Genomic DNA, 246223 nt, shown 5'->3' with positions numbered 1-246223 from the left:
AATCGGCCAAACCATACCCGAGGTGATTGTTTTAATCCATATAATGCTCACTCCAACTTACATACAAATTTGGCTTCGGAAGAGGTTGTATGCCCTGATGGGATGTCCATGTAGACTTCTTCTTCAAGATCGCCATGGAGAAAGGTGTTCTTCCTATTGAGTTGGAGTAGTGGCCAATCTAAATTTGTTGCGAGAGATAGTAGTATTCTCACAATATTTAGTTTAGCTACTGGTGAGAAAGTCTCTAAATAGTCTACACCATATGTCTGTGTAAACCTCTTCGCCATGAGCCTTGCCTTATATCGTTCAATCAATCCATCGACTTCGTATTTTATAGAGAACACCCATTTACATCCCACTAATTTTTTCCATTCCGGTAGAGGAACCAATCTCCAAGTATTATTTTTCTATAAGGCCTCCAACTCTTCTTGTATTGTCTGTGCCCACTTTGGATCGGCTTGAGCTTCTTCAACACTACTCGAGATGTGGCAGGAGGACAAGGTGTGTGTATGGGTTTTGATAGGCTCAGAGAGTGCTTGAGTGGTCACATAATTTGCAATTGGGCACTTGGATCTTCTCTCTTCCTCATCAGGAGAATATTATTAGGCGATTTCCCACGATTGTGTTTGAAAGGCAATATGTAACCAACAAGATTATCCAAGGTATTATCACATGAAGGAGTGGTAGAATGACTTACCTTAGGAGTATTCTCAGTGAGAGAGTCTTCGAGTACTGAAGTGATGGGGGTATTTGCAGGTTCATCATTGGCAGGTTCTTCATTCTCGGGTTCATTGGCAAGTTCTTTACTCTCGGGTTCTTCTCCACCTACAACATCTCCCATTTCTGCCATGTTCATCAGTAGTTATATCTCCTCATTTTCAAATTCAATTCCTGGTGTCATCTCTTCTCCTGGTGCCATCTCGCTTCCTGGAGTTATCAACCAATTCAACTCTTCACCCGTAAGCTCCCCCTGAAGAGTTGAATTATTCATTCTGGTTTGGAAAAACAACTCACACTCAAGGAAGGTCACATCCATGGTGATGTAGATGCGATTGGCAGTAGGGTCATAACACCTATAACCTTTTTTTTTTTTTTTTTTTTTTTATGTAAGCCATATCCCAAAAAAAGCACCGAACTGCACATGGATCCAGCTTGGTACACTGATTCTTGTGAAAATGGACAAAAACAAGACATCCAAAAACCCGAGGAGGAAGCATAAGAACAAAGGGTAGAGGAAAATGAGTAGATAAAACTTGTAGTGGAGTCTTGAAATTCAACACTTTGGAAGGCATCCGCTTGAGCAAGTATACAACAGCGACAACTACATCATCCCAGTGACAACTAGGAACATGTGTGCCAATTAGGAGTAAAGTGCGAGCGGTCTCCAAGATATGTCGATTTTTTCTCTCGACAATACCATTTTGTTGTGGGGTCTGGGAGCAAGATGTTTCGTGGAGTAGACCATGGTGTTGGAAATAGGCTTGAAAGTGTTGATTAATAAACTCTCTACCATTGTTGGACCGAAAAACTCATATCTTGGTTGAGAATTGGGTCTAAATCATGCTATGAAATGTTTGAAAAATAGGAAAGACTTCCTATTTGGTCTTCATTTGATAGAGTCATGTCATGCGAGTACAATCATCAACAAAAATCACAAACCATCGATAACCCTATAAAGTAGTCATCGATGAAGGTCTTATACATCAGAGTGTATTAAGGAAAAATGGACAACATTTTTATTCAAATTTGTTTTATAGGAAATTCTATGGCTCTTGGCCATAATACATGTATTACATTTAAAGTCTACATTCGATAAATGTAAAAATAAATATGAAAATAAGTGTCCTAAATAACCAAAGGATGGATGCCCCAAATGACGATGCCACAACCAGATATGTCTTTCTTTGCTACTGACTTGAGTTTGCATGTGATTTGCCTTTCCTGAGATGAAATCATCCAAGTAATAGAGCCCCCCTTCTTAGTACCACACCCAATGATCTCCTTGCTGAGAATATCTTGAAGAAGACAAAATGCAGGATATATTAATACTACACAATTAAGTTCTTCAATAACTGGGCTTACTGACATCAGTTTGTTTGATAAAGATGGAACAAGAAGCGCGTGGAAGAGTGAAAGAGATGGTGAAATGGGCACGGTTCTAGCCCCTGTGACAGGATATGGACTCATGATGCGTTCCTCTTTCTCATAAGAATCAATTCGCCACTTGACATCAAACCACTGCATTCTCCAGTGAAATGAAACCTCCAAAGATTGGGCCACATTTTGGCCAGTTAATGTCTAAGTTGGAAATAATTTCCTTGAGATATTTGGAAGAGAGCTTTAGCTGCATCCAGGATGGTTTCTCCTTCTAAGGCTAGATGGGTGGCCTCAAAAAGCTCGGTCACTCCTTTAACATTGTGCATATGCTTCTATTCTAGAGAACATATTTGTCTCATCCATGAAGACAGTAAACATATCTGCGTTTTAAACCATTATTTGGAAGTTAGATAATGATGATGATCAAAATGAAAGTCATATTAATTAATATTTGTACCTTGTGAAACTTCATAACCATGCTCCCTGAGGAGCCTAAACCATAGTGCAGTAGCATGGAGATTGCCGTCAATACTGGCATTGTTGCACCTAGCAGACACCATTCTATCCAGGGCTTGCTTGATCTGCAGCTCAAAAAGGCTGGCCAGACCGAGTTTCTTAATGTTGTCAATTAACTCTAACTTCACAAAGGGGTCCTCATCTTCAACAATTAACAAACATATGGATAACATCTTCTCCTAGCTTCTTAACCTGTCCGTCTTACGTACACCTCTCCCTGCAAATAAATCAAATTTGCAAGTTATTGAAATGATATGATTTGAGCTTTTTGGTTTAGATTATAGATTCACAACGTCTTTAATATCTCTAAGCATAGACAATGTTCATCAAACTGATAGGGTGAGCAGGGGGGGTGGGAGGAGTGGGAGTTGGACATGCAGTGAGAGATAGGGTGAGAGATGTGAGGAAGGTAGGGTGATTTGGAAATTGGATTGATAGATGAGGAAGGGGGTGCTTGTGAAGAGGCCAAGGAAGATGAAGAAGGGGATAGCATCATTAGAGGGAGTGAAGGCAAGTGTGACTGGAGATAGGGAAAATTCCGTTGGTAGGTGTCTCCCATGGTGGATGTGCACTGCTCTGCTCTGATACCATGTTTGAAAGAAAGGAAAGATGGCAGAATAGGAAGAAAGGGACAATTAGTCCCTTCTTGATTTTATTATCTTGTTTCATTCTATAGAACATACATGGTTCTTTAAGTAGTAAGTGGTCTGCAACTACTTGAGGAGTTTTGTTGCAACAGAAGGAGAACTAACTAAGCTACATTCTAACTAACCAACTGATGAAACAACTGTAACATGCAACAACCGATCTTCTCTATCACTTTCCAACAAAAAATTTTCTTTCTGAAGTTCATAAGCAAAATTGTTTAGTAGTATCTTAATCTTGGAACAAATCTTCATATAATCGGTAAGTTGTTGCATTTCCTTGAAGTTCCCCCTGAAACTAAGAAGAAATTGGAATTATATATATGAACTGTTGAACACTGCCCTCTTCTAGCAGATATTGGTGATTCACTAAAACTAGTGACATATTGGCAGCATATATAGATGAAGTGATCCAGTTCACCAGTGGACCATAAACATCACAGACATAGTCTATATATATATATATATATATATATATATTATTTATAATATTTATAATTTTCATATTATGGATATCATTTTTTTATATTTTTATTTTAAAATATTTTATAAAATTTAAATTTTTTTTTTTTAAAACACTATCAACATATATATGTTGAAACTATTTTTTTAAATAAAAAAAATATTAATTTACCTTTATTTGGATTCACCAAAAACAATTTCACTTTTAATTACTTATATTGTTACTTTTAGATAAAAACAATATTATTATTTTTCGTGATATTTTTTATGTAAAGGTTAAAGTGATAGTGAGTTATCATGTTATGTATGGTGATATTTTTAGTTATATTGTTATCTTTATATAAAAATAATATTACTATTATTCATGATTTGATGTAGAGGTTGAAGCCGTCGTGGGTGATGTAATAGTCATACACCTAAATGCGATTATTGTCTAATATAAGTTACACTCCACCTGCAATGGATTGAAGGGTAACTTTGAAAGGATACACAAATTAGTATTATAGTGCACCCACCTTTTTAAGATATCAATTCATCTATAATTTTTCAAAAAAAAAAAAAAAAAATCACGGATTTTGGGCTGAAATAAGGTCCAACTTTAAGTGGGGTTTGTGGCGTGTGAAAAGTCATAATGGTGCTGACTTGAGCCTAAAGTTAAGTGCAGTGGCATGAAGATTCACTTGGGCACTGGTACCAATCTTACTGGACACTATGGTATCTAGAGCTTCCTTGATTTCCTTGACAAAGAGTACTCTAACCAAGTCTAGGTTTTCAGTACTGTCAATTAACCGTACCTTAGCCAAGCCCTGGAAAAAGATCCTATATATATATTCCAATTCCTTTAAAGATACCCAGAGAGAAACAAAAGCATTTTACCCTGGAAGCAAGCCGAATTAAATTCCTGATTCTTTAACATTGAAAAAGTTGGTGCTGTAGCATAATTATATTAAACTGATAACTTCGTTTCATCTGGAAGATTCAGGAGTGTTGCAGAGTCCATCAAGAATAGTATAAAATAAGTAGAGAGAGTTACTAAAGGGTAATGACTTTTAGCAAGGGATATAAAGTGATTTTCAGGCACAAAAGTTTAAGAAGTTTCGAACTTTAGATTGATTTTTTTTTCCTTTTTTTTTTTTTTTTTGAAGTCCTCAAGCATTGAAAAGGGGTGTTCAATTACATATATCCCATATTTGAAGGTGGTTTTGTCAAAATTTCGATTTGCAAAGTTTCTATTTTTTCTGTATTTTAAAAAATTGGTTTTGAAAAATTAAGATTTTGGGAAAATAGTCCAAGTTCACTAGGGTTTTACACACATAATCCAAATCCACTATGGATTCACACATACACACATAAGAAACTTTAAATAATGAATCGAGTTTCATTCTTAGGCTTGTGAAAAAAATTTGCAATCCCTCGAGGTATCGAAGAGTTCGCTAAGGAACATGATTGTCTTACATTGTGGATGTGAGGTTAAGCATAAGTAAGAGAGTGTCTCTCATAAATAATAATCTTCAGATAAATTTGTATATCGGCCTATTCTGGAGATTTAATGCATTTTAGTTTTGATGGTCTTTGAACTCAAAGTTTTTACATCTTAAAAGTTCTTAAGAGGCTTTGTGAATAATTTTCCACATAAATCGTTTGTGTGAGTATATGATTAAAATTCTTGTTTTATTGATTAACTGTCTAATAAATTAAAAAATAAAAATTTGGAACCTTTGGGCTAATTCAATAAAAGATCATCTATTGATCACTCAATTTAGTTAGTCTCATGATACAATATTATAAACTTTGAGAGGATATCTCCAGAGAAAATTAAACAAAAGCATTTAGTATGCCAAAAGCCTCAATCCTCTTCAGCATCCATGCACAACCTGGACCCCCATTCTTTGATGTATCAGCTTTCCTTTTCCCCTTTAAAAGATCAATGGATGAAAAATTACTGTCTTCTCCTTTTATCACCCAATTGAAGTCCATTCTATATGTTTCAAGAATTTATGATTGCTTGCATAATTGACATAGTGTTATATGGGCCTTTTCTTTCTTTTTTTGAAATAATACTATGTTTGATTTTTTTTTATTAGTTATACGAGTCTTATTATTTAAAGTATGTTTGATAGTGATTTTAAAAAATGTTTTTAAATTTTTTTTTTTATTTTAAAATTTTTATTAAAAATTTTAAAATATAAAATAAAATAAAAATACTGTTTAAAATCGCTGTAAAAAGTACAAGTCCCTAGCATTGGTATTTTATGTATTAGACTTACAATTTTTGACTTTCAAGTTAGAAAGTCATTCCGTGGGCCATGGTTACGGTACATCTCGTGAAGCATGCTTGCATATGTCTCTGTACGACTTTATGTCAAGAAAGACAACCGCACCGCCCGATTATGAACTTCTGTTTGGATTTTTTCCTTTGAGAGCAACACATGTATAGGTGTCAGGCCAGGGTAGGGGACCATATTAAGCGGACTAGTGTTCTGTTGGAATAATTTAATTTTTAAAGTTTCCGAAAATTATATTTTGATTTGGTTTTAAAAGCCAATTAGAATATTTTTGGTTCAAATAGTAGATTTAGTTTTATATTTGAGTAATTGAATTCAATAATATTTTTATATTTAGTAACAGTGTGTGCAAGGTAACTTTGTTGCCTATTTCATTAGGAACCATAGAGTCTTCTCGGTGAATATCATCGGATTTTGTTTATAAATTGCAAACATACTTCTTATTAAATCTTCATTTGGACAGAAATACATGGGGCCAAAACATTTTAAAACTTTCAAACCAAAGCTAAAAGAATTTGGGCCCTTAAAAGGGAGACAAATTGCTTTCTTACTTCTGCAGTACTAACCAGCTTCGTTTTTGGTGGTGGTTGTTCACTTGTTCTGTTATATTAAAGTGGGTTTTGAGGTTCTAGAGCAGTGATGTTGTAGTATGTGACTCATATTTGAATAAAAAGACATAAAAAAAAAACAGCAAATGTTGGAGCGAAACAAAGTGGAACGGAGCAACGACATTTGCCTATTCCATTAGGAACCATAGAGTCTTCTCGGTGAATATCATCGGCTTTTGTTTATAAATTGCAAACATACTTCTTATTAAATCTTCATTTGGATAGAAATGCATGGGGCCAAAACATTTTAAAACTTTCAAACCAGAGCTAAAAGAATTTGGGCCCTTAAAAGGGAGACAAATTGCTTTCTTACTTTTGCAGTACTAACCAGCTTCGTTTCTGGTGGTGGTTGTTCACTTGTTCTGTTATATTAAAGTGGGTTTTGAGGTTCTAGAGCAGTGATATTATAGTATGTGGCTCATATTTGAATAAAAAGACGTATGAAAAAAAAACAGCAAATGTTGGAGCGAAACAAAGTGGAACAGAGCGACGACATTTGTTATTAAGACTTGTACTTATTTTGTTGTGGGGCGAATACTAGGTTGGGGGTGCCCTGCAGTACTGTTCAAAGGTATTTTTGGAATCATCTTCACTATTCCCGTGGACGTAGGCAATTAGTTGAATCACGTTAAATTTGTGTGTACTTGTTGCACCGATTTCAATAAGTGAAAACGATTTAACATCAATCCAGTTCTGATATACTCTATTTCTCACTAAGACTTGATCGGCTGATTTTTGTTTTTCTTACCCAGTAATAGTACAAGAAATTACTGATCCGTTTGCAGAATTTTCAGATCAGTAAATATAAATTCCAAAGTATAAGACAGCCCAACAACAGCAATGCAGTTGCTAGTGTATAGCATTTATATCAGTTTTTTCATAAGCAGAAGGTTTTTCAGAGGCAGGAGGCCTAGGACAATATATCATTTTCCTAGAGCCCCATATGCATTGTGTTGTTGGGTGTCAGTTTCATTTCAATTGGATAAGATGACATTTCTCTGGGTCACCGGTTCACACAGAGAGCCATGTGTTTTATTTCCCTCCAATGGTTTCAGGGCGGCAGAAGGAATATCAACAATAGTGATTTCTCATTGATTCCAGCCCAGTAAGAGTATTATCAATAATGACTTACGTTTGGTTGCAAGGCTATAAAGGTTTATTCAAAAGTAGAGTCTCTAAATTAGACATGGACTTCCCAAGTACCCTCATGGTACATTATGTTTACATTTTCTTACTGTCCCCAAGTTCTCAATCACAGAAAGCTAAAGCAAGATTAGAACTTTGATTTAGTTGATTCCAAGGGGTTCAATCAGTAAAGACAGAATCTGAGCCTTTGTTTCACGGTCAGGAATTCCAAGCCCATCTCCATATTGGTAAATCCACTGTGCTACCCTTGCTATATTTGTGATGATGTTGACAATTGGTTGTAGTAATGGAGATGAGGCAATGCAATGTCCATTCATATTCTTCCAAGTTTTAACTAACATGCCTCTAATGTGCGTCCGAGATATCTCCTCTGAGACATTCACTTCTTTCATATAGCATAGAACTGATGAAGCGGCATCACCTCTCTCTAGTTCTGCCTATTAGAAGAGCCACAGGGTGATTATTATACATGCTAATGTTCTAAAGACAAATTAAAAGAAAGTTATATCTGAATGGCGCTTTTCTTAAGAAGGAATAATTACCTCCAAAGTCCCAAGATCATTACAGAGACGAAGAATCAGAGATGAAGAGTACACAAGTTCCTGATTTTTCTCCAGAAAATCTACCATCTCCTCTTTAGCCTCATGTGGTACACAGAAAAATATTGCATGAACAGACAGCAATGAAACTGAGGATGAAATCCAGGCATTACTTAGATATTCCTGCAGGGTTGGTGTATAACCCTTGTTGTACCACTTGGCTTCCACAAATAAAGACTTGCAAAAATTTGCCCACTAGAAAAAACGAAAGATTTTTGTTGTAAGAAAAATCAAATGATTATTCCGGAAAACTTTTATTTGAAATGAGACTCAAAACAAAAGATATAATACCGCTTGTTGTAGCATGGGTAATACATTGTCCCAACCCTTTTCCTTCTGAATTTCATTAGCCACTGCATTAGTTGTGTCCTGGAGTACTTGGAAACAAAGCTTCATACTCTCAGGAAGTTGTTGGATTTCCTTGGAATCCCACCTGAAATTGAAAGATAATCAAAATTTTGAACAACTTAATTATAACCTTCTTTCTTGAAACTCATGGATTTTTTGGAGATGATTTATTAAGACTGACCGATCAACAGCATTGGTGAATTGCTCTAGCTCATCCAACGAACCATAAATATCATAAACGTCATCAAGGACTTGAATAAAAATAATGACTTTTGTAATGCATAGGCGAAAAGATCCATGCTGAGGTTCAGATGAGAATCCCACACCACACAGGAAACTTTCCACCAATCTATCTCTTGTGAAGCTCAAATTTTCAATGAGGCCCAGATTCCTCCACCACCTAGTGAGAAAAAATAGAGAGAAAAAGTGACTTGTCTTTTCTAATGAATTTGCGGCATACTGATGCTTATAGAGATTCCACCTGCTTTTTCATCATTACCTGGAGATGTGTTTGAGATCCTTTTGATGTACGGCTTGAACCATGTTGAAGTTAAGTTTAGCAAGCTTGAGTAAATCCAGGTTCACTCCTTCCTCCTCATAGAAATCAATGTACCACCTGATATCAAACCACTGCACTCTCCAGTGCAATGGACGCTCCAAAGAATGAACCACTTGTTTAGCCAGGTTATTATCTAGGTTAGAAATGATTTCTTTGAGATATCCCGAAGAGAAAGCTTTAGCCTCGTCCAAGATGTTTTCACCTTCCAAGGCGAGATGCGAGGCCTCAAAAAGCTCAATCATTCCTTTGACATTTGTGCATGTGCTTTTAGAGAACATACCAACCTCCTCCATGAAGCCGCTAAACATATCTGGGTTTCACAGCATTCACTAAGAACATCAGCGAATAGCACTGAAAATAAAAAATGTAAGGCATCTTTTGGAGAAAGTAGAGTTAACTATTTGATAATGAATATCTGTACCTTGTGAAACTCCATAACCATGTTGCCTGAGAAGCCTAAAGCATAGTGCAGCAGCATAGAGATTTGCTTTGATACCGGGACTGTTGTTCTTATCAGACATTATGGTGTCAAGGGCTTCTCTGATCTCCTCCTCAAAGAAGTTGCCCAGACCTAGCTTTTTAATGCTGTCAATGAACTCTAACTTGGCCAATGGTTCCACCACTTCAACAAACACACGCCTAACCTCTCCTTTCAGCTGCTGGACCTGTCTTGTGTATGGCTCTCCCTGAAAAATCATCAAATTTCCAAGCACATATGAACATGGATACATACAACGGAAAATTTTTATCATTGTGGATGCAGTGCAAATAGAACACAGGATGATAAGATTTTTCTTTGAATAATATAACTCGGAATAATCCTAAATCTCACCATGTATTCGCTTGTAAGAGACTGGACGCAATCATATTTCCAGATGTTTGGCTTGTAATTGGCAGATCTCCTTTGGGATATCGTTCCAACACCTTCGGACTTAGCTTGGCACTGTAAAAATTCTTGGCTGTTTTGTATGTGGTTGGCACTATCCATGATGACTGAATAGTTACTTGTTGAAGAAAGAGAGTTAATTTGATGAGGAAGCACCTATCCTCATGCCTGTTTATATAGACTGCATTTCCAAGTCTCGTCCTTAATTAACCCATGTGAAGCACACATGCATACGTCTACGAAAAGACACATGCTGACGGTAATTGCTGACGGTAGTCAGACAACACGGTTACGGATCTTGCCTATGCGGAAATACTCCATAGAGAGGGAAGTTCGAAGGCAAAGCAAGAAGCAACGTGGGCTGTCTCACCAATTTTCTATGGCTCAAGTAGCCCCGAGAAATGAAAGCAACAACTATCAAAGCCGTATGCTATTAATCCCAGAACCCAATTTAATGCTTAGTTAATTTTGAACGTATGAATGGAAAAGAAAGAAGATTAATATAAGACAAATAATGTGAACAAGATTGTTGAAAATATCCGATGTACCCGATTCTGTCTATTCTATGTTCACACTTCGTACCATTCCTTGTTGTTTGCAAAAAACTAGGTCAATTATGTGGTGCTTACTTGGCTTTGTATCTAAACCATTGACTAAGATAAAATTTAGACCATCCCACGAGACTATAAAAATTAAGACTCGGAGACAAATAATGATATTAAACTTTGCATAAAGCAATGAGATCCAAATATGCATACATTCGACAACCCTACACTCACTCCCTTTCTTTTATATATCATCTTTGCTTTTGCTCTATGAAAGATCATTAGGTGAAAGATGAGTACTGATTGAGGTTTCTTACCATCAACAATTTGAATGTTTTATTTTATGAAACCATACGGATGAACTCTAGCTATGAAATACTTCACTTCTAAATTTTCATTGGTCACTAGCTATATCAATATGTCTATGGCCCTAATAGCTCCATATGTGCATGTCCAGTATTATTGAAGAGAGGAAGAAATGACAGGGACAAGTCTAAAACGTCGTACGCTTTCTTAATTACTAAATTTTTGTGGTCTCCGATTGAATGCATAGTTAATTTTGACTGTGGGGTCCTCTTGGAATGCATTAATGTTTCACCAAAAAAGAGCAAAAGCCTAAAATAATTTCTCTCCTAATGGATTTTGTTCCTTTCTCCAGTGAGGCCTTCTCCTTTATCTTCAATTTGTAAACCAAGAATAGAATTCAAAGACATACTGTTTTCTGTCTTAGGATAGAAACTTCCTCAATTTCCCGTTTGCATGCACGCTATTTGCGATAAAAACTATGAGTTTCCGGTTAAAGTAGTCTCTTTTTTTAGAATAAAAAAATTCTCAACCTTATCTCATGTTGAAATATTTATTAAAGTAGTGTATCCGTATTATTATTTATTTATTTATTTTTTCATTTTAAAATCACAATTGATAACTATAATTTTAAATTTAAAACTAAAATCATAGTTATTAATTATGGTTTTATATACTCAAAATAAAAATAAAAATAAAAAGTAAAAAACAAATCATATGAATGAACATGTGATAGTAAAGATTACATTGACAAATATTTTGGAAGGAGATGTAGTTTGGTTTTTTTTTTCTTTAAAAAAACTATTTTGACCTTAAATTCAAAAACTAAAGTCTCATGGGTACAGTGGACCTCAGTAGTTGGGGATCTAGTACTACTTTTATTGCCTCTTGACTAGACAAAGGACGTGAGACACGGGATAAGATTAAAATAGAAACGTGCATGGAATGACATCTTTGACCATAATATTATATCAACAACACGAAATTAAGTTGTTGCATATAGTGTTTTTGCCTGTCTAGTTGAATTATGCCGTCCCCTATGAACTTCACGGAGAAAGGGACATCATGGGGAGAAAGGCACTTCGTGAATGTGAATGAATAATGTCTGGATAATTAAAATTAAGAAAAACACAAGATATGGGTTCCATTATTAATATGATTTTTATGTTCACGAAGTGCATCAATCATCCTTATATTCTTTAAAATATAAAATCCTAAAATATAAAATGATTATATATATATATATATATAAAGGCAAACTCATCATTCATCGCATAAAAAAAATATCTCCTTCAACTCAATGACTTGACTAAATAGCTTAATCCCCTCAATCTCAATTGAGACCTCAACCCCTAGTATCTTGAGTAAACTATAATAAAATTAAAATTGATTCAAATTTCACAATCCAATAAAATATATTGACAAACATGTTAGTAGAGAACTTTTCAATTAAATTACGTGAAACTTATAAATGAGTATGTGATAATTCAAATTTTCCTTTATTATTTTTAGAATCAAATTATATTTTGAAAAATCTTTGCAACACTATTCTTAAGTTCCTAATGTTTAAAATTTGCGTGCCAATGCAGTTTTACTCATGAGGTGATTCTTCTCCCACAACAAAGAGAGTTCTCTCATTTTAGTGAATCAATTAAATAATTGGTGACTTCTATATTTATCAGTAGACCAACTTATTGTAGTGGTGATCTCAACTTCCTTCAAAGGTCTTATGACCTTTAAGCAATTGATATAATTTTAAAAGTAAATTACAAATATCACCTCTATAATTTTATTTATGTTTCAATTTAACCTTAGGAAGAAATGTTAATTGTAAAATATTATACATAAACCTCGAATAGATACTATTCCGATCATATGGAGAAATCTTTAAAACAAACACTTAAATACTAATATAAATATGATATGTTTGGATATGTCTAATTTATCTATTATTTTTTATATCGTTATTCATCTTATTCTTTTTGTCTAAGAAAATCATAATAAAATAGTCTATTTGATATCAAAGTATATTTTAGGATTTATCGATATAACTAATGACACAAAAACATTTATTTCTTTTAAATATTAGTTGTGAAAATTAGTTTTGTTTTAGTTTTATAATTGATGGTAAGTATTTGTTATGACAATTATGCTTTAAAAATTTTAATTTTGGAACTCTAAACTTACTTATTGCTAAGAAGTTAGTTTTTTGGATTAGCTTTATATGAATTCTCAAAATGAAGTTTGTGTTTTGAGAAAGAAACATAAAAACCATTTTTCTTATAAGAAAATCATTGGCGCAAGGAAGATTCTCAAGTTGATTCACCCAAATTTATAAGTAAAAGTTCCTCAATTAATAGCTATCATCAGTATTTTAATATCTTTGTTGATTAATTTTGTTGAAAGACTTGGATTTATTTTTTAAATTGAAAAATAGATGCATATGAGAATTTCAAGATTTTTAAAGCTTGTATGGAAAAATAAAGTAAACGTTACATTAAAATTTTGAGATCATATCATAGAATATATTAGCTATGATGATTTTTTTTAACTTCCCAAAAAAATAGAATGTCAATGGATACGATAAAGTGACCATTAATTGCACTTAAAACAATTGCCTATTTTTATTTTTATTTTTGGCAAAAGTAGTTCCTTGTACAACTTATTTATTGACTGGGTACCGTCTTTACTAATAAGTCCACACAAGAAAATTAGAATCATAAGAAACCTAGCATTAGTCATCCATCCATTTATTGATTATTTATGAAAAATAATATTTCAATAAGTTTTAAATTTAAATTTAAATGTACCACAAAATTAAAACATTTATTTTATTTAAATAAAAAACCGTTCCCAACAATTTCAAGTAAATTTTAAAAAATAAATAAAATAAAAGATGAAGGAAGAGAGCGAAAGGAATAGACCCATATCTATATTTCACTGGTAAGAGGCCATTTTGGGCCCAACAGTAGACCTAAAGCAAACACAGGAGCCACACGGAGTTACATGGGTCGGTGGCAGTACTTGCGACAAAGGCGGCATACTTCTTGGCAAAACTGGCCGTGATGTGATCGCTCGAGGCATTTGATCCACCGGAAATGAGTCTCGTGAGTCGTGACTTGAGAAATATGACGTTGATACATGGAAAAATCTTTAGGGTATTGAATAGATAGCTTACCCAACTTTTAATTTGGACCATGCAGCTGTATACGATGTGCTAAACCAACGTACACACATATGGTGAGGTTATAAACAAATGAAAGGTATCAGGAACGTAGATATTAGACAAACGAATATGCGTACATATGGTGAGGATTTTAACGAAAACAACACACAAACCCATGGTGAGAGTTTAAACGAAAGACACCGACAATATTTTTCAAAACTATCATTCTAAGATAGACAGATAAAAAAAATCTCATATTTGAAATTGTTCAAACCCATTTTTAAAGAGGAAATTATTCAAACTCAAAGCTTATTGTTTATTTAATTTTGTAACAAACGACGTTTTTAATTAATTTTATTATGATGTTTTTAACAGACGATGTTTTTAATTTTGTAAGAAAAAGACCGAAATTCAATTTCTTTCATTTCAAATTTTATTAATGAAAGTCTTTTCCTTTAGAATATTGCTCTAAACACAACAAAAAAATCACCATCAAACTCATAATCATTTTAATAAGGGTCAAACAAAAGCAATTAATTTTGAAAATAAATCAAACCATCAATATCAAATGACTCATCATATTTCAAATAAATCCAAAATTCGATAATATTTTTCAAAATTATCATTATCGAAAGCTTTCAATTTTTCTAATGTAGATAAAAAAAATTCAAACCTATCTCTAAAGAGGAAATTGTTCAAACTCAAATCTTGTTGTTCATTTAATTTGTAACAAATGATGTTCTTAATTAATTTTATTATTATTGATTTTTTTTAATGCTTTCATTTTAACTTCCTCTTAGGTGCAAGAGAATGAAAGGATTGAAATTCAATTTCTTTCATTTCAAGTTCTATTAATCGAAATTCTTTAATTAATTGACCCCCGTGCCTTAGCTCATGGTGCAACCGCTCCTGATCAGAGCCACAAGAAGCACCAGTTTGACTTGGGAGCGGTGATTTTGTAGCAGTGGATGCACAGTAACTTTGTTGTTGCCTGCTCCGATTGATGCATATCATTGGGTTTTGTTGACAAACTGTAAACAGACTTCTGATAAACCTAAAAGAGGCTCAATGAGTAGAGACAGAATCTGAGCCTTTGTTTCACGATCAGGAATTCCGAGCCCATCTCCATATTGCAATGTTCGTGATGATATTGACAATTGGTTGCAGTAATGGAGATGGGGCGATGCAGTGTCCATTAATATTCTTCCAAGTTTAAACTATCGTGCCTCTAAGGTGCTTCCTAGATATCTCCTCTCAGACATTCACTTCTTTCATGTACCATCAATATTTTGAATGCTTAGTTTGTGAAGCTTTCATTGATGACCAATTATACGAGTATTTCTATGCCCAGATAGCCTCACATGTCCATGACAAATGAAAGCAACAAGCCTAACGAGCCATATGCTCCGGAAATGATCCTGACCAAAGGGAAATTTCCCCTAGGTAGCAATGCTTACCAGAATTTTGAACCTTCAACTAGTCTAGACAAAGGTCGTGAGACACGACCTAAGATAACAACAGGAACGTGCATGGACTGACTTCTTTATCATCTGATTTAAAGCTGTGACATGTTTGAATTTTTCAAATGAGAAACTCACAATAGCACTCTCTTAAATAAGAGTGAAGTTTAAAAATTAATTCTTATATATTGATTTAAGTGCAACATACATCTCACCATATCCATGATCTATTTATATTTTCTCTCTATTCTTCCATTTTGTTGTAGAGTATACATTGCCAATCTCGATATCACTTTTTTTTTTTTTTAGAATTTATATTCTATACTCTTGTTAACTAATGAAAATTTTAGAATTTATGCTACTAATATGAATGAGGGAAACAAATTAACTGATAAAAATGCGTCTTTTTGAGCCCAAACAGTGTGGATGAATGTTGAAGGAGCTAAGGCCCACGCATGCAAAGTGAAAATGACATTTTTTGTGATAAACATATACGTTTTTGAGCGACAATAGAGTGGATATATATTAAAAGAGAGTGCATGCTTCTCGCTCCCTCTATTCTACCACATTAGTCAAATGATTCAGTTTTCCTATTCTTTGATCTTATTTGCTTTTCAATGTCACAACTCACTGTCAATGCAAAATTTTAATACCCAAAATTTAGATTACGTGTATTTTTCCTCTTTTTTTTTATATGTTCTTCTTAGATATTTTTAATTATTTTTTAAGAAAATTTGATCATCAAATAATCAACTCTATATTTTAAATACTTTTTTTAATTAGCTAAATAATTTGATATTTTATTTATTTATTTTATAAATATGATAATAATCATAAGTATTTAGATTCTGAGTTTTCCTATAACTTTAATTTAAGTGAAACATTGTATCATCGCGTCAATAGGATGGAGATGGAGACATGGATGACTTATTGAACTCACTTTCATGTTGAACGCTTTCGTGGCTCTTGGTGAAGAGAAGCAAATAGAAAGCATCTTTCCTAAGGCGTCCCTTTCTTCTAGGGGGCCATAGGGCATCATAACTCAGGAAATTACCCGTGTAGAAACAGTGCATGCACCGACATAATCACTTACCGTCTACATCATGTTGCCATCAAAGAAGTCATTCCATGCACGTTCCTGTTCCTGTTGTGATCGATCTAATTAGATCGTGTCTCACGGCCTTTGACTAGACTAGTTGACGATTCAAAATTAATTCTGGTAAGCATTGCTACGTCCGGGAATTTTCCCTTCGGTCAGGATCATTTCCGGAGCATACGTGCGGCTCTTTAGGCTTGCTGCTTTCAATTGTTTCTTTCTTTCTTTCTTTTCAATTATACTGCATGGACATGTGGGGCTATCTGGGCATAGAAATCTTGATATAATCGGTCGTCAATGAAAGCTTATAAGAAATGTGGTGATGCTGCTTCTAATAGGCAGAAATAGAGAGAGGTGATGCTGCTTATATGAAAGAAGTGAATGTCTCAGAGGAGATATCTCGGAAGCACATTAGATCAGGCATGCATGATAGTTAAAACTTGGAAGAATATTAAAGGACATTGCATCGCCCCATCTCCATTACTGCAACCGATTGTCAATATCAGCACAAACATTGCAAGGGTAGCACAGTGGATTTACCAATATGGAGATGGGCTTGGAATTCCTGATCGTGAAACAAAGGCTCAGATTCTGTCTCTACTCATTGAACCTCTTTTAGCTTTATCAGAAGTACGTTTACAGTTTGTCAACAAAAGCCAATGATATGTGCATCAATCGGAACAGGCAACAACAAAGTTACTGTGCATCCGCTGCTACAAAATCACCACCACCAAGTCAAACTGGTGACTCTCGTGGCTCTCATCAGGAGCTGTTGCACCATGTGCTAGGGCACGGGTCACAGTAATTGTGTGCCTTTTTTTTTTTTTTTTTTTTTTACTTGAGAAAATAGGAATAGACCAAAGAATTGTTTTTATGCTGAACATATTTTTCTGAAATTATTCCATAGGTGGAATTTGTTAAGAGTAACATGGCTGACACACTGTAACAATTACATAAAAAAAAAATGGTGAATTACCCAAAAGGGTGGACTGGAAAAAATAATGACTATGAAAGCTCACTCTTTTAGAGGACAATTTTACCCTTGAATATGTTTTCTATATTATTTATAAATAAATTGAAATTGTCAATGATGTGAGACTCATACATAATGATAAGTATAGGTTGATAAATGATGTGGGACCCATACATAATGATAAGTACAGATTGATAGGCAATTAACTGTACATTTCTCAGCTTAAAAAATTGTTGTCACTTTTGAACAATTAACTGTTTAAAAATTTCCCTTTTTTTTTTTCAAAAAAATTGAGATTTTTTAAAGAACCTTGTAAAAAAAATAATTTTTAAGATATCATGAATAAAAATCATATCCTAAAGTTATTATATTGTTTTATATATAAAACATACAATTAAAAACTTTGTTATCATAATATAATAAATAATTATTTTTTACAAACACTCATCAATTGAATAATATATAAATATTCAATTGATTAACACACACACCTATTAAATGGAATAACTCACAATTATTCATTGGGTAATATAGCACTTGAAAAAATTAAATAAAAATAAATTAAATTATGTTATAATATATTGTAATGATAGTGTATTTATATTGTAAATATAATGCATTTATGTCGTACCTATATTTCATTATAAAAGTAATAATTCTAAAAATGTTTATTCATCCCCTATCGGTATTAACATATCGTATTAATATATTAACAACATTTATTTAGTATTTTGAAATTATTTAATAATTTTTGTATATATATATAAACTACGTGAATTCAAATTAGTATTTCATTTTATTTCAGAAATTATTTATAATATAGGTATGTTGTGAAATATGGTATGATCATACAAAATTACTATTTTTATAAAAAAATTTCATAAATTTCTTAATTAGGTTTTATTGTAATGTAAGTGTATTTATATTGTAACTATAACATATTTTTGTTGTGCCTGTATTTTATAATAAAAGTAATAATTTTGAGGATCACCTTTTATACTTTATTAATATTCAACATATCAAATATATTAACATCATCCACCCGATGGATTGAGAAAAAAAAATTATATGAAATTAAAATATAAAAAAACACTATGCAAAGGAAAAAAAATCATATAAATTTTTTAAAATTATTTTATTATAAAAATAAAAAATGATTAAACATTCTCTATCATTTTCTTATTCTTTTTGGAGAATCTAAATGAAAAATTAAACATTTTATCTTCTTTAGATTTAATACAAAAACATAATTTATCAATTTAAAATTATAATATATATATGAAAAAATCATTATTTTTATTATATAATTATAAAACTTATTTTTTTTCTTCATAAAATTAAAAATTAGAATAAAAAAAGGTAAAAAAACAATAAATGATATTTTGAAAATATTTTTTAAAATTATTTTTGTTTTAAATAGTAAATTTAAATAACAAATTATATATAAGTGTAAGGGTTAAACCCAAAATTTTGATTTAAAATTTAAATATCAATAATTATAATAAATATGGGACTCATGTACTATAAATGTATTGACAAATCAAGTGAAGTGCTTTAAATACTTTAAATTTTAAAAGTTTTAGTTAAATAGCAGTTTTGGTATATTAAGCCTATTAAAGTCCTCCCCAAGAATTATTAAAATATATTACCCTTTCTAATAATTGTTCTACCTAGCCCACTATAGTTCCCAAAATTTTTCTTTTTATTTTTTATTTTTTTTTATTTTTACACTCCTCTATCTTTCCTACTCCCCAACCACCCCACCCTCTTCTTCATTCTCCATTTTTTTTCTTTTTTAGTTTTTCTCCTCCTATTTTCCCAAAAGAGCCGACCCCCATTTTTATTTTTATTTTATTTTTTCCTTTTTCTTCTTCCCCAAAAACACCCAACAACCAGCTCCCCCATTCCTCTTCCATTTTTATTTTTTATTTTATTATTTTTATTTCAATTTATTTTATTTTATTTTATTTGTGATTCCCAAAAAAACCATTCACTATTGTCGGCAAGATCACCAGCCGACACCATTGGTCGGCGACCTCCTCCCTTTTCTCTCATTATCTCACTTCCCGTATCACTCATTTTCCACCATTATTATTATTATTATTATTATCATTGTTATTGTTATTATTATTATTATTATTATTGTTATTTTATTTTATTTTAATAGTAATTATTGTTTGTAAAATTTGGATTGTTGAATTAATATGAAATTTGGGGTTAATTTTTTGTGGGTAGATTAATACGTAATTTGATTTAATTTAATTTATTGTTAGTGAATTAATTTGAAATTTGTTAATTTGGGTTTGTGGGTATATTGTATTTGGTGATTAATTTGAGGATATTTGGATTATATCAATTGCATATTGTTTATTTGGACTTGGACCTATTATTAAGTTATTATTTGTTTGGGCTTATTGAATTGGGCTTGGAATATTATTTGTCTTGACCATGTATTTTTTTATGTGGGTTTGTTAATTGATGTGAATTTTAGGGCCCATAATGTGGATGAGATTTGTTGCATTATTTGAATATTTGATATGGGTTTGGCCAATTTGAATTGTTTAATTTGGACATGGGATAATTGTGGTGTATATTAAACTAGGTTTAGATTATGAAATATTAAATTTAGGTTTAATAGAATTTATTTTAATTTATCTAATTTTAGGTTTGGTTGATTGTGTTTATATTTTTTGTTATTAATTTGGATGTTCTAGGTTAAGACCTATAGTAATTTGGACTCATTTTAATTGATGAAATTTATGAGACTAATTTGAAATTGAAATTTGGGTTTGAATATTTGTTTGGGATTTTATACATCTCTGGATATTTACATCTATGCTATTCTTGTTTTTGCATGGACCCATTCTGCAATCTTGTTGGTTGAGTACGAATTGATAACACGTGGAATTTATTGTAAGTTTATTTGGGTACATATTTTATTTCCCACTTTTATTTTGTTTAATTTTATTAGTTCTTGTAAATATTTGTTTGTATATATTTATTGAGTATGCGTAGAATTGAACATCGAACAAACTATAAATTTTTTTAAATGAGATGACAAAGTCAGTAAATGTGTTTTAATAAAACAACAATTTTAAAATATTATTTTTAATAAAAGAAAGTTTTTTTATTACTTATAAAAATTCAGAAAAATGCATTTAGAAAAATCCAAAAAAATTGTTTTTAATAGAATTTGAAAAATTGTTTTTAATGACATTGTTCAAAAATTTCTTTGTTTAATAAAAATTGTCCAAAAATTGTTTTGTAAATAAAGTTGTTCCAAAAATTAATTTTTAGTAAAATTGTCTAAAAATATTTTTTCAAATGAATTCTTTTTTTCTTAATTAAAATGGGATTAAAAATGTTTTTCAAAAATAGAGAATTTAAATCTTTGTTATTCTTTTTAATTAAAATTTCTTTTGCAAATAAAGTTATATCATTTTAAATAATTTTTTAAATGAAAATGAATCTAAATACTTTTGTAAATAAAATTATAAAAATTCATTATTTTCTAGTAAAAGCAAATAAAAATAATTTTTGTGCCCAAATTGAAATTTTGTAATAAATTCTTTTAATATAATAAGTGCAAATAGCTTTTTTGAAAATTGAATATAACCGAAATTGAGAAAATAAATTGATTCTTTTTTTTTTTGTAAGTAAATAAATTGAAATCATTAATTCAAAATCATTTTTAAATAAAATCATTTGAAATTTCTTTAAAACCTTTTTTTTAATATCTTTTATTTATTTAATTCAATAAATCATTTTGCATAATTCTCTTATTATTTATTTTATGTATTTTTGTAATTAGATTTCATCATTGTTTTTGTGCATATTAACTTTCACCATGACTTATATATTGATTATTTTTATTGGTATCCATAATTAATTAATTAATTGTCATAATTTCCTCAATTCGTTTAGTAGAGGTCGTATACGGGCTTAGAGGGGTGTTAGGCTTATCACCATACCTTCCACTTACCACCGTATCTTCCCAATGAGTAACCTGACTCTGGGTCATTCTTTCTTGTTTTGTTTTTTTCCTTTAAAAATAAAACAAAAATAAGTGGCAACTCCAAGTCTTTTTCTAAAAATCAAATTTTTACCAAACAAAATAAGAAAACCATCGAGTGGGAACATTGAGCAAATATGGGGTCCACACCCACCTTTTTGGGTAATTATCCCAAAAAAAACAAGAGATAACCAATAAAGATTTTTTTTTTTTTAAATGTCTCCTTCCAAGATCAATTAGCTAACGAACTCATCCAGCCTCTTCCACATGCACGATTTTTAGATTGGGCTCTCCTCCCGAAACTCCAAATGAAAATAAATAATTTAAATATTTATCTTTAGTTTTAGTTATTAATATTTATCGATTTATTATTAATTTGAATAAAGTAAAATATAAATAAGTAATTAGAATATGAGATAGAGTTTAAATTATAATATAACTCAAATGCATTTGTATATAAATATTCATTATCATGTTATATTTAATACTATAATTTTCAAAACTTACTTCTTTAATTGTGAATTTGATTGTGAATCTTTTCATATGTTTAAAATAATAATGAAGTAAAAATGAAAGCATTCAAAATGCTTTTAAAAAAATCCATAATAATACAATTAATTAAGAACGTCATTTGTTATAAAATTATGAACAACAAGATTTGAGTAGATATTTAAAAATAAATAAAAATTAAAAGCTTTAGATAAAGATGCTTTTGAAAAATATTGTCCAAATATTGGATTTATTTGAAATATGATGATATATTTGATATTGATGGTTTGATTTATTTTCAAAATTAAAAATTCAACTGCAATACTAAATTATATTAAAAAATCAATTGTTTCCAAATACATGTAGAATATTATTAACTATGTCAATGATCGTTCCTTATGTAGATTAAAGAGAATAAAATCTTATTTACGATTTTCCATTCTTACTTACATTTCAAATATTTATTCTAATAAGGAAATCTAACACCACATTGACAAATAATTTTAAGAAATATTCTATATAAAAAAAAAATATATCATTTAAGAATTAGAAACACTTAATATAAAAGACATTTAATTGAAAATTTTCCTCTAACAATTCATTTAGGTTATATTTGGTTCCGGAAAGTATTAAGAAATGAAAAAAAAATATAAGAAAAATGATTTTCTGGTTTTATTATGATAAATGCAATAAAATTATTAAAAAAACGTATATTTTTAATATTATTTAATTTATATATAAAAGAGTTAAATCCGTAAAAAAAATTTGAAATAATATATAAAATAATTTATTGACTTTAAATTTTTGTTTTTTCTTTCATTTTTATTTTCTTTCCCTGCTCACATTTTCCTTCAAACTTTATGAAACCAAACAGCCTTAATATTCAATCGCGTGCATTATGAGGATTTGAAGATTATACTATTATACCATTGAAAGATACTTTTTCCATATCTATAAAAAATACATCATCAATTCAATGATCTTATGTACATACATATGTAGAATATGAATTTTATCATTTTATATATAGATTTAGTCTCTTAATAATTTTTCAATTGTTTAAATTAGAGTATGATTTAAAGTTTGAATCATAGTAAAAGTCTATTATTAATTTGAATTAGAGTAAAAGATAAAATTTGAATTAAAGTAGAACTTAAGATTTATCCCCTCAAACATTATTTGTATATGAATATTTACCTATCATCAATAAGAATGTTATATCAGATTTTCTCAATCTTTTCTATAACATATATTTTGCAAAATTAAAAATGTTTATCTTAATTATATATAAAAAATAATATATATATTTCTCTTAAATTTCATTCATGAGATAATCCCTAATAGTATAAATCCATAAAAAGAAAATACTTTTTATCAATTCAATTTGTAAAGAGATTTGGGTATTTGATAAACTAATTTAATAACTTAAAACAACTTAGTAACTTAATTTAAGTTATTAAATAAATTAAGTATATTTGATAAAATAACTTAATGGTATCACTTGAAGTGAAAAATAATTTTAAGTAATAAGTAAAAATAATTAACTTATTCTTAAGTCAACATCTTCATTTTACCTTTTTATCCTTATTCACTCTAATTACCTCCATGATTCTCTTTCGTTATTCCATTACCTCAATTATTATTCAACCTCTTTTACCCTAATTAAAATTTATGAGGATAAATATATCAATTTGATGATTTAGAATAAATTTTAAATCAATTTTATTAAACAACCTTAATACTTTAAGTAAAAATTAAGTAATAAGTTTTAAGTCAACAATTTAAGTATAATTTAACTTAAAGTTAACTTAAATTATTAAGTAATAAGTATTAAGTTTTATCAAATACCCTTTTACTTTTTTCCTTAATCATGTTTATAATAATGTCTATAAGTCAAAGAAAAAAAATAAAAGATTCTAAAATATTTAAAGTTTAATATTCAGAGTCTTAATAGGTGTTTGGTAAATCAACTTAATAACTTAAAATAACTTAATTTAAATTATTAAGTAAATTAAGTATGTTTAATAAAATAAAATATTGGTATGACTTAAATTCAAAAATAAATTTAAGTAATAAGTAAAAATAATTAACTTATCTTAAATCCACATCTTTATTTTACTTTTTTATTTCATTTGTCTTAATTACCTCTACCGTCTATTATACTATCTACTATTCCGCAACTTCCACTGTTACTCAATCCCATTTACCCTAATTATAATTTATACAGATAAATATGTTAATTTGATGATTTAGAATAAGTTTTAAGTTAATTTTATCAAACAATCATAATACTTAAAGTAAGAATTAAAAATAAGTTTTAAATGCTTAAATATAATTAACAACAAAATCTTTTTTTTTTTTTTATTTAGTTGGATTATGTTGGATTATATTCAATAAAATGATCGGATTGTATGATTTAAAATTTATTTGTAATATTTTTTTTAGAAACTTTATATATATATATATATATATATCCTAAAATTTCATGTTAATCATAGAAAAAAATCATATATTTTTTTAGAATATATATATATAAAAGATGGAAGGATAATTTGATATTTTTTTGTTTCTTAAAAATCTAAAAAGAAATAAATTAGAATAATCATCCGATTTCAATCCAAAATGAAAAATCTTAACGAAACCTCAAAGTTAATATTAGAAATGATTCTCCAAGATGGAGTTGGGTCCGACAACTCATCCAAGCTGCGTCCCTGATCAACATTGGGCTCGAGAGGTGAAATGGCGTCGTTAAGAATCAAACAAAAGCAAGATACTCCTACATGTCCCCGTGTCAAACAGTGTCATGAGTAGCTGATCCAATCATTGGCTCCCATACCAGCAGAACCGATTTTGAGTTGATTTTTTTTTAATCCATCCCATGCTCCTTCCTTAAATTCGATGAAGACAGTACAGAGGTCAATCAATCTCTCCACCTAGTTTGATAAAATCCATAGTGAGCAACTTTAAGATGTTGGCATTACCATTTCGTTTTCAGAAAACACTTTCGGTTTAGATGATAAACCTCTAAACCCAGGATGAAGAAAATGAGAGGGATGTCAGGGGCTCTCATAGTGGGGATCACCGTGGGTGTGATGATTGGAGGGGTTTTGGGCGTATGCGCTGTGTGTATGTTGATCAGGTACAGAAGCAAGTGTTCCCCAAATTTGAGTCGGAGGGCCGCCACCGTCCCCATCCGCGTAAATGATGTTGATTCTTCTGCAAACTTATCGGAATTCTCTGTTGGCCGCTACTCCGACTCATCACTGGGCCAGGTCTCAGCCAGAACGTCTGAAGGGAATGCCATGTCTGCGTGGGTGGACATGGAGGGTCATAAGAGGAAGAATGCGGCCTCAGCTTTTGGAATACCCAACTACTCTTACAGGTTGTTGCTTGAAAATTTTGAATTGTCTGATAAGTTCTGGCAATAGGGTTTTGGGGAGGTTTTTCTAACAAGCAGCTTGTTGTTGCCTTGCTGATGGAACTTGTTTCACAGAGAGCTAGAGAAAGCCACTTGTAGCTTTACAACTCTGATAGGGCAAGGGGCATTTGGTCCTGTTTACAAAGCTCAGTTGTCAAATGGTGAGACTGTGGCTGTTAAAGTTCTTGCCACTGACTCTAAGCAAGGGAAAAGGGAGTTCCAGGCAGAGGTAGTGAACTGATGATTACATTTTTTGGGATTCAAGATATTTGTAGACACATTGTCGATAAGTATTTCTATATGCCTCAATCATGTTTGTGCAGCATCAATATTTATTTGGTGAATGATATGTCAGAGGTTATTGAGAGGGAATGAAAAAAATTTTGATATTATAAATTGATTCATCTAGGAAACCTTATGGTGGTACAAAATCAAATGTGAGGAGAAGGTTACTAGGGATTGCAAAGAACTGAATCCTAACACTGATTGGGCCAATTGTTGTAATTTATTGAAAGGAGTTAACAAGTTTTGAAGTGTATCATCTCTCTGCCTCCCCCAAATAACTGCAAAGTTTTGAACCTTTCTTTTTATTTCTTTCTTTTCAGATTCTGTTACTAGGAAGATTACACCATAGAAATCTTGTGAACTTAGTGGGATACTGCACAGATAAAGGACACCTTATGCTTGTGTATGTCTACATGAGTAATGGCAGTCTGGCTTCTCATTTATATGGTAAGAAACCAATCAGCTCTAAGCTCTATTTATAACGCAAACAAAAATATTTCATGCAAAAGCAATGTTGCTGGGATCCATTGATGGTTCTTTGTATGAATTCATAGTTTCGTTGCACTAGAAATGGATAGTTGCTCTATTGACCTTAATGAGATCATTTTTCATTCTGATCATTATATTCTTTTTTTCTTTTCTTTTCTTGGGTCTATGATCTGTCTGGCGAACCATTTTGCTATCAAATTAATTAGAGATTTTGTGCTGCTGCTGTTGACATAAAGACTAGCCTCTATGGGATGTTGCATCCATGCTTTTATCTTGGATTCTGCTCAAAGAAGCTTCTGTCTTTCAGTAGCAAAAGGGAATTTTCCTGTTTCTTCTTAATGTTTCATGAAGCAATCCCTAAAAAATTGAACCTGTAATAGCATGTGACAAGCCCCAGAATTGTTTCACTTCTGGACATGTATCATAGCTTGGTTACATAGGGTTGTTCAACTATGTTTACTGTACTTAAAAAACAAAGTGGACTTCTGGTACAAAAGATGGCAAATTTTGTTTCTTTTTTCCTTTTGGATGCACAACTGTTCCTGTATGACCACTGAGTAACACAATTCCTGAACCATTTGGAAATGTAGGTCAAAAGCATGAGCCACTAAGCTGGGATTCAAGAGTTTCCATAGCTCTCGATGTTGCAAGGGGAATGGAATATCTACATTATGGGGTATGTGGTTTTCATTTGATTTTCCAGCCAGTAGAAGTGTAGAAACAACTTGCAGAATTTTTGGAATGGACTCCACTTTACCTGTTTATTGTGTTTCCCCTCTTCATACAGGCAGCTCCTTCCATACTCCACCGCGACATCAAATCTTCCAACATACTGCTGGACCAATCCATGAGAGCCAGAGTAAGTGACTCTTCTGTTTGCTATCCATTGATATTTATAAATTTAAAATGGTGTGTGATTTACAAATAAAAGAAAAGGGAGCCTCTTGGAAGCTAGATATTGTAAACTTGTAAGAAGCACCAAGCATTTTTCCTGCTGACTTCTGAGTCACATTCTGTTCCAGTGGAAGCTTATCAAATTATAAAATCAATTTGTGCTTAATACAGAGGTTTCTGAAGTTACCCAGGATTCCGGATTCTCTTCCAGAAGATCTATTGTGTGAGTGTGTGTGTGTGTGTGTGTGTGTTTGTCCATGAAATCCAGCTCTACTCACCATGAAAAGAGAAGGTTACTGGTGACTCTTCAATCTTGTTTGAATAAACAGGACGCCCCTATTGATAAGGATTGAAAATGTCAAAAATTACTTTGCTAAAACCATGTGTCCTAATGAGGGGTATAAAAGGTGTTTGGTATAAAAGAAAATGTCTTACTAAAAAAATGATACTGTTACTTTCACTTTTTTCTCCATTTTCTTTCAGTAATGCCTACTCTTTTCATGAATGGATTTGTCTGTATGTTTAAAGCTTCAACATTTCCACTCCTATGGATATGTGTAATTAATGTAATTAGTTAAGCAGGTGGCAGACTTTGGGCTTTCAAGAGAACAGATTTTTAAATCACATGCATCTAATGTCAAGGGGACTTTTGGGTATCTTGATCCTGAATATCTGTCAACAAAAACCTTCACTAAGAAAAGTGATGTTTATAGTTTTGGCGTGCTGCTCTTTGAACTAATTGCAGGCAGGAATCCCCTACAGGGTCTCATGGAACATGTAGAACTTGTAAGTTCTTTCTCTATCATATACACAACAACCACATACTCCTAGACAAAAAAGTTTGCTAAGTAACTAACACAATTGGCCTTGAGCTGCTTCTGAGTTATATGCATCTTCATATACTATCTATGACAACATTGTAGTATTAACTTTATGTCAATGAACAGGCAACAATAGGTACAGAAGATGAAGTTGGGTGGGAGGAGATTGTGGATTCCAGTCTCAATGGAAAATTTGATGTGGAAGAACTTAATGATATTGCTTCTCTTGCTTACCAATGTATCAATCATCTCTCAAAAAAAAGACCTTCTATGAGGGACATTGTTCTAGCTCTATCTAGGATTCTCAAGCTGAACCACAGCAGGAAGCGTCACAAGGAGTCCATGTCTGCTACAGAAGAGGAAATCACCATCGAATTGCAGAAGTCAGAGACACGGGATCCCACAGTAATGGAATTTCAAAAAAAGGTGGCTACTGACATCACAACCCAATCCGTTGAAATATGATAATGATTTTACAATCTTTCTTTTTTTTTCATTTGGTTTATTCCTTCTTCTGTTTCTTCTGTTTTGGTTCGTATAGCATAGTCACCAGGAGGCTACAAAGGGAAGCTTGTCTTCCCTGTTTTAAAAAAAAAAATAACAATTGTTTTTATGTCTGAATATTTTTGTGACAAGGTCTCATTTTTGTATTGCTTCTCATGTCTGCCAAGGAGAATGAAACTGCCTTTCCCCTACTGTCATCTCAGATTTGTTTCAATTTCCCATGTGAATGACCCCATGTTGTAAAAGACGTTGTTGGAGTTTGTTCTCATTCTGCTCAACAAACATTCAAGTTAGTCATTAGAGAGTTGAACTTTATTTTAAATGCAGCAATTAGTAAAGCCTTTTGTGTGTTGTTCTTGTAACCTAAGCCAACCCCCATATCTTCCAAACACCCATCTATTGTGCTTAAAGAAACCCCAATAGTATTGCAGTTAGCTTTGTTTGGTATCTGCTTTTCATTGTCCAGGCTGTGAAATGGGGCAAGGGTGCTGGTCAACGTAAAATGGTGATTTAAAGAGGTCAAGTTCCTGCAGATTAGAGGATGCGTGATAGAGTTGGTTTTAAATAAGATTTATGACTACATGTCTAATTGGGGAAATATACCGTGCACAATAGAAACTGAATGTCTCCTGTGCTGCATAAAATAGATCAGGACCTCCAACTGGAAGTCCTAGCCTTTATGCTGAGAGCATCTGATGATGATCTGGCTTCCAGTCGTACATACCTACCACTCTGGCTATACTTGTGGATAAGAATCATATCAGGATTAGATTTCATGGCTCTCCTTATATTCCAACCCAGCTTCAGATTTCAGATGCATAAAGCAACTGTCCCACAGGCCTGGGAGCTTGGCTCATCCCTTCTCTCCTTCGCCATCCTCAATTTTAGCATTTTTTTTTTCTTGTGTTTTTCCCTCCCCACCAACGCATTGGAGGGAAGTGATCATATTCCAGCTATGCCCTGTAAAAGCAATGTTATGGAATCTGGTTGGGCTTTCCATTTGTGCAGGTAGGCTACAATAGTGCATGCTATGGCATAGAATTTTGATTGGTAGTACCAGTATGCCTCTTCTTCATTTTGGTGATTGCAGACCAAGGAAAGTGATTGACCAGCTGGGTTGTCTCAGCAAAGAGTGTCCTTTCCATGCTAAAACTCTATTTTGCTTGTCAATTTATGAAACAGAAAGTCTCTTTTCCTTCTTGTTAGCTTTCTTTTTAGCAAAAATTTGCTCTCCAGGTGTGTCACTTGACAGTGCCATAGCCTCATTTTGCAATGCCTTACAAGCTGAAAGAAAATTGTGTTCATTGCAAGTAGGATGCAACCAGGCATCCATAGTGGAAACGAATGCTGAACAAATCCATTCAGTGACATCTTTCTCTTCTATTACAGAAGTGCGAACCATCAAGAGGACGACACGAACATTACGGAAAGAAACAGTCAAAAGTCAGTGGCTGTAAATCATTCAGTTATTTGAGTTGGCGATTGTAGATCGGTTAGCCATTCTTTTCTGTAACTTATCCTTGTTCATGACCGATTTTTCTTAATTTACGCTAAATTGAAAGGTTTTTGTATCTTGGCCGAGAAGGCAAGATCTATGATTTGATCTTAACTGAGAAGGCAAGATTAAAATATGTAAGTTGCTATTACTTGGCATTGCCAGGCCTGACCGTTATTATTTTAATTGCTTTTGATTTCTCATTTCTCAAACATTTTTAACATGGTAAGCATAGAAAACTGAGATGATTTTTATATAAAAGAACGGACAGCAAGCTAAAACACAGCAATAGAGGGATAAGATAGTGCTCCTTTTAGCCAAGATAGAAACTATTAAGACTTCAATTCTGCAATAGCCCCTTGGCCTTGAAATACTCCACACTTTCATCATAAATTTCTTCAATCCCGTACTTAAAACTGAACCCCTCTTTCACAAGCTTATCTGAGGAGATTATTAACTTCGATTTAGAGGGGAAGTCTCCAAAACTGCAATGTATCAGAAGACAAGAGACAAGTTAAGATAGCAATTTTTGCACAATGAATAGAATTTTGGAAAGGAGCAGTTCATAATTATTCTTCCACAACCTAACAGGCCTTTCATGCACATGTCCATCCATTGTTTCCTTATAAACTATTCCCCGTCGTACCTAGATGGCATGCTCAACAATGATTCTTGGTCTCACTCAGTGGGCACAAACTTGAGATGGTTAGGATGAGTCCTTACAGTTAGAATTCCCTTTGGCAGACTTTTAATTGGTATACAGTAATGAATGGGGCACTTAATGTGGGGTAGGTAGATATATGCAAATTCTTTTTCATTTCTAACTTGATTAAGCCCTACAAAATGGGTCACTATGTGATTCAAAAGCTTAGACAAGGGGCTTACTCAGTTGGGACTTTGTACTGAGGGTATCTTTTGCTCAGGAACTTTGCTAGCTCAGGAACACTGGTATTGGCAGCACAGCAGATGTATCGGCCAGAAGCTGATTCTTTCTCAGCTACAAATATATGTGCCCGGCAAACATCTTCCACATGTGCAATGGAGACTGAACCTGACAGCATCTGCATACCTTTCATACCGTTTATGAGGAATTCATTCCCTGGACAATGTTGAAAAGACCATCAGAACACCAATATGTGAGTTTATCCAGAAACATGGTAGTCCCCTTTTGCTCTGTCTTAACTAGACAGGTTGAATGCAAAACGTAAAGAGCAGATATAGCATTATGTAATGTATTTTAGGTTCAGGCTTTGCACCTGTAATCAAGGACATTGCAAGTCCAATGCTGCTGGGGACATCTGAAGTAAGAGAGGAACCGGCCATTAGAGTAGGGATGACAGTGATCAGATCAATGTTATTTTCTTCGGCAAATTTCCAAGCTGCTTTCTCAGCTAGTGTCTTGGAGGCAGGATAGCCCTACAAAAGCATGTAAGCTTCTTGATCATCTGTTAATTTGTTCATGGAAGCCTGCTTGCTTCCTCAGGTTTCTCATTTGAATAACCAAAAAAAAAAAAGGGGAAATTACCCAAGTAGGTGGCTTCGCGGAAGTCAAGAACTCAATATCAGTCCAGTTCTTCTCATCCACAACCAGACCTGTCCCATCAAGCTGATTGATGGTAACAGCAGCTGCAGAGGATGTCAAAATGACTCGTTTAACTGATTTTGCCCTTGTACAAGCTTTCATGACATTCACTACTCCTTGAACTGCTGGCTTGATCATGTCATTCTGTATGCAAAAAGGTGAAACAAAGTATTTTTATAAAACAAATAAAAAATTAAAAAAAAAAATCATGATTGCATAAAACTGTTTAATAATTCAGTTCCTTAGGTCCACACCTCTGGATCTTCAGAAGCAAAGTGGACGGGCGTAGCAACATGGAAGACAAAGTCGCAACCTGCTATAGGGGCCTCAAAGCTCAATTCGTCAGTTAGATCTGCTCGAAAGATTTTTAGGTCACCCAACTCCTGTAGTTCTAGGAGGTGAGAGACTTTTTTCTGATTGTCTGCACCCAAAAGTAGAGAGTATCAAGGAGGGAATCAAGAAAAATTGAAGTTAGAAATACTTAAAAGAAAATGTCAAGACAATGAATTATCTATTGGGTGAATTCAGAGGCACATATAGGCCAATGGCATTGTATTCAAATGGTATTCTTCCCGGACCGGTTGTGTGATGTAGTGGATGCCATGTTACATTCTTTTACCTTTACTGATAAGTAATAGCCTGTTGAAAAAGGTAAGCCAGGGTTCAAAACTCCTATTCTCTTATGTCTAAAACATCCATTTCCAACATCAACCCCCAATCTGAAATTAGATTTCCGTCTTACCAGATCAGGTGTCCCTGCCAACCCCCAATTGACAGTACAGACTCTAAAACATAAGTTGAGATCAGTGCCAAAAGGGCCAATGCCCACAACACAATGGAATGTGGTTGCCCCCAAAAGTGAGGGGAAATGGAAGACATGGGGAAAAAAATCATAATCCTCATCCAACTTAAAATGAACTCCCCAACTATAAACAGACCATATCACAGGAAACTTCTCATTGGCTTTGATTTTTCCTTTTCTCATTTTTCGGGTCTGGAGCTTTGAACTTGCAACAACTGCATCTCTGTTTTGTTTCTGAAGTTCCATTTATGTCATCTGGGATGTGCTTGTGCTAAGTTTACTAATTTGCACCAGAAGGCAATGTAACTTGGACAGATTGACTATGTAAGTTGTAGAGAATCTGTTTGAAGACAAGAATTATGGTTCAAGCGAAAGCTCCAACAATCCAACCCAATCTAAGCCCCAGCAAGCTCATACCCTCTTCTCTTCATTTCCAGATACAAATGAAAATTACCTTGCATAAACTTGAACCCAGAACCCATCACTCACTCTCATAGGATTCACGTCCCATCATGTAAAACGTGGTAACAATTTTGACTAAAACTACCCAAAACCTAATCAGCTTGCATACCATTTATGAGTCGAATTTCTGCAAGAATTATTTCTTGATCATACAATTTAGACAAGAGGCTAGTAGCCCTTAAAAACGCCTACATCATAAGTTCCAAATCTTCCGCAATTACCACATAAAATGCATCCATCTCCACCCTCCCATTCGATTTGGGTTATCAGATATTTTAACGAGACACCAGGGGAGCAAACAGCATGAAAGTGAGAAAGAAAAGCCCAAAAAACGTTCAAATTCACGGCCACCATAAAACAATATTGTTCAGAAAATCTTAGCACAAACACGTGAATAAAAAATAAACAAGCAAAGAGGGAAGAAGAAGAGAGACAAACCAGGGTCCCTGACAGTGGTGTTGACAGCATAGCCCTTCTGCAGCAAAAGCTTAACCAGCAAAGATGCAACAAATCCGGTGCCGCCGACGACACATGCGGTCTTCTTTCCGATGGGGTGCTGGGTGGCCATATGCCCTCACTTCCAAATTCGCAAAAACCGATGTTCTCTTAATTAATGCAAGTAATTTGTATCTTGGATAACGCTCTCTGCGTCTCTTATATAGAGAGGGTATAGAGCTCAGATTGTACGTTGAACCATTGAAAAGAAGACGAAAAGGTGATTTATCTTAGGTGAGCACGTGAGGCTGCCCAACAAACAACTCCAACGTTGCTGCTAGCAAAGCCCTGTTTGACTGCATATCTCAACAGCAGTCCACATCTGATACTCAGAGGAGCTGTATGAATATATAACTCTTTATATACCAGATATGTAGTCCTCAAGGATTCATATAAAAATTAAAAAATTCTATTACTGAATATGGAAGATACTGGGTTCAACCTAAGCTTAACCCTTTAAGCTTGAGTTTGGCTATGATTCAACAGATGGTTCCCAACTAACATAAATTCATACCAAGATTTTTTATTTTTTTTTGGGTCAACCCTTCATATATGCTTTTAAAATTACAGAAATTTTGGAAGCCGACCTTATTAAGAGCCACCTACTACAGACTTTTTACGACTTTTTTTCATTTGAAAATAATCCCCTTTCCACAAGGGAATGATAAAATAACCTTATACCTGCCCAAGTGTATTAGGTGGCTGAGATATAGGAAGCATGTATATGCGGTGGTGCCGGGGGGTAGGTGACTTGTTGCAGATGACTAACCACGTGGTGATCCTGCTCGCTGGTAGTTGGGATTCAAGACTCATTTCTAAAGTGCATGCCAAAGTCTACATATCTACTACAAGCAGAGCCATGGAGTCGGCAAGTCGCTATCATAGATTCATACATGCAAGTTGGGAGCCTCATTGCAATACTATGCTGTGAAATGCTTTATTCTTTCACATGCACACAAAATCAGAAGGATTTATTCCGGTATCGGGTGCAATAATATTGTTTTGAAGTTTTGAGATAAATAATTTAAATGATGACTCTTGAAATAAACCTAAAAATGTGATATTAGACGTTATAAAAAGTTCGATATATCATTATTGATCATTAATTGATTTTTGTAATTTGACTATGAATGTGTTTAACAGTAATTTTGGAAAGTATTTTTAATTTTTTTAACATTTGAAAACTTTTATTTTTTAAATATTAAAAAAATTAAAAATACTTCTCAGAATTACTATTAAACACATTCTAAGTGTGTTTAGTAGTGATTATAAAGAAGTGTTTATAGCATTTTAGTTTAAGTGTTATAAAAATTAAAAACACTTTCTAAAATCATTATTAAACATCGTGTATGTTCAATCCTAATTACCTCCTAATGTGAAGAAGTCACTTTGTTAATGGTGATGTTACCTAAGCCAAAAATAATTTTGGGCCATAGAAAATTTAGGTGCCAAGGTGAGAAAGGATGTCCTCATTTGCCATTAATCTTAACCATGGATGATCTTGTGTACTCAAGAGAAAAATAAAGTGACCAATCTTTCCAACCTTTTATCTTAATTATTTCATTGAAAAATATTATAATATTGTCATAAATTCTCATTTTCAGTGTAAGAACTCTCATAATATTCTACAGTCCCCGATTATTAAGAGTTCAATTTTGCAATAGTCCCTTAGCCTTCAAGTACTCCATGGATTGATCATAGATTTCTTCAATCCCATGCTTAAAACCGAATCCCTCTTTAACAAGTTTCTTTGAAGAGAGTAACATCTTGGACTTAGAGGGGAAGTCTCGGAAACTGCATCATAAGATTACCCAATTAATGACCATTAAACACTAATGAAGAGAAGTTTGGAAATTGATTTTGAAATTTTGAATACTTCCTACATAGGACAAGTAGAAATTAAAACGTTCTTTCATAAGTTAAGATGGTTTTTAAAGCACATACATGCATGTCCATTTTGACCTCGAACTATTTTCAATCGAGACATTCTCAACAAAAAACTTTTGCTTTCATGCATTTATCGTGTAACTTGAGAGGATTGGATTGGATTGGACCAATAGTCATCCAAATCTAACACGAACTTAAAGACCATTTAGGTTATTAAGCTTAACTCAACTTGGTTTCTAACCTACGACTTGCCTGGCTAATCCAAATTCAAAGCCTTTCTATTTTAATATGCCTCACCCACCATGGATATCCATGTTGGATCAAGGGACACTCTACTTTGGAATTTTATTTTGTTTTTCATACAAAACTATTTTGGTTAATTTTGTTTTAAAAACACTTTACAATGGATCAAAATCTCAAATGCTTGGACAAGAGGCTTACTCAGTTGGGACTTTGCACTGAGGGTATCTTTTGTTGAGGAAGTTGGCAAGCTCAGGTACACAGATATTAGCACCGCAGCAGATGTATCGCCCAGAAGCCGATGCTTTCTCCGCCACAAAGATATGGGCCAAGCAGACATCTTCCACATGAGTCATGGAGATTTGCATCCCTTTCATACCGTTTATGAGGGATTCATTCGCTGCCCAATGTTGCAACACCACCCCATCAGAAAATCCCCACATGTTTGTCCAGATCAAATAAAGAAGTTGGTAAATATGTATATAGGTTTCGGTTCAGCACCTGTAATCAAGGGACATTGAGAGAGAAATGCTGTGGGGAACCTCTGAAGTAAGAGAAGGACCAGTAATGATGGAAGGGATGACAGTGACCAGATCAATGCTATTTTCTTGGGCAAATTTCCAAGCTGCCTTCTCAGCTAGCATTTTGGAGACAGCATAACCCTGCAAATAATGCAGATAAGATAGTCTATTTTGAAGTTGTTGAAAAAGGAAAGAAAATTAAGGGAAATATATACCCAAGTAAGTGGCTTCACAGAAGTGAGGAACTCAACATCAGACCAGTTGTTCTCATCCATCATCACACCTGTCCCATTAGGCTTATTGATTGTAACAGTACCTGCAGGTGATGTATAAATGACTCGCTTCACAGTCTTTCCTTTTGCACAGGTTTTCAAAACATTCAATACCCCCCTTGAATTGCTGGCTTGATCATGTCATTCTGTGTACAGCTGAAGGTGCAACCAAGTCAATTAATTTTTATAAATGATGCAGTTCCTCAGCTAAAGAGCCTACTTCCAAGTTTTCTGATACTTGGAAGTGTTTCTTATAAAAATTAAGTGTTTGATAAACTTTCAAAACAATTTAAAAAGTCAATTGAAGTAATTCTTAAACAACCACAAAATAGGCACACACCCCCGGATCCTGAGAAGCAAAGTTTATGGGAATTGCAACATGGACGACATTAACTGAATAGCCCCTTTTAAGCAAAAGCTTAACGAGAAAAGATGCTAGAAATCTAGTGCCGCCGGTCACACATGTCGTCTTCTTCCTGATGATGAGATGTTGGGTGGCCATTTGCTCTCACTTTCAAAAATAGAAATTAAGTAGCAATAGACGAGAATTAATTAGAACAATTTATACAAAGAAAAGAGATTGTTAATGTGTTAATACTTTTAAGGGGCTTAGGTTCTCAACAATCCAATTGAGTCGAGAAGAAGAAGACAAAAGTTGGCGTAGCTGAGCACGTGAAGCTTCCTCGCCAGCAACTCTCAAAATTTGGATGGTAGTTGAACCCCTCTTTTAAATGTAGAGAATAATAAAACCAAAAATGGTTTAAAAAAAAAAAAAAAAAAATCATCTCCACTAATAATTTATGGAAGGAAAATGAGCTTGGAAGCTACCTTGAATCTGGGGCAGGGAATAGAATTTTGATTTTTATTGAAGGGGTCACAACCCGTCTATAGAGGACACGTTACAAAATCACTGTTGTCGGACGTAGACCCGTGGATGGAAAGAAACTTGACCGTCCACATGTCGCAGCCCTTGTTTCAGAGTTGGGTGGGGAAGGAAGAGCGAGGATAAAAATCTAAGTTCACGCATGGGTAATTGAATTTTAATAGAAATTGAAATAAAAATTAATTAAAACTCATAAAAATATTTTTTTTAAATTAAATGATTAAAAAAATAATAATAATACACGTATTAAAATTATGTTATTAAAAAAATTATATATATTTATATATGATAAAATTTATAACATTTAACAAAAATATGTTAATTTAAAAATATATTTAATATTAAAATAATAATTTATATAATTTAATTGTATTCCATCATATAAAAAAATTATGATATTTGTGTGATTTTTTATAATTATTTATAATTTTATATTTAATGCATATGCAAAATAAAGAAAAATCCAACAAAGAAATATCGAGACTAAGTAGTTTTTTTAGTCTTATCAATTAAATGAAATTTAAAAATAAAGTAATTTTTCTTGTCATATATATATAACAAGAATTCATTAAAATTGATCTCAAAAAAAGATTAAAAAAAATTATTTAAAAAATAAAATATTAAAAAAATTACCATCCCAAATTCATAAAATAATTTTAAAAAATACATAATAAATTTATGCTTTTTTATTTTCTTTTATAAAAGTTACTATTATTTTTTCCTTTTAAAAATTAAAATATGAATTATATACAAATGAACACCTATGAAATTTTGCATGTATTTTTTAAACTAAAGGCATTAGTCTTTCATATACTCATGTAATTTTTTTATTCTTTAAAAAAAAAAAAACCCTAAAAACGTTACTCATTAACTTATTTAAATTTAAAACTGAAAATAGTTAATTTCATTAGTTTTGACATTTTAAATCTAAATAAACTAATGGAGATAATATCCTCTTGGACCTTTTGACTGCACTCTAGCTATTTGGACACAAACTCCCTGATCATCTAATCTTTAATTTTTGAAAAATTCTACTCCCATTTTAGGATAATTTCCAGAATTTTCAATGTCAACCATTAGACGTTAACATCCAATACAAATCATTAATATTAAACTAGTAATACCAATAATAGGTACATGTCATCTAGGTAATCCTCGAAGGACACAACTCATCTTAATCCTATGTCAAGTAAGAAGGCATTCTCCAGTACCACCCATTAGAAGGCACTTTCCTAAAGTGGTGTTTATTTTTTTACTGAATAGATAAAGTTAAAACATTTGGCTTTTTCTATTGAATTAAAAATAACTTGTTGATATCATCCAACATAATTAAAGTGAACTTGTTATTAATAGGTGCAATTTACTTATGTTGTACGATGTCAACAGATTACTTTTAGGTGAATAAAAAAAATCAAATATTTTGGTTTTTTTCTATTCAACCAAAAAATAAATATCACCTAAGTCATCATCTGACCGCAATGACAAGACCACGTTTTTCATTTAGTATTTAACTGGAAAAACCTGTGAATATCCCTCGATCATCCTAAAGTTCACCCATAAAATCCTAGTATATAAGGTGGACACACCTATTGGAACAATCTAGAGGAAAAAAACCCAAAAACACTAAAAAAAAAATTGCATGCAATAACAAAAAAAAAAAAAAAAAACAGTATTTAAGCAAGTAGTCGTGGATAGTCTTATTTACTTTTCTCATTCCCCTCTCTTGATTCCGTCTTTTTCTCTTCATCCCACCTTTTTCCTTCAAAATCTAAACATGTGGGATGTGGAATTGAGGAACATTACGTGTGTGGTTGCTACAACCTACCAAAGTGGGAAAAAAAAATGTTAGAAAAGTCACAAAACATGGAAATTGGATATGGAGATTGAAGCAAAAGATTTGTAGAAGACCAACCATTTATAGAAGGTGAATTGATTTCAAGAAGGAAAAAGCACATGAAGCAATGTATCAAATCGATTTGATCCTATAATTGAAAATTATTCTATTAGACTCAAAAGTAGTCTTAACAACACAAACAATCATTTATGTCAACTCTAAGAGACAACATTCTAATACCATGCACCCTAGTCTTATTTTTCTTGACCAAATTTTCTATCATATTTAAACATTTTCCCACTAAAACAAAAAGTATTAGTCAACCACATGTTCCATCTCTCGTGAATATAAATTTTGCCCAGCTCAAACCCAGAGGAAGCTGCTGGCCCAAAGTGTTTCCCACCCCTGTCCATGTAACTTTGGGCTTGGGCTCGCTATAACCCATGCCTGCCTACGTGAAAATTAAGTGTTTTAAAATGGGTAGTGTTGGGTTAAAGACTTCATCTTGAATATAACCCATTTAATAAATATGTTGCACGGATCGACACGAAAATTAGACAACGTGGTTAAAAAAAATATATATATATATATATATATACCTGTAATCTATAAAAAAAATTGCCACCTGTAATTGTCAAGTATTTAGTATATAAATACAATTTATCAAACACGAAACCTCTTGTTTCAACCAGACATAAATTATCTTAGTAGACTAAGAAAATCAAAGTCATCAACCTCCCCCATTGAGACTATTTTTCTCAGCATTTATGTAAACGACCACAGAAATTGAAGTTTTGTAATTAATGATTTAAAAATAAGTTGAATTTTGTATTCTTTCATTGACTTGAATCGGGTTGGGCCTGCAATGGCAGAGGCTCATCTAGGGTCAAGAGCCCTACCATCCAAATATACACCTGGGGTAGGCTAAATCTGCACTCCTCTGCCCCAGACTTTAGAGGGCACTTGAAAGGAAAGTCTGTCCTACTCAAATGGCATGGAGGTGCAACTACAAGACTACCAGGAAACATTGTCCTCTTTCCTTTTTCCCAATTGTTTCTGCAAATTTAAGGGGAAATAAGGTTGTGGAAAAGCACAGTTTTCCCTTTCCTCTTTTTCCTCTTCTGCAGAAGAGAGGGCAGAGGGCCTACTCGGGTGATATTCATCCAGCAATTATTTGGTTATTTTTGAGAGAGACAAATGTGTAGCACCAAATGATAGCACCAGCAACAACCCTTCTTAAAATTTGGCATCTACCCACAACTTCATATCAACATCTCCTCACCTCATTCTCAGTCACCCTTCAAAAATTGGTCCCAGACACAGACCATTCCCAAGGACACCATGGTGTTGGTGTTGCTACCTGCTAGTCAAGAGCACATGCCATGTCCCTACTGTGAAAGCAATGCTTTGCAAATTGCAACTGCAAGTTATTGAAACATAATGGTGAGCCTGTCGATATGGAAATGTGGTGCTCGACCTATAATTGATATATGCTTTGTATGTTAAGGATGTTGATTAGTTGCTTCTCTAAGAGGCAGTTAATACCATGGAATCATGGATAAGCTACAATAATGGGGGCAGTCATGCTCATACAAGCAGTTAAAAAAGATATTTGAGGGACCACTGGAAATGACCCAAAGAGGGAGAGAGGGAGGGTCCCTCTGGCCTTTAACATTCAATGAATGATGTGCATTTACAGGAGGATGGCCAGGTCCAGACTGGAAGTAAAACCTTCCCTGACAGTTTGAATTACTACTGTTGAAACAGAAATTCAAATGAAGGAACATGAAAGGAAGAGTCAAATTTATTCGCGCCACCCCCCCCAGGAGAACATAATAATGGCCCTCAAATCTACCTGGATACCTCTTCGATTTTGGGCTAATCTTTGTTTCAAAAATGACCCAAAAAAACCAGGGAATGTCAAATCTTATCTGTATGATGAAATCTAGACTTGAAAATAAATGATGGGATCATAGGGTAATTGTATTAAACTACTCATCTTCCCTTGTTTCCTAATGAAATATGCCCACTTGAACCCCTAGTTGGAGATGCCTGCATTATTATTGAGAAGTGTAAAAGCATGAATTTGGATATTATCATTTTTGATGGATTTGTGTGTTTATGTGCACATGCTGTGACAGAGTGTCATAAATGAAAAAGGAATAGCAAATTTTGCACTAGGTGGGAATGGAGTGTGGAGATGGTTGAGAAGAATAGAAAATCTTATAGAATAGAGAAGATGGCACAGATAAAATAAGCTTCCACTGATGAGAAGATTCCAGACTTCAATCATGAATGGAGTTGAAAGAGCAAAAGGAATGATTCACAAAAACTACCCAAGTAGCAAATTGAATGCTTTCATTTCAAGGTTTGCAAATTACCACAAAGCAAGGGAGGAGAGCGATGGGATTTAGTAAATAGAGTTCCTCAATATTTGAATAGACACCCACCTTCCCTGCCAATGAATCAAACCCTGACTGACCAGCCAGTTCTTGAATATTTTCCAAAGGTCTGTGAACCCTCCCGGCGATTACTCTGCAGACTATTAAAGCCCTTCCCACAGACTGATTTTCTTCATTTAATTTGATCGATTCAAAGGCAGATCCGCTTGTGGAAGTGGTGAAAACACCTACACCACCATTGACTTCCTTCTTGGTGGAGAACCCATGTCTTAGAATCCGACATACACTGCATTTATCTGATGTACACAGACTAGAGGAGCCATTCATGCCAAGAGAGCATGCAATGGTTGTGCCATGGAACCTCAGAAGTTCGTTGCCATCAGCCAAGCAACGTGGGTGTTTCTTGGGCAGTTTACTGGCTTTGATCTTCACTATTTCTCTGTATTCTTCAAATCTAGCAAGAGTCTTTTGCATGTTATGGACCTTCAAAACCCTCTCAATCCGCCCACAGCTATTTTCGGACTTCAACCAACTTGTTCGACAAATTATCTCTACAATCTTCCTGGATGAGTCTCCTTCAACAAGTTCTGTAACTGCACATAATGATTTGGGATTAGACAGTAAGGAACCAAATAACCCAAAATCAACGAAGAAAGTAAAGGAAGATGCATATATCTAAATGGATAAGAGATTTCGAAATTAAGAATGTTTACCAGCATGCTTGGAGAGATGATGTTCTTCAACGGATTCCAACTTTTTGAATTGTTCACCACATTTATGGCAGGTTACACTGGAAGAAGAATTAGAAGCTGCCCCAAGAGAGGCCCTGGGATGTGAAGGAACACCACGTCCAGTAACACCAAAACTAGCAGAACCAGTAGGGGGCCTTCTTGGCTGGCTAGCTGATCTTCTGGGGTTGGGATAGGGAACTATGTGGTGACCTCCAGGGCCAGGGGTTCCGGGCTTAAGGGTACCCACAAAGGTTGAACCAGCCCCAGCCCCAGCCCCTCCCCCACCATTGCCTTCTTGGAAAGCACCACCAAACCCAGTTATTTTAAGTTCACAAGTTGAATTATTGAGGACTACTTCATGGGTAATGGGGTTGAGGAGTTCACTGCTCCCGATAGACCTTGGGCTACAAGTTGCAGGCTTTTCGATGTGTCGCTTACTTCCATGGATGACATCTTTCAGATTTGAAATTGACCTTGAACACCCAGACCTCCCTGTCTTCTTTGTCAGAATGGCGCTCAAGTTACTTCCTGCCTTTGGATCATACACATCTGACGGCTCTGATTTGCAGTGCAGCGACCTCTTCAGAGCAAACCATACAGCCGGCATTCTCCCTCTTTCTCAGGCTCCAAAAATCTTCAAAACTTCCTTCTGCAACTCCCATTCTCCTCATCAGAAGAAGACTGCATTCTGCAAATCTAGATTATCAAGGAAAGGCGGTCTCCTCCAAGATTTGCTTCTATTTTGAGTTCACCAACTCACCATATCCGCATCTCCTTTCCTTCCTTGGACCAACCACACCATCAGAAATTCATCTATGGTAACTTGCACAAAATTAAAAGAATCGAAAAGCTTCTTATGGAAAAACCCTTTCCTTTCAAACTTTCAAGCCCTGCAACCCATTCACCAACTAGGAAACTACAGAACCCACCATTCTTAAGGACCAGTACATGCATTAACAAAGACTTTCACCAGTTGGGTCTTCATCAAACAGCCAAACGGAGGCACATATAGGCTTATACTCTATCCCCATAGCTTCTTCATTACCATCATTTAACCTTAACAGCAAGTAAAACTGTCCTGGAAAATTTTGGTCACTTAAGCAAAAAACTGTATTCTACCTTTTCATATAAAGATCAGGGTTTCCCATGTCGGCATCTGAGGTGGCAAGTATACATACAATAAAGAGGATTTTCAGTAATGCACCTTCCATTTATGGTCTTACTATTTTTGTGTATAGAAAGGGTAGGGAGGATTGAGATATATGGCTAGTGTAACAGTGTTGCAGTTGGGGAATTATAGTAAGAAATTATGGTCATCACCACTTTGTCCTTTTATCATGGTCACCCGTCACCGTGACTGGTTTTAGGATTTTAGCTTCTCGATTGGCTTTCAATGCCACCATGAATGTTGAATTTAGGTGAAACCCACATCGGATTTCCGAAATTATGGTTTGTTTTTCATTAACTTTCAAGTCTTACATCATCACCCACTTCCTTTTCCTTGGATTTTTTTTGCTCTAGAAGAATTAAAATCCCAAATGCATCGAGGATATTATTCAACCTCAACCTGCCAGTGGCGTACTTCCACCAAGTTGTTGGATGATTGAAATCATGGTCACCCCTTTTTGAGGATTTCTTAATGAGATTAATGTCTTCAAATTCAATTTGTCACCATTCAATAGCAACTTGACCTTAGACCAACAAAAATTTCCTGCCATTCTCATTGATAAGTCGTACGAATACACTGCCCCGTGACCCAGGCTTCATTGCAAAGACCAGCTTTTATAGAAACTTAAACAAATTCAGAAACTTGCATTTATTCTAATCTTCATCTTGTGTTTCGAGTCTTTCGACTTTGAATTTTTGGAGCCTGAGGTTTGCCGGGGTCAAGGCCAGTGGGCCAGTAGGAAAAAAACTTGTTACTAAAATAGACCTGTCTTCTAGCATTTTGATTGGGTCGAATGTGCTGGCTTAAAATATCTCTTGGTCTTGTCAAACCCATCACACAAATCCAGAGTCATGGCATGACAAGCGGCATTCGTTATTAATTAAATTAGCACTGTTACCGTTTCCATTCATAGGCATTGGGGGAACGAGGCTATTGACATTCAATCTATGCAAAATGCCCATAAAATAATGATGAAATTCAATGAAGAAAGGAGTGATGCACAGAATATAATAATCAAACACAAAGAAGAAATAGATGTTAGCAATCAATGGTCACGTTCAAGCACAGATGGGGCACATGGTGAGATGCCTAATTCAGAGTGATTATGAGAGAGATATGCCGGTAGGAAACTAAATGCGAGTGAAGTGTCAATGTACAAGCCATTATGTTGGTAAAACGACAGCACAAGAGAATCAATCGCCTTGTTGTCCTTGCGCTGATCAAGAAACAGAAAATGGTAGTGCTCGGATCTCACAAAAATTGAACAAGAAAGTGGAGGAATTGAGACTGGTGAAGAGGCAGTCCATGTTTAATGTATGCAAGGCAGTGACAACCATGCACCAGTTTATCATCTATGGATGCAGATGCTCCATTCTTCCTCAGTTTGAGGTGCACCCATTTCAGAGCTGGGCAGTGGCCACACTGGGTCAAAGAGGACCAGACCTCTTTAGACAAACACGCCAACGCCTGTAGAAGAGAAAGGTCCCTATCGCACTCTTAACAACGGCCACAGAAGGTCAAACTGTTTGAGTTTTGCATCGAAGTTGTCGTTCTGAGTTAAAAAGCGACCGAAACATAAGCCCACCCACCAGCACTAATTTTAGACCATTCTTCTTAGACACCGCATTACTTGTTAAACATGTGAAAATAGCCTGCACAGAACTCAAGGTGCAATCATTCTATGGAACACTTATATAGTTATATGTTTTACTTTTGTCCTTGTGGTAGTACCACATCCCTTTCCTGACAGCAAAACCCCATAAGAGAGTGGATTTTTAACTTGCCTCACTATTCTATTTCCCATAGGATCCATTTTTCCAAATGAAAACTCCATTTCCCCAGCAGAACTCAGAACACAAAAATGAAAATTGATAGTCTCCACCGGTAGGGACTGTTGGTGGTTTTCCAGACTTGGTCCAGTCACCCCTGAGATAGAAAGGGTAAGAAAGGGTAAAAGAAATAACCAGCTTGCTAATTTGTCTCCTCAAAATAGAAAATTTTTAACCAAAAAAAAAAAAATCTACAAGTTATTTTTATATTCTTCCTTTTCCTTGTTTTTCTTTCTTGGACAAGGAATTCAGCTGCATATAAGAGCCATATAGACCATAAAAACAAAACATTATATAAACACAAACTAGATAAGCTTTACTTCAGTGACAGCAAATTAAAGCACTTCCACTCACGTTTTTCAGTCATTATATGGATAGCCTTCAAACACGATTGGAACAAAATACAACATTGTAAAAAAAAAAAAATACAACTCCAACAAGCACTATGTATCAATGCAGAGCAGCACTAGGTCAGAACAGAAAGTATGAAGAACCGAGAACAGATGTGTGGTTTATACCCAAGTTACGCCCTCGGAGGCACTCCAAATCCATGACTTGAGAATGATCCACAAAGAGGTTCACCTAAATTTATAGGTCATTGGTTAAGATGCTATGAACATACAAAAAAATTTAATGCAGTAGTGGGAGAACAGGAGAAGCAGAAGTGCGTTATACCTTGGGACCATAGTGCTTGATAAACCACTCAGAGGTCTGGGCACTTGATGCTTCAAACATGGTCTTCTCAAGACCTAGACGCCCAATGACCTTTGCAATGACATCTGCCCGTACAGAATCAGCATATTTGCAGACATCATCAGCATCAATCATTATCATATCTGCCCCAGCTTCTAAGCATCTCTCAGCCCTTCTGATCAAGAGATCAACATCTTCAACCATTTCTGTAAAAGGAAAATTAAAACACAGTGTTATCCTACATTTACTCATAAATGAGTAGAAACCCCATATCCTTCGTCATGGAGTTTGGGGATTTCCTTTATACTAAATGTATCACCTTTCTTTCATGGTTACCAAAAGAACAACATGTTGAATTGATGGAAAGGCAAGTTTTTTAAAAACATCAAAGTTCATGGAGGTTCATGGAGGTATGCAAGTAACAGTTGAAAAAGCAATGGCCATAGCCACAAGGCTCAAGAGTTGTAAAAAGTTCCTTCAAAGAAACAAATACTGCACAGAACTATCATCATTTGGATACAATGACACAGAAAATTTCAAACTCCTTTACCAGGTGCGATAAATTCATCTCCTTTTAGCTTGAATGAAATATTGCATTCTTTTGCTTAAGCATAAGCATAGTCAGCAGGACAAATGCCAACAATTTGAGCTCAGCTTTCTGGACCAAATTTGACCATCAAGGTTAAAAAAATTTCAGCCAGCTCTTTACCAGACTTCATCCTTCTACAAAATAATGCAAAACTCCTGGAATGGCAACTGGTGATGGGAGAAACCTAATGCGAATGATAGTCGAGACCAGTCAGCAGGTGAGAAGACTTGCAATATTAGTACATGGTTAAAATGCTACCAAGCAGCAAGACATCAACAATTCCCCTCAACCAGAAAGAAAGGAATATGGATGAAGAGGTAAAAAACTCATTTTCATACAGGAAGTTGCATTCAAGTATTCTAAGAACAAGTTTGATTAGCATCTCAGCAAGGAATCAAATTTAAGAATTTAAGGATTTCGCATTTCACAAATTGTGGACCAACACTAGAAGATTTGCTCACATACCATAGGTTTGAGGCTGTGGGACAATATAAGCCCCAAATGCTCTATCACCTCCAATGGGAATATCAGACCTGTTAATCTTCAATGTAAATTGAGGCTTGGCTTTCATACCATCACTCTTAATCAAACGCACAAATCTCAAAAGAGTTTCTTCTGGAATTCCTAGTGAACCCACATTTAGCTCGATTGTGTCAAATCCCAAATGCTTACACTCCTGCGACGAAACATATAAGAAAAAATTGAATTAGTGCTCAAATAAATAATTGAAGAAAAACCAATTAATGATTTTTGTGCCCACCTCTATATATTCTTTGAAAGCAGATGGACCCTTGCCCCGCAAATGTTCGGCCCAATCACCTGTACTGACATATACATCATGTTTGTGGGCCATGTCAGTGACTTCTTTGATAAAATTTTTTGGCATCAAACTATGGGAACCTCCAGCAAACTTCAACCCATCAACAAACTGCCCCATAGACTCAAAAATATCCTGTGAAACACCAAAAGTTTAATTAGGTGAATTAAACATTCCACATCACCTTCCCCAACTATATGGAGGTGGCAACATTAATCTTTCTCCAGTCATATAGGCCTTCAAGCCCCTCATCTTCATCATAAGTGTGATAATAAACTTGTTTGTTTTGGACAGCGCTGCTGGCCCCACTCCAGAAGGAGGTAGGAATGCCACATTAGCAAGTGCACATATTCAATATCCAAATAAAACTAGAAACAGCATGGGAAGGCACTTTAGGCTGGTGAATCAATTAGGAATGAACAGATATAGCATGATTAATGTAATAATTAGAAGTTCTACTACCACACAATTCTAAATGCCATATGGATTTTGATATTCAGAAAGAATGGAACTCTTTGATACTTCCATTTCCATCCTCTGGAAGTGAATTTTTCCGCTTGAATCACATTCGATTTCTTTATTTTACCATTGATCCTAACAGAAAAGAATCCACAGCATCCAACACAGAAAAACACACATGCACACATAGATGGACACATATTACAGAAAGAACTCATTTATGGAAGGTTCCTAGGGAAGCATGAAAAGATATGGCAGCCATAACCCAAGGATTGAGAGGTACTTGGAATGCTATGGGTACACAATCTCCTGAATTTGAGAACCTTGGCTAAGCTTTTGGTGGATGACCAATTTCTGGGAGAAGAGTACAAAAATAGGAACAGATGTGGTATCCAAATTTTAACCAAATTAATAAAATACACATTTCCATAGAAAATTTGGTGATTCCTGTTTCCATTTTTCTCACCATGAAAAAATGATGCAGTAGTGCTTTGAACATGGATGAAGAAGCTCAACCTATTACCCATTATTTAAATTTAAAGCAGATTTCTCTGTCAAAAAATTTAGCCTTGTGATCCCATGAGTTTTTGTCCCATCACACCTCACTCAAATGACAGAATAAAGCTAGTGTGAATCATACATTGAGGTGATCACAGAGAAAAGGCAATAGCAATCCTTCCCACAAACACTACCATTTTCTTATTGTGATCCTGTTTTTGGCAATTGACTTCTATTACATCATGTCACATGCAATTAAGATACCATATGTGAAAAGAGGCAATGGACACTTTCCTTCGATGTCACTTTAAAATATATTGGGGATATATTCAGGTTGTGTCCTACTCTGCACCTTTCTTAACCATATTATTGCTCTAAAAAACAGTTAGGATGCCCATTCAGGTCTAAAACTGCTAATTGAGTGCTGGAAAACAAGGAGCAGCAATAAGAACACAGCACGACAAGGTGAGAACCACTCATTCCCTCTTCATTTTACTTTAAGCCAGCATTATGTTGGAAACAAGTATAACATGCCTCTGTCTTACAAAAAATACTATAAATCACATGTTTTACCTTCTCCATTTTACTTCAATCAAATTCATAGGATGCCTGAATAAGGTTCAATAATAAAAACAATGCACACTACATGACTTATTTGCACTACTATTGAAGAGAGAGTTTCCTCCTCATCCCTATGATGATAGTACTTTTAATGTGATGTTAGAAAGGGCATATCATCAAATGAGCCTAAGGTACAAATTTATGCCAAGTACAAATCACATGTACCTTTGAAGGACTCACCTAAGTGAGAGCTATTGTGAAGTAACTATAGAAATAGAGTTGTTCCCTAGTGTCACCACCTTGACACAAAAGATACTACACCATGGCTTATGTGGTGGCACCTTGCACTCATGAGTGTCTATTCATGGTGGAACACATGTCATGTGATATCCCACATCAAATAGGGGAAAAAAAATTTGACGCTATATATTTATAGGTTCTTCTTAACCTTGTAGACGCATTTCAAAGCAATGAAGGTCCAATTGGGTTTAGAACGGGCAATATCCACATAGGAAAAAGTAGGTCATTACAAATGATATCAAAATCGATCTTCGACCCCAATGTGAGAGTTCGTTTAGCTTCATAAGGGGTGTTTATCTATTTAGTCTTACATTTCTATGGGACACGAGGACGTTTCCTTGTTGTATCTACATCGAATAAGAAAAAAAATTTTGACGCTATATATGTATGAGCTCCTCTTAACCATATAGATGTGTTTTAAAGTCATAAAGGTCATTAGACTTAAAGTGTATGATATCTACATGGTTGGGAGCAGGTTGATACATGTCATGAGCAAGACAAGATAATGACTAAGGCCGATGAGGGATCATGTGAGCTCGGTAGTGCATGAGGGTACAGCATGTGTTGCTCTCACACAAGAGCAACACATAGTACACAGGCTAGTGTGTGGAGTGGCTCAACACGACCAAAATTCAAGGGTTGAATTTTGAGTGGCTAGTATTTTTCGAGGCCTTAAGAAGGGTTTCCAAGTGAAAGATTGATTTTTGGGATTTTCTATTTTTTTAGAAAATTCATCATGCTTCCTCAAACATCTATGATATCTCCTTTTGACACTTTGGAAATAACTCAAAATGCTCTTTAAGGAAGAAGCTCACTTGGAGATGGTGACTGTGACATAAGTTATGTCACACTGAAGGCATGGCATTAGGGCTTCAGATATAAGCAAAGGGTAGTATTGACCCAATGCTATCACACACACATAGGTGCAATGTCATGGGTCTAGTGCAACCCATGAACTCAATGACACAGCATAAGGTTCTATCACAAGGTATAAGCATGATTGCTTTAGGTTGGTAGGATCAACATGGTAGGCACACACATGGGCCAACATAACAACAAAGATAATGGGCTAAGAAGATGGCTTAGCACAAATGGGTTGTCTAGAGACACATGCAATGGGGCTAGATCATGCTTAGGGCAACAAGATACATGAGTGGGCTTGATGCTCACAGACTCAACAAGCATGGGCTTATAGTATGCATGACACATGAAGGACACCTTGGCATTAGACAAAGCCCAAGTAAGGGTTTATTAACACTACAAAGGCTTGACACATGGTGGGCTGAGATGATGCTTGACACTTGGCATAAACCAAGCAAATCTATAAAACATAAGGGAAGGTAGCAAGAAAAGGAGCAAGCAGGCAACTAAGTCCCTATGATGGTAGCATGGCAAAGAATAGGTTGTTGAGCATGAGGATAGGTGGAAATGATGAAGAGACAAACATTACATGCTACTAATAGGTCGCAATAGCCAAAGGCTTTGAATCAATCCACATGACAAGTGGCAAGGGCTGAGGCCATTTGAAGAAGTCCACTACCTAGATGTGAGGGAAGTTACAGGCTGATTTCTAGCATGTGAGGGTTAGGTTGGATGCCTATAAATAGTTTGACCAACAAGCCATTCTTTGCATGAACTCACCAAAGAGATTATGGGAGTCTTGTTGAAAGAGGTCTAAATTATTTTCATGTAAATTCTTTGTAGAGCAATATACAACTTGGGGCGATTACCCTATAATTTCATGTGGGTTGTGTGTGTGCTTTCTTCTTATTACATTTGGTGTGGGTTAGAGAAGCCTAGCTTAGAAGGCTTCTAAGCATTGCTTGACACAAAAAATTTGTGGGAAAATTTCATGCTTTTGACACCTAGTAACTCCTATGAGAATTAAGATACATTGCATAACCCTAAATCACACAAATATTGACCTACTTAGAACCAAGTCTTATATCAAATGTTGCATGGGTTAGAGAGGCCTAGCTTAGAAAGCTTCTAAACGCTGCACAACACAAAAAATTGGTGGGAAAATTTCATGCTTTTGACACCACGTAACTCCTATGAGAATTAAGATACAATGGATAACCCTTAATCACACTAATATTGACCTACTTAGAACCAAGTCTTATATCAAATGCTATGCAAGCAACATGTTGAATTTGGTAATTTGGTTCAAGAGTCTAGTTCTTTACATAGTTCATTATGAATTCTCAAATGGAAATATCAACACTAAGTGGAAGTTCAAGACTTAAAAACACTTATGTTGAGTGCATAATATAGTTACTGAGTTTGTTTTTTTTTTTTAGCGGATTAGATTAGATTTGTTAGAAAATTTGAATTAGTCAAGTTATTTGAATTCACTTTAGTTTATTTTTTATTTTAGATTATGTAGGATTAGGATTTTTTTTTTTTTTGATAAATAAGCACAACTTGTATTAAAGGGCAAAAAAAGCCAAAAGCATACAGGAAGTATACAAACTCAGCCACACCCCAAAAAACAAAAGAGACAAGCAGCCTCAACGGCCCTTAAGTAGCCGCTAGCCACTCCAAAAAGAGTAAAAGCGAAGAGGACTCCTCTCCCATGTACACTCTAGCCCAACTCCACAAGTTACAAACAAAGTAATTTTTGAGTTTCTGTAGGATTAGGATTTTTATGTTTTTTAAAATTCAAATAAGGGCAGATTGTTATCTGTAACAATTCTGTCATAATCCTATGAGCAATTTCAGGGCTTGGTTGATAACCCTAACCTAAGTCTACTTAAATGTATTGCTCTCAAATAATAAGAGTATGATGCAGATTAGTTTTAGATCTGCTTTCATGGTATCAAAGCCTTGAACTCTAAAAAATACCTATGGCAAAAACAGCCATGACAGGGTCCTCAAGTCAAGATGACTCCATAGCTACAACATCTGATCAATCCCACGCCAATCAATCCGTCATGACATTTCCCAACGGGGACAACTCACTTCAGATTACGGCGCATAGGCTGAATGGTAAAAATTACCTTCAATGGTCCCAATCTGTGAATATTGTTATATGTGGCAGAGGCAAATTTGAGTACCTCACTGGTGAAGCCAATGCTCCAGCAGCAACTGATCCAACGTACAAGATTTGGTTTGCCGAAAATTCTATAATGCATGCATGGTTAATTAACTCAATGGAACCCAAGATTAGCCGTCGATATCTCTTTCTCAAGACAGCCAAGGATGTATGGGATACTACCAAACGAATGTACTCTGATCTTGGCAACGTGTCACAGGTGTTTGAAATTCGGTCAAAATTAAAGGAGATGAAGAAAGGCACCCAGTCGGTTATTCAGTATTTCACTGACTTGGAGGATAAGTAGCAAGAATTGGATTTGCTTCTTGATGAAAACTCAATGTGTGCAACCTGCAGTGTAAAGCAGCGACAGAATCTTGAGAGAGAACGGGTGTATGATTTTCTTGGTGGATTAAACCTAGATCTTGATGAAATCCGAGGACGTGTTTTGAGTCGAGTTCCATTCCCAACAATTGATGAAGCCTTTGCTGAAGTACATAAAGAAGAAACCGTCGGGAAGTAATGCTATTTGAAGAAGGACCATCGAGTGCACCACCAACAGAAGGCTCGGCCCTGATGACCAGAAACCACTCACAACCAGGAAAGAACAACAACGATTCAAGGATATCCCGCCTAGGAGAACAAATGTGGTGTTATCATTGTAGTCGCCATGGACACACCAAGGATATATGCTGGAAGATTCATGGAAAACCTGCAAATTGAGCTCCCCGGAGGCAAACTGAAGGCCAAAGATTTCAAGCTCAATCAAACCAAGACAAGCAAGGAATAGATCCTTCAACACAACATTAGTCTACAAATTCATCAATTCTGTTCAGCAAGGAACAACTTGAGCAATTCTATCGTCTTCTCAATCCATCACCAACACCATCTTTGTCAACCCCTGATCTAGGGTCATGTTCTATAGCACAATCTGGTAACCACTCAGCCCTAACATCTTTGGTTCACTCTAAGGAACCTTGGATCTTTGATTCCGGTGCCTCCGACCATGTGACAAGTGGTTCTAATTTTTTCCTCTCTTATACTTCATGTCCTAGTTCTACTAAAATAAGAATTGTAGATGGATCTTTATCTTCTGTTGCTGGAATAGGTTCAATAAGAGTCTCTAAGTATTTAATTCTTCACTTAGTCTTTCATGTTCCTGCCTTAAAATGCAATTTGTTATCCATTAGTAAAACCACTCATGATAATAATTGTGTTGCTCACTTTCATTCTTCAATGTGTCAATTTCAGGACCTATCATCGGGGAGGACGATTGGCAGTGCTAGAATTCATGAAGGGCTTTATTATCTTAACAACACGGAGTATGAGGGTCGACAAGCTTTTGTGTCAGGGGTTGCATCAGTTTCTATTTCTAGTGCTAGGGAAATAATGTTGTGGCATCATCGACTTGGCCACCCTAATTTTTTGTACTTAAAACGTTTGTTGCCTTCGTTGTTTAAACATGAAGATTCTGTTTCTTTCACTTGTGATATATGCCAATTTGCAAAACATACTTGGGTACCATTTTCTCCAAAACCGTATACACCCTCAATGTCTTTTACCTTAATTCATAGCGATATCTAGGGTCCATCCAAAGTTACCACAATGCATGGAAAACGGTAGTTTGTGACATTTATTGATAATCATACAAGACTCACTTGGGTATATCTCCTTCAAGATAAATCAGAGACTTGTCAAGTGTTCCAAAATTTCTACAATATGATTCAAAGCCAATTTCAGAAAAATATTTCTGTCTTACGAACTGACAACAGGAGAGAATATTTTCAATCTATCTTGGGAGATTATTTATCGCATAAAGGAATTGTTCACCAAAGCTCGTGTGTTGACACCCCACAACAGAATGGTGTCTCAGAAAGAAAGAATAGACATTTATCAAATGTGGCTCGTATGCTTACAATGAATGTTCCTAAATATTTGTGGGGGGATGCCATTTTAACCACTGCATTTCTCATTAACCACCTACCCAGCTGCACCTTGATCTTTAAATTCCCACTATCCATGCTTTCACACAAGTTCCCACATCTCAATATGCTTACAAATACCCTTCCACTCAAGACATTTAGCTGCACCGCATTTGTCCACATTTACTCTCAACACCAAACCAAACTTGATCCTCAAGCCATCAAAACAATCTTTATTGGTTATTCTCCAACCCAAAAAGGGTACCAGTGTTACTGTCCCCAAACAAATAAAACGTTTGTCACCATTCACATACTTCGCTTCAAGGGGAGAATCGAGACAAAGAAGCTCCTATGTGGGACTGGGATACCATTGCTTTACCCATATCTGAGATCCCATTGCAACCTGCAATACCATTACCCAAGATTGTGGCTACTCCATCCATCATACCCGAGCTCACCACATTTGAAACCTCACCACCAAGTGAAACCTTGTCACAGCATTCACCTGCACTACCAGTCCCAGCTGAAACCTTGCCACAGCATTCACCTGCAGTACTAGTCCCAACAACAAGGGCAGATCCAACCATACCAAATCAGCAAAAACTACAAGTTTACTCCCAGAAAAAGAGTTCTCAAGGGAATAAGCCACTCATGAGCACTGTGCACTGCCCAGAATCTGAACCTATGTTAGGAACTGGTTCTTCATCCTCAGGTAATCCTGAAACTATTTCTGATAGACTAGATGAACCTATTGCACTTAGGAAAGGTGTTAGGACATGTACACAGAATCCTATTTCTAAATTTGTGTCATATGATAATCTATCTCCTTCATTTCATGCCTTTACCACAAATCTTTCTAGAATTGATGTTCCCAGGACAATAGAAGATGCTTTAGCTGTTCCCGAATGGAAAAATGTTGTTCTTGAGGAGATGCAAGCCCTTGAGAAGAGTGATACATGGAGTTTGGTGGAATTACCACAAGGCAAGAGTGTGGTCGAATGCAAATGGGTGTTCACTATTAAGGTGAGACCAAATGGCTCAATCAAGATATACAAAGCACGATTGGTTGCAAAAGGTTTCACACAAACATATGGTATTGACTATACCGAGACATTTGCTCCCATTGCAAAGCTCAACACAATTCGTGTCCTATTATCACTAGCAGCAAATTTGGACTGGCCATTATATCAACTCGATGTGAAGAATGTATTCTTAAATGGAAAATTGGAGCCCACCACCCGGCTTTGAAGAAGATAAAAAGGGCAAAATGGTATGCAAACTGAAAAAGTCTCTATATGGTCTCAAGCAATCTCCGCATGCATGGTTTGAAAGATTCTCAAAAGTGATCAAGAGTCGCGGATATTCACAAGGGCAAACTGATCATACTTTGCTTGTCAAACACTCATCCAACAAAAGGGTTACAATCCTAGTAGTATATGTTGATGACATAATACTCATAGGAGATGACTTCAATGAAATGGAGGAGATTAAAAGATTAATGGCAATGGAGTTCGAGGTTAAAGATCTTCGAACTATGAAATATTTTTTGGGAATGGAAGTTGCAAGAAGTAAAAAGGGTATCTCCATATCACAAAAGAAGTACCCAATGGACTTGTTAGATGAAACAGGTATGCTCAGTTGCAAACCAATTGAAACCCCAATTGAACAAGGAGGCAAGGGAAAATCATTTGATGAAGATTCAGTTGATAAAGGAAGATATCAAAGGCTCGTGGGAAAATTAATTTATCTCTCACATACTCGGCCTGACATAGCCTTTGCAGTAAGTGTGGTTAGTCAATATATGTACTCACCATGCCAAAGACACTTTGATGTGGTCTATCAAATATTAAGGTATCTCAAGAAAAACCCGGGGAAAGGACTTTTTTTGGTAAAAATGAAGACAGAATGGTGGAAGTGTTTACAGACCTAGATTGGGCAGGATCCGTCATAGATAGGAAGTCAACATCTGGGTATTGCACACAACTTTGGGGAAATTTAGTGACTTGGCGCAGTGAAAAACAGTCTGTAGTTGCAAGGAGAAGTGCTGAAGCAGAATATAGAGCTATGGCTCATGGTATTTGTGAAGCTATTTGGATAAAGCAATTACTAGAAGAATTGAAGATCAGCTATGAGTTCCCTATGCAGCTCTATTGCCACAACAAGGCCACAATTTGCATAGCACACAACCCGGTTCGTCATGATAGAACTAAACATGTGGAGGTTGATAGACATTTCATCACTGAAAAACTTGAGAAGGAGGTAATCAGCATATAGTGCATTCCTATAGTCCAACAGGTTGCTGACATATTTACAAAAGGACTTCCTAGACCAACATTCGACTTTCTAACAAGCAAGCTTGGATTCATTGACATCTACAGCCAAGCTTGAGGGGAAGTGTTAGCGGATTAGATTAGATTTGTTAGAGAATTTGAATTAGTCAAGCTATTTGAATTCACTTCAATTTTTTTGTTATTTTAGATTATGTAGGATTAGGATTTTTATGTTTTTTAAAATTCAAATAAGGGTAGATTGTTATCTGTAACATTTTTTCCATAATCCTAGGAGCAATTTCAGGGCTTGGTTGATAACCCTAACCTAAGTCTATTTAAATGTATTGCCCTCAAATAATAAGAGTATGATGCAGATTAGTTTTAGATCTACTTGCAATTTTATTATTATTTTTAATTCTTTATTGCTTTGTGAAGTTTCAGACTCTGTTAGGGATGGTTCAAATTGGAATATTATTTAAAATTCTCAATTTTAAAAAAGGAAAATGGCTTAATATGTGGGGTAATTTATTTTGAGTCAATATTTTTAAAAAGATGTTAAAAGGCTTTTCATGTTTCCAACCGTGGATTGAACATTAAGGGTTTAATTTGGTTTAACCATTACAGTGTTTGAAGATGAGGAGATGTCAGATCAAAGGCTTAAAAATTCATTCCTTTACAATCTTGCTATGTGGATTAGGGTGTACATTAATGGAAGATCTATGTCCTTAATTGATTGTGTAAATTGAATGGGCTCTGGTTAAGAGAGGGAGTATTTTCTTGGTTTCTCTCCTTTTTGTTTTGCATCTTTCACTCATTGTATACTTTTAGTGTAATATTGTGTGTGTTTTGTACTTTTGATACATTCTCTTACTCATCCAAAAAAAAACAAAATAGATAGTGTTTACCCACAATTCCTTACAAAAGGAGTTTGCCTTTCCTTTTGCATAATTTGAAACATTTAGGATTAAAAAAAACACTTTTTTTCCAATCCAGAATTTCTTTTACTTCTTGCTATCTTTTCTTCCACATTATTTCTCACAACATGATTTGGATGGTTCATTTAATCCTCCAATGAATGTGTTCATAGAGAAAACATTCTTGTGAATCATTGGGGTTGCATCTTAGAATAAATGTCTAATGTTGATAACCATATATAGGAAGGCGATAGGAGCTTTATGACAAGGTGCCTACACGCACATCACCAAAATAGACCATCATGTCTTAAACTCCATTTAAAATATTTTTAGTCATAATTTTCTATGTAAAGAGAAAAATTATTATTTATTATTGGACATTTCAAATTGAATGCTGCTTTTGTTTTGTAAAATTACAAACTTTATAATTTATATTTAAGTCTATTCCATATGTTGTAGTTATTTTGGTGGAATAATTTATTTGGGGAAAAAAAACAAGAAAAACTAGTCTCGTTTGGATACACTCCATGTTTTATGCTTTTAAAAACAAAAACAAAAAAAAAAATAGAAATAACCTCTAAAAAAGTATAGATTTATCTCATGTCTTTAAAAATTACTTTCTAAAATTTTAAAATTTGAGGTAATAAAAATGTTTTACTATCTTAATTTTTATAAACGCTTTTTAAAAACCATTACCTTTCCAATGTAAACCTCTTATTCTTCTATTTTATATAGAAGTTATTAATATTTTCTGTTATTAAAAACAAAATGCAAAAAGAGTATCCAATCATATATTAGTCTTCCAAATGATTTAAACCAGTTTTATACCTTTAACCTCTGTATTAAACTTCCCCTTATTATGAAAAAAGAATGGAATACGCTACATTATCTACAATTCCCACCTATATTAATCTATATCTTTATATGGAACGATTGCCAAGTTCTCTCAGGATCACAACTGTGAAGGACCTTTTATATAAACTGTTAATTCTATGGAAGTACCCACAAACACTGAATTTTAGGACAAAAGCATGTCTTCCATTTTTTTCGTCATTAAGAAGGAAACCGAACTCAATAGCGCTCATAACCCTAACAATATCCTAAACCCGGTGAGTAAGGATTCAGCTCCTGGTCTTTGGCATAATCAAGGAGAGAATTCCCAGCTCAACGAGATCACAAATTAATCAGTAGCATCTTTAGGGAAAGAAAACAAACAAAACAAAAACACACCACACCAAATAATTGATCAGGAAAAAGGAGCAAGCAAATAACAAAATAAATGCCCAAATAAAAGCACTAGGCTAATCAAATAAAATTCTTGTTAATCTTTTCCATTCCCACATTTTCTCAGCAACCAAGCAGAGCTTGGATCAAACCAGAGGAAAACAAACCTGAAGTACGTTTCCTCGACCTCCCCAACAAAAAAAATACCAACACTAAGCTAATCAAATGACATTCTTGTTAACCTTTTCCATTCCCATATTTTCTCAGCAACCAAACAGAGCTTGGATTAAAAAAAGAAAAACAAACCTGAAGTACGTTCTGGGTCAAGAGGGTATAATGCGGGCCTCTCATCTCCGTCACACCAAATCGGCGAGGCTTCTCCGGCCGATCCTCGTCCTCATGGAAGCTCTTCCACCGATACGCCGACATCTTTGCAATTCACAGACGGCCAAACGGAGAAATGCGAGAGAGAACGTATGATGCACTCTTGAACTGGCTTTGAGAAGTGTCGAGCTCTTTCTAGAAACGGGGTTTCTCGACACGTGTAGGTGGATGATTTTTATAAAGATGACAATGCTATTGCAAAAACTAAATTGATGCGTCCACATCCATTTCAGAATCCGAATGGATGATACTCGATAAAACATTCTGGAAATAGCAAATTTGACGTGACCTAAAGGCCAGGTCAGAACATGTAGGCCGCCACGTCAGTAACAAGAAAAGTCAGATTCGTTACTGCTGCTGTTACCACGTCTTTTATGAAGACTAATGCCATCATTTTCACCCCAATCTTGCCATTTTTTTTTAGGACGTAGTAAACTTTCTTTCACCTTCAATCCAGGATGTAAGAGTCTGTTTTGAGGGACAGGATTACTAAATTTCATGAAGTTAAAAAGATTATAACAGTCTCGAAATTATAAATAAACAAACAAATAAGTCTTGCGGTTGGGATTGAATCCTCGTCCCTTGAAACAATGCAAAGGCTTGGTTTCAAATTTTGATTCTATTACATGAGGCTCAATTTTCTCAGTAACCAAACAGAAAGTTAAAAGGAAAATGAAGAGGGTCGGACAAAGCATGAGGACTGCTGTAAGTTGGAATTGAGGAAAGTGAGCAGAGGAATCATGAAAATGGAGATGAAGAAAGGAATGACTGAATGTGAAGCAGGGCTGGTGATACCCTGCTTTTCTTGTCCCCCATGTAAAGCAAAGCAGAAACAATGGTGGAATAAAGGCAAACTATAAACCTCTATGTGCTTATAAATAGAGAAATTCCTCTTTAACTTATCCCTATCTTCTCTTCAGAGCACTTTCTAAGGTGCTTATAAATAGAAAAATTCCTCATAGCTGGTCCCTTTCTACTCTTCAGAGCTCTTTTTCAACTCTGAAAAAATGTCTAGATTGGAGAAACTACACAAAGACCTGGGCCCAATCCTGTGTATCTTGATCATGGTTTTGGACATAGTAGCAGGGATACTTGCCATTGAAGCTGAAAAGGCTCAGCACAAGGTATTTTGATGCTTTTCCCTGTATCGAAAAGACCAAAAACTATGGGCTTGGATGCTTCTATTAATGAGTTTTTTAACTGATGTTGAACAGGTGACACATGCAAGGCTGTGGATATTTGAGTGCAGAAGCCCAAGCCACAAATCTTACAACCTGGGGTTGGCTGCATCAATATTTCTGATAATGGGGCAAGTCACTGCTAACCTGCTTGGTGGATGCATATACATAAGGTCCAAGAAAGAACTAGAAGAAGCAACAGCAAACAAGAAGCTTGCAATGGGTTCCCTCATTTTTGCATGGTAAGTTTTCAGGGTGGGTTTTTTCAGGCAGATGATTTCTTCTTGGGCATTCTTACATTTAGATGTTGAATGTTTCAGGATTATATTAGCAGTAGCATTCTCGTGTCTGATCATAGGGACAACAGCAAACTCAAAATCGAAGAAATCTTGCACGATACTTCACACCCATTTTCTGTCCATAGGAGGGGTTCTGTGTTTCATTCATGCACTGTTTTCCGTTGCTTATTATGTGTCAGCCGCCGCAGTTGCTCGAGAAGAAAGGAAGCAGCACCACCCTCAAGCCGCATCTGCTTCAGTGTAGCCCCATTTTTTTGTGCCCGTCTATGTAGCCTGGTACAGATTTCAGCATGGCCATCGTTTCCATTGCTGCCATGTTCCATGTGAAAGTAAATGTTTTGGCTTTTTAAAGTCAACAGTATTGGTTTCGGAATTGTTTGAAGCTTAGCTTACTAGAATTGGAATTTCAACCAGATCCCTTATAGATGGGATTTAGAATAACAACAATTCACGCACTAAAGGAAAAATAAAAGCAGGAAAATCCTGATTCTTCAAAATTTTCCATCCTAACCAGGACTCTAATGAACATTGGTCCATAGGCATTCTTTATCAGAGGGATTTTTTTTATCCCCTTACATTTTCTAGGAAACCAAACATCCCAGTCACAGACAAATAGCAATAACAGTAGCACAAACAAATTGATGCCAAACTTGGAAGAAAATTACCGATTCTTTCGTTGATTGATTGAAGTAGTACATCAGCTTAAGCTATTTTCACCAATCTACACAGGCAAGAATGAAACCCTAATCCCAAAAAGAAGGGGAAAAAAAAAACCAAAGAGACACTAAAAATCAAATGCGAACTCCTAACTACTGCTCCTATGTTCTCGTTTTGTACTTCATGAGAATCGATTGGCTCAGTTATCATCATCAGCTGCTGCACCGCCTTTGGAAGAACTAGATTTCTTGGGCAACAAGAGATTGTGAATGTTGGGCATCACACCGCCGTTGGCAATAGTGACCGACCCGAGCAATTTGCTGAGCTCTTCGTCGTTTCTCACCGCCAGTTGAATATGGCGAGGCACAATACGGGTTTTCTTGTTGTCTCTCGCTGCGTTCCCAGCCAATTCCAGTACCTGTAAGCCAATTATTCGAATTGAGCACCTCAACACTTTGACATCATCAAGAAAACTTAATAGTGCTACAATAAACTACAGAAAAATGACAGAAAACCAGAAATCTAGGTCAAAAAGCTAAGATGCGCGACAAAGATTGAAAGATTCGTCTCTCTCCTTCCTCCGTTTTTTCAGCCACAAAACAGGAGTTCATACGAGCGAACAAAGAAACCGCCTGAGAAATCTCAGAGAGAAACATCAAACATACCTCGGCAGCAAGATACTCGAGGACGGCTGCAAGATAGACCGGAGCGCCGGCGCCGACGCGCTCGGCGTACTTGCCAGCTTTGAGGAAGCGGGCGATACGACCAACGGGGAATTGGAGACCGGCCTTGCTACTCCGGGAAGTGGCCTTTTTGGCAGCGCCAGCGCCCAACGATTTTCCTCTTCCAGCCATAGTTGTTTCAGGGGATGTGAGTTGCGATCCTTGGGGAAAAAAGGAGAGAAAGGATTAGGTGTTTCGATGGAAAGTGCACTGTGGAGACCTTTATTATATAGGCGCATCGGTGAAGTATCAGCCAATCAAGTAGAGTCACGCGGATCGCAATCTCTGTCCGTCGATTTCAACGCATTGGATGGCTGGATGTGACTGTGATTTAGCGCACTGCGCATAGGGGTTTGGGGAGGCGGGAAATAAAGATTTTTTTACGGGGATGAAAAGACAAAATTATCCTTATCCGAAGTTTTCGGCGAAGATAGTTGAGAGCATGTAATGGGCCTACAGCAGCGCTGAAGTGAGCCATAAATAGGAACCATTCCCATAATTAGTAGGGTTAGAATGGAGCTTAAAGTTGAGATATTATTTATTTTTTTATTTTTTTTTCAACCAAGTAATATTTAAAAATATTGGATATTATAGAAACATAATAAACAATAATACCTGCTAATTCATTGTCATGACGGGGTTGATTTTTCATTTTTCTAAGGATTAGAATTCAACGCACAAAGTGGAGTAGTACGACCCCAGGTTAAAATAAAATATTTAAAAAATAAGGGATGTTTGAGCAAAAGTAATATATTTAAAAAATAAAATCATATAATAGATGCCCTACCAAACTAATACATCTCAAATTTAAAGTCTTTTAACTTACTTGAATTTATATTCAAAACATTGGGTGAGAGAAACGGAGGGAGGTACTCTCGCCTCTCCTCCCTTCCGTGGAGAGATATATCCGGCATATGAAAAGTGTGAAAAGTGAAAACAACCGCCATTAGCCATTTTGAATTTAGAATATGTTTGATAATGATTTTAAAAGATAATTTTTAATATTTAAAAATTTGTATCTTTTGATATTATAAATAATAAAAATACTTCCTAAAATCATTATCAAACATACTCTTAATAAATTTTACCCATACACAAACCACACACCCGATATCATGTTGAACAAAAACATTGCATTCATAATATATATATATCATGCTCATTAGCAACAACAATTAGGGAGATAGTAGGGTTACGATCACATTCTTCATGTGAAATATTTAGTTAAAAGAACATCTAAGAAGCTCCCGAAAATTCTTCAAAATCCTTGCCAAAATAGCAACAAATTATTTCTTCATTCAACCGTTTAGCCCTAACCATTTTAGGGTTTTGGGGCGGCAGGTGAGTTTTGTTACTCATAAATTCCAAATGAAAGAACAAAATTGCATGAGTCCCTGGAAGTCAAAAAGAGAACAAGATAAAAAGAACCAAAATTAGCTTGACTATCAACTGCCCTTCCTCTTTCAATCAAATTAGTTTCACTTCCCATTCAGGGGAGTGCATTACCCCACATCAAAAGAATAAATTCCAATAACAATTATCTGAAGTTAGGGAAGACACAAAATATATAGTGTCAATAATAAATCACTAACACAAAGGTTTGTGTTTAGTCCGACTACTGAAAACACAGCAAGACATTACAAATTCTTCGAAGTCATCCAGATCCAGCAGCTGTCTGTTATCCAGCTAATCATAGTGCATGGGAAAAAAAAAATTGAATGTAAAACCATCCAAGAGCCCTATGAAACCCTTACATTATCAATTCCGCTACTAAATTCGGCAACCTGTAAATTGAGGCATTGATGGGTAATAGCTCCAGATAATGGGGAATCTTGCTAGCTATTCTTGAAAAGAGTTCGGCCAAAAAATGGGTTGGATCGACTAAATGGTACATTACTACAACAAAATTTCCCATGCTAATTAATGGCATCCCTCACTCTTTTTACAAAACTCTAAAGGTAAAGCTATAAGACAAAACTCTAAAGGTAAAGCTATAAGACATCGGGACCTCTTTCTCCTTATTTATTTGTATGGAAACACTTAGTTGTCTCTTGGTGGGGGCAAGAGAGAGTGATTATTTGATGGGATTCAAGCCAAGGGAAGGTATGGCAAAGGAGGTGAAGGTTTCCTATCTATTGTTTGCAGATGATATGCTTGTTTTTTGTGAAACTTTGCAAGATCAAATTACTCATTTAAGTCGACTGCTCGTGTAGCTATCTTGAAGCTGCAAAAAAAAAAAAAACCAACCTATAAAAATGCAAATCGATCCCAATTGGGGTGGCTGCTTATGTGTGTCCCTCCACTCTTTGTAAGCCTTAACCTCATCAAGGGAGGCTAGAGTTGCAAACGTTTGAGACACTTTAGATCAGCTTGAAGAGAGGTGACCTTGGCAAACAAATGTTTCCTATCATCCCATGTAAAAAAGGGAAGTGGAATCACATCCTCCTTTATCGTGCCACAGCGGGGGTGCAATGACAATTGTTCTTCTCTTTATTCGACACTGTTTAGGACCTACCTTTGAGGTAAGGAGACTTTTAAATTGGTATAACTAATCTGTAGGAAGAAAAGAACAAGAAGGTATATTGAGCCACTCCAAACAGAAAGAGTTCAGATAATTTAAAAGGAAAAGAATTGAAAAGAGTTCAAAAACAAGGAGCAGCCTATTCAATCTTTGAAGTGCTCATTCCAAAAGAACAATTTTTGTCATGGGTTGGGATGTACATAGAAGGTGGTTCAATGCCCTTAATTGATTCTGTAGATTGTGTAGTATCTTGTTGAGGGATGGAGAAGTTTTTTATGTTCTCTCTTTTCTAGCACAGACTTGGTACCTGTTGTATACATCCCTTATGTACTTTGGTGTACAGTTTCCTTGATGCTATATAGATATACTCATTCTGCTTACTCATCAAAAAATAAAAAATATATATTCAATAATGCATAGTGCAATTAGGTCCTAATGAACCACAATCTTAAGATAACCAGGAATGGAAATCTTATAATAAAATGCAAAGGGAAACGGTTTTGCACACTTCAGAAGAAAGCAGTACACCACCACCAAAATTCAAGCTAGTGATGAAAACACACTACTGAACCTACCAACAGTTTTGAGGTCACAAGCAAGACTGTGGAAGCAAGAAGAATACCTAGCTGACCAAACAGATTGATTATTATAATCCCCTCTGAAACAATAACAAAACATCAAATGAGAAGAAGGGAGAACTTCAGAAAAAAAAATTCCAACTGCAGAAGCAGAGATCAGATTACCAAACAATGTTTATAACACCTTTAACCAAAAGAAAGACAGTAATTCAAACAGGACAATGGAAAGATGCTCTCTATGCAAATTGCCACTAATAGAAAAATACATCTTTCCAATTTCCATTGGATGCTCATTGCAGTTTTTTGATAACAGAGGAACCTTCCATGGCTAACCCCTTAGGACTCTCCATGGGACCCAAACCTTAGAGTGTTGGCCATGCCCACTAGCACTGGGTAATCCACTGCATTCAACAAGCGGACAGAACCAAACAAGGGATTGTGGGCCTCTACCACACTTCCCAATATTCACCCAATCAAACTAGGCACCATGAAGGGCTCCTAATTTGTTTTTCTTGCACATTGTCTCATCACTATCATATTTTCTAATGATAATCTATGGTCTACCATAACATATTTACTTGCCAAAAAGAATCCCTGAAATATACGTCCTCACATGCATCTCAAGCAAAAATAATGCCCACTGATTTAATGGAACATTTGAAACCAAATAGAACATAGTGGCAGCAAGGAATCATGAAACCAGACCCAAGTAATTGAAAACTCTCAAAATGCAGAACAGGACACAAATACACACACACACCCCTGCAACAACAAAAGCATCAATGTGGAAGGTGTGGCTAACAATTGGAACTAATAAAATGTAAGAACAAAAATATCATTATAGAGAAACAAACAGCATCGGTACGTAAAGCCAAGTCTTCAAAAGCAAGCAAATGTTACCTCCATAAGATAACAGTACCATAACATGAAACCATTTAGACAGATTCAGAAAATGGAACTGAGGAGATACTAAATCACTGTGAAACATAAACATGTTACCAATTACCTAAATTATTACTTCCAGTTTCCACCACTCGACATCATTGCAGACAACCGTGATTACCTTTATCAGAAATCTACTGATGCTTTGCTCTATAAGCTTGCATGGACACTCTTGCCTCCATCTGGATCAGGTCAAGCTTCTTCATGTATAACTGAAACTCTTCATCTTCCAACTCTTTCCACTTCTCCTTTAACTCTGCCTTCACAGGCTCAGACAGCAGCCCCAGACCTATCTCAATAGCCCGATCCATACTAGAGGACATACCAACGGATTCATTTATCCGGGTAAAATCACTAACGACCAATGAGTATTTTTTAGGGGGCTCTGACTTTGGCTCGTTTTCCAACTTCACTGCTTCCTTATCATCACCATTAATTACAGAGAGCACCTCTACGTCTTCTACTTTTACAGCCTTGTTAGGTTTCTGATTCTTCCTAGCTTTCCCATTAGCCTTATTGCTCTGTTGAACTCCTACACTATTCCCCTCACCACCCCAGATCTTTTTCGACAATTCAAAGGCTCTTTGCTCATGGGGCTTCTGGAATGTGGGATCTTCGCCCAATTTAGCCCTAGAAACGTTGTTGCTATATTTCTTCTTCAGCCGGCGGGCTTTATCGGTCAATTGTACCCTGGAAAAATCGCCATGGAGAGTGTTTTTGACGAAATCATAAAACTCATTCATATCTCCATTCGGATACGGAACAGAGCCATTCTTGGCCGAATAATCGATCATACCCTTCAAGATGCCAAGCTCATCTTCTTCGCTCCATATCCTCTGGAACATCTGCTTCTTCGAGTCGTCTCCAGTCTTCTTTCCATCTTCTTCCTCCTCCGCCTCCGCCTCCGGCTCCTTCTTCTTTGCCCTCTTCGACTCCTTCCTCTCGAGCCCGATCTCGCCCGGGCGCTTCGAGTTCGATGGTTTAACAGGACTTGATTTCACAGGACTAGGAGTGACAGACACTCCGGGTTTGGATCTTGCCTTCTTCGATTTTGGAGTTTCCTCCATGGGCTTTGTTGCAATTGGCCTTATAGTTGGGTCCGCACCGCGGGAGGAACGACGGCTTTTGGGCGGCGAATCGGATTCCGACTCGGATTCCGATCCATCCTCTTCATCTTCAGAGGAAGATTGAGGGGTAGACTTAGCAGGAGTAGTGGCTACAAGCTTGTTAGAAGACGCCTTCTTGTCAACGGCAGGAGGAGGAGTAAGAACGGTAGATTTGTTTTCTTCCCCTTCCTCCTCTTCTTCAGACGACTCTTCAGGTGACGATTCCTCCTCCTCTTCCTCCTCCTCTTCGTTCTCTTCGTTCTCCTCGTTCTCTTCTTCTTCTTCGGAGGTCGAAGAAGGCGCCGGAGGATCCTCTGCCGGGGGTGGACGCTTCGGTGCCATAGAACAAGAAAATCAAAATAGAGAGATTTAGGGTTTCTGGGCTATGGTGTCCAGTGTCCTTACTGTAGACATCCGTCTATATATCCTATATAGAGTGAAGCGGAGATGACCTGTCCAGGACTCAAGAATTTCAGTTAGGGGCAGTTTCGGAAATTTTTACGTAGCCATGTCCATGCCCGTTGCGTTGCCGAATAAAATCAAACTTTGTTATCCTTGGTTCTGTTTGGTTTTGAGAAAAATAATCTCCTGAGAAAAAGATTCATAAGGAAAACAAATAAAATTCACTTCATATTAGGAAAATACTAATTACCTATATGGTATCATACCCAACTTTAATTACCTATCTAGATCATTAAACAATAAAAAGATAAATGAATTGTAAGCATTGTGGGACTGTCATATCCGTCATCGAGAGTCGTTTGGGTCATAGCTTGATAGCACAAGACCAAGTAACTTTATCCGTCTGGTTTAAGGGTATCAGACAGACACAAAACCAATGTTAAATACGTCATCTGATAAGTATTAATTGTAATAAACATCAAGTATCTTGATTGACACAATCATTACGAAATTGAAACATTAGTCTTGACTCATCAAGGCATGACAATTGTTATTAAGTAGCAATCATTGACACTAAAAATAGTAACGCACGATCAACTGCACTATTAAGACACGAAGACGTTACACTTAGGGTAAAATAAAATAGTCGCTTTTGATCATAAGGAAAGTATACTATCACTTTTCTAAAAAACTCATCCGAACATTCCTTTGTGTAAGTTGAATCACAATCTAGGATTCGAAGGCTAGTCGGGCTATCCTTGTTAGTCGTGCATCAACAAATATAAATAAATAAAATTAAAGTAAAAAAAATATATAAGTAAAAAAATGATAAAAATATTTTGAAACAAAGGAAATTATTGTCATATTGAAAAAAAATGAACCTAGGTGAGTATACAGTTTTTTTAATTAATTATTATTTTTATCATGATATTTAGGTTAGATGATTAGTTGTCTTAATAATTACATTATGTTTGGTAACATCAAAATTCACCCCATTTTTTTTATTTTTGCATGCAGATATACGTGGATATGATGCCATTTATTGAATTTATCATAAAGAAATAAAAAACGCAAAATTCTTTAATTGAAGTTTCAAAATTTATTACAAGAAAAAAATAGAAAGAATATAATTTTTAATTGATTGATGGGTCAAAAGGACTTCACGAGTTTATATAGGTACCTTGTACAAGTTTTAAAGTTACGAGAATTCAACTTAAGATGAACAATATTTTTATGGAAGGTAGTAAGTCATTATATACGGTATCAATCACAATGTGAAACTTTCTCTCACATTTTAATCTAATGTTTTCCATGAAAGGTGATTATAATATATGATATTAGTTAGATTAATAAGTTCATGAGAACCATGTAAATATTATCCACTCTAGGTTTACAAAGTTTCTCACGGCTTTAAAATGCACAAACAAGATTGAGTGGACTTCATGCATGTAGAACATCATAAACTTTTTTATCTATCCAATATGCAATATCATAATCATCACCTAATATTGATATAACGTCCTTGTCATGTTTTAAGAGATTGTGAAGTCAAATAGACATACATCTCTTACAAAGCCAAGGAAACATTCATACTACTAAGGTTGAAAATTAGCTATGCAATCCTTATTATTGATTAATTGAATTAAAAATTAAAAATTATTTTTTAATTTAATTAAGTTTATTTTATATTCATATTTTATTATGATTTATTTACATTAGGTTTTTTTTTAACCCTTATTAAATAATTAATTATTCTAATCTAAAAAATAATTGAACACATTAAAACTAATCCTAAAAGACAACACCTTGGAATACTATAAAGTCATGACAACCTTATCTCTAGTTTTTTTTTTTTTTTACTAAGGTTATCATGTATATATCTTATAGCAATTTAATTATAACAGAGATTTGTGGTGACCTCCCCTTATGTATGTTCACATTTTATCCCATAAAATTATGAAGTCAAATCACAAGCACCTTTCATAAGGTAAAATCCTGGTGTGGAGGTTTGTTTAACCTCATAAAATGTATTTGTTTGTTTGACTTCATAAAAGATATTTGTTTGCAGATTACGATAGATGTAAAGGTTTTTCACGTAAAATTGTCTCTTGTGTGGATTCTATTGTCTATTCATAATATCCTACACTACTTAATTGTTTCAATAAGACTTAATTTTCATTTTTCAATTCATATATTACAATCTTTAAAAAACACTCATTCAATCCTCTTTAAACGTTGTCATATTAAAACATATGTTTTTCAAATTGTTTCCAATAACAAAATTCTATTTGAGAATTTAAATCCAAAAAAGTAAATTTCTCCCTTATTTTCCATAAAGATACTATACACTTATATGCAGAGAAAAAGTTCTTAAAATATTAACTTGTTTTTAAGACAAACTTTAAAAAAAAAAATGTTTAAATGTAGCCTTTTTTTTTCCTAAAAATAAATAAATAAATTAGAAAATTGAATTTAAGAAGAGTCCCCAAATAGGTTGTAAATCTACCTTGTTCTTTTATGTTAACTTGTTGATAGATGCATTGAAAGATTCCCAAGCATCCACCATGCCAATGACATGCTTATTTAAGTTGTGGGTAGAGAAAAAGTTATATAGTTACAATAGATGAAATGAGCCGCATTAAAAATAAGGTGGTGTTTATTTTTCTATTTAATTCTAAATAAAACCTTAATACTTAATAGTATTAAATATTAAGTTGTTTGTTTTTGTAGTATTTTATTTCTATTAAGTATTAAAAAGTAAAAAAAACCATTGTGTTATTTTTTCTATTTAGAAAAAGCCACATATTTTGGCTTTTTCTATTTAGTAAAAAGTTTATAATAAGTCATGAAAAAATAAAAAAACAAACACCACCTTAGTTAATTAGACCCCGAGCAAAAAAATTAATAAACCAATTGCCAATGCAAGAAGCCATGTTCATTGAACATTTAAGAGAAAGCCCATTGGATCGACTTGTCATGTTAAAATTTTGTTACATCCATGGGAAATTCTAGGGCATCGGTACCCATCAATAATACAATTCAAGTCATTAAAAGCGTATGATAAAATCTAGGTATTAAAAATATATAGTAAAATTCAAATAATTGGAATATGATATAAATAGACAAGACTAAGGTAAAAATAATTAGAACAAGTATAAATAAATTAAATCAAAGTACAAGACAACATGACCTAAAATATATGTATGAGTCGTGTGACACAATTTGATTGTTTCCACATTTTATTTTGGTATATATCAAATGGGTATTGTGACAAGACCCTATACTCATACTTTAATCCATGGTTAAACTTCTCGAGCTTGCACGTGATTTAATAAATATGTGCAGTGACTATCATATTATATCATATCAAGCTACCATTTGATTGATATCTTATTAAGTAATTTCTTTAGTGGATGTTCGAAGAGTAAACTTATTGATTTAATATAACTTAATTAAGCATGTAACAAAATAATTTATTATTGTAATTTAAAGTTTAAATTGACATTGGTAAATCAATTTAATGAAGTAATATAAGTTAATAATTTAAGTATAATTTAATTTAAAATTAACTTAAATTATTAAGTAATAAACATTATATTTTGTCAAATACCGTTTTATATAATAGTCTCGGGATTCAATTTTTAATTAATAAATGTCCGTCATGCACTGCTTTTTCAAATAAGAGTTTTACAATTTCTAATATAATTTATTTATGTGATAGAATAATTGGAACTAGAAAAGTGCCAAAATATATTTTTATTTTTAACAAAAATACTTTTAAATAAAAATATTTTTTAACTATAATTTTTAAACAGAAAACAATAAAATCAGTATAGTAAATTCAAGCACATTTGTCTGTCCATCTAAGTTCATTTGTTACCTACACATTTTCAAAATTTCCTTATGAGAAATTTACTTTAAAGGTTGAACATAAATGAAAAGGGATACTTGAGACTCGGGCCGTTGCAAAGCTGGACTTGGTATATATTTGAATATTTCTTCATCGTTTACAGCCCAGAACCCAAAGTGTCAGATTCTCTGGGACTGCTTTGCGTGCTGTTCTCTCCTCTGGCATCCACGTATGGATTCTTCTCCCGCTATCTCTCTCTCCCGCTCCCTCCCTCTCTCTCTCTCTCTCTCTATTCTCTTTCACCTTCTTCGATTTCTTTTCTGGCTTTCATTTTCTGTTTTTCTCGGGGATCGGATGAGAAAAGAATGCAGGAAATTGGAAAGTAAGATCTTTTCTTGATAAAGATATTTTCTAGCAAGAAAAAGAGAAACTAAGATATTTTCTTGAAAATTTTGATCCAAACTCGGACAAAATCCCCGATAAAGAAAGGAAAATGTTTTAGAAGAGATTGCATTTGTTACGAGCCTATAACAACTTCCATAGTGGAATGGTGTTTGAGCTTTAAACTAATTTTCCTTCTCCCCATTTCTCAGCAACCAAATGAACAGGCAGGAGCATATTCTCCTCAGCACATTATTCTTTGGTAGAGATTTGGGGTTAGTTTCCTAAATTTCTTCTTGCAGATGCTCGATTTTATCTTGTTTCTCCTTTTAGTGTTATTTGTGTTATTCATTGGTTCGTGCTGTTTAATCTTTTACTTCTCCTTGTCTCTAATAAACTCAATGAAATTGTCATCGTACTCAAATTCTTTAAAAGCCTAGAAGTGTGGTTGGTTCTTGGGGAAAAATATCAGAGAAAGAAAATAGAAATTGGAAAGCAATTAATCTTGACATTGTTGATCTTTTTAATACAATCTTGCAAGAAAAAGAGAAACTAGGATCTTTTCTTGAAAACTAAAATCTTTTCTCGAAAATTTTGATCCACACGGGGTCAAAAGTCCCAGAAAAAAAAAAAAAAAAAAGAATTTTAGTAGTGGAATGGTATTTGAACTTTAAATCTATTTTCTTCTTTGCAGATTCTTGATTTTATTTTGTTTCACCTTTCAGTGCTATTTGTTTTATTCACTGGTTCATGCTGTTTAATTTTTTACTTCTCTTATATGTAATAAATTCAATGAAATTTGCATCCTCCTCAAATTCTTTAACACCCTAGAAGTGTGTTTGATTCTTGAAAGATTTGAAGGAAAAATGTAAGAGAAAGAAAAGTAGAAGGAAAAGAAAAAATGAAAAAGAATAAAAAAAAAATTAAAGTCATTAAATTATTTTTATATGTTAAACAATTGCATTTTGCCTATCTTTAATATGAAAATATGTAAATTTTTAACTAATTTTTTTAATTATATTTGATTTTTTTTTTTTTTTTTTTTGCAATGAAACAAAACATGAAAAAATTATTGTCTTTTGCATTTTTTTTTTTTGTTCTTAGTTTTTTTCAAGAATTAAATATGGTTTAGAAGTGCAAAACATTAAGATTATGTTTGATTTTTGAAAGTTTTGATAGAAAATATAAGGGAAAGTAGAAGAAAAGGAAAAAACAAAAACAAAAAAAATTAAAAAATAGATTTAACACGCTACTTTAAAAGTATTTCATTTATTTTAAAAAATAAGTTTGTTTAATATATTTTTTTCTTAGTATTTTCCCAAACTAAACAGAACTTAAAATTATCTTTGTTTTAGAACCAATGTTCCTTTGCATGCCCATCAACTTACTACACTTTGCAAGTTGCCTGCTCATCAAACATTTGATTTCATGTTGTTCCAACTTAGATTGTCACGATTCCTTGAGCTTTGAGCACAATCATAAATTATAAATCTTCACAGAGAAAATTAGGAAATATGCCCGCTAAATGTGAAGAAAGGAGGAAGTTGAAGATCCCTGGTAATGATGACAACTGTGTTCCCGTTGGAGAACCACTCTTACCCCAAGGCATCATCGTTAAGATCCTGAGACGGATGCCAGTAAAGCATTTGCTGAGGATGTGGTGTGTGTGCAAGCAATGGAATGATTTAATTTTAGACCGTTATTGCATCGAAAAGCATATGAACCTCGCTAATTGTTGTTATATATATATATATATATATATATATATATATATATATATATATATATATATATATATATATATCATAACTATTAAAGCGGGCAACTTATATGCTTTTGGATGAAATAGCGGTTTTGAATTATATTAGTCCATTGCTTGCATACACATCTTACCCTCATCAAAGACTATACTGCTATTCGACTTAGGATTTCAACTATGGTATCTGGGGGTTAATGTGGTTTTCTAACTGGTGCACAGTTATCATCTTCACCAGGACTCTTCGACTCTTTCCTCTCTTCACATCCAGGCTATATTTCCTAATTTCCTTTGTGAAGATTTACGTAGTTTATTTCTGATTGTGCTCAAAGCTCAAGGAGTTGTGATAATATGGGTTGGAACAATATGAGATGAGATGTTTAATGAGCAGGCAACCTACAAAGTATAGTGAATTGATGGGAATGCTTGTTATTGTTTGAATGAACATTGGTTCTAAAACAAAGATAGTTTTATGTTATGTTTACCAGCGAAAATACTATGAAAAAAATAATTTAAACTTAAATCTAGTTTTTATTTTCTTTTCCTTTTACTTTCTCTCACATTTTCTATCAAATGTTTCAAAAATCAAATATAGTCTTAGGCGGTGTTTGTTTTTTGACTGAATAGAAAAAACCAAAATATTTGACTTTTTCTATTTACTTAAAAATGATATGTTGATATCAACTAACATAACTAAAGTAAATTTGTTATCAATAAGTTCAATTTAGTTATATTGGTTAATATCAACAAATGACTTTTAGTTGAATAGAAAAAACAAAATATTTTGGTTTTTTCTATTTTTCCAAAAAACAAATATCACCTTAATGTTTTAGGCTTTTAGGCTATATTTGGTTCCAAAAAATTCTAAAAAAAAAAGAAGGAAATGCTAAGGACCATGGTTTTCCTGGGTTGGTTTCATTGTCGAAAATACAAAAAAACAAAATAAAATTTAAATATAATTAAAAATAGTTAGAAGTTTATGTATTTTCAAATTCTTTAATCTTATATAAAAGAGATGAAAGTTAGCTGGTGAATGGATATCCTTTTTGAGTGGGCTGGCTCCTTTTGGTGGGTTTGAGAGCTAGAAAAAGAGAACAGAGAAGTGAAAGAGGGGAACTGGCAGCGGGCATTCTGATTTTCTGGTGAGTTTTTTAGGATCCCATAGATTGGGAAGTTTGAGAGAGGTTTTAGGGAGGAAAGAGGCCAAAAAAGGAGAAGAGGAGCTGGTGGGTCTTGCTCAAGCTGGAGGAAGAGAGGACTTGCTTACAGCTGAACCAACATTGCTGGAAAGGAGCACCCTCAGGTATGACTGCCATGGCTCCTCTGTTCTTTTTCATTGTCATATGATTTCTTTCTCTTTTCTTGCTATATCTGGGGATTACTTGTTTTTATTGGATTTCTGAGTTGTTCATAGATGAGTTATAGTTGATTTAGCTTGATTTCGTTGGTTTTGGCTCAAAAATAATCTGATTCTGTTTTAGCTTCATATTATGCCTTGGTGATCTCATATTTCCATTCTCTTCTTTTAAATTTGGTCTTGGTTTCTGTCCAGCTGCCCTTTAAGCACATGGATTATTGATGAAATGGTGCTTGGTTTAAAGGGCCTGTTTTGTTTTTTTGTTAACCACACCTTTTGTTCTACTCTCTGTTTCTGGGAGATGAGTTTGGGAGACTGTGTGAAGGGATGATTGTTAGTGATATGGCTGGTGGGGTGCTATCAGTGGTAGTGGCAGTCATTGCTCTACTATGAAGAACGAGCAGTCAGTGATGCCTTAACAAAAGTTCAGACCTAGAAAGAAATGACATTAGGAGATGCATTTCCTATGAACCAGGTCAAAGATACAGCTCTTGCTTCTATTGAGGAACTCAAGAATCTGGCAGGTGATGCTGATATCAAGGGTCTAGATGCTGTTCTTGACAAGGCTGTGCATCCAAAGCATGGCAAAAGGGTGAAAGATAGGTGTATCAGAGAAGGGTGTTACTGGTTCCAGAGAGTGTTTGTTGGGAGATTCTGGTTTGGGGTGGACTTGGTCAGTTGTGCCATTTTGACCGCTATTGATGCTGTGTTACTCCACTTTTTGCCATCCTCCTGGAAAATGGCAAAGGGCTGAATTACTTCATACTTTTGAACGAAGACAAGTTGTTCCAGTGCTGTCATCACAATGCCCATAAGCTGTAGTGTGTTTCAAGTCTTCCTATGATAATGGTGCCTTCTTCTTTCATCTTAGAGTGCATGGATGGTGGATCTCTTTTATATTTTCTGAAAAAGATTAGAAGAGCTATATCCTGCTGTCATCTGTAATCTGGTGCTCTTGTTGGATCACGTCTGTTGGATCCTGTTCAGAGGTTGGTTTCTGGTGGCTGTGATGATGCTGTGAAGGTGTGGAAGTTATATAATGGGAATTTGAAGATAGATTGTTTCCCTGCATGGTTCCACTGAAGAGTTCTTGTGTGATCTTGAGCAGAAGGAAGAACACATTGATATGTTGAATGATCGGTTAAAGCCCATAGTCTTTTCCATGGCAAGGCTAGACCGAGTGAAAAACATAACTGGGATGGTTGAGTGCTGTGCTAAGAATGCCAAAACAGGTTTCTCCATTTCTGTTTGGCTGCTGACAGCTGGAGCAGTTTTGCTTTCGAGAGAAGGAAGGCCATGTATACGGATAAACCTCCCGAAGGAAAGCACTCTACAAAAGGATTTGGCAAGAAGAAACCTCGGAAATCAGAATACGTCAATTGAAGGTCTAGATGTGGAGGATAAGAGCAATATCCAGATTCCACCCTTCACTTCAATTGTGGTTCCATCTTCATTGGATGATCAAGAGGAAAATGATTTTGCATTCCAACCTTCTGTTCTGAGCCAACAGTTCTCCAGTTGAAAGCTCCTGTTAAAGTATTTGGTGATTTTCGTAGATAATCTGGCAATTTGATGCATCTATTTGATGAATATGGATCCCCATTCAGCTTCAGGCCAAGTGCTCTACAGATTCTAGGTGGAAACTGCACTAGGAGTGACTGAGATCCTTCTCTCATCTCTGATTTTCTCATTCCAGATCATATCAATGGATGATCAAACTCCCTCATCAGCAACCTGGCTGAAGAGTAGTCTTCCAGTTATTGAAAATAGAATGCATAATGACATGCCAAAACAACCTTGTAAGGAGAAGATCGTTGAAAGAATCGTGGGGTTCTTTAGGCATCAGATAATGGACCATTGCCAGTGCGAGTTCTTCTACAAGTTGCGGCTGGAAGTGGAGATGAGCATGATGAAGTTTGAGCACAGTGAAGCTAATGTTAACTCACTGAGTCTGCATTCTGGTGGTGGTTATGGTGGTTCCAGAACAATGCCCTTTTACCTTTATGTGATGTGCACAATTTCATTTACACAGGCCTAAATTGATATGAGTGAGCTTGATGAGGATTCTGATGGCCTCCTTCAACCGCATGACCTCTCATTTTTGTAACTTGGAATATGGTAAAGATGATTGGAAGAGATGGCTCAGCCCTTTGCCACTCTCCTGAATGCTAGTGGCTTGGAGACCATATTAGCTAATGCTCACTTGGTCAAAGATTTGCAGCAGAAAGCTGTTTACTTGGCCCAAGGAGTATTGTACCCAGATGTGATTGAGTCTTGCCCACCACCTGGAAGCTGCAGGAGCTTTTCTGGCATGGAGATGGAATGGAAGCTACACCAAATCTTTCAGTTAGGGGCTTCTCGTTGTGAAAGAAATGATGTGGACATTGAAACCTGAAGTTTGTTTAAAAGGCCTTAACTTGAGAACTTTGATATGAGTGGCTTATCTCTCCAATTGAAATTGTGAGAGTCGCAGTAAGGATCTACTTCTGGAACTCACTCTCACTGGCTTTAAAGTTCACTTGGATGCCAGACTATGCAGAATTCCAAGGGAGCTTCCAGAGCAGAAAGACCTAAGTGGGTTGATGATGATATTCCAATGGAAAAGGGAACTGGAATCTCAGCTCAAAATCAAGAACTGCTGGTCGCAAATCATAGTCACAACCAAGCAGACAAGTCAAGCTCAAGGCTGGATTGTTTTGGAGCAAGTGAGAACAGAGCTGACAAGCCATGGGGCTCATGCAGACGTGACTCATTTCCTTTCAACTGGTTCCAGAATGATCCAAAACTGAAAAAAATGGAAAGAAGCAACAGAGTTTTGTGAATTTGTAAGAGTAGATAAATCTAGAAAGGAGCAGACAAACAATGAAAAAGTTTTGGTGATCTTGAGAAAGCTGGAATTGAAAATTGTGATATGGCTGGAAGTGGACATCTCAGAAGAAATTCCCTGCCGATCAGTTGGCCCAAATGATCCTGAACTCAAAGAACAAATAATTCAACACATGGCTACTGCCCTAGCAAATGCACCACCTGATCAGAAGAGGGCATTACTGTTTCAATTGACGGAGCTGAATTCAGGAGAGAGAAGCTCTTTGCTGCTGCTACCACTTCTGCCTCTACCTCCGGCATTGACATCTGCCACTTTTCCTTACCATGTCTCATGATCTGGACAGTCCTTTACAAACTCAGATGGCAGTTGCAACCAGCAAAGGAACCATTTATTATTACTCTGAAAAATAAGAGAATGGGAAGAGAACCTTATACAAGATGTGTTTTGTTCAAACTGAAACTGGCATTATGTTGGGCATGGAGTTAGCCAAGAGTGACAAGGCACATACAATGAAGAAGAGATTGCAGCTTGCCCTCGATATCCCAACTGAGGAAAGCCCATTAACACATTGGGATCTGCACTTGTTCTGGCTGCTCAACTTGGTGATCAGTTTTATGGTGATACTGTGAAGAACCTAACTGAAACAGTGGAGGATTGTCTCATGATTTAAAAATTTGGATCAGATCAGAAATATTGCTCATCCTGTCGATGTATCCGATCAGGGGGCTTCTCCATGATCTACTGTGGCAGATCCTGATAAAGATATTGAAAGTTGGGGAGGTGTTCAGTGTTGCAGGTTTAATGGCTTTAGGTACTGCCATAGATCAAGGAGAGACTTCAAATTTCCATTTTCAAAAATTCCTAAAGATGATCTAGCCTTGGGGTTCTTCACTTGGAGATGGGTTCTCACCCTCGGATTCGACCACATGTTCTCACCTCCTCCTGTCTTCCTCGGAATGTTGGCTCACCTGGCTACATAACTCATGGTCTGTACTTACAGAACACAAATCCCTCTGATTAAGGTTGCAAGAGGATAGAATTTCTGGCACTTTGCTGAAGCCATTCTCAAACCAGTATGCACACAGCTGTTATTATTTGTGGAAGGACTGGATGTGTTAGGACCACTCAAGTTCCTCAGTTCTTGTTACGAAGCTGATTTAAGCCCGAGGCAGGCAGCATGCTCATGTGGAGGAGTCTGATGAGTCTGGACTTACTGGTGACTATACCTTCACGCCCCTGTTTCCGCTAGTGTGGGGGTTTCCAAATGACAACTGAATAAGGGAATGGAGCGAATGAGTATGGCCTAAGATCTTGCTTCAAACACCTATAATCTCCACTAGTTTACCAGCACAGATGCTACCATCAACCAAGAAGTCAAATGAGATGCTGATTTCAAATGGTAAAGGAACTGTGCTTGCGAAATCAGCTATTGGAAATGTGAAACAGAAACCCTTGGAATATGATCAGAATCGACAAGTTGCTTAAAGACCTCGATGACCTTGCTGGTACCATTTCTGATGAGCACTGTTCTGGTGATGACACCATGCACAACTGGAAATAATACCAATGACTGCTAGTGCTGCATAGAACAGTATGATTCATGGAACAAGGCAAGTTCAGGGAGATCCAGAAAGAATGAAAAGGCAATTCAGAACCCCGCTTTTCTTAGAAGTCTTGCTCAGAAAATTGGACCAATGGATTTTTCAGCATATAATAAGAAAAGGCGATTGCCTCAAGTTGATCACTTGCAACCAGTCTACTCATCGGAGGCCACAAGTATGCAGGAAATGTGTTCATTTCTGGATCAAACATTGATGGAAAAAGTCAGTAGGCACTGGTATGGGCTATTTTTCTTTGAGCAACAGGTGGAGAAGTTTATGCAACTCCAGGACATGTCCACACTGGCAGGCCAAGGTGCACAATTCAGTGAATCTGATTGGTAAGGTTCTTATAGTCCAGCTCAGTTTCAGCAGTCTTCTGATAGCAAGTGCTGGGTTGTCACTGTCATCACCCAAGATGCCAATGCTGCTTCTCATTCTCCGGCTCTATGAATTCCATTAATATCTGAAGGTGATTTGGTCTATATCTCTGCATGTCGTCTGAACGAAATGACTGTCTGTACAGCTGGGCAAGTTATTTCTGACCCACCTCCACTCGATATAAATCTGGGCCTACCTTCTAATGTTGAAATTTCTGGAGCCTTTCATCTTCAGACGCCGGGTTGAAGTGGGTCATGCCATTTCATCAATGCAAATCCTGTTGCCTGCCAAAAGAGAATTCGTTCCTCGTGTCATTAAAAAATATACTCGTCCTTGGTGAAATTCTTGGGAACGTGATTAGTCTGCCAGCAGAATTTTTGGGGGAGATACAATTCAACACTCTCAAACTGGAACCAGAGATAATGGCAGCACTACAACTTCGATCACACCAGCAAGCTCAATCCCTGAACCCAGCAATGCATTAGCCGTTGTCCTAGTATCTCTTGTATCAGTTAAGACTATGGGAAGAAGCAAGACAGCTGAGCTTCTAAAGCATGTCTCAGAGCTCAATGAAGCTATTATTCGTTCAAAGCTGGTTGCCATTGAAACAGAGAAATAGAACTCTGCCGTCCTATATGAAAAGAAGCAGAGTTACAGTTAGTAACAACAACTTGGGCTCAAACACAGGAATATCTAGAAGAGTTGAGGAAACAAGCAGAGATAGTGCAGTTTCTGGAAAGTGAACTCCTGGCTAAATTGGTATTCATTGAAACACCCTACAATCTGTCACCATCATCCTCCTGATGCTCCTCTTTTATTTATGTGAATTTACACTTTTTAAATTAGGTTTTCAAAACCTTTTTGCCGTACAAATTCATCCTTGGACTTTTTCAGGTCTCTAAAATCCTTTTTTTAATAAACTTGTTGCCATATTTGGTTTAGGCATGTATTTTTTTTATTTTCTTTGGTTTTTAATACTAAGCATGAATTAATTTTATGGTTCCAAAAATAATGAAATTTATAAAATTAATTCATGCAAAAATAAATTAGGCCTTAGTGGGAGCCCAACATCCAAGATATTTTCTTTGAAAATTACTGAGTGAAGTGTATGCTCAATTTTGATTTGTTTTGTGATGCATGTGAAATATTTTACACTTATCATTTTGTACTAACCTTGTCTCTCATAATAGCACTCAACTCGCTGCTAAGGTACACCTCAAACCTATCTTCCTTGTTCATTCTTTATTGTCATGATTCTCACTTCCCGGTATCCATTGATTAGTCGATTAATTGTCACACTTACCTTAGCTTTATTAGTAAAGACTTGATTTTAGGGCTTAGAGGAATACTACGGTTTATCATTGTACCTTCCTGATAGGATACTTGACCCTTGGATTCGACTCAATTTTCACAAATTTGCTTTTCCTTTCTAGGAGTCACATTTAGGGTTTTTTTTTCCTTTAAAAAATAAAACAAAAATAAGTAGTGACTCCAAATTTTCAAAAAAAAAAAATCACAAATAAAAAAGAAGTCACATTATCGAGTGGGACACATATGAAAAATGCGGATTCATGATAATATTTATTATTAAGTGGTTTAAGTTTATTTTAAATTAAACTATTCTCAAGTTATTAACATATATCAAATCATTAAATTGATCTACCCATGTTAATTTTAACTTTTGATTACTTTGTTGCATACTTAATATGTTTAATCACTTAATTAAGTTATATTAAGCCAATAAACCGATTTATCGAACATCCTCTAAATAAATATATTGATAAGATATCAGTTAAAAGGTAACTTAACATGAAATAATATGATAGTCGCTACCCCTATTTATTAAGTCATATGCAAGATAGGGTCTGCCACAGTACCTATTTGATATATATCAAAATAAAATATAGGAGCAATCGGATTATGTCACACTTATACTTTTAGGTCTCATTGCTTTGAACTTTGATTTTATTTGTTTGTACTTAATCCCCAATTGTGTATATTTGTATCATATTTCAAAGATTTAGGTTTTACTATATATTTTTTATACTTAAATTTTATCATACACTTCTAGTTTATATTTTGCATAATTTTAGTTAATTTTATTCTTTCAGTTTATTTGTTGTATATATTGTGTAGTTTGAGTTTATTTTTTTTATTTTATTTTGTTATGTAAATAAAATAGAATCTGAATCTTTTTAGAGAGCTGATTTTTTTTTTCTTATGTATATTAATAGTCTATAAAAACCCATTTTTTAGTATATGAATCTTGAAAAGCTTTTTTTTCCCTTTTTGTTGAAACCTAACTTCTTTTTTTTTCTCTTAAAAAAATAAAATAAAATTTGAATCCCTTCTTTAAACCTTTCTTCCAAAACTAAATCCAAAATCCTTCTTCTTCTTCTTTTTTCCCCTTTTTTTCTCCTCAAAAATAAATCCAATTTTTTTCCTTAAAAATAAATCAGATTTTTCTTTTCCTAAAAAAATATATTTGTTTTTTTCTCTTTCTTTTTTTTTTTTGTGAAAAATAAATAAATTTCTTTCTCTCAAAAATAAATTTGAAACATTTTTTTTAAATAATAACAAAACTAAACTTTAAAAAAAAAATATTTTTGTGAATAAAATTAAAATTTTGTTTTTAGAATAAAAAACTGAGGTTTTTATTTCTTTAATTACTTAAAATCTTTTTGTATACATAAATAAAAAACTTTCTTTTTATTCTCTATTTTGTTCAAAATAAAATTGGAAAACATTTTTGGGAAATATTTTTTTTAATAAAAATATAAAATTTTAGATAAAATAGGGAAATCATCTTTAAAATAAACTTAAATAAAATTTAAATAAAATATTCTCTGATGTTTTTTTTTTAAATAAACTTGATAACAAATTTGATTTTTTTTTTTAATAAAATTGAAATCACTATTTTTTAAAATAAATTGCAAAGATGGTTACACGTAAAATTGAAAAACTTTCTTTTTCTTAAACAAAATAAAAATAAAATCCTTTTTAACAAATCTTTCCTAATAAAAATCAAGTAAAAGTAAGGTCTTTTTCCATAAACTTCCTAAAGAAATCAAATAGAATCAACTTGGGTGAAATGAAAATTGATTTGGGATTTTTCTTAGAAAACATTAGGAAAATAATTTATTTAAATAATTTATAAAAACCCCAAATTTGTAAAAGTCCTTTTCATCAAATTTGTAAAGATTTTTGTTCTAAATAAAATTTTAAAGATCATTTTTCTTAAATAAAATTAGGATTAGAATGATTTTTTTATATATATAAATAAAATGTAGAAGTGTTTTTTAATAGAGTTAAGTAAATTTGTTTTTGGATAAAATTGTTGAAATCTTATTTTAAAATAGGAAAAATTCTTTTTTGTTGAATGAAAGTTGTAAAAAAGTTTGTAGGAAAGTTATTTTGTTAGATAAATCTATAAGAATTTTACTTTTTCTGTAAAATTCCTTTTTAAAAATAAATTTGAATTGAAATATCTTTTGCTAAATGAATATGTAAAAATATCTTTCCTTTGTAAAAATTGCAAAATCATATTTTTTTTAAATAAAATTTTAATTGAAATGTTCTTTTGAAATGTATATGGTTTTATTTATTTATTTAAATCTAAGTCAAAATTCCTTTTAGATAAACTTGTAAAGAAAAATAAAAGTAAATCAAAAAATTTAGATAAACTTGTAAATAAAAAATAATTTTTAATAAAAGTCAAGAAAAATTCCCTATCCTTTGATAAAATTGTGAAAGATAAGCATCTTCTTTTTTTAATAATAAAAGTAAACAAAAATTCTTTCCTATTAAATAAAATTGTAAAAATGCATATTTCATTTTTTTTTAAAGAAAACAAAAGTCAAATTGAAATACTTTTTGTGAGTGAATTTATGAAAATATTTCTTTTACAAATATGGATAAAATTCTTTCCTAACGTTTTTTTAATAAATTTGAAACCTTTAAAAAAAGTAATACGGTAGAAATCTCTTTTTATAGAATCAAAGATCCTTTTTTTTTAGTCCTACTAAAATTGAAAAGCTTTTCCTTAAATCAAACAAGGATAATTTTTTTTAATAAATCTTTTATATATATATAGAATCAAGTAATAAATTATTTTTGGTAAATAAAAAAGGATTGAAGCATTTTTGTAAAAATTCATTTTCCTATTAAAATATATTTTTATTAATAAAATTAAATTAAATTTTAATCCATTCCTAAATAAAATTGTAAAAATTTATTCATTTGGTAACAAAGAAAATAAAAATCATTTCCTTGTAAATAAAATTTTAATTCATTTTTTAAATATTTTTTTTAATAAATTATTTTAACAGGTGTAAATAACCTTTTTAAAAATAAAAATTGAATATAAATAAAATTAAATGAAATCACTTGTTGAAAATAAATTGAAACTCTTTTTTTTCTTCAAATAAACTGTTTTTGAAATTTGTTGAAAATACGTTTAATCTTTGAAATAATTAAACTTTTCATCCAATTAACTTAAAGAAATCAGCTTGCACTTTTCTCTTACTATTATTTTGTATATTTTTGCAATGTGATTTTCACCTTGACTTGTGCAGATTTATTTTATTTGTATTTATGATTAATTAATTAATTATCTAAATTCTTTTTTACTTGTTTAATAGAATTTTTTTAAGGTTTATAGAGGTGTTATCCAATATTACCTTCTGAATAAATAACTTGACCCCATATTTGAAATTGGTTTTGGCAAATATATATATATATATATTTAAAAAAAAAAGTTGTTTTTATTTCTTATTTTATTTTTCTTTTCTTTTTAAAAATAAAAAAAAATAAATGACAATTTATTTTTTATTTTAAAAATAAACAAAATAAGCATTTGACTCTAACTTATCAAAAAATCAATTTTTTTACATAAAAACTAGTCTAAAATGAAAATTATACGAAAAATACAAATCTACACATATTAAGTATGTTTTTTAAAGTAACTTAATATTATAATTTAAAATTAAAAATAATTTTAATAAGTCCACTTAATGACTTAATACGAATTAATATTTTAACTTAAAACCAACTTAAGTTTTATTCAATATTATCTAGAAGTTTAAATTTTTAAGTAATGGATCAATTATGTACACTTTCTCAAATTTTAAATTTTGAAAAGCCTACACTTTCTAAAAGCTAAAAAGGAGAGTCCTTTGGAGTTTGGAATGAGAGTTGTATAAATCTCAAATATGATTTATTTAAAGTAACACAGCACTGGAACTATATAATTGGAGAAGGATAATTGAAACTAGGCCGCCGGTTGCAGAGTTGGGCTTCGTCCGCATGTCGCATGGTGTTCTCTCTTTTGGCATCCGCGTAATACCCTTTTGCATTCTTATCTTTTCTCTCTCTCCCTCAGTATTTTCTTTCACTTTCTTCTACTTCTTTTCTCCTTTTCCAGTATTTGGCTTTCGCTTTCTTCTTTCCGGAGATTGAATATTCTTAGCAGAGCTTAAAATCTGTGAGAAGAGAATGCAGGAAAGTGAAAAGTGATTGATCTTGACACTGTTCATTTTTTAGAATACAATCTTGCAAGAGAATCTGAGAAACTAAGATCTTTTCCTCGGCACATTATTCTTTGGTATAGATTTGGGGTTAGTTTCCTAACTTTCTTCTTGCAGATTCTTGATTTTTTATTTTGTTTCACCTTTGAGTGTCATTTGTTTTATTCACTGTTTTGTGCTGTTTAATCTCTTACTTCTCCATGCTTGTTTGGAATATATTCAATGAAATCTGCATTACACTCAAAATCTTTTAAATCCTTGATGTATATTTTGTTGGGATTGAGCCATATGGGCCCAACATGGTTGACGCTTAGTACATCCGAAGGAAGGCCTGAGGCCCAGAACCGTAGCCCCTCAATCCACCAATTGTTTATTTGTCCCTTTATAAAGGGGGCGTTTTCAGGAGGATTCGATATTAGGATTAAACCTTATGTCCAACCATCTCCTGGTATCCTAGGACTAAACCTTATGTCTAACCATCTCTTGGTACCATTTGAGTTAGTAGCTCGTATAGTACCAAGAGATAGTTAAACATAAGGTTTAGTCCTAGTATCAAATCTTCCTGGAGATGCCCCCTTTATAAAGGGACAAATAAACAATTGGTGGATTGAAAGCGTCAACCATGTAACTCAGCGCATCCCAACCCAATCCGATGTCTAAGATATTTAACTATTCAAATAGTAAATGAGATAAAATTTCAAAATAATAACAAAAAATTAAAAATAAATTTATACACAAATGAAAAAGTATATAATGTATTATAATTTGATATTTTTTTCTTGAAATTCTAAAAGGAAAATGAATATTTTAATATAGGGTAACGTATTTACAAATATTGTAAAAACATTAAATCAAATTTAGGTTACGTATTGTCCAAACTTTAGTCTGAGCCTAGCCCAAATTGTGTTTGAGTTCAAAAAGTTTAACCAAATCCGAGCATTTAAAATAATTACTTAAAGACTATCAAATGTCAAGTTGGATTCAAACCAACCTACCTAAGTTAACACTCCTAATTTTACCTCTTCTATTTAAAAACTAAATGATTTGAAAATACATAAATTCCTAATTAAGTTTAATTATATTTAGTTTTTCTATTATTTTTCTTAATAAAACTAAATATGAAAAAAAAAATTATTCTTTCACTTTTTTTTTTTCTTTTCTTACTATTTTCCTTAAACCACACAAAATATAAAACTATCTTTGTTCTAAAATTAGTATTCATTCGAATAGTGATAAGCATTAATTTCCATCAACCCACTACACTTTTGCACGTTGAGTAGTATATTCTATTTTCCTTCATCAAACATCTAATTTCATGTTGTTCCAACCCAGATTGTCACAGTTCCTTCAACTTCGAGCACAATAAAAAATATACCCTGCAAGTTTTCATAGAGGAAATTAGGAAATATGGCCCATAGATGTCGAGGAAGGAAAGAGCTGAAGGCCCCTGATAAAGACGAGAATTGTGTTTCAGCTAGAGAACCATTTTTACCCCAAGAAATCGTCGTTGAGATCCTGAACTGGATGCCAGTAAAGTATTTGTTAAGGATGAAATGTGTATGCAAACAATGGAATGATTTAATTCAAGACCGCTATTTCATCCAAAAGCATATTAGTCTCGCTAATAGTTGCTATGTATACTATTTCAATAGACAGAAAGTTGAAGGTAACATGGATGAGGAAGATGATGACAAGGACAAGTCTAAAAAGGAGACATTCCATCTGGTCTGTGGTTGTGATGGAATGCTACTAAAGAGAAGCAATGCCTCCCAGAAGTGTTTAATTCATAATCCTACCACCCGCAAAATACTATATCTGCCTGACTCTGATCATGATCTTAGCCTTAGCATATCATTCTCTTTTGTACCATCCATTGGTGAGTATAAATTGGTCTCTATATATGAAGATACTGCCACTGGTAACGAAGGTTGTGAAGTTATTACTGTCGGTGTCGACGAGTCTTGGAGGCCTCTACAACTCCCTAACTCACATGGTCCTAACCAAAGTAGAAGGAAACTCTCTGTTGCCTCTGCAGGTGCAGCTGTTCACTGCTTTAGAGTAACCGAGGTTGTGGGGGAGGTATTTGAAGAAGTGGTCTCTCTTGATTTGGAGACAGAGTGCTTCACAAGTACTACTTTGGAGCCGGGCTTATTTTCGGATTGGAAGAAGGTTTGGGCTTTGAATTGGAATGGGCGTCCGGCACTTGCAGAGACAGGAAGAGAAGAGCTCAAGGTGCTGGTGATAGAAGATTACAAAAAGAAGTACAAACTGGCTGAAAACAAGTTTGGTGTCTCATTGGGAGGGGCAAAAAAAGTTATGCAGGGAGATGATTTTGTTCCTCTTGTTGCTGAGCGTGGCATTTTGTGGGTTTGGCTGAGAGACAAGAAGATGTTTGGTTATGATATCAAACATGGAAGAGTTCGTCGAGAGTTATCTGTGCCCGAGGGTTACCATATAACAGACACAATGTATATTGGCAGAGAAAGCTTAGCAACATTGAGGGGAATGCAGAAGCAGCCAAGTTCTTGGCTGGTTTGATGGATCATCCTTCATCTTCTCTGTCAGAAAATTTTCTTATCTTCAATAAACATTCGTATGCTGGTGGTTTGCCTAGGACCCTTACTGGGTACAGACAAGATTTTCATTTTTCATTGAAACTGTTTGTTGGTCTCTTCTTGGCTGAATACAAATTGGTTACTAAGATCATAATAAAGCATTTTGAAGGAGAATTGCTTGATATTTGGAGCCCGTAAAATTTAATGATTTAAGTTGATTTTAAGTAAAATTATATTTAGATTATTCATTTAAACTTAATTAAAAACCGGAATCTTTTCATTCATTCATGGATAAGTGAATTTCTTTTCCCCAAGTCTTCAAAATTCTAGTAAAATTTCTTAGTGGTATTTATCTATCAATCTTCCCAGAAATGAAATCCAAAGAAACATTATCATGAGGGGTTTTTTTTTTTTTCAAATTAGATTTCCTTAAAATAACATCCAAGCACATGTCCCATGCAGTGAAAACTAAAGCTTACACCAAGATTAGTGGATTCTTCTTAACCAATCTTGGAAAGGACATCGTTCAGGGTGGATACAGTCGCTGCATAGTACTTCTCTGCGTCAGGGGAGCTTTTAATCTTTGCCGCATGGTCCAACTGTTGCCAACAAAACCCAAGTTAGTAGACAATCAAGATCATCAACACATTTTCAGTAGAAAAAATTGTCCACTTTTGAGGGGTGTTAGGGCATTTATGTGATTGAACTTGGTAAGAAATGGGTTCTTTTACTCACATCACTGATGGTCGAGAAGAGCTTTCCAGTGAGTTCTTTCAGGGATTTCTTCTCGTCTTTGGGCTTTGCAGAAATGACGGTGTTGAGGTCGTACCGGAGATATTCTGCCTTGAGACGGAGATCCATCTGGACATATGGCCAAGCCTTCTTGTCTATCAATGTCTTCACCCCAACAATGTCCTTAGCTGACTCCTTCGCCCTAACTGCTGCTGCAGCTGGGGGCAGTGGCTGAATGAAGAACCGGTCCTTCAATGGCAGATCAAGGTCCCTTGCCTCATCAGAGTTTAGAGTACCAGCTGCAAGAACCCAAATTTTTTCCACCATGATCAAATCAAAGTCCATAGACATAGAGGTTTGATTTGTAAGATATATAGTGAATTATGTATTCCGATGCATATGCTTGTGAAAGTGAACCGGAGACTTACGCAATCCACCAGAGGGTGGGGGAGGGGGGCCAACCTTGATGGACTTGGCCTCAGCAAGCACAGCCTGAACAAAAGAGCCCGAGGCCAGGCCAGCAGCAACGAGGCCCAGCACTGCACGACGGCTAGTCTCAGGCTCAACTGGAGCCTGCTGAGCTCTAACACTGAACCCAGGGCGTGCCACACCCACCCTGCTGCTGCTGCCGCTGCTCAATCGGGTTGAGCCACTGATCTGGAGACTGCCCTCCAGGACGGCCTGAGAGGACCCGCGTAGCCCAGCCATTGAAGCCATAGCTTGTGCCATTTCTAGAGCCTAGAACTCACCCCAAGCTTGTGGTATTGATCAGGTTGTAATGATAGATGATGAGAGGTTATGTGAAATATATTTTTGAGTAAGGGGAGTGGATGATATTTCTCTTTTAAGTTTATTTCTGTGATGTAGATTGATTAGGAGCTCCACCTTATCTGCCATTTCCTCCTTGGATAACTTGGATATGCCACTATCCACTGGCTGTTTGACACGTTTCCATGCCAAGCCTCTTCTATTCGACAAGCTGGATTGGGTTCCCTGTCTGGCCTGATGGTGCCTTGACACGTGGACTCTAGCAGATATTGATTCGAACGACTCCTCTCCCGTGTGTTATACTGTTATTGTGCAAGGTAAATTGGGGATTCCTAAGGCAAAAATGATACTTTTGCTACTGCTTGTTGAAATTAGAAGATGGGTTCATCACCACATGCTCCTCAAGCTCATTGCTATAATTCACTCACAGCATCCCGTTATTTTAGCTTGATTTGTCTTCTGTGGGAGTGGGTTCACCCGGGTCAACACTCAAGCTCAATCCAAAAATAAATCATATTTGTCCAAAGTTCAGTCCAATTTGTTTTATAACCCCAATTGCTTAATCCGAATTCAATCAAACATTTTTTTTTCATACTGGGGTTAGGTTCGAATTAGAGAAGACGTATGAGTTAGGCTCACATCCGTTGGATTGGGTGGTTTACATGGGTTAACAAGATGAGTCGATTTGGCTTGCACCAAGGAAAAAAAACAAAAGAAAAATGTATAATTTCAATGCAAACATGTTAATACGAGAATATAAAAGATAAAACAATTCACACGCAATATTGTATATACATCCAAAAATGAAAGAGAATATTGTTATGCATTATAGAAAATATAATAAAAATAAAAATACAATTATTTAATTTAAAAATATCCTATATTTTTTTATTCATTATATCTACACGTTGAATCAACGAGTCATCTCTTTGTTCCTTAGAGTGTCTCACTTTCTCTGCAATCTCTATCTACCATATGTAATCTTTCATATGTTCATCTCTATCTAATTAACATTTACAAATCATATATATATGAATATTTTTAATAACTTAATTTCCTTATATCATAAGGAAATTTAATATTATTATGACTTATGAATATAAAAAATATTTTTGTACAATATTTTTATAAAAAAGGAATATATACCAATTCAAAATTTGAGACACTTTCTAATAGATTGCTTCATGGAAAAAAAAGTATAATATATTAACAAGTTGAAGGAAGTTTGCGACATTAAAAGTTTGCATTTCATTGGGTGGAGAAATATATAATATCTATTAATTTCATCAAAATCATGACATCCATCGATTTATTGTTGATATAAGATAAATTATTTAAATGTTAATTAAATTCTTAAATTTAATTAAAATTTAAATGTCACTAGTTAATTAATATAGTATAAAATTATTAATATAATAAATGTTAACTAATCCAACCCTCCTCAATTCAGGTTACATTTTTGTTAGCTAAAGGTTTTCTTTTCAATTAATTTTGATGATTACAAACCAAAGGAAATTGATTTAATGTTGTTTTTTAGCTCTTTGAACTAAATTTTTTTTTACCATGTGAATAGCTAAGGAAGATCAAATGGAGCCATGGAAGTTTTCAAAAAGATAAAGACCATTTTAGATTGAATTTTTGTAAGATTGTAGAGGCACTAGGTTAGAATTGCATTTCATCGGTTTTAAAGCATCATAGCTCATCTAAGTTATTTCAAATTATTTTATATTTTTGGAACTTGGATGAAAAATCGTTTTAAAGAAAATAGTTTCGGATTAGAATTTAATTATCAAAGAAAATAGTCATTGAATTTATGGTATCAATAACTTGAAACCAATTGATATTCAATGAGGATAAGTTAAACCTTTTTATGGTATTTGACTACCATCATTTGGGTAACTCATTCCCAAACTCAAGAATGACATCATTGCATTCGACGAGATAGAAGTTCATCAAGTTGAATTTTCAACCAAAACTTTTAGGCTATGTTTGGTTTTCAAAAAATTTAAGGGAAAATGCAAAGGAAAGAAAATAGAGAAAAAATGTAAAATGAAAGAAAAACTGAAGGAAAATAAAAAAAATAGAGTTAATATGATAAATTATTTTTATTTGCTACTTCAAACTCATTTTATTTATTTTAACTTATCAATATAAATATTAAATAATTTTAAAATGCATAAGTTTCTAACTAATTTTAGTTATATTTAATTTTCTTTGGAATATTTTATAAGACAATTAAACATGAGAAAATTATTTTCCTTAACATTTTTTTTTCTTGGGAAACTTGTGTTTTGATGGGGCAATTTGGGAAATATATGGTTTTCGGAACCCAACTTTATGAGATTTGAAAACCAACTTTTAATGTGGAAAGTTACATATTTTTCATGCACTCTGAGTCGGCTGCATATTTTGTGTCGAGATTGCCCCCGGGTTTAGAGATTTTCAAAAATTATCCTTTTTGTTTCTTTTTTTCCCTCCCCGCACCCACCATCCACCTCTCCTTCCATCCCTAGTGAAACTGGCCGACACTTTGTCGACATCATCACTGGCTGCCACTCACACCTCTCTCCGGTCGGCAATCTCCCATTCTCTCCCTTTCCTTTCCCTCTTTCTTTCTATTGGTGATGTCGAAAGGGAAGAGCACGTGCTAATCATGTGCATTGCTATTGTTGTTGTTGTCGTCGTCGTCGTAGGAGCAACTCTCGCGGTCATTGACAGCAGCGGCAACGGAAGCACCAGTGTAGGGAGAGACGTCGAGGAGGGGCTGGAGAGAGGCTGACGAGGGCGAGCTCACCTCTAGGAGAGGTTAACAATGGAACTCATTCGCGCCTTCTTCTCTCTGGCCCTAGTTCTCCACCATCGCCACCGCTACCACTACCAACGACCCATTGCTCTTGCTGCCTCTCATAAACCGGGTGGCACTTTGTCAGCTTCATCATTGGTCGTCGCTTACAACTCTTTCCGGCTGGCAACCTCCCCTTCTCTCCCTTTCCCTTCCCTTTTCTCTCTTTTGGTGATGTCGAAAGGGAAGGAACGAGAGAGAAAGAGGGAAGGGAAAGAGAGAAGGGGGGAGATTGCTGACCGGAGAGAGGTGTGAGTGGTAGCCGGTGATGATGCTGGCAAAGTGTCTGCCGGTTTCATTGGGGAGGGAGAGGTGGATGGTGGGTACGTGAGGAAAAAAAAAGGAATAAAAATGATAATTTTGGAAAATCACTAGACCCGGGGGCAATATTGGCACAAAATATGTAGTCGGCTCAAAGTGCAAGAAAAATATATAACTTTCCACATTAAATTGGTTTTTAGATTTCATAAAGTTGGGTTCCAAAAACCATATATTTCCCAAATGACCCCATCAAAACACAAGTTTCCCTTTTTTCTTTCCTTTGTACTTTTCAGGAACCAAACACAACCTTAGGCTATGTTTGGTTCCCAAAAAATTAAAGGGAAAATGTAAGGGAAAAAAAATATAAAGGAAAAATAGAATGAAAGAAAAAGTGAAGAAAAATAAAAAATAGATTAAAAGTAGATAAATTATTATTTTTATTACTTCAAACTCATTTTATTTATTTGAACTCATCAATATAAGGATTAAATAATTTAAAAATACATAAAATTTTAATTAGTTTTAATTATGTTTGATTTTCTTTTATATTTTTTATAGGACAACCAAACATAAAAAAATAATTCTCCTTTACATTTTTTTTCTTTCCTTAATATTTTTAAAGAACAAAACATAATTAGAAAATATAAAATATAAAACTCCATCTTTTTTTTAATCATCCTATTTGATTGGCTTCCTTCATTTTCTCCAACAAGATTTTGACCCTATTGAAAAGCTCTAGGACATTTAGTCAAAAGTTGCATAGTTCCAACATTTGACTTATGAAAGTATTTTATTAATTGGGTTTGAATTAAATACACCATCATTTTTTATTTAAATTTTCTTCAAATGCATTTTTACCCTTTTTATTTATTATTTTCATTTATCTCTTTTTTATTCAAAATAAGAGAGATATTCTCTTACTTAGACATCTAGCAAGATTTATGAAATTTATCAAAGTTCCGTAATATCTAAATTTTGATAACACTTATTCGAATTCATAAAGAAAAAAAGGTTTTAATAATCCGTTAAATAAGACAAGTACTATTAATTTATCAAACATATTGTCTAAATTCAAGTTGGTAGACTTATTTAAAGAAAATATCAATTTACCAATAATAATCTAATAACTCCATGTTTTCAAAATTAGAAAAAAAATGAAAACCAACAAGAAAGATATTTCTTAAAAAGGTTACTTTGAAAAAAATTAACATATATTATTATCACATTTTAATAAATGTGTATTAAAAAAACGCACATTCAAGTAAAATATTTATAAGAAGATCATATTGTATCTTGAGAATGTTTTTTAAAATAATTTTCAAAACAAATGTTCGGTGTTTTTTTTTATAGTAAAAGCATGTTTAAAGCCTTTGTTAAATATTTTAATCTATTTTTTAAAAATTAAATTATTTTTTAAAATAAATCCAAAAAATAAATAAAAGCAATTAAAATATTTTCTCCTATAGTACTCCATTTTCAGAATAATTTTTAAAAAATATTTAGGGAATATTAATAACCAAATTAAGGTTCTTGTACTCAAAAATATTTTTTTTTGATAATTTTTTGGTATTATTCTTACTTGTATACAGCTGAGCCGGACCGTAGAAGCTACAAATATATCATGGACCGGTCTTTACAACCGGTTCGGTTCAGACCCCAAAAAATGAAAACCGAGTACCGCGGCTACCGCCAGATCGAACATTCAAAACAATTCAAATTCCTCCTTCTCCCCCCTCTGTCTCTCCATCTCGCTCTTCTGCAAGCCCTAACCCTAACCGCTGATTCCAACTCCAAATTCCATTGTTTTTTGAGAAAATCAAAACTAGATCTGCATCATTATCCTTCCATCTGTTGAATCAATCTGATAGAAGTCTGGTACATTCAGATGCAATCCACGGCCGCGCAGCAAGAACTCTTGGAAAATCTCACTCTCTGATTTTTTTTCCCTTCACTTTCTCGGCTTCGGTGAATGGCTTCCCGTAATCAGAACAGGCCTCCTCGTAGTCCTGCTACGGTAAGCTTTATTTTGTTAGGTTGTTTTTCCTAGGTTTGTTTGGTCACTGAGGGAACTGAGGACAGGGGAAAGAAATGGAAGTTGTGAATCTTGTTTTTGTTGTTGTTTTTGGGTTGTAGAATATGTAAAACTCTCAATTGAAGTAAAAAGTTCTGTGAATTTGCTCTCATAAAAGGAAGAACTCAAGTCTGTTAAGTAATTACATTTGGCTCGGTTGGAGGAGCTTTGGTTTCTGACAATGGGAAATCTAAGCTTTAACATCTTAAGTTTTCTTTTTCTACATTTTGTAAGCAACCAAACAGAGCAGAATTAGGGTTTCTTTGTTTGTAATACATTTGCTTCTTTCTGCCTTATTTTCCTTACCCCTTAATTTGAATTTTTTTCCTTTTAGAAAAAGGACAATATGGATGAAGTTCCCCTAGATAAGCGTAGGAAGATTGGAACAGGTAGAATGTTGGGCACAAGAGGGGTGGGTCGTGGACGCCAAGCCTTTGCCGCCATCAATAATCAGCAAGATTTGGGGGCTCCAAGTGGAATGACTAGTACTGAAGGTCCGGAGTGTGGAACCATCGAGTTTACTAAAGAGGAAGTTGAGGCACTACTAAATGAAAAGATTAAGGCAAAGAAGTTTGACACGAAGGTTGTCTTGATCTTTCAAGATTGTAATTTAATTCTTCATTTTGCTTGTTTCCATGGTTTGCCTGTTAATTTTGAGTACCTATTTTTGCAGGGGAAAATGGAACAAATGGATGGTCATATTAAGAAGCTAAAGCTTTGTATCAAATGGTTTCAACAACACGAAGAAGGCCAACTTGTCGAGCAGGGAAAACTACAGAACGCATTGGAATGTGCTGAGAAAAAATGCGCTGATACTGGTAAGAGTGACACCTTCGTTTTATTTATATAGTCTTGAAAAAAAATCATTTGCTTCATTTCTAAGAAGGTCCTTTCTTGGTCTTATTTTTTTAGATAAGAAGATACAAAAAAAATCATTTGAAAACCCAACAATTTCTCTTTATACAGCAAAACCAATTAGTTGATTTGTTGGGAATTGTGTTTCCTTCCATTTCTACAATGCCATTTCCAGGACGTAAATTAGATATATTGTGCTCATCTCACTCCTGTTATAGAAATAAACATGGTAGTCTAACATTCTCAATGATGCATACTCTCATTCATCATTAAGAATGTTTTTTTTTCTTGATTTTGTTTCCACCAAATCAAGCAGAACCCCAGGGGAGCTGTAATGTAGATTTATTTGTATGCTCTCAGAGTTGGAGATGAAAAACAAGGAAGAGGAGTTGAATGTAATTATCGAGGAACTGAGGAAAAGCATTGCTTCTTTACAAGACAAACTTGTGAAGGAAGAATCAGAAAAATTGGTTAGTTTTTCAATCCTTTGATTGTTTACTATGACATTTTATATTTTTCCTTTTCTTTTTCCTTCATGTAAATGTTTATGATTGAACAATCAGGATGCAATGGACTCTTATACAAGAGAAAAAGAAGCCAGGGCTGCAGTTGAGAAAGTGAAAGCTTCTTTATCAGAGGAGCTTGCTAAAACTCAGCAGGAGAAATTAAATGCTAATCAAAAGGTAATGTAACAACAGTCATCTAGATGATTTGTGTTTTTATCTCCGAATTCATATAATTAATGTCTCCCTTTGTATATTTTGAATTTTGCAGGTAACCTCACTAAATGATATGTACAAGCGATTGCAAGAGTACAACACAAGTTTACAGCAGTACAATAGCAAGCTTCAAACAGATCTTGCAACGGCAAATGAGTCACAAAAAAGAGTGGAAAAGGAGAAACTGGCTATAGTGGAGAACCTTAGCACCTTGCGAGGTCACTATAACTCGCTGCAAGAGCAATTAACATCATCTAGAGTAAGTGCATTGTTCATTTTATGCTGAATTTGGGCTGTTTATCACTTGGGCTTCGTCTTATTATTATTGATCTTTTCATTGTTGTTATCACTATATTACTATATCTCAACAAACAATGTTGATTTGAATGTATTACACTTGTTCCCATTCCTCCACTTGTTTTTAGTCGCTGTAATGTATATTGGCAGAATGCTTGAAAAGCTTGTTTGTGTGAGCTACTCATTGGAATAATGTGAACCTAATTTTTTTTCGAATTTTAACAAATGGCATGCCTAACCTAGCTTGAATAGCATTGCTTATTAACCTGGTGGTTGATCTCTTAACCCTACTACCATCTTGGTTCTTTTCTTACAAGGTCTCAAGCTTGTACATTTATCTTTCCTGTAGTAGTTAGCTTGTTGACCTTTTCTTACATAGAATGCCAGAAGTTGAAACAGCAGCAAACATAAATACTTGTGGTGGATTTTAATGCTTTAATTTAGTTATATTTGAATCATAGTAAGAAAAATAAATGAAGAAAATAAAGGAAAAATTACAAATTGGTAAATGCAGTTGAAAATAAATTCAAACGATAAGGACAGGTGCTCCTGGAGATTTGGAGATTTACACTATGCAGTTTGGATGAATAATGTAGTGATCATTTGTCTGAACTTATCTATTCCATCTCCCATTACAGTCCCATTTCCTCATAACTAAAAACTACAAATCTCTGTCAAATGGGATCATTTTTAAAAATAAATTTAACTATACACTAAAAGAAGATATTTAGGAGGGAGAAAGAAAGTCAAGGACCAAAATTGTTTTCCTCTAGAAGGAAACTGTTTATTATTAGTTTGCATATATCATTTCAACGGCTTTGTTTAAATTTGTAGGGTTTTTTGTTTGTTTGTTTTGTTTTGGCCTAAATTGTTTTCCTTTATAAGGAAACTCTTTATTATTATTTTGCATACACTATTATGTTGGTTGTGTTTAAATTTGTGGGTTTTTTGTTTGTTTCTTTTGTTTTTTAGGCTTCTCAGGACGAGGCTGTAAAGCAAAGGGAATTGCTAGGAAATGAAGTCCAGTGTCTTAGAGGAGAACTGCAACAAGTAAGAGATGACCGTGATCGACAAGTGATGCAGGTGCATGCCTTGGCTACAGAAGTGGAAAAGTACAAGGAGAGTACTGGGAAATCATTCGTGGAGTTGGATAATTTGACAGTAAAATCCAATGCGTTGGAGGTCTGTTGGTCCTATTGTCATGCATTGTAGGTGTCACACTGGCATGCCTTCTGAAGATCTTGGACTTTGTTTTTCAGGAAACATGTTCTTCTCAACGGGAGCAGTTACGCATCTTACAGCATCAACTAGCAGCAGCAAATGAGAAATTGAAGGTAATGCTCTTAAGGTTTTTGGAATTGTTTCAAATGTTTGTTGTGTTTGTATATTTGATGTAGTCCATCGCATGTAGCATATACTGATGGCTTTGTCTTTGTGATATTGCTGATCCATGAGCATGTGATTTGCTTTCTTTAGATGGTTGATTTGTCTGCTTCAGAAACAAGGACAGAATTTGAGCTGCAAAAGGGTGTTATAAGCGAATTACAAGATCGTTTGGCAGATGCAGAGCTTCGAATTATTGAGGGAGAGAATTTACGAAAGAAGCTTCACAACACTATTTTGGTGAGGTTCTTGCACTTTACTGCTTGGCATAAAGATTGACTGTTACTAAACATTTGTTTCTCTGCAGGAACTAAAAGGGAACATTCGTGTATTCTGCAGAGTGCGACCTTTGTTACCCGAAGATGGTGCTGGTTCTGAAAGCTCAGTAGTTTCTTTTCCTACATCGACAGAAGCACTTGGCCGGGGCATTGACTTAACACAGAATGGTAAAGAATCAATAGTTACAGTCTGTTCAAAGCTAAATAGATAGTTGCTTTACATATTTCAATTGTCATGCAGTGGTCCCAAATAAGACTTTTTGTGGACAATGTTTTAGCGTCTCTGAAATTTAACGTGTGAAATCTTTTATTCTATTTCCTTTATCAGCTGAAAAAAAAAATTCAGAAAATCATTTTTGTTTTTGTGCCAGCATATTTGTTACTGAGTAGAAATAGAAAATTTCTTACAATATTTTAATTGTCAACAGGGCAGATATATCCTTTCACATTTGACAAAGTTTTTGCTCATGGGGCCTCCCAGCAGGATGTATTTGTAGAAATATCACAGTTAGTACAGAGTGCCCTTGATGGCTATAAGGTGATTCATCTGTGCTTTTGTCCTTTGAAACTGTAACAGAATTATGAGCATAAAAATGTACTGATTTAGGTGGGTAAGGTAGCCTGGAATTAAGATTTAACTTGAATTTGAAGGTTCAAGCTGATTATTTTTTCAGCTACAGTTCGGACCCAAATTTTAAAACGCAACTTGATTGCAATAGAAAGGCTGTTTGGAGTCGTTTGTTCTTGGATTATGCTTATCTGAAATTGCTATCTGATTTGGCTGTTTTGACCTTCTGCTACCATTTGAATTCATGTAGCCTTAGACGCCTTTCTCTTATTGTTTACTAGAATAGATTTCTGCAGATGCAAGGTTGAAATGTATTTTATTCTATTGCTTTATGAAAATGCATGGAAATGGAATCACTATTTGCTTTTTTAAAAATTTAACTTATTTGTTTGCATTGTTGCATTGTCTATAAACCTTCTGATGGATTTGTTTTTCTTGTGAAACCATACAAAATATTTTTCTTTCCATAGAGAACTTTATTTTATTGTATGTGCATTTAGAAGAATTTAGCTTATTGGTTGCAATTGTCTGATTACCTCTTAATGTTGTAAAATGCAATGAAATATTTTGTATAATTCTCATTTGATTCTTGTTTTGTTCTCTTTGTAGGTTTGCATATTTGCATATGGTCAGACAGGTTCTGGTAAAACCTATACAATGATGGGAAGGCCAGAAGCTTCTGATGAGAAAGGCCTGATACCTCGGTCATTAGAACAGATATTTCAAACCAGTCAGTCTCTTTTGGCCCAGGGCTGGAGATATAAAATGCAGGTAAATAGTTTTTGTCGGTTTTCATCCACTTTCTTGAGATTTTCTGTTCTGAGTTCTTACCATTTCTTGTGAAATTTGTAGGCCTCGATGCTGGAAATTTATAATGAAACCATCCGTGATTTGTTATCAACGAGTAGATCAGGTGGTCTAGATGTGACACGTACAGAAAATGGTGTTGGTGGAAAGCAGTATGCAATTAAACATGATGTGAATGGAAACACCCATGTCTCTGATCTCACCATTGTTGACGTCAGCAGTATGAAAGAGATTTCATCTCTTCTACAGCAGGCTGCTCATTGCAGGTATTTTGAAGTCGTCCATTAATATTTGTTGTCAATTTAAGAATGTTGATACACAAAATGGGTTCTAGGTTATGTTTCTTATATTGCTATTGATTTTGTGTTAAGTTCTGCATTGCTTTTCCTGAGATTTTTTTTTGTTAATATATATAAATAAATGTTAGATATGATAAATCTTAGATAACACATAAAATGTTAAATATATGACTTTTAATCTCGTTAAGAAATTTCATTTATTTGGATCTGTAAATTCTAAGATAAAAGGGTATTGCCACCTTTTTCTCTTAGGTCTGTTGGTAGAACACAAATGAATGAGCAGTCATCCAGAAGTCACTTGGTATTTACATTGCGAATATCTGGGGTAAATGAGGTACATTCCCTTGCAATACTACATTTTTGTACTCTTCTGCTACATACATGCGTGCACAAACAAACACTCATCCACATCTGTTGACCACTTTGTTGATCTGCTAGAGTACCGAACAACAAGTACAAGGTGTCTTAAACCTCATTGATCTTGCGGGAAGTGAGCGACTCTCCAAGAGTATGTCAACTGGAGACCGGTTGAAGGAAACTCAGGTATCTCTTTTAGAGATCCTTTTTACTATCCACCCTTTTTGATTTGTTTTTAATATTCATTCTAAATAATTATTCTGACCTTCCCTTAAAAAATCAGGCTATTAATAAAAGCTTATCTTCACTAAGCGATGTCATACTGGCCCTAGCAAGGAAAGATGATCATGTTCCATATAGGAACTCAAAGCTAACCTATCTTCTCCAGGTAAATGTCTTCAAACTTCCTAACCTTGTGGCTGCATGTTCTTTGGAACAATGGTTTGTCGATCTAGTAAAAGCTGAGCTGGACCTATCTGTTGGAAAAAGAATTAGGTTGATTGGCCTTTCTGGTTGAATTAGCATAATCATACTCATTAAAATTATGAACAAGTTTGACTGTTGGCAGTTCAAATAATCCTGAAAAATCGATTCCCCAATATCTATCTTCCATGATTAATAAAGGTTTAGATATAATCTTTTTGGCAGATTAGTTTTGGATTGAAGGGTTGACAATTTGATGCAAACTCCCAAAGCTATACTGTTTGCCTGCTTTAGTGATTGTAAATTATGTTAGAACAATGCATAGAAAGAGATGCTTGTTTTATTGATGCTTTGTGGAAAATAAACATGCCAAGCATGTACTTCCAGACTCTTGTTATGATTGTTTCCTCCATATATCCCTCATATGATTGAGAAATGTTGGATATGGGACATTCCATGCTAGTCATCACCAGTTTTTATTCATGTTCTTATATTGATGAGATTGTTGAGATGTATTTGATTCGGAACTTGGACTGGTCTCCATAAGTTAAGCAAGTTTCTGTTCTATTAAATGGCATAGAAGTTTGTCATATCTTAGCTGGTTTTGCATCATTAAGAATTTCTGAAATCTCTGTTATTTGTATGATCAGCCTTGCTTAGGTGGGGATTCCAAGACCCTGATGTTTGTCAACATCTCTCCCGACCCATCTTCAGTTGGTGAGTCCCTATGCTCTCTTAGGTTTGCTGCCAAGGTCAATGCCTGTGAAATTGGGATTCCTCGGCGCCAGACCACCATGCGGATTTCAGATTCTCGCTTGAGCTATGGCTAAATATTTTTTTTTTGTGTAACTGTTATTTGCAATGAAGGTTCATGTTTGGTTGTAACGTGTATAATCAAGAAATGGATTTGGCGTGTATCAGTGATTATAGAGTGAGCTTACTAATTTGTATTTTAGAGTGGTGCCGCGGTGAGGCCATTTCCTCTTTTCTTTGGTGACTGATAGAAAGGCAGAAATCAACTTATTGGCATATTAACATGATAATTGAATCTTACATGAAAAACAAAAGCTATCTGCCATTTGATAAATGTAGGCAATGAAAAAGTATGGATGCCTTAATTGCATCCTCCTTATCCTTATCCTTATGCACCAGGTTCGGTTTCAACAAATCAAACCCTCTATTTAAAAAGCATATATCCGGGTAAAAGTTGTAACGGAAATTGAAACAAAACAATATATTAATTTTCAATTGAATTTTTTAATATTCCATTTTATTTATATTTCTATTTCTATTTCTATTTCTATTTTTCCAACGTATGTTCTGGATGGTCATCCGTTAACTTGCTGAAATAGTTAGCTAATAAGAAATAGCCTTAATTTTGATCCGTGTCCAACTTGTGTTGGGGATTGTCATCCGTTACTTGCTGAAATAGTTAGCTAATAAGAAATAGCCTCAATTATGAGCCGTGGCTGGGTCCACTTGTTGTCATGACGCAAGATAGATGTTCTAGAATCCACCCTGGTTTAATATCTCTAACTATCAAACGAAGAGGAAGAGGAAGAGGAAGAGGAAAAAGATGGAAAATCAGGAGCCGGAGGAAAACAAGTCTAGAGTTATTAAGGTGGTGTCTGAGGAGTCATGGGATTTCTATATCAGCCAAGCCACCACCCAAGGCTGCCCTGTCAGTATTCTTTCCCCATCATCATCATCAACTTCACAATTTTCATTTTCTCTATTCCATATTGTATCTGTCTCTGCTGTTTTGATTTTAATCAAGTGATTTCAGTGGAACCGTCTCACTTCTCACCCATAAATGACTTTTGTTTGATGGAATCATCCCATGTAACCCTGACATGCCAGATAGATCAATCGATCCCAACTTCATATTCATCCAATCTTGATGATGATTTGAAAGTGTTTTTAAATTGGGTTGTGGGGTTGTGGAATTGCAGGTTGTTGTGCACTTCACTGCTGCATGGTGCATCCCCTCTGTGGCCATGAACCAGTTTTTTGAAGAACTGGCTTCAAATTACCCAGATGCTCTGTTCCTCACTGTTGATGTGGATGAAGTTAAGGTGAGCCCCCCTCTGTTTTATGGAAATGTCACTGGAAACCTTTGTTGTGGGCTTGATCTTCTTAGAAAGTTCCTTGCTTGAACGCAACCAAAGGGGGGAAGAGGGTGTGGAGATGGGTTTATGCTTATGCCCTTGTGAATTAACAACAAATTTGATGCCAGTTTGTTTATGGTGATGTGAACATAATTTTTTTTGTTCTCTCTGGTTTGGTTTAGGCGGTTGCGGTCAAAATGGAAGTAAAGGCCATGCCCACATTTCTGCTGATGAAGGAAGGAGCTCAGGTGGACAGGCTGGTGGGTGCCAATCCAGATGAGATAAGGAAAAGGATAGATGCTTTGGTGCAGTCCTTTCGCGTGTATGTAGCCTAGTGGGTTTATGCATACGCACATATAGATATATAATAGTGTAAATATGCGGTTGTGCTATTCCAGACGAGGATATGGATGACTATGAGTGAATGATTTAAATCCTAAATTCCTAATCATCACTTTCTTATCTTCTCCTTTTGCACATCAGGGTTTCTGAATTCACCCTAATCATGTGTAAAGAGTGGCATTTCTCATCTCTGTGGTTACCACTGACTCCATTTGAATGGCCTTGCTCTAGCCTCTACCCCAGGGCCAGAAAATGAAATCAGACCTCTTGTGTTTGTTGGGTTATGTGCCCTTATTCAGGACCATTACTTTGGGCAGGTGGATGTTAGGTACAGCTGGTGTGCCCAATGTTGCTTCCAAACAGAAAAACTCAAGAAATCCATTCCTTGATGAGCGTTAATTGAACTATAACCATGATTCTAATTGAATGGGAAAAATAAAATTTTTAAAAAAAGAAAAAGTGTATTTATTTAATTTTTTTATTTGAGATAAAAGAAAATATGAAATGGCATGACTGTGATTGCAAGTGGGAAACAAAAACGACGTCGTATTGACTGTGATTGGTAGTGGATGGCTGAGCGGGCTGAGCCCGGGTCTGCGAATTTGACTAATTCTGCCACTTTTGTAGAAAGTGGGAAACCAAAACGACGTCGTATCGACTGTGCCTGGAAATGGATGGCTGAGCCCCGGTCCACGAAATTGAATGAATGTGAACGGCGGTGTGTGATGGTGAATGGTGCCACCGATCCCTAAAACCAGAAAAAAAAAAAAGAAAAAAACCCAAATTCATTTCTCTTCTCACCACCGACTTTAATTTCGCCGGAGAAAACTCCGGTATGGTATCTCCAGAAGAAGATCCAAATTGGATCTTCGACTACGGCTTGATCGACGACGTTCCTGTCCCCTCCCTCCAAGCAACCTTTAATTGGCCTTCTCATGATTTCACTGCTTCCGCCGCCCTCGGGTTCGTTCTTCTTTGTCTTTAGTGATGTAATTGAGGATTTGATTTATGATGTTTGTCTTCCTCCTTTTTGTTGTGCTTTGAATTATTTGATTTATTGCAATATTTTATTTGTTGAAATGACTGTAAATCTGCGTGCCTTGATCAAGTGCAATGCCTCAAAATTGTGCATGACTGTGGAGAGTATAATGTGGTCATCTTCGAGTTTGTTCTTCATAAAATGACTAATTGTGGAGCACAGCTAATGGAGACATGATAAATAATTTTATACTTTCATTCTGCCAATTGTTGAGCCCAGTTGTGACATTTAGCTAATTTGTGTCGGTTGGGTATTACTTTTGTCGGCATCTTGGCTGGATTTGGCGTGAGAAGTTGAAAATGGTACCAACTGTAGTCAGTTGTGAGGTATACTTTGGGTTGGGGATTGTTTGAAGTAGAATGAAGGAAGCAATTTCCTGAAAATTCATAATTAGAGTTGAAAAAATGTGTGAAATACGGTGACTGCTTTATTTTCAGATAAAATAACCACTCTTTACCAGGGACAATGGAATGAGTTATGCTTTTGCCTTTTCAGATTATACGCCCGGGTTTTTGTGGAAAGTAATAGAAAGCCCAAGACTTTTTCCAATTTGAGAGTGCTGTCATTTTTTCTAATCAATAATTTTTAGGTGTTTGAAGAGCAAGGATAAGTGATGATCTGAGGTTTTAGGATTGGCAAATTGCTTATTTCCGCCAAGCTTTATGGAATTGCTTTGATTTGGATCTTGTAAGTCTTGCGTAAATGCTTGTGTTGCTGAAATAACTATTTTCAGTTGCCCTTTATAAGAACAATTTCAGATTGTTGAAGCCTCCATGAAAACTAGTTCGGTTATTAGTTCTTGTACATTCTCCAGAGAGAGTTTTCTTTTTGGAACTCTATGAAAATACAAATGATACACTTCCAATCCACTGCTTATCAGTGACTCTGGCTGTTCCAGTGTATATAAGCTAAATTGTTCTGAAGTTTCACTAGTTTGGATCACTCTTATTTAAGTGTTGCTGGGCATAGGCTCGGTTTGGCTCTACTCCTTGCACTTTTATTTCACTTGGGTTCAGCATTTATCCTTTTGGTTCGGTTCAGAGTTACCTCAAGGAACCTTGTTTTACATGGATTTTGACATCAGACGTCCCTGACTGGTTATATAGCTTGAAAAAGACAGGATGCTGGTATTTGCTGCAAGGATTCATGCTTGAAATACTTTGTTTGCCTTCAGAGTAAGCAGCTTACAACCATTTAAAAAACAAGGAACTCTTATAGTTCCTCTAATATCATTTAACACCATCTGCAGCCCCCAAAGTGGATGAAAGTTTTCTGCACGATGCAAAATGTTGTTAGTTACTGTTGGTACTAAATCTGGCATGCTTTTCTGGATCCCACCTTAAAAAATAACGTTTTTAATATTCATATGCCTAATATGTTTTCTCATGACAAAAAAGGAATGTGTCATATACTTCCTTCACGTTTTTGAATTTTTCATTGACTTCCTTTGTGGTTTCTGAAATATCAATGACATTCTTTCTCTCTATATGGCTATATGATGCATCACTTCTCTTCCTGATCTGAGTTTTCTGGTCAATGCAAGTTAAGTAAAACAATTTTTTACCCTCATTTTGATTATCAACCTAAATAGTAAAGTTAGTTATAAGAAAGTAAATTATCATTTAACAGTTGATTTAAGGCAAGATTCAAGACCAGGGCCTTTAGGAATATTTTAGAAAACATAGTAGAGATTGGTAATATTCTCAATTTCTGAACCTCCTTGAAGTACATAAAACGGTGATATCTACCAATGTGATGACAGTTTTATCTGTGTTATTTACCAATTATTGGTTTATATCTGCTGACTATAGATTAGATAGATGATTATAAAAGAATGAAACTTGAAACATTATGATTAATAAAGGATTCAATATGGCTCAGCTTTATCTTTCTTTAGCCTTCAGGATAACCAGGAAATCTGAATGCTTGCATATTCAAATGGTTCTTTCTCCTGTATTAATGCTCTGGTCAATGAATGTTAGTTGTAAAGTTATTTCATTTTATTTTATTTATTACTTTTTGGGTTTGGGTTTGTTTGTGCGAACAAATGCAGTTCAGATGAAAGAAAACAATTGCAAGTTCTGATATTTGCAACTGGAGCATTTGTATGTGATTATGTTTCTGCAGAAATTTTTTTTCCCTCTAGACCTTTTTACTGAGGTAGTATGAGAACTAAACATCTCTTAGAGGGAATTTGCCAACTTCAAAGATTATCTCTACATGATTGTGCTGTTCTTCTCTTGTTACTGTTTTTACCCCTCTTTATTTCTTATTTTTTAATGCTTTAATGGTTTCATCAATTTTGTTGCAACTGAGCAAAATAAACTCTTGTTTTGCAAAACAAACTCTTGTTTTGCAAAACAGACTCATGTGTTTTCTTATCATTTTTCTCAGTGTGGAATTTGATGACTCACCTGTGAATTTGGATGATGTGAAGGAAAATCACTCCCGGAAAAGGCATGTAACTATTCATTTTGTTTGTGGTAGGGATAGTTACACTAGACCGATGCTTTATCCCATTACAATACAGCATATTTTCTACATTTGTTTTCTTGGTGTAGTTTTCTTCTGACTTCCAATTTAGTAGCTTCAAATTTATATTGCACAATTATATCTGTGCTATCAAATTAGATAGGTGGCAAACAATTTATTAGTTCTTTGCTTCTCACATCTTTATTTGTTGTTCCATCAATTCATGTCTGATTCTGCTACAGGATGAGGTCTGGACTGTGCAGCGCATCTGGCTCCAAAGCATGTCGGGAGAAAGTACGGAGGGATAGGCTGAATGACAGGCATGCTCTACTATACTCTCTCTCTCTCTCTCTCTCTCTCTCTCTCTCATTTTATTTTGGATTCATCTCTCAGTCTTTCTCATGTTGAATTTTGGCTTCATCTAAAGGTTCCTAGAATTGGGTTCTATCCTGGAGCCTGGAAGACCCCCTAAAATGGACAAGGCTGTTATATTAAGTGATGCTCTTAGAATGATGACTCAGCTGCGTAGTGAAGGACAGAAGCTGAAGAAATCATGTGAGGATCTGCAAGAGAAGATCAATGAATTGAAGGTCTGCCTGCAATTTTTTATCTGATGTTTTTTTTTTTTTTTCCGTTCTTTTCACTTTTAGAAGCTATTTCAGAATTCAATTCATTTTAGAAATTGGTTATCATGCCTGGGTTCTGCAGATAGTTTCAAGAAAATGCATTTCGGAGTGTCCAATTCCTCTTTAGTTACATTGAAGAACTTTGTTTGTGCAGGCTGAGAAGAATGAGCTTCGTGATGAGAAGCAGAGGCTGAAGACAGAGAAAGAGAACATTGTGCAGCAAATAAAAGCTCTGAGTTCCCAAGCAGGCTTCCTGCCACACCCTTCTGCAATCCCAGCTCCATTTGCCGCTCCAGGCCAAGTTGTTGGCAGCAAGCTGATGCCTTTCATTGGCTACCCTGGAGTTTCCATGTGGCAGTTCATGCCACCTGCTGCCGTTGATACTTCACAGGATCATGTTCTCCGGCCCCCAGTTGCTTAAATTTGAAGGCGTTAACTGTGGATCTTCCTTCCCTGTGCGTATGGCATGATTCTATGATCTGGGTTTTCTTCTGGCTCTTGAAGACCCCAAGACTCAATTAGGTGACTGACTGATATTGTTGGGAAATTTAGTTCGGATATTGTTGCTATTACCTGTAATTTTTCATTAGCCAAATCTGGCAATATATGTTCCCAATTTTGTCTAGTCGAACTGTTGATTTTTGTAACTGTTTTAGAACAATGTTTACGTTCATCGGAATACAAAAAGATCAGAAGACATCCTTGAGAATGGCTGTTTGTTTGAATTACCAAATCTAGAAAAATCTAGCTTGTTATTTCCATTATTCCAATATTTCATTATTTCCATCAACACATTCGCATTATAAACTCGAAATTAAATGCCCAAGACCAGATGTCTTGGTACTCACAATCCTACTTAGATAATTGTACACATTTGCTAACCTCATTTACAAAATTGCATTTAACAGGGAAGCTTGAACCCCATATATTCTCCCCTGGCATAGTCTCTCCAAACATCAATAGCCCCAAAGCTGGTTATCAGAACAGTACTCAGTGCCATCACTGTACTGACAGAGAATACAATGAGGGAGGCCCTGCCATATTTCTCAATGGCTCTCTGTACCACCACCACTCCAAGGATTGATGCAAAGAAGCAGATAATGGCAAAGATGAGGGCCACCTCTTTGTGCTCCATCCCTATCAACAAGTACTGAAATGATGACATGGTTGATGAGAAGAAAACCATCACAGAACATGTGGCGGCTGTTACCTGCACCCATGTACCAAATGGTAGTTACCAATCACAGTCTGCCATGAGAGGATGGACTGCATTGTCCTTACTGAAAAGCCAAAAAGGTTGAGCAAACTTTACCTCCGGGGGTATTCCAATGTGAAGAAGAAGTGGGCTTATAAGCATTCCACCTCCAATCCCAAAAACTCCACCCAAAATCCCTGCTAGTAGAGCCATTATTGGGAAAATAAGGTTTGGTGGTTTTTCCCCAGTTTGGCCTAGTATCTCCTTCATAAAAAACACCATTTTATTGATGTAGCAGAGAGATGAAAGTTCGGATATATGACAAGAGGAGGGGGATGATTTTGATTATGTTTTGACAAGTACCTGCTGGTTGGAAGTTTCTCTTCTGTGTAGGATCCAAGCAGTAAACGTTATGGCAAGAGGAAATTGGAGTGATGAGAGGATCCAATATCCCTCCCCACAAGGCTCCATTGGTATAATGCTCTGCAGATATTGAAAGAGGGAACTCATCCTCAGTGTATTTGAAAAAAAATTGAAAAATGAATGAAGATGAAAAAGTAAGTAGTCATACCTGCCCATCTCTGTCACCACGAAGAATATAGAGAAGGAAGAAAGACAACCAAATTACAACAAGCGCCCCAAATTTCGTCCATGGGATACTGATTTTGAAGTTCTCTACCTCACCCATAAGAGGCTCTTTAAGGCTTTTGATCACTTCATTCTCACCATTACTCTCATCTCTCCTCACCCCATTTTCCAATTCTCCAAACCCATTTCTTCTTATCACCTCTGACTCCAATTTCCAAGACACCACCCCTTTTCTACATGTTTTAGAGGTGGTCCAAGAAAGGAAAACTACAAACAGTATGGTAATCAGCCACTCTGGGAAGACAATGTTGCAGACTACTCCAATACTCACACCCAGTAACAAGCATGGCTCTGATAAAAGTGCTATATCAAAATCAATGACACTCTTACCACCATGAATGCAATTGATGAACATGGTGCACAAGATATTAGCAGTTGACCCTCCTGCAACCATGAATGCTGAGAATGTTGATGCTGTTTTGAGGTCTAGACCCCCCACTATAGCCAATATGGGAACGAACAGCCCACCACCTCCAATCCCACCAGCACTGGATATAGATGCAGCTATGAAGCACAACACTGCTGCTCTCACAATAGGAGGTGAAAATTTCAGTTGAATTTCTTGGAACACCTTCTGGAGATTGCTCCATTGATGGCTTGTGTTGGTAAGCTCTTCCATTTTGGGTACGTCAGAAATGGGTTGTGATTGTTCTGCATGGCTTAAGGAGAAGAGAATGAAAAGGGGGAGAAGAACTGCCCTTCTCATCAAGGTATGGCCCTTCATTTGGCAATTCTTGGTGGTGCTGTAAATCAAAAGCCAGTGTATTGTAGCTTTATATAGGGTTAAAGGAGTTGCATGGCATTTCTGAGGAAGAAAACAAAATTAAGAAAAGGAACATATTGGAAGAAGGAAAAAGCCTGTGTACCTTCTGGTTTGAATAGTATGTGGCCAAAAAGCTCAGTAATGATCGACAGAAGCGGTGACTTCAAGAAAAATAAAAAAAAAAAAAAAATCCATTGTTTCCAGAATTCTTCAAATGTAGACATTGGGATTTGATTTTTTAAACCAGGGATTGCTTGTGGAGAAATGGGTCTGGGTCTGATGGTTTGGAATGAGGTGTTATTATTTGACTATTATGGGACTTCATCCATGTTCATTATGATCATATCTAACTACTGCAAAATTTTTTTCTTTATTTTCTCTTTAATCATTCCCTGGGTCATTTGTTTGGCCATTAAATAATTTAAAAATATATAAGTATTTGCTAATTTTAATTTTTATTTATTTATTTATTTGATTTTTTTCATAGTACAATCAAATATGAGGAAATTATTTTCTTTAATAATATTCTTTCTTTTATGAAACAAATATAATCATAGAATAATCCAAGTATAGCTAGGTTGATATGAGAATGATAATACTGATAAGAGAGACATACAACACATAAAATTAGAGAAATCGTCTAGATATACTCAAGTATATTAAAGAAGGGAATGTGACCTTTTAGGTAGATGCTTATTTTGATTAATTTCTTAGTAGGCATTTTAATTAGGAATCAAATTACATGAAATAATCCAAATAAGGCTAAGTTAATATTAGAATGATAATATTGATAAGAGAGACATGCAAGGCATAAATTAGAAACATTATACCGATATATACTTTCAAATATACTAAAAAAGAAGGGAATGTGACGTTTAATTAGGTAGAAACTTATTTTGGTTAATTTCTTGAAGATGCATTTTAACTAAGAGTTTTGATAAAATAAGATTTCGGTAAAAAGGGATTTATGCATGATTATCCATAATTAATTTATACACAAGAATTTTATTTTGGTTAAATTCTTAATGTTTATTTTAATGAGAGGGCAAAGAAAATATAACTTTAATCGGACAAATTTGTCCAAAAGTAAAACAATGTCCTTCAATAAAGAGGCTTTGTCTTTTGTCATAGGTCAATAAACACATCCAATTCTTCTCCTTAAATTGTAATTAGGGCTACTTCTCTATCATTCCTACTTATTCCTTTATTAGGGGGGGACAATATTACACTTTGTTTGTCTTGAATTCATGATTTGTTAGTTTTTAATTTAATTTTGGTATACATCATGTTACATGAAATATATACAAATGTTTGAATATTGATTAGATCGAAATAAATGAAAAAAAAATCAAATTTTAAGTCCATGACAAGTAAGACTTAAGAAAGATCCTAATGTAGGTATAGAGGTAATGGACCTAAGTTAACATAGTATTAAGTCTAAAAATCAATTGATTGTAGCCAAGACTAGTTAGGGAATTAAGTAAAGAATATTTTGATACGTCCGTACACATGTCAAGAGTGAGTTAAGGGATATAACTTACATCAACAATATTATTTATGATAGAGAAGACTTTTTCATATAGGACTATTGGTATGTAAAAATGAGTAATAAACCTATTTTCAACTAATAAGATGGTATAGTACACCTCTAACCAAGTTAGCAATAAGCTCTTAAACTAAAATTAAGTTAATTCTTTTTTGATGGAAATAGAAAAATCATTGTATATTTTTAATCGAGTTATCAAGGAGGTTTCGACCATCGGCTACATTAAGTTTTAAGATTTAAATTAGATTGAGACTGAAATAGTAAAACAAGTATGCCTCTAACAAAGTTAACAAAAAAGCTTAGATCTCATCCTTAAACTAAATTAAATTTAGATGAAGATCATCGTTAAAGTGAAAATTCATGATATATTAAGTTATCAGTTTAGTTTGAGGGTTTAAACCACAATATAATCAATTATCAATATATATCAAGTTCATCTGGATTAGTAAATATCGTTATGATTTTTGAGTTATTGTTTTTGTCCGTTTATATATTTTAAAATAAAATAATTAAATAAATAGTGTAGTTAAAGTTCATGATCTTTTGAAAATCAAGACTATGAATTCATATGAAACTGCTAACTTAATCTCTAAAAGCTTAAAATTTTGGAAAAATTAACAACTTAATACCAATGTTCTAAAATTTAGATTAAACATGGAGTTCAAAGATGAACCAACTTTTTGAACCATCCTAAAGTATTCAAAGCAACAGGGAGAAGGCCATCCTCTAGAAAGAGGTTTTTCTCCTGGCCACAAAAGAAAAAGGGAGCTAGAAGGGTGGGGGGCAGTGTGAACCCTTGCCGAGCAAGCAGTTTCTATACAATTTCCTCACTGCATCATCCATGTGAACCAATAAAAACAAGCCAAATCGAAAGCTCCAGGAACTTTCCTCTCCAAACAAGAGGCTCATATTATATTGAGAAACAAACATTTTTTATGGAAAGGGTTCAGTGTACTTCGAAAAGTTTAAACCCATTTGTGGGTGTGACATGTTCATGTACAATTGGCTACATTTCATTTGTCTTCTTTGTCTTTTCCCATTTCTTTAGGCAGCCTGCTGAGCCCTTGTCCTACAAAATCCTGTTGGAGGTTGGCAAGATTCATTTCTAGTCTTTGCATAGCTCCATTTCTCATTACTGCTTATGTGATCACGATCGTGGGGGAAAAACATACTGGAAAGGGACTAATTGGTTCTTATTTTTATTTCTTAATTTTCAAGGGTTAGATTATGGTAGGTTTTGACACTGACCATGTAAGCTTTTTAACCAACAAAAACCTACCCTACAAAGAAAATCAACAATAAAGAAGATAATTTCTTGTGTTAACCCTGGTGGGAAATGAGTCATTTTGTGACCCCACAAGTCCTTTCAGTGCTAATGGACGTCCATATAGAGATCCCGTTAATCTGCATCCAGAGTAAAAGTTTAATTTTTAATATAAAGAAAACCATCACATGGTTCCATTTGAGGGTGATTCGAGGGTGTGAGGAACAAAATGAGACATTTGGATCTTTTCATAGACTAGAAGTTCTTCAATCATTCAGACAATTTATTGACAAAGCATAGCTCTTATTTCAAGGGTCTCCTTACTCAAAGTTTGTGCCCTTGGCTGCAGAACTACAGAAGCAAATAGAAAAGCATATGAGCAAATCTTCCATAAAATCATCACATTTACTTTGGTCACAAAATTTATTGGATTGTGTGCTTTCATTCGCCCAGTATCTTATCTGGGTTTTCATTTCTACCCTTCAATCATGAAAGGAGGACTAGCTATAATAATCTTCAATCTTAGGAAAACCACTTGATTTTATCCAACCAGGAAAACAATAATGGAGTCGCAACTTAAAAGGAGGAAGCTTCATCCAACCTTCAGAGTGCCTTTTGAGAATGTCCGTGAAGTTTTCAAGGTCGCAGCCAATGCAATGCAAAAGCCCTATTGAGAACAAGAAGTTTCTCCACTAACTAGACAGAAAGTGGAAACAATGTTCTTGTAATAACTAGTAACTGTGACTGAAATTGGAAAAGGCATCGTACTTATCTGCCATATGTTAGTTTTTGAGTCTGGAAATTCAAAACATGGCTTATTTGAAGTACAAGTTTTGCCTATCACATGCACTAATTCTGGGTCTTGCATGTCTGCAACTATGGCTTCTTTGTAAAGATTTGATTCCATTCATTACTTCAATTATTTTCCTGCCTATTTGCAAGTTTTGATTCTATCAATTACTAGAATTATTTTCCCATGATCATTCTTGATATTATTATTACTATCAGACATGCATGGGATGAAGAAAAAAGGAATTAATTAATTAATTTGTCAGTCACTCTTCAACTTGGAATCCATCCATGATTTCCTTAATTTGGAGGGATCCCCATAAATGAGCTTGTCTATTTGCCTTTATCCATGGAATCCTCCATTGTTTTGGTGGAGTTGCTTTCATGGAGGAAACGTCAATATACTAGACTTTGATTTCATGTGGTGGTGTGGCATATGATTGAACAGCCGGGTTAAAGGAGTCCCACTGATCACCGATGTAGACTTAGCTAATTAGTGGAGGACAAACACGGACTGCTGCCTTCTCTCCGAGGGAGAAATAATGGTATGGTTGTTCACAAGGTCCATCAATGGCGACGTTTGATCCAGCGTTCATTGGCTGACCCAAGACACACAGAATAATTGGATTTGAGAAAGTCTCCGCTTATCCTCTATATTGTTAATGTGAAAGTTAAATGACCCTTATCTTGGCTCGTTCTCCTTTATTATATTAAAAACAACTAGATAAGTTCCTCCGGCTGTTGTCTGCCATTGTGTGAAATGCAAGAAAACAACGTACACAACCACAGCGAATAGTGCATTAAGTTCTTTGTAGTTAGGTGAGGTTGGATTAGGCATGATCGGATCAGGCGGGCTTGGGTAGCTTGGTCCAGGCACGCCTCTCGTCTTGGTTGGGCTGGGAATTGCATTCCAAGCCAGGCCTTTTGGGCCACTGAATTTTGAACAAGAAATTTAATTATAGATTTTTTTTTAAATATAATTTAAAAACTTGTAGCTAAATGATAATTCATCATGCTTTGAACCCGTTCAAAGAGTATGCTTGTGTGTAGAAGTGGGTGTAATTTGGGCGAATTGGGTCAAGTTGACAGTCGATTCAAGAATAAATCATATTTGTTTGAAGTTCATTCCAATCTGATTTGCAACTCGAGTTGCCTTACCTCTCTTAATTTTTTTTTATTATAAAAAATAGTACTTGTAAGCCCATGTTGCTCTCCTAATTGAGAAATTACTTACAAAAATTAGTAAACATGGTCAGGTTAGGATTGGGCCGATCTCATACATGAGCCAGACCGAGGTTTGGCTCAAAATTTTTGGGTCCAGGGTGCCCACCAAATGTTAGACATTGAATCTATGATAGCCCAAAGTCAAAATATGAAAATGCTAACATCCCTTAGAAGTATGCACAAACTATACATTTTTATATTAAGGTGAGACATTAAATTTATGGTTGCCCAAAGTCAAAACCAAGTTTTATAAGAAGTTGCTAAGCTAAACATCTTCGCCCTATATTATTTTGTCCCTTGTCTAAATCCGACCTCCTTTCACAATTTTATTCCTATTTGACTTGTGAAATGATGAAAAAAATAAAAATAAAAATAAAAAATAAAAAATCCTTTAGTATATGGATATACAATTCATGGCAATGTCAACTATAATCTGTCATGAGCCACAAGCTACTCAGTTTTTGACGTCAAAGCAAGAAGAGTTGACCTAACGTACATTTCAATTGAATAATGCATTTGTTTTATAATTTTGACTTGGTAGGAACATGGCACATACTCTCTTTCTCTTCCCTTACTAATCCTTCAAAGAATCAAAAATATTGGAGGCCCTGCAGCTTGATGGAGGCATGCCATTTGACAGTGATGAGTTTGGTTCTGGTATCAATTGTGATGTTGTTATTTGGCCATTGCCATGCTGATACCAATGTGAGTGCTGGGACTGAGTGCTCAGAAGCAGATAATTCAACACTTGAGAACTCATTCCAGACCAATCTAAACAATCTTCTGGATTCACTTTCATCAAATGTGCCTCTCAACAATGGCTTCTACAGAGCCACAATGGGTAAAAGTTCCCACAAGATTTATGGCCTGGTGCAATGTAGAGGTGATGTTTCAGCCAGAGATTGTGCTAACTGCACCAAGGAGTCTGTTGCGGTAGCCTTGCATCAATGCTCAAAGAGCAAGCAAGTTGGGGTTTGGTTCACATGGTGTTTCCTGCGATATTCGGATGAGAATTTCTTTGGTGTTGTGGAACCAAGTTTTGCAGCCATTGACTATGGGGCTGATTTTGATGATCCAGTTGTGGTTTCAAAAGGACTTGCATTCATGGGTGGGCTAATATCTGGAGCTCCAAAGCAGCGGCTGATGTTCCAGATGGCGGTGTTGGATGTTGGAGAAAGTGGGAACAGGTATGGCATGGCTCAATGCACCAGAGATATTAGCAGGACTGACTGCAGCAAGTGCTTGGATGCTCAGTTGGGTGGTCTAGGATCGACACTTTCAAATAAAAGAGGATGGGAGATTTATGGGAAGAGTTGCAGCATGTGGTACCATGACTACCAGTTCTATACTAACATCTCCACGACAACTGCAAGTGAAGGTGAGTTAATTTGATCACCGTAGATCTTTTTGATGCTATTTGTATTCGACCACCTCAATCCTCATAAAGCTGCCCAACCCCACTCTTGCCCTGAAGCCTAACCCCAAACCATCCTCTAAACTAGCACAAATTTGATTATTTAAGATTGATGGCATTGTCTGATATTACTGTGCAATACAGGTAATAGAAGATCGTTACATGGTGGAATCATGGCTGGCATACTCACATTTACAATCTTAGCTTTTCTAATGATTCTGTAGTAACCCAGAGTACTATTCTGTTATTCATCCCTGCGGTTGATGATCATGAATATGATATTCATCATTTCTTCACCAACTTGATTCGGTTTCTGCTTCTGGGTGCTTTTGACCATATGGTTGTAGATCTGAAATCAGGTGCTGCTGAGCCCAAAACTGTGAAAATCAGATAATTGTTAGTTCTGAAATTGTGTATACTCTTTACTTTGGCCAGTGATTACCTTGTCATTTCAAAAGTCTATTTCAAGTTTAACATCTTAACCACCAAGACAAAGCAGCTTTGCTACAAGGCATTTTTCTACAATGAAATGATTTAACAATAAATACTCCATGATTTCTTTCTAATATTTGAAAAGAGGAGGGAGAAAAAAATAAATGGAAACAAACAAATAAAAGTAGGACAGAAATTGAATCTCTTGTAGGAGTGATAGTGAGAGGTATTAGCATGCTCCCAAAGGTTGCATACACCAAAATATTAAGCGTTTACAATATTTGGTTTGGAGTCATATGAAGCATTTTTCTATCTGGGTTCTATTTCTGAAGCATCAAGCTCATTCACTGAGTACTGTGACCTGGTAGCTGACCAGTGCAGTTCCTTGGAACGGTTTTCCCCTACTAATGGTGGTGGAGCAGGATGGTCAAGCGTGGAAGAATAGCTGTTGAGCATGAAAGCCACGGATGACATTGTGGGTCTGTCAGCTGCATCTTCTTGAACACATAGTAGGCCTATGTGAATGCATTTCAGAACTTCATTGCTTGGAAACATATTCCCCAAAGCCGAATCCACCAATTCTAATGGCCTATTTTCAGTCCACAGTTTCCAAGCCTTCAGTACCCGATATCCAAACAGAAAGCAGAACAACTAACAATGAGCTTCGCTTTGTGGAATGACTACTAGAAGAAACAAATAATTGAGTATACATAAGCTTATTTAGGTGCATACTTACATAGCTTAGAAGATCATGAGAGGAATCAGTTAAATAAAAAGAGCTGTTCTTCTGGCCCCTCACAATTTCAAGTAACAGGACTCCGAAGCTGAAGACATCGGATTTTACAGAGAATTGTCCTTGCATAGCATACTCAGGAGACATGTATCCACTGAAACATTTAAATCAGACAACAATGAAACTCAGAATAAAATTTCATATATAAAAATTTGACACTAAATTTAGTTGATGATTCATTGAAGGATGTAGTAAAAGGTTTGGCCTTACTATGTCCCTACAATTCTATTGGTATTGGCTCGAGTTTGATCTACATCGAACATTCTTGCCACGCCAAAATCTGAAATTTTAGGATTCATCTTGTTATCCAACAACACATTGCTAGCTTTAATGTCCCTGTGGATTACGCGGAGCCTAGAATCTTCATGAAGATAGAGAATCCCACGAGCCACCCCTGAAATAATCTTGTAACGAGTATCCCAGTCTAGCTGTGCACGTCTGGTTGGATCTGCACCAAAATTATGGTGATTTTATATCAAAACTGAAACCAGTAATCAAAACCAAAATTAAGTTTTACATTGAAGAAAATCACTTGCAGAAGAGGAAGATTTTGCCCACCAAATAAGAATTTATCAAGGCTTGTGTTGAGGACAAATTCATATACGAGCAACCTTTCCTGGCCTTCAAAGCAACACCCCAAGAGTCTAACAAGATTCCTGTGTTGAAGTTTTGCAACTAATATGATCTCATTCTTGAATTCTTCAACACCTTGTCCAGAAGTTCTTGAGAGTCTTTTTACTGCTATTTCTTGTCCATCTCTCAACTTACCCTAAAAAAATAGAATATGAACTATCAGAATCACTCTGTCAGCACCTGGATGCCTCACACTGGAGGGGCATGTCTCCATAGAATGCAATGGTTTTAATTTAAGAATAGTCCAAGAAGTCAATTTAGAAAGCTTAAGGCACACAATTACCTTGTAAACAGGACCAAATCCACCTTCCCCAAGTTTATTTGAATCTGCAAAGTCATCTGTTGCTGCTTTAATTGTGTTCAGATCAAATAGCAGGGATTCAATGCTCATAATCTCTCTGTCAACTACACAAAAAAATGCAATAATGTCAGTGACATGTCTGTAGTTAACAGACTCTGTAACTCATCCACTACTGAACAATGCAGAAGCAGCATATGAGAATGGATATGTTTTGTATGCTTACCTCCACTTGCTTTCTTTGTCTTTCGCTTCAAGAGACAGTACCATAGAGCTATAAAGATCACCAGCAAAACAATTATGGGGATGACAATAGCCAGGGCAATTGTCAAAGTTTTCTTTCTGTTCCCTGCATGAATGAAAAGAGAAAAAACATTAGGTGAAGGAGAAAATGCTCTGTGGTTCTATGCATATCTAGCAGAACATGTCTCCAATTTTTGGAGGCAAGAAGGAAATGTAAGGTTGGCAGGAGATCAAGGGAAAGTTCAAGGGAAAATTAGCAGGGCCTTTCTTTATCATTAGGTTCAAAACTTAGTTGCAGAAGTATATTTGTTAATTTTTGGTGCTTGATTATTATAACTTCGATGTTCTCATGTGTGTCAGTCTGTCAGTCTGTCATTGTAGTTTTCATCACACTCTTATTAGAAATCACATTTTGTCATGTGACAGAGGGCTGTGGCCATATTAATTTCTTAAAGAAACTATAGTTAGAGTTGGTATAAACACAAGTATGAAGTCTTTCCGTGATCAAGTAATCTAACATCTAGAGGCCACAATGTGTGGATAGAATTGCAGTTGAAGGCATAATCCTTTACAACTACAGTTCCATGCAGCCATCTTCTCCTATATGCAATTCCGGGTTGGGGTCTTCAAGAAGACTATTCTAAATTTGGCCAGGCTTGGGGCCTCAATTTGTGGCCTGATGTGTATGCAGCTCAGTTTATAAAGGTGAACAAAACCTGCCAGGTGCAACCACCTTATACAGGAACTCTATTGATAAGACCAGGAGAGCAACAAAATAGCTTAAGATGTGTGGGGGTTTTCAGTCTTATGCTGATATTTGAATGAAGAGCCCCACCATGAATGAAGCCTACAATATGCTAGTGGAAATTTGTAATTAGAGGTGGTAGTTCGTATCGGTGGGTTGTAAATAGATCAACCCAAACTTGACACAAAAATAATTATATAAAAAATATAAGTCCAAATACTACTTGATTATTATATAGGTAATATATCATGTGACTCATTAATAATCATATTGAGTTAAATCTTCTATAAGTCATATATGATTAATGTTTTCATTAAATATATTTATGACTTAATTAAAATATTTATTTAAAAATAAATTAAATAATTTAAAATTATAATTAAATTATTAAATATGCCAATTCAAAATAAATTTATTTTATATATACTAATCCAAAAATTATATATTTATAAGTCAACAACAAAGTAGGCCTAAACCAATCCAAATCTAAACTTGTGAAAAAGTTGGAGCAAAGTTGTGTTTTGCAAACATGAGAATTTTGTTTTCTCAGGGTGACAACGAAGGTGCTATTATGTTGAGTTTTCGATCAAAGTAATTTTTTTGTAAAAATAATTGTTAATGTAAACTTGTGTTCAAATTATTTATCAAAGTAGTGTGTTCGTATAACACCAAATTTAATTTAATTTAATTTTTAATTTTAAAATCATAATTGATAATTATAGTTTTATATGCTTAAAATAAAAAAAAGTCATGCAAATAAATATATCATAATAAAAATTAGATTGGTAAATAGTTTAGGACGAGATCTATTTGATTATTTTTTTTCTTTGAAAGGACTATTTTGGCATTGAACTGTCATCTTCTACTACACTTTCTAAACAAATAAGTTTGGCCAATCCCTAGTCTTATCATCAACGGATGCCCCTCTTAAATGAGTCTTGTAAGGAGAGACTTAGAACCCAACACGTGGCAGAATCCCTCAAATCTTAGGGGCTACCACCTGACAGCTAGATCATGGTCAGTCCATTACAGCTAACCAAAGTATATCCTTACTCGCTACCTTTACTAATGACCTCCGATCTCCTTTCCAAACTGATAAGACTGGTCAACAATAAAGTCTCAACCTAATGCTGGTGAAGTGGATGAAGAATTATCAACAATTTAAGGGTAATGATATATGGTTACAAATTCTACATCACTTAGGAAAACAATCACAATCAAGAGGTTAAGCAGAGGGAGGGAGGGAAGGATTTGCTTCTTGTGTCAAAGCTTCAGATATTTTTTTTTCTAGGGTAAAATGACCAAAAAATAATGGAAAATAAACATAAAAATCAAGATGAACTGAAATGAACTTGTAAATTGTGATTACCCATCACCACACTGACCTTTAGTTGTGGCTGTTGGGGCTGTAGTGGTAGAATTCTTCCCATCAACCATGGCATTTTCAGGTGGTGGGGATGTAGCACCGGTTGAAGCACCCCTGAAGAAGGGATATACCTCATATCTCAGAAAACAACTCTTGGAAATCACTTGGCCTCCTTGCTTTCCACTGCAGCAAGATGATAGTTTCTCTATTGAGCTCTCAAGACAATCATTACAATCCTCCTTGGACAAGTCTCTAGTGCACTGCACCAGCCCATATATCTTCTGAAGGCTTGAAACAACGGCCTCTCCGGTAGCAAACATCTGGCTAGAGGAAAATGCAGCCTCTGATGAAATGTTATCCATCAACTGTCCCAGTATGGTATTGAACCGAATTGGATCTGACGCGCTAATGGTGTTCAGCAAAGACAATTCCTTCTTCAATGTTACAGAAGAGAAAAAATTCTGGCTGGAGTATCTTAGGAGGCATTCATCATACCATATTGTACCTTCTTTAGTACTGTTGCAACGTTGTAATAGCTCTTGACTTGCTTCTTTGATGCAAATCTGGCAATCATTGCTTGTATCATCACCTCTGCAGAGAACTAGACCAAAAACTTCATCTGGGGTTTTGCCGGAGGTTGTGTTGTAGAAGCCGGTGAGAGGGCCTTTGGTGGTCAGTGAAGAAAATAGACTATTGAGGTTAGTCTTGTAACTGTTACTGGCGATTTCAGAATGATTAGAACAGACGCTGTAGATGTAATCAGCCTTTGTGGGGCTGCAGAAACAGAGGAAAGAATAGAAGAACAGAAGAAGAGTAGAGGGTTTCAGAACAGAGGAATTCATATTTGGGAGAGTGAGGAAGAAAGAGAGGCCAGATAACTGAAACCTTCAGACAATGAAATTTTCTTGAAAATTTCTATTGGTAGTTTGGAAGCTAAGCCTTATAAATGCACTTCTCGACTTGAATATCGGTGCTCTCTGTGCTGATGAGTTCTTCATAATTTTGTAGTTGGGATCCAAACCTAATAAATTCTCCTTTTGACTTTCTAGTGAGAAAGCATGGTGGCATACGTCTCTGTTGGTTGATTTATATCATCAACAGCACAAGGCTTTAGTCTGTAGTTGGATAGAGAATCAAACAGAGCATGTCATGCCTAATAATTTGTCATAAGAGAATGGTGTTCTAATGATTCAGAAGGTGTGCTGCATCTTATTGGGGCATACTGAGAAGGGATATGTATCCATGCTTCAAGGATAGAAAAACACACCAAGAATGGACCATTCGCCAGGAAATCATTAAATGCTCTATTACTAGTGATATGATCTCATACATATTAGATATGAATGTGTATTTAACATTGGAACTGTCATCTGTTAACTAGCTGGAACAGCATGCTCCTATAAATCTCTTAGCTAGGTAGAAACACTGGTTGAAGATTTATCCAATTTGAGAAAGCCGGTTCCGGTTCCGGTTCCTGTTGTTGAAGATTGATCAGAGATGCAAAATCTTCCCACAGAGAATGGGCGAGCTGCTGGTGTAGGAAGACTTGCTGTCTCACTTCCAAGCATGAGAACAACCGATGACATGGGGGGTCTGTCATTGGGGTCTTCCTGAACACACAATAATGCGATATGGATCCATCTGAGAGCCACACTTACAGGACAATTGTCAACTAAGTTCGGATCTATGAACTCAAGTCCCTTGCCTTCATTCCATAGCTGCCATGCCTGCTCAACATCATAATTCAGGAATTCATGAATGGGAAAAGAAAGTAACCTTATATCAAATTTGGGGAATATGGATGGTGGAGGAGAAACCTACATGTGATAGAAGGTTTTGGGAATGATCTGGGTGATGGAAGCCACTGTTCTTTTTCCCACTTAAAATTTCCAGTAACAGGACTCCAAAGCTGTAGGTATCAGACTTCATTGAAAATAGTCCCTCCATTGCATACTCTGGTGCCATGTACCCACTATTGGAAGACCAAATTTTGAGGAACAATTCAGCTTCACATGGTGTAAAAAATAATGGAAGTGTGACAAAATTTCTCTATATGTATGTGCAGTTTTTCTTTTTTTCTTTTTGGTTTGACAGTTAAACACAGCATGGCAAGAGGAGATGACTTACAATGTACCGACAACTTTGTTTGTGTTAGCGTCTGTTGGTATAAGACTAAATACTTATACAAAAAATATATTTTTGGGCTGCTGGAACTATTTTTATTGATGAAGAGTGCTGAATTTATACATGAACTTGTAACTGAAATGACATTAGAATAGCAGAAAATTAAGCTACTAGATGATGAACAACTACTTCCTATAAAATAGAAACCAAATCTTGACCAAATAAAAATAAGAAAATATCTAGATGTTGCAGATTTTGTGCAAGACTCCAGCTGCAATATTCAAAATTCAAATTCCAGCAGATACTAAGTCAAAATTCAACACTCCTCCTTGACTTCGTAGATGCAAACTCCAAGTCTTGCACGTAGACACTCAAACCAAACTTCGAAAGGGGTTTGCTTCTTTAACACTTTTGTTGGCAATATGTTCAGAAAATATACTGCTCTACTTGCAATTTTAGCCCAAAATTTTTTAGGTAGATATTTTTCATGCAGAAGGCATCTTGTCATCTTCAAAATTGTTCTATTTTCCCTCTCCACGACTCCATTTTGTTGTGGATTATATGGTGCAGTGAGCTGGTGAACATTGTTTGCATTCCATTTCAAGGATGACATCTTTTGAGTTCCACCAACATCAGTATGCACCAGTTGCAGTTTTTGGGTTGCTCTCCAGGATATTTTCTTTGGAAAGGGAAGTTTAGTTTGCTTCCCATATTGACAAGTAGCACATATAGGAAGATCTTTTTCTAAGTCAGGAAGTCCTTCAACTATTTGATTTTTCTTCATGTAAAGCACATCATCATGATGAAAGTGCTCGACCCTTCTGTCCCAAAACATTGTTGTGCTATCTTGTTGTAAAATAGCAGTATGCTCATCTTCCAGTAAATTCAAGGCAAAACTCTTGCCCTTCATTTTTATGTTGAACACCTCTTTGCCTTCAGCATCCTTGATAATGCAATTCCTATCTTCAAAATAAACTTTAAATTCTTTCTCAACGAGCTGTCCAACACTGAGTAAGTTTTGGTCAATGTCAGGCACAAACAAAACATCATAAATGAGTTTCAAACCTGTTTGGCTTTCGATAGCAACCGTTCCTTTGCCCTTCACTGGAATATACTCACCATTTCCAATTCTGACTTTGGAAATAATTGTTCTATCAAGTTCTCTAAAGAGATCTTGATTATTTGTCATGTGGTTTGTACAACCACTATCCACAAGCCAGCTTTTAGAGGTGCTTTTATTAGCAAAACACGTTGTTGCAAACAATTGCTCCTCCTGGCAATAGTCAACTGCTACACTAGTTTCTTCCTGCTGTTGATTTTTGCAAATCCTCTCCACATGTCCTTGTTTACCACACTTGTTGCATTTCACATCTAGTCTCCACCAACATTTTTGTGGAGAATGATTTGTCTTCTTGCAATGAGGACAAGGTGGAAAAACTCCATTTTTCTGGTTGTTGCCACACGACTTGTTGTTGTTCACCTTTCCATTTTTATGGCCTGCATTTTTATGCATTCTTGCTTGAAATGTTCCTTCTGCAGTATCTCCTTGTCTCATGAGTCTTCTTTGTTCCACAGCCTCCAAGGAATGTAATAATTCTGTCAAGCTAATAGTTGACAGATCTTTTGAATTCTCCAAAGAGGAAATTGTAGCTTCATATTTCTCAGGAAGTGTAACCAATATCTTTTGAACAATCTTCTCATTGGAAAATTCTTTTCCAAGCAGCCTAACTTTGTCTGCTATTGAAAGAAGTTGTGCAGCATAGTCTTTAACAGCATCAGACTCCCTCATTTTCTTCATTTCAAATTCTCGAATCAAGTTCATCACCTGCATGTTCTTGATTCTTTCATCTCCTTTGTATTCCTCCTTGAGATACTCCCAAATTTCTGCAGCTGAATCAATTTTCATGATTTTGATGAAAATTGATGGTGAAACTGCAGCAAACAAGAAAGCTTTCGCTTTAGCCTTTCTTGTCCTTCTTTCTTTATGCAACTTCATTTGAGCCACAGTTGGATTGGCTCCTAGGGGAGGAACTTCATAATTTTCTTCCACTGCTTCCCAAACATCAAGTGCTTGTAGATGAACTGTCATTCTAATAGCCCAAGTTTCATAATTGTCTCCATCAAGAACTGATGGAGCAACTGTGAGACTCGACTCTTCCATTGCTAAATGATTTTAGAAGGTGTTTGGGTTCACTCACCTCACTGGCCCCTCAAGATAACTATGGCTCTAATACCACTTTGTTGGTATAAGACTAAATACTTATACAAAAAATATATTTTTGGGCTGCTGGAACTATTTTTATTGATGAAGAGTGCTGAATTTATACATGAACTTGTAACTGAAATGACATTAGAATAGCAGAAAATCAAGCTACTAGATGATGAACAACTACTTCCTATAAAATAGAAACCAAATCTTGACCAAATAAAAAATAATAAAATATCTAGATGTTGCAGATTTTGTGCAAGACTCCAGCTGCAATATTCAAAATTCAAATTCCAGCAGATACTAAGTCAAAATTCAACAGCGTCAATCTGATTACTGCCAAAAATCCTAGCAGTTCCAAAGTCTGAGATCTTTGGGTTCATCTCTTCATCCAACAAAACGTTGCTTGCTTTCAAATCCCTATGGATGATTTTGAGCCGGGAGTCCTCATGCAGATACAGAATCCCTCTTGCTATTCCACCAACAATGGCAGCGTGTTTGGCCCAGTCTAGTTGCCTACTTTTTATTGGATCTGTTTTTGTAAGAACATATGAAAAAATTTCAGGGGAAAATCTTATAATAATTTTGAGGTTTAGACCATTCTTGTAAAGGTTTTTCATGATACTGGAAGAGCAAAGTATTTGTAAGATGATGCTATATGTGTGTGGGAGAGAGAGAGAGAGCAAACCAAATAAAAAGGCATCAAGACTAGTGTTGGCCATGTATTCGTAGACAAGGAGCTTTTCCTCTCTCTCTATGCAGCAACCCAGCAGCCTCACAAGATTCTTGTGTTGAAGTTTAACAATTAACATAACTTCATTCTTGAACTCTTCAAGACCTTGCCCTGATTTCCTTGAAAGCCTTTTGACTGCCATCTCCTTCCCATTAAGCAGCTTACCCTAGAGGAATTTCACACTTTCTCAATCAAACAAGTAGTGGCCAAGCATTGCTCTATGTCATGAAATTAAGGTTCACAGAGTTTAATGTGCATATATATGGTAGTGTCTCTTTACACCTTTTTCTAAGGCAATTAAGATCATTCTTCACCTTGTAGACTGGGCCAAAACCTCCCTCTCCAAGCTTATTGGCATCAGAAAAGTTGTTTGTAGCAGTCAATATGGTAGTTAAATTGAAGCAATGCAATTCCCCACTGTTATCTTGATCCCTTTCATGAATATGTCCCTCCATGAAGTGTGTGGCAGCAGTTGAATGATGTAAAAGAATTTCTTCACTTACGTGCTCCTCTGAGTAATAAAAAGACTAAGCTTCAACAGCCAAAAATGAAAAAGGAAAACGGTGTAGTTGTTAACGCACAAGCTTAAACATATATACCTGGTTCTCTCTTCCTTCTGAAGATTGAGCAATAAAGGTAGAAGCCCAAGAGAACTGCAGCTCCTGTAACTGTTGATACAGTGATGATCGCTATATTGGTTGTGTTACTTTCCTCCCTTTCCTGCCACTATATTATACACTACGATGGTAAATTTTCTTATGATTCTCAAACAAATTGGCAATAAAAAAATATTAGAGCACAGAAAAATTTATTGATTTATGTTACTTCATTTGAACCATGATCATCATCCTCATTCAATGGAGATTAGATCATGTTTTTTTGTTGGTTTCTTGGTGTGACTGGGCCTAAGGCACTTGACTTGCCACATGAGTAAGTAACTAGAGCATTGGTATTCCTATCTATAATCTACATCAACCATTTTCAAAGCTAAAATAATCTTTAAAACAGAAGGGAGGCTAAATCTCCCCTAATTTTCTACCAAAAACCAAAATAGTCAGTAATTATAACATTTAACTCACCTGGGTTGTCATCAGGCATTGGCTGTGAAGCAGGGGTTGATGGAGCCAAAGGTTGCTGGTAAAAGAGGTATTGTTCATACCTCATATTGCAACTTGGGCCCACAATATTCCATCCTATCTTCCCCTGGAAACACCCCTCAATCTCCTCTATCTGCTGCAGCAAACAGCTTCTGCATTCATCATTACTTATATCTCTAGTACACTGCACCAACCCATATATATTCTGAGATGCATTATTCATAGCCTCTGCAACATCCGTCCCAAACATATTTTCCCAATTTGGAGCTTTTGACACTAAAGTATAGATAAAAGCTAGACCTCCAACATCCCTTTCATCTGGTGAACTATTGTTCCTAGTATTCCATAGTAAGAAGTATGGAGAAGTAGCTGCAATTCCAAAGAAGTTTTCACTAGAGTAGCGTAACTTGCATTCATCATACCATATGATTGCAGTTCTGTTAGACTGACATTGCTGTTGGACTTCTTGACTTGCAGTTCTCACACAATTCTGGCAGGTAGTAGCGTTAACATCGCCTCTGCAGAGATAGAGGCTGTATATTTGATTAGCAGAGTCATTATAGAAGTTGTAGAGGGAAGCTTTAGAAGACAGAGAATCCAAGAGGGCAGTGAGATTATTTTCATAATTGGCGTTGTCTGAGGCATTATTTGGACGTGAAAAACTGTGGGAAACATAGGTTGGTTGGGCATGGATGGAGCTAACTAGCCAAAAAGTTGAGACTAAGAGAAACAGAAAGGCTCCAGCGCGGTTAATCTCAAACATTTCAATTCCTATGCTAAGCTTCTATCAATGGAAATTAGTCCAAGGGAGGCTTTGGAGATACTCTTATAGCTATTAATAATTGAAAATTGTAATGGTGAAGGGATTAGATGTAGTCTCCTGGTATGTGTCAAAACTTGAAAACAATGGCTCCCCTTGATTATATTAATGAAGGACTATTATATTATGAAGTTAGCACAACTACCATCCTACCAGCAGAGACCAGGTGTTTGAAGAATGTGAAAAGGAGAAATGTTTGAAGAAGGAAAAAAAAAGGCATCTAGAATGCCGCCTTCTAGGTATGTACCATACAAGTAGTTCACTTCCCTTGATGAGGTATGTCACTCTAAGAATAATTGTAGATTTGGAACTAGGGAATTTGATTTTAGAAGAAGCAAACTGAAGAATAATATGTCCATCACCTGGAGAGACTGCATTCAATTTTAAAAGATTGGTGAACTTTTGGTAATAAAATGACTATGTACAAATTTTCTAGAAATTCCGCAATCGTGAACATTTGTTATTACTTCTACCATATATTCAACTATATATGTTCTATGTGTCATAGCATTGAATTGTTGAATTGGTCTCATTTACAGAGAATTACCCTCTTATGGACCATCCAAAAGGAAAAGAGGAAAATTTTGCTGCCCATAAAACTGCAGCTGGTGGTTGGCTAAAAGAGGCTAACTGCTGGTAAAGAACTTGAGAACTTCTGGCAGAAATTAGACATAATCATTTGTTGTTTTCTCTGCCCTTCTATGACTATGGGTCAGAGCTGTATTTCATTTTTTGACCGAGTTTGATGATAAATATGTTCTTTAAATAATCATGTCTTACAATGACCAGATTTCCCAAAGTAATCACAATTTTGGGAAGTTGTTTGACCATTTCTTCAAGTGTTAATTTAAAAGAGAAATTTTAACCAAACCATAGGAAGTTGTTGAATATTAAAACAGAGAGAAGCAGAGAATGAAGAGGAAAGAAGGAAGAGATCTTGTATATTTGAATTTGTGAATCACAGGGAGAAAAGCTAGACTTGCATCACCAACTCCACCTAGTCTTGATCTGACATGAGAAAACCAGTGCTGGTCCCGGTTGTTGAAGATTGATCAGACATGAAATGTCTTCCCATAGAGAAGGGAGGTGCTGATGGTTGGGGAAGGTTCACTGATTTGCTTCCAAGCATGAGAGCAACTGATGACATGAGGGGTCTATCATTGGGTTCTTCCTGAACACACAACAAAGCAATATGGATCCATCTGAGTGCCTCACTTACAGGACAAGTGTCAACTAAGTTCTGGTCTATAAACTTCAGTCCTTTGTCTTCATTCCATAGCCGCCATGCCTGTTCAGCAGCATAATTGATGAATTTACAAATGGGTATAGTAAAGGAACATCTATGTTTAAGCTCAGCACATAAGAGAAGAGAAAGACCTACATATGATAAAAGGCTTTGGGAATGGTCTGGGTTATGGAAGCCACTGTTCTTTTTTCCACTTAAGATTTCTAGCAACAGAACTCCAAAGCTGTAAGTATCAGACTTCACCGAAAATAATCCCTCCATTGCATACTCTGGTGCCATGTACCCACTATTGGAGAACAAATTTTGAGGTGCAGTTCAACTTTAAATCGTGTGAAGAAAAGTTAAAAAATTGGAAAAGAGTTGAAATTACTCAATAGTTAGAGAGAATGAGATGGCTTACAATGTACCAACAACTCTGCTGGTGTTGGCATCAATTTGATTTTGGCCAAAAATCCTTGCAGTGCCAAAATCTGAGATCTTTGGGTTCATCTCTTCATCCAACAAAATATTGCTTGCTTTCAAGTCCCTGTGGATGATTTTGAGACGAGAGTCTTCATGCAGATAGAGAAGGCCCCTTGCTATTCCACCAACAATGGCTGCGCGCTTTGCCCAGTCCAGTTGCCTGCTCTTTGTAGGATCTGGCTTTGGGAGAAAAAGATGGGAAAATTTCTAAGGAAATCCCATAATGATTTCAATAGTTTCAATAGACACAGTTTGAGAGAACAAACCAAACAAAAAGGAGTCGAGACTAGTGTTAGCCATGTATTCATAGACAAGGAGCTTTTCATCCCCCTCTGTGCAGTAACCCAACAGCCTCACAAGATTCTTGTGTTGAAGTTTAACAAGCAACATGACTTCATTCTCAAACTCTCCATGGCCTTGCCCTGATTTTGGCCAAAATCTTTTGACTGCTACTTCCTTTCCATTAAGCAGCTTACCCTGAGGTCATTTCAAGCTTTCTCAATGAAAGAAATTTTATCATATATGAATTAGCTACATGTCATGACAGTGAGGAGTGTTGAATTTTGACTTAGTATTTGCTGGAATTTGAATTTTGAATATTGCAGCTGGAGTCTTGCACAAAATCTGCAACATCTAGATATTTTCTTATTTTTATTTGGTCAAGATTTGGTTTCTATTTTATAGGAAGTAGTTGTTCATCATCTAGTAGCTTGATTTTTTGCTATTCTAATGTCATTTAAGTTACAAGCTCATGTATAAATTCAGCACTCTTCATCAATAAAATTAGTTCCGACAGCCCAAAAATATATATTCTGTATAAGTATTTAATCTTATACCAACAAAGTGGTATCAGAGCCATAGTTATCTTGAGGGGCCAGTGAGGTGAGTGAACCCAAACGCCTTCTAAAATCATTTAGCAATGGAAGAGTCAAGTCTCACAGTTGCACCATCAATTCTTGATGGAGACAATTATGAAACTTGGGCTGTTAGAATGACAGTTCATCTACAAGCACTTGATGTTTGGGAAGCAGTGGAAGAAAATTATGAAGTTCCTCCCCTAGGAGCCAATCCAACTGTGGCTCAAATGAAGTTGCATAAAGAAAGAAGGACAAGAAAGGCTAAAGCGAAAACTTGCTTGTTTGCTGCAGTTTCACCATCAATTTTCATCAAAATCATGAAAATTGATTCAGCTGCAGAAATTTGGGAGTATCTCAAGGAGGAATACAAAGGAGATGAAAGAATCAAGAAAATTTGAAATGAAGAAAATGAGGGAGTCTGATGCTGTTAAAGACTATGCTGCACAACTTCTTTCGATAGCAGACAAAGTTAGGCTGCTTGGAAAAGAATTTTCCAATGAGAAGATTGTTCAAAAGATATTGGTTACACTTCCTGAGAAATATGAAGCTACAATTTCCTCTTTGGAGAATTCAAAAGATCTGTCAACTATTAGCTTGACAGAATTATTACATTCCTTGGAGGCTGTGGAACAAAGAAGACTCATGAGACAAGGAGATACTGCAGAAGGAACATTTCAAGCAAGAATGCAGAAAAATGCAGGCCATAAAAATGGAAAGGTGAACAACAAGTCGTGTGGCAACAACCAGAAAAATGGAGTTTTTCCACCTTGTCCTCATTGCAAGAAGACAAATCATTCTCCACAAAAATGTTGGTGGAGACCAGATGTGAAATGCAACAAGTGTGGTAAACAAGGACATGTGGAGAGGATTTGCAAAAATCAACAGTAGGAAGAAACTAGTGCAGCAGTTGACTATTGCCAGGAGGAGCAATTGTTTGTAGCAACGTGTTTTGCTAATAAAAGCACCTCTAAAAGCTGGCTTGTGGATAATGGTTGTACAAACCACATGACAAATAATCAAGATCTCTTTAGAGAACTTGATAGAACAATTATTTCCAAAGTCAGAATTGGAAATGGTGAGTATATTCCAGTGAAGGGCAAAGGAACGGTTTCTATCGAAAGCCAAACAGGTTTGAAACTCATTTATGATGTTTTGTTTGTGCCTGACATTGACCAAAACTTACTCAGTGTTGGACAGCTTGTTGAGAAAGAATTTAAAGTTTATTTTGAAGATAGGAATTGCATTATCAAGGATGCTGAAGGCAAAGAGGTGTTCAACATAAAAATGAAGGGCAAGAGTTTTGCCTTGAATTTACTGGAAGATCAGCATATTGCTATTTTACAACAAGATAGCACAACAATGTTTTGGGACAGAAGGGTTAAGCACTTTCATCATGATGATGTGCTCTACATGAAGAAAAATCAAATAGCTGAAGGACTTCCTGACTTAGAAAAAGATCTTCCTATATGTGCTACTTGTCAATATGGGAAGCAAACTAAACTTTCCTTTCCAAAGAAAATATCCTGGAGAGCAACCAAAAAACTGCAACTGGTGCATACTGATGTTGGTGGATCTCAAAAGATGCCATCCTTGAAATGGAATGCAAACAATGTTCACCAGCTCACTGCACCATATAATCCACAACAAAATGGAGTCGTGGAGAGGAAAAATAGAACATTTTTGAAGATGACAAGATGCCTTCTGCATGAAAAATATCTACCTACAAAATTTTGGGCTAAAATTGCAAGTAGAGCAGTATATTTTCTGAACATATTGCCAACAAAAGTGTTAAAGAAGCAGACCCCTTTCGAAGTTTGGTTTGAGTGTCTACGTGCAAGACTTGGAGTTTGCATCTACGAAGTCAAGGAGGAGTGTTGAATTTTGACTTAGTATTTGTTGGAATTTGAATTTTGAATATTGCAGCTAGAGTCTTGCACAAAATCTGCAACATCTAGATATTTTCTTATTTTTATTTGGTCAAGATTTGGTTTCTATTTTATAGGAAGTAGTTGTTCATCATCTAGTAGCTTGATTTTCTGCTATTCTAATGTCATTTAAGTTACAAGCTCATGTATAAATTCAGCACTCTTCATCAATAAAATTAGTTCCGGCAGCCCAAAAATATATATTCTGTATAAGTATTTAATCTTATACCAACAAGGACCATAGGCAGTTTATTATGCAGATGCACACGGTAGAACCTTTTCAAGGCAGTTAAGATTGTGTCAATCAAATATCTGATTAGTCCGAGCCCAATTTTCATGACAACATTTTTCTATATGTACAAAGAAATATGTGTATGACTTAACCTTGTAAACAGGGCCAAAACCTCCTTCTCCAAGCTTATTCTCATCAGAGAAACTGTTTGTGGCAGCCAGTATGGTAGTAAAATTGAAGTAATGCATCTCCCTGCTGTGGTCTTGATCCCTTGCGTGCATATGTGCCTCCATGCAGCAAGTTCCAGTTGTACCTTTCAAATCATTTAATAGAATTTCTACACCTGTTCCCTCCTCTGGGTAAGAAATAACGTCAAAATCTAATAGCAAATTTAACAGTGTGGTTACTATCAACAGTTTAATTATATATACCTGGTATGTGCTTCCTTCTGATGACCGAACAATAAATGTAGAAACCGAAGAGAACCACAACTGCTGTACAAGTTGATACGGTTATAATTACAGTCTTTGTTATGTTCTCTCCTCCCTTTCCTGCCATTATAGTATACAATTCATATAATTTTGAATTTGTTTATGATTCTCATACAAATCTCAAAGAATATAGGAGCATAGTCTATCTGAGGGGACCAAAAGAAGATGGTTTACTTTAAAAGATGTAGGAGTTTCTTGGGACTGGTTGGATTGTTGTTTGGGCAAAAAATTATCTAAGCATACTGTTTCGTCTGATTATTCTCTAATAACATTTGAGATAAGATGTTGAAATTTTGAGTGGTTAGTGTCAAAGAGATTGCCAAAATTACTTGTCTGGCCGCTGTTGACTGACCTTGGTCATCTTCAGGCGGCCCCTGCAAGGTAGTGACAACCAGGGAAGGCAGTAGCGATGGTGGTGGTGGTGGAGATGGAGCCAGAGTTTTGTGGTTGTAGAATTGGTGGTCTTCATACCTTAGATAGCAACTTGGGCACATAATCATGCCATCCTCTCCTTCCGTTGCAACACTGGCTAATATTCTCCCTCAGCTGCGTTAAACAATTTCTGCATTCATCCCTGCCCATATCTCTACTACACTGCACCAGCCCGTATCTATATCCACTGTCCAGCTTTTTCTCTGACGTATTAAACATATTCTCTGCATATGGAGCATTTGCCAGGAGCTCCGATATCATACCTACTGCCTCCCACGGCGGCTCTTCTCTGGAACTAGTGTTCTGGGCATTCCACATGAGCACCATCGGAGTGGTCTGCCCAATTCCAAAGAAATTGAGGTTAGAGTATCTTACTATGCATTCATCATACCAGATGATGGCTGTTTTATTAGACTGGCATCGCTTTTGAATTTCTTGACTAGCAGTTTTCACGCAATTCTGGCAAGTAGTAGCATCAACATCGCCTCTGCAGAGATAGAGGCTGTAGATTTGATTGAAGGTATCATTGTAGAAGCTGTTGGTGGAAGCTTTAGAAGATAGAGAACCCAAGAGGGAAGTGAGATTGTCTATGTAATTGGCGCTGTCTGAGTCATTGTCTGGACCTGAACAATCACAGTGGTTATAACTTGGTTGGCCATTGATGGAGATGATCGTAAGCAAAAAAGTTGAGATTGACAGCAATAGGAAGGCTCTGGTGTCTTGGGTATCAAACATTCCTGCTGCTACACTAGCTAGATATTCATCTATGTAATGGTAATGGTAATGGTAAATGGATTGTTGTATCCACCACTCTCTGCTAAACCAATATTCCAAGGTGCAAATGAGGATGTGATTGATCATATATAACAGGTAGAACTGCTTAGAGAACGGAAAAAGGGAAATGACTGAAGAAAAAAGAAACAATGACCAGTCCCTTTACTACCAGTGTTCCAACTTATAACCCCACAAATTAAATTCTATCTTTGAAATTTCACAAAAGAAGCATGTGTCAATTCCCAGTAGAGATCGAAACGTCGCTTAAGATATTATTCACAAATTTCTATGGCAATTGAATAATGCACATACACTGGAGGAAGATGAAAGTCGTCGATCTACGTTGTGATTATTTTCCAATAATGCAATTCCTGGTCGTTGGTGCACTTTTCAACACACGTTTAATGGGCCTTGCCATTTGACTTTAAACACTCAAAGCAAGCTGTAACCGGGCCATGCCTCAAACTTTTTCTTGCCAGAAAAGAGAAACGTGTTGTGCCTAAACAAAGTTAGTCCGAGAACACAGATAAAACAATCAACTTAAAGACACATGAGGTCTTAACATGGTTTGGCCGATCATACTGACATCCACGGATGAGAGAGAATCTTTCCATTATACCATAAATTACTATAGAGGACAAAACCAAATATAACTATCCCATGTTTGTATCCACACCTTGAATCATGAGCCTCTTATTTCATCAGGTGTCTCTCGTTCTTTCTCATATTTCTATTCACTTCGTATAGTCTTTATAAGCCCATCTTTATCTCATAATCTTTTTCCCTTATGAATTAGAATATTTATAGAGATATTCCTAATAATTTGTTTAATTAGACAATATAATATTACAACAATATATCAATTTAGGAAATATTTTCTAATATATTTTTTACAAAAAGGGAATTTTTACAAATTAGAAATTTGAATCACTTTTCAATAGAATGAATTTGAAGATAATGCGGGTCAATCAAAGCAATGGATATGTAGCTATTTAGAATGATATTAGGTTTCATGATTATATGAGATCTCATCTACCAAGAAATGGTAAGAGGGAGTTTAAAAAATTAGTTAAATTTTTAAACATTACATGTTAATTAGATGTGTCCTTCAATAATTTACTGAATTAGATGTATCATTTTCAAGCATTGAATATCACATGGTCTGTCTTCTTTATGTGTGAGCATTTTGTTGTAGTATGTGGCTCATATTTGAGTGAAAAGACACATGGAGAAAAAGTGGCAAATGCCGGAGAGAAACGGTGTGATGGCATTTGCCATTTAGGTTTGTACTTCTTTTGTTGTGGGGTAAACCATAGGTTGGGGTTGCCTCTCACGGTATGACTCAGGGGTATTTTTGGAATTTTCATTCTTAAGGGTTAATATAAATACCCTTTTATGTAACCCTAATTTGATACATAGTGAAAATCCTCTTTCCTTGTTCCCGTGGACGTAGGTAATTAGCCGAACTACGTTAAATCTTCATGTTCTTCTTTCTCGTTTTTCTATTTTTTTCGCCATAAATCATTGCACAGATTTTAACACATTCAAACATGTTAAGAAAGAAAGGAAAGAAAAATATAGGATATTAGTTCTTTTATCATATAAATTGTAGCAAAACAATTCTTTTAATTATAATCGTCATTTACAAACTATCGAGGATGTAGATCAGTAATTGTAGCCTCATCTACTGAGAATTGATCCAACCTGGTTCCTAAAGGCATGTCCAACTGGCTACTGTTATGGATAAAAAATGCAGGATGTGAAGGTACCGGGAGACTTAGAGAGTGGCCATTAAGCATAAGAACAATAGAAGCCATGGTTGGTCTATCAACTTCCTTTTCTTGAACGCATAGGAGCCCAATGTGGATACATTTCATTATTTCACTTGTTGTGTCATCCCTTAACGTGGGATCTACTATATTGGTAGCTGTCCCTTCTTTCCAATTTTTCCAAGCCTACAAGAACACAACAATATGTTCAATATTGTAGACAAGGTTTTGTAATGTCTCAAATCTCACAAGCATTATTCACCACTACATCCATGCAAAAGAGAAATCCACCTATACTTACATAGCTCAGAAGGTCCTCAACATTTTCCCTGCGGCCAAAACGGTTATTCCTCTGACCGGTCATAATCTCCAAAACTAACACACCAAAGCTATAAACATCTGTCTTGACTGAGAAGTGACCGTGCATTGCATACTCTGGAGCCATATAGCCACTGCATATGATAGTCAATGACAATGATATGAAATTTCAGTAACAATGGAACTTTTTTTATAGTTGTAATCTTTATTGTTTAGCAGTTGAGGCAGAATGAAAAGATGAGGAGATGGCTTACAATGTACCAACAATTCTGTTGGTGCTAGCTTCAATTTGGTTGCTTCCAAAAATCCTGGCAGTGCCAAAGTCCGAGATCTTGGGGTTCATCTCATCATCCAACAAAACATTGCTTGCTTTCAAATCCCTATGGATGATTTTGAGCCTAGAATCCTCATGCAGATATAGAAGCCCCCTTACAATGCCACCAATAATGGCGGCCCGCTTAGCCCAGTCTAGTTGCTTTGTTTTTGTTGGATCTGTCTTAGTGAAAACAACATGAAAATTTTCAATTGAGATTTGCAGAAGAAAAAGCATGTTAATGAGAAGAGCATGCAAGAACAAAGCAATAAGTCAACCATAAATCACTCAAATTTCAAGGATTCATATGAGTCCATGACATTGGTGTTAAGACCTTGTGAAGGTTTTTCATGAGATTAGATAGGACAGTGATGCTATTCAAGCCAAGACTCTTAACTCTTCAATAGAAAGAAGGAGAGGGAACGGACCAAACAAAAAGGCGTCTAGACTCGTGTTGGCCATGTACTCGTAGACTAGAAGCTTTTCATCTCCTTCTATGCAGCAACCCAACAGCCTCACAAGATTTTTGTGTTGAAGTTTAACAATTACCATAACTTCATTTCTGAACTCTTCAATCCCTTGCCCTGATTTTGCTGAAAGCCTTTTAACCGCTATTTCTTTGCCATTAGGCAGAGTGCCCTGCAGTCATTCAAGCTTTCTCAATCAGAATATGAACAAATCATACACTAATGGTCGTGACTGCTGCTATATCCCACAAAAGCAAGATGTAAAGACAGTGAATTCAACTTCCATAACATTATTTTTGTGAGTATAAACTTAGTGAAAGATTTTATATTTCTTAACCTTGTAAACAGGGCCAAAACCTCCTTGTCCAAGCTTATTAGCCTCCGAGAAATTGTTTGTAGCTGTCAGAATAGTGGTTAAATTGAAGTAATACATTTCTCCACTGTCCTCCTCACCCCTTGCTTGCATATTTCCCTCCCTGAATTTTGTTTTGCCAGTTGGAAGTTTCAAATCTTTGAATAAAATATCTTCCCTAGATTTCTCCCCTGAGTAGGTAACAAGATTAAGATTTAATGGCACAAGTTAACCTATGTAGTCGTTGAATTACAGGCGTTATAATATGTATATATACCTTCTCTGCTCTTCCTTCTAAAAACTGAATAGTAAATGTAGCAACCCAAAAGAATTACTACTACTGTAAATGCTGACACGGTACCAATTACAATCTTTGTTGTGCGCTTTCCTCCGTTTCCTGCAATCATGTAATACAATTATAAATTTGATTATGATTCTGAAGCAAAGTATCAATTAAAGAAGACAGGAGCATGTCCAAAGCGACGGTACTTTTTTACACCATTTAGAGGGAGATCATTGTGACTCGCCCCAGAAAATTGATCACTCCCCATACAAGTGAATAAACCAGCATAGCAAAATAATTACCAAAATTTCTTTACCTCCCAAGACTAGATCTGGCTTTTTCATACATAAAACAAAACAGAGAACATACTTCATGTGGTTGGGCCTTGGAGTTGTGCTATTTTTTGGTGCGTAGCACGAGGACTTCAAAGTGTGATAAATTTCTCAATGATTATAACATCAACTTACCTGAGGTGGGCATGGGTTGATTAGCTGGAGATTGGTGGTAGAATAGGGTTTGTTCGTATCTCAAATGGCAACTTGGGCTCATAATACGCCACCCTAACCTCTCTCGGCAACACTGTTCAATGTTCTTCAGCACCTTCACTAAACAATCTTTGCATGAAACATTATTGATATCTCCTGTACACTGAGCCAGCCCATATATATTCCAAGAAGAATTATCCATAGCCACTCCCTCCTTCGTGGCAAGCATCATTTCTGAATTGGGAGCCTTTTCCACTAGCTCATAGATCAAAGCTAAAGCCCCAACATCAAGTCTTGGAGAGGATTCAGTACTGTTGTTGTTATTCCACATCAAGTACCCTGTATATGTCTCTGGAATTCCAAAGAAGTCTTTATTAGAGTAACGTACCATGCAATCATCAAACCATATGATCGCTGTTTTATTAAACCAGCATTGCTCTTGGATTTCTTGAGCTGCAGCTTTCACGCAATCGTAGCAGGTGGTAGCGTTGATATCGCCTCTGCACTGGTAGAGGCTGTAGATTTGGTTAAAGGAGTCATTGTAGAATTTGTAGAGGGCAGTCTTAGGAGACAGAGAATCCAAGAGGGAAGAGAGATCAGTTTCAAAATTGGCATTTGCCGAGTCACCATCTTGGCCTTGACAGAGGTGGTAATCGTAGTTTGGTTGGGCATTGATGAAGCTGATAAGGCTGAAGATTGAGATTGAGATTGAGATTAAGATCAGCAACGGAAAGACTCTGGTGTCTTGGATATTAAACATTCCTACTGTTATCCTTAGGTGAACGAATATTTAAAGGACATACATGAAAGATAATTCTTATAGCTAATTGCCTAATTGAAATGGTTGCTACACAAAGCAGAAGTACAGCTGATTCTGTGATAGCATAAATATGACCCTCAATAAATCAAAGAGGCACATAGAGAAAAAGGCAGTTTATAAGTTTGGGGGACTCTTAAGTTCTATAACAGGCTTCACAAGAAAGACTGAGGATGGCTTCTTTTTAGCTACCAGCCATAAATTGACTTATCTTCGTGGTTTGGGCGGACCATGCTAGTAGAAACTTGGAAATTTTCAAAAATGGAACTTGTAGATTTTTGTGGTTTATATATTGTTTTTAGACGGCTAGAATTGGATTGTATTGGGGGTTGGAAAATAAAGAATCAGGTATACCATTTTTAACGTTAAGACTTTTCTAGGCACAAGTCTTTGTCCCTACTATAAACAAGGTGTTTTTAGAACTATCCCTGAAGGCTTCACTTTTGTTTTCTTAGAAAGACTTTTCTCCTAATAGATCACTGAACAACTGTTTTTTCAACTTCCCCGTACCTTCTTCTTTTCTAATAAAGAAGAAGACATGGCTAGACCTTTGATTGGTTAGGAATTGTAAGACATGTGCTGAGTTGTAATTATTAGTTGGAGCTCAAAATTATGGGGAGTTATAGTTTCTAGTTGAAGCTAAGCCGATTCAGATTCTCTTATTTATATACCAACTGATATAAAAAGAAATAGCCAAAGAATAAAATAGGGTTGGAAGAGAAGAGATACAATCATAAACAACTGGGTTTATTCAAGATGATTAAGAATCAAAACCCCTTTAGGATGAAGAGTTGAACCAAGGACTCTTGTAAAACCTAAAAAAATTAAAATAGTTTTTATAATCTAAAGTCAGTGAGATATTTTTGGAAAAATGAGATCTGATTGGTGAGAAAATTTCACTAGAACCTGTTCAAAAGTGGGTCTGATCCACTGGAAAAAAACAAGAACCAAAAAAAAAAACTGCACTGTTAAGTGGTATGATATAATGTCTTATTGGTACATCAATGTATTCATGAAATTGAAATTATGAATCAAGGTATACTGATATGAGCTCGAGCATGCAATGAATCTCCTAACTAAACAGAGGTACTCGTCTCCCTCCATGCAGTAACCCAACAGCCTCACAAGATTTTTGTGTTGAAGTTTAATAATTAATGTAATGATCGGGTATTTTATGACACGTTAGCATTTTTAATTTGAAAAATTTTATTTTGTGTGATGGTTGAAAAGTCAAAAAGAAAAGTGTTTGGAGAACACGTATCAATTTCGGATTGGTGAATTTCATTTTATTGTGTCGGTCAATTAGACGAGTTGAATTTTTATGCCATGTCAGCTTTAGGGTAGAAAATTTCTTAAGATTTTAGAAATTAAAAATTTCCGGAAACGAAAAACGAAAACGAAAAAAAAAATGAATTAATTAAAAATGAATTAGAATTAATTAAGAAAAATTAAATTAAATTGACGAATAATAAAATTAAGAAAATTAGTTTTAGATTAGTGTTAATAAATAAATTTGTGTGTTAAAAAAAAAATGAATTGGAAATCAAATAAAACAAATAGAATAAACAAAAGAAAAGTAAAATAAAAGAAAAGAAATGAAAATATTCAATGAGCTATTAAACTTGGCCCATGTAGTATGGATTGTTAAAAAGAAATGAAATAGAATTGAGCCTTTGGTTTTGGGCTTAAGTGGCTGGTGAATATTTTTTTTTTTAAAAAGGGTTGGGCTTTTGAACTTTGGGCCAGGCTTGTGTGGCTGGAGGGTTAGTAAAAAGAAAAAAAAAAAAAAAAAAGGAAAAGAGGGAGAATTAGAAACTGGCAGCACGCGGGGAGAGAGAGAAGGGCACTGTGCAGAAATTTGGTCACTCGCTGGATCTTTGACCGGCTGTTTGGACGGCCAAACGACCTCCGTTTCGACCCAAATTTGGAGGAAGTGCTCTATTCGACTAGAGGAACAAGTCTACGGTGACTGATTTCATTTTTAACGGTCAACTTCTCAGATTTGTGGTAGGGGAAAACTAACCCTAGAACTCAAATTTAATGTATTTTTCATTGGAAAAAAAAATTATAAATCTGATAATTATGAGTTAAGTAGATAATTTTGATGTTGTGTGAATTTTCTAAAATGATTTGGGATTTTTTTGGATTTTTTTTGTAATTTCCGGAATTCTTTGTAATTGATAATTAATTGTTTTAGGTTGTTAAAAAATTATTAGAAATATAGGAAAATTCCGAAATTAGGGCAAGATTTCAAATCTAGTGATTTATGAATTTTTGAAAATTGATTGGAATATTTGTGGTAATTTTATTGTGGAAAATTAGTTATTTTCAAATATTGGGAATTATTAAAATTATTGAAAAATTTTGAAATTGTGATATAAATTCAAGTATATTGATTTGTGAATTTTCGAAAATTTTTGGTGTATTTTCAGGAATTTTAATGTGAAAATTTCATTTTATTGGGTTATTGAGAATGTTGGAATTATTGGAATTGTAGAAATTATTGAGCAATTTTGGAGTTTGTGGCATTCACTTGCATCATGGTTGTATGAAAAAAAAAATTTGTGAAAAGTGTATGAAATGGAAAAAAATAAAATAGTGATGAAAAGTGAAAGCCGTGTGAGGCGAATTAAGAAGGGAGAGAGATCCCTAGGGTGAAAGACCCAAAAGTTTACCTTGGGAAGACTCCAAATGGGGAGTATATTTGGGTGTAGACGCGTATCCTTCGGTGAAAACTCGAGAACGATAGTGCATTGTATGACTGTGTGTCACACATTCATATGCATTCATTTAATGACTGGATGTTGTGGGATTGAGTATAATGTTATATGTTAAATTGTGTGACTTGATTTATATTGGTAAACTGTTGTGTTTGGGTTATTGAAATATAGTAATGGCCCATTAACCCTTTAGGTGTTAGGCATCCTACTGAGCAATGTGGAAATGCTTACCCCTTCCTTTTTATATCTTTTTAGATGCAGATATCACTCCTGAGGATCCACAAGTGGGACAGGGAGGACTTCAGGATACCCCTGGAGTGGTTTAGTGGAATATGTTTTATTTTTTTATTGTGTTTGTGGTATTGAGACTTTGTAATAAGTGAATTATGGATAATATAATAAGACTTTAATTTGATTAAGGGGATTTTTTATGAAATTTTATTTTGGAATGCAATGATGTTTATTAAATCTTGATGTGTTTGAGTAAGGTTTGAAATATTGTTAGTTGGTGAGAACCTAGTGGGACTTATATGTAAAAAAAAAAAGAAAAAAAAAAGAAAAAAAAGAAACGTTCAGAGTGTTTTAATTGACTGCCAACGTGGAATAGGAGAAACCCTTAGGGTCAAACCTTTGACCTGGGGTCACGGACAAAATTTTGGGTCGCCCTGAATTTGGGTCGTGACAATTAACATAACTTCATTCTTGAACGTACGCCTCAAGACCTTGCCCTGACTTCCTCGGAAGCCTTTCAACAGCCATTTCCCTTCCATCAAGCTGCTGTGCAGGAGCAGGAGCGGGTGGATCAGCAGAGACTTCAACATAGGAGTACCCTTCATACCTTATATTGCAATTTGGACCCAGAACACGCTATCCTACCTTCTCTTGGCAACACTCTTGGATCTCCAAAAACAGCTTCCCCCAACACCTATCGCATCCAACATCGCTTATCTCTTTTACACTGCGCTAGCCCATGTAAAATCAGAGTCGACGCGTTATCCATGGACGGTCCCTCTTTTATCGCAAACATGGACTCTGAATATGGAGCTTATTCATCAAAGATAGAGAGCCAACATCCCCTTCATTGGGATCAGTTCTGTTGTTCACATTCCACATTAAGAAGCCCAGAGTAGTCTCCAGGGTTCCAAAGAAGTATTCATTTGAGTATCGTAACATGGATTCATCATACCATATGATAGCTGTTTTATCATACTGGCGCACCTCCTGGATTACTTGGACTACAGTTTTCACACAACTCTGGCAGGCAGTAGTGTTAACATAGGCTTTGTATGCTTATCTGCCTCCGTGCAGCAAGTTCCAGTTGTACCTTCTAAATCATTTAATATAATTTCTACTCCTGTTCCTTCCTCTGGGTAAGTAATAAGATCAAAATCTAACAGCAAATTTAACAGTGTGGTTGCTATCAGCAGTTTTAAGTATATATACTTGGTATGCTCTTCCTTCTGATGATTGAATAATAAATGTAGAAATTGAAGAGTACTACAACTACTGTACAAGTTGATACAGTCATGATTAGTCTTTGTTGTGTTCTTTCCTCCCTTTCCTACCATTAAATCATACAATTCATATAGTACTGAATTTCCTCCCTTTCCTGCCAAAAGAAGATGGTTTATTTTAAAAAGATGCAAGTCTTTCTTGGGACTGGTTGATTTGTTGTTGGGGCAAAAAATCATCTATGCATGCTATTTCATTCATTATTGTCTAACAACATTTTAGATAAGATGTTGAAATTTTGAGTGGTTAGCGTCAAAGAGGTTGTCTTCAAACAGTTTGCAAAACTCATTCAAAGGCATGTTCAAGACTAATCAGATTCTCAACACTTCTCTCCAAACCAAAATTTCCACAAAACTAAAATTACTTGTCTGGCCCATGTTGACTGACCTCGGTCATCTTCAGGTGGCCCCTGCAAGGTAGAACCGGGGAAGACAGTCTTCAAATTGATGAATGGTAGTTTTTCATTGATTATTTTATTTGTTCATGTACATAGTATAAATAGAGGGTAATCACCATTCTAAGAATGGGAAAGAATGATACAAGGAAAGAATGATATAAGGAAAAAACAACTAATATTCTAATATCTCAACATTCCTAATATCTCAATTTTCTTAATATTTAAACATTCCTAATATCTCAACAGTAGCGATGGTGGTGGTGGTGATGGTGGAGATGGAGCCAGAGTTTTGTGGTTGTAGAATTGGTGGTCTTCATACCTTAGATAGCAATTTGGGCACATAATCCGCCATTCTCTCCTTCCTTGGCAACACTAGCTAATATCTTCCCTCAGCTGCGTTTATCAACTTCTGCATTCATCCCTGCACATATCTTTACTACACTGCACCAACTCGTATCTACATTGTCCCCCAACTTTTTCCCTGCATATGGACCATTTGCCACGAGCTTGGATATCATACCTAGAGCGTCCAATGCCGGTTCTTCTCTGGAACTAGCGTTCTAGGCATTCCACACGACCACCCTTGGAGTGGTCTGTCCAATTCCAAAGAAGTTGAGGTTAGAGTATCTTACTATGCATTCATCATGCCGGATGATGGCTGTTTTATTAGACAGGCATAGCTAGCTTTTGAATTTCCTGACTAGCAATTCTGGCAAGTAGTTGCATCAACATCGCCTCTGCAGAGATAGAGGCTGTAGATTTGACTCAACGTATCATTGTAGAAGCTGTAGGTGGACCCCAGGAGGGAAGTGAGATTATCTATGTAATTGGCGCTGTCTGTGCCATTGTCTGGAGCTGAACAATCACAGTAGTTATAACATGGTTGGCCATTGATGGAGCTGATCATAAGCAAAAAAGTTGAGATTAACAGCATCAGGAAGGCTCTGGTATCTCGGGTATTAAACATTCCTGCTGCTGCACCAGCTTCTCGACATGGAAATCTAATGTGGCTCAATCGAAGCAACAGATATGAAGCTATTTAGAACAATATTAGGTTTTATGATCATATGATCTACAGAGAAATAGTAAGAGGGAGTCTAAAAAATACGTTAAATTTTCAAACATTTGATGTTAATTAGATATCTCCTTCAATAATTTACTGAATTAAATGTATCATTTTCAAACATTGAATATCACATGGTCTGTCTCATTTATGCGTGAGCATTCAAACTTGTTAAGGAAGAAAGAAAAGAAAAACATATGATAAAACTTCTATTATCTTATAAATTGCAACAAAAACATTCTTTTGGTTATAATCTTGACTTACAGACTATCGAGGATGTACATCAGTAATTGCAACCTCATCTACTGAGAATTGTGTATTCCCACTTTGGGATTGACCCGAGTTGGTTCCTATAGGCATGTCCAACTGACTGCTGCTATGCATAAAAAATGCAGGATGTGAAGGTGCAGGGAGACTCAGAGAGTCGCCATTAAGCATGAGAACAATAGAAGCCATGGTTGGTCTGTCAACTTCCTTTTCTTGAACGCATAGGAGCCCAATGTGGATGCATTTCATTATCTCGCTTGTTGAGCTATCCCTTAACATGGGATCTACTATATTGGTAGCTATCCCTTCTTTCCAATTTTTCCAAGCCTACAAGAATATAACAATATGTTTAGTATTACAGACAAAATTTTGTTGTGTTTCTGATCTCTCAAGCATTATTCACCTTTACTTACATAGCTAAGAAGGTCCTCAATGTTTTCCCCGCTCCGGAAACGGTTATTCCTCTGACCAGTCACAATTTCCAAAACCAACACACCAAAGCCATAAACATCTGTCTTGACTGAGAAGTGGCCGTGCATTGCATACTCTGGAGCCATATAGCCACTGCATATGATAGTCAATGACAATGATATGAAATTTCAGTAACAATGGAAATTTCTTTATAGTTGTAATCTTTATTGTTTAGCAGTTGAGGCAGAATGAAAAGATGAGGAGATGACTTACAATGTACCAACAATTCTGTTGGTGCTAGCTTCAATTTGGTTGCTTCCAAAAATCCTGGCAGTGCCAAAGTCGGAGATCTTGGGGTTCATCTCATCATCCAACAAAACATTGCTTGCTTTCAAATCCCTATGGATGATTTTGAGCCGAGAATCCTCATGCAGATATAGAAGCCCCCTTGCTATGCCACCAATAATGGCTGCCCGCTTAGCCCAGTCTAGTTGCATTTTTTTGTTGGATCTGTCCTTGTGAAAGCAACATAAAAAATTTCAATTGAGATTTACAGAAGAAAAAGCATGTTATTAAGAAGATCAGGCAGGAGCACAAGTAAAAAAATGAACCATAAATCATCCAAGATTCAAGGATTCGTATGAGTCCATGACATTGGTGTTATGCCCTTCTTGTGAAGGTTTTTCATGAGGTGAGAAGACATGAATTATAGGACAGTGATGCCATTCAAGTCAAGAGAATCGTATGACCCTTCAATTGAGAGGAGAGGGAACAGACCAAACAAAAAGGCATCCAGACTAGTGTTGGCCATGTACTCGTAGACTAGAAGCTTTTCATCTCCCTTTATGCAGCAACCCAGAAGCCTCACAAGATTTTTATGTTGAAGTTTAACAAGCAGCAAAACTTCATTCCTGAACTCTTCAATCCCTTGCCCTGATTTCGCTGAAAGCCTTTTAACTGCTATTTCTTTTCCATTAAGCAGAGTGCCCTGCAGTCATTCAAACTTTCTCAACCAGAATATCCTATCATATATCAACAAATCATACACTAATGGCCATGACAACTGCTATATCTCACAAAAGCAAGACATAAAGACAGTGAATTCAACTTTCATGACATTATTTTTACTAGTATAAATTTAGTGGAAGAGTTTGTATTTCTAAACCTTGTAAACAGGGCCAAAACCTCCTTGACCAAGCTTATTAGCATCAGAGAAATTGTTTGTAGCTGACAGTATAGTGGTTAAATCGAAGTAATACATTTCTCCACTGTCCTTATCGCCGCTTGCTTGCATACCTCCCTCCCTGAATTTTGTTTTGCCAGTTGGACGTTTCAAATCTTTCAATAACATATCTTCCCTTGTTTTCTCCCCTGAGTAGGTAATAAGGTTAAATTTAATGGCACAAGTTAACCTATGTGGTTGTTGAATTACAGGCATTATAATATATATATATATATATGTACCTCCTCTGCTTTTCCTTCTGAAAACTGAATAGTAAATGTAGCAAGCCAAAAGAATTACTACTACTATAAATGCTGAAACGGTACTAATTACAATCTTTCTTGTGCCCTTTCGTCTTTTTCCTGCAATCAAGTGATACAGTTATAAGTTTGATTTTGATTCTTAAACAAAGTATCAATTAAAGAAGACAGGAGCATGGCCAAAACAATGGTATGTTGTTACCCCGTTTGGAGGGAGATCATTGTGACTGGCCCCAGAATATCGATCACTCCCCATACAAGTGAATAATAAAGAAGAACTCTTAATTCTTATAGATAAACTACCATAGCAAAATGATTACCAAAATTTCATTATCTCCCAAGACTAGATCTGCGCTTTTTATAAATAAAACAAAACAGAGAACATACTTCATATGGATGGGCCTCGGGGTTGTGCTATTTGGGGTGTAGCATGAGGACTTCAAAGTGTGATAAATTTCTCAATGAATATAACATCAACTTACCTGAAGTGGGCATGGGTTGATTAGCTGGAGATTGCTGGTAGAATAGGGTTTGTTCGTATCTCAAATGGCAACTTGAGCTCATAATACGCCACCCTAACCTCTCTCGGCAACACTGTTCAATGTTCTTCAGCAGCTTCACCAAACAATCTTTGCAGGAAACATTATTTATATCTCTTGTACACTGAACCAGTCCATATATGTTCCAAGAAGAATTATCCAAAGGCACTCCCTCATCCATGGCAAACATCCTTTCTGAATTGGGAGCCTTTTCCACTAGCTCATAGATCAAAGCAAGAGCCCCAACATCAAGTATTGGAGAGGATTCAGTACTGTTCTTATTATTCCACAGCAAGTACCCTGTATATGTCTCTGGAATTCCAAAGAAGTCTTCATTAGAGTAACGTAACATGCAATAATCGAACCATATGATTGCTGTTTTATTAAACTGGCATCGCTCTTGAATTTGTTGAGCTGCAGCTTTCACACAAGTGTGGCAAGTGGTAGTGTTGACATCGCCTCTGCATTGGTAGAGGCTGTAGATTTGGTTGAAGGAGTCATTGTAGAAGTTGTAGAGGGAAGCCTTAGAAGACAGAGAATCTAACAGGGAAGAAAGATTGGTTTCAAAATTGCTGTTTGCCGTGTCACCGTCTTGGCCTTGACAGAGGTGGTAATCATAGTTTGGTTGGGCATTGATGAAGCTGATAAGGCTGAAGATTGAGATTAAGATCAGCAATGGAAAGACTCTGGTGTCTTGGATATCAAACATTCCTACTGCTATCCTTAGGTGAATGAAAATCTAGAGGACATACATGAAAGATAATAGTCTTATAGCTCACTGACTGATTGAAATGGTTGCTAAACAAAGCAGAAGTACATAGCATAAATACGACCTTGAATAAATCAAAGAAGCAAATAGAGAAAAAGGCATTTTTCAAGTTTGGGGGCCTCAAGTTCTATAGCAGGCTTGACAAGAAAAACCTTGAGGATGACTTGTTTTTACCTAGCTGCCACAAATTGACTTTTCTCTTTGGTGGGAGCATGCTAATAGAAGCTTGGAATTTTCAAATATGGAAACTGATAGATTTCCGGTGTTTATATATTTTTCAGAATCAAGACTGCAAGAATTGACAAGGCCAATAACTGAATTGTATTGGGGGTTGGAAAAGAAAGACTCAGGTAGAGCATTTCTAACGTCATACTTTTCTAGGCACAAGTCTCTATCCTTCTTTTATGTTGCCCATTAAGAAAAAATATGTTGTTTTCAGAACTCTCCCTGAAGTCTTCAATCTTGTTTTATTAAAAACGCGTTTGTCCTAACATATGACCCACCAATTGATTTTTTAATTGAATTGTTGCACATATCTTGACGTTTAAAAACTTTGAGATAGTCCACAAATTGTCCTACAAGCATAACTTTCAGTCATAATAACGTGCATCCACAATTCTTATCTATGGGCATTAATTAAAGCCTTATTTACAGAAAAAGACATATGATAACGTCCATAACCCTTGAATTATGCTCTTGTCCCACATAACCCGAAAAAACAAGGAAAAAAACAATTTGCACTGTTAAGTGGTATGCTATTGTTGAATTTTGACTTAGTATCTACTGGAATTTGAATTTTGAAGTTAAATATTGCAGCTGCAGTCTTGCACAAAATCTGCAACATCCAAATATTTTCTTGTTTTTATTTGGTCAAGATTTGGTTTCTATTTTATAGGAAGTAGTTGTTCATCATCTAGTAGCTTGATTTTCTGCTATTCTAATGTTATTTTAGTTACAAGCTCATGTATAAATTCAGCACTCTTCATCAATAAAATGTGTTCCAGCAGCCCAAAAATATATATTTTGCATAAGTGTTTAATCTTAGACCAACATTGTGGTATCACAACCATAGTTATCTTGAGGGGCCAATGAGTTGAGTGAGTAAGCCTGAATACCTTTCAGAGTGCCTAAACACCTAAAGACCCGTGAGGTGAGTGAACCCAAACACTTTCTAAAATCATCTAGCAATGGAAAGTCAAGTCTCACATCTGCACCATCAATTCTTGATGGAGACAATTATGAAACTTAGGCTGTTAGAATGGTAGTTCATCTACAAGCACTTGATGTTTGGGAAGCGGTGAAAGAAAATTGTTAGGAATTTGAGGCTAATCCAAACTATGGTAATCACCCTAAGGGGGGGGGGGGGGGTAAATAGGGTGATGGTCTCTTTTTCACAAATTTAAACTATGCAAAAATAAGAGACAATTATATGAAAATATATAATAAACAAAATAAACACAATTGCATATAATTTAAAAGAGTTAGGGAAGAGAGAGTGCAAACACGAGAGTTTATAGTGGTTCGACACTTCCTTGCCTACGTTCACTTTCCTCAACCTCCTAACCGAGTGAGGGTTCCATTATCTTGAAGCTTCAACCAAGCTTCCAATCTCTTTACAATTGGATTATGGTTCCAATTCATCATCTTGGACTTTTGACTCCAAGCACCCTTTACACTTCTTCAAAAGATATCCCTCTCTTGAACAACCTCTCAAGTGATACCCCTCACTTGAGAAAATTCCTCACAAAGATATACAAATAATGATCTCTCAAAATCCCAGTAATAGAACTTTAGGTTCAAAGATACAAGAAAAACTAGAATTGAATGATGCACTAAAGATATGCAAGTTTTGGAATAATGGTGCACTCAAAAATACTCTTTCAAGGCTCAAATATAATCAAGAAAGATTTGGGAAGGTTTAGCTTATGAAACAATGAAGTTTGGAGCCTTTTTATAGAAGAAAAAAGTCATACTAGCTGTTGGGGGTTCGACCGATCGAGCTAGGGGTCGACCGGTTGACTAGCCGTTAGGAAAAGTGACCGTTGGGCCTCAACCGGACCTTAACCGGACCTCGACCGGACCTCAACCGATTGAGGTTCAACCTTGACCGAGAAGAGAAGGCCATTGGGAGAGAGAGAAACTTTTTGGCCTCCCTCAACCGGTCATCGATCGGACGAGCACAACCGGTTGACCGGTTGAACTTGTAAACCAAGAGCTTCTCGTCTCCCTCCATGCAGCAACCCAACAGCCTCGCAAGATTTTTGTGTTGAAGTTTAACAATTAACATAACTTCATTCTTGAACTCCTCAAGACCTTGTCCTGATTTCCTCGAAAGCCTTTTAACAACTATTTCCCTTCCACCAAGCAGCTTCCCCTAACAGCATTTCAAACTTTCACAACCAAAGAAATTATATCATATCTCAAGAGCCAAGCATTACTATTTGTCACATAATAGCAAGGTTCATAGCCAATTCATTATGCATATGCCTGGGTAACTCTCTCAGGTACCCTTTTCAAGGCAATTAAGTTTTTTTCTATATTAAAAATCAAATGTCATATTAAGCTGCCAAGTGAACCCCACTTCCATCATCATTTTTCTTCAATGTGAATTATGTATTTTTCTTTAACCTTGTAGACAGGGCCAAAACCTCCTTCTCCAAGCTTATTGGAATCAGAAAAATTGTTTGTGGCGGCCAGGATGGCAGTTAAATTGAAGTAGTAAGTTTCTCCAGTGTTGTCTTGATCATGCATATGCCCTTTCATAAAGTGTACGCCAGTTGGACGACCCAAAACATTTAACAGAATTTCTTCAATTGTCTGCTCCCCTGAATCAGTGGTGACATCAAAATTTAATAGATATATTCAACAGTGTGCGCTTAACAGGCAAGCTCAACCATGGGAACCTCGTCTGCTCCTCCAACATGACCTCTTGAGATTTGAATTAATAACCTAGTGACATTAATCATATGATTAGAAAATCAATTGCCTGTCAATGAAGTTAAACTAATTCTCTTTATATGGTTTGAGTCACACCAAATCCTTAGCTAACCTTGGCCACACTTCCTGGGAGCCTATATCAAATCCAAGTTAACAAAATCTGGAACTTACTTCTTAAAGCTAATACAAAATCCCAAGTCAACACTACCTTATATTTATATACTTCCTGGTGTGAACATGAAATCCAAATACACCAAATGTAAGGCCTTACTTCTCGAGTCTTCCCGGGACCTACATTGTCGTCAACATGACAAGCACCTCCCAAGTTCGGATGAGTTCCGTCAAAGCTCAAACTCCAGATCTTGCTACTAGTCAGGGTCGGCTCCCAATACCTCAGTTGGATCAACTCAAACCCACGTGTTAGCCATTCACCATTTATTCCAATCCCAGATTCCCACTAACCACCTCTGGCCTTCATAAATATCTATTTTAGCTAGGGTCAAGACCAGCCAACCACTTGACTAGTCTAATGGTTAATGGGTCCTTTATGGGAATGATGTCTAAGTTTGTCCCTTGCAAGATATATTTTAGGCTCTATCTAGATCCTACACCTCGTAAAACCGTGGAAAAACGAGAGGAAATTAACCAAGAAAAATAAAAATAATTTTCTAATTAGTAAATTTGTTTACATGCTTCTCAAAATATTTTTCCTTATAAAACTAAAAAATGCATAAGTAATTAATTTAATTATATTTGATTAAGAGATTTCTGTTAATACTTTTTGGCCACCCAAAACAAACATTTAACTCACCTGCGTTATCAGGAGGAAATGGTTCTGCAGGAGGCGGAGGCGGCCGCTGTGCAGGCGCAGGAGCGGGTGGATCAGCAGAGACTTCAACATAGAAGGGGTACCGTTCATACCTTATATTGCAATTTGGACCCAGAACACACCATCCTACCTTCTCTTGGCAACACTCTTGGGTCTCCAAAAACAGCTTCCCCAAACACCTATTGCATCTAACATCGCTGGTATCTCTACTACACTGCGCTAGCCCATATAATATCAGAGACTCGTTATCAACGGACGGTCCCTCTTTTACCACAAACATGGACTCCGAATATGGAGCTTCTGACAGCAGCTCATTCATCAAAGATAGAGCGCCAACATCCCCTTCATCGGGATCGGTTCTGTTGTTCACATTCCACATTAAGAAGCCTCGAGTAGTCTCCATAGTTCCAAGGAAGTCCTCATTTGAGTAACGTAACATGCATTCATCATACCATATGGTAGCTGTTTTATTATACTGGCACTCCTCCTGGATTACTTGGACTGTTGTTTTCACACAGCTCTGGCAGGCAGTAGTGTTAACATCGCCTCTGCATGCATATCTCCCTCCATGCAGAAAGTTTCAGTTGTACCTTCCAAATCATTTAATGAAATTTCTACACCTGTTCCCTCCTCCGGGTAGGTAACAACATCAAAATCTAATTGCAAATTTAACAGTGTGGTTGCTGATCGTAAGCAAAAATATTGAGATTAACAGCAGTAGGAAGGCTCTGTTGTCTTGGGTGTCAAACATTCCTGCTGCTACACTAGCTTCTCGACATGGAAATCAAAGCCATGAAGGTATTCATCCACTTAATTGACGAAAAGAAAATTGTAAGGGTAATGGTGAAGGGATTGTATCCACCACTCTCTGCTAAATCATTCCAAGGCACAAATGAGGATGTGATTGATCACATACAACAGGTAGAACTGCTTAGAGAAGGGAAGAAAGGAACCAATTGAAGACGAACAAAATCAAGGACCAGTCCCTTTACTACCAGTGTTCCAACTTGTAACCCCACAAATTAAATTCTCTTTGAAATTTCACAAAAGAAGAATGTGTCAATTCCCAGAAAAGACTGAAGCTGTCGCTCGTGGCCTTCATAAGATGCTGTTCTTCACAAATTTCTATGGCAATTGAATATGCACATGCACTGGAGGAAGATGAAAGTCGTCTACATTGAGATTATTTTCCAATATCGCAATTCCTGGTGTTGGTGCACTTCTCAATACATGTTTAATGAGCCTTTCACTTTGACTTTAAAATCCCAGAAGCAGGCTGTAACCGGGCCATGCCTTAAAATCTTTCTTTGCAGAAAGGAAAAACGAATTTGAAGATAATGGGGCTCAATCGAAGCAACGTATATAAAGTTATTTGGAATGATATTAGGTTTCATGATCATATGAGATCTCATCTACAGAGAAATAGTAAGAGGGAGTTTAAAAAATAAATCAAATTTTCAAACATTTGATGTTTATTAGACATCCCCTTAAATGATTTTACTGAATTAGATGTATCATTTTCAAGTACTGAATATCACATGGCCTGTCTCTTTTATATGTAAGCATTCAAACATGTTAAGAAAGAAAGAAAAGAAAAACATATGATATAACTTCTATTATCATATAAATTGTAACAAAAACATTCTTTTGATTATAATCTTTGTTTACAAATTATCGAGGATGTAGATCGGTAATTGTAGCCTCATCTACTGAGAATTGATCCAACTTGTTTCCTAAAGGCATGTCCAACTGGCTGCTGTTATGGACAAAAAATGCAGGATGTGAAGGTACAGGGAGACTCAGAGAGTGGCCATTAAGCATGAGAACAATGGAAGCCATGGCTGGTCTGTCAGCTTCATTTCCTTGAACGCATAGGAGCCCAATGTGGATATATTTCATTATCTCGCTTGTTGAGCTATCCCTTAATGTGGGATCTACTATATTGGTAGCTGTCCCTTCTTTCCAATTTTCCCAAGCCTACAAGAATATATCAATATGTTCAATATTAAAGACAAGGTTTTGTAATGTCACCAATTCCTCAAGCATTATTCAACATCAACATCCATGCAAAAGAGGAGTTCATTATACTTACATAGCTCAGAAGGTCCTCAATGGTTTCCCTTCTGCGGATATGGTTATTCCTTTGACCAGTCACAATATCCAAAACTAACACACCAAAGCTATAAACATCTGTCTTGACTGAGAAGTGGCCGTGCATTGCATACTCTGGAGCCATATATCCACTGCATATGATAGTCAATGACAATGATATGAAATTTCAGTAACAATTGAGCGTTTTTTGTAGTTGTAATCTTTATTGTTTTGCAGTTAAGGCAGAATGAAAAGAGGAGGAGATGACTTACAATGTGCCAACAGTTCTGTTGGTGCTAGCTTCAATTTGGTTGCTTCCAAAAATCCTGGCAGTGCCAAAGTCTGAGATCTTGGGGTTCATCTCATCATCCAACAAAACATTGCTTGCTTTCAAATCCCTATGGATGATTTTGAGCCGAGAATCCTCATGGAGATATAGAAGCCCCCTTGCTATGCCACCAATAATGGCTGCCCGCCTAGCTCAGTCTAGTTGCTTTGTTTTTGTTGGATCTGTCTTTTGTCAAAACAGCATGAAAATTTTCAATTGAGATTTACAGAAGAAAAAGAATGTCAATCAGAAGAGCAAGAACAAGATAAATAAATGAACCATAAATCACACAAGATTCAAGGTTTCCTATGAGTCCATGACATTGGTGTTATGTCCTTGTGAAGTTTTTTCATGAGGTGAGAAGACTTGAATCATAGGACAGTGATGCCATTCAAGCCAAGAGAGTCTTACAACTCTTCAGTTGAGAGAAGGAGAGGGAACAAACCAAACAAAAAGGCGTCCAGACTCGTGTTGGCCATGTACTCGTAGACTAGAAGCTTTTCATCTCCCTTTATGCAGTAACCCAACAGCCTCACAAGATTTTTGTGTTGAAGTTTAACAATTAGCAAAACTTCATTCCTGAACTCTTCAATCCCTTGTCCTGATTTGGCTGAAAGCCTTTTAACCGCTATTTCTTTTCCATTAAGCAGAATGCCCTGCAGTCATTCAAACTTTCTCAACCAGAATGTCATATCATATATTAACACATCATACACTAATGGCCATGACTGCTGCTGTATCTCATAAAAACAACACACAAAGACAGTTGGGTAGTTTCTCCCAATAGCCTTTTTCATAGCACTCAAGCCAGTGAATTCAACTTTCATGACATTATTTTTGTGTATAAATTTAGTGAAAGAGTTTGTATTTCTTAACCTTGTAAACAGGGCCAAAACCTCCTTGTCCAAGCTTATTAGCCTCAGAGAAATTGTTTGTAGCAGCCAGAATAGTGGTTAAATTGAAGTAATACATTTCTCCACTGTCCTCCTCACCCCTTGCTTGCATATTTCCCTCCCTGAATTTTGTTTTGCCAGTGGGACGTTTCAAATCTTTCAATAAAATATCTTCCCTTGTTTTCTCCCCTGAGTAGGAAATAAGATTAAGATTTAATCGCACAAGTTGACCTATGTGGCTGTTGAAATACCGGCATTATTATTATATACATACATATACCTCCTCTGCTAACTGAATAGTAGATGCAGCAACCCAAAAGAATAACAACTACTGTAAATGCTGATGCAGTGCAGATTACAATCTTTGTTCTCTTCTTTCCTGATTTTCCTGCAGTCAAGTTTTACAATTATTAGTCTGATAGTGTGTCTTAAGCAAATTATCAATTAAAGAAGACAACAGCATGGCCAAAAGAAGGTTTTATTGTTAGCCCCTGCTCCAAGATTGGATCTTCCTTTTTTTTTTTTTTTTCATAAATAGAACAAAACAGAGAACATACTTCATATGGGGACTTTAAAGTGTGATAAATTTCTCAATGATTATAACATCAACATACCTGATCTGCGCATGGGTTGCGGGGAGAAGATTTGTCCGTATCTTAAATGGCAAGTTGGGCTCATAATACGCCACCCTAACCTCTCTCGGTTCAAACATCCTTTCTGAATTGGAAGCCTTTTGCACTAGCTCATAGATCAAAGCTAGAGCCCCAGCATCACGCCTTGAAGAGGATTCAGTACTGTTCCTATTATTCCACATCAAGTACCCTGTATATGTCTCTGGAATTCCAAAGAAGTCTTGATTAGAGTAACCTACCATGCAAGCATCGAACCATATGATCGCTTTTTTATTAAACTGGCATCGTTCTTGGATTTCTTGAGCTGCAGCTTTCACTCAAGTGTGGCAGGTGGTAGTGTTGACATCGCCTCTGCATTGGTAGAGACTGTAGATTTGGTTAGAGGAGTCATTGTAGAATTTATGGAGGGAAGCCTTAGAAGACACAGAATCCAAGAGGGAAGAAAGATTGGTTTCAAAATTGAGGTTTGCAGTGTCACCGTCTTGGCCTTGACGGAGGTGGTAATCGTAAATTGGTTGGGCATTGATGAAGCTGATAAGGCTGAAGATTGAGATTAAAATCATCAGTGGAAAGGCTCTGGTGTCTTGGATATCAAACAATCCTACTGATATCCTTAGGTGAATGAAAATCTAAAGGAGGACATACATGAAAGAAAATTCTTATATCTAATTGCCTAATTGAACTGTTTGCTAATTCTATGATAGCATAAATATGACCTTCAATAGATCAAAGAAGCACATAGAGAAAAAGGCATTTTTTCAAGTTTGGGGATCTAAAGCACTATAGCAGGCCTGGCAAGAAAAACTTTGAGGATGACTCCTTTTTAGCTACCTGCCAAAAAATGACTTCTCTCCATGGTGGGAGCATGCTAGTAGGAACTTGGAGTTTTCAAACATGGAAACTGGTAGATTTCTGTTATTTTTTTATATTTTTCAGAATCAACACTGCAAGAATTGAGAAGGCCAATAATTGAATTGTATTGGTGGTTCGAAAAGAAAGATTCAGATATGGCATTTTTAATGTTATGCTTTTCTAGGCATTATCGTTCTTTTCGGCTGCTCACTAAGAAAGATACGTTTGTTTTCAGTACTCTCCCCGAAATCTTCACTCTTATTTTATTAGAAACACTTTTCTCCTAACATATCACTGACCAACTGTTTTTCTTAATTGAATTGTTCCACATGTCTTACTTTTATATTGTCTACACATTATCATACAAACATGCCTTTCAGTTATAATAACTTGCATCCACATTTGTTGTGTATGGGTCACTAAAGACTTGTTTAATGAAAAAAGACGGATATTAACTTTAGTTTTGATCTGAGTCGATAACCCTTGAATTATGCTCTTGTCCCACATTACAGGCATAGAAATGAAGGTTGTGAGGGTACTGGGGACCAAGAGTGGCTATCAAGCATGAAAAGAACTGAAGGCATTTTTGGTCTGTCAGCAAAGTCTTCTGGAACACACAGTAGACCAATGCAGAAGTATATTCAAGAGAATCAGAATTTAAATGGATTTGAGTATAATAAAAAATGAGGTCTGATTGGTGAGAAAATTTCAGTAGAACCTATTCAAAAGTTGGTCTGATCCACTGGAAAAAACCAAGAAAAAAAATTGCACTGTCAAGTGGCAGGCTATTCTATCTTATTGGTACATCACTGTGTTCCTGAAATTGAAATTATGAATCATGGTATACTGGTATGAGCTCAAGTATGATGCAATGAACCTCCGAACTAAACAGAGGCACTAGTGGATGATTGATCTGAAATGAGAAAACCTAACCCCGACCCGCTTGTTGAAGATAGATCAGACATGAAAGATCTTCCCACTGAGAAGGGGGGTGCTGATGGTTGGGGAAGGTTGACCCATTTGCTTCCAAGCATGAGAGCAACTGATGACATGGGTGGTCTATCATTGGGGTCTTCCTGAACACACAGCAGAGCAATATGGATCCATCTGACAGCCTCACTTACAGGACATTTGTCAACTAAGTTCCTATCTATAAATTCAAGTCCCTTGTCTTCATTCCACAGCTGCCATGCCTGTTGGCAAGATAATGGAGATCTTCATAAATGGGGAAAATAAAGTAAGATCACAACATAGAGATGAAGAAAGAGAAGCCTACATGAGATAGAAGGTTTTGGGAATGATCCGTGCTATACAATCCACTGTTCTTTTTCCCACTCAAGATTTCTAGCAATAGAACTCCAAAGCTGTAAGTATCAGATTTCACAGAAAATAGTCCCTCCATTGCGTACTCTGGTGCCATGTATCCACTATTGGGAAACAAAATTTGAGGTACAGTTCAACATCAGAATGGAGTAAAGCAATCAACAGCAGTGCTTAAAATAACTCAAAATGTAATTTGAAATAAAACACTGAGCAAAAGAGACATTGAGAACATCATGATCATGTGGAAATGCCATTTTCTTTTTCCTCTGCAATTTGCTTATGTAGGGGTAATTTTACTGAAAACAGATCTAAAATCTTTGGAAATAATCACTTTTTTTTTAATTAATTGTTTAGTTTAGTTCAGTTTAATAGTTCAAAACAGCAAGATGACTTACAATGTACCGACCACTCTGTTGGTGTTAGCATCAAGTTGCTTGCTGCCAAAAATCCTAGCAGTGCCAAAGTCTGAGATCTTTGCATTCATTTCCTCATCCAACAAAACATTGCTTGCTTTCAAATCCCTGTGGATGATTTTGAGACGAGAGTCTTCATGAAGATACAGGATCCCCCTTGCTATTCCACGAACAATGGCTGCTCGCTTATCCCAGTCTAGTTCCTTGCATTTTGTTGGATCTGCCAGGGAGAAGTTTCTATTTTTTGAAGAAAGAAAAAAATCCTACAACAATTTTGAAAGTAACAGAAGAAAGGCAACTTATTTTGAAATGTAACCTGACTATTACTTTTCTAAGAATTGAAACCAGGTCCAACCTAAACTTTATAATTGATAGGTTCCCAGAGCATCCCTTTTACCTATTTGAGGTCAGGGCACACTTGATCTTACATAGGCCTAAAATTTCTAATGTTCTGGCCAAGGAGTTCAATGCACATAGCCATCATATTTGATTCATCTTACTCAAGCCTGTGCTTCATCGACTATGAAGTGCTCTTTGCATACTCAAGTGGCCTTTTTTTTAGCCTGTTGAAGCCCTGAATTTGAAACTATGGTGTTCCATGACAAGGTTTAAAAACTTCAAACTATTTCAGTTGTAACCAAGCAGGCTAATTGGGGTTGGTCAAGACTAAATCAAAATTTCCAGGGACTTGGACTGTGGATGAATTTGTAATGGTCGCAAACAAAAGCTGCAAAGCTCAGCTGTAATATTGGACAAAAAGACTTGAGGTTCAATAATTTAAAAATTCTAAGTTTGTTACTCATTAAAATTCATTAATTGTATAGAGAGAAAGAGAGAGGAAGAGCAAACCAAACAAAAAAGCATCAAGACTTGTATTAGCCATGTACTCGTAGACCAGGAGCTTCTCGTCTCCCTCCATGCAGCAACCCAACAGCCTCACAAGATTTTTGTGTTGAAGTTTAATGATTAACATAACTTCATTCTTGAACTCCTCAAGACCTTGTCCTGATTTCGTTGAAAGCCTTTTAACAGCTATTTCCCTTCCATCAAGCAGCTTCCCCTGACAAAATTTCAAACTTTCACAACCAAAGATATTGTATCATATCTTAACAGCCAAGCACTACTATTTTTTCACATGATAGCAAGGTTCACAGCCAGCTCATTATGCATTTGTCTGGGTAACTCTCTCAGTTACCCTTTTCAAGGTAATTAAGATTTTTTCTATTCTAAAAATCAAATGTCATATTAATCTGTCAAGTGAACCCCACTTCCATTACATATCATTTTTCTTCAATATGAAAAATATATGTTTCTTTAACCTTGTAAACAGGGCCAAAACCCCCTTCTCCAAGCTTATTGGAATCAGAAAAATTGTTTGTAGCAGCCAGTATGGTGGTTAAATTGAAGTAGTAAGTTTCTACAGAGTTGTCTTGATCATGCATATGCCCTTCCATAAAGTGTGTGCCGGTTGGACGGTCCAACACATTTAACAGAATTTCTTCACTTTTCTGCTCCCCTGAATCAGTGCTGACACCAAAATTTAATAGCAATATTCAACAGTGTGGTGATTAATAGACAAGCTCAATCATACATACCTCGTGTGCTCTTCCTGCTAAAGAATGAAAAATAAAGGAAGAAACCCAAGACAACTGCAGCTCCTGCAATTGCTGATACAGTGATGATCACGATCTTTATGGTGTTGTTTCCTCCCCCTCCTGCCATTACATTATACACGTATATATAGTTAGAAATTTGTTTGTCATTCTTCAACAAACTATTTGATTATGATTCTCCAACAACCGCATGGTTGGTGTTATGCATGGACATTAGTCATCACATTTGAAAATTAATTTACTGTTAGTGAGGCCAAGTTAGTTCCCTTTATATTGTCAAGGTCATATACCAAAGCCAAATCATATCAAATCGTGAGAAGCATACAAATCTAAGGCCTTACTTCTTGAACCACTGTTTTCCTGAGTAGTGGCTTTGTTCCTAACCTAACAAATCTTTCCTCCAACATGACCGTCTTGAGATTTAATCATATCATTTGAAAATCAATTGGCTGTCAACGAAATTAAACTAATTCTCTTTATATGGTTCAAGTCACACTAAATCCCTAGCTAACCTTCGCCAGACTTCCTGAGAGCCAATATAAAATCCCAAGTTAAGAATCTCCTACTTCTTAAAGCCAATACAAAATCCCAAGTCATCAACACAACCTTACATGAATAAACTTCCCAGTTCACCGGTTTGAACATCAAATCCCAAACCAAATGTAAGGCCTTACCTTTCTTGAGTCTTCCCTGGACCCACGTGTTTGTCAACCTGACTAGCACGTTCCAACAAACACCAATCTGACGAGTTCCGTCAAGCTTAAATCTCAGACCTTGCTCCTTGTCAGGGCTAGCTCCCAATGTCTAATTTGGATCAACTCGAACCCACGTGCTCACCAATCACCACTTATTCCAATCCCAAATTCCCACCAACCACCTCTGCCAGGGCCAAATCCCCGTACTTCTAAGCTCCTGGCCTTCATAAATATCTGTTTTAACTAGGGTAAAGACCAACCACCCGCTTGACTAGTCTAATGGTTAATGGGTCCTCTATAGAAATGATGTCTAAGTCTGTCCCTTACAAGATATGTTTTAGGCTCTATCCAGATTCTACACCTGGTAAAACAATGGAAAAATGAGAGGGAATTAACCAATAAATTAAAATAAAAAATAATTTTATAGTTTGTAAATTTGTTTACATGCTTCTCAAAATAGTTTTCGTTCATTATAGAACTAAAAAAATGCATAAATTTCAAATTAATTTAATACTCGATTTTTTATTTTGGTATTTTCTAGGGATAGACCAAATAAGAGATTTCTGGTAATACTTTTTGACCACCCAAACGGAGACTTAACTCTGCTAAATTTGTGGGCTTACACGTATCTTTAACTCACCTGGGTTATCGGGAGCAGGCGCAGGTGCGGGTGGATCAGCAGAGACTTCATCATAGAAGCGGTACCGTTCATACCTTATATTGCAATTTGGACCCAGAGCACGCCATCCTACCTTCTCTTGGCAACACTCTTGGATCATCGACGACAGGTCAAATAAACAGTTATAGCATGAAGTAGTGTTGATATCTCTAGTACACTGCGCCAGCCCATATAAAATTAGAGACGCGTTATCTGTGGACGGTCTCTCATCTGTCTGAAACATGAGCTCCGAATATGGAGTTTCTCCCCTCAGCTGATCCATCAAAGATAGAGCGCCCACATCCCTTTCACCGGAATCAGTTCTGTTGTTCACATTGTACATTAAGAAGCCTGGAGAAGTGTTCATAGTTCCAATGAAGTCTTCATTAGAGTAACGTAACATGCATTCATCATACCATATGATAGCTGTTTTATTATACTGGCACTGCTCCTGGATTTCTTGGCCTGCAGTTTTCACACAACTCTGGCAGGTAGTAGCGTTAACATCGCCTCTGCATAGATAGAGGCTGTAGATTTGGTTCAAGGTATCATTGTAGAAGGTGTAGGTGGAAGCTTTAGAAGATTGAGAATCCAAGAGGGAAGTGAGATTAGTTTTGTAATCCCCATCGGGTGTCTCACTGCCACAAGAGCTGTAGAGGTATGATAATTGCCCACTGGCGAAGACGATAAGGCTAAAGATTGAGATCAAGAACAATAGAAAGGCTCTGGTGCTAAACAAGTCGGAACCCATCAAGGAAAATTGCAAGTTTGATGAAAAGAAAACTGTGTATAAGAGAACTAGAGCCCTTCTTCTTTAGCTGTCTGGTGCACAAGTTGCCTTCTCTCTCTTTCCTCAGAAGAGACGTGCTACCACAAACTTAGAAATTTCAAATTAGAAGAACCTCAAATACTGACCTTTTCATCATCTTACAAGAGAACAATTCCATAATTCCTAATCACCATACTCGCGTTCTCATCAGTAATTCGCTTTTAACTGACGTAACATGGATTGTTGACTAGCTAGACCTTTAAAGTGTACTTTGAAAAATAAAACTCTGCTTTTAATTTTTAAAATAAAAAATATTTTCTATTTCTAAGAATTATTTTTTAAAAAAGAAATTTAAAATTAGAAAAGTATTTTAAATTTTAATTTTTTTTGTAATTTTTGTTAAGAACACAAATAAGTCCTTACCTATTCTATTAAGAGTTTTATTTTTATTTTATATGAATTTCTATTTTTAAAAGTAAAAATGTAAGAAGTGCATCCAAATGCGGGGTAATTAATTAATTTATAAAATTTATTTTATATTTTTGAAGACTTGGTAAAAGGCTTGGACCTGATCCCTTTTGAACCCTCCCTTTTTATAGTTTGTATAAAGTTCTAGGTAGATCATGAAGGTTTGAATTGACTGCTTGAGGTGGGTTTTATATAAGGATAAAAATATTAGTAATCCGTAGTTTGATTTTACAGATATATCAGAGATATATTAACGAATATTTTGACGCAAAATATTGATTGGTTTAAAATTAATCAAAATTTATAAAAATATAAAACAAAACTCTTATAAATGAAATTAGAAGTATAATAGACATTTTAAAGTTATTTTATTGAAAAAATTAATATATATATATATATAAGTGTATATTGATTATTAAATTACATCAAATATTATTCAATAATAATATTATAATATTTGATTATATTATGTTTAATTTTAAAATATATTTAATATTAAAATTATGATATATTTAATTTAATTGTATTAAATGATAATAAATATATAATTTTTTAATATTTAATTAATATATTATTGATATTAAAAACTTTTTTCTACTTAATTAAATGAATTCATTTATTTATTTATAAAATAATTATAATTAATTCGTTGTTTAAAGGATTGTTTTAATATTTTGTGTATAATATATATGTGTGGTGCATGATAATTATCAAAGGGCAATCTTGCCTTAATGGTTGGTAGGTGTTGACCCCAACCTTTTGATTGGGGGGGTGGGACTCCTAGGAGCGGGAAGCATGAGCATGATATTTTAATCACTGGTTTTATATGGGTACCTAATTTGAGGGGGGATTATTTTTTGTGGCATCAATTTTAATGATTTCATCCATCTAACCTAAATGACTTAATTGTTATTATTAATTTGATGATTTTATATGGGTACCTAATTTGAGGGGGGGTTATTTTTTGTGGCATCAATTTTAATGATTTCATCCATCTAACCTAAATGACTTAATTGTTATTATTAATTTGATGAGAAAAATAAAAAATAATTAAGTTACACACTTAAATGAATGAAGTTATAACTCTCTAGAAGGTCTTTATCCATTTCTTTAATCCAATTAGGTTTAAGATCACTTTATTTATTCAACGGTCTAAAGGATATGACAAATTTTAGCATTTTATTTATTGAAAGTAGAAGACAAGGAAAAGGCTTGGTCCACCCCTCCCTCGACATTTCCTTTTATAGTTTGTATAAAGTTTTGAGTTGATAACGAAAGTTTGACTTGACCACTTGAGGGAAACTTGTGTCTTGGGCCGCCCATGGGTTTTCAAAACCTAAAAATTGGAAATCCAAGATTCCCCCATTAATATAGAAAATATATGATTTTTATGCACTATGTGCTGAGTGGTCTTTTTATACCCACTTTGCTCTTACCCAATTCACTTTGCATTACTGCAGTTTGAAATTTCCCAAACAACATTTCTCTCTTTCTTTGACTTCCTCATCACCCAAACATAGTGTCATTTGAAATTTCCTTATTTCCGGAACAAAATTTCTCGTTTTTCTCTCATTTTGCCCTAACCCTGACTTGAGACGGTCGATTCAATGAAAGAAACTCGAGCATATCCCCCTCAAACTGTCTCTTTCCTGCTCACTGTCACACCTACCGTGGACAACACCTCTACCTCATTGTTGTTGCCGCATTTTCCGTTGCCACCTCTAGATCCAACGCTTCCACCTCTCTTTGTTACCTCTCTCAACGTTCAAAGCCTGAAACTCTCTAGTGAAATCTTTGCTGGTGAAACTTAAACTAATAATATTTTCATTTTGAGGTTAAATTTAGAGATTTTATTTATTTTTATTTTTTTTAACTTCGTTACTTTTTGATGCCTCTCATTTTTGTCATTGCTGATAGGGTTGTTGAAGATGGAAGACACATTTGTAATTCTCTAGAAGGTCAACTTAGAAACAGAGGCCCAATTTGTCCTTGTATCTGTACTTTTGGCATGGGTATCAGGTAAGTGAAAAACTCTTATAGTCTTAATCTCACAATCTTGTAGTGCTTCTATTCCTTATGAACTTTACAGGTTCATACTGTAGTTATAACTCCTTACAAATGCTAGCACATATTGGAAGAGGTTACTATGATGCTGGTCCCTTATATTGGTTTGTAACTTTTATTTATTTCTTTCTCACAAATGATAACACTGATGTTGAACTAATTTACTAATTGTTGTTCATGTTGATAGTACTAATGCTAAGTTGAAAAAATGCAACAAGGAAAAAGTTCAAAATTATTAGTTTGGAGCCTAGTTGCAATAAATAAAAATTAATTATCTTCAGATTTCGGGTAGGGGTTAGGGAAAAATGCAACAAAATGATAGGAAGACGAGATATTTTTTTAAAGAAATCAATATTTTGGATTTCAACTTTTCGTTCAGTTATGCCTGTTATAACAAAATCAGAATCCTAGTTACGCCTATTAAAGTCATTTTTTAACTGGGCGTTCTTAGGATGGAATGCTGCATTTGGTTGCTAAGAAAGTAGATAAGAAAACAAAATGCAGGTTGGAGTTTTGGAACTTGCTTAGGAACCTTTAGTAACCTTTAGGTACTACCTTAGTAACCTTTAAGTATTACGTTAATCTACCTAGGTACTATCTTAACTGATCTTAGGTACTACCTTAATTAAACTTGGATAATACTTGTGTAAAGCCTTAAAACTTCATTTGTGGACATTAATTACTTCATTTGTGAACATTAGAGCATGACATTATGTTCCCTTTGATATAATGGTGACAATATAAAATTTAAGTATTTTCTAAAATGGTCCAAGCAATGATTGAAGATATAAATTTTTTTGTATTATATATAAATAAAAAAAAAGTAGGGAAAACTGTTTTTTATATTAAGTTTTGAAACAAAATTCTGTTTTTAAGAATAAATGAGAATTATTTTTAAAAATTTTAAAACTATTTTCTGAAAGTTGTTTTTGTAAACATATACAAAGAGTCCATTATACATTTTTTTTTTTTGTTTTTGTTTTGGTGTCAATTCCATATTAAATAAAATAAAATTATAGTTTAATTATTATCAATATATTTCAATTATTTTTTTAAGGACAATGTTAGTTGTTTCATCAAATTTTCAAGGTGATGTTATTCTTCACGGATCACATGGATAAAAATAATTAAAATGGTATATTGGTTCTAAGTGATGTTATGCTTCTTATTACTTTTACATCCAGATATACTACTAAATATTAAAATACTTCTCATTTAAAAGGGATGACAAAAAATGTGCTACAAACTAGGAAAAACCAAATTACACATTTTTCTTCTCAAGAGCATTTGGTCAATGAAAATGGTAAAGAAATTGGATCGTAACATCATGTGAAGAGATGAATCAGAATTTAAATAAGAGTAAGTTTTGATTTTTATGATAGTGAATTTTTATTTTTGATAAATAATCTTTAATCAAACAATCCCATTCCTATTTGCTCATGGAGAGGGTCACAGCTCGTGGCATAGGTTAGACGATGCCATTAAAGTCTTCATCATATATCCTACCCCATAATTCATGTGGTAGTGGGTTGGTGGAGAAAGAAAAAATGAAAAAAGAAAAAAAAGTAAGAATTTAATTAAAATTTTAATTCTATTTTGATGCTATCATTTCTGAGAACAAATTATAACATGAACATGCATGTCTTTAGATTATAACTCAAAAATGCAACATCATCCATCTGTTATTCAAGTCGTATGTATTGAGAATTAATAGGACTACTACTTCGGGAAAGATCAGAATCAGTCGACCTTGAATTATGCTCCAGCCCCGAAGAAATGTTTTGGTCAATGTTACTACGTAAAAAAAATGCAGGGTGTGAAGGTATTGGGAGATTGAGAGAGTAGCTATTTAGCATGAGCATTACTGAAGCCATTGTTGGTCGATCAGCCACATTTTCTTGAACACATAGCAACCCAATGTGGATACATCTCATTATTTCGCTTGTTGAGCCATCCCTTAATGTTGGATCTATCATACTGCTTGCTGTTCCTTCCCTCCAAGAAATCCAGGCCTATGGGGATGCAAGGATATATATGCATATTCAATATTAAGTATGAGGTTCTATAACATTTTCATTATTGTATGCATTACCATAAAAAGAGAAATGCACCTCTCTATTCATACTTACGTGGGTCAGAAGATACTCAGTGTTCTCGCCAACATGGAAACAATTATTCTTTTGACCGCTTATAATCTCCAGAATCAACACACCCAAGCTATATACGTCCGACTTAACTGAGAATTTCCCATGCAATACATATTCTGGGGCCATATATCCACTGCATATCATAGTCAATAAAGTCAAATATGAAAGAAAGGAAAAAAAGCTCTCAAGATTTATATTTATTCAATGTTGTAGTTAACTAGTAGTCCTAATTTTGGTACTTACTAGGTGCCCATAATTCTACTTGTATTCTCTTGAGTTTGATCAACTGCAAATAATCTAGCTATCCCAAAATCAGAAATTTTAGGGTTCATCTCTGCATCTAATAGAATGTTGCTTGCTTTGAGATCACGGTGAATAATTCGAAGTCGAGAATCTTCATGAAGATAAAGAAGCCCTCGAGCGATGCCTCCTATGATTTTGTAACGCTTTTCCCAATTCAATTGTGTCTGCTTAATTGGATCTACATGCTCAGACAAGTATGAGTATATAAGTGATTAAGTGAAGATTTATATGGCTCCTGAACTACAAAAGGAAAATAACTGTAAGTAGGAGCATGTCTGAGATGTTTTTCTTGTTTATATATGTAGTTCGATTTTAATCAGTCCCACCATGCATATCAATTGTTGATAAATAGAATCTAATATAGAACAGGACGAGCAGTTGTACCAAATATGAAGCCATGGAGGCTTAAGTTAGGCATAAACTCATAGATGAGAAGTCTTTCGGATCTTTCCAAGCAAAAACCCAGTAGCCTAACCAAATTTCTATGTTGAAGCTTCGCCATTAACAGCACCTCATTTTTGAATTCTTGTTCTCCTTGTTTAGAACCAGCAGACAGCCTCTTAACAGCTATTTCTTGCCCATCGGAAAGCCTACCCTGATGATATATGGCAACAAAAGAAAGCAAAATAGTTCATGAAAATCATCCTCAATGAATGAGAAACTTTGAATTTAACACATGTTAGAAAGTAAAACATTTATATTCTCTCTCATATGGTTGTGTTTTATTACCTTGTAAACAGAGCCGAATCCACCTTCTCCAAGCTTATTAGCATCAGAGAAGTTGTCTGTTGCAACTCTAATGGTGCTGAACTGAAATTGCAAGGATTCCAGGGTTCTAGTTTCACCCTCAAAACCTTCACATGAAGGATAGAGTTACATATATTCACATACATATGAGAAAAAAAATTGGAAATCGAATAACTTGAGTGTAGCTTTTTATGAATGGTTGGTTAGTCATGCAGAAGTCACCATCATGATCTGAGCCAGCATATACTAAAACTTTGTGAGTAAAAATGCGCATTGTGGAGTCATGAATGTTATTATAAAAGATCTTGGGAGTGGTTTCAAGAAGAAAATGATTTCAATTGCAAGAGGCAAAGTCAATAAAAGATGAAGCACCTATGATTAACTTACTTAGAAACTGCCCCCTTGGCCTCCTCTTTTTTAAAAAGAAGCAGATGAAGCTGATCAATAACACTGAAATAATAACCGTGGGAACGACTATGAGGATGAGGGTCCGGGATGTGTTACTCTTCTTTCCTGAAAAAGTCAATTTAACACCACATTCATTGACTGCAGAATTTTGAAATTGCTCTCAGAGGTGATGGTAAAGCTATTAAAAGACTTTTTCATTTTACCCTTCTTTATATATATCATTATTTTTTCCTTTTACTTAAAATTCTCTAGACGTGGGTCACTTCATCTTAATTTTTTGTAGAACTAAAAGTATCATTCGTCACATAAAATGTGACCCCCCGTGGAGACTGATCTCAGATTTCCACAATGTTAGGCTTGAGAAGCCTCCAAATAACCACACAAAATTTGGATCAAGTTGCTGATTGAAATATTACAGCCCACACAATGGGCTTCATGCTCCAAGAATACTATCTTAAACTCTATATTAAAATTACTTCCAAGACTTAACTAGTAACAAATTTTAAGATAACTTGGGTCAAAGCTTTAAGATTCATACCTTTGGTAGGTGTAACAATGGCTGGGGAGGGTGGGGTGAGGTTATCCGAAGGAGAAGGTGAGGAAGGTGGCCATGTTGCAGGTGGAGGCGTGTTAGCCGCTGTAAAATCATAGAAACGGAATGTTTCAAACCTGAGGCTGCAACTGGGCTTAAAAATTCGTCCTCCTTCCTTGTTACCGCAACATGCTGGAACATCATTAATAGCCCCTTCTAAACAACTGCTGCAAGACGACTCATTTAGATCAGGAGTGCACTGCATAAACCCGTATATCCTTTTATCACCAGTGCCAGTCGCTTCTCCTGTCGCAAATTTGAGCAGCGAATTGCCCGAAGCAGCTTTGCTTCGGAGGCTGTCCAACAAGGTCTTCAGCGCCTGATTGAACACATCTTCATTGGAGACATTGTTCGGGTTTGGAACATAAAAACTAGGCAAAATTTCCAGAGTCCTGAATATGGACCGATTGGAGTATCGTAACATGCATTCATCATACCCTCCTATTGCTTCATTCTGGTAGGGACAGCGCTGCGGGAGCTGAAGCCTGGAGTCGTTGAGGCAACTGTGGCACTTATCTTGTGTGATGTCTCCTCTGCAGAGGGCAATTGCGTTAACCTCGTTGGGGCTTTGGCCGACGGAGAAATTGTAAAAGCCATAGTTGATTTCTTTGTATGAGAACAGTGTAGAGAGAAGGGTGTTGAGGTTTGACTGGTAGGTGCTGTTATTGCTGTAAGTACCAACATTTTCTGAACAATTGTGGTAGACCAGGTCAGGCTGGGCTACTGTTACAGCAACAAGGTGTGGTATGAGAATGGTATAAGCGAAGAAAACCAATCTGGGAAAATCCATTCTCATCTCCATGGCTTCTTGTGATGGTTTTCACTAAATGGAAAGATTCAGGCTCCACGGCTTTGAAATGAAAGTGATTAGCAGGGATTGACAACCAAGTCAATCTTGCTTTTCTCAGATCTTGATCAAACTTCAGTGTTGAAACTACGAAAATAAAATTAATTTTGTAATTTTGAAGGACCCATTTCCATATGCATAGTCCTTATGCTGTGGTCCTTGGCCTTTGCACAGGTCAACTCGTCAACACTTGATTAATAGATAAAAGAAAAAGATGATTGGGTTTATATTGGTGAACACGCGGTTTCAACATGTTGATTGAGACTGAGTGGCTGACGACAATCCACGCATTTGCGTGTTAAATGGGCACCTTTTACTTTTGCTTTTGTTTTGTTTTTTTGTTTTTTCTTTTTTGTGGGCTTTATTATCCTTTCTAGAAGTTTTCCTTGTTTGGAATCGTAGGAATTTCTAGATGGAGGGGATTCCAAGGGTTTTTGTGAAGAATTTTAAAAGTTTTGAACTCTTTAAAGTAGTGAAATTTTAGAATTTTTGAATGTTATTGACTTCATATTTTCATATCAACATTGTATCTTTTATATTTTCTTGAATGACAAGTGGGCATGCTTTCTCTCCTATGATCTCTTTTGTCAACCTTTTTGTTGTAATAAACAAATAAATAACTCTCTCTCTATATAAAAGATTACATTAAAATACCGATATATTTGGTAATGTTTTTTAACACTAATATATTTTTAACAAGTAGACATTAATTTAGAGTTCAGTTCAGATGAATTTGTTTTTAAATCAGGTAACATCTTGTGTAAAAAAAAGAAAAAGGAAGAGTGATAACTAGTATATTTTTATAAATTTTCACTAATTTAATATACTTTTACCTGCAAATGAATTAATGTCTTAAATTAGTTATGTCTTTTTATTATCAATGAAGTTACGTTCGTTTTTATAATTGTAGACATGACATATTTGGATTCAAGAATAACTTGTTAACTAGAAGGATATCCTTTAAACTTTTAATATATTAGTATAAATAACTTTGATTTTTGAGTCAATCATGATATAAATCACTTTGCATCATAATTAATTGATTTATTTTTTAAATTTATTTTTTTATTTCATTGAAAAATGATTTATGAAGGTGAGATTCAATTTCCTAATTTCATTTATTATTTCAAATAATTAAATTCTTTTCTTTTATGATTCAATAAATGAAAGATTTTTTCATTCAATATAAAAAAGTGTTTTTCCTATAAGCTATCACATAAATCATTTCATATTTCTATTTAAGAGTAATTTTATATTGATTAAGAAGAACTTAAAACTATTTTGGGTTCAAAAGAATTTACAATAGAAACCAAAACATCTATTATCTTTTGCATTTTAGTCAAAATTGGAAGAATTCACAAAGAAAATGGTTTTTGTAAGAAATACTCAACCGTATCTTGGAGAGTAGAATTGTTATAAAAAGCTCAAGTTTGAATAAACCCCTATATTCTATACATCATCCCCCTGAAGTTGATGACGCTATGTAGCACTGTAAGCTTGCTTTGTTAGCTTAAGAATCGTTGAGTTGAAAGGAGCTTTGTCATAGTATCAACAAATTGATCTTTAGGAGTAAATTGAACCAATAAAGTATGATTCATAACAAGTTCTTGAAAACATTCTAATCAATCCTGACATGTTTACAAATGAGGAGGGGTGGGTTTGGTAAAGTGACATTGAGTTCCTCAAGGAGTGTTGTAGTAATCCATATGATTTAGAGTTACTGCATTAGCCAAACCATGATACTCAGATTCAACATGAATAAAGAGACAACTGCCTACTTTGTTTGGAATTCCAAGATACTAGATTAGGTCCAAAGAAATGGAAATAACTAGTACTTGTGCTCTTTATGTCATTAGGGTAACTTGCCCAATCAACATCAATATAGCAGGTAAGAGAGAAGTTTGAGGAGGCCTAGAGAGAAATTCCATGAATGAGACTATATCCTTTAAGTATCTAAGATCCTCTTAATAGCCTATCAGTGAGAGGAGGTGGGGGCATGCATAAATTGACATGCTTTATTAATTGCAAACTAAGCTCAGGTCTAGCTAGTAATGGTACAATATTGAAGGACACCAACAATACTTTGATAAGTAGTTGGATCAAGTATTAATACTTCACCTTCACACCAGGACAAAGAAGTGTTTGAGGCCATAAGAGTGAGGATTGGCTTGCAATCAAACATTTCAACTAGATGAAGCAGATCTGTAATATAAGTTTGCTAAGAAAGATGAATAGATGAGGAGGATTTGTTGACTTGAATTCCCAAAAAATAAGATAGATCTCCTAAATCTTTAAGAGCAAAATGTTTATTTAGCCTATGAATGAGACTTAATTAGAATGAAAGGTTCATTGCTTTTAGTGACAATAATGTCATCATCATATGCTAGAACAAAAGTCATAACAGTGATGGTAGTAAGAACAAACATGAATGCTCTAACATTGAACTATAAAAGCCTTAGTGTAGAAGACAATTGCTTAGTTTGGTAAACTAGGCATGATGACTCTATTTTATGCTATAGAGAGCTTACTTCAATTTGTAGACATAATGGGAGTATGTCAAATCAATGAAGACAATAGATTGCTCCATATAAACTTTTGCATTCAAATAACCATTCAATAAGGCATAATGAACATTGAGTTGCTTAATAGGTCAGTTAAGTGATAAGGCAAGACTAAACACAATTCAGATAGTAGTTTGTTTAACCATAGGACTAAACATTTCATTTGTTTGATGAAAACCTTTTGCCATAAGTTGAATCTTGTATTTTTTAATGGATCCATCTAGTTTGAATTTCAACTTATAAATCCACTTGCAACCAATGATCTTATGATTAGTAGGAGGTGGAACCAAAATCTGAGTATTGCTTTTCAATAAAGCAGAGTATTTAGCTTGCATTGCAACCTAACAATAGGGGTGGATAATTCCTTGGTGAAAGGTAGATGGCTTACGAAGCAAAGATGCAACATAATTAATACATGCTATTAAGAATATTCCACGTTTTTTATTACGTGACTTAGACCTGAACACCATAGAGTACAAGTAGGAAAAGAATAAAAGGGAAGGGGAAGATTGAGAAGATATGAGAGAGGAAGGAAAAAGCAAAAGAGAAGTAGGAGCATTAATTGGAAAAGAAGCAAAAGAGTTTGTTGGTTGTAGAGGAGAAAGGGCATTGAGGGTGAGAATAGGAATGACAGAGGAAAAAAAAAGGTGAAAAAAAAAAAAGATGAGTTAAGCTTGGAGGTAGAATAGGATGGTGAGGAAGTAAATGTGGACAAAGGAAAATGAGACTCATTAAAGATAACAAGGTTAGAGACGTAAATCCTGCTAGTATATTTTTTTTAGACATAACTCTTTATGATAGGAATTGAAACCAAGTAGAACACATTCAGTGGATCAGAATTGAAGTTTGTTGATTGATAAGGTCGAAGGTAAAGGATAACATACACAACCAAAGACCCATAGAGATTTTTAGGATGCAAGACACATTGTGATACAACATTTCAAAAGGGAATTTGTTAGATAAGATTAGTGTTGATAATATGTTTGTAAGGTATGCAACAGATTGAAAAACATATGGTCAATAGGTTAAAGGAACATGAGAATGTGCTAGTAAGGAGAGGCCAACCTCAATTATGTATCTATTCTTTCTCTCAACTTAACAATTTTGCTGAGGGATATGCGGGTGAAGGTGCCTATGATGAATACCCAATTTATCAAAAAGTGGTTTGGGTAGTCTGAATTCACCTCCCCAATTACTTTAAAGAGAGTTAATTTTTGGTTCAAGTTGAGTCTCAATAAGATTTTTAAATTTAAGAAAGGTAGAAAAAGCTTCATTTTTAGTTGTGAGAAGATAAAACTATGTGAACCGAGAGTATTTATTAATGAATATTAATAGACAATATTTTATACGAGTAATTAAAGCAATATGGGAAGGACCCTAAAGATCAAAATGCACTAAATCAAATAGTTTTATTGCTCTAGAATTAGAGAGTACAAAAGGGGGTTTATGACTCTTGGCTAATAGACAAGAATAACAAAAATTAAAATTTTTTATACTTGGAAACTTCAAATTACAAGAATTTATGACTTGGCGAACTACTTGAGGCATAGGATAGCATAACCTATTGAGTATGCATCCTTGGACTGATTGAGAAAAGCAAAAGCTTGAGAAAAAAATTGAGGAGTTGAAGATTTTGGAATTGTTAAAGGCTTAGAGATGGTGACTACATAATCAAGTTTGTTAAGGCCATTCTCAAGGTGCTCCTGAAGAAGTTTCTTCAAGATTTGATCATTCAGGGGTAAGACATGAAGAAACTTGATTATGAAAGTGGCGTGATTATCAAAACACATTTTGTTAAGTGTAAACATGAAGAAACAAAATGTGTTTTGATAATCAAGACTTGATCTCAAGACCGTTCTTGAAGGCCTTAAGTGTAAACATCAACCGTTCTCTATATGAAAGTGGCGCTCTAATGGCAAAGAAATATCAAACGTTTCTCTAATTTTAGCTAAGTAATAAGAGACCAATATACCTTCTTTTATTATTTATTTGGAGTCGAGATTTTAGGCTTATCATTATAGCTATTGACGGAGATTGGTAAACTCTATTTAAATCATTTGAGAACTTATCAGTATTTGAGTAGCGTACATGCAATCCAGCCCATTATGCCTTTAGTGAAATAGTTTGATGGTAAGGGGCTGAGTAAGAAAGGGTAGGTTTTTGTTTTGAAATATTGGAAGAGGGTTTAGTTGATTTTTTTTAAAATTCTCATTTTGGTTTGGGGTTTTTGAATTCGAGGTTTAAGAAACATCAAGGTTAGTGAATAGAGCTTGATTTTTGGCAAATGTTTGGGAATGATGGTAGCTCTAAAGCTTTCAAAGCTCCGATACCAAATCAACTTAATTAAACAAAAAGAAGAATTTAGAGAGAAAATGGTTTTGGAAGAATTGCTATAAAACCAATATAAAGGAATTTGATTTAACCAATTATAGACATGTTACAACACTATAAGCTAAGTTAATTGTAGAAATAACAAGTCATTGATATTCAAACATTTTAACAGTAAAATCCTCTGAATTCATGAATTATACATGATAAACATATACAAGATTCAAAATAAAAGAACTGAAAACAAATATTAATTCATTATGATGACTCCATGTGGCATCTTTTATTTTTAGCACCAAATAGGGAAACAGTATTTGCAGTTGAAACAATGCTACAAAAATTGTACGTAATACACATGCTTTTGACTGTTGTCAACATCTATGGGCACCTTATCGAGGATATGGATCAGTGATTGAAGCCTCATTCACTGAAAAATGGGATGATCTACTCGGCAAATAATTCGACTGGGCCACCCTTGAATTATCCTCCAATTCTAAAGACATGTCCCGATTCATGCTAGTATTCATAAAAAATGCAGGGTGTGAAGGTAATGGGAGACTTAGAGAGTAACTGTTAAGCATGAGAGCAATAGAAGCCATGGTCGGTCTGTCAGCTTCGTTTTCTTGAACGCACAAGAGCCCAATGTGGATGCATCTCATTATTTCACTTATTGAACTGATCCTCATTGTCGGATCTATCAAGTTGGTGGCTGTCCCTTCCCTCCAATTTTTCCAGGCCTATAAGAATGCAACAACGTATTAACATAAAAAGCAAGATTAGTAATGTTTTCATGTCTCATGCATTACTTACATAGCTTAGGAGATGCTCAATGTTTTCACTGACACGAAAACAGTTATTCCTTTGACCACTCACAAGTTCCAAAACTAACACGCCAAAGCTATAAACATCTGTCTTAACAGAGAAGTGTCCATGCATGGCATATTCAGGAGCCATATATCCACTGCATATTATGTCAATATAGAATTTCAGTGACAGTAAAGTTTTTAATAAAACAAGAAAAACTAAAATTATTGGTTCAAGCTAACTTGTTTGTAATACTTACTAGGTTCCCACAATTCTACTAGTGTTGCCTTGAGTTTGATCTACTAAGAATAACCTTGCCATACCAAAATCAGAAATTTTAGGGTTCATTTCTGCATCTAAGAGAATGTTGCTAGCTTTAAGATCACGATGAATAATGCGAAGTCGAGAATCTTCATGAAGGTATAGAAGCCCTCGAGCAATGCCTCCTATGATTTTGTAACGCCTTTCCCAATCCAATTGTGCACGTCTAATTGGATCTATATCATTAATACAAGCACATGTAGGGTAAGAGTTAAAGCTAAAACAGGCAGTAAACCATCCAAAGAAATAAACCTAGAAAGGTTTAGGAGTATACATCCCATAGTGCCTATTGATTATCAATGACATTGAAGTTAATTCATCAAGGCATGCATCACAAATAAAGTTAATAAAACACATCTAAAATTAAGGCAAGAGTTGTTACCGAAGATGAAGTGATCGAGACTTGTATTAGGCACAAACTCATAGATAAGAAGTCTTTCGGCTCCATCCAAACAAAAACCTAGGAGCCTAACCAAATTCCTGTGCTGAAGCTTGGCTACTAATACCACCTCGTTCTTGAATTCCAATTCTCCTTGTCCTGAACCACTAGACAATCTCTTCACAGCAATATCTTGTCCATTAGAAAGCTTACCCTGAACATAAAAATAAGAATTGATGGAAAATAATTGAAGCCGCCTTTAAAAAAGTAAGAAAATTTAGATTAAGAAGCTCGATGAAATGGTGAAATTTTATAAGAAAATATTGTATTACCTTATAAACAGGGCCAAATCCACCTTGTCCTAGCTTATTAGAATCGGAGAAGTTATTTGTAGCAACTCTAATTGTGTCAAAGTCGAAGTGCAAGGATTCAACATTTATAATGTCATCCTCATCATTAGCTTCACAAAAGGAGAAGGTTAGATTAGTCAGGCATTATAATGAGTGCTTGGCTACACATGCAGATCTACCCATGAATCTCAGCCAGTCGAATTCTATTAAAATTTTGTAAGCGTAATAGATTATGAAGTCATGAATGTCTATAGTAGTCTTCCCACCAACTTCGTGTAAAGCAAGAGAAGCACATGCATGCATATTTAAATTACTAAAAGGACAATCAGCTGCCCTTGTCACTTTCCAAGAAGATCATGTTTTCAATAGGAAGAAGCAAAGTCAAGAAAGGACGGAGTGTATTTAACTTACTCTCAAGCTTCTCCATTGAGCTCCTTTTTCTGGAAAAGAAACAGATGAAGCCAACAAGGATTATGATTAAAATAATTACGGATGGGACGATTATGAGGATGATGGTTCGGGATGAGTTACTCCTTGTTTCTGCAAAACCCAATTATTAAAGATCACTCAGACCCATGAATTCTGGAAACCCAGTAATCTAGATGATCACTCGACTGCAAATCATAATCAAGGGAGAATGAGCACCGCATATATATCTATCTTTTACAATCAAGGTTCTACTCGATCTTGGAATCGGTTAAATTTCAAGCATGGAGATATGTAGGGATACGTACGTACCTTGTGTAGAGGTGGTATTAGCTAAGGGCTGTGGAGAGAGATCAGCTGAGGGAGGAGAAGGTTGGGGTGTTGCTGTTGGTGGCGGCGCGTTAGCTGCTGTAAAATAATAGAAACGGTATGTTCCGTATCTCAAATTACAGCTGGGTTTAACAACTCTCCCTGCTTTGCGCCTATTACAACATGTTGGAATTTCATTGATAGCGCCCTCTAAGCAATTACTGCAAGACAACTCGGACAAATCAGGAGTGCACTGCATAAGCCCATATATGCTTTGGAAACTCGTAACATTTGCTTCTTCAGTTGCGAACTTGCGACGCCAATCACCAGACGCAGCTTTGCTTCGGAGGCTGGCCATCAGGTTTCCCAGAACCTGATTGAAATCTTCCACATTGGAGACGTTTTGAAGGTTCCACATTGTAAAGGAGGGCGAAGTTTGGGCTTTTCCAAATATGGAGTCATTGGAGTATCGCAGCATACAACCATCGTACCATCCTATTGCCTCCTTCTGGTTGGGACAGAGCCGAGTGAGTTGAATCCTAGAGTCATTGATACAACTCCGGCATGCGGTTGGCATTACGTCTCCTCTGCAAAGCGCGATTGCATTGACTTTGTCCGAGTTTTGGCCTGCGGAGAAATTGTAAAAGCCATAATCTATTTCGTTGTTTGAAGAGAGGGAGGTGAGGAGAGTGTTGAGGTTTGCCTTGTAGGTGCTGTTATTGGTATAATTACCAACACCGTTTGAACACCGGTAGTAGAGAAACTTTGGCTGAGCATTGGTGACAGCAAGAAGGTGAAGTATGAGAATGGGATAAAGGAAGAAAAGTAATCTTGGAGACTCCATTCGTTTCTCAGCTTGGCTCTCTGTAAGGCTTTTTGAAGGAAAAAGGAAGGAGAGAGGAAGAAGATACATGACCTCAAGGATTGACCACCAGGCTCTACAGTTGACCACCAAGTGGGCTGCTTTTTGAATATCACGGGATGAGAGTTTCCCGTTGACGGTTGTTGCTTTTGGTCTTTTCCTTCTGAAGAAGATACTTGCACTAATCATCATTCTTTCATCTATTAGCAATGATACTGGCCATGGAAAAATAACTTGGAAATTTGGCCCAGTTAAGAGACAACAAATTCAGTATTTCATTGACATTTCAAATAGCTATCTGGAATTCATTCAAGTTGATCGAATAACAAATCAATTCAAAACTATCTTAACAAAACTTTCCCTTAATAGAAATTTCTACATTCCCATGTAGCTATATATGTTTATCCTGATTTTGCTGAACCAAAATTCCGAAATTCCCATTCCCATACTCCAAAAACCAGGTGGGTTCCTTTCAGTTCCATATGAATGGAAATATTGGGGTGGAAATTTCATCAAACCAAACATATTTCAGCCACTTTACGCAGATTTTTTCCCCAAGGAAATAATAATTAATAGGCCCTCAATTTTTGCACCTAACTGGGTTCATGGTTTTTGAATACTTCGCAGTCAAATTTGTCCTCCTCTTTCTAAAGCTAGCCGTGGCCTCTCATATTAAATTAATTGGTTTTTCTCATATTTAATAGAAGAAAGATTCGATTGGGATTGGAATGGTTGTCAAAGTCCACGCGGTTTGAACACGCTGACACCTTGATTAGTTCCTTTGGCCATTGGATGAAGATGGTTCAATCCGGACTTTGGCGGAGTATCCGAAACCAATCTCCCTTTGCAAGCAACTCTAGCCACTCCCCAAGAACAGGTACTTCACTCATCCTATGTCATATGTGATGGGATAAATACAAATAATGCACAACCATGTTTTATCCCCTCTTATAAGAACCTAATAGGAATCAATCAAATAGAATAGCAAGAAGACACCCAATCAACAAGTATATGAACACCAATAATTTTAGCGTGGAAAACCTTCTCCAATATGAGGAGTAAAAACCACGGGACCCTTAGGCCACTTAAAAACTCCACTAATATAATTAATGGGTTACACAATTCTCTTTAGATAAAACTAAAGGCATACATAAACCATATCTCAAGACAAATTGATCTTGACAATTTCAACAACTTTGCATAAAAACAATGGAAAGATCTCACCAAACACACCACTGTTCTTGGACTAAAATATAACTTTTCAGAACTTCAAATCCAATCTCCACCGTTCAGAATGAAGACCAATGAGTTCTGAATGTGCTCTCCAAAAATCGGCTCAATCGAACCACAGATTAAGCTCAATCGAAGTTCATGATCAAAATTGTCCGGATAGAAAACGCATCAAAACGGAGGCTCTATTCTTGGACTGAAAGACGACCGTCCGGATCTCCAAATCCAATCTCCACCATTCAGAATGAAGATCAATGATCATGAACCTCTCCTCTAAATTTCAGGTTGATCGGCCTATAGACGAAGTGGGATCGGACCTTTGATGAAATCTGGGCAGTGAAGAAAAAAAACTGAATTTTTCTCTCTAATTTCAAAAATGGTGGTTCTCCCATTTCTCTCTCTTTTCTCCTACCTCTGGTGGCTGCGAAAAATTGGAAGAAGAAAAAGAAGGATTCTTTTTCTAGCCCTATAAAGGCCTAAGAGGCCTTAAATTTTGGGCTCTTAATTTGGGCCTTCCACATGAGGAAAAACCCAACAATATGGTAGTGATTGAAATGTCGAAAAAGTTCGACAATATTTATGAGGAAGACACAATATTTTTACTGATTCGAAAATATCATTGAAATTTCAGTAATTTTACCAATTTTTTTGGGAAATTTCCCAATATTTCCTACCAGTCCAGGCCGTGCACAGGATACAAAATCTATCCAATTTTTTTTTAAAAAAACATAAGATGCTATTTGGTAATTTGATCATGATTTGCAGGCAAAGGTTGTGTTTTTCAGCCTGGCTAAAAAATCGTGGATTTAGGGTTTGTGAAATTTAAATTGAATGGCACAAAAGAAAAGAGACCCCTAAAACAGATCCAAAAAACATAAGGAGCAAAAAAAAAAAAAAAAAAAAAAAACAATTTTTTTGGTTTTCCTTGGGGGTTTTGCATGGATTTTCTCGAAAATCAAACGAGCATGAATTTTCCCAGAAATCGAATGGGGGATGGATTTTGTTGGGAATCAAACAGGGGTTGAAAAAAAAAATGATAACATGATTAGATTAGTATTTGCGAGGATTGAGAGTGGCATAGTAAAATAGGGCCTTAGGGATTCTCTCGTCTGGAGGCCAACTTTAGAAAATGGCTTCTTGATGCTCGAGGCCCCGAGTGAGAGAAGTGGTAAAAATAGGGCATTTTTAGGGATTCCTCTCTATATATAAATAATTATTAATTGTCCATGTGTATTTTGATTAAATCTTTACCATGGATTGAAATTTCGAATTTTATTACTGAATGGCTTGGGTTACATTTAGAATGGTCTAGACACGAGGCACTTTCAGGTTTATAATTCCTGGACTTGGAGACGTTGGAGACCATAGTTTTGGTACATGAAGCCACACAGACTGGCATTGAGGCAGTGAAGGGAATTAAGCCGAATTCCCAACCTGTGAGAAACAAAAAAATAGAGAAAAACACACTCCAAAGAAAAACAATCACACGCATAAGATAGTATTTACGTGGTTTGGAAATTTGCCTACGTCCATGAAGTTGCAGGGATATCACTATTATCAGGGAAGAATACAGAGTACTTCTGTCGGCTACAATATTTTCTCTCTATCTAAAACGCAGCCACCACACCACACTAAAAAACCTTAATTACAAAAGGCGGTTCCACAATGGGCTAAACGGGCCCAAAAAGGCCCAAGCCGGAGTGCTCATGGACAAGCCTCAGTAAATCTCCCATTAAAAACCACGCAATATTATTTGGGTCGGGTCGCTAAAATGGATCAAACAAAACTAGGCTCCACAAAGCTCGACAAATCTCTCACTTGGAGACTAGTTCAATCACCAACATCAAACTGCTATCCTCCAAGAGACAATCCCTCATCCCTGTAACTCATCCTCCTGTCCTCAAGCTAGAAGACCAATTGAAGTTGTGCACAACTTCAACTTCTCAATAGTGACACCCTTAGTCAACATGTCTGCCAAGTTTTTAGATCCACAAATCTTCTCAAGTATTACCAGTTTATCTTCAACAAGGTAACAGATAAAATGGTATTTTGTTTGTATATGCTTCGACTTTAAATGAAAAGCCAAATTTTTGGCGAGAAAAATTGCACTCTGACTGTCACTGTGTAGAATGCCCATCTCCTGTTTTTTACCCAATTCATCTAAGAAACCATGTAGACAAATCATCTCCTTTCTAGCTTCAGTTGCTGCAACATACTCAACTTCTGTAGTAGACAAAGTAACAATCTTCTGTAGATTTGAAGCCCATGATATAGCTGTACCACCTAGAGTAAAAACAAACCTAGTAGTACTCTTTCTACTATCAATATCACCAGCAAAATCAGCATTTACATAGCCTTGCTGTTTCAAACTTGCACTTGTGAAGCAAAGACATGTATCTAATGAACCCTTCAGATATCTTAAAATCTACTCACAACTTCCACTGCATGTGCAATGTTTGGCCTTGTACACACCATAACATACATCAAGCTGCCAATAGCCGAGGCATAAGGCACCTTACTCATATGGTCCCTTTCTTCTTCTGTCTTTGGTGACTGTTCTTTGCTTAGTTTGAAATGAATACCCAAGAGTGTGCTCACTGGTTTAGTTTCATTCATGTTGAATCTACTGAGAACTTTCTTCACATACTCTGCCTGTGAAAGCTTCAATGTGCCATTAGCCTTGTCTCTAATGATTCTCATACTAAGGATTTGCTTTGCAACTCCCAAATCCTTCATTACAAACTGTTTAGACAATTGCTTCTTCAGATTATTAATCTTCTCAATGCCAGACCCTGCAATTAAGCATATCATCCACATACAACAGTAATATGATGTAAGAATTGTCAAAGGATTTAACATAGCAATAGTAATCAACTTCACATCTTTTGAACCCAATTCTATGCATAAAATTGTCAAACTTCTTGTACTACTATCTAGGAGCTTGTTTAAGGCCATACAAGCTATTTCTCAGTTTGTAGACTAGATTCTCTTGTCCCTGAACAATGAACCTTTCTGGCTGAATCATGTAAAGGTCTTCCTCCAAGTCACCATGAAGGAATGTTGTCTTCACATCTAACTGCTAAGATGTAAGTTTTCTGCAGCCACCATTCCCAATACAAGTCTGATTGTTGACATCTTCACAACTGGAGAAAATATCTTTGTGTAGTCAATGCCCTTCTTCTGTTGGAACCCTTTAACAACTAATTTGGCCTTGTAACGTTTGCTACCATCATGCTTATTCTTTATTCTGCATACCCACTTATTGTGCAAAGCCTTCTTTCCTACTGGCAATTCAGTTAGTTCCCATGTCTGATTCCCCAACAAGGAATCCATCTCATCCTTCATGGCTAACTCCCACTTGCTTGAATTCTCATCTTGCAAGGCTTCATCATAACACTCTGGATCACCACCATCAGTCAACAGGAGATAATTTAAAATAGGTTAATAACGCTATGGAGGTCTAATGTTCCTGGAAGATCTACGAACTTCATCTACAGGTGTACTCAGATCTACCTGTGAATTTACATTCTCTTTATCTTCTTCACCATTTTTTTGGACAGTACTTTCAATCAATTCATCTAAGTTGACAAACTCAGATTTCTTTTGATCTATCTCTATAACATCTGACACTACAGTTGACTTGTCCTTGTACATAACTTGTTCATTAAATATCACATTTATGCTTCTGATGATTTTCCTGTTTTGTTCATCCCAAAACCTATAGCCAAATTTCTCATCACCATAGCCAATGAAAAAACATATTTTAGACTTTGCATCAAGTTTACTACGAGCATCAGAATCAATATGAACATAAGAAACATAACAAAAAACTTTTAAATGTGAAAACTTTACCTCTTTACCGTTCCAAACCTCATTAGGAAGTCTAAACTCCATGGGAACTAATGGTCCTCGGTTTATCAGGTAAGTTGCAGTGCTAACAACATCAACCCAAAAAGTTTTTGGTAGTCCAACATGCAACCTCATACTTCTAGCACACTCATTGAGAGTTATGTTCATGTGCTCAGTCACACCATTCTGTTGTGGTGTCCTAAGAATGGTATTCTCCATCCTAATTCCCTGTGCAGCACAATACTCACTGAACCCTCCATCTATGTACTCTCCTCCATTATCTGACCTCAAATATTTTACTTTCAAACCTATTTCTGTCTCAACCATGGCCTTCCACTTCTTAAAAATTTCAAATACATCAGATTTATTTTTCAGAAAATAAACCCATACCTTTTTGCTTGAGTCATCAATAAAAGTGATGTAGTACCTTGAACCTCTAAGGGATGCAACCGGAGAAGGCCCCCACAAATCAGTGTGTACTAGTTCCAATTTTTTAGCCTTCGGTGTCCTACCAGTTTTCAAGAAGCTCACCCTTTTTTGTTTTCCTAAGATGCAACTTTCACACATGTCAAAGTCAATGGACTTCAATTCTGGTAGTTTTCCTTTTGACAATAACATCTTCATCTCTTTCTCACTCATGTGACCAAGTCTGTGGTGCCATAGGCTTGTATCAGTACTTGCATCAGCAACTGCAATTGTGTCTCTTGGACATGAGGTCATATACAGAGTACTGGTCTTCTTTCCATGAGCTAATACCCTAGCTCCCTTTGTAACCTTCCAAGTACCACCAACAAATAGTATTGCATGTCCTTGATCATCAAGTTGTCCAACAAAAATCAGATTCCTCATCAGGTCAGGAATACGTCGAACCTTCTCCAATAACCAAATAGACCCATTGGGCAATGATATCCGGACATCTCCCAAACCCACAACATCCAAGGCTGAACCATAAGCCAAATACACCTTACCAAAATCACATGCATCATAATTCTGTATGATTTCTCGGTGTGGAGTGGTATGATACGAAGCTCTTGAATCCAAAACCTAATCATCAAGTGGACTGTCTACTGCAAGAAGTAATGCATCATGTACCTTTTCTGTTACAGTATTAGCAGAATCATCTTCATTATTCTTCTTAGGACTTTTGCATTGCCTTCTAAAGTGACCTGTTTTCCCACAGTTCCAGCATTGTACTTGTTGGCCTGATCTAGATTTGCTTATGTTCCGATTAGAATTTCTGGATTTTGATCTACCTCGATTTGAATTTCTATCATTACCTTTGCCTCTTGTCTCAAGGTTTAGGGTAGAACCAGATCCTGAGGTTTCGCCTGCATCTCTTCGACGAATCTCCTCAGCTAGAATTAAATCTCGTATATCATTGTACTTGAGCTTTTCCTTTCCCATATAATTGCTTACTGCCATCCTCATTGCCTCCCAAATATTTGGCAAAGAAGACAAGACGATCAGAGCACGAATCTCATCATCAAAGTCAAATTCTACAAACAACAATTGATTTGTGACTGTATTAAATTCATTCAGATGTTGTGCTAGTGATGCATTCTCTACCATCTTCAAATTGAACAATTTCTTCATCGGATGCACTTTATTGTTTGCGACGGATTTTCATACATACTGGACAAAGCCTTCATCAGATTTGCTATGGTCTTCTCCTTTACAACATTGTGTGCAACAGACCTAGACAGAGTTAACCTAATAACTCCTAGAACCTGTCTGTCAAGAAGCGCTCATTTCTCAGCTTTCATACTCTTAGGTTTTATCCCCAAAAGAGGCAGATGCAATTTCCTCCCATAGAGATAATCTTCAATCTGCATCCTCTAATATGCAAAGTCTGTGCCATCAAACTTTTCTATTTCAGATGCCTTTCTTGCTTCCTCTGTCATTGCTCCCACTCAAACCTAACCCTAGGCTCTGATACCAGTTGAAAGGAATTAAGCCGAATTCCCAACCTGTGAGAAACAAAAAAATAGAGAAAAACACACGCCAAAGAAAAACAATCACACGCACAAGATAGTATTTGTGTGGTTCGACAACGTGCCTACGTCCACGGAGTTGCAGGGATATCACTATTATCAGGAAAGAATGCAGAGTACTTTTGTTGGCTACAATATTTCCTCTCTATCTAAAACGCAGCCACCACACCACACAAAAAACCCTAATTACAAAATGTGGTTCCACAAGGCTAAACAGGCCCAAGCCAGAGTGCTCATAGACAAGCCTCAGTAAATCTCCCATTAAAAACCACGCAATATTATTTAGGTCGGGTCTCCAAATCGGATCAAGCAGAACTAGGCTCCACAAAGCTTGGTAGGCAACTATTTATCTTTTGCAATTTTGACTGCATTGAGTGAATTCTCAGTTTTGAAGGCCTATCGATTCTTTTATTGGAGTTCGATCAGATGGCACTTTGCTTTAAGGATTTTTTTTCCTTTTTAATTTTCTTCCATTGGGTGAGGAAATTATGGGTCACCTAATCTCTATGGAACAAAATTTATATATTGTCTGGATTTTTTTTTTTTTTTTGAAAGAACTGTGGTGTATCGAGGAAAATTGCATTTTTGGCCTATATTTGGCCACCAAAGCCTGCAAGATGCAATGGGCTTGAGGGTGAGGGGATCAGACCAATTATTAGATATGTCATTGAATTTTTGAAAGGAAGTTAAGCCATTAACAAGCTGCAGGATCCTATATTTTCTGATATTTATTTGCCAATGCATTATTTATTTTAGTGACAATTTTTCGTAATTAGTCCTAAGTAAAATATGTTGTTATTTCTTGAGAATGACCTTGCTAGAATTCTCATTATTGGTTTGCTAAATTCTTATTATTTGGTTCAAAGGATAAATGATCGATCTTATCCTACTTTATAAGATTGTAAAGTGTTTGCTTATCATTGCTTCTTGTAATCAAATTCCTATGAAATCTGCACACAAAATGTTAAAATAAATTTGGAAGTGGAAATGGTCAAATCAAATAAATGAAGTAGAACAATTCTTAATTTCTTCATGAACACGATGTCAAATAGACAATTGACTAAAGCTCTTGGTATCCAACAGATAAAATTCTTATATAATTTCGTGGTGTTGGAATGTTTCAAATAAACAATGTGAAGTGGCATGTGTGGCAGAGATGAGATAAAAGGTAGAAGTCACAACCTACAAGCTACCCGTACACAACTTTTTTTAATGGATACATTTGATTTCAACAACCACCACCATCACCACTCATGATTCCTCCATCACCACCATCCCCCACTCACTATTCTGAAATCATATAATTTGGTGGATGTAACATGAGCCATGAATTACATAAGCTTGTTCTGGACCATTTTGAAATGTGCCAAGTGTTTTCTGTAATATGATTTAATTTTTCAATTACTCTCATAAGTAATATTTTGCACATCATAATAAAAATTACTTAAAAAATGTTAAACTTACATTTTGAGATAATTCATTTGTCTCGTGTCTTGATCCACCTTCCATGTTGTGATTTAGTAATGAAGGCATGCCCCCCTTTATTAACATAAAGAATTCAATTTTTTTCTTTCAACCAATTTAACCAAATAAAAATAACTATAAAGTGAATAATTAATGAATTTAGTGAATGTGTGTTTGAACATACCATTTCTTTAATTGATTCTTCAATGTTGATAAACGCATTGTGAGTGTTGACGAACTCTGGGCATTTTCGAACAGTGTCTCCTACTTTCTTATATTTCCCACAATGCCTTGGTTTCTTAAATTTGTCTTTTAAGTTACCCGGATTACCTTTCATCTTCACAATGATAGGATCTCAAACATGGTGTTTTGTAGCTTTCAAATCTTCCCGTTCACTTTCTTCCGCTGAATTTTTACAAAGTTCTTCCATTTGATAAGTGAGTCTTTGTATTTCACATCTAGCCTCTTTAAAAGCTTTTTCCGATTGAGATGCAAAGTAAGACATCTGTGAGCACATAGAGCTAAGTGCACCATATCGTATGATGTTAGTCGCATTACCTTGACTTTCATTGTCATGATGAACTTGGACCGTTTCCTTTGCTAACTTAGACCACCTTTTCATAATACAACTCTCAGGTATTTCTTCAAGGTGTTCTATCTTCATTACAACAATCATGTGGGGACATGGAAAACCAACTGACTCAAACATCATACAAGTACATTTCATAGACCGATCACTATTACCATATCATACTTTCCAAATCTTGTTAGGGCTTCTAAACTTGGTCAATGTATGGGCACGATAACCTCCATGATTTTCTGTACTGACAAGGAAAAACAATTCCGCATTCTTCATCTCATCCCTACATTTGAGAAAATATTGCCTTGTGAAAATAGTCCCTACATATTTCTCAAGTGCATAGAGTTTGGTTGTTAGAATAGCTGAAGAATGTTGTGTCTCAAACTCTGCCTTTGCGTCATTATGACAAATACGTGAGAGTGCTTTATCAAAATGCTTGACAAACTCAAACAGCTTCAAATGGGTTTTAAGGAAACGATTCAAGTATGCATTCATGCTCTCACACTTTTGTGTGCTTTTCATACCTGCAAAAAAATGCCCCCTTAAATAAGTCTCTACCCATCTAGAATTCTTAGCATATATATCTATCACCCACTTATGTCCATGCAGATTAAACATTTCCAACATGTCATTCCATGCACATTCAAATTCTTCAACGGTGTCTTCCATGAACATGCACTTAGAAAAATGATTAGTAAAATATTTGACATGGACATTAGTGAATGCATTGCATTGAATATGCCAAGCACATAATTGATGATAAGAGTCTAGAAATATCCTCTTAATGGTTTTATGCATTGCTTTATCCCCATCAGTAATAACAGAAAGAGGCTTCTTGTTATTCATTGCATCCAAAAAAGTCTCCAAGACCCAAGTATAAGTGCTAACACTCTCATCTACCAATAATGCACATCCAAACGCTATAGTTTGATGGTGATGGTTAATGCCAACTAGTATGACCAACGGTTTTTTATAAGCATTAGTCCGATAAGTTGTATCAAATGCTAACACATCTCCAAACACAACTGTAATCCAACTTACTTGTAGAATCTGCCCAAAATAGGTTTGTTAGACGGTTGTCTTCATCAACATTGTACTTGTAATAAAATGATGGATCAATTTCAGACTTTCCACACAAATAAGTCAAAGCACCCTCTACAACACTATCTCTTAGATGAACTCTACGATCAACTTCAACATGGTTATATAGATTTTTTTTTGTGAAGCCAACATTGTTATATCCACCTGATTGTTGCATCATGTAATCCATAATTTGGCTAGTTCCCATGCCAACACCTTGCATTGCATTCAATTGAGCCTTATTTGCATTTTTAATGACCCTATGGGATTGAAGGAATTGGGTATTTTTTTTGTTCCACCAAATGATGATTATGATCAACCATAAACTCTTTCACAATCCACTTGTTCATTCGTTTGTTAAACCCAATCCGAAATGTTGCCTCACAACCAACTTGAGTTACTGCCTTAGGTTCTCGTTTTCGATTTTCATTCTCTAAACACACTTTATGTCGATATCCTTCTTTCGAGCAAACCCACTTATGAGATACTATATTTTGATTCTTATCTCATTTCACATAATCTTTTCTAACACTGAATCCGGTAACTTTAGCAAATAAATTATAAAATTCTTTTGTCTCCTTTATTGAGCTAAACTCTATCTTCCATACATTTTCAATAGTTAAATCATTAAAAATCTTTTCCAAAACTAGTATGGCATCTTCATCAGACTCAGTTTTCACATTGCTATCATATTGGTAATCAAAGTCTTCATCGTTCAAATCAATGATAAATTCCTTTCCATTGCCTTTGTCCATCGTATCTATGAAGAAACTGAAATATAAAAGATAGAGTAGTTAGAAAATTACATTATCTAGTCATACTTGTCATCAAAGTTTGAGTAATATTACATTATGTCTTTTTTCACATTTTTTAAAAATTAATATATCAGTAATATTTTATAATCCATAAATATGTTCATAAATTTTCTCATAAAGTTCGTACCCTCTCTCACAAAGTTCGTACCCCATTTCACAAAGTTCGTATCATTTCTCACAAAGTTCGTACCATTTCTCACAAAGTTCGTATCCTTTCTCACAAAGTTTGTACCTTCTCTCACAAAGTTCGTGCCCTCTCTCATAGAGTTCGTACTATTTCTCACAAAGTTCGTACTCTTTCTCAAAAAGTTCATACCCTTTCTTACAAAGTTAGTACCATCTCTCACAAAGTTCGTACCATTTCTTACAAAGTTTGTACCATTTCTCACAAAGTTCGCATCATTTCTTACAAAGTTTGTACCCATTTTCACAAAGTTCGTACCATTTCTCACAAAGTTCGTACCTTTTTTCACAAAGTTCGTACCATTTCTCAAAAAGTTCGTACTCTCTCTCTCACACACACACACACACAAAGTTCGTACCATTTCTCACAAAGTTCATACCATTTCTCACAAAGTTCGTACCATTTCTCACAAAGTCCGTACCATTTCTTACAAAGTTCGTACCCCATCTCACAAAGTTCGTACCCTTTCTCACAAAGTTCATATCATTTCTTACAAAGTTCGTACCATTTCTCACAAAGTTCGTACCATTTCTCACAAAGTCCGTACCATTTCTTACAAAGTTCGTACCCCATCTCACAAAGTTCGTACCCTTTCTCACAAAGTTCATATCATTTCTTACAAAGTTCGTACCATTTCTCACAAAGTTCGTACCATTTCTCACAAAGTTCGTACCATTTCTCACAAAGTTCGTATCATTTTTCACAAAGTTCGTACCATTTCTCACAAAGTTCGTACCATCTCTCACAAAGTTCGTACCATATGTCACAAAGTTCGTACACTCTCTCACAAAGTTTGTACCCCATCTCACAAAGTTCGTACCCTCTCTCACAAAGTTCGCACCATTTCTCACAAAATTCGTACCCTCTCTCACAAAATTTGTACCCTCTCTCACAATGTTCTTACCATTTCTTACAAAGTTTGAACCCTCTTTCACAAAGTTCGTACCCTTTCTCACTTAGTTCGTACCATCTCTTACAAAGTTCGTACCATTTCTTACAAAGTTCGTACCATTTCTAACAAAGTTCGTACCCCCTATCACAAAGTTTGTACTCCTTCTCACAAATTTTGTACCATTTCTCACAAAGTCCATACCATTTCTTACAAAGTTCGTACATCTTCTCACAAAGTTCTTACCCTTTCTAAAAAAGTTCGTACCATTTCTTACGAAGTTTGTACCATTTCTTACAAAGTTCGTATCATCTCTTACAAAGTTCATACCCTTTCTCACAAACTTCGTACCATCTCTTACAAAGTTCGTACCATCTCTCACAAAGTTTGTACCATCTCTCACAAAGTTTGTACCATCTCTCACAAAGTTTGTACCATTTCTTACAAAGTTCGTACCATCTCTCACAAAATTCGTACCCCTTCTTACAAAGTTCGTATCATTTCTCACAAAGTTCGTACCATTTCTTACAAAGTTCGTACCATTTCTTACAAAGTTCATGTGAAACCAAGGTTTGGTTAATCTTGATTTTGATGATAAAAAAAATAAGGTTTAGAACTAATGGTTATATATCAAGTGTGATTAGGCAAGATGATTTCCAAAGTGGGAATCACAAAGACAAATCAAGCCAAGGAGAAATCATGAAGAAGAAGACCACCTCAAAGAGAAGTGTTTTTCAAGACCCAAGCTTCATAAGATCTTTTTGTAAGGTTGTTGGTGCACTAGGACTTTCATGCATTTCATTCTTTATTTATGTACCAAAATCATCCAAGAGTAATATTGTTTTAAATATCTTTAGAATTGGATGATTTCATGTTTTCAACTAAAATCTTGTGTTAAATGATTTTCAAACTTGTATTAAAAGGTTTTAAGTTGAAAAAGGTTGGGTATTGAGACAAAAAATGGCTCACCGGTTCAACCGGTTGAGGAACCGGTCGATCGGTTGTGCTTGTCCGGTCGAGTACCAGTAGAGGGAGGCCAAGAAGTTTCTCTCTCCTAGTGGCCTTCTCTTCCCGATCGAGGTGATTCTTTTTCCGGTCGAGGTCCGATTGAGGCCCAACGGTCACCTGCCAAGCATTAAATGCTAATGGCTAGTCCACCGGTTGACCCCTAACTCGACCGGTCGAACCCCCAAACGGCTAGTTTGGCTTTTTTCTTCTATAAAAAGGTTCCAATCTTCATTGTTTAAGGAGCTTAACCTTCTCAAATCTTTCTTGATTATATTTGAGCTTTGGAAGAGTGTTTTTGAGTGCACCATTGTTCTAAAACTTGCATATCCTTAGTGCACCTTTCAATCCTAGTTTTTCCTGTATCATTTGAGCTTAAAGTTCTTGTGCTAGGATTTTTGAGAGATCATTTTATTTGTAAATCCTTGAGAGGAAGTTGTTCAAGAGAGGGATATCTCTTGAGAAGTGTAAAGGGTGCTTGAAGCCAAAAGTCCAAGATGATGAATTGGAACCATAATCCAATTGTATTGCTTGAAGGCTTGGTTTGGAAGCCTTGAATTAGTGGAACCTCAAGCTCAGGATTGAAGCTAGAGGAGAGTGGATGTAGGCCGGGTTGCGCCGAACCACTATAAACTCTTGTGTTTACATTCTCTCTTCCTTACTCTTTAATTTATATGCAATTGTCTATATATTGTTTATTATATACTTGCATATAATTGTCTCTTACATTCACTTATTTAAATTTGCGAAAAGAGACCATCACCCTATTCACCCCTCCTCTAGGGTGATTACCATAGGTTGGATTAGCCTCATATTCCTAACAGTTCGTACCATCTTTTATAAAGTTCGTACCCTCTCTCACAAAGTCAATACCATCTCTTATAAAGTTCGTACCATCTCTTACAAAGTTCGTACCCTCTCTTACAAAGTTCGTACCCTCTCTTACAAAGTTCGTACCCTCTCTTACAAAGTTCGTACCCCCTCTTACAAAGTTCGTGCCCTTTGTCACAAAGTTGGTACCATTTCTTACAAAGTTAGTACCCTTTGTCACAAAGTTCGTACCCTCTATCACCAAGTTCGTACTCTCTCTCACAAAGTTTGTACCATCTCTTACAAAGTTCGTACACTTTCTTACAAAGTTTGTACCATTTCTTACAAAGTTCATACACTCTCACAATTTTTGTATCTTCTCTCAGTATATAAAACTTTATCTTCAAATTTAGTCTACGAATACACAAAATAATAGTATGAAAATATTGATGACAATTTCATAAAAAATGACTAAATGTTGTCAATTTGATTAATAATAACTCAGAAAAAAATTCAAAAATCTATTTTATAATATTACATTATGTCTTTTTTCACATTTTTTTTACAATTAATATATCAGTAATATTTTATAATCCATAAATACATTCATACATTTTCTTACAAAGTTCGTACCCCATATCACAAAGTTAGTTCCCCCTTTCATAAAGTTCGTACCCCCTTTCATAAGGTTCGTACCATCTCTCACAAAGTTCGTACCATCTCTCACAAAGTTCGTACCATTTCTTACAAAGTTCATACCATCTCTCACAAAGTTCGTACTCTTTCTCACAAAGTTCATACCATTTCTCAAAAGTTTGTACCATTTCTCACAAAGTTCGTACCCTCTTTCACAAAGTTCGTACCACATCTCACAAAGTCCGTACCATTTCTTACAAAGTTCGTACCCTTTCTCAAAAAGTTTGTATCATTTCTCTCAAAGTTCGTACTCCATCTCACAAAGTTCGTACAATTTCTTACAAAGTTCGTACCATTTCTTATAAAGTTCATACCATCTCTCACAAAGTTCGTACAATTTCTCGCAAAGTTCGTACCCTCTCTTACAAAGTTCATACGCTTTCTCACAAAGTTTGTACCCCATCTCATAAAGTTCGTATCCCCTCTCACAAAGTTTGTACCCACTCTCACAATGTTCGTACCATCTCTCACAAAGTTCGTACCCCCTTTCACAATGTTCGTACTCTCTCTCTCTCACACAAAGTTCATACCCCCTTTCACAATGTTCGTACTCTCTCTCTCTCTCTCTCTCTCTCTCTCTCTCTCTTTCTCACAAAGTTCGTACCCCCTTTCACAATGTTCGTACTCGTTCTCTCTCTCTCACAAAGTTTGTACCCTTTCTCAAAATGTTCGTGCCTTCTCTCACAAAGTTTGTACCATATTTCATAAAATTCATACCCCCTCTCACAAAGTTCGTACCATCTCTTACAAAGTTCGTACCCTCTCTCACAAAGTTCATACCCCATCTCACAAAATTTGTACCCCCTCTCACAAAGTTCGTACCCTTTCTTACAAAGTTCATACCATCTCTCACAAAGTTCGTACCCCCTCTCACAAAGTTCGTACCCCTTCTCACAAAGTTTGTATCCTTTTTTTACAAAGTTCGTATCATTTCTTACAAAGTTCGTACCATTTCTCACAAAGTTCATACCATCTCTGTCAAAGTTTGTACCCTCTCTCACAAAGTTCGTACCCCCTCTCACAAAGTTCGTACCCTATCTCACAAAGTTCGTACCATTTCTCACAAAGTTCGTACCATTTTTCACAAAGTTCGTACCATTTTTTCACAAAGTTCGTACCATTTTTTCACAAAGTTCGTACCCTTTCTTACAAAGTTCGTACCCTTTCCTACAAAGTTCGTACCCTCTCTTACAAAGTTCGTACCCTCTCTTACAAAGTTCGTACCCTCTCTCACAATTTTCGGATCTTATCTCAATATATAAAACTTCACCTTCAAATTTAGTCTACGAATACACAAAAATAATAATATGAAAATATTGAGGACAATTTCATAACAAATGACTAAATGCTTCCAATTTGATTAATAATAACTCAGAAAAAAAATTCAAAAATCTAAATGTTATAAATCATTACATATTTAAATGTCATTTAACATGACATTTCTACCTACAACAGTTATATGTAAATGGAAAAAAAAAATTCAAATGTTACCTTTTAACACTTGCAATCATTTGACATCCTTCGTATAATGTCTTCTTACATATAAAACTTCATCTTTAAATTTAATCTATGAACAAAAAAAAAATTATATAAAAATATTAATAACAATTTGATAACAAAATTTTATAATAAACTCATAAAAAATTCCAAAATCCTTATTTAACATCACATTTCTTCCTACAAAAATTATATTTAGATAAAAAAATATCAAATATTGCCTTTGACCCTTGTAATCACTTGAAATCCTTCATCTTCTTCATATAATACGAATTTTAAATTTTCTCTCTCAAAAAGTTTTAAACTTGATCTTCAAATTTGATTCATCAAAATACATCTTACATATTTTGTAATATGGTAGTTGAAATTATTTAATTTTCATATTAAATTACTATCCCTTTTTGTATATATGAATAATGAGAGTATAAGGGTAGTTGGTAGGATTTTCTTTTTTTAGATAGAGTTAGGTAATTCATTAAATAATAAATTATATTTGATATTTAATAATAAATTATAAAACATTTGTAATATTTAGCTATGTATGAAATTTACGTGATTATTTCTCACCAAGAAGTCATCTTTACCGGTTTGATAAGTTTTTATAAATTTTTTAATGACATGTACTTTACACATGTCATTTTATTATTGGGGTCAAACGTGGGTGGGTACCCCCAAAATGAAGAGTGGGTACCAAAGAACAACCCAAAAAAAAATCAACTTTAGGCCTGTGTTGAAACAATTGTTCAAACTAGCCTTCTATTTTTATTTAAAAAAAAAAAAATTAAAACTGCATTTCTTCCTTCTCTTCCACCCGCACACCCATCACCATCGACCCATCACTGGCAATGTTGCTGTCGACCACTCCATCCCCCATTTTTCGGTCAACTTCAACATTTTCTCCCTTCGCTTGTTCCCTTCTTTCCCTATTTCTCTTTTCTCTCTCTCTCCATCATACCCATTTTTCCTTCATTCCAACTCTGGCTGCTACTCATTGCCAGCTAGCGATGTCATGTCGTCCTTATTGATGATGCCCACAGTTGCCCCCCACCCAGACCCACACCTCCATCTTCAATTTTTTTTAAATAAAATTTAAAAAAATAATTAAAAATAATAATAATAAAAGATGCTGATGGGAGAGAAAGAGGCCATTTTGAACAAAAGATTAGAAGAGGGCCAAAATCCACATTTGTTTGGTTAAAGAGGTTATTTTTAACCCAAACTCCTACTTTCCAACGTGCTGCGAAATCATTGTGAGAAACCTGTCCGAGCATAATGGTGACCTTTGACTATTATAATGACAAGGAAAACACAAAGAATGGACCCCTTCACTGAATACGGTTCGATGCCCTGCGATGTGATGATTGTTATTTAACTACTAATTTTTCTAAAATTTAAACTATTAGAATATTGAGACAATGATATACATCATGCTAACAAAATTAAAAGGACAAAGGACAAAACGAGGGTAATTAGAGACAGGAAGTGTGTGCTAAATGATATTTTTTACTTTAATTCATGTCTTAAAAAACTTTTAAAAAATAAACAAAAATAACTAAAAATATATATTTTTAAACACCTTGTTTTGATAATAATTCTTAGAAGAAATTGTTTTGAAAACAATTGATAGTCATACATGTTTTTTATTTAAAATATATATATTTTTAAGAATAGTTTCCAAATATAACCTTAATACTCCATATATAAATTATAGTTATAACCAAAGAAAGAGGGAGAGAAAGTGGGAGAGAGGTTATAATTCATTCAAAATAATACAATTCTAAAAAAGTTAATTAGGGAAGGATTGAGTGATGTGAGAGAGATATATAAATTCAAATTTTATAAACCCAAAAATTTGGGGCATATGCATCCAAATATTAAAGTGATATTCATAATATCAAAGGCAAAATTTTGATTACTTAAGAATAGAATGTACAATTTATTTGAAATGTAGATTATATGTGTCAAATATGAAATATAAAATCTCAATCTTGGAACAATAACTTGGAACAATGACTCTTAGGAGAAGGCATGAATATTCTCATTAATAAGAACATTCTAGTTTTTGTGCTTGGCATCTTAGCAAAAAAACTAATATTGCATGATAGAAATAAGTACATTAAGTCATACAAGATATCATTTTATCGAAAAATACATAATAAAAAAGGACCGATGCAACTGTAAATAGTGAAGGCTCATAATCAAAGTGTAATATTTATTTACAATGCTTATTTATAATATTTTTAATAATTTGTGTGCTGCTTGGAGTCAAAAAATTAAGTCATTTGTTGAAAATATTTATTTTGAAAACGATTTAAAAAAAAAAAATTAATTTTAGTAAAAATTTTACAAGTTGAACGTATCTATCAAATTAAAAACAGTGTGAAGCTGAATTTGAAAAGATTTGGAAGAAGCAACTGGCTCCTTATGATACGTTCTAATGGGAAAAAAGCACATAGAAAGGCAGTTGGAGAAACATTCTAATTATAAATAAACACGTCCACGAAATGAAGAAATGTGGGGCCGCATTGTTGGTTAGTCCATCCTCCTTTGGGCTTCCTACGTTAAGATGACCGAAATCTTAAAAGAATAATTCATAAGCCCTAAATTTTTGCACCCAACTGGTAGCTGCCCGATTAATAATCACCCCACCCATGGATCTCCTTTATGAATCACATTTCATTGAGGTCACTTATTCATAGTTTTTTGTTACTGCGGAGTCAAATTTGTCCTCCTCTTTCTAAAGCTAGCCGTGACGTTTCACATTTAGTTAATCAAATTTTCTCATATTTAATTAGCAAAAAGGGTGAAATTAATAGAAGAAAGATCTGATTAGGACTGGAGTGGTGATCAAAGACGCGGTTTGAATACGCTGTTCAGGAAAGGAAAGTGATTCCACACATACCTCCAATTGGCTGAATACTTTCCAACGTGCCGTGTATGATGGTGAGCTTTGACCATTATTATGAAAAGAAAGAACAGAAAGAATGGACCCCTTCAATGAATACTTTTCAAATGCCCCGCAATACAAGAAACTTCAACAGGAGAAACATTGAGAACTTTGAATCTGTAGGTAATGGTTGTTATTTAACTACTAATTTTTCTAAAATTTAAACTATTAGAATATTGAGACTATGTATACATCATGCAAACAAAATTAAAAAGGAAAAAGGACAAAACAAGGGTAATTAGAGAGACTTGCACCTAGAAAATATGTAGCAGGCAAAAGATTGAACATAGTTTTTGAGGCTTATAATCTCTTCTTGAGAACAGTTAGGATGGTTTGATTACTATTTTAGCTTGTCCGTTGCCTTGCGGGTAGGTGGGCGTAGAAAAATGGTGCTCGATTTGCAACTCTTTACATAGATCGCTAACCTCCCAGGACTCAAATTGGGTCCCGTTGTCAGTTGTAATTTCTCGGGGTATGCCAAATCGACATATGATATATTTCCAGAGAAAATTTCGCACATTCTTACCTTTAATTTGAGTTAGGGGTTCAACTTCAATCCACTTGGTGAAATAATCTGTGGGCGACCAATAAAAATTGCTTTTGAGCAGATGAGGTTGGTAAGGGACCCATAAGATCTATTTCCCAATGTGCGAAAGACCAAACTGATACGGTTGCGCGGTATTCCTATGGAGGCAAACGTTGTTGGGGTGCATATCTTTGGCATTGCTCGCACGCTTGCACGAATTGCGTCACATTTTTCCGCATATATGGCCAGTAGTACCCCAAACTGATCGCCCGATGAGTTAAGAGTTCTTCTACTGATGTGATTCCCACACTAGCCTTGGTGTATTTCAGCCAACACATACGGAGATTGTAGTCGTGATAAGCATTTCAAATAAGGTCCTCGAGCGGATTGTCGATATAGGTGCCCATCTGTCGGAGAATATCGTGAGGCTTGAGCTCGAAGTTTGTGTGCTTCCCTTTTGTCGGAAGGTTGAATCTGGTGTAGGAGATATTTCAGGATTGGGGTTCTCCAGTTTTCTTCGTCGATTTCAGTGTTACAACTCATGTTGACTTCAATTTCATTAATACTCGGTTGTTCTTCGAGTTCAACAGGATGTTCGTTGAACTCCCTGTGTCTACAAGGATTCGACGTACTTGGTATGATCCGAGTTGTAGCGTTACCACAAGAGGATCATCATGAGGTAGGAATACATGGCTGAGGTCCTTTCTAGTGAACTCAATGGTAGGTGCAGACGTCCTCACACAGCCTATTATCTGGGCGTATGTCATAGGTTGTGTGAGTTCCCGGAGTTTCTTTTAGCGCCTTGGCGCTTTAGGCGCCGATCGTTTAGTCGACGTTGAACATGGTTGGCCCAATAGTCGTTGATGACTTGTATAACTGGCGGCGTGTTAACTTTCGGCTTCGATACATCCATAGGGTCACCAGATTTATCTTCTAAGTTCAAGTCGGGTTGTGTAGATTTTTCTTCACGTACTAGTGTAGCTTCCCCTGTCACACCAGATTTTCAAGGTACCTCCTTAGTGCCTTACACTAGTTGGTCTGATTCCCATGGATGCGATGATAATGGTAGTATATTGACTTGTCTGGAGATTGGGGTGGCCGAACTGGTTCAGGCGGCCACTGAAAGTCAGGATCATCTTGTAGTTTGATCATTAGCTCTCGCGGAGGAATAGTAAATTCCACCCGGGGGACTTTCTTAGTTGAATGCCCCATAGAAGACTTTTGATTATACTCCACCTTCCTTTTAGGTGCTGAGCCCCACTCTTGCGCTTGATCAACCTGAGATATTTTGCTTTTTCCTTCTGTATTTCCGAGCTCGTCTTCCATATTGGTATATTTGTTTGCCTTGGAAAGCAATACCTTCATAGTGTCTAGCTCGCTTTTGGCTAATGACCTGAGTAGTGAACTCCCAGGCGGGAGTGCCTTCCGAAAGGCGATAACCGTCGTTCTTTGGTCACACTTTTCCACTTGTACCATTTCATTCACAAAACGATGGATAAATTGCCTAAGTGGTTCTCCTGAATTCTGCTTTAAGTTGAACAGATGATCGATCCCTCTGCGCGGTCGAGCGTTGCATGCATGCTGAATCACAAATTGGTCGCAGAGTTGTGCAAAACTGTGAATAGAGTGCGGAGGGAGTTGATGAAACCAGGTTAGCGACGACTCTCGTAAGCTTGCCGAAAAGACTTGATATAGTAGGCCTTCACAATCATCAACCAACGCCATTAGCTGACGGAAATGGTAGGTATGTTCCATAGGGTCTCTTGTGCCATCGTAGAGGTTAAACTTTGATGGCACATAATGTGCTGGCAACCCTTCATGGACTAGTTAGGTGGACAAAGGGGAATACGCCATTCCTTTCCATCCCTTAACTGGTCCTGCTGCTGGATTTGGATGCAACTTCATTCGTCGTGAATCTGTTCGCCCAGCGGAAGCCCCTCGCATCAGAAGCAACAACATTTTCTCCAGGGTCAGAGTGGATTCGGGTAGGTGGTATTTGGTTTCCCAGAGTTCGACAGAGCTGTTGAACCAAATAATCCTGTCGATCTAGAATACTTTCCAATAGCTGTTGATGTTCCAGATATTGTTGCTCCAGTTGATTTCGCAGTCGGGCAACTGGTTTTTCACTTCGTCTTGCTGGTCCAGGCCACCATCATATGTACGACTTTCTCCGACAATGCATGGCCTCTTCTCCATTCATAGCGTTCATATCCAGAATCCTCTCTCTTTTTTGGTAAGATTCCCACCGACGGCGCCAATGAAGACTAGGAAAAGGCTTGGTCTACTCTTCAGGTGAGTTTTATATGAGTACCGGTTTTAGATTCAGGTATTTTAGGTATTTAATTGATTGTAGCTGCATCTATTGTGAGGCATATGTTTTATTTTTGCCGGTACTAGAAAGAAAATTTAGTTCAAGTACGTATATGTTTATACAACATTTGTGAGACAAATACAAAACTTTGGGACCGCTCTAGAAAACATATTTGATAAACTTTTGTTAGGAAAATAATTATTTGAGAATTTGTATTGAAAAAAAATTTGTTTTCTAAAATAAAATTTGGGTATTTTTTAAAACGGTTTGATTAACAATCGAAGATATGATGAATACTTTAAAAAAATTGTATTATGTATAGTGTATTCATAAAAAACGAGTGAATCAACCACATTTTCTTGAACACATAGCAACCCAATGTGGATACATCTCATTATTTCGCTTGTTGAGCCATCCCTTAATGTTGGATCCATCATACTGCTTGCTGTTCCTTCCCTTCAAGAAATCCAGGCCTATGGGGATGCAAGGATATATATGCATATTCAATATTAAGTATGAGGTTCTATAACATTTTCATTATTGTATGCATTACCATAAAAACAGAAATGCACCTCTCTATTCATACTTACGTGGGTCAGAAGATACTCAGTGTTCTCGCCAACTTGGAAACCATTATTCTTTTGACCACTTTTAATCTCCAGAATCAACACACCCAATATTAAGTAGTTATTTTGTTTAATTACTTTTTATATTTATCTTATTAATCCTATTTTAAAAAAATATTATCACTTTACTCTTAAATTTTTTCATTTATTCTTTTAATTTTATTTAATTTTAAATATTTTTATTTTAAAATATTAAAGATATAATTTTACTCAAAAATTGCTACAATAAAAAAATTAATGAAGTCCTGATATTTTATAAATTAAAATTAATTTGATAAGATAAATTATTAATTATTTTAATTACTTAAATAAATTAATATTAATATAAAGAGTTATCATCACATATTTGTAATAAAAAAGTAAATATCAAATGAAATATTTTATATAAATCAATTTAATTTTTTATGTAAAATATAATAAAACATGTTTTAATAAAAATATTTTTTAATTTTTAAAATAAATAAATATAAATATATTAAAGGAATTTAAGGTAATTGTTTTATAAAAAAATGAATAAATATTATATTTAATATTATTTATATTAATTATATTTATAAAATAATTTTAATATATGTATTTTTATTTATTTTATTATTATTTTTTTATTTTTGTTCTATATTTTTGTTAAAATATTTTTTTATATTTTTATCTAAATATTCATCTATATTTCCAAAGTATCTACTGAAAAGCACCTACGGACAAACACCAATTCTAATGAGTTCTATCAAGCTTAAACCCCAGACCCTGCTTTTAACTCAAAACCCACACCTACCCCATCACCATTTATTACAATCCCAGATTCCCACTAACGACCTCTGCCAGGGCCTAATCCCCATACTTCAGGGCCTTCATAAATATCTGTTTTAATTAGGATAAAGACTAGCTGCCTACTTGACTAGTCTAATGGTTAATGAGTCCTCGATGGAAATGACGTCTAAGTCTGTCCCTTACAAGATTTAGTTTAGGCTCTATCTAGATCCTACGCCTCGTAAAACAGTGGAAAAAATGGTAGGAAATTAATCAAGAAAAGTAAAAAATAATTTTATAGTTAGTAAATTTGTTTACATGCTTCTCAAAATATTTCTTTTTATAGAAGTAAAAAATTTATAAGAAGTTTCAAATTAATTTAATTATACTTGATTTTTTATTTCGGTATTTCTCGGGATAAACCAAATTAGAGATTTGTGTTAATACTTTTGGCCACCCAAAACATTAAGAAGTTCCTCTGTCAACCAAGAAGGTCGTCATGAGGAAGGAATACATGGCTCAGGTCCGTTTCAGTGAACTCAATGGTAGGTGCAGACGTCCTCATACAACCTATCATCTAGGCGTATGTCATAGGTTGTGTGAGTTCCCGATGCTTCATTTGGTGTTTTAAGTGTCGATCGTTTCGTTGACGTTGAACATCGTTACCGAATAGTTGTTGACGACTTGTATAAATGGCGGCGTGTTAACTTTCGGCTTTGATACATCCATAGGGTCACCAGATTTATCTTCTGAGTTCAGGTCAGGTTATGCATATTTTTTCTTCACGTACTAGTGTAGCTTCGCCTGTCGCACCAGACTTTCAAGGTACCTCCTTAGTGCCTTACACTGGTTGGTCTGATACCCATGGATGCGATGATAATGGCAGTACATTGACTTGTCTGGAGATTGGGGTGGCCGAATTGGTTCGAGCGGCCACTGAAAGTCGGGATCATCTTGTAGTTTGATCATTAGCTCTCGCGAAGGAATAGTAAATTCCACCCGGGGGACTTTCTTAGTTGAATGCCCCATAGCAGACTTTTGATTATACTCCACTTTCCTTTTAGATGTTGAGCCTTACTCTTGTGCTTGATCAACTTGAGATATTTTCCTATTTCCTTATATAGTCTGGAACTCTTCTTCCACATTGGCATATCATTTTGCCTTGGAAAGCAAATCCTCCATAATTTTTATCTTGATTTTGGCTAACGACCTGAGTAGTGAACTCCCAGGCAGGAGTGCCTTTCGAAAGGCAATAACCGCCGTTCTTTGGTCATATATAGTTATCCAATTGTACCATTTCATTCATGAAACAATGGATAAATTTCCTAAGTGTTTCTCCTGAATTTTGCTTTAGGTTGAATAGATGATCGATCCCCTAGAGCGGTCGAGCGTTGCATGCATACTGAATCACAAATTGGTCACAGAGTTGTGCAAAACTGTGAATAGAGTGCGGGGGAGTTGATGAAACCAGGTTAGCGATGACCCTGTAAGCTTGCCGAAAAGACTTGGCATAGTAGGCCTTTATGATCATCAACCAATGCCATTGGTTGATGAAAATGGTAAATATGTTCCGTAGGGTCTCTTGTGCCATCGTAGAGGTTAAACTTCGATGGCACACAATGTGTTGGCAACTCTTCTTGGAGCAATTGGGTGGACAAAGGGGAATACACCATTCCTTTCCATCCCCTAACTGGTCCTGCTGTCGGATTTGCCTGGAACTTCATTTGTCGGACTTCCTACCACACTTCTTCGTATTTTTGCTCCATATCCAATAGTCGATGGATCCGTGGTACTACGTCTCTTACTGAATTTGTTTGCCCAGCGGAAGCCCTTTGCGCGGAACCAACGACATTTTCTCCAAGGTTGAAGTGGCTTCGGGCAGGTGGTATTTGGTTTCCCAGAGTTCGATAGAGCTACTGAACCAAATAATCCTGTCGATCTAGAATACTTTCCAATTGCTGTTGATGTTCCAGTTGATGTCACAATCGGGCCAACAGGTTTTGCACTTTGTCTTGTTGGTTCAGGCCACCATCATATGTATGACTTTCTTCAACGATGACCTTTTCTCCATTCATAGCGTTCATATCCAAAATCCTCTCTTTTTTGTTAAGATTCCCACATATGGCGTCAATGACGACTAGGAAAAGGCTTGGTATACTATTCCCTAGACTTTTCCTTTTATAGTCTGTATAAAGTTTTGAGTTGATCTCGAGGTGGGTTTTACATGAGTACCTGTTTTAGATTTAGGTATTTTAGGTACTTAATTGATTGTAGTTGCATCTATTGTGGTGCATATGTTTATACAACATTTACGAGACAAATATAAAACTTTGGGAGCGTTTTGCTCTAGAAAACGTATTTGATAAACTTTTGTTTGGAAAATAATTATTTGAGAATTTGTATTGAAAAAAAGTTGTTTTCTAAAACAAAATTTGGGTATTTTTTAAAATGGTCTATCAGGAATACTTTGAAAATTTTTGTATTACGTATAAACATATAGTGTATTCATAAAAATAAGTAGAGAATACTATTTTTTATATTTAAGCTTCAAAACAAAATTTTGTTTTTGAGAACAAATGAAAATTATTTTTAAAAACTATTTTTTGAAAATTGTTTTCAAAAACATTTTCAAAGAGTCCCCTTATATATATATATATATATTTTTTGTCTCAATTCTTTATTAAATGAAATAAAATTATAGTTTAATTATTATCAATATATTTCAATTATTTTTTTTTAAGTAAAATGTTAGTTGTTTCATCAAATTTTCAAAGTGATGTTATTCTTCACGGATCACATGGATAAAAATAATTAAAACGGTATATTGGTTCTAAGTGATGTTATTCTTCTTATTACTTTGACATCTAGACATGCCACTAAATATCAAAATACTTCTCATTTAAAAGGGATGACAAAAAATGTGCTACAAACTAGGAAAAACCAAATTAAACATTTTTCTTCTCAAGAGTATTTGGTCAGTGAAAATGGTAAAGAAATTGGATCGTAACATCATGTGAAGAGATGAATCAAAATTTAAATAAGAGTAAGTTTTGATTTTTATGATAGTGAATTTTTATTTTTGATAAATAATCTTTAATCAAACAATCCCATTCCTATTTGCTCATGGAGAGGGTCACAGCTCATGGCATAAGGTTAGACGATGCCATTAAAGTCTTCATCATATATCCTACCCCATAATTCATGTGGTTGCGGGTTGGTGGAGAAAGAAAATATGAAAAAAAGAAACAATTTAAATAAATTTTAATTCTATTTAAATAAAATTTAAAAAACAACTACTGTAAATGCTGGTGCAGTGCTGATTACAATCTTTATTCTGTTCTTTCCTGCTTTTCCTGCAGTCAAGTTTTACAATTATTCGTCTGATAGTGTGTCTAAAGCAAATGATCAATTAAAGAAGATAAGAGCATGGCCAAAAGAATGGTTTATTGTTAGCCCCTGCTCTAAGATTGGATCTGTTTTTTTTTTTTTTTTTTCATAAATAGAACAAAACAGAGAACATACTTCATATGGGGACTTCAAAGTGTGATAAATTTCTCAATGATAATAACATCAACATACCTGAACTGCGCATGGGTTGCTGGTCGAAGATTTGTCCGTATCTTAAATGGCAACTTGGGCGCATAATACGCCACCCTAACCTCTCTCGGCAGCACTGTTCAATGTTCTTCAGCAGCTTCACTAAACAATCTTTGCATGAAACATTACTGATATCTCTTGTACACTGAACTAGCCCATATATCTTCCAAGAAGGATTATCCAAAGCCACTCTCTCATCCATTTCAAACATCCTTTCTGAATTGGAAGCCTTTTCCACTAGCTCATAGATCAAAGCTAGAGCCCCAGCATCAGGCCTTGAAGAGGATTCAGTACTGTTCCTATTATTCCACATCAAGTACCCTGTATATGTCTCTGGAATTCCAAAGAAGTCTTGATTAGAGTAACCTACCATGCAAGCATCGAACCATATGATCGCTTTTTTATCAAACCGGCATTGCTCTTGGATTTCTTGAGCTGCAGCTTTCACATAAGTGTGGCAGGTGGTAGTGTTGACATCGCCTCTGCATTGGTAGAGACTGTAGATTTGGTTAGAGGAGTCATTGTAGAATTTATGGAGGGAAGCCTTAGAAGACACAGAATCCAAGAGGGAAGAAAGATTGGTTTCAAAATTGCGGTTTGCAGTGTCACCATCTTGGCCTTGACGGAGGTGGTAATCGTAAATTGGTTGGGCATTGATGAAGCTGATAAGGCTGAAGATTGAGATTAAAATCATCAATGGAAAGGCTCTGGTGTCTTGGATATCAAACATTCCTACTGATATCCTTAGATGAATGAAAATCTAAAGGAGGACATACATGAAAGAAAATTCTTATATCTAATTGCCTAATTGAACTGTTTGCTAATTCTATGATAGCATAAATATGACCTTCAATAGATCAAAGAAGCACATAGAGAAAAAGGCATTTTTTCAAGTTTGGGGATCTAAAGCACTATAGCAGGCCTGGCAAGAAAAACTTTGAGGATGACTCCTTTTTAGCTACCTGCCAAAAATTGACTTCTCTCCATGGTGGGAGCATGCTAGTAGGAACTTGGAGTTTTCAAACATGGAAACTGGTAGATTTCTGTTGTTTTTTTTTATATTTTTCAGAATCAACACTGCAAGAATTGAGAAGGCCAATAATTGAATTGTATTGGTGGTTGGAAAAGAAAGATTCAGATATGGCATTTTTAATGTTATGCTTTTCTAGACACAAATCTTTATCGTTCTTTTCGGCTGCTCACTAAGAAAAGATATGTTTGTTTTCAGAACTCTCCCTGAAATCTTCACTCTTATTTTATTAGAAACACTTTTCTCCTAACATATCACCGACCAACTGTTTTTTTTTTTAATTGAATTGTCTTACTTTTATATTGTCTACACATTATCATACAAACATGCCTTTCAGTTATAATAACTTGCATCCACATTTGTTGTCTATGGGTCACTAAAGACTTATTTAATGAAAAAAGACGGATATTAACTTTAGTTTTGATCTGAGTCGATAACCCTTGAATTATGCTCTTGTCCCACATTACAGGCATAGAAATGAAGGTTGTGAGGGTACTGGGGACCAAGAGTGGCTATCAAGCATGAAAAGAACTGAAGGCATTTTTGGTCTGTCAGCAAAGTCTTCTGGAACACACAGTAGACCAATGCAGATGCATCTCGTTATTTTGCTCGCAATCCCATCCTCAATATGGGATCCATCATATTGGTAGACATCCCTTCCTGTGGAAGGATGTGCATCTGCAGTATTGCAGTCAATGAGATCATTATGAAATTCCAATTATACTTTAGCTCCTCAGAATCAATATCTAATTAGTTGATTACTTTCTGTTAATGAGATGCAAACTCTTTTTCCCTAATAAAGAAGAAGAAGACATGGCTAGATCTTTAATTAGTTAGAATTATAGAACTTGTGCTGAGTTGTAATTACTAGTTGGAGCTAAAAATTATGGGGAGTTATAATTTGTAGTTGAAGCTAAGCAGATTCCGATTCTTTTATTTATCAATGAGCTGATATAAAAAGAAATAAAATAGAGTTGGAAGGGAAGAAAAACAATTATAAAAAATTGGTTGTTGGAAGTATATTCAAGAGAATCAGAATTTAAATGGCTTTTGAGTATAATCTAAAGACAGTAAGATATTTTTGCAAAAATGAGGTCTGATTGGTGAGAAAATTTCAGTAGAACCTATTCAAAAGTTGGTCTGATCCACTGGAAAAAACCAAGAAAAAAAATTGCACTGTCAAGTGGCAGGCTATTCTATCTTATTGGTACATCACTGTGTTCCTGAAATTGAAATTATGAATCATGGTATACTGGTATGAGCTCAAGTATGATGCAATGAACCTCCGAACTAAAGAGAGGCACTAGTGGATGATTGATCTGAAATGAGAAAACCTAACCCCGACCCGCTTGTTGAAGATAGATCAGACATGAAAGATCTTCCCACTGAGAATGGGGGTGCTGATGGTTGGGGAAGGTTGACCCATTTGCTTCCAAGCATGAGAGCAACTGATGACATGGGTGGTCTATTATTGGGGTCTTCCTGAACACACAGCAGAGCAATATGGATCCATCTGACAGCCTCACTTACAGGACATTTGTCAACTAAGTTCCTATCTATAAATTCAAGTCCCTTGTCTTCATTCCACAGCTGCCATGCCTGTTGGCAAGATAATGGAGATCTTCATAAATGGGGAAAATAAAGTAAGATCACAACATAGAGACGAAGAAAGAGAAGCCTACATGAGATAGAAGGTTTTGGGAATGATCCGTGCTATACAATCCACTGTTCTTTTTCCCACTCAAGATTTCTAGCAATAGAACTCCAAAGCTGTAAGTATCAGATTTCACAGAAAATAGTCCCTCCATTGCGTACTCTGGTGCCATGTATCCACTATTGGGAAACAAAATTTGAGGTACAGTTCAGCATCAGAATGGAGTAAAGCAATCAACAGCAGTGCTCAAAATAACTCAAAATGTAATTTGAAATAAAACACTGAGCAAAAGAGACATTGAGAACATCATGATCATGGGGAAATGCCATTTTCTTTTTCCTCTGCAATTTGCTTATGTAGGGGTAATTTTACTGAAAACAGATCTAAAATCTTTGGAAATAATCACTTTTTTTTTTTTTTTTAATTAATTGTTTAGTTTAGTTCAGTTTAATAGTTCAAAACAGCAAGATGACTTACAATGTACCGACCACTCTGTTGGTGTTAGCATCAAGTTGCTTGCTGCCAAAAATCCTAGCAGTGCCAAAGTCTGAGATCTTTGCATTCATTTCCTCATCCAACAAAACATTGCTTGCTTTCAAATCCCTGTGGATGATTTTGAGACGAGAGTCTTCATGAAGATACAGGATCCCCCTTGCTATTCCACGAACAATGGCTTCTCGCTTATCCCAGTCTAGTTCCTTGCATTTTGTTGGATCTGCCAGGGAGAAGTTTTGTTTTTGGAAGAAAGAAAAAAATCCTACAACAATTTTGAAAGTAACAGAAGAAAGGCAACTTATTTTGAAATGTAACCAGACTATTACTTTTCTAAGAATTGGAACCAGGTCCTGTTGGAATTTAACACGGAAGCTAACATACAATAATCCAGATCAATATGATTCAAACTCATCTCTGTTAATAAAATAATAATGATAACTTTAATTAATAAATAAATCACATACCGTTTGAAGAAGACGCAGCCATGAGAGATTTCCCTTCAACTTATAGATCTTAAATCCTTGATTCTTCTTCTCCTTATCAAACCTTAATACACAGAGTTATTTTCTGTAATTGATGGAAAAAGCACACACGAAGGGGTTTCTGTATATGTCTTTTATTGATAGGAGGAGAGGGCCAAGAATACACGTTCAAAACCGTTCTGAACGTGTCAATCAAAATAACTGTTAATTATCTCAAATAATAATATTAAAATAATTGTAATTTACCCAGTCCATCAATTGGTAAATATCTATAACAGTTTAAAATAGTGGATATTAATTTAATTGGCTAAATAATAGGTTAGTGGGTCACCCACTTAATTTAATGTGGAAATAACATTCTCCCACTTGGCCCACTAAACCGATTATGAAAACTATAATATATTTAGTTTATATATAAAATATATACTGGAAAATAAATTTGACACGTGATCACGATTTCAATAAACTTAGCCAATACATCCAAAATCATTTGCCATAATACTGAATCAATTTAGATCATAAATGCGAGTCATGGCGGTCACATGACCATAATGTCATGTTTCCTTCCATGCACCACACATCAATAACCCTTACTAACCCAGTCCTTAATGCCAAATAGCCCCTGTAATTTGTCTTGTCAGGACAATTCTTGTTTATCAAACAATAAAATGTGCACCCATAATTGAAAACAAGAATAAACAGAAACAATTTTAATGCGCAAATTGTCAATTACATAACCACCATTCATCATCATACACATTATGGATTACTCAAAAGACCCATCCTCATAACATGTTCCAAATATGCCTTTGGAGGTAATCCTTTAGTTAATGGATCAGCAACCATAAGTGTGGTCCTAATATTTTCAATTGACACTTGTTGTTTCTGGACTCTTTCTTTAACAACTAAATACTTTAAATCCATGTGTTTCGATCCACTAGAAAATTTGCCATTCTTAGAGAAGAAAACAGCTGCGGTGTTATCACAATATATTCTCAAAGGTTTAGCAATAGAGTCGACAACACCAAGCCCTGAGATAAAATTCCGCAACCATAAAGCATGACTTGAAGCTTCAAAACAAGCAACAAACTCGGCCTCCATCGTGGATGAAGCAGTAATTGATTGTTTTTCACTCTTCCACGAGATTGCCCCATTTGCTAGCATAAAGACAAACCCTGAAGTTGACTTTAAGCTATCGAGACAGCCACCATAATCAGAATCCGAGTAACCGACAACCTCTAATTGTTCTGATCTTTTATATGTGAGCATATAATCCTTTGTCCCTTGTAAGTACCTCATCACCTTCTTTGCAGCTTTCCAGTGTTCGAATCCTGGATCACTTTGGTATCTTCCTAACATGCCTACAGCAAAGCTGATATCCGGTCTTGTACATGTTTGAGCGTACATCAAACTCCCCACAGCTGATGCATAAGGAATTTTCTTCATTTGCTCTCTTTCAATGTTATTCCTTGGGCACTGCATTTTACTTAATTTGTCACCTTTCAATATAGGTGCAATACCCGATGAACATGACTGCATATTAAATCTCTCTAAAACCCGATCAATATATCCTTTCTGAGATAAACCTAGCACTCCTCGAGATCGATCCCTAAAGATCTCAATGCCAATAACATAGTTTGCCTCACCCATATCAACCATATGAAAGTTTTTAGAGAGATATTCCTTGGTTTCACGTAATAAACCAAGATCACTGCTGGCAAGCAAAATATCATCCACATACAGTATCAGAAATATAAACTTGCTCCCACTAACTTTCAGATATATACACTGATCAACAATGTTCTCTTTAAATCCGAAAGATGTAATGGTATTATTGAACTTAATATACCATTGTCTGGAAGCTTGTTTAAGACCGTAAATGGATTTCTTTAATTTGCAAACTAGGTGTTCATTTCCTTTCTTTGCGAACCCTTCAGGTTGTTCCATATAGATATCTTCATCCAAATTCCCATTTAAGAATGCAGTTTTCACATCCATTTGATGTAACTCTAAATCAAAATGAGCTACAAGTGCCATAATGATTCTAAGCGAATCTTTCTTGGAAACTGGAGAGAAGGTATCTTTGTAATCGATACCTTCCTTTTGAGTGAAACCTTTGGCCACAAGTCTGGCCTTAAATCGTTCGATATTGCCTTTAGCGTCGCGCTTTGTCTTAAAGACCCATTTACAGCTGACGGGTTTACAATTATTAGGCAATTCGATGAGATCCCAGACACCATTATGGGCCATAGATTTCAACTCTTCATTCATAGCTTCCATCCATTTACTAGAATCATCACTTTCCATGGCTTGTGAAAACGAAACCGGATCCTTCCTTATCCCAATATCATAATCAGATTCCTGTAGATACACCACATAATCATCTGTAATGGCAGGTCTCCTTTCTCTTTGAGATCTCCTCAAAGGTGCCGGTTGTGGTGGCTCTACAACATTTTCAATGGCAATATTTTCTAGTGGTAATGAACCATCTCTATTATTTTGCTCATTATCCTCAACTTGTTGAACAGGTTGAGGAACAATAATTTCTTGAGGTAAAAAAGGCGGTGGGATATCCACTCTTATCTCCTCAATATCTACCTTTCTTGGTTCATTACTCCCACTGATTTCGCCATTCTCTAAGAATCTGGCATTACCGGTTTCAACTATTCTCACACTATGGTTAGGACAATAAAATCTGTACCCTTTCGATTTATCCGGATAACCAATGAAATATCCAGATACCGTTCTTGAATCAAGCTTTTTCTCATGTGGGTTATAGATTCTTGCCTCCGCTGGACAACCCCATATATGTATATGTCTCAAGCTAGGTTTCCTACCAGTCCATAACTCGAAAGGAGTTTTTGGAACTGCCTTACTAGGAACTCTGTTCAAGATATACATTGCGGTTTTTAAGGCTTCACCCCACAATGAAATAGGTACAGAAGAGTAACTCATCATACTCCTAACCATTTCCATTAATGTGCGATTACGCCTTTCAGCAACACCATTCTGCTGTGGCGTACCAGGCATTGTGTACTGAGCACGAATGCCATGCTTTTCAAGGAATTTGGCAAAAGGACCAGGATTTTGTCCTGATTCATCATATCTGCCATAATATTCACCGCCTCGATCTGATCTCACAATTTTAATCTTTTTATCTAATTGTCTCTCGACCTCTGTTATGAACATCTCAAAGATGTCAATGGCCTGAGACTTTTCATGCATTAGATAAACATAACCATAACGAGATAGATCATCTATAAAGGTGATAAAATATTTCTCTCCTGTGAAACATGGAACAGAGAGTGGTCCACAAATATCTGTATGAATTATCTCAAGGAGCTCATTACTTCTTGTGGCACCTTTCTTTGTATGTTTAGTTTGCTTTCCCTTTATGCAATCCACGCATACATGAAAATCAGTGAAGTCAAGATTTTGTAAAATTCCTTCCTTCACTAATCTTTCAATTCTTTCCCTAGAGATGTGCCCTAGTCTTCTGTGCCACAAGATTGAAGAATTTTCATTAATTAAGCCACGTTTTGAACCAACATTTGAATGCAGGGTTATCAAAGCTTGTGCAAATTCATGATTCAAGGAAATTTTATATAAACCATCACATAAAATACCAGAACCAACTGTAACAGAATTCAACATCAAACTTAATTGTCCAGAACTGAATAAAACAGAATATCCAGTAGCATCTAATTTAGACAAGGAAACTAAATTCCTAGAGATAGAAGGTACATAAAAAGTGTTTAAAAGATCCATCCGATGACCCGTCTCTAATAGTAAGCGATAGGTACCAACAGCTACCACTTCAACCTTGAGACGGTTTCCCATATAGAGGAACTTTTCACTTTCCTTTGGTTTCCTGGTTGTAAGGAATCCCTGCATTAAATTAGTCACATGAGTTGTGGCTCCAGAATCAATCCACCAAGTATTTGAAGGAACTTCAGCAAGATTAGATTCATAACATACAAAAGAAAGATTTATACCTCTCTTTTCGAACCAAGCCTTGCGCTTGATACAGTCCTTCTTCACATGCCCTTTCTTGCCACAAAAGTAGCAACTTACAGTGAATTTTCCATCATGACTCTGGCTACCTTCCCCAGGTCCGCTTTTCTTAGGTGGAAAGTTCTTTCCCTTTTTGAATTTTCCTTTCTTCTTCGTGACTCCATGAGTTACAGCAAAAGCATGATTATGTCCTTCTTGTCTTAATCTCACTTCCTCTTGTATACATTTACTGGTGAGCTCATTCAAGTTCCACTGATCACTGTTAGTATTATAGTGGATTTTGAATGGAGCAAATTGTGATGGAAGTGAGTTAAGGACAAACTGTACCAAGAAGGACTCATCCATACCCATACCTAGTGCCTTAAGCTTTGCAGCCTTTTCAGTCATGTTCAAAATATGTTGCTGAATACCTTTCTGACCATCATATTTCATGGTGGTCAATTCAGCCATCAATGTGCCTGCAAGGGACTTATCAGCGCGTTTGAAGCGCTCCTCAACAGATTTCAGAAATTCCGAGGCAAACTCGGTTTGAGGGAGAGAGGTCTTGATATTATTGGCAATAGTCATTCTCATAAACATCAGACTGAGTCTGTTTGATTTTGACCAGGCTTTTGATTGTTCCACCTGCTCCGGAGTACTATCATCCGTAGCTTCAGGAGGTTTATCAGAAATTAAAGCCAAGTCAAGATCCAATACACCCAGTGAGAATTGAACTCTTTCATACCATTCAGAAAAGTTTGACCCATCAAAAATAGTCATTCCAGATGCAAGAGAGTGTAATGAAGTGGGAACTGTACAAAATAGAACAATGCTCACAATAAGCTTCAAGTATAAAATAAAAAACAATGAACTATTGATATCATTAAAATTCTCCTTTGGGTAAATTTTAACATATCTAGTGTTCACTTGGAGGGAGCTTAAAACACTTTACTATTTTGTGTCATTTATATGTTACCTTTGGGTATCCATTTTACTTTTCTAAGCAACACAAAATAAAACATTAATTAATAATTAGCAGAAATTGACTCTCCTTTGGGTTAGTCTCATTCTCCTAATTATAAAGAAAAATATTAAGAATTTTACAAGTCTCCCTTTATTCTTTCATACAATTCAATAAATACAAGGCTCACTAATTTAGGTTACTTTGGCAACTATCCAAATTAGTTAACCATATATTTATAAATTGTCTTTAGATAAAATATTCACAAGATGAAATTAATTCTTTTATTTGAGTTAAAAAAAAAACAAGGAAATAGTATCTATAACAGATTCAATAATCAATCATAATATAGTATCTTTAATAATCAACAGATTCATTAATCAATCATAATAAAATTAAAGAAATCTGCATTCATTGATTATACTAAAGCTAATACTTGCATTCCTCATATATAATAATAATAATTAAGATCTTTGAATTAGTGCACATAAAAAAAAATATATATACCAATTGTTGGAATTTAACACGGAAGCTAACATACAATAATCCAGATCAATATGATTCAAACTCATCTCTGTTAATAAAATAATAATGATAACTTTAATTAAGAAATAAATCACATACCGTTTGAAGAAGACGCAGCCATGAGAGATTTCCCTTCAACTTATAGATCTTAAATCCTTGATTCTTCTTCTCCTTATCAAACCTTAATACACAGAGTTATTTTCTGTAATTGATGGAAAAAGCACACACGAAGGGGTTTCTGTATATGTCTTTTATTGATAGGAGGAGAGGGCCAAGAATACACGTTCAAAACCGTTCTGAACGTGTCAATCAAAATAACTGTTAATTATCTCAAATAATAATATTAAAATAATTGTAATTTACCCAGTCCATCAATTGGTAAATATCTATAACAGTTTAAAATAGTGGATATTAATTTAATTGGCTAAATAATAGGTTAGTGGGTCACCCACTTAATTTAATGTGGAAATAACAGGTCCAACCTAAACTTTATAATTGATAGGTTCCCAGAGCATCCCTTTTACCTATTTGAGGTCAGGGCACACTTGATCTTATCATAGGCCTAAAATTTCTAATGTTCAGGCCAAGGAGTTCAATGCACATAGCCATCTTATTTGATTCATCTTACTCAAGCCTGTGCTTCATCGACTATGAAGTGCTCTTTGCATACTCAAGTGGCCTTTTTAGCCTGTTGAAGCCCTGAATTTGAAACTATGGTGTTCCATGACAAGGTTTGAAAACTTCAAACTAGTTCAGTTGTAACCAAGCAGGCTAATTGGGGTTGGTCAAGACTAAATCAAAATTTCCAGGGACTTGGACTGTGGATGAATTTGTAATGGTCGCAAACAAAAGCTGCAAAGCTCAGCTGTAATATTGGACAAAAAGACTTGAGGCTCAATAATTTAAAAATTCTAAGTTTGTTATTCATTAAAATTCATTAATTGTATAGAGAGAGAGAGAGGAAGAGCAAACCAAACAAAAAAGCATCAAGACTCGTATTAGCCATGTACTCGTAGACCAGGAGCTTCTCGTCTCCCTCCATGCAGCAACCCAACAGCCTCACAAGATTTTTGTGTTGAAGTTTAACGATTAACATAACTTCATTCTTGAACTCCTCAAGACCTTGTCCTGATTTCGTTGAAAGCCTTTTAACAGCTATTTCCCTTCCATCAAGCAGCTTCCCCTGACAGAATTTCAAACTTTCACAACCAAAGAAATTGTATCATATCTTAACAGCCAAGCACTACTATTTTTTCACATGATAGCAAGGTTCACAGCCAGCTCATTACGCATTTGTCATATTAATCTGTCAAGTGAACCCCACTTCCATTACTTATCATTTTTCTTCAATATGAAAAATATATGTTTCTTTAACCTTGTAAACAGGGCCAAAACCCCCTTCTCCAAGCTTATTGGAATCAGAAAAATTGTTTGTAGCAGCCAGTATGGTGGTTAAATTGAAGTAGTAAGTTTCTACAGTGTTGTCTTGATCATGCATATGCCCTTCCATAAAGTGTGTGCCGGTTGGACGGTCCAACACATTTAACGGAATTTCTTCACTTTTCTGCTCCCCTGAATCAGTGCCGACACCAAAATTTAATAGCAATATTCAACAGTGTAGTGATTAATAGACAAGCTCAATCATACATACCTCGTCTGCTCTTCCTGCTAAAGAATGAAAAATAAAGGAAGAAACCCAAGACAACTGCAGCTCCTGTAATTGCTGATACAGTGATGATCGCGATCTTTATGGTGTTGTTTCCTCCCCCTCCTGCCATTACATTATACACGTATATATAGTTAGAAATTTGTTTGTCATTCTTCAACAAACTATTTGATTATGATTCTCCAACAACCGCGTGGTTCGTGTTATGCATGGACATTAGTCATCACATTTGAAAATTAATTTACTGTTAGTGAGGCCAAGTTAGTTCTCTTTATATTGTCAAGGTCATACCAAAGCCAAATCATATCAAATCGTGAGAAGCATACAAATCTAAGGCCTTACTTCTTGAACCACTGTTTTCCTGAGTAGTGGCTTTGTTCCTAACCTAACAAATCTCTCCTCCAACATGACCGTCTTGAGATTTGAATTAATAGTCTAGCAACATTAATCATATCATTTGAAAATCAATTGGCTGTCGACAAAATTAAACTAATTCTCTTTATATGGTTCAAGTCACACTAAATCCCTAGCTAACCTTCGCCAGACTTCCTGAGAGCCAATAGAAAATCCCAAGTTAAGAATCTCCTACTTACTTCTTAAAGCCAATACAAAATCCCAAGTCAGCAACACAACCTTACATGAATAAACTTCCCAGTTCACCGGTTTGAACATCAAATCCCAAACCAAATGTAAGGCCTTACCTTTCTTGAGTCTTCCCTGGACCCACGTGCTTGTCAACCTGACTAGCACCTCCCAACAAACACCAATCTGATGAGTTCCGTCAAGCTTAAATCTCAGACCTTGCTCCTAGTCAGGGTCAGCTCCCAATGTCTAATTTGGATAAACTCGAACCCACGTGCATACCAATCACCATTTATTCCAATCCCAGATTCCCCACCAGTTACCTCTGCCAGGGCCAAATCCCCACACTTTTAAGCTCCTGGCCTTCATAAATATCTGTTTTAACTAGGGTAAAGACCAACCACCCGCTTGACTAGTCTAATGGTTAATGGGTCCTCTATAGAAATGATGTCTAAGTCTGTCCCTTACAAGATATCTTTTAGGCTCTATCCAGATTCTGGTAAAACAATGGAAAAATGAGAGGAAATTAACCAATAAATTAAAATAAAAAATAATTTTAAAGTTGTAAATTTGTTTACATGCTTCTCAAAATAGTTTTCTTTCGTTATAGAACTAAAAAAATGCATAAATTTCAAATTAATTTAATACTCGATTTTTTATTTTGGTATTTTCTAGGGATAGACCAAATAAGAGATTTCTGGTAATACTTTTTGACCACCCAAACGGAGACTTAACTCTGCTAAATTTGTGGGCTTACACATATCTTTAACTCACCTGGGTTATCGGGAGCAGCCGCAGGTGCGGGTGGATCAGCAGAGACTTCATCATAGAAGCGGTACCGTTCATACCTTATGTAACACCCGGGCTTTTCTTTTAAGGGTAATTTAGGAAATTGTTATTACTAATTAAATTAATTAATTAATTAATTTAATAAAGTGGAAGAGGGGTAAAAGTGTAATTTTACGAATAAATACCCTAGGTATAAATTAGAAATTTTATTCTTTCCCTTCTTTTCTGAATAGAGTTCCTGTTCGCAGAATTCCAGAGAACGTAAGGTTGGTGTCAGATTTCAGGGTTGAAGAACAGATCTCTATAGGTAAGATTCTAACCTCTAGTTTAATATTTTAGATTCATTGATCTATTTCAAATACATTAGATATATTTTTGGAAAACCCCAAATCTAGATTAGGGTTAGATTATTTTTTTTTAATTCGTTTTAATATCAAATAGTGAAAATTTAATATTTTGATTTTAGTATTGGAATTTGGGAGATCTTAAGTTTTATTAGAAAAAAAAAAATTGCTTGGAATATTTTGATTTTAGGTTAGGGTTATAAAAAAAAAAAAAGAAAAAAAAAAAAAAAGAAGAAGAACGCGTGAGCACTGAAGGAATGAAGGAAAAATAATAATAATAATAAGAATGGGGGGCATGCGTACTGTGCTATTGGAAGCATTAAAAAAAAAAAAAAAAAAAAAAAACAAAAAAGAAAAAAGAAAAAGTGTGTGCGTGTGCCACCTGCATGTATATGTATATATATATATAATGAATCATCATTAGACAAAAAAAAAAAAAAAAAAAAAAAAACAAACTTTGCTTTTTGGTGTGTACCCGAGGAATGGTTGGGTGGAAAAACCTTACTTTTTGGTGTGTACCCGAGGGATGGTTAGGTGGCTTTTGAATTGATTAATTAAAATAATAATATTTAATTTTAGATTTATAATTAAGATAATAGTAATAATAGATTTAGCAAAATATATATATATATATAGAGTTTTATAATGAAATAAAATTGTAATTTAATTAAATTAGTAGTGTGTTATTAGAAATAAATTAGGAATTTATTAGTTTTATTTAAATAAGGAATAGATTAGTTAAATTATAGATAAATAGTAATAATTGTTTCTCTTATGTTATATTAGGTGAAGAGTAGATTATATTTTTTCAGAATTATTCTTCTTCCAAGCTTTCAAGGACTTCTTTTGAGGTAAGGGAAGTTAATGCAATATTTATAAAATTAAATTATTTTATATGTTATTTTGAATTGTGGAAAAGAAAATGATATTTTGTTACCATGCATGGATCAAATTATTTTGCACTAAATGTATGTTGGAATACTTTGTTTTATTTATGACACAAAATAGGGAGATATTATGTTGTGTAAATTTGAATACTTGAACAAAAACATCACTCTGGTTTATTTGGCCCTTGTCAACGGGATATAATAGTTGGCTATTCGGCCCTGTCAACGGGATATAATAGTTGACCTTTACATTTCATGGTGGGAATGTAATTGATTTGGACCCCATGTAATGTCCCACATCGGATAGGGGAGGAAGTTCCTGGCGCTATATATGTAGAGGCTCCTCTTAACCAAGTAGACGCGTTTTAAAGCCGTGAGGACCCCCTTGGGCCCAAAGCGGACAATATCTACATGGTTGGGTGCGGGTCGTTACAAATGGTATCAGAGCCGATCCCCGACCCCGGTGTGGGGGTTTGTTTGGCCTCGTAAGGGGTGTTCGTTTGTTTGGCCCCGCAATCTCATGGGACACAACGAGGACGTTGTGTCTGCATGGGGGGGTGTTTGTAATGTCCCACATCGGATAGGGGAGGAAGTTCCTGGCGCTATATATGTAGAGGCTCCTCTTAACCAAGTAGACGCGTTTTAAAGCCGTGAGGGCCTCATTGGGCCCAAAGCGGACAATATCTACATGGTTGGGAGCGGGCCATTACAAATGGTATCAGAGCCGATCCCCGACCCCGGTGTGGGGGTTTGTTTGGCCTCGTAAGGGGTGTTCGTTTGTTTGGCCCCGCAATCTCATGGGACACAACGAGGACGTTGTGTCTGCATGGGGGGGTGTTTGTAATGTCCCACATCGGATAGGGGAGGAAGTTCCTGGCGCTATATATGTAGAGGCTCCTCTTAACCAAGTAGACGCGTTTTAAAGCCGTGAGGACCCCCTTGGGCCCAAAGCGGACAATATCTACATGGTTGGGTGCGGGTCGTTACACCTTATATTGCAATTTGGACCCAAAGCACGCCATCCTACCTTCTCTTGGCAACACTCTTGGATCATTGACCACAGGTCAAATAAACAGTTATAGCATGAAGTAGTGTTGATATCTCTAGTACACTGCGCCAGCCCATATAAAATTAGAGACGCGTTATATGTGGACGGTCTCTCATCTGTCTGAAACATGAGCTTCGAATATGGAATTTCTCCCAGCAGCCGATCCTTCAAAGATAGAGCGCCCACATCCCTTTCACCGGAATCAGTTTTGTTCTTCACATTGTACATTATGAACCATGGAGAAGTGTTCATAGTTCCAATGAAGTCTTCATTAGAGTAACGTAACATGCATTCATCATACCATATGATAGCTGTTTTATTATACTGGCACTGCTCCTGGATTTCTTGGCCTGCAGTTTTCACACAACTCTGGCAGGTAGTAGCGTTAACATTGCCTCTGCATAGATAGAGGCTGTAGATTTGGTTCAAGGTATCATTGTAGAAGGTGTAGGTGGAAGCTTTAGAAGATTGAGAATCCAAGAGGGAAGTGAGATTAGTTTTGTAATCCCCATCGGGTGTCTCACTGCCACAAGAGCTGTAGAGGTATGATAATTGCCCACTGGCGAAGACGATAAGGCTAAAGATTGAGATCAAGAACAATAGAAAGGCTCTGGTGCTAAACAAGTCGGAACCCATCAAGGAAAATTGCAAGTTTGATGAAAAGAAAACTGTGTATAAGAGAACTAGAGCCCTTCTTCTTTAGCTGTCTGGTGCACAAGTTGCCTTCTCTCTCTTTCCTCAGAAGAGACGTGCTACCACAAACTTAGAAATTTCAAATTAGAAGAACCTCAAATACTGACCTTTTCATCATCTTACAAGAGAACAATTCCATAATTCCTAATCACCATACTCGCGTTCTCATCAGTAATTCGCTTTTAACTGACGTAACATGGATTGTTGACTAGCTAGACCTTTAAAGTGTACTTTGAAAAATAAAAATCTGCTTTTAATTTTTAAAATAAAAAATATTTTCTATTTCTAAGAATTATTTTTTAAAAAAGAAATTTAAAATTAGAAAAGTATTTTAAATTTTAATTTTTTTTGTAATTTTTGTTAAGAACACAAATAAGTCCTTACCTATTCTATTAAGAGTTTTATTTTTATTTTATATGAATTTCTATTTTTAAAAGTAAAAATGTAAGAAGTGCATCCAAATGCGGGGTAATTAATTAATTTATAAAATTTATTTTATATTTTTGAAGACTTGGTAAAAGGCTTGGACCTGATCCCTTTTGAACCCTCCCTTTTTATAGTTTGTATAAAGTTCTAGGTAGATCATGAAGGTTTGAATTGACTGCTTGAGGTGGGTTTTATATAAGGATAAAAATATTAGTAATCCGTAGTTTGATTTTACAGATATATCAGAGATATATTGACGAATATTTTGACGCAAAATATTGATTGGTTTAAAATTAATCAAAATTTATAAAAATATAAAACAAAATTCTTATAAATGAAATTAGAAGTATAATAGACATTTTAAAGTTATTTTGTTGAAAAAATTAATATATATATATATATATATAAGTGTATATTGATTATTAAATTACATCAAATATTATTCAATAATAATATTGTGATATTTGATTATACTATGTTTAATTTTAAAATATATTTAATATTAAAATTATGATATATTTAATTTAATTGTATTAAATGATAATAAATGTATAATTTTTTAATATTTAATTAATATATTATTGATATTAAAAACTTTTTTCTACTTAATTAAATGAATTCATTTATTTATTTATAAAATAATTATAATTAATTCGTTATTTAAAGGATTGTTTTAATATTTTGTGTATAATATATATGTGTGGTGCATGATAATTATCAAAGGGCAATCTTGCCTTAATGGTTGGTAGGTGTTGACCCCAACCTTTTGATTGGGGGGGTGGGACTCCTAGGAGCAGGAAGCATGAGCATGATATTTTAATCACTGGTTTTATATGGGTACCTAATTTGAGGGGGGATTATTTTTTGTGGCATCAATTTTAATGATTTCATCCATCCAACCTAAATGACTTAATTGTTATTATTAATTTGATGATTTTATATGGGTACCTAATTTGAGGGGGGGTTATTTTTTGTGGCATCAATTTGAATGATTTCATCCATCTAACCTAAATGACTTAATTGTTATTATTAATTTGATGATTTTATATGGGTACCTAATTTGAGGGGGGGTTATTTTTTGTGGCATCAATTTGAATGATTTCATCCATCTAACCTAAATGACTTAATTGTTATTATTAATTTGATGAAAAAATAAAAAATAATTAAGTTGCACACTTAAATGAATGAAGTTATAACTGTCTAGAAGGTCTTTTATCCATTTCTTTAATCCAATTAGGTTTAAGATCACTTTATTTATTCAACGGTCTAAAGGATATGACAAATTTTAGCATTTTATTTATTGAAAGTAGAAGACAAGGAAAAGGCGTGGTCCACCCCTCCCTCGACATTTCCTTTGATAGTTTGTATAAAGTTTTGAGTTGATAACGAAAGTTTGACTTGACCACTTGAGGGAAACTTGTGTCTTGGGCCGCCCATGGGTTTTCAAAACCTAAAAATTGGAAATCCAAGATTCCCCCATTAATATAGAAAATATATGATTTTTATGCACTATGTGCTGAGTGGTCTTTTTATACCCACTTTGCTCTTACCCAATTCACTTTGCATTACTGCAGTTTGAAATTTCCCAAACAACATTTCTCTCTTTCTTTGACTTCCTCATCACCCAAACATAGTGTCATTTGAAATTTCCTTATTTCCGGAACAAAATTTCTCGTTTTTCTCTCATTTTGCCCTAACCCTGACTTGAGACGGTCGATTCAATGAAAGAAACTCGAGCATATCCCCCTCAAACTGTCTCTTTCCTGCTCACTGTCACACCTACCATGGACAACACCTCTACCTCATTGTTGTTGCCGCATTTTCCGTTGCCACATCTAGATCCAACGCTTCCACCTCTCTTTGTTACCTCTCTCAACGTTCAAAGCCTGAAACTCTCTAGTGAAATCTTTGCTGGTGAAACTTAAACTAATAATATTTTCATTTTGAGGTTAAATTTAGAGATTTTATTTATTTTTATTTTTTTTAACTTCGTTACTTTTTGATGCCTCTCATTTTTGTCATTACTGATAGGGTGGTTGAAGATGGAAGACACATTTGTAATTCTCTAGAAGGTCAACTTAGAAACAGAGGCCCAATTTGTCCTTGTATCTATACTTTTGGCATGGGTATCAGGTAAGTGAAAAACTCTTAGGCTCTGTTTGGTTCCCGGAAAATGCTAAGGAAAGGAAAAAAAATATAGAGGAAAATAGTTTTCTTTAGTTTGGATGACATGGAAAATAAGATGGAAAAAAAATATAAAGGAAAGTATGAAAGAAAATATTGTAATATTTTCCCTATTATTTTCCTTAAAAAATAACGAGGAAAATAAGGGAAAAAGAGAAGGGCAAAGGGGGGGAAAATTTTATCGGGGGCTCTGTTCACCGCTTCACCGCTTCACCTTTCACTTCCTCTTCATCGGTGGCTATGGCTTCTCACCGTCGTCGACCCTTTCAACGGCCACCACAATCACTCCGACCACCTTCCAGGGCCGAAAACCTACCCTCTTTAGGCACCCGAGTTCCCATGGATGAAGTGCGCTCTTCAAATCAAGTTCTCATTGATGAAATGGATTCTTCAAATCCAGTAAATGTATTCGGATCCATATCTTCAGATTAGGTATGAATTGATTTTCCGTTTATTTACCATGTTTTCTGTTGTGAGAATCATAGGTTTTGATTTTCCGCATGGGTAACTTTCTAGTAAGTTCATTAAATCCACGGATTCTCTGGTACATGAATGCTTTGTAACTTATTTTTCAGAAAATAAGTTATGTAATGGGTACTTCAGCTAGCTGTTTGTTTCTTGGATTCAACCCTATGTCCATATAATAATGAACCCACCGACAATGCCCATTCTCACAAGTAAATCACAGCATCAACCCCTTTTCATCATGGGTTCTTTTCATGAGTTTGAAGGCTCAACTGCTTTTTAGATTGTAAATCACTGAACCTAGATCTTATATAGTGAGTTCTTACCAACCATGGAGGCAGGATGCAGGATGCAGGAGGCTACTCCTCATATGTACCTCTCTGTCTTTGGATTCAAGTCAAAAGTTGGGTATTAATGCAATTCAAAAGCAAACCATTTGGACTAGTAAAAAAGGGGTTGAGAACAGGGCAATGGGGACATGTTGATTCTCTGCTTTTTTTTCTTGGGTAGATGGCAAAGTGGGGGTGTCAAATTTTGTATTTTCTTGGCTCCGTATGTATTCATATTTTGTTTGGTTTGGGGGTGTGAGGGATGAGGAACATGCAAACAGATTAAAAAGAAACCAGGAGAGGAAAGAAAAAGTGGAGTGTTTACCAGCAGGGAATGAGGTGGACTGGTGGAGGAACCCTAACCCCATGTGGCACCCCTAATTTGTGGTGGGGTGGATGGGACACCATGTTACTCTATTTTTAAGGATTCTTTGAATGTGATTTATTAGTGAAATTAAAGTTTTTTTTAGTAAAATCAAGTCATATTATTCGTGGAATGTGCACTATTTTAAGCTTGCACTAACTTGAAGTTACTGGTCAATGGCAGATCGTTCACCAACATAAGGGTTGCTTCCCCTTCTATTCATGTCTTAATAATATGACTAAAAATCTGCCCCCTGTCTATGGTTTTGAGTTTGAAACATTCATGAGCCTTAGATTGTGTTAATTTTTTATTTTATTTTTTTGATAGGTCTTAGATTGTGTTAATTATTGAACACTTGGTATTTTAATTAATAAAATTCATTTGCAAGTGTTAGTACAAAGTAATATCTCCAGCAGCATCCAAGGCCCTATAGATAATCCGGTTATGTGTGACTTCATGTTTTTTAAGTGATGCCTGATGGCAAGACAGACAACAGCTTTAAAAGTATCTTTGAGCATATGGAGAATTTCCTTTATGATTTCTTACTCTTAGAGCATGATATACGTTATGGGATTGAAGCCCAAATCCTAACAGGTTTAGCTTTGAGGAAATTGGTTGTCCAACATGGCATCTGAGATTTAACCGTCGCAGTTTATTGTGAAGAAAGAACATGGAAGCCCTTTGTATGTTCTTGTTCCAAAGCCCTTCATCCATGCATTTTGGATTTCAGGGATGCTTCCCCTGCTCTAATATATTGAACACGGTATATGTATTTACTGAACCAATTGATAAACCTTAAGCATACCAGCCTTAAATAATTGAACACATCTCTAACTAAGCTATAACAACATTCAAAAACTTGAGACATCTCCAACTGGTTTGTAGCAGTTTCTACAGAAAACTAGAGCCCCAGATTCATTTCCTAAACATCGAGAACGTATCCAGACCCCCTAAAATTCGAAGCCATCATAATGCTAGAGATGGGCTCATGAAATATGAAAGTTTATCCTATAAAAATAACATTGGGAGTGTTGTAGGCAGCCCTTTCCTTTGTCAAAACCTACATCATGGCAAAAACATACCCAATTTAAATTATGAATGAGCAGACATACCCAGTTTAAAATAAGGAAGAGTGATCTCTGCTTTTGTTATTTTGAGTAGGGAAAGTAGAGTTCAAAGAAAATTGCTAATATTTATGATATATGAAAGCCCGTGCCTGATTGAAACAAGAAGAGGATATGGCTGGGACAATAAATGGATATATCTAATATCTATATCAATAAAGGGGATGTGGGCAATGTAGTTCTCTTATAAGCACATTTATTTTAGAATAGGACAACCTGTGCTAAGCCTTCTAAGTATTGCAGGCAGCCCAAGGACCAGAGATTAGGTGATCAATAAATATGTAGGCACCTTTCTTAAGATACTATAGTATACATCCAGAGTCAGCCAGAAGGTTTGTTTAACATGTGCCTTGTTTCACATCACTCTCTCTCTCTGATTGGGATTCTTCAACCATAAAGTTTTCCATTTCTTTTGAACTAAAATAGAGATTCATTTGAACTAAAACAGTGTATGGGTTTTCCATTTCTTTTTACCTAATTTACTTTTCTATTATTTGTGAAGGCAAAACAAGTTCATCCTGATAAAAATCGGAGTGGCCCTTTGGCAACTGAACGATCTTAGGTAAGTTCACTTCTTTGTCATTCATTCATCATCTTCTTCTTAATACTCTACTCTCCTTTATTCATCCCAAAACCAAGTGGAGGACCAAGTATTCTTAAGTAATCATGTAAATTTCAGACTGAATAATCAACTTAGAAAGAGTTTCATTTTGTTATCATGCTTTAAACTAGACATTTCAACTCTAGTAAGGTCTGTTTTACCATAAGTGGTAACTTGTCATTAATTTAACTATCATAAATAGTCATAATCAATCTTAGATTAAGTTAATTTAACTATCACATTTCAAGACTGAATAATGACTTTACTAAATCATTCCTCTTACTTTGCTATCATGTAGACTTATAATGAAGAGTGGCAAAGACTTAGAAGATGGGCTGCAACTTGTGTAGCTATGTATGCTGCATATGCGGCAATTCTTGTTTCGGTTTATCATCGCTCAAACTATATGGAGAGATCAATCTCTAATGAAGGAGATTATGAACGACATGCTTTGATGGAAAGACTTACACTAATGGATAATGAAGATTGTTATAATCAACTACGTATGGGAAAGGATGCATTCGCAAGACTAGTAAACATTCTTTGGGGAACAGGTCGTCTTAGAAATAGTGCACATAGTAATGTAGAAGAACAAGTTGCCAAATTCCTTCACATTGTTGGTCATAATTTAAGGAATAGAACTATGAAATTTTATTTCAAGCGTTCTAGTGAAACTATTAGTCGTCACTTTCATCAAGTTCTTAGAGCTATAATATCTTTAGATGATGTCTTCTTAAAGCAGCCTGATGGATTAAAGTGCCCTCAAGAAATCAAGAACAATACCAAATTTTGGCCCTACTTTAAGGTAAACTTACTTATCTAATAAACATCATTAGAATATTATTTATATTTTAAAATAAACTAATAATCTTGTTTCTTTATAGGATTGCATAGGGGCGATTGATGGGTCACATTTTCGTGTAAAAGTGTCAAATGATGTTGTACAAAGGTATCGAGGGCGAAAGTACTATCCAACACAAAATGTTTTAGCAGCATGTTCCTTTGACTTGAAGTTCACATATGTTTTACCTGGTTGGGAAGGATCTGCGTCAGACTCGAGAATCCTAGATAATGCATTAATGAGAGATTTTGATAAATTGATTGTTCCACAAGGTGATTATTGGTGATTAGATAATAATTTATTAGCTTAAGTGACTATTACTAATAATAAATATCCTTTGTCTATGCTTCTTAGGTAAATATTATTTGGCCGATGCGGGTTTTCAGCTAAAAACTGGATTTCTTACCCCATATAGAAGCACTCGTTACCATTTAAAAGAGTATAGTGTTCATCAACCAGAAAATGCTAGAGAGGTTTTCAACCTTCGACACTCGTCCTTGAGAAATGCAATTGAAAGGGCATTTGGTGTTTTGAAGAAAAGGTTTCCAATAATAGCTAGTGGGACGGAGCCACATTACCCTGTTGACACACAATCTGATATTATACTAGCATGTTGTATCCTCCATAACTATCTCATGGGTGTTGATCCAAATGAAAGATTAATAGCAGAGGTCGATAGAGAGCTTTTTAGCGAAGAAGCGGAGTTTGAATCAATGGTCTTGAGTTTAGTTGAAAAATGCAAGGAAGGAGAAATCTTAAGGGAGAAAATAGCCATGGATATGTGGAAAGATTACAATAGAAACCGTTGATGAGTCCTTTTATTTTATGGTTCTTTTCTTGTATAGTTTTTTGTGTTTCATATTAAGTACGATGATTGTGTTTAGAACTATAACTCCTCTAGTTAAAATCACACTTTGAATGAGTTACAATGAAGTTATTATTATATCTCCTTCTCTTGACTTTTCATTTTAAACATATATATATATATATATATATATATATATATGTATTATTATTTCAGATGGAACATAGTGAAGGCTTTGAAGTACACAAAAGTGTAAGTGAAAAAAGAAACTTGACTTGGATTGATGAAATGGACAACTTTTTGGTTGATCGATTAATGGAGCAAATGCATAAAGGGCAAAAGATAGGAGGAGTCTTCACCAAGACAGCTTATGTAATGGTTGCGCGAGAAATTGGGGAAAATTTTGAATTGAGTTGTAACTCTGAGCACATAAAAAATAGAATGAAAACTTTTTAAAAAAACTTTTATGCTGCTCAAGAAGTTTTAGAAAATGGTAGTGGATTTGGTTTCAATGAATCAACTTAAATGATCGAAGCTACCACGGAAGTATGGACTACTTACACTAAGGTGAGTTAATTATTATTTTTGAGTTATTAGAATAAAAATTTTGCATGTAATGTAGAGTTATAAATTTCTAATAGACATTATCACAATTGAACTCGAGTTTTGTTAATATTTGTTTTTCTGATGTTAAAAGGCACACCTAGGAGCATCTCAGCTCAGACACAAACCTATTAGAAATTATGATAAGTTGTCCATTCTTCTTGGAAAAGATCGAGCAACAGGAAGTCTTGCTACAGGTGCAAAAGAAAGACAACTTCGTTGGGCCCAGGAACAAAATTTGGATGACACAATTCCATTAGGATCATCACAACATGGGATTAGAGATGAAACATTTCCTTATGTTGAAAATGAAGCAACAACTGAGACATCTTTCTCATCTGCAGATGCATCTGTTTCTGCACCAAAGTCAAACAAAGAAACAAAAAAGCGAAAAGCAAAATATGCTGACATTGTAAGTGAAGAATTAAGGTCAATTAGAGTTGGAATGGATGCAGTTGTTGCGGCTCTTGATAGAAGCAACCTTCAAAATTATACAGAAGAGCAATTGTTTGAAGAGATTGCTAAGATTGGAGGCATGAGTGATGTATCTCATATGAAAGCATATCAAGCTCTTACCGGTGATGTGAGTGCAGCCCGAGCCTTCCTTGCTTGTCCAATTGATAGGCGTAAGCTTTGGTTGTCAGTTAAATTTGGACCTACTTTTTTTTATGCCTAATTTGAGATAATCTACTTAAAAAGGCTTGAAAGTAGAACATGATTTTATTCCACTTGTTCCACAAGTATCAATGGGTGTGCAGATCAAACAAGCCTAATGGACAGCCTAAGTGGCTTCTTTCTCTTATTCCAGATTATTCGCTGCTCAACTTCATGCTCACAACTGCCATCTATATCTTAGTAAGCAGATTTTTCCTTGATGCTTCAAATTTTATAAGTGAAAAATACTAATGAATCTCCCCTTTTTATTTGCTTGTGTTGTCCTCTCTGCAGGTCCCCTCGGCTTTTTGAACTAACCAATACACTTAAAGACAGCTTTTATTCCTACAAAGGACAATCACCGGCTGCTGCATAAATTTTCTTTCTGGAATTTCATATTTCTCTGTGCTTATATTGCATTGGGTTCATTCTTCTTCAGATTCTTCATGCACAATTAAGTTCTATTTCTTGCTTCTATGTTATTGGAATGAATCAGATTTGCAAGATGTATTGCAAAATGCATTCTTAAGGATTTTAACTGGATCATGTCATTCAGAATCCATCAAACTAATTTTGATGTTTGAACGTTCATTTAAGAAGTAATGCAATTTACTCCTACAGGCTTGACAAATCAGGACTGAAAGGACATGCATGGGGCCATTGTGGTCCTCGCGCTGGTTACTTTCCTCACTAGATGATTAGGGTGTCCTGTTCTCCATTTCAGCATTGTTTCTCTAGAGTCCTGTGGGTGCTGCTAACCAGTTTCATATAGCAATGTTTAATCATCATTATTGTATCTGGATCTATTGTGCCCATTATTTTTATCAATTCTGCCCAGCCTCCTCTCCTTTAGGACTTCAAAGCACCTTGCTACTGTTAAAGGCCAGAAAGAATTTTATACAATCCAGCAATTTTTTTTTTTTTTAAGAAAAAACCAAGGCAATTTTTGGAAATTATTTTTGAAAACAATTTTTGAAACTTGAATTATTCTTAACCAGTTTTTTTTTTAAATCTTGTTTACTATACTTTAAATATAATTTTTATATGTAATATTTTACCTTTTTCTATTATTTATCATTATTTTTAAGGTAATTTTTTTAAAAATAAGTGAAAGTAATTCAAATATATTATTTAAAAATATCATATTTTGTGATTTTAAGAAAATCATTTTATGTTTTTAAAAATATAAAATTATTTTCTATTTTCTAATTATTAAACTTATTTTTTTGATCTTTTATTTTAGAAAACAGGAAACTGTTTTAAAAAATAATTCGTAAACATAATTCGAAACTATATCTATCATTATTTCATAATATTAAATAAAAATAAAAATAAAAATAAATAAGACCTAGCTAAAAAATGATGAAATGAATTCTTTTTTCCTTCCATTTTCCTTACATTTCTTTTTTGTGGTTAACCAAACAAAAGAAAATGAATTCTTTTTTTTTTTCCCTTAAATTTTCCATGGATAACCAAACAAGTGAAAAAAATTATATTCATTTCCTTACCTTTTTCTTTCCTTCCATTTTTCCTCCCAATTTTCTTTCTCTTGCATTTTCCGGGAACCAAACAGAGCCTTATAGTCTTAATCTCACAATCTTGTAGTGCTTCTATTCCTTATGAACTTTACAGGTTCATACTGTAGTCATAACTCCTTACAAATGCTAGCACATATTGGAAGAGGTTACTATGATGCTGGTCCGTTATATTGGTTTGTAACTTTTATTTATTTCTTTCTCACAAATGATAACACTGATGTTGAACTAATTTACTAATTGTTGTTCATGTTGATAGTACTAATGCTAATGTTGAAAAAATGCAACAAGGAAAAAGTTCAAAATTATTAGTTTGGAGCCTAGTTGCAATAAATAAAAATTAATTATCTTCAGATTTCGGGTAGGGGTTAGGGAAAAATGCAACAAAATGATAGGAAGACAAGATATTTTTTTAAAGAAATCAATATTTTGGATTTCAACTTTCTGTTCAGTTATGCTCTGTTATAACAAAATCAGAATCCTAGTTACGCCTATTAAAGTCATTTTTTAACTGGGCGTTCTTAGAATGGAATGCTGCATTTGGTTGCTAAGAAAGTAGATAAGAAAAAAAAATGCAGGTTGGAGTTTTGGAACTTGCTTAGGAACCTTTAGTAACCTTTAGGTACTACCTTAGTAACCTTTAAGTATTACGTTAATCTACCTTAGGTACTATCTTAACTTATCTTAGGTACTACCTTAATTAAACTTGGATATTACTTGTGTAAAGCCTTGAAACTTCATTTGTGGATATTAATTACTTCATTTAAGAACATTAGAGCATGACAGTATGTGCCCTTTGATATAATGGTGACAATATAAAATTTAAGTATTTTCTAAAATGGTCCAAGCAACGATTGAAGATATAAAATTTTTGTATTATATATAAATAAATAAAAAAGTAGAGAAAACTGTTTTTTATATTAAGTTTTGAAACAAAATTCTGTTTTTAAGAATAAATGAGAATTATTTTTAAAAATTTTAAAACTATTTTCTGAAAGTTGTTTTCGAAAACATATACAAAGAGTCCCTTATACATTTTTTTTTTTTGTTTTTGTTTTAGTGTCAATTCCATATTAAATGAAATAAAATTATAGTTTAATTATTATCAATATATTTCAATTATTTTTTTAAGGACAATGTTAGTTGTTTCATCAAATTTTCAAGGTGATGTTATTCTTCACGGATCACATGGATAAAAATAATTAAAATGGTATATTGGTTCTAAGTGATGTTATGCTTCTTATTACTTTTACATCCAGATATACCACTAAATATTAAAATACTTCTCATTTAAAAGGGATGACAAAAAATGTGCTACAAACTAGGAAAAACCAAATTAAACATTTTTCTTCTCAAGAGCATTTGGTCAATGAAAATGGTAAAGAAATTGGATCGTAACATCATGTGAAGAGATGAATCAAAATTTAAATAAGAGTAAGTTTTGATTTTTATGATAGTGAATTTTTATTTTTGATAAATAATCTTTAATCAAACAATCCCATTCGTATTTGCTCATGGAGAGGGTCACAGCTCGTGGCATAGGTTAGACGATGCCATTAAAGTCTTCATCATATATCCTACCCCATAATTCATGTGGTAGTGGGTTGGTGGAGAAAGAAAAAATGAAAAAAGAAAAAAAAGTAAGAATTTAATTAAAATTTTAATTCTATTTTGATGCTATCATTTCTGAGAACAAATTATAACATGAACATGCATGTCTTTAGATTATAACTCAAAAATGCAACATCATCCATCTGTTATTCAAGTCGTATGTATTGAGAATTAATAGGACTACTACTTCGGGAAAGATCAGAATCAGTCGACCTTGAATTATGCTCCAGCCCCGAAGAAATGTTTTGGTCAATGTTACTACGTAAAAAAAATGCAGGGTGTGAAGGTATTGGGAGATTGAGAGAGTAGCTATTTAGCATGAGCATTACTGAAGCCATTGTTGGTCGATCAGCCACATTTTCTTGAACACATAGCAACCCAATGTGGATACATCTCATTATTTCGCTTGTTGAGCCATCCCTTAATGTTGGATCTATCATACTGCTTGCTGTTCCTTCCCTCCAAGAAATCCAGGCCTATGGGGATGCAAGGATATATATGCATATTCAATATTAAGTATGAGGTTCTATAACATTTTCAGTATTGTACGCATTACCATAAAAAGAGAAATGCACCTCTCTATTCATACTTACGTGGGTCAGAAGATACTCAGTGTTCTCGCCAACATGGAAACAATTATTCTTTTGACCGCTTATAATCTCCAGAATCAACACACCCAAGCTATATACGTCCGACTTAACTGAGAATTTCCCATGCAATACATATTCTGGGGCCATATATCCACTGCATATCATAGTCAATAAAGTCAAATATGAAAGAAAGGAAAAAAAGAAAAAGGAAAAAAAGCTCTCAAGATTTATATTTATTCAATGTTGTAGTTAACTAGTAGTCTTAATTTTGGTACTTACTAGGTTCCCATAATTCTACTTGTATTCTCTTGAGTTTGATCAACTGCAAATAATCTAGCTATCCCAAAATCAGAAATTTTAGGGTTCATCTCTGCATCTAATAGAATGTTGCTTGCTTTGAGATCACGGTGAATAATTCGAAGTCGAGAATCTTCATGAAGATAAAGAAGCCCTCGAGCGATGCCTCCTATGATTTTGTAACGCTTTTCCCAATTCAATTGTGTCTGCTTAATTGGATCTACATGCTCAGACAAGTATGAGTATATAAGTGATTAAGTGAAGATTTATATAGCTCCTGAACTACAAAAGGAAAATAACTGTAAGTAGGAGCATGTCTGAGATGTTTTTCTTGTTTATATATGTAGTTCGATTTTAATCAGTCCCACCATGCATATCAAATGTTGATAAATAGAATCTAATATAGAACAGGACGAGCAGTTGTACCAAATATGAAGCCATGGAGGCTTAAGTTAGGCATAAACTCATAGATGAGAAGTCTTTCGGATCTTTCCAAGCAAAAACCCAGTAGCCTAACCAAATTTCTATGTTGAAGCTTCGCCATTAACAGCACCTCATTTTTGAATTCTAGTTCTCCTTGTTTAGAACCAGCAGACAGCCTCTTAACAGCTATTTCTTGCCCATCGGAAAGCCTACCCTGATGATATATGGCAACAAAAGAAAGCAAAATAGTTCATGAAAATCATCCTCAATGAATGAGAAACTTTGAATTTAACACATGTTAGAAAGTAAAACATTTATATTCTCCCTCATATGGTTGTGTTTTATTACCTTGTAAACAGAGCCGAATCCACCTTCTCCAAGCTTATTAGCATCAGAGAAGTTGTCTGTTGCAACTCTAATGGTGCTGAACTGAAATTGCAAGGATTCCAGGGTTCTAGTTTCACCCTCAAAACCTTCACATGAAGGATAGAGTTACATTTATACACATACATGTGAGAAAAAAATTTGGAAATTGAATAACTTGAGTGTAGCTTTTTATGAATGGTTGGTTAGTCATGCAGACTTCACCATCATGATCTGAGCCAGCATATACTAATACTTTGTGAGTAAAAATGTGCATTGTGGAGTCATAAATGTTATTATAAAAGATCTTGGGAGTGGTTTCAAGAAGAAAATGATTTCAATTGCAAGAGGCAAAGTCAATAAAAGATGAAGCACCTATGATTAACTTACTTAGAAACTGCCCCCTTGGCCTCCTCTTTTTTAAAAAGAAGCAGATGAAGCTGATCAATAACACTGAAATAATAACCGTGGGAACGACTATGAGGATGAGGGTCCGGGATGTGTTACTCTTCTTTCCTGAAAAAGTCAATTTAACACCACATTCATCGACTGCAGAATTTTGAAATTGCTCTCAGAGGTGATGGTAAAGCTATTAAAAGACTTTTTCATTTCATATATATCATTATTTTTTCCTTTTACTTAAAATTCTCTAGACGTGGGTCACTGCATCTTAATTTTTTGTAGAACTAAAAGTCTAAAAGTATCATTCGTCACATAAAATGTGACCCCCAGTGGAGACTGATCTCAGATTTCCACAATGTTAGGCTTGAGAAGCCTCCAAATAACCACACAAAATTTGGATCAAGTTGCTGATTGAAATATTACAGCCCACACAATAGGCTTCATGCTCCAAGAATACTATCTTAAACTATTAAAATTACTTCCAAGACTTAACTAGTAACAAATTTTAAGATAACTTGGGTCAAAGCTTTAAGATTCATACCTTTGGTAGGTGTAACAATGGCTGGGGAGGGTGGGGTAAGGTTATCCGAAGGAGAAGGTGAGGAAGGTGGCCATGTTGCAGGTGGAGGCGTGTTAGCCGCTGTAAAATCATAGAAACGGAATGTTTCAAACCTGAGGCTGCAACTGGGCTTAAAAATTCGTCCTCCTTCCTTGTTACCGCAACATGCTGGAACATCATTAATAGCCCCTTCTAAACAAATGCTGCAAGACGACTCATTTAGATCAGGAGTGCACTGCATAAACCCGTATATCCTTTTATCACCAGTGCCAGTCGCTTCTCCTGTCGCAAATTTGAGCAGCGAATTGCCCGAAGCAGCTTTGCTTCGGAGGCTGTCCAACAAGGTCTTCAGCGCCTGATTGAACACATCTTCATTGGAGACGTTGTTCGGGTTCGGAACATAAAAACTAGGCAAAATTTCCAGAGTCCTGAATATGGACCGATTGGAGTATCGTAACATGCATTCATCATACCCTCCTATTGCTTCATTCTGGTAGGGACAGCGCTGCGGGAGCTGAAGCCTGGAGTCGTTGAGGCAACTGTGGCACTTATCTTGTGTGATGTCTCCTCTGCAGAGGGCAATTGCGTTAACCTCGTTGGGGCTTTGGCCGACGGAGAAATTGTAAAAGCCATAGTTGATTTCTTTGTATGAGAACAGTGTAGAGAGAAGGGTGTTGAGGTTTGACTGGTAGGTGCTGTTATTGCTGTAAGTACCAACATTTTCTGAACAATTGTGGTAGACCAGGTCAGGCTGGGCTACTGTTACAGCAACAAGGTGTGGTATGAGAATGGTATAAGCGAAGAAAACCAGTCTGGGAAAATCCATTCTCATCTCCATGGCTTCTTGTGATGGTTTTCACTAAATGGAAAGATTCAGGCTCCACGGCTTTGAAATGAAAGTGATTAGCAGGGATTGACAACCAAGTCAATCTTGCTTTTCTCAGATCTTGATCAAACTTCAGTGTTGAAACTACGAAAATAAAATTAATTTTGTAATTTTGAAGGACCCATTTCCATATGCATAGTCCTTATGCTGTGGTCCTTGGCCTTTGCACAGGTCAACTCGTCAACACTTAATTAATAGACAAGAAAAAGATGATTGCGTTGATATTGGTGAACACGCGGTTTCAACATGTTGATTGAGACTGAGTGGCTGACGACAATCCACGCATTTGCGTGTTAAATGGGCACCTTTTACTTTTACTTTTGTTTTGTTTTGTTTTTTTTTTTTTTTTTTTTGTGGGCTTTATTCTCCTTTCTAGAAGTTTTCCTTGTTTGGAATCGTAGGAGTTTCTAGATGGAGGGGATTCCAAGGGTTTTTGTGAAGAATTTTGAAAGTTTTGAACTCTTTAAAGTAGTGAAATTTTAGAATTTTTGAATGTTATTGACTTCATATTTTCATATCAACATTGTATCTTTTATCTTTTCTTGACAAATGACAAGTGGGCATGCTTTCTCTCCTATGATCTCTTTTGTCAACCTTTTTGTTGTAATAAACAAATAAATAACTCTCTCTCTATATAAAAGATTACATTAAAATATCGATATATTTGGTAATGTTTTTTAACACTAATATATTTTTAACAAGTAGACATTAATTTAGAGTTCAGTTCAGATGAATTTGTTTTTAAATCAGGTAACATCTTGTGTAAAAAAAAAAGGAAGAGTGATAACTAGTATATTTTTATAAATTTTCACTAATTTAATATACTTTTACCTACAAATGAATTAATGTCTTAAATTAGTTATGTCTTTTTATTATCAATGAAGTTACGTTCGTTTTTATAATTGTAGACATGACATATTTGGATTCAAGAATAACTTGTTAACTAGAAGGATATCCTTTAAACTTTTAATATATTAGTATAAATAACTTTGATTTTTGAGTCGATCATGATATAAATCACTTTGCATCATAATTAATTGATTTATTTTTTAAATTTATTTTTTATTTCATTGAAAAATGATTTATGGAGGTGAGATTCAATTTCCTAATTTCATTTATTATTTCAAATAATTAAATTCTTTTCTTTTATGATTCAATAAATGAAAGATTTTTTCATTCAATATAAAAAAGTGTTTTTCCTATAAGCTATCACATAAATCATTTCATATTTCTATTTAAGAGTAATTTTATATTGATTAAGAAGAACTTAAAACTATTTTGGGTTCAAAAGAATTTACAATAGAAACCAAAAAATATATTATCTTTTGCATTTTAGTCAAAATTGGAAGAATTCACAAAGAAAATGGTTTTTGTAAGAAATACTCAACCGTATCTTGGAAAGTAGAATTGTTATAAAAAGCTCAAGTTTGAATAAACCCCTATATTCTATACATCATCCCCCTGAAGTTGATGACGCTGTGTAGCACTGTAAGCTTGCTTTGTTAGCTTAAGAATCGTTGAGTTGAAAGGAGCTTTGTCATAGTATCAACAAATTGATCTTTAGGAGTAAATTGAACCAATAAAGTATGATTCATAACAAGTTCTTGAAAACATTCTAATCAATCTCGACATGTTTACAAATGAGGAGGGGTGGGTTTGGTAAAGTGACATTGAGTTCCTCAAGGAGTGTTGTAGTAATCCGTATGATTTAGAGTTACTGCATTAGCCAAACCATGATACTCAGATTCAACATGGATAAAGAGACAACTGCCTACTTTGTTTGGAATTCCAAGATACTAGATTAGGTCCAAAGAAATGGAAATAACTAGTACTTGTGCTCTTTATGTCATTAGGGTAACTTGCCCAATCAACATCAATATAGCAGGTAAGAGAGAAGTTTGAGGAGGCCTAGAGAGAAATTCCATGAATGAGACTATATCCTTTAAGTATCTAAGATCCTCTTAATAGCCTATCAGTGAGAGGAGGTGGGGGCATGCATAAATTGACATGCTTTATTAATTGCAAACTAAGCTCAGGTCAAGCTAGTAATGGTACTATATTGAAGGACACCAATAATACTTTGATAAGTAGTTGGATCAAGTATTAATACTTCACCTTCACACTAGGACAAAGAAGTGTTTGAGGCCATAAGAGTGAGGATTGGCTTGCAATCAAACATTTCAACTAGATGAAGCAGATCTGTAATATAAGTTTGCTAAGAAAGATGAATAGATGAGGAGGATTTGTTGACTTGAATTCCCAAAAAATAAGATAGATCTCCTAAATCTTTAAGAGCAAAATGTTTATTTAGCCTATGAATGAGACTTAATTTGAATGAAAGGTTCATTGCTTCTAGTGACAATAATGTCATCATCATATGCTAGAACAAAAGTCATAACAGTGATGGTAGTAAGAACAAACATGAATGCTCTAACATTGAACTATAAAAGCCTTAGTGTAGAAGACAATTGCTTAGTTTGGTAAACTAGGCATGATGACTCTATTTTATGCTATAGAGAGCTTACTTCAATTTGTAGACATAATGGGAGTATGTCAAATCAATGAAGACAACAAATTGCTCCATATAAACTTTTGCATTCAAATAACCATTCAATAAGGCATAATGAACATTGAGTTGCTTAATAGGTCAGTTAAGTGATAAGGCAAGACTAAACACAATTCAGATAGTAGTTTGTTTAACAGTAGGACTAAACATTTCAAAATAGTCAAACCCATTTGTTTGATGAAAACCTATTGCCATAAGTTGAATCTTGTATTTTTTAATGGATCCATCTAGTTTGAATTTCAACTTATAAATCCACTTGCAACCAATGATCTTATGATTAGTAGGAGGTGGAACCAAAATCTGAGTATTGCTTTTCAATAAAGCAGAGTATTTAGCTTGCATTGCAACCTAACAATAGGGGTGGATAATTCCTTGGTGAAAGGTAGATGGCTTATGAAGCAAAGATGCAACATAATTAATACATGCTATTAAGAATATTCCACGTTTTTTATTACATGACTGAGACCTGAACACCATAGAGTACAAGTAGGAAAAGAATAAAAGGGAAGGGGGAGATTGAGAAGATATGAGAGAGGAAGGAAAAAGCAAAAGAGAAGTAGGAGCATCAATAGGAGAAGAAGCAAAAGAGTTTGTTGGTTGTAGAGGAGAAAGGGCATTGAGTGTGAGAATAGGAATGACAGAGGAAAAAAAAAGGTGAAAAATAAAGAAGATAAGTTAAGCTTGGAGGTAGAATAGGATGGTGAGGAAGTAAATGTGGACAAAGGAAAATGAGACTCATTAAAGATAACAAGGTTAGAGACGTAAATCCTGCTAGTATATTTTTTTAGACATAACTCTTTATGATAGGAATTGAAACCAAGTAGAACACATTCAGTGGATCATAATTGAAGTTTGTTGATTTATAAGGTCGAAGGTAAAGGATAACATACACAACCAAACACCCATAGAGATTTTTAGGATGCAAGACACATTGTGATACAACATTTCAAAAGGGAATTTGTTAGATAAGATTAGTGTTGATAATATGTTTGTAAGGTATGCAACAGATTGAAAAACATATGGTCAATAGGTTAAAGGAACATGAGAATGTGCTAGTAAGGAGAGGCCAACCTCAATTATGTATCTATTCTTTCTCTCAACTTAACAATTTTGCTGAGGGATATGCGGACGAAGGTGCCTATGATGAATACCCAATTTATCAAAAAGTGGTTTGGGTATTCTGAATTCACCTCCCCAATTACTTTAAAGAGAGTTAATTTTTGGTTCAAGTTGAGTCTCAATAAGATTTTTAAATTTAAGAAAGGTAGAAAAAGCTTCATTTTTAGTTGTGAGAAGATAAAACTATGTGAACCGAGAGTATTTATTAACGAATATTAATAGACAATATTTTATAGGAGTAATTAAAGCAATATGGGAAGGACCCTAAAGATCAAAATGCACTAAATCAAATAGTTTTATTGCTCTAGAATCAGAGAGTACAAAAGGGGGTTTATGACTCTTGACTAATTGACAAGAATAACAAAAATTAAATTTTTTTGTATTTGGAAACTTCAAATTACAAGAATTTATGACTTGGCGAACTACTTGAGGCATAGGATAGCATAACCTATTGAGTATGCATCCTTGGACTGATTGAGAAAAGCAAAAGCTTGAGAAAAAAATTGAGGAGTTGAAGATTTTGGAATTGTTGAAGGCTTAGAGATGGTGACTACATAATCAAGTTTGTTAAGGCCATTCTCAAGGTGCTCCTGAAGAAGTTTCTTCAAGATTTGATCATTCAGGGGTAAGACATGAAGAAATTTGATTATGAAAGTGGCGTGATTATCAAAACACATTTTGTTAAGTGTAAACATGAAGAAACAAAATGTGTTTTGATAATCAAGACTTGATCTCAAGGCCATTCTTGAAGGCCTAAAGTGTAAACATCAACCGTTCTCTATATGAAAGTGGCGCTCTAATGGCAAAGAAATATCAAACGTTTCTCTAATTTTAGCTAAGTAATAAGAGACCAATATACCTTCTTTTATTATTTATTTGGAGTTGAGATTTTAGGCTTATCATTATAGCTATTGACGGAGATTGGTAAACTCTATTTAAATCATTTGAGAACTTATCAGTATTCGAGTAGCGTACATGCAATCCAGCCCATTATGCCTTTAGTGAAATAGTTTGATGGTAAGGGGCTGAGTAAGAAAGGGTAGGTTTTTGTTTTGAAATATTGGAAGAGGGTTTAGTTGATTTTTTTTAAAATTCTCATTTTGGTTTGGGGTTTTTGAATTCGAGGTTTAAGAAACATCAAGGTTAGTGAATAGAGCTTGATTTTTGGTAAATGTTTGGGAATGATGGTAGCTCTAAAGCTTTCAAAGCTCCGATACCAAATCAACTTAATTAAACAAAAAGAAGAATTTAGAGAGAAAATGGTTTTGGAAGAATTGCTATAAAACCAATATAAAGGAATTTGATTTAACCAATTATAGACATGTTACAACACTATAAGCTAAGTTAATTGTATAAAAAAAAGACCGAATAAATAACCTCTATATTCTATAAATAACAAGTCATTATATTCAAACATTTTAACAGTAAAATCCTCTGAATTCATGAATTATACATGATAAACATATACAAGATTCAAAATAAAAGAACTGAAAACAAATATTAATTCATTATGATGACTCCATATGGCATCTTTTATTTTTAGCTCCAAATAGGGAAACAGTATTTGCAGTTGAAACAATGCTACAAAAATTGTACGTAATACACATGCTTTTGACTGTTGTCAACATCTAGTGGCACCTTATCGAGGATATGGATCAGTGATTGAAGCCTCATTCACTGAAAAATGGGATGATCTACTCGGCAAATAATTCGACTGGGCCACCCTTGAATTATCCTCCAATTCTAAAGACATGTCCCGATTCATGCTAGTATTCATAAAAAATGCAGGGTGTGAAGGTACTGGGAGACTTAGAGAGTAACTGTTAAGCATGAGAGCAATAGAAGCCATGGTCGGTCTGTCAGCTTCGTTTTCTTGAACGCACAAGAGCCCAATGTGGATGCATCTCATTATTTCACTTATTGAACTGATCCTCATTGTCGGATCTATCAAGTTGGTGGTTGTCCCTTCCCTCCAATTTTTCCAAGCCTATAAGAATGCAACAACGTATTAACATAAAAAGCAAGATTAGTAATGTTTTCATGTCTCATGCATTACTTACATAGCTTAGGAGATGTTCAATGTTTTCACTGACACGAAAACAGTTATTCCTTTGACCACTCACAAGTTCCAAAACTAACACGCCAAAGCTATAAACATCTGTCTTAACAGAGAAGTGTCCATGCATGGCATATTCAGGAGCCATATATCCACTGCATATTATGTCAATATAGAATTTCAGTGACAGTAAAGTTTTTAATAAAACAAGAAAAACTAAAATTATTGGTTCAAGCTAACTTGTTTGTAATACTTACTAGGTTCCCACAATTCTACTAGTGCTGCCTTGAGTTTGATCTACTAAGAATAACCTCGCCATACCAAAATCAGAAATTTTAGGGTTCATTTCTGCATCTAAGAGAATGTTGCTAGCTTTAAGATCACGATGAATAATGCGAAGTCGAGAATCTTCATGAAGGTATAGAAGCCCTCGAGCAATGCCTCCTATGATTTTGTAACGCCTTTCCCAATCCAATTGTGCACATCTAATTAGATCTAAATCATTAATACAAGCACATTTAGGGTAAGAGTTAAAGCTAAAACAGGCAATAAACTATCCCAAGAAATAAACCTAGAAAGGTTTAGGAGTATACATCCCATAGTGGCTATTGATTATCAATGACATTGAAGTTAATTCATCAAGGCATGCATCACAAATAAAGTTAATAAAACACAATCTAAAATTAAGTCAAGAGTTGTTACCAAAGATGAAGTGATCGAGACTTGTATTAGGCACAAACTCATAGATAAGAAGTCTTTCGGCTCCATCCAAACAAAAACCCAGGAGCCTAACCAAATTCCTGTGTTGAAGCTTGGCCACTAATACCACCTCGTTCTTGAATTCCAATTCTCCTTGTGCTGAACCACTAGACAATCTCTTCACAGCAACGTTTTGTCCATTAGAAAGCTTACCCTGAACATAAAAATAAGAATTGATGGAAAATAATTGAAGCCGCCTTTAAAAAAATAAGAAACTTTAGATTAATAAGCTCGATGAAATGGTGAAATTTTATAAGAAAATATTGTATTACCTTATAAACAGGGCCAAATCCACCTTGTCCTAGCTTATTAGAATCAGAGAAGTTATTTGTAGCAACTCTAATTGTGTCAAAGTCGAAGTGCAAGGATTCAACATTTGTAATTTCATCCTCATCATGAGCTTCACAGAAGGAGAAGGTTAAATTAGTCAGGCATTATAATGAGTGCTTGGCTACACAAGCAGATCTACCCATGAATCTCAGCCAGTCGAATTCTATTAAAATTTTGTAAGCGTAACAGATTATGAAGTCATGAATGTCGATAGTAGTCTTCCCACCAACTTCGTGTAAAGCAAGAGAAGCACATGCATGTATATTTAAATTACTAAAAGGACAATCAGCTGCCCTTGTCACTTTCCAAGAAGATCATGTTTTCAATAGGAAGAAGCAAAGTCAAGAAAGGACGGAGTGTATTTAACTTACTCTCAAGCTTCTCCATTGAGCTCCTTTTTCTGGAAAAGAAACAGATGAAGCCAACAAGGATTATGATTAAAATAATTACGGATGGGACGATTATGAGGATGATGGTTCGGGATGAGTTACTCCTTGTTTCTGCAAAACCCAATTATTAAAGATCACTCAGACCCATGAATTCTGGAAACCCAGTAATCTAGATGATCACTCGACTGCAAATCATAATCAAGGGAGAATGAGCACCACATATATATCTATCTTTTACAATCAAGGATCTACTTGATCTTGGAATTGATTAAATTTCAAGCATGGAGATATGTAGGGATACGTACGTACCTTGTGTAGAGGTGGTATTAGCTAAAGGCGGTGGAGAGAGATCAGCTGAGGGAGGAGAAGGTGGCGGCGCGTTAGCTGCTGTAATATCATAGAAATGGTATGTTGCGTATCTCAAATTACAGCTGGGTTTAACAACTCTCCCTGCTTTGCGCCTATTACAACATGTTGGAATTTCATTGATAGCGCCCTCTAAGCAATTACTGCAAGACAACTCGGACAAATCAGGAGTGCACTGCATAAGCCCATATATGCTTTGGAAACTCGTAACATTTGCTTCTCCAGTTGTGAACTTGCGACGCCAATCACCAGACGCAGCTTTGCTTCGGAGGCTGGCCATCAGGTTTCCCAGAACCTGATTGAAATCTTCCACATTGGAGACGTTTTGAAGGTTCCACATTGTAAAGGTGGGCGAAGTTTGGGCTTTTCCAAATATGGAGTCATTGGAATATCGCAGCATACAATTATCGTACCATCCTATTGCCTCCTTCTGGTTGGGACAGAGCCGAGTGAGTTGAATCCTAGAGTCATTGATACAACTCCGGCATGCGGTTGGCATTACGTCTCCTCTGCAAAGCGCGATTGCGTTGACTTTGTCCGAGTTTTGGCCTGCGGAGAAATTGTAAAAGCCATAATCTATTTCGTTGTTTGAAGAGAGGGAGGTGAGGAGAGTGTTGAGGTTTGCCTTGTAGGTGCTGTTATTGGTATAATTACCAACACCGTTTGAACACCGATAGAAGAGAAACCTTGGCTGAGCATTGGTGACAGCAAGAAGGTGAAGTATGAGAATGGGATAAAGGAAGAAAAGTAATCTTGGAGACTCCATTCGTTTCTCAGCTTGGCTCTCTGTAAGGCTTTTTGAAGGAAAAAGGAAGGAGAGAGGAAGAAGATACATGACCTCAAGGATTGACCACCAGGCTCTACAGTTGACCACCAAGTGGGCTGCTTTTTGAATATCACGGGATGAGAGTTTCCCGTTGACGGTTGTTGCTTTTGGTCTTTTCCTTCTGAAGAAGATACTTGCACTAATCATCATTCTTTCATCTATTAGCAATGATACTGGCCATGGAAAAATAACTTGGAAATTTGGCCCAGTTAAGAGACAACAAATTCAGTATTTCATTGACATTTCAAATAGCTATCTGGAATTCATTCAAGTTGATCGAATAACAAATCAATTCAAAACTATCTTAACAAAACTTTCCCTTAATAGAAATTTCTACATTCCCATGTAGCTATATATGTTTATCCTGATTTTGCTGAACCAAAATTCCGAAATTCCCATTCCCATACTCCAAAAACCAGGTGGGTTCCTTTCAGTTCCATATGAATGGAAATATTGGGGTGGAAATTTCATCAAACCAAACATATTTCAGCCACTTTACGCAGATTTTTTCCCCAAGGAAATAATAATTAATAGGCCCTCAATTTTTGCACCTAACTGGGTTCATGGTTTTTGAATACTTCGCAGTCAAATTTGTCCTCCTCTTTCTAAAGCAAGCCGTGGCCTCTCATATTAAATTAATTGGTTTTTCTCATATTTAATAGAAGAAAGATTCGATTGGGATTGGAATGGTTGTCAAAGTCCACGCGGTTTGAACACGCTGACACCTTGATTAGTTCCTTTGGCCATTGGATGAAGATGGTTCAATCCGAACTTTGGCGGAGTATCCGAAACCAATCTCCCTTTGCAAGCAACTCTAGCCACTCCCCAAGAACAGGTACTTCACTCATCCTATGTCATATGTGATGGGATAAATACAAATAATGCACAACCATGTTTTATCCCCTCTTATGAGAACCTAATAGGAATCAATCAAATAGAGTAGCAAGAAGACACCCAATCAACAAGTATATGAACACCAATAATTTTAGCGTGGAAAACCTTCTCCAATATGAGAAGTAAAAACCACGGGACCCTTAGGCCACTTAAAAACTCCACTAATATAATTAATGGGTTACACAATTCTCTTTAGATAAAACTAGAGGCATACATCAACCATATCTCAAGACAAATTGATCTTGACAATTTCAACAACTTTGCATAAAAACAATGGAAATATCTCACCAAATACACCACTGTTCTCGGACTAAAATATAACTTTTCAGAACTTCAAATCCAATCTCCACCGTTCAGAATGAAGACCAATGAGTTCTGAATGTGCTCTCCAAAAATCGGCTCAATCGAACCACAGATTAACCTCAATCAAAGTTCATGATCAAAACTGTCCGGATAGAAAACGCATCAAAACGGAGGCTCTGTTCTTGGACTGAAAGACGACTGTCCGGATCTCCAAATCCAATCTTCATCGTTCAGAATGAAGATCAATGATCACGAACCTCTCCTCCGAATTTTAGGTTGATCGGCCCACAGACGAAGTGGGATTGGACATTTGATGAAATCTAGGCAATGAAGAAAAAAAACGGAATTTTTCTCTCTAACTTCAAAAATGGTGGTTCTCCCATTTCTCTCTCTTTTCTCCTACCTCTGGTGGCTGCGAAAAATTGGAAGAAGAAAAAGAAGGATTCTTTTTCTAGCCCTTTTATATAAAGGCCTAAGAGGCCTTAAATTTTGGGCTCTTAATTTGGGCCTTCCACATGAGGAAAAACCCAACAATATGGTAGTGATTGAAATGTCGAAAAAGTTCGACGATATTTATGAGGAAGACACAATATTTTTACCAATTCGAAAATATCGCTCAAATTTAGGTAATTTTACCAATTTTTTTGGGAAATTTCCCGATATTTCCTATCAGTCCAGGCTGCGCACAGGATACAAAATCTGTCCATTTTTTTTAAAAAAAAACATAAGATGCTATTTGGTAATCTGATCATGATTTGCAGGCAAAGGTTGTGTTTTTCAGCCTGGCTAAAAAATCGTGGATTTAGGGTTTGTGAAATTTAAATCGAATGGCACAAAAGAAAAGAGACCCCTAAAACAGATCCAAAAACATAAGGAGCAAAAAAACAATTTTTTTGGTTTTCCTTGGGGGTTTTGCATGGATTTTCTCAAAAATCAAACGAGCATGAATTTTCCCGGAAATCGAATGGGGGATGGATTTTGTTGGGAATCAAACGGGGGTTGAAAAAAAAAATGATAACATGATTAGATTAGTATTTGCGAGGATTGAGAGTGGTAGAGTAAAATAGGGCCTTAGGGATTTTCTCGTCTGGAGGCCAACTTTAGAAAATGGCTTCTTGATGCCCGAGGCCCTGAGTGAGAGAAGTGGTAAAAATAGGGCATTTTTAGGGATTCCTCTCTATATATAAATAATTATTAATTGTCCATGTGTGTTTTGATTAAATCTTTACCATGGATTGCAATTTCGAATTTTATTACCGAATGGCTCGGGTTACATTTAGAATGGTCCAGACACGAGGCACTTTCAGGTTTATAATTCCTAGACTTGGAGACGTTGGAGACCATAGTTTTGGTACATGAAGCTGCATAGACTGGCATTGAGGCAATGAAGGGAATTAAGCCGAATTCCCAACCTGTGAGAAACAAAAAAATAGAGAAAAACGCACGCCAAAGAAAAACAATCACACGCATAAGACAGTATTTACGTGGTTCGGCAATTTGCCTACATCCACGAAGTTGCAGGGATATCACTATTATCAGGGAAGAATACAGAGTACTTCTGTCGGCTACAATATTTTCTCTCTATCTAAAACGCAGCCACCATACCACACTAAAAAACCTTAATTACAAAAGACGGTTCCACAATGGGCTAAACGGGCCCAAAAAGGCCCAAGCCGGAGTGCTCATGGACAAGCCTCAGTAAATCTCCCATTAAAAACCATGCAATATTATTCGGGTCGGGTCACTAAAACGTATCAAACAGAACTAGGCTCCACAAAGCTCGACAAATCTCTCACTTGGAGACTAGTTCAATCACCAACATCAAACTGCTATCCTCCAAGAGATAATCCCTTATCCCTGCAACTCATCCTCCTGTCCTCAAGCTAGAAGACCAATTGAAGTTGCGCACAACTTCAACTTCTCAATAGTGACACCCTTAGTCAACATGTTTGCCAAGTTCTTAGATCCACAAATCTTCTCAAGTATTACCAGTTTATCTTCAACAAGGTAATAGATAAAGTGGTGTTTTGTTTGTATATGCTTCGACTTTGAATGAAAAGTCGAATTTTTGGCAAGAAAAATTGCACTCTGACTGTCACTGTGTAGAATGCCCATCTCCTGCTTTTTACCCAATTCATCT

At 35.4% G+C, this 246223-nt stretch overlaps 28 protein-coding genes, 1 long non-coding RNA gene, 1 other non-coding gene and 1 pseudogene across 36 annotated transcripts; 10 read left to right on the top strand and 21 right to left on the bottom strand.

Moving 5' to 3' along the window:
* Nucleotides 1-7898: 7898 nt before the first annotated feature.
* On the bottom strand, nt 7899-9951 carry LOC100240859 ((E,E)-alpha-farnesene synthase-like; the record flags this gene model as incomplete). Its single annotated transcript, NM_001281254.1, is given in 6 exon segments — nt 7899-8195; nt 8301-8552; nt 8649-8790; nt 8887-9105; nt 9205-9574; nt 9686-9951. Coding segments are annotated over 6 exon segments (1546 nt in total), but the record flags the coding sequence as incomplete, so codon positions are not given.
* Nucleotides 9952-24840: 14889 nt separating this feature from the next.
* LOC100258037 (calcium/calmodulin-regulated receptor-like kinase 1) lies at nt 24841-30303 on the top strand. 3 transcript variants are annotated; one of them, XM_059740351.1, is made up of 8 exons: nt 24841-25576; nt 25688-25841; nt 26218-26344; nt 26977-27062; nt 27174-27245; nt 27863-28066; nt 28228-28527; nt 29995-30303. In XM_059740351.1, exons 1-8 carry the CDS (start codon nt 25230-25232, stop codon nt 30091-30093), a joined length of 1389 nt encoding a protein of 462 aa, XP_059596334.1. In that variant the 5' UTR covers nt 24841-25229; the 3' UTR covers nt 30094-30303. The 3 variants fall into 3 exon arrangements, 1 of the variants encoding a protein (XP_059596334.1); XR_009466810.1 differs by having other exon boundaries at nt 24842-25576; nt 28228-29613; XR_009466811.1 differs by having other exon boundaries at nt 24842-25576; nt 28228-29613; nt 29842-30303.
* A 108-nt stretch (nt 30304-30411) lies between these two features.
* Nucleotides 30412-33518, bottom strand: ANR (anthocyanidin reductase). The gene is given in 6 exon segments (NM_001280956.1): nt 30412-30585; nt 30986-31199; nt 31357-31516; nt 31626-31826; nt 31937-32103; nt 33385-33518. Coding segments are annotated over 6 exon segments (1017 nt in total). The 5' UTR covers nt 33515-33518; the 3' UTR covers nt 30412-30440.
* Nucleotides 33519-34906: 1388 nt separating this feature from the next.
* Nucleotides 34907-36238, bottom strand: LOC100853657 (anthocyanidin reductase ((2S)-flavan-3-ol-forming)-like). Its single transcript, XM_059740164.1, has 2 exons — nt 35770-36238; nt 34907-35235 (listed from the first exon to the last, which is right to left on the bottom strand). The coding sequence occupies exons 1-2, from the start codon at nt 36009-36011 to the stop codon at nt 35091-35093; spliced, it is 387 nt and encodes a 128-aa protein (XP_059596147.1). The 5' UTR covers nt 36012-36238; the 3' UTR covers nt 34907-35090.
* A 5087-nt stretch (nt 36239-41325) lies between these two features.
* Nucleotides 41326-43457, bottom strand: LOC100244205 (uncharacterized). Its single transcript, XM_010649186.3, has 2 exons — nt 42194-43457; nt 41326-42073 (listed from the first exon to the last, which is right to left on the bottom strand). Exons 1-2 carry the CDS (start codon nt 42816-42818, stop codon nt 41442-41444), a joined length of 1257 nt encoding a protein of 418 aa, XP_010647488.1. The 5' UTR covers nt 42819-43457; the 3' UTR covers nt 41326-41441.
* A 2021-nt stretch (nt 43458-45478) lies between these two features.
* Nucleotides 45479-59082, bottom strand: LOC100854177 (protein HEAT-STRESS-ASSOCIATED 32). The gene is made up of 5 exons (XM_059740350.1): nt 58796-59082; nt 47251-47442; nt 46956-47166; nt 45884-46107; nt 45479-45790 (listed from the first exon to the last, which is right to left on the bottom strand). Exons 1-5 carry the CDS (start codon nt 58916-58918, stop codon nt 45680-45682), a joined length of 861 nt encoding a protein of 286 aa, XP_059596333.1. The 5' UTR covers nt 58919-59082; the 3' UTR covers nt 45479-45679.
* Nucleotides 59083-59784: 702 nt separating this feature from the next.
* LOC100264757 (protein DESIGUAL 2) lies at nt 59785-60706 on the top strand. Its single transcript, XM_002272841.4, has 3 exons — nt 59785-59997; nt 60088-60293; nt 60372-60706. The coding sequence occupies exons 1-3, from the start codon at nt 59881-59883 to the stop codon at nt 60592-60594; spliced, it is 546 nt and encodes a 181-aa protein (XP_002272877.2). The 5' UTR covers nt 59785-59880; the 3' UTR covers nt 60595-60706.
* Nucleotides 60707-61000: 294 nt separating this feature from the next.
* LOC100261342 (probable histone H2A.3) lies at nt 61001-63966 on the bottom strand. The gene is made up of 2 exons (XM_002272807.5): nt 61673-63966; nt 61001-61425 (listed from the first exon to the last, which is right to left on the bottom strand). The coding sequence occupies exons 1-2, from the start codon at nt 61859-61861 to the stop codon at nt 61207-61209; spliced, it is 408 nt and encodes a 135-aa protein (XP_002272843.1). The 5' UTR covers nt 61862-63966; the 3' UTR covers nt 61001-61206.
* A 1681-nt stretch (nt 63967-65647) lies between these two features.
* On the bottom strand, nt 65648-67391 carry LOC100854363 (STOREKEEPER protein). The gene has a single exon (XM_003635443.4). It carries the CDS (start codon nt 67216-67218, stop codon nt 65905-65907), a length of 1314 nt encoding a protein of 437 aa, XP_003635491.2. The 5' UTR covers nt 67219-67391; the 3' UTR covers nt 65648-65904.
* A 6630-nt stretch (nt 67392-74021) lies between these two features.
* Nucleotides 74022-80600, top strand: LOC132254494 (uncharacterized). Its single transcript, XR_009466785.1, has 2 exons — nt 74022-74568; nt 74818-80600. It is a non-coding gene; the product is annotated as an uncharacterized LOC132254494 (long non-coding RNA).
* A 4014-nt stretch (nt 80601-84614) lies between these two features.
* LOC104878544 (putative F-box protein At3g52320) lies at nt 84615-87633 on the top strand. The gene is made up of 3 exons (XM_059740345.1): nt 84615-84765; nt 84851-85043; nt 86286-87633. Exon 3 carries the CDS (start codon nt 86361-86363, stop codon nt 87489-87491), a length of 1131 nt encoding a protein of 376 aa, XP_059596328.1. The 5' UTR covers nt 84615-84765; nt 84851-85043; nt 86286-86360; the 3' UTR covers nt 87492-87633.
* Nucleotides 87634-87880: 247 nt separating this feature from the next.
* Nucleotides 87881-89105, bottom strand: LOC100240959 (oxygen-evolving enhancer protein 3, chloroplastic). Its single transcript, XM_002275588.4, has 3 exons — nt 88669-89105; nt 88244-88539; nt 87881-88107 (listed from the first exon to the last, which is right to left on the bottom strand). The coding sequence occupies exons 1-3, from the start codon at nt 88967-88969 to the stop codon at nt 88009-88011; spliced, it is 696 nt and encodes a 231-aa protein (XP_002275624.1). The 5' UTR covers nt 88970-89105; the 3' UTR covers nt 87881-88008.
* A 4693-nt stretch (nt 89106-93798) lies between these two features.
* On the top strand, nt 93799-101156 carry LOC100254496 (kinesin-like protein KIN-14C). Its single transcript, XM_002265264.4, has 17 exons — nt 93799-94125; nt 94517-94765; nt 94856-95000; nt 95398-95507; nt 95601-95720; nt 95812-96015; nt 97026-97235; nt 97313-97387; nt 97530-97676; nt 97744-97882; nt 98143-98252; nt 98892-99053; nt 99135-99355; nt 99641-99722; nt 99827-99931; nt 100029-100133; nt 100819-101156. The coding sequence occupies exons 1-17, from the start codon at nt 94081-94083 to the stop codon at nt 100996-100998; spliced, it is 2409 nt and encodes an 802-aa protein (XP_002265300.1). The 5' UTR covers nt 93799-94080; the 3' UTR covers nt 100999-101156.
* A 560-nt stretch (nt 101157-101716) lies between these two features.
* TRX (thioredoxin h) lies at nt 101717-102734 on the top strand. Its single transcript, NM_001281066.1, is given in 3 exon segments — nt 101717-101849; nt 102121-102243; nt 102459-102734. Coding segments are annotated over 3 exon segments (381 nt in total). The 5' UTR covers nt 101717-101744; the 3' UTR covers nt 102612-102734.
* Nucleotides 102735-103390: 656 nt separating this feature from the next.
* On the top strand, nt 103391-107464 carry LOC100245935 (transcription factor ILR3). 3 transcript variants are annotated; one of them, XM_002273148.5, is made up of 5 exons: nt 103391-103581; nt 106052-106114; nt 106372-106449; nt 106557-106719; nt 106910-107464. In XM_002273148.5, exons 1-5 carry the CDS (start codon nt 103454-103456, stop codon nt 107174-107176), a joined length of 699 nt encoding a protein of 232 aa, XP_002273184.2. In that variant the 5' UTR covers nt 103391-103453; the 3' UTR covers nt 107177-107464. The 3 variants fall into 3 exon arrangements, with proteins under 3 accessions (XP_002273184.2, XP_019074104.1, XP_010647171.1); XM_019218559.2 differs by having other exon boundaries at nt 106022-106114; XM_010648869.3 differs by lacking the exon at nt 106052-106114.
* Nucleotides 107465-107490: 26 nt separating this feature from the next.
* LOC100252710 (sulfite exporter TauE/SafE family protein 5) lies at nt 107491-109483 on the bottom strand. 2 transcript variants are annotated; one of them, XM_010648867.3, is made up of 4 exons: nt 108522-109483; nt 108314-108433; nt 108068-108211; nt 107491-107965 (listed from the first exon to the last, which is right to left on the bottom strand). In XM_010648867.3, the coding sequence occupies exons 1-4, from the start codon at nt 109320-109322 to the stop codon at nt 107657-107659; spliced, it is 1374 nt and encodes a 457-aa protein (XP_010647169.1). In that variant the 5' UTR covers nt 109323-109483; the 3' UTR covers nt 107491-107656. The 2 variants fall into 2 exon arrangements, with proteins under 2 accessions (XP_010647169.1, XP_002275818.1); XM_002275782.5 differs by having other exon boundaries at nt 108068-108214; nt 108522-109476.
* A 5314-nt stretch (nt 109484-114797) lies between these two features.
* LOC100852447 (cysteine-rich repeat secretory protein 38) lies at nt 114798-115793 on the top strand. Its single transcript, XM_019218558.2, has one exon. The coding sequence runs from the start codon at nt 114803-114805 to the stop codon at nt 115574-115576; it is 774 nt and encodes a 257-aa protein (XP_019074103.2). The 5' UTR covers nt 114798-114802; the 3' UTR covers nt 115577-115793.
* A 224-nt stretch (nt 115794-116017) lies between these two features.
* On the bottom strand, nt 116018-121362 carry LOC100852482 (cysteine-rich receptor-like protein kinase 44). The gene is made up of 7 exons (XM_059740019.1): nt 120128-121362; nt 117981-118103; nt 117740-117861; nt 117382-117592; nt 117034-117271; nt 116767-116917; nt 116018-116645 (listed from the first exon to the last, which is right to left on the bottom strand). The coding sequence occupies exons 1-7, from the start codon at nt 120948-120950 to the stop codon at nt 116340-116342; spliced, it is 1974 nt and encodes a 657-aa protein (XP_059596002.1). The 5' UTR covers nt 120951-121362; the 3' UTR covers nt 116018-116339.
* A 158-nt stretch (nt 121363-121520) lies between these two features.
* LOC100240878 (cysteine-rich receptor-like protein kinase 15) lies at nt 121521-127730 on the bottom strand. The gene is made up of 8 exons (XM_059740183.1): nt 126218-127730; nt 125486-125682; nt 125127-125337; nt 124759-124970; nt 123298-124384; nt 122236-122266; nt 121930-122080; nt 121521-121835 (listed from the first exon to the last, which is right to left on the bottom strand). Exons 1-8 carry the CDS (start codon nt 127029-127031, stop codon nt 121521-121523), a joined length of 3018 nt encoding a protein of 1005 aa, XP_059596166.1. The 5' UTR covers nt 127032-127730.
* Nucleotides 127731-128001: 271 nt separating this feature from the next.
* LOC100265431 (cysteine-rich receptor-like protein kinase 10) lies at nt 128002-136892 on the bottom strand. The gene is made up of 13 exons (XR_009466756.1): nt 136712-136892; nt 136336-136546; nt 135849-136086; nt 135578-135728; nt 135158-135462; nt 134094-134135; nt 132654-133667; nt 132242-132361; nt 131963-132165; nt 129063-129273; nt 128735-128972; nt 128470-128620; nt 128002-128376 (listed from the first exon to the last, which is right to left on the bottom strand). It is a non-coding gene; the product is annotated as a cysteine-rich receptor-like protein kinase 10 (transcript).
* Nucleotides 136893-136959: 67 nt separating this feature from the next.
* On the bottom strand, nt 136960-138403 carry LOC132252635 (cysteine-rich receptor-like protein kinase 25). The gene is made up of 2 exons (XM_059740182.1): nt 137477-138403; nt 136960-137123 (listed from the first exon to the last, which is right to left on the bottom strand). Exons 1-2 carry the CDS (start codon nt 138252-138254, stop codon nt 136960-136962), a joined length of 942 nt encoding a protein of 313 aa, XP_059596165.1. The 5' UTR covers nt 138255-138403.
* Nucleotides 138404-142986: 4583 nt separating this feature from the next.
* On the bottom strand, nt 142987-147690 carry LOC100263136 (cysteine-rich receptor-like protein kinase 10; annotated as a pseudogene).
* Nucleotides 147691-152898: 5208 nt separating this feature from the next.
* On the bottom strand, nt 152899-154732 carry LOC100257999 (cysteine-rich receptor-like protein kinase 10). The gene is made up of 3 exons (XM_059740020.1): nt 153601-154732; nt 153330-153480; nt 152899-153214 (listed from the first exon to the last, which is right to left on the bottom strand). Exons 1-3 carry the CDS (start codon nt 153687-153689, stop codon nt 152909-152911), a joined length of 546 nt encoding a protein of 181 aa, XP_059596003.1. The 5' UTR covers nt 153690-154732; the 3' UTR covers nt 152899-152908.
* LOC132252596 (G-type lectin S-receptor-like serine/threonine-protein kinase At1g61370) lies at nt 154064-155176 on the bottom strand. The gene is made up of 4 exons (XM_059740181.1): nt 155164-155176; nt 154830-154937; nt 154533-154738; nt 154064-154312 (listed from the first exon to the last, which is right to left on the bottom strand). The coding sequence occupies exons 1-4, from the start codon at nt 155174-155176 to the stop codon at nt 154064-154066; spliced, it is 576 nt and encodes a 191-aa protein (XP_059596164.1).
* A 1551-nt stretch (nt 155177-156727) lies between these two features.
* Nucleotides 156728-169233, bottom strand: LOC104877385 (uncharacterized). The gene is made up of 15 exons (XM_059740180.1): nt 168180-169233; nt 167621-167746; nt 167216-167340; nt 166871-167081; nt 166427-166664; nt 166166-166316; nt 165722-166048; nt 161651-161661; nt 160718-161544; nt 159365-159484; nt 159089-159285; nt 158619-158829; nt 157752-157989; nt 157310-157460; nt 156728-157226 (listed from the first exon to the last, which is right to left on the bottom strand). Exons 1-15 carry the CDS (start codon nt 169033-169035, stop codon nt 156918-156920), a joined length of 4098 nt encoding a protein of 1365 aa, XP_059596163.1. The 5' UTR covers nt 169036-169233; the 3' UTR covers nt 156728-156917.
* A 4968-nt stretch (nt 169234-174201) lies between these two features.
* On the bottom strand, nt 174202-177647 carry LOC100855392 (cysteine-rich receptor-like protein kinase 10). Its single transcript, XM_003635418.4, has 7 exons — nt 176562-177647; nt 176235-176363; nt 175806-175933; nt 175477-175687; nt 175033-175270; nt 174780-174930; nt 174202-174706 (listed from the first exon to the last, which is right to left on the bottom strand). The coding sequence occupies exons 1-7, from the start codon at nt 177610-177612 to the stop codon at nt 174359-174361; spliced, it is 2256 nt and encodes a 751-aa protein (XP_003635466.3). The 5' UTR covers nt 177613-177647; the 3' UTR covers nt 174202-174358.
* Nucleotides 177648-198850: 21203 nt separating this feature from the next.
* On the bottom strand, nt 198851-204994 carry LOC132254464 (cysteine-rich receptor-like protein kinase 25). The gene is made up of 2 exons (XM_059740179.1): nt 204247-204994; nt 198851-199119 (listed from the first exon to the last, which is right to left on the bottom strand). Exons 1-2 carry the CDS (start codon nt 204992-204994, stop codon nt 198851-198853), a joined length of 1017 nt encoding a protein of 338 aa, XP_059596162.1.
* Nucleotides 204995-206394: 1400 nt separating this feature from the next.
* LOC104878445 (cysteine-rich receptor-like protein kinase 15) lies at nt 206395-219490 on the bottom strand. Its single transcript, XM_059740018.1, has 8 exons — nt 218662-219490; nt 216427-216500; nt 215056-215175; nt 214780-214976; nt 214377-214587; nt 207426-207663; nt 206977-207127; nt 206395-206893 (listed from the first exon to the last, which is right to left on the bottom strand). The coding sequence occupies exons 1-8, from the start codon at nt 219354-219356 to the stop codon at nt 206585-206587; spliced, it is 1995 nt and encodes a 664-aa protein (XP_059596001.1). The 5' UTR covers nt 219357-219490; the 3' UTR covers nt 206395-206584.
* Nucleotides 219491-221988: 2498 nt separating this feature from the next.
* Nucleotides 221989-226682, top strand: LOC109122190 (uncharacterized). The gene is made up of 3 exons (XM_019218606.2): nt 221989-222455; nt 224808-225711; nt 225791-226682. The coding sequence occupies exons 2-3, from the start codon at nt 225259-225261 to the stop codon at nt 226031-226033; spliced, it is 696 nt and encodes a 231-aa protein (XP_019074151.1). The 5' UTR covers nt 221989-222455; nt 224808-225258; the 3' UTR covers nt 226034-226682.
* A 61-nt stretch (nt 226683-226743) lies between these two features.
* Nucleotides 226744-228654, top strand: LOC100853349 (uncharacterized). 2 transcript variants are annotated; one of them, XR_785320.3, is made up of 3 exons: nt 226744-227119; nt 227500-228010; nt 228104-228654. XR_785320.3 is itself a non-coding variant. In XM_059740353.1 (3 exons), the coding sequence occupies exons 1-2, from the start codon at nt 227078-227080 to the stop codon at nt 227829-227831; spliced, it is 624 nt and encodes a 207-aa protein (XP_059596336.1). In that variant the 5' UTR covers nt 226744-227077; the 3' UTR covers nt 227832-228010; nt 228104-228654. The 2 variants fall into 2 exon arrangements, 1 of the variants encoding a protein (XP_059596336.1); XM_059740353.1 differs by having other exon boundaries at nt 227250-228010.
* Nucleotides 228655-230997: 2343 nt separating this feature from the next.
* LOC100854083 (uncharacterized) lies at nt 230998-243006 on the bottom strand. The gene is made up of 14 exons (XM_059740178.1): nt 242004-243006; nt 241677-241805; nt 241248-241375; nt 240919-241129; nt 240474-240711; nt 240221-240371; nt 239803-240147; nt 233572-234445; nt 233019-233144; nt 232614-232738; nt 232269-232479; nt 231825-232062; nt 231549-231699; nt 230998-231431 (listed from the first exon to the last, which is right to left on the bottom strand). Exons 1-14 carry the CDS (start codon nt 242893-242895, stop codon nt 231102-231104), a joined length of 4149 nt encoding a protein of 1382 aa, XP_059596161.1. The 5' UTR covers nt 242896-243006; the 3' UTR covers nt 230998-231101.
* Nucleotides 243007-246223: the final 3217 nt, after the last annotated feature.

The sequence above is a fragment of the Vitis vinifera genome, chromosome 10, assembly GCF_030704535.1.
Source record: "Vitis vinifera cultivar Pinot Noir 40024 chromosome 10, ASM3070453v1".
In the NCBI taxonomy this organism is placed as follows: Eukaryota; Viridiplantae; Streptophyta; class Magnoliopsida; order Vitales; family Vitaceae; genus Vitis; species Vitis vinifera.
The sequence above is the reverse complement of the archived record's forward strand: the minus strand, read 5'-3'. Positions and strand labels throughout refer to the sequence as shown.

Excerpts from the sequence above, each read along its gene's own strand:
- LOC100854083 (XM_059740178.1), bottom strand. The coding sequence starts at position 242,895 with ATGTATCTTCTTCCTCTCTCCTTCCTTTTTCCTTCAAAAAGCCTTACA. Across the intron at positions 241,806-242,003 it reads TAATACCACCTCTACACAAG|AAACAAGGAGTAACTCATCC; the intron begins GTACGTACGTAT and ends TGGGTTTTGCAG. Across the intron at positions 232,739-233,018 it reads GCCAAGGGGGCAGTTTCTAA|GTTTTGAGGGTGAAACTAGA; the intron begins GTAAGTTAATCA and ends CTTCATGTGAAG.
- LOC100254496 (XM_002265264.4), top strand. The coding sequence starts at position 94,081 with ATGGCTTCCCGTAATCAGAACAGGCCTCCTCGTAGTCCTGCTACG. Across the intron at positions 96,016-97,025 it reads AGCAATTAACATCATCTAGA|GCTTCTCAGGACGAGGCTGT; the intron begins GTAAGTGCATTG and ends TTTGTTTTTTAG. Across the intron at positions 99,356-99,640 it reads CAGCAGGCTGCTCATTGCAG|GTCTGTTGGTAGAACACAAA; the intron begins GTATTTTGAAGT and ends TTTTTCTCTTAG.
- LOC100252710 (XM_002275782.5), bottom strand. The coding sequence starts at position 109,322 with ATGAAGGGCCATACCTTGATGAGAAGGGCAGTTCTTCTCCCCCTTTTC. Across the intron at positions 108,434-108,521 it reads GTGGTGACAGAGATGGGCAG|AGCATTATACCAATGGAGCC; the intron begins GTATGACTACTT and ends CAATATCTGCAG. Across the intron at positions 108,215-108,313 it reads GAGAAACTTCCAACCAGCAG|GAGATACTAGGCCAAACTGG; the intron begins GTACTTGTCAAA and ends TTTTTTATGAAG.
- LOC100854363 (XM_003635443.4), bottom strand. The coding sequence starts at position 67,218 with ATGGCACCGAAGCGTCCACCCCCGGCAGAGGATCCTCCGGCGCCTTCT.
- LOC100855392 (XM_003635418.4), bottom strand. The coding sequence starts at position 177,612 with ATGATGATTAGTGCAAGTATCTTCTTCAGAAGGAAAAGACCAAAAGCA. Across the intron at positions 175,688-175,805 it reads GATTTGGCCCTGTTTATAAG|GGTAAGCTTTCTAATGGACA; the intron begins GTAATACAATAT and ends TTTTATGTTCAG. Across the intron at positions 175,271-175,476 it reads TCTCGATCACTTCATCTTCG|ATCCAATTAGACGTGCACAA; the intron begins GTAACAACTCTT and ends TTAATGATATAG.
- LOC104878445 (XM_059740018.1), bottom strand. The coding sequence starts at position 219,356 with ATGGGTTCCGACTTGTTTAGCACCAGAGCCTTTCTATTGTTCTTGATC. Across the intron at positions 216,501-218,661 it reads GGTCCAAATTGCAATATAAG|GTATGAACGGTACCGCTTCT; the intron begins GTGTAACGACCC and ends GTGTTACATAAG. Across the intron at positions 207,664-214,376 it reads TCTTGATGCTTTTTTGTTTG|ATCCAACAAAATGCAAGGAA; the intron begins GTTTGCTCTTCC and ends TCTCCCTGGCAG.
- LOC100854177 (XM_059740350.1), bottom strand. The coding sequence starts at position 58,918 with ATGTCGGCGTATCGGTGGAAGAGCTTCCATGAGGACGAGGATCGGCCG. Across the intron at positions 47,167-47,250 it reads CTTTCAAAGAATATATAGAG|GAGTGTAAGCATTTGGGATT; the intron begins GTGGGCACAAAA and ends GTTTCGTCGCAG. Across the intron at positions 45,791-45,883 it reads TCAAGCACTATGGTCCCAAG|GTGAACCTCTTTGTGGATCA; the intron begins GTATAACGCACT and ends CTATAAATTTAG.
- LOC100240959 (XM_002275588.4), bottom strand. The coding sequence starts at position 88,969 with ATGGCACAAGCTATGGCTTCAATGGCTGGGCTACGCGGGTCCTCTCAG. Across the intron at positions 88,540-88,668 it reads CCCACCCTCTGGTGGATTGC|CTGGTACTCTAAACTCTGAT; the intron begins GTAAGTCTCCGG and ends GGGTTCTTGCAG. Across the intron at positions 88,108-88,243 it reads TCTTCTCGACCATCAGTGAT|TTGGACCATGCGGCAAAGAT; the intron begins GTGAGTAAAAGA and ends TGTTGGCAACAG.
- LOC100244205 (XM_010649186.3), bottom strand. The coding sequence starts at position 42,818 with ATGCCGGCTGTATGGTTTGCTCTGAAGAGGTCGCTGCACTGCAAATCA. Across the intron at positions 42,074-42,193 it reads TCATCTCTCCAAGCATGCTG|TTACAGAACTTGTTGAAGGA; the intron begins GTAAACATTCTT and ends CATTATGTGCAG.
- LOC132252596 (XM_059740181.1), bottom strand. Across the intron at positions 154,739-154,829 it reads CTATTCAGTTAGCAGAGGAG|GGGAGAAAACAAGGGAAGAT; the intron begins GTATATGTATGT and ends TTTCCTACTCAG. Across the intron at positions 154,313-154,532 it reads GTTTTGGCCCTGTTTACAAG|GGCATTCTGCTTAATGGAAA; the intron begins GTTAAGAAATAC and ends GAATGACTGCAG.
- LOC104878544 (XM_059740345.1), top strand. The coding sequence starts at position 86,361 with ATGGCCCATAGATGTCGAGGAAGGAAAGAGCTGAAGGCCCCTGATAAA.
- LOC100257999 (XM_059740020.1), bottom strand. The coding sequence starts at position 153,689 with ATGAACCCCAAGATCTCAGACTTTGGCACTGCCAGGATTTTTGGAAGC. Across the intron at positions 153,481-153,600 it reads AACAGAACTGTTGGCACATT|TGGATATATGGCTCCAGAGT; the intron begins GTAAGTCATCTC and ends TATCATATGCAG. Across the intron at positions 153,215-153,329 it reads TTGAGGACCTTCTGAGCTAT|GCTTGGGAAAATTGGAAAGA; the intron begins GTAAGTATAATG and ends ATATTCTTGTAG.
- LOC100240878 (XM_059740183.1), bottom strand. The coding sequence starts at position 127,031 with ATGTTTGAGATTAACCGCGCTGGAGCCTTTCTGTTTCTCTTAGTCTCA. Across the intron at positions 124,385-124,758 it reads GCAGTAATCAGATTGACGCT|TCGAGTCTCACAGTTGCTCC; the intron begins GTTGAATTTTGA and ends GCAATGGAAGAG. Across the intron at positions 121,836-121,929 it reads CCCAAAACCTTCTATCACAT|GCATGGCAGCTATGGAATGA; the intron begins GTAGGTTTCTCC and ends GATGTTGAGCAG.
- LOC100852447 (XM_019218558.2), top strand. The coding sequence starts at position 114,803 with ATGGAGGCATGCCATTTGACAGTGATGAGTTTGGTTCTGGTATCAATT.
- LOC100258037 (XM_059740351.1), top strand. The coding sequence starts at position 25,230 with ATGAAGAAAATGAGAGGGATGTCAGGGGCTCTCATAGTGGGGATCACC. Across the intron at positions 25,842-26,217 it reads AAAGGGAGTTCCAGGCAGAG|ATTCTGTTACTAGGAAGATT; the intron begins GTAGTGAACTGA and ends CTTTCTTTTCAG. Across the intron at positions 26,345-26,976 it reads TCTGGCTTCTCATTTATATG|GTCAAAAGCATGAGCCACTA; the intron begins GTAAGAAACCAA and ends TTGGAAATGTAG.
- LOC104877385 (XM_059740180.1), bottom strand. The coding sequence starts at position 169,035 with ATGGAGATGAGAATGGATTTTCCCAGATTGGTTTTCTTCGCTTATACC. Across the intron at positions 167,747-168,179 it reads CATTGTTACACCTACCAAAG|GAAAGAAGAGTAACACATCC; the intron begins GTATGAATCTTA and ends TGACTTTTTCAG. Across the intron at positions 157,227-157,309 it reads CCCAAAACCTTCTATCTCAT|GCATGGCAGCTGTGGAATGA; the intron begins GTAGGCTTCTCT and ends TCTTGCCAACAG.
- LOC100261342 (XM_002272807.5), bottom strand. The coding sequence starts at position 61,861 with ATGGCTGGAAGAGGAAAATCGTTGGGCGCTGGCGCTGCCAAAAAGGCC. Across the intron at positions 61,426-61,672 it reads TCGAGTATCTTGCTGCCGAG|GTACTGGAATTGGCTGGGAA; the intron begins GTATGTTTGATG and ends ATTGGCTTACAG.
- LOC109122190 (XM_019218606.2), top strand. The coding sequence starts at position 225,259 with ATGTATGCTGCATATGCGGCAATTCTTGTTTCGGTTTATCATCGCTCA. Across the intron at positions 225,712-225,790 it reads AATTTTGGCCCTACTTTAAG|GATTGCATAGGGGCGATTGA; the intron begins GTAAACTTACTT and ends GTTTCTTTATAG.
- LOC100853657 (XM_059740164.1), bottom strand. The coding sequence starts at position 36,011 with ATGTGGGGATTTTCTGATGGGGTGGTGTTGCAACATTGGGCAGCGAAT. Across the intron at positions 35,236-35,769 it reads CAGTGCAAAGTCCCAACTGA|TTTCCGAGACTTCCCCTCTA; the intron begins GTAAGCCTCTTG and ends CTTATGATGCAG.
- LOC132254464 (XM_059740179.1), bottom strand. The coding sequence starts at position 204,994 with ATGTTTGATATCCAAGACACCAGAGCCTTTCCATTGATGATTTTAATC. Across the intron at positions 199,120-204,246 it reads GCAACCCATGCGCAGTTCAG|CAAGACGAAGTGAAAAACCA; the intron begins GTATGTTGATGT and ends GGCCTGGACCAG.
- LOC132252635 (XM_059740182.1), bottom strand. The coding sequence starts at position 138,254 with ATGTTTAATATCCAAGACACCAGAGTCTTTCCGTTGCTGATCTTAATC. Across the intron at positions 137,124-137,476 it reads TCAACCCATGCCCACCTCAG|GAAACGGAGGAAAGCGCACA; the intron begins GTAAGTTGATGT and ends ACATGATTGCAG.
- LOC100245935 (XM_019218559.2), top strand. The coding sequence starts at position 103,454 with ATGGTATCTCCAGAAGAAGATCCAAATTGGATCTTCGACTACGGCTTG. Across the intron at positions 103,582-106,021 it reads ACTGCTTCCGCCGCCCTCGG|ACTCATGTGTTTTCTTATCA; the intron begins GTTCGTTCTTCT and ends TTTGCAAAACAG. Across the intron at positions 106,720-106,909 it reads AGAAGATCAATGAATTGAAG|GCTGAGAAGAATGAGCTTCG; the intron begins GTCTGCCTGCAA and ends TTGTTTGTGCAG.
- LOC100853349 (XM_059740353.1), top strand. The coding sequence starts at position 227,078 with ATGATCGAAGCTACCACGGAAGTATGGACTACTTACACTAAG. Across the intron at positions 227,120-227,249 it reads TATGGACTACTTACACTAAG|GCACACCTAGGAGCATCTCA; the intron begins GTGAGTTAATTA and ends TGATGTTAAAAG.
- LOC100264757 (XM_002272841.4), top strand. The coding sequence starts at position 59,881 with ATGTCTAGATTGGAGAAACTACACAAAGACCTGGGCCCAATCCTGTGT. Across the intron at positions 59,998-60,087 it reads CTGAAAAGGCTCAGCACAAG|GTGACACATGCAAGGCTGTG; the intron begins GTATTTTGATGC and ends GATGTTGAACAG. Across the intron at positions 60,294-60,371 it reads GGTTCCCTCATTTTTGCATG|GATTATATTAGCAGTAGCAT; the intron begins GTAAGTTTTCAG and ends TGAATGTTTCAG.
- LOC100852482 (XM_059740019.1), bottom strand. The coding sequence starts at position 120,950 with ATGAATTCCTCTGTTCTGAAACCCTCTACTCTTCTTCTGTTCTTCTAT. Across the intron at positions 117,593-117,739 it reads GATTTGGTCCTGTTTACAAG|GGTAAGTTGAGAGATGGACA; the intron begins GTAATTGTGTGC and ends CTATTTTTTTAG. Across the intron at positions 116,646-116,766 it reads CTCATGATCTTCTAAGCTAT|GCTTGGAAACTGTGGACTGA; the intron begins GTAAGTATGCAC and ends CGGGTACTGAAG.